Source organism: Gorilla gorilla, chromosome 10, assembly GCF_029281585.2.
Source record: "Gorilla gorilla gorilla isolate KB3781 chromosome 10, NHGRI_mGorGor1-v2.1_pri, whole genome shotgun sequence".
In the NCBI taxonomy this organism is placed as follows: Eukaryota; Metazoa; Chordata; class Mammalia; order Primates; family Hominidae; genus Gorilla; species Gorilla gorilla.
Genome location: NC_073234.2, coordinates 14,342,458 through 14,630,815, shown reverse-complemented (window position 1 = coordinate 14,630,815; position 288,358 = coordinate 14,342,458).

Genomic DNA, 288,358 nt, shown 5'->3' with positions numbered 1-288,358 from the left:
TCCATGTTCATAGAGATGCCGGTGTAGATATTTCCATGTTTATGCAGATCGCGGTATAGATATTTCCATGTTTATTCAGATGGTGCTGTTGGTATTTCCATGTTTATAGAGATGGCGGTCGAGATATTTCCATGTTGATAGAGATAGTGGTGTAGATATTTCCAAGTTTGTAGAGACAGCGTTGTAGATATTTCCGTGTTTATACAGATAGCGGTGAAGATATTTCCATGTTTATACAGATAGCGGTTTAGATATTTCCATGTTTATACAGATAACAGTGTAGATATTTCCATGTTTATAGAGATAGGGGAGTAGATAATTTCAATTTTACACAGATAGCATTGTAGGTATTTCCAAGTTCATACCGATAGTGGTGTAGATATTCCCACGTTTATAGAGATGGCGGTGTAGATATTTCCATGTTCATACAGATGGCGATGTAGATATTTCCATGTTTATAGAGATGGCGGTGTAGATATTTTCATGTTTACACAGATGGCTGTGTAGATATTTCCATGTTTACAAAGATAGTGGTGTAGACATTTCCATGTTTACACAGATAGCGGTGTGGATATTTCCATGTTTATGCAGATAGCGGTGTAGATATTTCCAAGTTTCTACAGATAGCGCTGTGGATATTTCCATGTTTATACAGATGGGCATATATTTCCATGTTTATACAGATAGCGGTGAAGATATTTCCATCTTATTACAGATGGCGGTGTAGATATGTCCATGTTCGTACAGATGGCGTTGTAGATAATTCCATGTTCATACAGATGGCGGTGTAGATATTTCGAAGTTTATAGAGATAGCGCTGTAGTTATTTCCATATTTATAGAGAAATCTGTGTAGATATTTCCATGTATATGCAGATAGCTGTGTAGATATTTCCATGTTCATGCAGATAGCGGTGTAGATATTTCCATGTTCATCCAGATGCCGGTGTAGATCTATCCATGTTCATACAGATGGCGGTGAAGATATTTCCATGTTCATACAGATGGCGGTGTAGATATTTACATGTTCATACAGATGGCGGTGTAGATATTTCCATGTTCGTACAGATGGCGGTGTAGATATTTCCATGTTCATAGAGATGGCGGTGTAGATATTTCCATGTTTATGCAGATAGCGGTATAGATATTTGCATGTTTATACAGATGGTGGTGTAGATATTTCCGTGTTTATAGAGATGGCGGTCTAGATATTTCCATGTTTATACAGATAGCGGTGAAGATATTTCCATGTTTATACAGATAGCGGTGTAGATATTTCCATGTTTATACAGATAGCAGTGTATATATTTCCATGTTTATAGAGATAGTGGTGTAAATATTTTCAATTTAATACCGAGATCAGTGTAGATATTTCCAAGTTCATACATATAGCGATGTAGATATTTCCACGTTTATAGAGATGGCGGTGTAGATATTTCCATGTTCATACAGATGGCGATGTAGGTATTTCCATGTTCATACAAATGGCGGTGTAGATACTTCCATGTTCATACAGTTAGCGGTGTAGATATTTCCATGTTCATACAGACGGCGGTGTAGATATTTACAAGTTCATAGAGATGGCGGTGTAGATATTTCCATGTTCGTACGGATGGCAGTGTAGATATTTCCATGTTCATACTGGTGGCGGTGTAGATATTTCCATGTTTATACAGATAGCAGTGTAGTTATTTCCATGTTTATAGAGATAGCAGTGTAGATATTTCCATTGATATACAGATAGCTGTGTAGATATGTGCATGTTCATACAGACAGCAGTGTAGATATTTCCATCTTCGTACTGATAGCGGTGTAGATATTTCCATGTTCGTACAGATAGTGGTGTAGATATTTCCATGTTCTTACAGATAACGGTGTAGATATTTCCATGTTCATACAGATAGCGGTGTAGATATTTCCATGTTCATACAGTTAGCGGTGTAGATATTTCCATCTTCATACAAATGGCGGTGTAGATATTTACATGTTCATACAGATGGCGGTGTAGATACTTCCATGTTCATACAGATGGCCGTGTAGATATTTCCAAGTTCGTAGAGATGGCGGTGTAGATATTTCCATGTTTATGCAGATAGCGGTATAGATGTTTACATGTTTATACAGATGGTGGTGTAGATATTTCAATGTTTATAGAGATGGCGGTCTAGATATTTCCATGTTTATAGATATAGTGTTGTAGTTATTTCCAAGTTTATAGAGACAGTGTCGTAGATATTTCCATGTTTATACAGATAGCGGTGAAGTTATTTCCATGTTTATACAGATAGCGGTGTAGATATTTTCATGTTTATACAGATAACAGTGTAGATATTTCAATGTTCATAGAGATGGCGGTGTAGATATTTCCATGTTTATAGAGATGGCGGTGTAGATATTTCCATGTTTACACAGATGGCGGTGTAGATATTTCCATGTTTACACAGATGGCAGTTTAGTCATTTCCATGTTTACACAGATAGCGGTGTGGATATTTCCATGTTTATGCAGATAGCTGTGTAGATATTTCCATGTTTAAACAGATAGCGGTGCGGATATTTCCATGTTTATACAGATATTTGGGCAGATTTTTCCATGTTTATACAGATAGCGGTGTAGATATTTCCATCTTAATACAGATGGCGGTGTAGATATGTCCATGTTCGTACAGATGGCGGTGTAGATATTTCCATTTTCATACAGATGGCGGTGTAGATATTTCGAAGTTTATAGAGATAGCACTGTAGTTATTTCCATATTTATAGAGAAATCTGTGTAGATATTTCCATGTATATGCAGATAGCTGTGTAGATATTTCCATGTTCATGCAGATAACAGTGTGGATATTTCCATGTTCATACAGATAGCAGTGTAGATATTTCCATGTTCATACTGTTAGCGGTGTAGATATTTCCATGTTCATACAGATGGCGGTGTAGATATTTACATGTTCATACAGATGGCGGTGTAGATATTTCCATGTTCGTACAGATGGCGGTGTAGATATTTCCATGTTCATAGAGATGGCGGTGTAGATATTTCCATGTTTATGCAGATAGCGGTATAGATATTTGCATGTTTATACAGATGGTATTGTAGATATTTCCATGTTTATAGAGATGGCGGTCTAGATATTTCCATGTTTATACAGATAGCGGTGAAGATATTTCCATGCTTATACAGATAGCGGTGTAGATATTGCCATGTTTATACAGATAGCAGTGTATATATTTCCATGTTTATTGAGATAGTGGTGTAAATAATTTCAATTTTATACCGAGATCAGTGTAGATATTTCCAAGTTCATACAGATAGCGATGTAGATATTTCCACGTTTATAGAGATGGCGGTGTAGATATTTCCATGTTCATACAGATGGCGGTGTAGATATTTCCATGTTCATACAAATGGCGGTGTAGATATTTCCATGTTCATAGAGATGGCGGTGTAGATATTTCCATGCTCATACAAATGGCGGTGTAGATATTTCCATGTTCATAGAGATGGCTGTGTAGATATTTCCATGTTTATAGAGATGGCGGTGTCGATATTTTCATGTTTACACAGATGGCGGTGTAGATGTTTCCATGTTTACACAGATAGCGGTGTAGACATTTCCATGTTTACACCGATAGCTTTGTGGATATTTCCATGTTTATGCAGATAGCGGTGGAGATAATTCCATGTTTATACAGATAGCGGTGCAGATATTTCCATGTTTATACAGATGGCGGTATAGATATTTCCACGTTTATACAGTGGGTGGTGTAGATATTTCCATGTTCATACAGATGGCGGTGTACTTATTTCAAAGTTTATAGAGATAGCGCTGTAGTTATTTCTATATATAGAAATCTGTGTAGATATTTCCATGTATATGCAGATAGCTGTGTAGATATTTCCATGTTCATGCAGATAGCCGTGTAGTTATTTCCATGTTCATCCAGATGCCGGTGTAGATACATCCATGTTCATACAGATGGCGGTGAAGATATTTCCATGTTCATACAGATGGCTGTGTAGATATTTCCATGTTCATACAAATGGCGGAGTAGATATTTCCATGTTCATAGAGGTGGCGGTGTGCATATTTCCATGTTTATACAGATAGCAGTGTAGTTATTTCCATGTTTGTACAGATAGCAGTGTAGTTATTTCCATGTTTATAGAGATAGCAGTGTACATATTTCCATTGAAATACAGATAGCTGTGTAGATATTTCCATGTTCGTACAGATGGCGGTGTAAATATTTCCATGTTCATACAGATGGTGGTGTAGATATTTCCATGTTCATACAGATGGCGTTGTAGATATTTCCATGTTTATAGAGATGGCAGTGTAGATATTTTCATGTTTACACAGATGGCGTTGTAGATATTTCCATGTTTACACAGATAGCAGTGTAGACATTTCCATGTTTACACAGATAGCGGTGTAGATATTTCCCTGTTTATAGAGATAGCGGTGCGGATATTTCCATGTTTATACAGATAGTGGTGCAGATATTTCCATTTATATAGATGGCGGTATAGATATTTCCACGTTTATACAGAGGGTGGTGTAGATATTTCCATGTTCATACAAATGGCGGTGTAGATATTTCCATGTTCATAGAGATGGCGGTGTAGGTATTTCCATGTTTATAGAGATGGCGGTGTAGATATTTCCATGTTTACACAGATGGCGGTGTAGATATTTCCATGTTTACACAGATGGCAGTGTAGTCATTTCCATGTTTACACAGATAGCGGTGTGGATATTTCCATGTTTATGCAGATAGCGGTGTAGATATTTCCATGTTTATACAGATAGCGGTGCGGATATTTCCATGTTTATACAGATATTTGGGCAGATATTTCCATGTTTATACAGATAGCGGTGTAGATATTTCCATCATAATACAGATGGCGGTGTAGATATGTCCATGTTCGTACAGATGGCGGTGTAGATATTTCCATTTTCATACAGATGGCGGTGTAGATATTTCAAAGTTTATAGAGATAGCACTGTAGTTATTTCCATATTTATAGAGAAATCTGTGTAGATATTTCCATGTATATGCAGATAGCTGTGTAGATATTTCCATGTTCATGCAGATAGCGGTGTAGATATTTCCATGTACATGCAGATAACGGTGTGGATATTTCCACGTTCATACAGATAGCAGTGTAGATATTTCCATGTTCATACAGTTAGCGGTGTAGATATTTCCATGTTCATACAGATGGCGGTGTAGATATTTACATGTTCATACAGATGGCGGTGTAGATATTTCCATGTTCGTACAGATGGCGGTGTAGATATTTCCATGTTCATAGAGATGGCGGTGTAGATATTTCCATATTTATGCAGATAGCGGTATAGATATTTGCATGTTTATACAGATGGTATTGTAGATATTTCCATGTTTATAGAGATGGCGGTCTAGATATTTCCATGTTTATACAGATAGCGGTGAAGGTATTTCCATGTTTATACAGATAGCGGTGTAGATATTCCCATGTTTATACAGATAGCAGTGTATATATTTCCATGTTTATTGAGATAGTGGTGTAAATAATTTCAATTTTATACCGAGATCAGTGTAGATATTTCCAAGTTCATACAGATAGCGATGTAGATATTTCCACGTTTATAGAGATGGCGGTGTAGATATTTCCATGTTCATAAAGATGGCGGTGTAGATATTTCCATGTTCATACAAATGGCGGTGTAGATATTTCCATGTTCATAGAGATGGCGGTGTAGATATTTCCATGCTCATACAAATGGCGGTGTAGATATTTCCATGTTCATAGAGATGGCGGTGTAGATATTTCCATGTTTACAGAGATGGCAGTGTCGATATTTTCATGTTTACACAGATGGCGGTGTAGATATTTCCATGTTTACACAGATAGCGGTGTAGACATTTCCATGTTTACACCGATAGCGGTGTGGATATTTCCATGTTTATGCAGATAGCGGTGTAGATAGTTCCATGTTTATACAGATAGCGGTGCAGATATTTCCATGTTTATACAGATGGCGGTATAGATATTTCCACGTTTATACAGAGGGTGGTGTAGATATTTCCATGTTCATACAGATGGCGGTGTACTTATTTCAAAGTTTATAGAGATAGCGCTGTAGTTATTTCTATATTTATATAGAAATCTGTGTAGATATTTCCATGTATATGCAGATAGCTATGTAGTTATTTCCATGTTCATGCAGATAGCCGTGTAGTTATTTCCATGTTCATCCAGATGCCGGTGTAGATACATCCATGTTCATACAGATGGCGGTGTGGATATTTCCATGTTTATGCAGATAGCGGAGTAGATATTTCCATGTTTATACAGATAGCGGTGCGGATATTTCCATGTTCGTACAGATAGCTGGGCAGATATTTCCATGTTTATACAGATAGCGGTGTAGATATTTCCATTTTAATAGAGATGGCGGTGTAGACATGTCCATGTTCGTACAGATGGCCGTGTAGGTATTTCCATGTTCATGCAGATAGCGCTGTAGATATTTCCATGTTCATCCAGATGCCAGTGTAGATATATCCATGCTCATACAGATGGCGGTGAAGATATTTCGATGTTCACACAAATGGCGGTGTAGATATTTCCATGTTCATAGAGATGGCGGTGAAGATATTTCCATGTTTATACAGATAGCAGTGTAGTTATTTCCGAGTTTATAGAGATAGCAGCGTACATATTTCCATTGATATACAGATAGCTGTGTAGATATTTGCATGTTCATACAGATAGCGGTGTAGATATTTCCATGTTCATACAGATAGCGGTGTAGATATTTCCATGTTCATACAGATAGCGGTGTAGATATTTCCATGTTCATACAGAGAGCGGTGTAGATATTTCCATGTTCATACAGATAACGGTGTAGATATTTCCATGTTCATACAGATGGCGGTGTAGATATTTCCATGTTCATAGAGATGGCGGTGTAGATATTTCCATGCTCATACAAATGGCGGTGTAGATATTTCCATGTTCATAGAGATGGCGGTGTAGATATTTCCATGTTTACAGAGATGGCAGTGTCGATATTTTCATGTTTACACAGATGGCGGTGTAGATATTTCCATGTTTACACAGATAGCGGTGTAGACATTTCCATGTTTACACCGATAGCTTTGTGGATATTTCCATGTTTATGCAGATAGCGGTGGAGATAATTCCATGTTTATACAGATAGCGGTGCAGATATTTCCATGTTTATACAGATGGCGGTATAGATATTTCCACGTTTATACAGTGGGTGGTGTAGATATTTCCATGTTCATACAGATGGCGGTGTACTTATTTCAAAGTTTATAGAGATAGCGCTGTAGTTATTTCTATATATAGAAATCTGTGTAGATATTTCCATGTATATGCAGATAGCTGTGTAGATATTTCCATGTTCATGCAGATAGCCGTGTAGTTATTTCCATGTTCATCCAGATGCCGGTGTAGATACATCCATGTTCATACAGATGGCGGTGAAGATATTTCCATGTTCATACAGATGGCTGTGTAGATATTTCCATGTTCATACAAATGGCGGAGTAGATATTTCCATGTTCATAGAGGTGGCGGTGTGCATATTTCCATGTTTATACAGATAGCAGTGTAGTTATTTCCATGTTTGTACAGATAGCAGTGTAGTTATTTCCATGTTTATAGAGATAGCAGTGTACATATTTCCATTGAAATACAGATAGCTGTGTAGATATTTCCATGTTCGTACAGATGGCGGTGTAAATATTTCCATGTTCATACAGATGGTGGTGTAGATATTTCCATGTTCATACAGATGGCGTTGTAGATATTTCCATGTTTATAGAGATGGCAGTGTAGATATTTTCATGTTTACACAGATGGCGTTGTAGATATTTCCATGTTTACACAGATAGCAGTGTAGACATTTCCATGTTTACACAGATAGCGGTGTAGATATTTCCCTGTTTATAGAGATAGCGGTGCGGATATTTCCATGTTTATACAGATAGTGGTGCAGATATTTCCATTTATATAGATGGCGGTATAGATATTTCCACGTTTATACAGAGGGTGGTGTAGATATTTCCATGTTCATACAAATGGCGGTGTAGATATTTCCATGTTCATAGAGATGGCGGTGTAGGTATTTCCATGTTTATAGAGATGGCGGTGTAGATATTTCCATGTTTACACAGATGGCGGTGTAGATATTTCCATGTTTACACAGATGGCAGTGTAGTCATTTCCATGTTTACACAGATAGCGGTGTGGATATTTCCATGTTTATGCAGATAGCGGTGTAGATATTTCCATGTTTATACAGATAGCGGTGCGGATATTTCCATGTTTATACAGATATTTGGGCAGATATTTCCATGTTTATACAGATAGCGGTGTAGATATTTCCATCATAATACAGATGGCGGTGTAGATATGTCCATGTTCGTACAGATGGCGGTGTAGATATTTCCATTTTCATACAGATGGCGGTGTAGATATTTCAAAGTTTATAGAGATAGCACTGTAGTTATTTCCATATTTATAGAGAAATCTGTGTAGATATTTCCATGTATATGCAGATAGCTGTGTAGATATTTCCATGTTCATGCAGATAGCGGTGTAGATATTTCCATGTACATGCAGATAACGGTGTGGATATTTCCACGTTCATACAGATAGCAGTGTAGATATTTCCATGTTCATACAGTTAGCGGTGTAGATATTTCCATGTTCATACAGATGGCGGTGTAGATATTTACATGTTCATACAGATGGCGGTGTAGATATTTCCATGTTCGTACAGATGGCGGTGTAGATATTTCCATGTTCATAGAGATGGCGGTGTAGATATTTCCATATTTATGCAGATAGCGGTATAGATATTTGCATGTTTATACAGATGGTATTGTAGATATTTCCATGTTTATAGAGATGGCGGTCTAGATATTTCCATGTTTATACAGATAGCGGTGAAGGTATTTCCATGTTTATACAGATAGCGGTGTAGATATTCCCATGTTTATACAGATAGCAGTGTATATATTTCCATGTTTATTGAGATAGTGGTGTAAATAATTTCAATTTTATACCGAGATCAGTGTAGATATTTCCAAGTTCATACAGATAGCGATGTAGATATTTCCACGTTTATAGAGATGGCGGTGTAGATATTTCCATGTTCATAAAGATGGCGGTGTAGATATTTCCATGTTCATACAAATGGCGGTGTAGATATTTCCATGTTCATAGAGATGGCGGTGTAGATATTTCCATGCTCATACAAATGGCGGTGTAGATATTTCCATGTTCATAGAGATGGCGGTGTAGATATTTCCATGTTTACAGAGATGGCAGTGTCGATATTTTCATGTTTACACAGATGGCGGTGTAGATATTTCCATGTTTACACAGATAGCGGTGTAGACATTTCCATGTTTACACCGATAGCGGTGTGGATATTTCCATGTTTATGCAGATAGCGGTGTAGATAGTTCCATGTTTATACAGATAGCGGTGCAGATATTTCCATGTTTATACAGATGGCGGTATAGATATTTCCACGTTTATACAGAGGGTGGTGTAGATATTTCCATGTTCATACAGATGGCGGTGTACTTATTTCAAAGTTTATAGAGATAGCGCTGTAGTTATTTCTATATTTATATAGAAATCTGTGTAGATATTTCCATGTATATGCAGATAGCTATGTAGTTATTTCCATGTTCATGCAGATAGCCGTGTAGTTATTTCCATGTTCATCCAGATGCCGGTGTAGATACATCCATGTTCATACAGATGGCGGTGTGGATATTTCCATGTTTATGCAGATAGCGGAGTAGATATTTCCATGTTTATACAGATAGCGGTGCGGATATTTCCATGTTCGTACAGATAGCTGGGCAGATATTTCCATGTTTATACAGATAGCGGTGTAGATATTTCCATTTTAATAGAGATGGCGGTGTAGACATGTCCATGTTCGTACAGATGGCCGTGTAGGTATTTCCATGTTCATGCAGATAGCGCTGTAGATATTTCCATGTTCATCCAGATGCCAGTGTAGATATATCCATGCTCATACAGATGGCGGTGAAGATATTTCGATGTTCACACAAATGGCGGTGTAGATATTTCCATGTTCATAGAGATGGCGGTGAAGATATTTCCATGTTTATACAGATAGCAGTGTAGTTATTTCCGAGTTTATAGAGATAGCAGCGTACATATTTCCATTGATATACAGATAGCTGTGTAGATATTTGCATGTTCATACAGATAGCGGTGTAGATATTTCCATGTTCATACAGATAGCGGTGTAGATATTTCCATGTTCATACAGATAGCGGTGTAGATATTTCCATGTTCATACAGAGAGCGGTGTAGATATTTCCATGTTCATACAGATAACGGTGTAGATATTTCCATGTTCATACAGATGGCGGTGTAGATATTTCCATGTTCATACAGATAGCGGTGTAGATATTTCCATGTTCATACAGATGGTGGTGTAGATATTTCCATGTTCGTACGGATGGCAGTGTAGATATTTCCATGTTCATACAGGTGGCGGTGTAGATATTTCCATGTTTATACAGATCGCAGTGTAGTTATTTCCATGTTTATAGAGATAGCAGTGTAGATATTTCCATTGATATACAGATAGCTGTGTAGATATTTGCATGTTCATACAGATAGCGTTGTAGATATTTCCATGTTCGTACAGATAGCGGTGTAGATATTTAAATGTTCATACAGATAGCGGTGTAGATATTTCCATGTTCATACAGTTAGCGGTGTAGATATTTCCATGTTTGTACAGATAGCGGTGTAGATATTTCCATGTTTATACAGATAGCAGTGTAGTTATTTCCATGTTTATAGAGATAGCACTGTATCTATTTCCATGGATATACAGATAGCTCTGTAGATATTTGCATGTTCATACAGGTACCGGTGTAGATATTTCCATGTTCATACAGATGGCGGTGTAGATATTTACACGTTCATACAGATGGCGGTGTAGATATTTCCATGTTCGTACGGATGGCAGTGTAGATATTTCCATGTACATAAAGGTGGCGGTGTAGATATTTCCATTTTTACAGATAGCAGAGTAGTTATTTCCATGTTTATAGAGATAGCAGTGTAGATATTTCCATTGATATACAGATAGCTGTGTATATATTTGCATGTTCATACAGATAGCGGTGTAGATATTTCCATGATTACACAGATAGTGGTGTGGATATTTCCATGTTTATGCAGATAGCAGTGTAGATATTTCCATGTTTACACAGATAGCGGTGCGGATATTTCCATGTTTATAAAGATAGTTGGGCAGATATTTCCATGTTTATACAGATAGCGGTGTAGATATTTCCATCTTAATACAGATGGCGGTGTAGATATGTCCATGTTTGTACAGATGGCAGAGTAGATATTTCCATGTTCATACAGATAGCGGTGTAGATATTCTCATTTTCATACAGATAGCGGTGTAGATATTTCCATGTTCATACAGATGGCGGTGTAGATATTTACATGTTCATACTGATGGCAGTGTAGATATTTCCATGTTCGTACGGATGGCAGTGTAGATATTTCCATGTTCATACAGGTGGCGGTGTAGATATTTCCATGTTTATACAGATAGCAGTGTAGATATTTCCATGTTTATAGAGATAGCATTGTAGCTATTTCCATTGATATACAGATGGCTGTGTAGATATTTGCATGTTCACACAGATATTAGTGTAGATATTTCCATGTTCGTACAGATAGTGGTGTAGATATTTCCTTGTTCTTACAGATAGTGGTGTAGATATTTCCATGTTCATACAGATAACGGTGTAGATATTTCCATGTTCGTACAGATAGCAGTGTAGAGATTTCCATGTTCCTACAGTTAGCGGTGTAGATATTTCCATGTTCATACAGATGGCGGTGTAGATAATTACATGCTCATACAGATGGCGGTGTAGATATTTCCATGTTCGTAGAGATGGCGGTGTAGATATTTCCATGTTCATAGAGATGGCGGTGTAGATATTTCCATGTTTACACAGATGGCGGTGTAGATATTTCCATGTTTACACAGATGGCAGTGTAGTCATTTCCATGTTTACACAGATAGCGGTGTGGATATTTCCATGTTTATGCAGATAGCGTTGTAGATATTTCCATGTTTATACAGATAGCGGTGCGGATATTTCCATGTTTATACAGATATTTGGGCAGATATTTCCATGTTTATACAGATAGCGGTGTAGATATTTCCATCATAATACAGATGGCGGTGTAGATATGTCCATGTTCGTACAGATGGCGGTGTAGATATTTCCATTTTCATACAGATGGCGGTGTAGATATTTCGAAGTTTATAGAGATAGCACTGTAGTTATTTCCATATTTATAGAGAAATCTGTGTAGATATTTCCATGTATATGCAGATAGCTGTGTAGATATTTCCATGTTCATGCAGATAGCGGTGTAGATATTTCCATGTTCATGCAGATAACGGTGTGGATATTTCCATGTTCATACAGATAGCAGTGTAGATATTTCCATGTTCATACAGTTAGCGGTGTAGATATTTCCATGTTCATACAGATGGCGGTGTAGATATTTACATGTTCATACAGATGGCGGTGTAGATATTTCCATGTTCGTACAGATGGCGGTGTAGATATTTCCATTTTCATAGAGATGGCGGTGTAGATATTTCCATATTTATGCAGATAGCGGTATAGATATTTGCATGTTTATACAGATGGTATTGTAGATATTTCCATGTTTATAGAGATGGCGGTCTAGATATTTCCATGTTTATCCAGATAGCGGTGAAGATATTTCCATGTTTATACAGATAGCGGTGTAGATATTGCCATGTTTATACAGATAGCAGTGTATATATTTCCATGTTTATTGAGATAGTGGTGTAAATAATTTCAATTTTATACCGAGATCAGTGTAGATATTTCCAAGTTCATACAGATAGCGATGTAGATATTTCCACGTTTATAGAGATGGCGGTGTAGATATTTCCATGTTCATACAGATGGCGGTGTAGATATTTCCATGTTCATACAAATGGCGGTGTAGATATTTCCATGTTCATAGAGATGGCGGTGTAGATATTTCCATGCTCATACAAATGGCGGTGTAGATATTTCCATGTTCATAGAGATGGCGGTGTAGATATTTCCATGTTTATAGAGATGGCAGTGTCGATATTTTCATGTTTACACAGATGGCGGTGTAGATATTTCCATGTTTACACAGATAGCGGTGTAGACATTTCCATGTTTACACCGATAGCTTTGTGGATATTTCCATGTTTATGCAGATAGCGGTGTAGATAGTTCCATGTTTATACAGATAGCGGTGCAGATATTTCCATGTTTATACAGATGGCGGTATAGATATTTCCACGTTTATACAGAGGGTGGTGTAGATATTTCCATGTTCATACAGATGGCGGTGTACTTATTTCAAAGTTTATAGAGATAGCGCTGTAGTTATTTCTATATTTATATAGAAATCTGTGTAGATATTTCCATGTTCGTACAGATAGCGGTGTAGATATTTCCATGTTCATACAGATAGCGGTGTAGATATTTCCATGTTCATACAGATAGCGGTATAGATATTTGCATGTTCATACAGATAGCGGTGTAGATATTTCCATGTTCATACAGATAGCGGTGTAGATATTTCCATGTTCATACAGTTAGCGGTGTAGATATTTCCATGTTCATACAGATGGTGGTGTAGATATTTCCATGTTCATACAGATGGCGGTGTACTTATTTCCATGTTCGTACAGATGGCCGTGTACATATTTCCATGTTCATAGAGATGGCGGTGTAGATATATCCATGTTTATGCAGATAGCGGTACAGGTATTTACATGTTTATACAGATGGTGGTGTAGATATTTCCATGTTTATACAGATAGCGGAGAAGTTATTTCCATTTTTATACAGATAGCGGTGTAGATATTTTCATGTTTATACAGATAACAGTGCAGATATTTCCATTTTTATAGAGATAGTGGTGTAGATAATTTCAATTTTATACAGATAGCAGTGTAGATATTTCTAAGTTCATTGAGATAGCGGTGTAGATATTTCCACGTTTATAGGGATCGTGCTGTAGATATTTCCATGTTCATACAGATGGCGGTGTAGATATTTCCATGTTTATAGAGATGGCATTGTAGATATTTCCATGTTTACACAGATGGCGGTGTAGATATTTCCATGTTTACACAGGTAGCGGTGTAGACATTTCCATGTTTACACAGATGGCGGTGTGGATATTTCCATGTTTATGCAGATAGCGGTGTAGATATTTCCATGTTTATACAGATAGCGGTGCGGATATTTCCATGTTTGTACAGATAGTTGGGCAGATATTTCCATGTTTATACAGATAGCAGTGTAGATATTTCCATCTTAATACAGATGGCGGTGTAGACATGTCCATGTTCGTACAGATGGCGGTGTAGATATTTCCATGTTCATACAGATGGCGGTGTAGATATTTCGAAGTTTATAGAGATAGCACTGTAGTTATTTCCATATATATAGAGAAATCTGTGTAGATATATCCATGTATATGCAGATAGCTGTGTAGATATTTCCATGTTCATGCAGATAGCCCTGTAGATATTTCCATGTTCATCCAGATGCCAGTGTAGATATATCCATGCTCATACAGATGGCGGTGAAGATATTTCCATGTTCATGCAGATGGCGGTGTAGATATTTCCATGTTCACACAAATGGCAGTGTAGATATTTCCATGTTCATAGAGATGGCGGTGTAGATATTTCCATGTTTATACAGATAACAGTGTAGATATTTCAATGTTTATAGAGATAGGGGTGTAGATAATTTCAATTTTATACAGATAGCAGTGTAGTTCTTTCCAAGTTCATACAGATAGCGGTGTAGATATTTCCACATTTATAGAGATGGCGGTGTAGATATTTCCATGTTCATACAGATGGCGGTGTAGATATTTCCATGTTTATAGAGATGGTGGTGTAGTTATTTCCATGATCATACAGTTAGCGGTGAAGATATTTCCATGTTCATACAGATGGCGGTGTAGATATTTACATGTTCATACAGATGGAGGTGTAGATATTTCCATGTTCATACAGATGGTGGTGTAGATATTTCCATGTTCATAGAGATGGCGGTGTAGATATTTCCATGTTTATGCAGATAGTGGTATAGATATTTCCATGTTTATACAGATGGTGGTGTAGATATTTCCATGTTTGTAGAGATGGCGCTCTAGATATTTCCATGTATATACATATAGCGTTGAAGTTATTTCCAAGTTTATAGAGATAGCGTTGTAGATATCTCCATGTTTTTACAGATAGCAGTGTAGATATTTCCATGTTTATAGAGATAGTGGTGTAGATAATTTCAATTTTATACCAAGAGCAGTGTAGATATTTCCAAGTTCACACAGATAGCGATGTAGATATTTCCACGATTATGGAGATGGTGGTGTAGATATTTCCATGTTCATACAGATGGCGGTGTAGATATTTCCATATTCATACAAATGGCGGTGTAGATATTTCCATGTTCATAGAGATGGTGGTGTAGATATTTCCATATATATACAGATAGCAGTGTAGTAATTTCCGTATTTACAGAGATAGCAGTGTAGATATTTCCATTGATATACAGATAGCTGTGTAGATATTTGCATGTCCATACAGATAGCGGTGTAGATATTTCCATGTTCTTACATATAGCGGTGTTGATATTTCCATGTTCATACAGATAGCGGTGTAGATATTTCCATGTTCGTACAGTTAGCGGTGTATATATTTCCATTTTCATACAGATTGCGGTGTAGGTATTTACATGTTCATAGAGATGGCGGTGTAGATACTTCCATGTTCTTACAGATGGCGGTGTAGATATTTCCATGTTCATAGAGATGGCGGTGTAGATATTTCCGTGTTTATGCAGATAGCGGTATAGATATTTCCATGTTTATACAGATGGTGGTGTAGATATTTCCATGTTCATAGAGATGGCGGTGTAGATATTTACATGTTTATTCAGATAGCGGTGAAGATAATTCCATGTTTATACAGAGAGCGGTGTAGATATTTCCATGTTTATAGAGATAGTGTTGTAGATAATTTCAATTTTATACAGATAGCAGTGTAGATATTTCCAAGTTCATACCGATAGCGGTGTAGATATTTTCACGTTTATAGAGATGGCGGTGTAGATATTTCCATGTTCATACAGATAGCGGTGTAGATATTTCCATGTTCATGCAGATAGCGGTGTAGATATTTCCATGTTCATACCAATAGCAGTGTAGATATTTCCATGTCCATACAGTTAGCGGTGTTGATAATTCCATGTTCATACAGATAGCGGTGTAGATATTTCCATGTTCATACAGATAACGGTGTAGATATTTCCATGTTCATACAGGTGGCGGTGTAGATATTTACATGTTCATAGAGATGGCCGTGTAGATATTCCATGTTCATACGAATGGCAGTGTAGACATTTCCATGTTCATACAGGTGGCGGTGTAGATATTTCCATGCTTATACAGATAGCAGTGTAGTTATTTCCATGTTTATAGAGATAGCAGTGTAGATATTTCCATTGATATACAGATAGCTGTGTAGATATTTGCATGTTAATACAGATAGCGGTGTAGATAATTCCATGTTCGTACAGATGGCGGTGTAGATATTTCCATGTTCATACAGACTGCGGTGTAGATATTTCCATGTTCGTACAGATGGTGGTGTAGGTATTTCCATGTTTATAGAGATGGCGGTCTAGATATTTCCAAGATTATAGAGATAGTGGTGTAGTTATTTCCAAGTTTATAGAGACAGCGTTTTAGATATTTCCATTGATATACAGATAGCTGTGTAGATATTTGCATGTCCATACAGATAGCGGTGTAGATATTTCCATGTTCATACAGATAGCGGTGTAGATATTTCCATGTTCATAGATATGGCGGTGTAGATATTTCCATGTTTATACAGATAGCAGTGTAGTTATTTCCAAGTTTATAGAGATAGCAGTGTAGATATTTCCATTGATATACAGATAGCTGTGAAGATATTTCCATGTTCATACAGATAGCGGTGTAGATATTTCCATGTTCGTACATATAGCGGTGTTGATATTTCCATGTTCATACAGATAGTGGTTTAGATATTTCCATGTTCATACAGTTAGCGGTGTAGATAATTCCGTGTTCATACAGATTGCGGTGTATGTATTTACATGTTCATAGAGATGGCGTTGTAGATATTTCCATGTTCTTACAGATGGCGGTGTAGATATTTCCATGTTCATAGAGATGGTGGTGTAGATATTTCCGTGTTTATGCATATAGCGGTATAGATATTTCCATGTTTATACAGATGGTGGTGTAGATATTTCCATGTTCATAGAGATGGCGGTGTAGATATTTACATGTTCATAGAGATGGCCGTGTAGATATTTCCATGTTCATACGAATGGCAGTGTAGATATTTCCATGTTCATACAGGTGGCTGTGTAGATATTTCCATGCTTATACAGATAGCAGTGTAATTATTTCCATTTTTGTAGAGATAGCAGTGTAGATATTTCCATTGATATACAGATAGCTGTGTAGATATTTGCATGTTAATACAGATAGCGGTGTAGACATTTCCATGTTCATACAGATAGCAGTGTAGATATTTCCATGTTCGTACAGATAGCGGTGTAGATATTTCCATGTTCATACAGATAACGGTGTAGATATTTCCATGTTCATACAGATAGCGGTGTAGATATTTCCATGTTCATACAGTTAGCGGTGTAGATATTTCGATGTTCATACAGATGGCGGTGTAGATATTTCCATGTTCATACAGATGGCAGTGTAGATATTTCCATGTTCTTACAGATGGCGGTGTAGATATTTCCATGTTGATACAAATGGCGGTGTAGGTATTTCCATGTTCATAGAGATGGCGTTGTAGATATTTCCATGTTCATACAAATGGCGGTGTAGATATTTACATGTTCATAGAGTTGGCGGTGTAGATATTTCCATGTTTATACAGATAGCAGTGTAGTAATTTCCATGTTTATAGAGATAGTAGTGTAGATATTTCCGTTGATATACATTTAGCTGTGTAGATATGTGCATGTTCATACAGATAGTGGTGTAGATATTTCCATGTTCATACAGATAACGGTGTAGATAATTCCATATTCATACAGATAGCGGTGAAGATATTTCCATGTTCATACAGTTAGCGGTGTAGATATTTCCATGTCATACAGATGGTGGTGTAGATCTTTACATGTTTATACAGATGGCAGTGTAGATATTTCCATGTACGTACAGATGGCCGTGTAGATATTTCCATGTTCATAGAGATGGCGGTGTAGATATTTCCATATTTATGCAGATAGCGGTATAGATATTTCCATGTTTATACAGGTGGTGGTGTAGACATTTCCATGTTTTTAGAGACGGCGGTCTAGATATTTCCATGTTTATAGAGATAGTGGTGTAGTTATTTCCAAGTTTATAGAGACAGAGTTGTAGATATTTCCATGTTTATACAGATAGCGGTGAAGATATTTCCATGTTTACACAGATAGCGGTGTAGATATTTTCATGTTTATACAGATAACAGTGTAGATATTTCCATGTTTATAGAGATAGTGGTGTAGATAATTTCAATTTTATACAGATAGCGGTGTAGATATTTCCAAGTTCATACAGATAGCGGTGTAGATATTTCCATGTTCATACAGACGGTGGTGTAGATATTTCCATCTTTATAGAGATGGCGGTGTAGATATTTCCATATTTACACAGATAGCGGTGTAGATATTTCCATGTTTATACAGATAGCGGTGCGGATATTTCCAATGATTATAAAGATAGTTAGGCAGATATTTCCATGTTTATACAGATAGCCTTGTAGATATGTCCATCTTAATACAGATGGCGGTGTAGATATTTCCATGTTCGTACAGATGGCCGTGTAGATATTTCCATGTTCATACAGATGGCCGTGTAGATATTTCGAAGTTTATAGAGATACCGCTGTAGTTATTTCCATATTTATGGAGAAATCTATGTAGATATTTCCATGTATATGCAGATAGCTGTGTAGATATTTCCATGTTCATGCAGATAGCGGTGTAGATATTTCCATGTTCATCCAGATGCCGGTGTTGATATATCCATGCTCATACAGATGGCGGTGAAGATATTTCCATGTTCATACAGATGGCGGTGTAGATATTTCCATGTTCATACAAATGGCGGTGTAGGTATTTCCATGTTCATAGAGATGGCGGTGTAGATATTTCCATGTTCATACAAATGGCGGTGTAGATATTTCCATGTTCATAGAGATGGCGGTGTAGATATTTCCATGTTTATACAGATAGCAGTGTAGTTATTTCCATGTTTATAGAGATAGCAGTGTAGATATTTCTATTGATATACAGATAGCTGTGTAGATATTTGCATGTTCATACAGATAGCGGTGCAGATATTTCCATGTTCGTACAGATAGCGGTGTTGATATTTCCATGTTCATACAGATAGCGGTGTAGATATTTCCATGTTCATACAGTAAGCGGTGTAGATATTTCCATGTTCATACAGATGGCGGTGTAGATATTTACATGTTCATAGAGACGGTGGTGTAGATATTTCCATGTTCTTACAGATGGCGGTGTAGATATTTCCATGTTCATAGAGATGGCGGTGTAGATATTTCCATGTTTATACAGATAGCAGTGTAGATATTTCCATGTTTATAGAGATAGCAATGTAGATATTTCCATTGATATACAGATAGCTGTGTAGATATTTGCATGTTCATACAGATAGCGGTGTGGATATTTCCATGTTCGTACAGATAGCGGTGTAGTTATTTCCATATTCATACAGATAGCGGTGTAGATATTTCCATGTTCATAGAGATAACGGTGTAGATATTTCCATGTTCATACAGATAGCGGTGTAGATATTTCCATGTTTATACAGATAGCAGTGTAGATATTTCCATGTTTATAGAGATAGTGGTGTAGATAATTTCAATTTTATACAGAGAGCAGTGTAGATGTTTCCAAGTTCATACAGATAGCGGTGTAGATATTTCCACGTTTCTAGAGATGGTGGTGTAGATATTTCCATGTTCATTCAGATGGCGGTGTAGATGTTTCCATGTTAATGGGGATGGCGTTGTAGATATATTCATGTTTACACAGATGGCGGTGTAGATATTTCCATGTTTACACAGATAGCGGTTTGGACATTTCCATGTTTACACAGATAGCGCTGTGGATATTTCCATGTTTATGCAGATAGCAGTGTAGATATTTCCATGTTTATACAGATAGCGGTGCGGATATTTCCATGTTTATACAGATTGTTGGGCAGATATTTCCATGTTTATACAGATAGCGGTGTAGATATTTCCATCTTAATACAGACGGCGTTGCAGATATGTCCATGTTTGTACAGATGGCAGTGTAGATATTTCCATGTTCATACAGATGGCGGTGTAGATATTTCGAAGTTTATAGAGATCGCGCTGTAGTTATTTCATATTTACAGAGAAATCTGTGTAGATCTTTCCATGTATATTCAGATAGCTGTGAAGATATTCCCATGTTCATGCAGATAGCGGTGTAGATATTTCCATGTTCATCCAGATGCCGGTGTACATATATCCATGTTCATACAGATGGCGGTGAAGATATTTCCATGTTCATACAGATGGCGGAGTAGATATTTCCATGTTTATACAAATGGCGGTGTAGATATTTCCATGTTAATAGAGATGGCGTTGTAGATATTTCCATGTTCATACAAATGGCGGTGTAGATATTTCCATGTTCATAGAGATGGCGGTGTAGATATTTCCATGTTTATACAGATAGCAGTGTAGTTATTTCCATGTTTATAGAGATAGTGGTGTAGATAATTTAAATTTTATACAGATAGCTCTGTAGATATTTGCATGTTCATTCAGATAGCGGTGTAGATATTTCCATGTTCACACAGATAGCGGTGTAGATATTTCCATGTTTATTCAGATAGCGGTGTAGATATTTCCATGTTCAAGCAGATAGCGGTGTAGATATTTCCATGTTCATGCAGTTAGTGTAGTAGATATTTCCATGTCCATACAGTTAGCGTTGTAGATATTTCCATGTTCATACAGATGGCGGTGTAGATCTATACATGTTCATACAAATGGCGGTGTAGATATTTCCATGTTCGAACGGATGGCAGAATAGGTATTTCCATGTTCATAAAGGTGGCGGTGTAGATATTTCCATGTTTATACAGATAGCAGTGTAGTTATTTCCATGTTTATAGAGATAGCAATGTAGATATTTCCATTGATATACAGATAGCTGTGTAGATATTTGCATGTTCATACAGATAGCGGTGTAGGTATTTCCATGTTCATACAGATAACGGTGTAGATATTTCCATGTTCATACAGATAGCGGTGTAGCTATTTCCAAGTTCATACAGTTAGCGGTGTAGATATTTCCATGTTCATACGGATGGCGGTGTAGATATTTACATGTTCATACAAATGGCGGTGTAGATATTTCCATGTTCACAGAGATGGCGGTGTAGATATTTCTATGTTTATACAGATAGCGGTGAAGATATTTCCATGTTTATACAGATAGCGGTGTAGATATTTCCAAGTTTATACAGATAGCAGTGTAGATATTTCCATGTTTATAGAGATAGTGGTGTAGATAATTTCAATTTTATACCGAGAGCAGTGTAGATATTTCCAAGTTCATACAGATAGCGATGTAGATATCTCCACGTTTATAGAGATGGCGGTGTAGATATTTACATGTTCATACAGATGGCGGTGTAGATATTTCCATGTTCATACAAATGGCGGTGTAGATATTTCCATGTTCACAGAGATGGCGGTGTAGATATTTCTATGTTTATACAGATAGCAGTGTACTAACTTCCATGTTTATAGAGATAGCAGTGTAGATATTTCCATTGATATACAGATAGCTGTGTAGATATTTGCATGTTCATACAGATAGCGGTGTAGATATTTCCATCTTCGTACAGATAGCGGTGTAGATATTTCCATGTTCATACCGTTAGCGGTGTAGATATTTAAAAGTTCATACAGATAACGGTGTAGATATTTCCATGTTCATACAGATAGCGGTGTAGATATTTCCATGTTCATACAGATGGTGGTGTAGATATTTCCATGTTCATACAGATGGCGGTGTAGATATTTACATGTTCATACAGATGGCGGTGTAGATATTTCAATGTTCGTACTAATGGCGGTTTAGATATTCCATGTTCACAGAGATGGCGGTGTAGATATTTCCATGTTTATGCAGATAGCGGTATTGGTATTTACATGTTTATACAGATGGTGGTGTAGATATTTCCATGTTTATAGAGATGGCGGTCTAGATATTTCCATGTTCATAGAGATTGTGGTGTAGTTATTTCCAAGTTTATAGAGACAGCGTTGTAGATATTTCCATGTTTATACAGATAGCGGTGAAGTTAGTTCCATGTTTATACAGACAGCGGTGTAGATATTTTCATGTTTATACAGATAACAGTGTAGATATTTCCATGTTTATAGAGATAGTGGTGTAGATAATTTCAATTTTATACAGATAGCAGTGTAGGTATTTCCAAGTTCATACAGATAGCGATGTAGATAATTCCACGTTTATAGAGATGGCGGTGTAGATATTTCCATGTTCTTTCAGATGGCGGTGTAGATATTTCCAAGTTTATAGAGATGGCGGTGTAGACATTTCCATGTTTACACAGATAGCGGTGTGGATATTTCCATGTTTATGCAGATAGCGGTGTAGATATTTCCATGTTTATACAGATAGCGGTGCCGATATTTCCATGTTTATACAGATGGGCAGATATTTCCATGTTTATACAGATAGCGGTGTAGTTATTTCCATGCTTATAGAGATAGTGGTGTAGATAATTTCAGTTTTATACAGATAGCTGTGTAGATATTTGCATGTTCATTCAGATAGCAGTGTAGATATTTCCATGTTCAAAGAGATAGCGGTGTAGATATTTCCATGTTCATACAGATAGCAGTGTAGATATTTCCATGTTCATGCAGATAGCGGTGTAGATATTTCCATGTTCTTACCAATAGCGATGTAGGTATTTCCAAGCCAATACAGTTAGCGGTGTAGATATTTCCATGTTCATACAGATGGCGGTGTAGATATTTACATGTTCATACAGATGGTGGTGTAGATATATCCATGTTCGTACGGATGGCAGTGTAGATATTTCCATGTTCATACAGGTGGCGGTGTGGATATTTCCATGTTTATACAGATAGCAGTGTATTTATTTCCATGTTTATAGAGATAGCAGTGTAGATATTTTCATGGATATACAGATAGCTGTGTAGATATTTGCATGTTCATACAGATAGCGGTGTAGATATTTCCATGTTCGTACAGATAGCGGTGTAGATATTTCCATGTTCATACAGATAGCGGTGTCGGTATTTCCATGTTCGTACAGATATCGGTGTAGATATTTCCATGTTCATACAGATAGCGGTGTAGGTATTTCCATGTTCCTACAGATAACGGTGTAGATATTTCCATGTTCATACAAATAGCGGTGTAGGTATTTCCATGTTCATACAGATAACGGTGTAGATATTTCCATGTTCATACAGATGGCGCTGTAGATATTTCCATGTTCATACAGATGGCGGTGTAGATATTTCCATGTTCGTACAGATGGCGGTGTAGGTATTTCCATGTTCATAGAGATGGCGGTGTACCTATTTCCATGTTTATGCAGATAGCGGTGTAGGTATTTCCATGTTTATAGAGATAGTGGTGTAGATAATTTCAATTTTATACAGATAGCAGATTAGATATTTCCAAGTTCATACAGATAGCAGTGTAGATATTTCCACGTTTATAGAGATGGTGGTGTAGATATTTCCATGTTCATACAGATGGTGGTGTAGATATTTCCATGTTTATGGAGATGGCGGTGTAGATATTTTCATGTTTACACAGATGGCGGTGCACATATTTTCATGTTTACACAGATAGCGCTGTAGACATTTCCATGTTTACACAGATAGCGGTGTGGATATTACCATGTTTATGCAGATAGCGGTGTAGATATTTCCATCTTTATACAGATAGCGGTGCTGTTATTTCCATGTTTATGCAGATAGTGGTGCAGGTATTTCCATGTTTACACAGATAGCGGTGTAGATATTTCCATCTTAATACAGATGTCGGTGTAGATATGTCCATGTTCGTACAGATGGCGGTGTAGATATTTCCATGTTCATACAAATGGCGGTTTAGATATTTCAAAGTTTATAGAGATAGCGCTGTAGTTATTTCCATATTTATAGAGAAATCTGTGTAGCTATTTCCATGTATATGAAAATAGCTGTGTAGATATTTCCATGTTCATGCAGAAAGCGGTGTATATATTTCCATGTTCATCCAGATTCCGGTGTAGATATATCCATGTTCATACAGATAGCGGTGTAGATATTTCAATGTTCATACAGATAGCGGTGTAGATATTTCCATGTTCATACAGATAGCGGTGTAGATATTTCCATGTTCATACAGATGGCGGTGTAGATATTTCCATGTTCATACCAATAGCGTTGTAGATATTTCCATGTTCATACAGTTAGCGGTGTAGATATTTCCATGTTCATACAGATGTCGGTGTAGATATTTACATGTACATACAGATGGCGGTGTAGATATTTCCATGTTCGTACGGATGGCAGTGTAGATATTTCCATGTTCATACAGGTGGCGGTGTAGATATTTCCATGTTTACACAGATAGCAGTGTAGTTATTTCCATGTTTATAGAGATAGCAGTGTAGATATTTCCATTGATATACAGATAGCTGTGTAGGTATTTGCATGTTCATACAGATAGCGGTGGAGATATTTCCATGTTCGTACAGATAGCGGTGTAGATATTTCCATGTTCATTCAGATAACGGTGTAGATATTTCCATGTTCATACAGGTAGCGGTGTAGATATTTCCATGTTCGTACAGTTAGCGGTGTAGATATTTCCATGTTCATACAGATGGCGGTGTAGATATTTACATGTTCATACAGATGGCGGTATAGATATTTCCATGTTCGTACAGATGGCGGTGTAGATATTTCCACGTTCATAGAGAAGGCGGTGTTGATATTTCCATGTTTATGCAGATAGCGGTATAGATATTTCCATGTTTATACAGATGGTGGTGTAGGTATTTCCATGTTTATAGAGATGGCGGTCTAGATATTTCCATGTTTACAGAGATAGTGTTGTAGTTATTTCCAAGTTTATAGAGACTGCGTTGTACATATTTCCATGTTTATACAGATAGCAGTGTAGATATTTCCATGTTTATAGAGATACTGGTGTAGATAATTCCAATTTTATACAGAGAGCAGTGTAGATATTTCCAAGTTCATACAGATAGCGGTGTAGATATTTCCACGTATATAGAGATGGCAGTGTAGATATTTCCATGTTCATACAGATGGCAGTGTAGATATTTCCATGTTTATGGAAATGGCGGTGTAGATATTTTCATGTTTACACAGATGGCGGTGTAGGTATTTCCATGTTTACACAGATAGCGGTGTAGACATTTCCATGTTTACACAGTTAGCGGTGTGGATATTTCCATGTTTATGCAGATAGCAGTGTAGATATATCCATGTTTATATAGATAGCGGTGCAGATATTTCCATCTTAATACAGATGGCGGTGTAGATATGTCCATGTTTTTATAGATGGCAGTGTAGATATTTCCATGTTTATACAGATGGTGCTGTAGGTATTTCCATGTTTATAGAGATGGCGGTCTAGATATTTCCATGTTTATAGAGATAGTGGTGTAGTTATTTCCAAGTTTATAGAGACAGCGTTATAGATATTTCCATGTTTATACAGATAGCGGTGAAGATATTTCCATGTTTATACAGATAGCGGTGAAGGTATTTCCATGTTTGTACAGATAACAGTGTAGATATTTCCATGTTTATAGAGATAGGGGTGTAGATAATTTCAATTTTACACAGATAGCATTGTTGATATTTCCAAGTTCATACCGATAGCAGTGTAGATATTTCCACGTTTATAGAGATGGCGGTTTAGATATTTCCATGTTCATACAGATGGCGGTGTAGATGTTTCCATGTTTATAGGGATGGCGGTGTAGATATTTTCATGTTTACACAGATGGCGGTGTAGATAGTTCCATGTTTACACAGATAGCGGTGTAGACATTTCCATGTTTACACAGATAGCGGTGTGGATATTTCCATGTTTATGCAGATAGCGGTGTAGATATTTCCATGTTTATACAGATAGCGGTGTGGATATTTCCATGTTTATACAGATGGGTAGATATTTCCATGTTTATACAGATAGCGGTGTAGATATTTCCATCTTAATACAAATGGCAGTGTAGATATGTCCATGTTCGTACAGATGGCGTTGTAGAAATTTCCATGTTCATACAGATGGCGGTGTAGATATTTCGAAGTTTATAGAGATAGCGCTGTAGTTATTTCCATATTTATAGAGAAATCTGTGTAGATATTTCCATGTATATGCAGATAGCTGTGTAGATATTTCCATGTTCGTGCTGATAGCGGTGTAGATATTTCCATGTTCATCCAGATGCCGGTGTAGATATATCCATGTTCATACAGATGGCGGTGAAGATATTTCCATGTTCATACAGATAGCGGTGTAGATATTTCCATGTTCATTCAGATAGTGGTGTAGATAATTCCAATTTTATACAGACAGCATTGTAGATATTTCCAAATTCATACAGATGTCGGTGTACATATTTCCACGTTTATAGAGATGGCGGTGTAGATATTTCCATGTTCATACAGATGGCGGTGTAGATATTTCCATGTTTAGAGATGGCGGTGTAGATATTTTCATGTTTACACAGATGGCGGTGTAGATATTTCCGTGTTTACACAGATAGCGGTATAGACATTTCCGTGTTTACACAGATAGCGGTGTGGATATTTCCATGTTTATGCAGATAGCGGAGTAGATATTTCCATGTTTATACAGATAGCGGTGCGGATATTTCCATGTTTATACAGATGGGCAGATATTTCCATGTTTATACAGATAGCGGTGTAGATATTTCCATCTTAATACAAATGGCAGTGTAGATATGTCCATGTTCGTACAGATGGCGTTGTAGATATTTCCATGTTCATACAGATGGCGGTGTAGATATTTCGAAGTTTATAGAGATAGCGCTGTAGTTATTTCCATATTTATAGATAAATCTGTGTAGATATTTCCATGTATATGCAGATAGCTGTGTAGATATTTCCATGTTCGTGATGATAGCGGTGTAGATATTTCCATGTTCATCCAGATGCCGGTGTAGATATATCCATGTTCATACAGATGGCGGTGAAGATATTTCCATGTTCATACAGATAGCGGTGTAGATATTTCCATGTTCATTCAGATAGTGGTGTAGATAATTCCAATTTTATACAGATAGCATTGTAGATATTTCCAAATTCATACAGATGTCGGTGTAGATATTTCCAAGTTTATAGAGATGGCGGTGTAGATATTTCCATGTTCATACATATGGCGGTGTAGATATTTCCATGTTTATAGAGATGGCGGTGTAGATATTTTCATGTTTACACAGATGGCGGTGTAGATATTTCCGTGTTTACACAGCGGTATAGACATTTCCGTGTTTACACAGATAGCGGTGTGGATATTTCCATGTTTATGCAGATAGCGGAGTAGATATTTCCATGTTTATACAGAAAGCGGTGCAGATATTTCCATGTTTATACAGATAGTGGTGCAGATATTTCCATGTTTATACAGATAGCGGTGTAGATATTTCTATCTTAATACAGATGTCGGTGTAGATATGTCCATGTTCGTACAGATGGCGTTGTACAAATTTCCATGTTCATACAGATGGCGGTGTAGATATTTCGAGGTTTATAGAGATAGCGCTGTAGTTATTTCCATATTTATAGAGAAATCTGTGTAGATATTTCCATGTATATTCAGATAGCTGTGCAGATATTTCCATGTTCATGCAGAAAGCGGTGCAGATATTTGCATGTTCATACAGATAGCGGTGTAGTTATTTGCATGTTCATACAGATAGCGGTGTAGATATTTCCACGTTCATGCAGATAGCGGTGTAGATATTTCCATGTTCATACAGATAGCGGTGTAGATATTTCCATGTTCATACAGATAACGGTGCAGATATTTCCATGTTCACACAGATAGCATTGCAGATAGTTCCATGTTCATACAGTTAGCGGTGTAGATATTTCCATGTTCATACAGAAGGCGGTGTAGATATTTACATGTTCATACAGAATGCGGTGTAGATATTTCCATGTTCATACAGATGGCGGTGTAGATATTTCCATGTTCATACGGATGGCAGTGTAGATATTTCCATGTTCATACAGGTGGCGGTGTAGATATTTCCATGTTTACACAGATAGCAGTGTAGTTATTTCCATGTTTATAGAGATAGCAGTGTAGATATTTCCATTGATATACAGATAGCTGTGTAGGTATTTGCATGTTCATACAGATAGCGGTGGAGATATTTCCATGTTCGTACAGATAGCGGTGTAGATATTTCCATGTTCATTCAGATAACGGTGTAGATATTTCCATGTTCATACAGGTAGCGGTGTAGATATTTCCATGTTCGTACAGTTAGCGGTGTAGATATTTCCATGTTCATACAGATGGCGGTGTAGATATTTACATGTTCATACAGATGGTGGTATAGATATTTCCATGTTTGTACAGATGGCGGTGTAGATATTTCCATGTTCATAGAGAAGGCGGTGTAGATATTTCCATGTTTATGCAGATAGCGGTATAGATATTTCCATGTTTATACAGATGGTGGTGTAGGTATTTCCATGTTTATAGAGATGGTGGTCTAGATATTTCCATGTTTACAGAGATAGTGGTGTAGTTATTTCCAAGTTTATAGAGACTGCGTTGTAGATATTTCCATGTTTATACAGATAGCAGTGTAGATATTTCCATGTTTATAGAGATACTGGTGTAGATAATTCCAATTTTATACAGAGAGCAGTGTAGATATTTCCAAGTTCATACAGATAGCGGTGTAGATATTTCCACGTATATAGAGATGGCGGTGTAGATATTTCCATATTCATACAGATGGCGGTGTAGATATTTCCATGTTTATGGATATGGTGGTGTAGATATTTTCATGTTTACACAGATGGCGGCGTAGATATTTCCATGTTTACACAGATAGCGGTGTAGACATTTCCATGTTTACACAGGTAGCGGTGTGGATATTTCCGTGTTTATGCAGATAGCAGTGTAGATATTTCCATGTTAATACAGATGGCGGTGTAGATATGTCCATGTTCTTACAGATGGCAGTGTAGATATTTCGAAGTTTATAGAGATAGCGCTGTAGTTATTTCCATATTTGTAGTGAAATCTGTGTAGATATTTCCATGTATATTCAGATAGCTGTGTAGATATTTCCATGTTCATGCAGATAGCGGTGTAGATATTTCCATGTTCATCCAGATGCCGGTGTATATATATCCATGTTCATACAGATAGCGGTGTAGATATTTCCATGTTTATACAGATAGCGGTGTAGATATTTCTATGTTCATACAGATAGCGGTGTAGATATTTGCATCTTCATACAGATAGCGGTGTAGATATTTCCGTGTTCATACAGATAACGGTGTAGATATTTCCATGTTCGTACAGATAGCGGTGAAGACATTTCCATGTTCATACAGTTAGCGGTGTAGATATTTCCACTTTCATACAGATGGCGGTGTAGATATTTACATGTTCATACAGATGGCGGTGTAGCTATTTCCATGTTCGTACAGATCGCGGTGTAGGTATTTCCATGTTCATAGAGATGGCGGTGTAGATATTTCCATGTTTATGCAGATAGCGGTATAGATATTTCCATGTTTATACAGATGATGCTGTAGGTATTTCCATGTTTATAGAGATGGCGGTCTAGATATTTCCATGTTTATAGAGATAGTGGTGTAGTAATTTCCAAGTTTATAGAGACAGCGTTGTAGATATTTCCATGTTTATACAGATAGCGGTGAAGATATTTCCATGTTTATACAGATAGCGGTGAAGATATTTCCATGTTTGTACAGATAGCAGTGTAGATATTTCCATGTTTTTAGAGATAGGGCTGTAGATAATTTCAATTTGACACAGATAGCATTGTTGATATTTCCAAGTTCATACCGATAGCAGTGTAGATATTTACACGTTTATAGAGATGGAGGTTTAGATATTTCCATGTTCATACAGATGGCGGTGTAGATATTTAAATGTTTATAGGGATGGCGGTGTAGATATTTTCATGTTTACACAGATGGCGGTGTAGATATTTCCATGTTTACACAGATAGCGGTGTAGACATTTCCATGTTTACACAGATAGCAGTGTGGATATTTCCATGTTTATGCCGATAGCGGTGTAGATATTTCCATGTTTATACAGATAGCGGTGCGGATATTTCCATGTTTATACAGATGGACAGATATTTTCATGTTTATACAGATAGCGGTGTAGATATTTCCATCTTAATACAAATGGCAGTGTAGATATGTCCATGCTCGTACAGATGGCGTTGTAGATATTTCCGTGTTCATACATATGGCGGTGTAGATATTTCAAAGTTTATAGAGATAGCGCTGTAGTTATTTCCATATTTATAGAGAAATCTGTGTAGATATTTCCATGTATATGCTGATAGCTGTGTAGATATTTCCATGTTCGTGCTGATAGCGGTGTAGATATTTCCATGTTCATCCAGATGCTGGTGTAGATATATCCATGTTCATACAGATGGCGGTGAAGATATTTCCATGTTCATACAGATAGCGGTGTATATATTTCCATGTTCATTCAGATAGTGGTGTAGATAATTCCAAATTTATACAGATAGCATTGTAGATATTTCCAAATTCATACAGATGTCGGTGCAGATATTTCCACGTTTATAGAGATGGCGGTGTAGATATTTCCATGTTCATACAGATTGCGGTGTAGATATTTCCATGTTTATGGAGATGGCGGTGTAGATATTTTCATGTTTACACAGATGGCGGTGTTGATATTTCCGTGTTTACACAGATAGCGGTATAGACATTTCCGTGTTTACACAGATAGCAGTGTGGATATTTCCATGTTTATGCAGATAGCGGAGTAGATATTTCCATGTTTATACAGATAGCGGTGCGGATATTTCCATGTTTATACAGATGGGAAGATATTTCCATGTTTATACAGATAGCGGTGTAGATATTTCCATCTTAATGCAAATGGCAGTGTAGATATGTCCATGTTCGTACAGATGGCGATGTAGATATTTCCATGTTCATACAGATAGCGGTGTAGATATTTCCATGTTCCTTCAGATAGCGGTGTAGATATTTCCATGTTCATACAGATAGCGGTGTAGATATTTCCATGTTAATACGAATAGCGGTGTAGATATTTCCATGTTCATACAGTTAGCGGTGTAGATATTTCCATGTTCATACAGATGGCGGTGTAGATATTTACATGTTCATACAGATGGCGGTGTAGATATTTCCATGTTCGTACGGATGGCAGTGTAGATATTTCCATGTTCATACAGGTGGCGGTGAAGATATTTCCATGTTTACACAGATAGCAGTGTAGTTATTTCCATGTTTATAGAGATAGCAGTGTAGATATTTCCATTGATATACAGATAGCTGTGTAGATATTTGCATGTTCATACAGATAGCGTTGTAGATATTTCCATGTTCGTACAGATAGCGGTGTAGATATTTCCATGTTCATACAGATAGCGGTGTAGATATTTCCATGTTCATACAGATAACGGTGTAGATATTTCCATGTTCATACAGATAGCGGTGAAGGTATTTCCATGTTCATACAGTTAGCGGTGTAGATATTTCCATGTTCACACAGATGGTGGTGTAGATATTTACATATTCATACAGATGGCGGTATAGATATTTCCATGTTTATGCAGATAGCGGTATAGATATTTCTATGTTTATTCAGATGGTGGTGTAGATATTTCCATGTTTATAAAGATGGCGGTCTAGATATTTCCATGTTTACAGAGATAGTGGTGTAGTTATTTCCAAGTTTATAGAGACAGCGTTGTAGATATTTCCATGTTTATACAGATAGCGGTGACGGTATTTCCATGTTTATACAGATAGCGGTGTAGATATTTACAGGTTTATACAGATAGCAGTGTAGATATTTCCATGTTTATAGAGATAGTGGTGTAGATAATTTCAATTTTATACCGAGAGCAGTGTAGATATTTCCAAGTTCATACAGAGAGCGGTGTAGATATTTCCACGTTTATAGAGATGGCGGTGTAGATATTTCCATGTTCATACAAATGGCGGTGTAGATATTTCCCTGTTCATACAGATGGCGGTGTAGATATTTCCATGTTTATACAGATAGCAGTGTAGTTATTTCCATGTTTATAGAGATAGCATTGTAGATATTTCCATTGATATACAGATAGTTGTGTAGATATTTGCATGTTCATACAGATAGCGGTGTAGATATTTGCATGTTCATACAGATAGCGGTGTAGATATTTCCATGTTCATACAGATAGCGGTGTAGATATTTCCATGTTCATACAGATAGCGGTGTTGATATTTCCATGTTCATACAGTTAGCGATGTAGATATTTCCATGTTCATACAGATGGCGGTGTTGATATTTACATGTTCATACAGATGGCGGTGTCGATATTTCCATGTTCATACATATGGCGGTGTAGATATTTCGATGTTCATCCAGATAGCGGTGTAGGTATTTCCATTTTCATACATATAGCGGTGTAGATATTTCCATGTTCATACCAATAGAGGTGTAGATATTTCCGTGTTCCTACAGTTAGTGGTGTAGATATTTCCATGTTCATGCAGATGGCGGTGTAGATATTTCCATGTTCATACAGATGGCGGTGTAGATATTTCCATGTTCGTACGGATGGCAGTGTAGATATTTCCGTGGTCATACAGGTGGTGGTGTAGATATTTCCATGTTTATACAGATAGCAGTGTAGATATTTCCATGTTTATACAGATAGCAGTGTAGTTATTTCCATGTTTATAGAGATGGCAGTGTAGATATTTCCACTGATATACAGATAGCTGTGTAGATATTTGCATGTTCATACAGATGGCGGTGAAGATATTTACATGTTCATACAGATGGCGGTGTAGATATTTACATGTTCGTATAGATAGCGGTGTAGATATTTCCATGTTCATACAGATAGCAGTGTAGATATTTCCATGTTCACACAGATAACGGTGTAGATCTTTCCATGTTCATACAGATAGCGGTGTAGATATTTCCATGTTCATACAGTTAGCTGTGTAGATATTTCCATGTTCATACAGATGGCGGTGAAGATATTTACATGTTCATACAGATGGCGGTGTAGATATTTACATGTTCTTACAGATAGCGGTGTAGATATTTACATGTTCATACAGATAACGGTGTATATCTTTCCATGTTCATACAGATGGCGGTGTAGATATTTCCATGTTCATACAGATGGCGGTGTAGATATTTCCATGTTCATAGAGATGGCAGTGTAGATATTTCCATGTTTATGCAGATAGCGGTATAGATATTTCCATGTTTATACAGATGGTGTTGTGGCTATTTCCATGTTTATAGAGACGGCTGTCTAGCTATTTCCATGTTTATAGATACTGTGGTGTAGTTATTTCCAAGTTTATAGAGACAGCGTTGTAGATATTTCCAAGTTTATACAGATAGCGGTGAAGATATTTCCTTGTTTATACAGATAGAAGTTTAGATATTTCCATGTTTATACAGATAGCGGTGCAGATATTTCCATGTTTATAGAGATAGTGGTGTAGATATTTCCAATTTTATACAGATAGCAGTGTAGATATTTCTAAGTTCATACAGATAACGGTGTAGATATTTCCATGTTCATACAGATGGCGATGTAGATATTTCCGTGTTTATAGAGATGGCGGTGTAGTTATTTTCATGTTTACACAGATGGCGGTGTAGATATTTCCATGTTTACACAGATAGCGGTGTAGACATTTCCATGATTACACAGATAGCGGTGTGCATATTTCCCTGTTTATGCAGATAGCGGTGTAGATATTTCCATGTTTCTACAGATAGCAGTGCGGTTATTTCCACGTTTATACAGATAGAGGTGGAGGTATTTCCATGTTTGTACAGATAGCGGTGTAGATTTTTCCATGTTTATACAGATAGCGGTGTAGATATTTCTATGTTTATACAGATAGCAGTGTGGATATTTCCATGTTTATAGAGATACTGGTGTAGATAATTCCAATTTTATACAGAGAGCATTGTAGATATTTCCAAGTTCATACACATAGCGGTGTAGATATTTCCACGTTTATAGAGATGGTGGTGTAGATATTTCCATGTTCATACAGGTGGCGGTGTAGATATTTCCATGTTTATACAGATAGCAGTGTAGTTATTTCCATGTTTATAGAGATAGCAGTGTAGATATTTCCATTGATATACAGATAGCTGTGTAGATATTTGCATGTTCATAAAGATAGCGGTGTAGATATTTCCATGTTCGTACAGATAGCGGTGTAGATATTTCCATGTTCGTACAGATAGCGGTGTAGATATTTCCATGTTCATACAGATAACGGTGTAGATATTTCCATGTTCACACAGATAGCGGTGAAGATATTTCCATGTTCATACAGTTAGCGGTGTAGATATTTCCATGTTCATACAGATGGCGGTGTAGATATTTACATGTTCATACAGATGGCGGTGTAGATATTTCATGTTCGTACAGATCGCGGTGTAGATATTTCCATGTTCATAGAGATGGCAGTGTAGATATTTCCATGTTTATGCAGATAGCGATATAGATATTTCCATGTTTATTCAGAAGTGCTGTAGGTATTTCCATGTTTATAGATATGGCGGTCTAGATATTTCCATGTTTATAGAGATAGTGGTGTAGTTATTTCCAAGTTTATAGAGACAGCGTTGTAGATATTTCCATGTTTATACAGATAGCGGTGAAGATATTTCCATGTTTATACAGATAGCGGTGTAGATATTTCCATGTTTATACAGATAACGGTGTAGATATTTCCATTTTTATAGAGATAGGGGTGTAGATAATTTCAATTTTACACAGATAGCATTGTAGATATTTCCAAGTTCATACCGATAGCAGTGTAGATATTTCCACTTTAATAGAGATGGCGGTTTAGATGTTTCCATGTTCATTCAGATGGCGGTGTAGATATTTCCATGTTTATAGAGATGGCGGTGTAGATATTTTCATGTTTACAAAGATGGCGGTGGAGATATTTCCATGTTTACACAGATAGCGGTGTAGACATTTCCATGTTAACGCAGATAGCGGTGTGGATATTTCCATGTTTATGCAGATACCGGTGTAGATATTTCCATGTTTATACAGATAGCGGTGCGGATATTTCCATGTTTATACAGATGGGCAGATATTTCCATGTTTATACAGATAGCGGTGTAGATATTTCCATCTTAATACAGATGGCGGTGTAGATATGTCCATGTTCGTACAGATGGCGTTGTAGATATTTCCATGTTCATACAGATGGCGGTGTTGATATTTCGAAGTTTAAAGAGATAGCGCTGTAGTTATTTCCATATTTATAGAGAAATCTGTGTAGATATTTCCATGTATATGCAGATAGCTGTGTAGATATTTCCATGTTCACGCTGATAGCGGTGTAGATATTTCCGTGTTCATCCAGTTGCCGGGGTAGATATATCCATGTTCATACAGATAGCGGTGCAGATATTTCCATGTTCATACAGATGGCGGTGTAGATATTTCCATGTTTATACAGATAGCAGTGTAGATATTTCCATGTTTATAGAGATAGCAGTGTAGATATTTCCACTGATATATAGATAGCTGTGTAGATATTTGCATGTTCATACAAATAGCTTTGTAGATATTTCCACGTTCATACAGACAGCGATGTAGATATTTCCATGTTCATACAGAGAGCGGTGTAGTTATTTCCATGTTCATACAGATAGCGGTGTAGATATTTCCATGTTCATACAGATAGCGGTGTGGGTATTTCCCTGTTCATACAGTTAGCGGTGTAGATATTTCCATGTTCGTACGGATGGCAGTGTAGATATTTCCATGTTCATACAGGTGGCGGTGTAGATATTTCCATGTTTATACAGATAGCAGTGTAGTTATTTCCATGTTTATAGAGATAGCAATGTAGCTATTTCCATTGATATACAGATAGCTTTGTAGATATTTGCATGTTCATACAGATAGCGGTGTAGATATTTCCATGTTCATACAGATGGCAGTGTAGTTATTTACATGTTCGTACAGATGGCGGTGTAGATATTTCCATGTTCATACAGATGGCGGTGTAGATATTTCCATCTTCATAGAGATGGCGGTGTAGATATTTCCATGTTTATGCAGATAGCGGTATAGATATTTCCATGTTTATACAGATGGTGTTGTGGCTACTTCCATGTTTATAGAGATGGCAGTCTAGCTATTTCCATGTTTATAGATACTGTGGTGTAGTTATTTCCAAGTTTATAGAGACAGCGTGGTAGATATTTCCATGTTTATACAGATAGCGGTGAAGATATTTCCATGTTTATACAGATAGCGGTGTAGATATTTCCTCGTTTATACAGATAGCGGTGCAGATATTTCCATGTTTATAGAGATAGTGGTGTAGATATTTCCTATTTTATACAGATAGCAGTGTAGATATTTCTAAGTTCATACAGATAGCGGTGTAGATATTTCCATGTTCATACAGATGGCGGTGTAGATATTTCCATGTTTATAGAGATGGCGGTGTAGTTATTTTCATGTTTACACAGATGGCGGTGTAGATGTTTTCATGTTTACACAGATAGCGGTGCAGACATTTCCATGTTTACACAGATAGCGGTGTGCATATTTCCATGTTTATGCAGATAGCGGTGTAGATATTTCCATGTTTATACAGATAGCGGTGCGGTTATTTCCACGTTTATACAGATAGTGGTGGAGATATTTCCATGTTTATACAGATAGCGGTGTAGATTTTTCCATCTTATTACAGATGGCGGTGCAGATATGTCCATGTTCGTACAGATGGCGGTGTAGATACTTCCATGTTCATACAGAGGGCGGTGTAGATATTTTGAAGTTTATAGAGATAGCGCTGTAGTTATTTCCATATTTATAGAGAAATCTGTGAAGATATTTCCATGTATATGCAGATAGCTGTGTAGATATTTCCATGTTCATACAGATAGCGGTGAAGATATTTCCATGTTCATCAAGATGCCGGTGTAGATATATCCATGTTCATACAGATGGCGGTGAAGATAATTCCATGTTCATACAGATGGCGGTGTAGATATTTCCATGTTCATAGAGATGGCGATGTAGATATTTCCATGTTAATACAGATAGCAGTGTAGTTATTTCCATGTTTATATAGATAGCATAGTAGATATTTCCGTTGATATACAGATAGCTGTGTAGATATTTACATCTTCATATAGATAGCGGTACAGATATTTCCATGTTCATACAGTAAGCGGTGTAGATATTTCCATGTTCATACAGATGTTGGTGTAGATATTTACATGTTCATACAGATGGCTTTGTAGATAATTCCATGTTCGTACAGATGGTGGTGTAGATATTTCCATGTTCATAGAGATGGCAGTGTAGATATTTCCTTGTTTATACAGGTGGTGGTGTAGATATTTCCACGTTTATAGAGATGGCGGTGTAGATATTTCCATGTTTATAGAGATAGTGGTGTAGTTATTTCCAAGTTTATAGAGACAGCGTTGTAGATATTTCCATGTTTATACAGATAGCGGTGAATATATTTCCATGTTTATACAGATAGCGGTGTAGATATTTACATGTTTATAAAGATAGCGGTGTAGATATTTCCATGTTGATAGAGATAGTGGTGTAGATAATTCCAATTTTATACAGATAGCAGTGTAGATATTTCCAAGTTCATACAGATAGCGGTTTAGATATTTCCACGTTTATAGAGATGGCGGTGTAAATATTTCCATGTTCATACAGATGGCGGTGTAGATATTTCCATGTTTATAGAGATGGCAGTGTAGATATTTCCATGTTTACTCAGATAGCGGTGTAGACATTTCCATGTTTACACAGATAGCGGTGTGGATATTTCCATGTTTATGCAGATAGCGGTGTAGACATTTCCATGTTTATACAGATAGCGGTGCGGATATTTCCATGTTTATACAGATAGTGGTGCAGATATTTCCATGTTTATAGAGATGGCTGTATAGATATTTCCATGTTTATACAGAGGGTGGTGTAGATATTTCCATGTTCATGCAGGTGGCGGTGTAGATATTTCAAAGTTTATAGAGATAGCGCTGTAGTTATTTCTATATTTATATAGAAATCTGTGTAGATATTTCCATGTATATGCAGATAGCTGTGTAGATATTTCCATGTTCATGCAGATAGCCGTGTAGTTATTTCCATGTTCATCCAGATGCCGGTGTAGATACATCCATGTTCATACAGATGGCGGTGAAGATATTTCCATGTTCATACAGATGGCTGTGTAGATATTTCCATGTTCGTAGAGATGGCAGTGTAGATATTTCCATGTTGATACAGATAGCAGTGTTGTTATTTCCAGGTTTATAGAGATAGCAGTGTAGATATTTCCATAGATATACAGATAGCGTTGTAGATATTTACATGTTCATACAGAGAGCGGTGTAGATATTTCCATGTTCATACAGATAGCGGTATAGATATTTCCATTTTCTTACAGATAGCGGTGCAGATATTTCCATTTTCATACAGTTAGCGGTGTAGATATTTCCATCTTCATACAGATGGCGCTGTCGATATTTACATGTTCATAGAGATGGCGGTGTAGATATTTCTATGTTCGTACGGATGGCAGTGTAGGTATTTCCATGTTCATACAGGTGGCGGTGTAGATATTTCCATGTTTATACAGATAGCAGTGTAGTTATTTCCATGTTTCCAGAGTTAGCAGTGTAGATATTTCCATTGATATATAGATAGCTGTGTAGATATTTGCATGTTCATACAGATAGCGGTGTAGATATTTCCATGTTCATACAGATAGCGGTGTAGACATTTCCATGTTTACACAGATAGCGGTGTGTATATTTCCACTTTTATGCAGATAGCGGTGTAGATATTTCCATGTTTATACAGATAGCGGTGCGGTTATTTCCATGTTTATACAGATAGTCGTGCACATATTTCCATGTTTATACAGATAGCGGTGTAGATATTTCCATCTAAAAACAGATGGCGGTGTAGATATGTCCATGTTCGTACAGATGGCGGTGTAGATATTTCCATGTTCATACAGATGGCGGAGTAGATATTTCGAAGTTTATAGAGATAGCGCTGTAGTTATTTCCATATTTGTAGAGAAATCTGTGTAGATATTTCCACGTATATGCAGATAGCTGTTTAGATATTTCCGTGTTCATGCAGAAAGCGGTGTAGATGTTTCCATGTTCATCCAGATGGCGGTGTGGATATTTCCATGTTCATACAAATGGCGGTGTAGATATTTCCATGTTCATAGAGATGGCGGTGTAGATATTTCCATGTTCATAGAGATGGCGGTGTAGATATTTCCATGTTCATACAAATGGCGGTGTAGATATTTCCATGTTCATAGAGGTGTCGGTGTGGATATTTCCATGTTTATACAGATAGCAGTGTAGTTATTTCCATGTTTATACAGATAGCAGTGTAGATATTTCCATTGATATACAGATAGCTGTGTAGATATTTGCATGTTCGTACAGATAGCGGTGTAGATATTTCCATGTTTATGCAGATAGCAGTATAGATATTTCCATGTTTATACACATGGTGTTGTAGAGATTTCCATGTTTATAGAGATGGCAGTTTAGATATTTCCTTGTTTATAGAGACAGTGGTGTAGTTATTTCCAAGTTTATAGAGACAGCGTTGTAGATATTTCCATGTTTATACAGATAGCGGTGAAGATATTTCCATGTTTATACAGATAGCGGTGTAGATATTTCCATGTTTATACAGATAGCGGTGTAGATATTTCCATGTTTATACAGATAGCGGTGTAGATATTTCCATGTTTTTAGAGATAGTGGTGTAGATAATTTCAATTTTATACAGATAGCAGTGTAGATATTTCCAAGTTAATACAGATAGCAGTGTATATATTTCCACATTTATAGAGATGGCGGTGTAGATATTTCCATGTTCATACAGATGGCGGTGTAGATATTTCCATGTTTATGGAGATGGCGGTTTAGATATTTTCATGTTTACACAAATAGAGCTGTATACATTTCCATGTTTACACAGATAGCGGTGTGGATATTTCCATGTTTATGCAGATAGCGGTGTAGATATTTCCATGTTTATACAGATAGCGGTGCGGTTATTTCCATGTTTATACAGGCAGTTGTGCAGATATTTCCATGTTTATACAGATAGCGGTGTAGATATTTCCATCTTAATACAGATGGTGGTGCAGATATGTCCATGTTCGTACATATGGCAGTGTAGATATTTCCATGTTCATGCAGATGGCGGTTTAGATATTTCGAAGTTTATAGAGATAGCGCTGTAGTTATTTCCATATTTATAGAGAAATCTGTGTAGCTATTTCCATGCATATGCAGATAGCTGTGTAGATATTTCCATATTCATGCAGAAAGCGGTGTAGATATTTCCATGTTCATCCAGATTCCGGTGTAGATATATCCATGTTCATACAGATAGCGGTGTAGATATTTCCATGTTCATACAGATAGCGGTGTAGATATTTCCATGTTCCTTCAAATAGCGGTGTAGATATTTCCATGTCCATACAGATAGCGGTGTAGATATTTCCAACTTTATAGAGATGGCGGTGTAGATATTTCCATGTTCACATAGATGGCGGTGTAGATATTACCATGTTTTTAGAGATTTCGGTGTAGATATTTCCATGTTTATACAGATAGCGGTGTAGATATTTCCATGTTTATAGAGATATCGGTGTAGATATTTCCATGTTTCTTCAGATAGCGGTGTGGATATTTGCATCTTAATACAGATGGCAGTGTAGATATTTCCATGCTCATACAGATGGCGGTGCAGGTATTTCCATATTCATACAGATGGCGGTGTATATATTTCCAGGTTTATAGCGATAGCGGTGTAGTTATTTCCATGTTTATAGAGATAGCGCTGTAGAATTTTCCATGTATATACAGATAGCTATGATGATATTTCCATGTTGATACAGATAGCGATGTAGATATTTCCATGTTCATACAGTTAGCGGTGTAGATATTTCCATGTTCATACAGGTAGCGGTGTAGATATTTCCATGTCCATTCAGATAGCGGTGTAGATATTTCCAAGTTCATACAGATAGCAGTGTAGATATTTCCATGTTCATACAGTTAGCGGTGTAGAAATTTCCATGTTCATACAGATGGCGGTGTAGATATTTACATGTTCATACAGATGGCGGTGTAGATATTTCCATGTTCGTATGGATGACAGTGTAGATATTTCCATTTTCATACAGGTGGCAGTGTAGATATTTCCATGTTTTTACAGATAGCAGTGTAGTTATTTCCATGTTTATAGAGATAGCAGTGTAGATATTTCCGTTGATATACAGATAGCTTTGTAGATACTTGCATGTTCATACAGATAGCGGTGTAGATATTTCCATGTTCATACAGATAGCGGTGTAGATATTTCCATGTTCATACAGATAGCGGTGTAGATATTTCCATGTTCATACAGATGGCGGTGTAGATATTTACATGTTCATACAGATGGCGGTGTAGATATTTCCATGTTCGTACGGATGGCAGTGTAGGTATTTCCATGTTCATACAGGTGGCGGTGTAGATATTTCCATGTTTATACAGATAGAAGTGTAGTTATTTCCATGTTAATAGAGATAGCAGTGTAGATATTTCCATTGATATACAGATAGCTGTGTAGATATTTGCATGTTCATACAGATAGTGGTGTAGATATTTCCATCTTCATACAGATAGCGGTGTAGATATTTCCATGTTCATACAGATAGCGGTGTAGATATTTCCATGTTCATACAGATGGCGGTGTAGATATTTCCATGTTTACACAGAAAGTGGTGTAGACATTTCCATGTTTGCACAGATAGCGGTGTGGATATTTCCATGTTTATGCAGATAGCGGTGTAGGTATTTCCATGTTTATACAGATAGTGGTGCGGATATTTCCATGTTTATACAGATAGTTGGGCATATATTTACATGTTTATATAGATAGCGATGTAGATATTTTTCCATCTTAATACAGATGGCGGTGTAGATATGTCAATGTTCATACAGATTGCGGTGTAGATATTTCCATGTTCATACAGATGGCGGTGTAGATATTTCCATGTTCATAGAGATGGCGGTGTAGATATTTCCATGTTTATGCAGATAGTGGTATAGTTATATCCATGTTTATACAGACGGTGGTGTAGGTATTTCCAAGTTTATAGAGATGGCGTTGTAGATATTTCCATGTTTATACAGATAGCGGTGTAGATATTTCTATGTTTACACAGATAGCGGTGTAGATATTTCCATGTTTATAGACATAGTGGTGTAGATAATTCCAATTTTATACAGATAGCAGTGTCGATATTTCCAAGTTCATACAGATAGCGGTGTAGATATTTCCACATTTATAGAGATGGCGGTGTAGATATTACCATGTTCATACAGATAGCGGTGTAGATATTTCCACGTTTACAGAGATGGCGGTGTGGATATTTCCATGATTATGCAGATGTCGGTGTAGATATTTCCATGTTTATACAGATAGCGGTGCGGAAATTTCCATGTTTGTACAGGTAGTTGGGCAGATATTTCCATGTTTATACAGATAGCGGTGTAGATATTTCCATCTTAATACAGATGGCGGTGTAGATATTTCGAAGTTTATAGAGATAGCTCTGTAGTTATATCCATATTTATAGAGAAATCTGGTAGATATTTCCATGTATATGCAGATCGCTTTGTAGATATTTCCATGTTCATGTAGATAGCAGTGTAGATATTTCCATGTTCATCCAGATGCCGGTGTATATATATCCATGTTCATACAGCTGGCGGTGAAGTTATTTCCATGTTCATACAGATGGCGGTGTAGATAATTCCATTTTCATACAAATGGCGGTGTAGATATTTCCATGTTCATACAGATGGCGGTGTAGATATTTCCATGCTCATACAAATGGCGGTGTAGATATTTCCATGTTCATAGAGATGACGGTGTAGATATTTCCATGTTTATACAGATAGCAGTGTAGTTATTTCCATGGTTATAGAGATAGCAGTGTAGATATTTCCATGTATATTCAGATAGGTGTGTAGATATTTCCATGTTCATGCAGATAGCGGTGTAGTTATTTCCATGGTCATCCAGATGCCGGTGTACATATAACCATGTTCATACAGATAGCAGTGTAGATATTTCCATGTTCATACAGATAGCGGTGTAGATATTTCCATGTTCATACAGTTAGCGGTGTAGATATTTCCATGTTCATACAGATGGCGGTGTAGATATTTACATGTTCGTACGGATGGCAATGTAGATATTTCCATGTTCATACAGGTTGCAGTGTAGATATTTCCATGTTTATACTGATACCAGTGTAGTTATTTCCATGTTTATAGAGATAGCAGTGTAGATATTTCCATTGATATACAGATAGCTGTGTAGATATTTGCATGTTCATAAAGATAGCGGTGTAGATATTTCCATGTTCATACAGATAGCGGTGTAAATATTTCCATGTTCATACCGATAGCGCTGTAGGTATTTCCATGTTCATACAGATAACGGTGTAGATATTTCTATGTTCATACAGATAGCGGTGTCGATATTTCCATGTTCATACAGATAGCGGTGTAGATATGTCCATGTTCATGCAGATGGCGGTGTAGATATTTACATGTTCATACAGATGGCGGTGTAGATATTTCTATGTTCGTACAGATGGCGGTGTAGATATTTCCATGTTCAGAGAGATGGCGGTGTAGATATTTCCATGTTTATTCAGATAGCGGTATAGATATTTCCATGTTTATACTGATGGTGGTGTAGATATTTCCATGTTTATAGAGATGGCGGTCTAGATATTTCCATGTATATAGAGATAGTGGTGTAGTTATTTCCAAGTTTATAGAGACAGCGTTGTAGATATTTCCATGTTTATACAGATAGCGGTGAAGATATTTCCATGTTTATACGGATAGCGGTGTAGATATTTAAATGTTTATACAGATAGCAGTGTAGATATTTCCATGTTTATAGAGATAGTGGTGTAGATAATTCCAATTTTATACAGATAGCAGTGTAGATATTTCCAACTTCATACAGATAGCAGTGAAGATATTTCCACGTTTATACAGATGGCCGTGTAGATATTTCCATGTTCATACAGATAGCGGAGTAGATATTTCCATGTTCATACAGATAGCGGTGTAGATATTTCCACCTTTATAGAGATGGCGGTGTAGATATTTTCATGTTCATACAGATGGCGGTGTAGATATTTCCATGTTCATACAAATGGCGGTGTAGATATTTCAATGTTCATACAAATGGCGGTGTAGATATTTCCATGTTCATACAGATTGCGGTGTAGATATTTCCATGTTCATCCAGATGGCGGTGTAGGTATATCCATGTTCATTCAGATGGCGGTGAAGATATTTCCATGTTCATACAGATGGTGGTGTAGATATTTCCATGTTCATACAAATGGCGGTGTAGATATTTGCATGTTCATAGCGATGGCGGTATAGATATTTCCATGTTTATACAGAGGGCAGTTTAGATATTTCCAGTTTTATAGAGATAGCGGTGTAGTTATTTCCATGTTTATAGAGATAGCGGTGTGGAATTTTCCATGTATATACAGATAGCTATGTAGATATTTCCATTTTCATACTGATAGCGATGTAGGTATTTCCATGTTCATACAGATTGCGGTGTAGATATTTTCATGTTCATACAGGTTGTGGTGTAAATATTTCCATGTTCATTCAGATAGCGGTGTAGATATTTCCATGTTCATACTGATAGCGGTGTTGATATTTCCATGTTCATACAGATGGTGGTGTAGATATTTCCATGTTTATACAGATAGCGGTGTAGATATTTGCATGTTAATACAGATAGTCGTGAAGATATTTCCATCTTAATACAGATGGCATTGTAGATATTTCCATGTTCCTACAGATGGCAGTGTAGATGTTTCCATGTTCATGCAAATGGCGGTGTATATATTTCCATGTTTATAGAGAAAGCGGTGTAGTTATTTCCCTGTTTATACAGAAAGCTGTGTAGGTATTTCCATGTATATGCAGTTAGCTGTGTAGATATTTTCATGTTCATACAGATAGCAGTGTAGATATTTCTATGTTCATTCAGATAGCGGTGTAGATATTTCCATGTTCATACAGATAGCGGTGTATATATTTCCATCTTCATACTGGTAGGGGTGTTCATATTTCCATGTTTAGGCAGATGGCGGTGTAGATGCTTCCATGTTCATCCAGTTGGCGGTGTAGATATTTCCATGTTCATGCAGATGGCGGTGAAGATATTTCCATGTTCATATAGATGGCGGTGTAGATATTTCCATGTTCATACAAATGGCAGTGTAGATATTTCCTTGTTCATAGAGATGGCGGTGTAGTTATTTTCATGTTTATAGAGATAGTGGTGTAGTTATTTCCATGTTTATAGAGATAGCAGTGTAGATATTTCCATTTATGTACAGATAGCTCTGTAGATATTTCCGTGTTCTTACAGATAGCGGTGTAGATATTTCCATGTTCATCTAGATGGCGTTGAAGATATTTCCATGTTCATACTGGTGGCGGTGAAGATATTTCCATGTTCATACAGATGGCGGTGTAGTTATTTCCATGTTCTTACACATGGCGGTGTAGATATTTCGATGTTCATACGGATGGCGATGTAGATATTTCCATTTCATACTTATGGCGGTGTAGATGTTTCCATGTTTATAGAGATGGCAGTGTAGATATTTCCATGCTGATACACATAGTGGTGTAGAGATTTCCAAGTTTATAGAGATAGCGGTGTGGATATTTCCAAGTTTATAGAGATAGCGGTGTAGATATTTCCATGTTTATAGAGATGGCTGTGTAGATATTTCCATGTTTATACAGATGGCGGTGTAGATATTTCTCTGTTTATAGAGATGGCGGACTAGATATTTCCATGTTTACAGAGATAGTGTTGTAGTTATTTCCAAGTTTATACAGATAGCGCTGTAGATATTTCTATGTTTATACAGATAGCGGTGTAGATATTTCCATGTTTATGCAGATAGCGGTGTAGATATTTACAAGTTTATAGAGATGACGGTCTAGATATTTTCTTGTTTATACAGATAGCGGTGTAGATATTTCCATGTTTATTGAGGTAGCGGTGTAGTTATTTCCAATTTTATACAGATAGTAGTGTAGATATTTCCATGTTCATACAGGTAGTGGTGTAGATATTTCCACGTTTACAGAGATGGCAGTGTAGATATTTCCATGTTCATACAGATGGCGTTGTAGATATTTCCATGTTTATAGAGATGGAGGTGCAGATATTTCCATGTTTATGCAATTGGTGGTGTAGATATTTCCACGTTTATACAGATAGCGGTGTAGATATTTCCATGTTTACACCGATAGCGGTGTGGATATCTCCATGTGTATACAGATAGCTGTGTAGATATTTCCATGTTTATACAGATAGCGGTGCAGATATTTCCATCTTAATACAGATGGCGGTGTAGATATTTCCATGTTCCCACAGATGGCGGTGTAGATTTTTCCATGTTCATATGGATGGCGGTGTACATATTTAGATGTTCATACAGATAGCGATGTAGATATTTCCATGTTCATATAGATGGCGGTGTAGATATTTCCATGTTCATCCAGATAGTGGTGAAGATATTTCCGTTTTCATACAGATGGCCGTGAAGATATTTCCATGTTTATACAGATAGCGGTGTAGATATTTCCATGCTTATAGAGATGGCGGTCTAGATATTTCCAAGTTTATAGAGATAGTGGTGTAGTTGTTTCCAAGTTTATAGAGACAGCGTTGTAGATATTTCCATTTTTATGCAGATAGCGGTGCGGATATTTCCATGTTTATACAGATAGCGGTGTAGATATTTAAATGTTTATACAGATAGCGGTGTAGATATTTCCATGTTTATAGAGATAGTGGTGTAGATAATTCCAATTTTATACAGATAGCAGGGTAGATATTTCCAAGTTCCTACAGATAGCGGTGTAGATATTTACATGTTTATAGAGATGGCGGTCTAGATATTTTCTTGTTTATACAGATAGCGGTGTAGATATTTCCATGTTTATTGAGGTAGCTGTGTAATTATTTCCAATTTTATACAGATAGTAGTGTAGATATTTCCATGTTCATACAGGTAGTGGTGTAGATATTTCCACGTTTACAGAGATGGCAGTGTAGATATTTCCATGTTCATGCAGATGGTGTTGTAGATATTTCCATGTTTATAGAGATGGAGGTGCAGAAATTTCCATGTTTATAAAATTGGTGATGTAGATATTTCCACGTTTATACAGATAGCGGTGTAGATATTTCCATGTTTACACCGATAGCGGTGTGGATATCTCCATGTGTATACAGATAGCTGTGTAGATATTTCCATGTTTATACAGATAGCGGTGCAGATATTTCCATCTTAATGCAGATGGCGGTGTAGATATTTCCATGTTGCCACAGATGGCGGTGTAGATTTTTCCATGTTCATATGGATGGCGGTGTACATATTTAGATGTTCATACAGATAGTGATGTAGATATTTCCATGTTCATACAGATGGTGGTGTAGATATTTCCATGTTCATCCAGAGAGCGGTGAAGATATTTCCGTTTTCATACAGATGGCGGTGAAGATATTTCCATGTTTATACAGATAGCGGTGTAGGTATTTCCATGCTTATAGAGATGTCGGACTAGATATTTCCAAGTTTATAGAGATAGTGGTGTAGTTGTTTCCAAGTTTATAGAGACAGCGTTGTAGATAGTTCCATTTTTATACAGATAGCGGTGAAGATATTTCCATGTTTATACAGATAGCGGTGTAGATATTTAAATGTTTATACAGATAGCGATGAAGATATTTCCATTTTTATAGAGATAGTGGTGTAGATAATTCCAATTTTATACAGATAGCAGGGTAGATATTTCCAATTTCCTACAGATAGCGGTGTAGATATTTCCACGTTTATAGGGATGGTGGTGTAGATATTTCCATGTTCATACAGATGGATGTGTAGATATTTCCATGTTTATAGAGATGGTGGTGTAGATAATTTCATGTTTACACAGATGGCCGTGTAGACATTTCCATGTTTACACAGATAGCGGTGTGGATATTTCCATGTTTATGCAGAAATTGGTGTAGATATTTCCATGTTTATACAGATAGCGGTGCAGAGATTTCCATGTTTATATAGATAGCGGTGTCGATATTTCCATGTTTATACAGATAGCGGTGTAGATATTTCCATCTTAATACAGATGGAGGTGTAGATATTTCCATGTTCATACCGATGGCGGTGCAGATATCTCCATGTTCATACAGATGGCGGTGTAGATATTTCCATGTTTATTAGAGATAGCGGAGTAGTTATTTCCATGTGCATAGTGATAGCGGTGTAGATATTTCCATGTATATACAGATAGCTGTGTTGATATTTCCGTGTTCATACAGATAGCGGTGTAGATATTTCCATGTTCATACAGATAGCGGTGTAGATATTACCATGTTCATACCGGTAGCGGTGTAGATATTTCCATGTTCATACAGATAGCGGTGTAGGTATTTCCACCTTTATAGAGATGGCGGTGTAGATATCTCCATGTTCATACAGATGGCGGTGTTGATATTTCCATGTTCATCCAGATGGCGGTGTAGATATATCCATGTTCATACAGATGGCGGTGAAGATATTTCAAAGTTCATACAGAAGGTGGTGTAGATATTTGCATGTTCATAACGATGGCGGTATAGATATTTCCATGTTTATACAGAGGGCGGTTTATATATTTCCATGTTTACAGATATAGCGGTGTAGATATTTCCATGTTGATACAGAAAGCGGTGTATATATTTCCAACTTTATAGAGATAGCGGTGTAGATATTTCTATGTTTATAGAGATAGCTTTGTAGATATTTCCATGTTTATACAGATAGCGGTATAGGTATTTCCATGTTTGTAGAAATAGTGGTGTAGTTATTTCCAAGTTCATAGAGATAGCGATGTAGATATTTCCATGTTTATACAGATAGCGGTGTAGATATTTACATGTTTATAGAGATGGCGGTCTAGATATTTTCTTGTTTATACTGATAGCGGTGTACATATTTCCATGTTCATAGAGATGGCGGTGTAGATATTTCCAAACTCTTACAAATGGCGGTGTAGATTTTTCCATGTTTATACAGATAGCATTGTAGTTATTTCCATGGTTATAGAGATAGCAATGTAGATATTTCCATTGATATACAGATAGCTGGGTAGATATTTGCATGTTCATACAGATAGCTGTGCAGATATTTCCATGTTCATACAGATAGCGGTGTAGATATTTCCATGTTTATACAGATAGCGGTGTAGACATTTCCATGTTTACACAGATAACGGTGTGGATATTTCCATGTTTATGCAGATAGCGGTGTAGATATTTCCATGCTTATACAGATAGCGGTGCGGATATTTCCATGTTTATACAGATAGTTGGGCAGATACTTCCATGTTTATGCAGATAGCGCTGTAGATATTTCCATCCTAATACTGATGGCGGTGTAGATAAGTCCATGTTCGTACAGATTGCGGTGTAGTTACTTCCATGTTCATACAGATGGCGGTGTAGATATTTCCATGTTCATACAGAGAGCTGTGTAGATATTTCCTTGTTCATACAGATGGCGGTGTAGATACTTCCATGTTCATACAGATGGCGGTGTAGATATTTCCCTGTTCATACAGATGGCAGTGTAGATATTTCGAAGTTTATAGAGATAGCGCTGTATTTATTTCCATATTTATTGAGAAATCTGTGTAGATATTTCCATGTATATGCAGATAGCTGTGTAGATATTTACATGTTCATAAAGATGGCGGTGTAGATAATTCCATGTTCGTACAAATGGCGGTGTAGATATTTCCATGTTCATAGAGATGGCGGTGTAGATATTTCCATGTTCATACAAATGGCGGTGTAGATATTTCCATGTTCATAGAGATGGCGGTGTAGATATTTCCATGTTTATACAGATAGCAGTGTAGTTATTTCCGTGTTTATAGAGATAGCAGTGTAGATATTTCCATTGATATACAGATAGCTGTGTAGATATTTGCATGTTCATACAGATAGCGGTGTAGATATTTTAATGTTCATACAGATAGCGGTATAGATATTCCCATGTTCATACAGATAGCGGTGCAGTTGTTTCCATGTTCATACAGATAGCGGTGAAGTTATTTCCATGTTAATACAGTTAGCGGTGTAGATATTTCCATGTTCATACAGATGGCGCTGTAGATATTTCCATGTTCGTACAGATGGCGGTGTAGATATTTCCATGTTCATAGAGATGGCGGCATAGATATTTCCATGTTTATACAGATGGTGGTGTGGATATTTCCATGTTTATAGAGATGGCGGTGTAGATATTTCCATGCTTATAGAGATAGTGGTGTAGTTATTTCTAAGTTTATAGAGACGGCATTGTAGATATTTCCATGTTTATACAGATAGCGGTGAACATATTACCATGTTTATACAGATAGCGGTGTAGATATTTCCATGTTTATACAGATAGCGGTGTAGATATTTCCATGTTTATAGAGATAGTGGTTTAGATAATTCCAATTTTATACAGATAGCAGTGTAGATATTTCCAAGTTCATACAGATAGCGGTGTAGATATTTCCACGTTTACAGAGATGGTGGTGTAGATATTTCCATGTTCATACTGATAGCGGTGTAGATATTTCCATGTTTATAGAGATGGCGGTGTAGATATTTTCATGTTTACACAGATGGCGGTGTAGATATTTCCATGTTTACACAGATAGCGGTGTAGATATTTCCATGTTTATACAGATAGCGGTGCGGATATTTCCATGTTTATACAGATAGTTGGGCGGAAATTTCCATGTTTATACAGATAGCCGTGTAGATATTTCCATCTTAATACAGATGGCGGTGTAGATATGTCCATGTTCATACAGATGGCGGTGTAGATATTTTGAAGTTTATAGAGATAGCGCTGTAGTTATTTCCATATTTATAGTGAAATCTGTGTAGATATTTCCATGTGCATGCAGATAGCTGTGTAGATATTTCCATGTTCATGCAGATAGCAGTGTAGATATTTCCATGTTCATCCTGATGCCGGTGTAGATATATCCATGTTCATACAGATGGCGGTGAAGATATTTCCATGTTCCTACAGATGGCGGTGTAGATATTTCCATGTTCATACAAATGGCGGTGTAGATATTTCCATGTTCATAGAGATGGCGGTGTAGATATTTCCATGCTCTTACAAATGTCGGTGTAGATATTTCCATGTTCATAGAGATGGTGGTGTAGATATTTCCATGTTTATACAGATAGCACTGTTGTTATTTCCATGGTTATAGAGATAGCTATGCAGATATTTCCATTGATATACAGATAGCTGGGTAGATATTTGCAGGTTCATACAGATAGCTGTGTAGATATTTCCATGTTCATAAAGATAGCGTTGTAGATATTTCCATGTTCATACGGATAGCGGTGTAGATATTTCCATGTTCATACAGATAGCGGTGTAGATATTTCCATGTTCATACAGATAGCGGTGTAGATATTTCCATGTTCATACAGTTAGCGGTGTAGATATTTCCATATTCATACAGATGGCGGTGTAGATATTTACATGTACATACAGATGGAGGTTTAGATATTTCCATGTTAGTACGGATTGCAGTGTAGATATTTCCATGTTCATACAGGTGGCGGTGTAGATATTTCCATGTTTATACAGATAGCAGTGTAGTTATTTCCATGTTTATAGAGAAATCATTGTAGATATTTCCATTGATATACAGATAGCTGTGTAGATATTTTCATGTTCATACATATAGCGGTGTAGTTATTTCTATGTTCATACAGGCAGCGGTGTAGATATTTCCACGTTTATACAGATGGCGGTGTAGATATTTCCATGTTCATAGAGATGGCGGTGTAGATATTTCCATGTTCATACAAATGGCGGTGTAGATATTTCCATGTTCATAGAGATGGTGGTGTAGATATTTCCATGTTTATACAGGTAGCAGTGTAGTTATTTCCATGTTTATAGAGATAGCAGTGTAGATATTTCCATTGATATACAGATAGCTGTGTAGATATTTGCATGTTCATACAGATAGCGGTGTAGATATTTCCATGTTCATACAGATAGCGGTGTAGATATTTCCATGTTCATACACATAGCGGTGTAGATATTTCCATTTTCATACAGATAACGGTGTAGATATTTCCATGTTCATACAGATAGCGGTGTAGATAATTCCATGTTCATACAGTTAGCGGTGTAGATGTTTCCATGTTCATACAGATGGCGGTGTAGATATTTACATGTTCATACAGATGGCGGTATAGATATTTTCATGTTCGTACAGATGGCGGTGTAGATATTTCCATGTTCATAGAGATGGTTGCGTAGATATTTCCAGGTTTATGCAGATAGCGGTATAGATATTTCCATGTTTATACAGATGGTGGCGTAGATATTTCCATCTTTATAGAGACGGCGGTCTAGATATTTCCCTGTTTATAGAGATAGTGGTGTAGTTATTTCCAAGTTTTTTGAGATGGCGTTGAAGATATTTCCATGTATATACAGATAGCGGTGAAGATATTTCCATGTTTATACAGATACAGGTGTAGATATTTCCATGTTTATACAGATAGCGGTGTAGATATTTCCATGTTTATAGAGATAGTGGTGTAGATAATTCCAATTTTACACAGATAGCAGTGTAGATATTTCCAAGTTCATACAGATAGCGGTGTAGATATTTCCACGTTTATAGAGATGGCGGTGTGGATATTTCCATGTTCATACAGATGGCGGTGTAGATATTTCCATGTTTATAGAGATGTCGGTGTAGATATTTTCATGTTTATACAGATAGCGGTGCGGATATTTCCATGTTTATACAGATAGTTGGGCAGAAATTTCCATGTTTATGCAGATAGCGGTGTAGATATTTCCATCTTAATACAGATGGCGGTGTAGATATATCCATGTTCATACAGATGGCGGTGTAGAAATTTCGAAGTTTATAGAGATACCGCTGTAGTTATTCCCATATTTATAGAGAAATCTGTGTAGATATTTCCATGTATATGCAGATAGCTGTGTAGATATTTCCATGTTCATGCAGAGAGCAGTGTAGATATTTCCATGTTCATCCAGATGCCGGTGTAGATATATCCATGTTCATACAGATGGCGGTGAAGATATTTCCATGTTCATACAAATGGCGGTGTAGGTATTTCCATGTTCATACAAATGGCGGTGTAGATATTTCCATGTTCGTAGAGATGGCGGTGTAGATATTTCCATGCTCTTAAAAACGGCTGTGTAGATATTTCCACGTTCATAGAGATGGCGGTGTAGATATTTCCATGTTTATGCAGATAGCACTGTAGTTATTTCCGTGGTTATAGAGATAGCAATGTAGATATTTCCATTGTTATACAGATAGCTGGGTAGATATTTGCATGTTCATACAGATAGCTGTGTAGATATTTCCATGTTCATAAAGATAGCGGTGTAGATATTTCCATGTTCATACAGATAGCGGTGTAGATATTTCCATGTTCATGCAGTTAGCGGTGTAGATATTTCCATGTTCATATAGAAAACGGTGTAGATATTTCACTGTTCCTACAGATAGCGGTGTAGATATATCCATGTTCATACAGATGGCGGTGAAGATATTTCCATGTTCATAGAGATGGCGGTGTAGATAATTCCATGTTCATACAAAAGGCGGTGTAGATATTTCCATGTTCATAGAGATGGCGGTGTAGATATTTCCATGTTTATACAGATAGCAGTGTAGTTATTTCTATGTTTATAGAGATAGCAGTGTAGATATTTCCATTGATATACAGATAGCTGTGTAGATATTTGCATGTTCATACAGATAGCGGTGTTGATATTTCCATGTTCATACAGATAGTGATGTAGTTATTTCCATGTTTATAGAGATGGCGGTGTAGTTATTTTCATGTTTACACAGATGGCGGTGTAGATATTTCCATGTTCATACAGATGCCGGTGTAGATATTTCCGTGTTTATAGAGATGGCGGTGTAGATATTTTCATGTTTACACAGATGGCGGTCTAGATATTTCCATGTTTACACAGATAGCGGTGTAGACATTTCCATGTTTACAAAGATAGCGGTGTGGATATTTCCAAGTTTCTGCAGATAACGTTGTAGATATTTCCATGTTTATACAGATAGCGGTGCGGATATTTCCATGTTTATACAGATAGTTGGGCAGATATTTCCATGTTTATACAGATAGCGGTGTATATATTTCCACCTTAATACAGATGGCGGTGTAGATATGTCCATGTTCGTACAGACTGTGTTGTAGATATTTCCATGTTCATAAAGATGGCGGTGTAGATATTTCGAAGTTTATAGAGATAGCGCTGTAGTTATTTCCATATTTATAGAGAAATCTGTGTAGATATTTCCATGTATATGCAGATAGATGTGTAGATATTTCGATGTTCATGCAGATAGCAGTGTAGATATTTCCATGTTCATCCAGATGCCTTTCTAGATATATCCACGTTCATACAGATGGCGGTGAAGATATTTCCATGTTCATACACATGGCGGTGTAGATATTTCCATGTTCATACAAATGGCGGTGTAGATATTTCCATGTTCATAGAGATGGCGGTGTAGAAATTTCCAGGTTAATACAAATGTCGGTGTAGATATTTCCATGTTCATAGTGATGGCGGTGTAGATATTTCCATGTTTATACAGATAGCAGTGTAGTTATTTCCATGGTTATAGAGATAGCAGTGTAGATATTTCCATTGATATACAGATATCTGTGTAGATATTTGCATGTTCATACAGATAGCTGTGTATATGTTTCCATGTTCATACAGATAGCGGTGTAGATATTTCCATGTTCATACAGATAGCGGTGTAGATATTTCCATGTTCATACAGTTAGCGGTGTAGATATTTCCATGTTCATACAGATGGCGGTGTAGATATTTACATGTTCATACAGATGGCGGTGTAGATATTTCCATGTTCGTACGGATGGCAGTGTAGATATTTCCATGTTCATACAGGTTTCGGTGTAGGTATTTCCGTGTTTATACAGATAGCAGTGTAGTTATTTCCATGTTTATAGAGATAGCAGTGTAGATATTTCCATTGATATACAGATAGCTGTATAGATATTTGCATGTTCATATAGATAGCGGTGTAGATATTTCCATGTTCATACAGATAGCGGTGTAGATACTTCCATGTTTATAGAGATGGCGCTGTAGATATTTTCATGTTTACACAGATGGCGGTGTAGATATTTCCATGTTTACAGATATAGCGGTGTGGATATTTCCATGTTTATGCAGATAGCGGTGTAGATATTTCCATGTTTATACAGATAGCTTTCCCGATATTTCCACGCTTATAGAGATAGTGGTGCAGATATTTCCATGTTTATACAAATAGCGGTGTAGATATTTCCATCTTAATACAGTTGGCGTTGTAGATATCTCCATGTTCGTACAGATGGCGGTGTAGATATTTCCATGTTCATACAGATGGTGGTGTAGATATTTCGAAGTTTACAGAGATAGCGCTGTAGTTATTTCCATATTTATAGAGAAATCTGGGTAGATATTTCCATGTATATGCAGATAGCTGTTTATATACTTCCATGTTCATGCAGATAGCGGTGTAGATATTTCCATGTTCATCCAGATGCCGGTGTAGACATATCCATGTTCATACAGATGGTGGTGAAGATATTTCCATGTTCATACAGATGGCGGTGTAGATATTTCCATGTTCATACAAATGGCGGTGTAGATATTTCCATGTTCATTGAGATGGCGGTGTAGATATTTCCATGCTCATACAAATGGCGGTGTAGATATTTCCATGTTCATAGAGATGGCGGTGTAGATATTTCCATGTTTATACAGATGGCAGTGTAGTTATTTCCATGTTTATTGAGATAGCAGCGTAGATATTTCTATTGATATACAGATAGCTGTGTAGATATTTGCATGTTCATACAGATAGCGGTGTAGATATTTCCATGTTCATACAGATAGCGGTGTAGATATTTCCATGTTCATACAGATAGCGGTGTAGATATTTCCATGTTCATACAGATGGCGGTGTAGATATTTCCATGTTCATACAGATGGCTGTGTAGATAATTACATGTTCATACAGATGGCGGTGTAGATATTTCCATGTTCGTATGGATGGCAGTGTAGATATTTCCATGTTCATACAGGTGGTGGTGTTGATATTTTCATGTTTTTACAGATAGCAGTGTAGTTATTTCCATGTTTATAGAGATAGCAGTGTAGATATTTCCGTTGATATACAAATAGCTTTGTAGATACTTGCATGTTCATACAGATAGCAGTGTAGATATATCCATGTTCATACAGATAGCGGTGTAGATATTTCCATGTTCATACACATAGCGGTGTAGATATTTCCATGTTCATACAGATAACGTTGTAGATATTTCCATGTTCATACAGATGGCGGTGTAGATATTTCCAAGTTCACACAGATGGCGGTGTAGATGTTTACATGTTCATACAGATGGTGGTGTAGATATTTCCATGTTCGTACGGATGGCAGTGGAGATATTTCCATGTTCAAACAGGTGGCGGTGTAGATGTTTCCATGTTTATACCCATAGCAGTGTAGTTATTTCCATGTTTATAGAGATAGCAGTGTAGATATTTCCGTTGATATACAAATAGCTTTGTAGATACTTGCATGTTCATACAGATAGCAGTGTAGATATATCCATGTTCATAGAGATAGCGGTGTAGATATTTCCATGTTCATACACATAGCGGTGTAGATATTTCCATGTTCATACAGATAACGTTGTAGATATTTCCATGTTCATACAGATGGCGGATTAGATATTTCCATGTTCGTACAGATGGCGGTGTAGATATTTCCATGTTCATAGAGATGGTGACGTAGATATTTCCATATTTATGCAGATAGCGGTATAGATATTTCCATGTTTATACAGATGGTGGTGTAGATATTTCCATGTTTATAGAGATGGGGGTCTAGATATTTCCATGTTTATAGAGATAGTGGTGTAGTTATTTCCAAGTTTATAGAGATGGCGTTGTAGATATTTCCATGTTTATACAGATAGCGGTGGATATATTTCCATGTTTATACAGATAGCGGTGTAGATATTTCCATGTTTATACAGATAGCGGTGTAGATATTTCCATGTTTATAGACATAGTGGTGTAGATAATTCCAATTTTATACAGATAGTAGTGTAGATATTTCCAAGTTCGTACAGATAGCGGTGTAGATATTTCCACGTTTATAGAGATGGCGGTGTAGGTATTTCCATGTTCATACAGATGTTGGTGTAGATATTTCCATGTTTATAGAGATGGCGGTGTAGATATTTTCATATTTACACAGATGGCGGTGTAGATATTTCCATGTATACACAGATAGCGGTGTAGACCTTTCCATGTTTACACAGATATCAGTGTGGATATTTCCATGTTTATGCAGACAGCGGTGTAGATATTTCCATGTTTATAGAGATAGCGGTGCGGATATTTCCATGTTTGTACAGATAGTTGGGCAGATATTTCCATGTTTATACAGATAGCGGTGTAGATATTTCCATCTTAATACAGATGGCGGTGTAGATATATCCATGTTCATACAGATGGCGGTGTAGATATTTCGAAGTTTATAGAGATAGCGCTGTAGTTATTTCCATATTTACAGAGAAATCTGTGTAGATATTTCCATGTATATGCAGATAGCTGTGTAGATATTTCCATGTTCATGCAGATAGCAGTGTAGGTATTTCCATGTTCATCCAGATTCCGGTGTAGATATATCCATGTTCATACAGATGGCGGTGAAGATATTTCCATGTTCATACAGATGGCGGTGTAGATAATTCCATGTTCATACAAATGGCGGTGTAGATTTTCCATGTTCATAGAGATGGCGGTGTAGATATTTCCATGCTCATACAAATGGCGGTGTAGATATTTCCATGTTCATAGAGATGGTGTTGTAGATGTTTCCATGTTTATACAGTTAGCAGTGTAGTTATTTCCATGGTTATAGAGATAGCAGTGTAGATATTTCCATTGATATGCAGATAGCTGTGTAGATATTTGCATGTTCATACAGATAGCGGTGTAGATATTTCCATGTTCATACAGAAAACGGTGCAGATATTTCCAAGTTCATACAGATAGCGGTGTAGATATATCCATGTTCATACAGATGGCCGTGAAGATATTTCCATGTTCATAGAGATGGCGGTGTAGATAATTCCATGTTCATACAAATGGCGGTGTAGATATTTCCATGTTCATAGAGATGGCGGTGTAGATATTTCCATGCTCATACAAATGGCGGTGTAGATATTTCCATGTTCAAAGAGATGGCGGTGTAGATATTTCCATGTTCATAGAGATGGCGTTGTAGATATTTCCATGTTTATACAGATAGCGGTGTAGTTATTTCCATGTTTATAGAGATAGCTGTGTAGATATTTCAATAGATATACAGATAGCTGTGTAGATGTATCCATGTTCATACAGATAGCGGTGTAGATATTTCCATGTTCATACAGATAGTGGTGTAGATATTTCCATGTTCATACAGATAGCGGTGTAGATATTTCCATATTCATACAGATAGCAGTGTAGATATTTCCAATTTTATAAAGATAGCAGTGTAGTTATTTAAATGTTCATACAGATAGCGTTGTAGACATTTCCATGTTTACACAGATAGCATTGTAGATATTTACATGTTTATAGAGATAGCGGTGTAGTTATTTCCATGTTTCTGCAGATAGAGGTGAAGATATTTTCATGTTTACACAAATAGCCGTGTGAATATTTCCAAGTTTATACAGATAGCGGTGTAGATATTTCAATGTTTACACAGATTACGGTGTCGATATTTCCATGTATATACAGATAGCGGTGTAGATATTTCCATCTTAATACAGATGTCGGTGTAGATATTTCCATGTTCATACAGATGGCGGTGCAGATATTTCCATGTTCATACAGATGGTGATGTAGATATTTCCATGTTTATAGAGATAGCATTGTAGTTATTTCCATGTTTATAGAGATAGCGGTGTAGATATTTCCATGTATATACATATAGTTGTGTAGATATTTCCATGTTCCTACAGATAGCGGTGTAGATATTTCCATGTTCATACAGATAGCGTTGTAGATAATTCCACCTTCACAGAGATGGCGGTGTAGATATTTCTATGTTCATACAGAGGGCGTTGTAGATATTTCCATTTTTATAGAGATGGCGGTGTAGATATTTCCATGTTTATACAAATGGCTGTGTAGATATTTCCATGTTTATTCAGATGGCGGTGTAGATATTTCCATGTTTATAGGGATGGCGGTGTAGATATTTCCATTTTTGTACAGATAGCGGTGTGGATGTTTTCATGTTGATACACTTAGCGGTGTAGATATTTCCAAGTTTATAGAGATAGCGGTGAAGATATTTCCATGTTTATAATGACTGCGTTGTAGATATTTCCAGGTTTATACAGTTAGAGGTATAGATATTTCCATGTTTATACAGATGGCGGTGTAGATATTTCCATGTTTATAGAGATGGCGGTCTAGATATTTCCATGTTTATAGAGATAGTCGTGTAGTTATTTCCAAGTTTATAGAGAGAGCGGTGTAGATATTTCCGTGTTGATACAGATAGCGGTGTAGATATTTCCTTGTTTATACAGATAACAGTGTAGACATTTACATGTTTATAGAGATGGCGGTCTAGATATTTTCTTTTTATACAAATAGCGGTGTAGATATTTCCATGTTTATAGAGAAAGCGGTGAAGATATTTCCATGTTTATAGAGATAGTGGTGTAGATATTTCCAATTTTAAACTGATAGCAGTGTAGTAATTTCCATGTTCATACAGGTAGCAGTGTAGATACTTCCAAGTTTATAGAGACGGCGGTGTAGATATTTCCATGTTCATACAGATGGCGGTGTAGATATTTCCAGGTTCCTACAGATGGCGGTGAAGATATTTCCATGTTCATACAGATAGCGGTGTAGATATTTCCACGTTTATAGAGATAGCGGTGTAATGTTTGTAGAGAATGCTGTGTAGATATTTCCATGTATATGCCGTTAGCTGTGTAGATATTTCCAAGTTCATACAGATAGCGGTGTAGATATTTCCATGTTCATCCAGATGGCGGTGTAGATATATCCATGTTCATACAGATGGCGGTGAAGATATTTCCATGTTCATACACATGGCAGTGTGGATATTTCCATGTTCCCACAAATGGCGGTGTAGATATTTCCATGTTCATAGAAATGGCGGTGTAGATATTTCCATGTTTATACAGATAGCGGTGTAGTTATTTCCATGTTTATAGAGATAGCAGTGTAGATATTTCCATTGATATACAGATAGCTGTGTAGATATATCTATGTTCATACAGATAGCTGTGTAGATATTTCCATGTTGATACAGATAGCGGTGTAGATATTTCCATGTTCAGATAGCGGTGTAGATATTTCCATGTTCATACAGATAGCGGTGTAGATATTTCCATGTTCATACAAATGGCGGTGTAGATATTTCCATGTTTATAGAGATAGCGGTGTACTTATTTCCTTGTTTAGAGAAAGCTGTGTAGATGTTTCCATGTATACGCAGTTAGCTGTGTAGATATTTTCATGTTCATACAGATAGCAGTGTAGATATTTCCATGTTCATTCAGATAGCGGTGTAGATATTTCCATGTTCATACAGATAGCGGTGTATATATTTCCATCTTCATACTGGTAGGGGAGTGCATATTTCCATGTTCATGCAGATTGCCGAGTAGATGCTTCCATGTTCATCCAGATCGCGGTGTAGATATTTCCATGTTCATACAAATGGCGGTGTAGATATTTCCATGTTCATAGAGATGGGCGGTGTAGTTATTTTCATGTTTATAGAGATAGTGGTGTAGTTATTTCCATGTTTATAGAGATAGCAGTGTAGTTATTTCCATTTATGTACAGATAGCTTTGTAGATATTTCCATGTTCTTACAGATAGCCGTGTAGATATTTCCATCTTCATACAGATAGCGGTGTAGAAATTTCCATGTTCTTACAGATAGCGGTGTACATATTTCCATGTTCGTACAGATAGCGGTGTCGAAGTTTGCACGTTCTTACAGATAGCGGTGTACATATTTCCATGTTTATACAGATGGCGGTGTAGATGTTTCCATTTTGGAGAGATGGCGGTGTAGATATTTCCATGCTGATACACATAGCGGTGTAGAGATTTCCAAGTTGATAGAGATAGCGGTGTGGATATTTCCAAGTTTATAGAGATAGAGGTATAGGCATTTCCATGTTTATATAGATGGCGGTGTAGATATGTCCATGTTCATCCAGATGGCGGTGTAGATATTTCCATGTTTATAGAGATGGCGGTGTAGATATTTTCATGTTTACACAGATGGCGGTGTAGATATTTCCATGTTTACACAGATAGCGGTGTAGACATTTCCATGTTTTCACATATAGCGGTGTGGATATTTCCATGTTTATTCAGACAGCGGTGTAGATATTTCCATGTTTATACAGATAACGGTGCGGATATTTCCATGTTTATACAGATAGTGGTGCAGATATTTCCATGTTTATACAGATGGCGGTGTAGATATTTCCATCTTAATACAGATGGCGGTGTAGATATGTCCTTGTTCGTACAGATGGCGGTGTAGATATTTCCATGTTCATACAGATGGCGGTGTAGATATTTCGAAGTTTATAGATAGCGCTGTAGTTATTTCCATATTTATAGAGAAATCAGAGTAGATATTTCCATGTACATGCCGATAGCTGTGTAGATATTTCCATGTTGAAGCAGATAGCGGTGTAGATATTTCCATGTTCATCCAGATGCCGGTGTAGATATATCCATGTTCATACAGATGGCGGTGAAGATATTTCCATGTTCATACAGAGTGCGGTGTAGATATTTCCAAGTTCATACAGATAGCGGTGTAGACATTTCTACGTTTATAGAGATGGAGGTGTAGATATTTCCATGTTCATACAAATGGCGGTGTAGATATTTCCATGTTTATAGAGATGGTGGTGTAGATATTTTCATGTTTTCCCAGATGGCGGTGTAGATATTTCCATGTTTACACAGATAGCGGTGTAGACATTTCCATGTTTACACAGATAGCGGTGTGGATATTTCCATGTTTATGCAGATAGCGGTGTAGATATTTTCATGTTTATACAGATAGCGGTGCGCATATTTCCATGTTTATACAGATAGTGGTGCAGATATTTCCATGTTTATACAGATAGCAGTGTAGATATTTCCATCTTAATACAGATGGCGGTGTAGATATGTCCATGTACGTACAGATGGCGGTGTAGATATTTCCATGTTCATACAGATAGCTGTGTAGATATTTCCATGTTCATCCAGATGGCGGTGAAGATATTCGCATGTTCATACAGATGGCGGTGAGGATATTTCCATGTTCATACAGATGGTGGTGTAGATATTTCCATGTTCTTACACATGGCGGTGTAGATATTTTGATGTTCATACGGATGGCGATGTAGATATATCCATTTCATACTGATGGCGGTGTAGATGTTTCCATGTTTGTAGAGATGGCGGTGTAGATATTTCCATGCTGATACACATAGCGGTGTAGAGATTTCCAAGTTGACAGAGATAGCGGTGTGGATATTTCCAAGTTTATAGAGATAGCGGTATAGGCATTTCCATGTTTATAGAGATGGCGGTGTAGATATTTCCATGTTTATATAGATGTCGGTGTAGATATTTCTCTGTTTATAGAGATGGCGGTCTAGATATTTCCATATTGACAGAGATAGTGTTGTAGTTATTTCCAAGTTTGTACAGATAGCGGTGTAGATATTTCCACGTTTATAGGGATGACGGTGTAGATATGTCCATGTTCATCCAGATGGCGGTGTAGATATTTTCATGTTTATAGAGATGGCGGTGTAGATATTTTCATGTTTACACAGATGGCGGTCTAGATATTTCCATGTTTACACAGATAGCGGTGTAGACATTTCCATGTTTTCACAGATAGCGGTGTGGATATTTCCATGTTTATTCAGACAGCGGTGTAGATTTTTCCATGTTTATACAGATAACGGTGCGGATATTTCCATGTTTATACAGATAGTGGTGCAGATATTTCCATGTTTATACAGATGGCGGTGTAGATATTTCCATCTTAATACAGATGGCGGTGTAGATATGTCCATGTTCGTACAGATAGCGGTGTAGATATTTCCATGTTCATACAGATGGCGGTGTAGATATTTCCCAGTTTATAGAGATAGCGCTGTAGTTATTTCCATATTTATAGAGAAATATGTGTAGATATTTCCATGTATATTCTGATAGCTGTGTAGATATTTCCATGTTCATGCTGATAGTGGTGTAGATATTTCCATGTTCATCCAGATGCCGGTGTAGATATATCCATGTTCATACAGATGGCGGTGAAGATATTTCCATGTTCATACAGATGGTGGTGTAGATATTTCCATGTTCATACAAATGGAGGTGTAGATATTTCCATGTTCATAGAGATGGCGGTGTAGATATTTCCATGTTGATACAAATGCGGTGTAGTTATTTCTATGTTCCTAGAGATGGCGGTGTAGATATTTCCATGTTTTTACAGATAGCAGTGTAGTTATTTCCATGTTTATAGAGATAGCAGTGTAGATATTTCCACTGATATACAGATCGCTGTGAAGCTATTTTCATGTTCATAGAGATAGCAGTGTAGATATTTCCATGTTCATACAGACAGTGGTGTAGATATTTCCATGTTCATACAGATAGCGGTGTACATATTTCCATGTTCATATAGATAGCGGTGTAAATATTTCCATGTTCATACAGATAGCGGTGTATTTATTTCCATCTTCATACAGTTAGCAGTGTAGATATTTCCATGTTCATACAGATGGCGGTGTAGATATTTACCTGTTCATACAGATGGCGGTGTAGATATTTCCATCTTCATACCTATGGCAGTGTAGATATTTCCATATTCATACAGGTGGCGGTGCAGATATTTCCATGTTTATACAGATAGCTGTGTAGTTATTTCCATGTTTATAGAGATAGCAGTGTAAATATTTCCATTGATATACAGATAGCTGTGTAGATATTTGCATGTTCATACAGATAGCGGTGTAGATATTTCCATGTTCATACAGATAGCGGTGTAGTTATTTCCATGTTCATACAGATAGCGGTGTAGATATTTCCATGTTCATACAGATAGCGGTGTAGATATTTCCATGTTCATACAGATAGCGGTGAAGACATTTCCATGTTCATACAGTTAGCGGTGTAGATATTTCCATGTTCATACAGATGGTGGTGTAGATATTTACATGTTCATACAGGTGGCGGTGTAGATATTTCCATGTTCGTACGGATGGCAGTGTAGATATTTCCATGTTCATGCAGGTGGCGTTGTAGATATTTCCATGTTTATACAGATAGCAGTGTAGTTTTTTCCATGTTTATAGAGATAGCAGTGTAGATATTTCCATTGATATACAGATAGCTGTGTAGATATTTGCATGTTCCTACAGATAGCCGTGTAGATATTTCCATGTTCATACAGATAGCAGTGTAGATATTTCCATGTTCATACAGATAGCGGTGTAGATATTTCCATGTTCATACAGATAACGGTGTAGATATTTCCATGTTCATACAGATAGCTGTGTAAATATTTCCAAGTTTATATAGATAGCGGTGTAGATATTTCCATGTTTGTAGAGATAGCAGTGTAGATATTTCCAGTGATATACAGATAGCGGTGTAGATATTTCCATGTTCATACAGATAGCGGTGTAGATATTTCCATGTTAATACAGATAGCGTTGTAGATATTTCCATGTTCATACAGATAGCGGTGTAGATATTTCCATGTTTATACAGATGGCAGTGTAGTTATTTCCATGTTTATAGAGATGGCGGTGTAGATATTTCCATGTTTATAGAGAGAGTGGTGTAGTTATTTCCAAGTTTATAGAGAGATCGGTGTAGATATTTCCACGTTTATACTGATACCGGTGTAGATATTTACATGTTTATAGAGATGGCGGTCTAGATATTTTCTTGTTTATACAGATAGCGGTTTAGGTATTTCCATGTTTATGGAGATAGCGGTGTAGATATTTCCAATTTTATAAAGATAGCAGTGTAGATATTTCCATGTTCATACAGATAGCGGTGTAGACATTTCCATGTTTACACAGATAGCGTTGTAGATATTTACATGTTTATAGAGATAGCGGTGTAGTTATTTCCATGTTTATACACATAGTGGTGTAGATATTTCCTTGTTTACACAGATATCAGTGTGGATATTTCCAAGTTTATACAGATAGAGGTGTAGATATTTCCATGTTTATACAGATTGCAGTGTAGATATTTCCATGTTTTTACAGATGGCGGTGTAGATATTTCCATGTTCATACAGATGGTGATGTAGATATTTCCATGTTTATAGAGGTAGCGTTATAGTTATTTTCATGTTTATAGAGATAGCAGTGTAGATATTTCCATGTATATACACATAGCTGCGTGGATATTTCCATGTTCCTACAGATAGCGGGGTAGTTATTTGCATGTTCATACAGATAGCGGTGTAGATATTTCCATGTTCATACAGATAGCGGTGTAGATATTTCCACGTTCATAGTGATAGCGGTGTAGATATTTCTATGTTCATACAGAGGGCGGTGTAGATATTTCCATGTTTATAGAGATGGCGGTGTAGATATTTCCATGTTTATACAAATGGCTTTGTAGATATTTCTATGTTTATAGAGATGGCGGTGTAGATATTTCCATGTTTATACAGATGGCGGTGTAGGTATTTACATGTTTATAGAGATGGCGGCATAGATATTTCCATGTTTATACAGAAAGCGGTGTAGATGTTTCCATGTTTACACAGATAGTCGTGTAGACTTTTCCATATTTACACAGATAGCGTAGATATTTACTTGTTTATAGAGATAGCGGTGTAGCTATTTCCATGTTTACACAGGTAGGGGTGAAGATATTTCCATGTTTACACACATAGCGGTGTGGATATTTCCATGATTATACAGATAGCGGTGCAGATATTTCCATGTTTATACAGATGGTGGTGTAGATGTTTCCATGTTTATACAGATGTCGGTTCAGATATTTCCATGTTTATAAAGATAGCGGTGTAGTTATTTCCATGTTTATACAGGTAGCGGTGTAGATAATTCCAAGTTTATACAGATAGCGGTGTAGATATTTCCATGTTTATGCAGATAGCGGTGTAGATATTTCCATCTTAATACAGATGGCGGTGTAGATATTTCCATGTTCCTACAGATGGCGGTGTAGATATTTCCATGTTCATACAGATGGCGGTGTAGATATTTCCAAGATTATAGAGATAGCGGTGTAGTTATTTCCATGTTTATAGAGAATGCTCTGTAGATATTTCCATGTATATGCAGATTGCTGTGTAGTTATTTCCATGTTCATATAGATAGCGGTGTAGATATTTCCCTGTTTATCCAGATGGCGGTGTAGATATATCCATGTTCATAGAGATGGCGGTGTAGATATTTCCATGTTCATAGAGATGGCGGTGTAGATATTTCCTTGTTCATATAGATGGTAGTGTGGATATTTACTTGTTCATACGGATGGCAGTGTAGATATTTCCATGTTCATACAGGTGGAGGTGTACATATTTCCATGATTATAGAGATGGTGTTGTAGATATTTCCATGTTTATACAGAGGTCGGTTTAGATATTTCCATGTTTACACAAATAGCGGTGTAGATATTTCCATGTTGATACACATAGCGCTGTAGATATTTCCAAGTTGATAGAGATAGCGGTGTAGATATTTCCATGTTTATAGAGATAGCGATGTAGACATTTCCATGTTTATGCAGATAGCGGTATAGATATTTCCATGTTTATACAGATGGTGGTGTAGATATTTCCGTGTTTATAGAGATGGCGGTCTAGATATTTCCATGTTTATAGAGATAGTGGTGTAGTTATTTCCAAGTTTATGGAGATAGCGTTGTAGATATTTCCATGTTTATACAGACAGCGGTGAAGATATTTCCATGTTTAAATGGATAGCGGGGTAGATATTTCCACGTTTATGCAGATAGCGGTGTAGATATTTACATGTTTATAGAGATGGCGGCCTTGATATTTTCTAGTTTATACAGATAGCGGTGTAGATATTTCCTTGTTTATGGAGATAGCGGTGTAGATAATTCCAATTTTATACAGATAGCAGTGTAGATATTTCCGTGTTCATACAGATAGCGGTGTAGACATTTCCAAGTTTATACAGATAGTGGTGAAGGTATTTCCATGTTTATACAGATAGCGGTGTAGATATTTCCATCTCAATACAGATGGCAGTGTAGATATTTCCATGTTCCTACAGATGGTGGTGTAGATATTTCCAAGTTTGTAGAGATAGCGGTGTAGTTATTTTCATGTTTATGGAGAAAGCTGTGTAGATATTTGCATGTATTTGCAGATAGCTGGGTAGATATTTCCATGTTCATACAGATAGCGGTGTAGATATTTACATGTTCATCGACATGGCGGTGTAGATACATCCATGTTCATACAGATGGCGGTGAACATATTTCCATGTTCATATATATGGCAGTGTAGATATTTCCATGTTTATACAAATGGCGGTGTAGATATTTCCATGTTCAAAGAGATGGCGGTGTAGATATTTCCATGTTCATACTGATGGTGGTGTAGATATTTCCATGTTCATACAAATGGCGGTGTAGATATTTGCATGTTCATAGCGATGGCGGTATAGATATTTCCATGTTTATACAGAGGGCGGTTTAGATATTTCCATGTTTACAGAGATAGCGGTGTAGATATTTCCATGTTGATAAACATAGCAGAGTAGATATTTCCAACATATTGAGATAGCGGTGTAGATATTTCTATATTTATAGGGATAGCGTTGTAGATATTTCCATGTTTATACAGATAGCGGTATAGGTATTTCCACGTTTGTAGAAATAGTGGTGTAGTTATTTCCAAGTTTATAAAGATAGCGATGTAGATATTTCCATGTTTATACAGATAGCGGTGTAGATATTTACATGTTTATAGAGATGGCGGTAAAGATATTTTCTTGTTTATACAGATAGCGGTGTAGTTATTTCCATGTTCATACAGATAGCGGTGTAGATATTTCCACCTTTATAGAGATGGCGGTGTAGATATTTCCATGTTCATACAGATGGTGGTGTAGATATTTCCATGTTTTTAGAGATTTCGGTGTAGATATTTCCATGTTTATACAGATATCGGTGTAGATATTTCCATGTTTCTTCAGATAGTGGTGCGGATATTTGCATCTTAATACAGATGGTGGTGTAGATATTTCCATGTTCATACAGATGGCGGTGCAGGTATTTCCATGTTCATGCAGATGGCGGTGTATATATTTCCAGTTTTATAGAGATAGCGGTGTAGTTATTTCCATGTTTATAGAGATAGTGGTGTGGAATTTTCCATGTATATACAGATAGCTATGTAGATATTTCCATGTTCATACAGATAGCGATGCAGTTATTTCCATGTTCATACAGATAGCGGTGTAGATATTTACATGTCCATACAGGTAGCGGTGTAGCTATTTAAATGTTCATTCAGATAGCGGTGCAGATATTTCCATGTTCATTCAGATAGCGGTGTAGATATTTCCATGTTCGTAAAGATGGTGGTGTAGATATTTCCATGTTTATACAGATAACGGTGTAAGTATTTGCATGTTAATAAAGATAGCCGTGTAGATATTTCCATCTTAATACAGATGGCATTGTAGATATTTCCATGTTCCTACAGATGGCGGTGTAGATATTTCCATGTTCATGCAAATGGCGGTGTAGATATTTCCATGTTTATAGAGAAAGTGGTGTAGTTATTTCCTTGTTTATAGAGAAAGCTGTGTAGATATTGCCATGTATATGCAGTTAGCTGTGTAGATATTTTCATGTTCATACAGATAGCAGTGTAGATATCTCCATGTTGATTCAGATAGCGGTGTAGATATTTCCATGTTCATACAGATAGCGGTGTATATATTTCCATCTTCATACTGGTTGGGGTGTACATATTTCCATGTTCATGCAGATGGCGGTGTAGATGCTTCCATGTTCATCCAGATGGCGGTGTAGATATTTCCATGTTCATGCCGATGGCGGTGAAGATATTTCCATGTTCATATAGATGGAGGTGTAGATATTTTCATGTTCATACAAATGGCGGTGTAGATATTTCCATGTTCATAGAGATGGCGGTGTAGTTATTTTCATGTTTATAGAGATAGTGGTGTAGTTATTTCCATGTTTATAGAGATAGCAGTGTAGATATTTCCATTTATGTACAGATAGCTTTGTAGATATTTCCATGTTCTTACAGATAGCGGTGTAGATATTTCCATCTTCATAGAGATAGCGGTGTAGAAATTTCCATGTACTTACAGATAGCGGTGTACATATTTCCATGTTCATACAGATAGCGGTGTAGATATTTCCATGTTCATACAGATAGCGGTGTAGATATTTCCATGTTCATCCAGATGGCGGTGAAGATATTTCCATGTTCATACAGATGGCGGTGAAGGTATTTCCATGTTCATACAGATGGCGGTGTAGTTATTTCCATGTTCATACACATGGCGGTGTAGATATTTCGATGTTCATACGGATGGCGATGTAGATATTTCCATTTCATACTGATGGCTGTGTAGATGTTTCCATGTTTATAGAGATGGCATTGTAGATATTTCCATGCTGATTCACATAGCGGTGTAGAGATTTCCAAGTTTACAGAGATAGCGGTGTAGAGATTTCCAAGTTTATAGAGATAGCGGTGTAGATATTTCCATGTTTATAGAGATGGCGGTGTAGGTATTTCCATGTTTATACAGATGGCGGTGTAGATATTTCTCTGTTTATAGAGATGGCGGTCTAGATATTTCCATGTTTACAGAGATAGTGTTGTAGTTATTTCCAAGTTTATACAGATAGCGGTGTAGATATTTCCATGTTTATACAGATAGCGGTGTAGATATTTCCATGTTTATACAGATAGCGGTGTAGATATTTACATGTTTATAGAGATGGCGGTCTAGGTATTTTCTTGTTTATACAGATATCGGTGTAGATATTTCCATGTTTATTGAGATAGCGGTGTAGTTATTTCCAATTTTATACAGATAGTAGTGTAGAAATTTCCATGTTCATACAGGTAGTGGTGTAGATATTTCCACGTTTATAGAGATGGCGGTGTAGATATTTCCATGTTCATACAGATGGCATTGTAGATATTTCCATGTTTATAGAGATGGAAGTGCAGACATTTCCATGTTTATACAGATGGTGGTGTAGATATTTCCACGTTTATACAGATAGCGTTGTAGATATTTCCATTTTTATACAGATAGCGGTATAGGTATTTCCATGTTTGTAGAAATAGTGGTGTAGTTATTTCCAAGTTCATAAAGATAGCGATGTAGATATTTCCATGTTTATACAGATAGCGGTGTAGATATTTACATGTTTATAGAGATGGCGGTAAAGATATTTTCTTGTTTATACAGATAGCGGTGTAGTTATTTCCATGTTCATACAGATAGCGGTGTAGATATTTCCACCTTTATAGAGATGGCGGTGTAGATGTTTCCATGTTCATACAGATGGAGGTGTAGATATTTCCATGTTTTTAGAGATTTCGGTGTAGATATTTCCATGTTTATACAGATATCGGTGTAGATATTTCCATGTTTCTTCAGATAGTGGTGCGGATATTTGCATCTTAATACAGATGGTGGTGTAGATATTTCCATGTTCATACAGATGGCGGTGCAGGTATATCCATGTTCATGCAGATGGCGGTGTATATATTTCCAGTTTTATAGAGATAGCGGTGTAGTTATTTCCATGTTTATAGAGATAGTGGTGTAGAATTTTCCATGTATATACAGATAGCTATGTAGATATTTCCATGTTCATACAGATAGCGATGCAGTTATTTCCATGTTCATACAGATAGCGGTGTAGATATTTACATGTCCATACAGGTAGCGGTGTAGCTATTTAAATGTTCATTCAGAGAGAGGTGCAGATATTTCCATGTTCATTCAGATAGCGGTGTAGATATTTCCATGTTCGTAAAGATGGTGGTGTAGATATTTCCATGTTTATACAGATAGCGGTGTAAGTATTTGCATGTTAATACAGATAGCCGTGTAGATATTTCCATCTTAATACAGATGGCATTGTAGATATTTCCATGTTCCTACAGATGGCGGTGTAGATATTTCCATGTTCATGCAAATGGCGGTGTAGATATTTCCATGTTTATAGAGAAAGCGGTGTAGTTATTTCCTTGTTTATATAGAAAGCTGTGTAGATATTGCCATGTATATGCAGTTAGCTGTGTAGATATTTTCATGTTCATACAGATAGCAGTGTAGATATCTCCATGTTGATTCATATAGCGGTGTAGATATTTCCATGTTCATACAGATAGCGGTGTATATATTTCCATCTTCATACTGGTTGGGGTGTACATATTTCCATGTTCATGCAGATGGCGGTGTAGATGCTTCCATGTTCATCCAGATGGCGGTGTAGATATTTCCATATTCATGCCGATGGCGGTGTAGATATTTCCATGTTCATAGAGATGGCGGTGTAGTTATTTTCATGTTTATAGAGATAGTGGTGTAGTTATTTCCATGTTTATAGAGATAGCAGTGTAGATATTTCCATTTATGTACAGATAGCTTTGTAGATATTTCCATGTTCTTACAGATAGCGGTGTAGATATTTCCATCTTCATAGAGATAGCGGTGTAGAAATTTCCATGTACTTACAGATAGCGGTGTACATATTTCCATGTTCATACAGATAGCGGTGTAGATATTTCCATGTTCATACAGATAGCGGTGTAGATATTTCCATGTTCATCCAGATGGCGGTGAAGATATTTCCATGTTCATACAGATGGCGGTGAAGATATTTCCATGTTCATACAGATGGCGGTGTAGTTATTTCCATGTTCATACACATGGCGGTGTAGATATTTCGATGTTCATACGGATGGCGATGTAGATATTTCCATTTCATACTGATGGCGGTGTAGATGTTTCCATGTTTATAGAGATGGCATTGTAGATATTTCCATGCTGATTCACATAGCGGTGTAGAGATTTCCAAGTTTATAGAGATAGCGGTGTAGAGATTTCCAAGTTTATAGAGATAGCGGTGTAGATATTTCCATGTTTATAGAGATGGCGGTGTAGGTATTTCCATGTTTATACAGATGGCGGTGTAGATATTTCTCTGTTTATAGAGATGGCGGTCTAGATATTTCCATGTTTACAGAGATAGTGTTGTAGTTATTTCCAAGTTTATACAGATAGCGTTGTAGATATTTCCATGTTTATACAGATAGCGGTGTAGATATTTCCATGTTTATACAGATAGCGGTGTAGATATTTACATGTTTATAGAGATAGTGGTGTAGTTGTTTCCAAGTTTATAGAGACAGTGTTGTAGATATTTCCATGTTTATACAGATAGCGGGGAAGATATTTCCATGTTTATACAGATAGCGGTGTAGATATTTCCATGTTTATACAGATAGCGGTGTAGATATTTCCATGTTTATAGAGATAGTGGTGTAAATATTTCCATGTTCATACCCATGGCGGTGTAGATATTTCCATGTTTATAGAGATGGTGGTGTAGATATTTTCATGTTTACACAGATGGCCTTGTAGACATTTCCATGTTTACACAGATATCGGTGTGGATATTTCCATGTTTATGCAGAAATCGGTGTAGATATTTCCATGTTTATACAGATAGCGGTGCGGATATTTCCATGTTTATACAGATAGTGGTGCAGATATTTCCATGTTTATACAGATAGCGGTGTAGATATTTCCATCTAAATACAGATGGCGGTGTAGATATGTCCGTGTTTGTACAGATGACGGTGTAGATATTTCCATGTTCATGCAGATGGCGGTGTAGATATTTCGAAGTTTATAGAGATAGCGCTGTAGTTATTTCCATATTTATAAAGAAATCTGTGTAGATATTTCCATGTATATGCAGATAGCTGTGTAGATATTTCCATGTTCATGCAGATAGCGGTGTAGATGTTTCCATGTTCATCCAGATGCCGGTGAAGATATATCCATGTTCATACAGATGGCGGTGAAGACATTTCCATGTTCATACACATGGCGGTGTAGATATTTCCATGTTCATGCAAATGGCGGTGTAGATATTTGCATGTTCATAGAGATGGCGGTGTAGATATTTCCATGTTTATACAGATAGCAGTGTAGTTATTTCCATGTTTATAGAGATAGCCGTGTAGATATTTCCATTGATATACAGATAGTTGTGTAGATATATGCATGTTCATACAGATAGCGGTGTCGATATTTCCATGTTCATACAGATAGCGGTGTAGATATTTCCATGTTCATACAGATAGCATTGTAGATATTTCCATGTTTATACAGATAGCGGTGCGGATATTTCCATGTTTATAGAGATAGTGGTGCAGATATTTCCATGTTTATACAGTTAGCGGTGTAGATATTTCCATCTTAATACAGATGGCGGTGTAGATATCTCCATGTTCGTACAGATGGCGGTGTAGATATTTCCATGTTCATACAGATGGCGGTGTAGATATTTCGAAGTTTGTAGAGATAGCGCTGTAGTTATTTCCATATTTATAGAGAAATCTGTGTAGATATTTCCATGTTTATGCAGATACCTGTGTAGATACTTCCATGTTCATGCAGATAGCGGTGTAGATATTTCCATGTTCATCCAGATGCCGGTGTAGATATATCCATATTCATACAGATGGCGGTGCAGATATTTCCATGTTCATACAGATGGCGGTGTAGATATTTCCATGTTCATACAAACGGCGGTGTAGTTATTTCCATGTTCATAGAGATGGCGGTGTAAATATTTCCATGTTCATACAAATGGCGGTGTAGGTATTTCCATGCTCATAGAGATGGCGGTGTAGATATTTCCATGTTTATACAGATAGCAGTGTAGTTATTTCCATGTTTATAGAGATAGCAGCGTAGATATTTCCATTGATATACAGATAGCTGTGTAGATATTTGCATGTTCATACAGATAGCGGTGTAGATATTTCCATGTTCATACAGATAGCGGTGTAGATATTTCCATGTTCATACAGATAGCGGTGTAGATATTTCCATGTTTATTCAGATAGCGGTGTAGATATTTCCATGTTCATTCAGATAGCGGTGTAGATATTTCCATGTTCATACAGTTAGCGGCGTAGATATTTCCATGTTTTTGCAGATAGCGGTATTGATATTTACATGTTTATACAGAAGGTGGTGTAGATATTTCCATGTTTTTAGAGATGGCGGTCTAGATATTTCCATGTTTATAGAGATAGTGGTGTAGTTATTTCCAAGATTATAGAGATGGAGTTGTAGATATTTCCATGTTTATAGAGATAGCGGTGCAGATATTTCCATGTTTATAGAGATAGTGGTGTAGATAATTCCAATTTTATACAGATAGCATTGTAGATATTTCCAAGTTCATACAGATAGCGGAGTAGATATTTCCAGGTTTATAGAGATGGCGGTGTAGATATTTCCATGTTCATACAGTTGGCGGTGTAGATATTTCCATGTTTATAGAGATTGCTGTGTAGATATTTTCTTGTTTAAACAGATGGCGGTGTAGATATTTCCATGTTTACACAGATAGCGGTGTAGACATTTCCATGTTTACACATATGGCGGTGTGGATATTTCCATGTTTATGCAGATAGCGGTGTAGATATGTCCATGTTTATACAGATAGCGGTGCGGATATTTCCATGTTTATACAGATAGTTGGGCAGATATTTCCATGTTTATACAGATAGCGGTGTATATATTTCCATCTTAATACAGATGGCGGTGTACATATGTCCATGTTCGTACAGATAGCGTTGTAGATATTTCCATGTTCATACAGATGGAGGTGTAGATATTTCGAAGTTTATAGAGATAGCGCTGTAGTTATTTCTATATTTATAGAGAAATGTGTGTAGATATTTCCATGTATATGCAGACAGCTGTGTAGATATTTCCATGTTCATGCTGATAGCAGTGTAGATATTTCCATGTTCATCCAGATGCCAGTGTAGATATATCCATGTTCATACAGTTGGCGGTGAAGTTATTTCCATGTTCATACAAATGGCGGTGTAGATATTTCCATGTTCATACAGATGGCGGTGTAGATATTTCCATGTTCATAGAGATGGCAGTGTAGATATTTCCATGCTCATACAAATGGCGGTGTAGATATTTACATGTTCATACAGATGGCGGTGTAGATATTTCCATGTTTATACAGACTGCAGTGTAGTTATTTCCATGGTTATAGAGATAGCAGTGTTGATATTTCCATTGATATACAGATAGCTGTTTAGATATTTGCATGTTCATACAGATAGCTGTGTAGATACATCCATGTTCATAAAGATAGCGGTGTAGATATTTCCATGTTCATACAGAAAGCAGTGTAGATATTTCCATGTTCATACAGATAGCGGTGTAGATATTTCCATGTTCATACAGATAGCGGTGTAGATATTTCCATGTTCATACAGTTAGCGGTGTAGATATTTACATGTTCATACAGATGGCGGAGTAGATATTTCCATGTTTGTACGGATGGCAGTGTAGATATTTCCATGTTCATATAGGTGGCGGTGTAGATATTTTCATGTTTACACAGATGGCGGTGTAGATATTTCCATGTTTACACAGATAGCGGTGTACACATTTCCATGTTGACACAGATAGCGGTGTGGATATTTCCATGTTTATGCAGATAGCGTTGTAGATATTTCCATGTTTTTACAGATAGCGGTGCAGATATTTCCATGTTTATACAGATAGTTGGGCAGATATTTCCATGTTTATAAAGATAGCGGTGTTGATATTTCCATCTTAATACAGATGGCGTTGTAGATATGTCCATGTTCGTACAGATTGCGGTGTAGATATTTCCATGCTCATACAGATGGCGGTGTAGATATTTTTAGAAGTTTATAGAGATAGCGCTGTACTTATTTCCATATTTATAGAGAAATTTGTGTAGATATTTCCATGTATATGCAGATAGCTGTGTAGATATTTCCATGTTCATGCAGAGAGCAGTGTAGATATTTCCATGTTCATCCAGATGCTAGTGTAGATGTATCCATGTTCATACAGATGGCGGTGAAGGTATTACCATGTTCATACAGATGGCGGTGTAGATATTTCCATGTTCATACAAATGGCGGTGTAGTTATTTATATGTTCATAGAGATGGCGGTGTAAATATTTCCTTGCTTATACAGATAGCAGTGTAGTTATTTCCCTGGTTATAGAGATAGCAGTGTAGATATTTCCATTGATATACAGATAGCTGTGTAGATATTTGCATGTTCATACAGATAGCTGTGTAGGTATTTCCATGTTCATAAAGATAGCGGTGTAGATATTTCCATGTTCATACAGATAGCGGTGTAGATATTTCCATGTTCATACAGATAACCGTGTAGATATTTCCATGTTCATACAGATAGCGGTGTAGATATTTCCATGTTCATACAGTTAGTGTGTAGATATTTCCATGTTCATACAGATGGCGGTGTAGATATTTACATGTTCATACAGATGGCGGTGTAGATATTTCCATGTTCGTACAGATGGCAGTGTAGATATTTCCATGTTCGTACAGGTGGCGGTGTAGATATTTCCATGTTTATACAGATAGCACTGTAGTTATTTCCATGTTTATAGAGATAGCAGTGTAGATATTTCCATTGATATACAGATAGCTGTGTAGATATTTGCATGTTCATACAGATAGCGGTGTAGATATTTCCATGTTCATACAGATAGCGGTGTAGATATTTCCATGATTATAGAGATGGCGGTGTGGATATTTTCATGTTTACACAGATGGCGGTGTAGATATTTCAATGTTTACACAGATAGCGGTGTGGATATTTCCATGTTTATGCAGATAGCGGTGTAGATATTTCCATGTTTATACAGATAGCGGTGCGGATATTTCCATGTTTATACAGATAGTGGTGCAGATATTTCCATGTTTATACAGATAGCGGTGTAGATATTTCCATCTTAATAACAGATGGCGGTGTAGATATCTCCATGTTCGTACGGATGGCGGTGTAGATGTTTCCATGTTCATACAGATGGCGGTGTAGACATTTCGAAGTTTATTGAGATAGCGCTGTGGTTATTTCCATATTTATAGAGAAATCTGTGTAGATATTTTCATGTATATGCAGATAGCTGTGTAGATACTTCCATGTTCATGCAGATAGCGGTGTAAATATTTCCATGTTCATCCAGATGCCGGTGTAGATATATCCATGTTCATACAGATGGCGGTGAAGATATTTCCATGTTGATACAGATGGCGGTGTAGATATTTCCATGTTAATACAAATGGCGGTGTAGATATTTCCATGTTCATAGAGATGGCGGTGTAGATATTTCCATGTTCATACAAATGGCGGTGTAGATATTTCCATGTTCATAGAGATGGTGGTGTAGATATATCCATGTTTATATAGATAGCAGTGTAGTTATTTCCACGTTTATAGAGATAGCAGCATAGATATTTCCATTGATATACACATAGCTGTGTTGATATTTGCATGTTCATAGAGATAGCGGTGTAGATATTTCCATGTTCATACAGATAGCGGTGTAGATATTTCCATGTTCATACAGATAGCGGTGTAGATATTTCCATGTTCATAGAGATAGCGGTGGAGTTATTTCCATGTTCATAGAGATAGCGGTGTAGATATTTCCATGTTCATACAGTTAGCGGTGTAGATATCTCCATGTTCATACAGATGGCGGTGTAGATATTTACATGTTCATAGAGATGGCGGTGTAGTTATTTCCATGTTCGTACGGATGGCAGTGTAGATATTTCCATGTTCAAACAGGTGGCAGTGTAGATATTTCCATGTTTTTACAGATAGCAGTGTAGTTATTTCCATGTTTATAGAGATAGCAGTGTAGATATTTCCATTGATATACAGATATCTTTGTAGATACTTGCATGTTCATACAGATAGCGGTGTAGATATTTCCATGTTCATACCGATAGCGGTGTAGATATTTCCATGTTCATACACATAGCGGTGTAGATAATTCCAATGTTATACAGATGGCGGTGTAGATATTTCCATGTTTATAGAGATGGCAGTGTAGATATTTTCATATTTACACAGATGGCGGTGTAGGTATTTCCATGTGTACACAGATAGCGGTGTAGACATTTCCATGTTTACACAGATAGCGGTGTGGATATTTCCATGTTTATGCAGATAGCGGTGTAGATATTTCCATGTTTATGCAGATAGCAGTGTAGATATTTCCATCTTAATACAGATGGCGGTGTAGATATGTCCATGTTCATACAGATGGCGGTGTAGATATTTCGAAGTTTAGAGAAATAGTGCTGTAGTTATTTCCATCTTTATAGAGAAATCTGTGTAGATACTTCCATGTATATGCAGATAGCTGTGTAGATATTTCCATGTTCATGCAGAGAGCGGTGTAGATATTTCCATGTTCATCCAGATGCCGGTGTAGATATATCCATGTTCATACAAATGGCGGTGTAGGTATTTCCATGTTCATACAAATGGCGGTGTAGATATTTCCATGTTCATAGAGATGGCGGTGTAGATATTTCCATGTTTATACAGATAGCAGTGTAGTTATTTCCATGGTTATAGAGATAGCAGTGTAGATATTTCCATTGATATACAGATAGCTGTGTAGATATTTGCATGTTCATACAGATAGCAGTGTAGATATTTCCATGTTCATACAGATAGCGGTGGAGATAATTCCATGTTCATACAGATAGCGGTGTAGATATTTCCATGTTCGTACACATGGCGGTGTAGATATTTCCATGTTTGTACGTATGGCAGTGTAGATATTTCCATGTTCATACAGGTGGTGGTGTAGATATTTCCATGTTTATACAGATAGCAGTGTAGTTATTTCCATGTTTATAGAGATAGTAGTGTAAATATTTCCATTGATATACAGATAGCTGTGTAGATATTTGCATGTTCATACAGATGGCGGTGAAGACATTTCCATGTTCATACAGATGGCGGTGTAGATATTTCCATGTTCAAACAAATGGCGGTGTAGATATTTCCATGTTCATAGAGATGGCATTGTAGATATTTCCATGTTCATACAAATGGCGGTGTAGATATTTCCATGTTCATAGAGATGGCGGTGTAGATATTTCCATGTTTATTCAGATAGCAGTGAAGTTATTTCCATGTTTATAGAGATAGCAGTGTAGGTATTTGCATTGATATACAGATAGCTGTGTAGATATTTGCATATTCATACACATAGCGGTGTAGATATTTCCATGTTCATACAGACAGCGGTGTAGATATTTCCATGTTCATACAGATAGCGGTGTAGTTATTTCCATGTTCATACAGATAGCGGTGTAGATATTTCCATGTTCATACAGTTAGTGGTGTAGATATTTCCATGTTCATACGGACGGCGGTGTAGATATTTACATGTTCATACAGATGGCGGTGTAGATATTTCCATGTTCGTACAGATGGCGGTGTAGATATTTCCATGTTCATAGAGATGGCGGCGTAGATATTTCCATGTTTATGCAGATAGCGGTATAGATATTTCCATGTTTATACAGATGGTGGTGTAGATATTTCCATGTTTATAGAGACGGCGGTCTAGGTATTTCCATATTTATAGAGACAGTGGTGTAGTTATTTCCAAGTTTATAGAGACGGTGTTGTAGATATTTCCATGTTGATACAGATAGCGGTGTAGATATTTCCATGTTTATACAGATAGCGGTGTAGATATTTCCATGTTTATAGAGATAGTGGTGTAGATATTTCCAATTTTATACAGATAGCAGAGTAGATATTTCCAAGTTCATACAGATAGCGGTGTAGATATTTCCACGTTTATAGAGATGGCGGTGTAGATATTTCCATGTTCATACAGATGACGTTGTAGATATTTCCGTGTTTATAGAGATAGCGGTGTAGACATTTCTTTGTTTACACCGATAGCGGTTTGGATATTTCCATGTTTATGCAGATAGCGGTGTAGATATTTCCATCTTTATACAGATAGCGGTGCGGGTATTTCCATGTTTATACAGATAGTTGGGCAGATATTTCCATGTTTATACAGATAGCGGTGTAGATATTTCCATGTTAATACAGATGGCGGTGTAGATATGTCCATGTTCGTACAGATGGCGGTGTAGATATTTCCATGTTCATACAGATGGCGGTGTAGATATTTCGAAGTTTATAGAGATAGTGCTGTAGTTATTTCCATATTTATAGAGAAATCTGTGTAGATACTTCCATGTGTATGCAGATAGCTGTGTAGATATTTCCATGTTCATGCAGAAAGCGGTGTACATATTTCCATGTTCATCCAGATGCCGGTGTAGATATATCCATGTTCATACAGATGGCGGTGAAGATATTTCCATGTTCATAGAGATGGCAGTGTAGATATTTCCATGCTCATAGAAATGGCGGTGTAGATATTTCCATGTTCATAGAGATGGCGGTGTAGATATTTCCATGTTTATACAGATGGCAGTGTAGTTATTTCCATGGTTATAGAGATAGCAGTGTAGATATTTCCAATGATATACAGATAGCTGTGTAGATATTTGCATGTTCATACAGATAGCGGTGTAGATATTTCCATGTTCATACAGATAGCGGTGTAGATATTTCCATGTTCATACAGATAGCGGTGTAGATATTTCCATGTTCATACAGATAGCGGTGTAGTTATTTCCATGTTCATACAGTTAGCGGTGTAGATATTTGCATGTTCATACAGATGGCATTGTAGATATTTACATGTTCATACAGATGGCACTGTAAATATTTCCATGTTCGTACAGATGGCGGTGTAGATATTTCCATGTTCATACAGCTGGCTGTGTAGATATTTCCATGTTTTTACAGATAGCAGTGTAGTTATTTCCATGTTTATAGAGATAGCAGTGTAGATATTTCCGTTGATATACAGATAGCTTTTTAGATATTTGCATGTTCATACTGATAGCGGTGTAGATATTTCCATGTTCATACAGATAGCGGTGTAGATATTTCCATGTTCATACACATAGCGGTGTAGATATTTCCATGTTCATACAGATAACGGTGTAGATATTTCCATGTTCATACAGATAGCGGTGTAGATATTTCCATGTTCATACAGTTAGTGGTGTAGATGTTTCCATGTTCATACAGATGGCAGTGCAGATATTTACATGTTCATACAGATGGCGGTGTAGATATTTCCATGTTCGTACAGATGGCGGTCTAGATATTTCCATGTTCATAGAGATGGTGGCGTAGATATTTCCATGTTTATGCAGATAGCGGTATAGATATTTCCATGTTTATACAGATGGCGGTGTAGATATTTCCATGTTTATAGAGATGGCGGTCTAGATATTTCCATGTTTATAGAGATAGTGGTGTAGTTATTTCCAAGTTTATAGAGATGGCTTTGTAGATATTTCCATGTTTATACAGATAGCGGTGAAGATATTTCCATGTTTATACAGATAGCGGTGTAGATATTTCCATGTTTATACAGATAGCGGTGTAGATATTTCCATGTTTATAGAGATAGTGGTGTAGATAATTCCAATTTTATACAGATAGCCGTGTAGATATTTCCAAGTTCATACAGATAGCGGTGTAGATATTTCCACGTTTATTGTGATGGCGGTGTAGATATTTCCATGTTCATACAGATGGCGGTGTAGATATTTCCATGTTTATACAGATAACGGTGAAGATATTTCCATGTTTACACAGATAGCGGTGTGGATATTTCCATGTTTATGCAGATAACGGTGTAGATATTTCCATGTTTATATGGATAGCGGTGCAGATATTTCCATGTTTATACAGATAGCGGTGTAGATATTTCCGTGTTTATACAGGTAGCGATGTAGATATTTCCAAGTTTATACAGATAGCGGTGTAGATATTTCCTTGTTTATACAGATAGCATTGTAGATATTTCCATCTTCATAATGATGGCGTTGTAGATATTTCCTTGTTCATACAGATGGCGGTGCAGATATTCCCATGTTCATACAGATGGCGTTGTAGATATTTCCATGTTCATACAGATAGCCGTGTAGATATTCCCATGTTTATACAGAGGGCGGTTTAGATATTTCCATGTTTACAGAGATAGCGGTGTAGATATTTCCATGTTAATACACATAGCAGTGTAGAGATTTCAGAGTTTATAGAGATAGCGGTGTACATATTTCCATCTTTATAGATATGGCGGTCTAGATATTTCCTTGTTTATACAGATAGCAGAGTAGATGTTTCCATGTTTATAGAGATAGCGGTGTAGATACTTCCATTTTTATACAGATAGCAATGTAGATATTTCCATGTTCATACAGATAGTGGTGTAGATATTTCCACCTTTGTAGATATGGTGGTGTAGGTATTTCCATGTTCATACAGATGGCTGTGTAGATATTTCCAGGTTTATAGAGATGGCGGTGTAGATATTTCCATGCTTATACTGATAGCGGTATAGATATTTCCATGTTTATACAGATGGCGGTGTAGATATTTCCATGTTTATACAGATAGTGGTGTAGATATTTCCGTGTTTATACAGGTAGCGATGTTGATATTTCCAAGTTTATACAGATAGCGGTGTAGATATTTCGATGTTTATACAGATAGCATTGTAGATATTTCCATCTTCATAATGATGGCGTTGTAGATATTTCCTTGTTCATACAGATGGTGGTGCAGATATTCCCATGTTCATACAGATGGCGGTGTAGATATTTCCATGTTCATACAGATAGCCGTGTAGATATTCCCATGTTTATACAGAGGGCGGTTTAGATATTTCCATGTTTACAGAGATAGCGGTGTAGATATTTCCATGTTGATACACATAGCAGTGTAGAGATGTCAGAGTTTATAGAGATAGCGGTGTACATATTTCCATCTTTATAGATATGGCGGTCTAGATATTTCCTTGTTTATACAGATAGCAGAGTAGATATTTCCATGTTTATAGAGATAGCGGTGTAGATACTTCCATTTTTATACAGATAGCAATGTAGATATTTCCATGTTCATACAGATAGTGGTGTAGATATTTCCACCTTTGTAGAGATGGTGGTGTAGGTATTTCCATGTTCATACAGAGGGCTGTGTAGATATTTCCATGTTTATAGAGATGGCGGTGTAGATATTTCCATGCTTATACTGATAGCGGTATAGATATTTCCATGTTTATACAGATGGCGGTGTAGATATTTCCATGTTTATACAGATGGCGGTCAAGATATTTCTATGCTTATAGAGATAGTGTTGCAGTTATTTCCAAGTTTATAGAGATAGCGGAGTAAATATTTCCATGTTTATACAGACAGAGTTGTAGATATTTCCATGTTCATACAGATAGCGGTGTAGATATTTCCATGTTCATCCAAATGGCGGTGTAGATATTTCCGTGTTCATAGAGATGGCAGTGAAGATATTTCCATGTTCATACAGATGGCAGTGTAGATATTTCCATGTTTATAGAGATAGTGGTGTAGTTATTTCCAAGTTTATAGAGATAGTGTTGTAGATATTTCCATGTTTGTACAGATAGCAGTGTATATATTTCCATGTTTATACAGATAGCAGTGTAGATATTTCCAGGTTTATACACATAGCGGTGTAGATATTTCCATCTTTATAGACATAGCAGTGTAGAGATTTCCGTTTTTATACAGTTAGTAGTGTGAATATTTCCATGTTCATACAGATAGCGGTGTAGATACTTCCACCTTTATAGAGATGTCGGTGTAGATATTTCCATTTTCATACAGTTGGCGGTGTATATATTTCCATGTTTATTCAGATGGCGGTGTAGATATTTCCATGATGAGACGCTTAGCGGTGTAGATATTTCCAAGTTTATAGAGACAGCGGTGTAGATATTTCCATGTTGAAATAGATAGCGTTGCAGATATTTCCAACTTTATATAGGTAGAGGTATAGGTATTTCCATGTTTATACAGATGGTGGTGTAGATATTTGCATGTTTATAGAGATGGTGGTCTAGATATTTCCAAGTTTATAGAGATAGCCGTGTAGATATTTCCATGATTATAAAGATAGCGGTGTAGATATCTCGATGTTTATACAGGTAGAGGTGTAGATATTTCCATGTTTATAGAGATGGCGGTCTAGATATTTCCTTGTTTATACAGATAGCAGTGTAGATGTTTCCATGTTCATACAGATAGCGGTGTCGAAATTTCCGCCTTTATAGAGATGGCGGTGTAGATTTTTCCGTGTTCCTACAGATGTCAGTGTAGATATTTCCAAGTTTATGGAGATGGCAGTGCAGTTATTTGCATGTTTATAGAGAAAACTTTGTAGATATTTCCATGTATATGCAGATATCTGTGTAGATATTTCCATGTTCATACAGAAAGCGGTGTAGATATTTCCATGTTCATCTAGATGGCGGTGTAGTTATATCCAAGTTCATATAGATGGTGGTGAAGATATTTCCATGTTCATACAGATGGCGGTGTAGATATATCCATGTTCATACAAATGACGGTGTAGATATTTCCATGTTCGGAGAGATGACGGTGTAGATATTTCCATGTTTATAGATAGCGGTGTAGTTATTTCCATGTTTATAGAGATAGCGGTGTAGATATTTCCATTGATATAGAGATAACTTCGTAGATATTTCCATGTTCATACAGATAGCGGTGTAGATATTTCCTTGTTCATTCAGATAGCGGTGTAGATATTTCCATGTTCATACAGATAGCGGTGTAGATATTTCCATGTTCATACAGATAGCGGTGTAGATATTTCCATGTTCATACAGATAGAGGTGTAGATATTGCCAAGTTCATACACATGGCTGTGCAGATATTTCCATGTTCATACAGATGGCGGTGCAGATATTTCCATGTTTATAGAGATGGAGGTGTAGATATTTCCATGTTTATGCAGATGGCGGTGCAGATATTTCCATGTTTACACAGATGGCGGTGTAGATATTTCCATGTTCATACAAATGGCGGTGTAGATATTTCCATGTTCATAGAGATGGCGGTGAAGATATTTCCATGTTTATACACATAGCAGTGTAGTTATTTCCATGTTTATAGAGATAGCAGTGTAGATATTTCCATTGATATACAGATAGCTGTGTAGATATTTGCATGTTCATACAGATAGCGGTGTAGATATTTCCATGTTCATATAGATAGCGGTGTAGATATTTCCATGTTCATACAGATAGCGGTGTAGTTGTTTCCATGTTCATAGAGATAACGGTGTAGGTATTTCCATGTTCATACAGTTAGCGGTGTAGATATTTCCATGTTCATACGGATGGCGGTGTAGATATTTACATGTTCATACAGATGGCGGTGTAGATATTTCCATGTTCGTACAGATGGCGGTGTAGATATTTCCATGTTCATACAGCTGGCTGTGTAGATATTTCCATGTTTTTACAGATAGCAGTGTAGTTATTTCCATGTTTATAGAGATAGCAGTGTAGATATTTCCGTTGATATACAGATAGCTTTTTAGATATTTGCATGTTCATACAGATAGCGGTGTAGATATTTCCATGTTCATACACATAGCGGTGTAGATATTTCCATGTTCATACACATAGCGGTGTAGATATTTCCATGTTCATACAGATAACGGTGTAGATATTTCCATGTTCATACAGATAGCGGTGTAGATATTTCTATGTTCATACAGTTAGTGGTGTAGATGTTTCCATGTTCATACAGATGGCAGTGCAGATATTTACATGATCATACAGATGGCGGTGTAGATATTTCCATGTTCGTACAGATGGCGGTCTAGATATTTCCATGTTCATAGAGATGGTGGCGTAGATATTTCCATGTTTATGCAGATAGCGGTATAGATATTTCCATGTTTATACAGATGGCGGTGTAGATATTTACATGTTTATAGAGATGGCGGTCTAGATATTTCCATGTTTATAGAGATAGTGGTGTAGTTATTTCCAAGTTTATAGAGATGGCTTTGTAGATATTTCCATGTTTATACAGATAGCGGTGAAGATATTTCCATGTTTATACAGATAGCGGTGTAGATATTTCCATGTTTATACAGATAGCGGTGTAGATATTTCCATGTTTATAGAGATAGTGGTGTAGATAATTCCAATTTTATACAGATAGCCGTGTAGATATTTCCAAGTTCATACAGATAGCGGTGTAGATATTTCCACGTTTATTGTGATGGCGGTGTAGATATTTCCATGTTCATACAGATGGCGGTGTAGATATTTCCATGTTTATACAGATAACGGTGAAGATATTTCCATGTTTACACAGATAGCGGTGTGGATATTTCCATGTTTATGCAGATAACGGTGTAGATATTTCCATGTTTATATGGATAGCGGTGCAGATATTTCCATGTTTATACAGATAGCGGTGTAGATATTTCCGTGTTTATACAGGTAGCGATGTAGATATTTCCAAGTTTATACAGATAGCGGTGTAGATATTTCCTTGTTTATACAGATAGCATTGTAGATATTTCCATCTTCATAATGATGGCGTTGTAGATATTTCCTTGTTCATACAGATGGCGGTGCAGATATTCCCATGTTCATACAGATGGCGTTGTAGATATTTCCATGTTCATACAGATAGCCGTGTAGATATTCCCATGTTTATACAGAGGGCGGTTTAGATATTTCCATGTTTACAGAGATAGCGGTGTAGATATTTCCATGTTCATACAGATAGCGGTGTAGATATTTCCATGTTCATACAGTTAGCGGTGTAGATATTTGCATGTTCATACAGATGGCATTGTAGATATTTACATGTTCATACAGATGGCACTGTAAATATTTCCATGTTCGTACAGATGGCGGTGTAGATATTTCCATGTTCATAGAGATGGCGGTGTAGATATTTCCATGTTTATGCAGATAGCGGTATAGATATTTCCATGTTTATACAGATGGTGGTGTAGATATTTCCATGTTTATAGAGATGGAAGTCTAGATATTTCCATGTTTATAGAGATAGTCGTGTAGTTATTTCCAAGTTTATAGAGACAGCGTTGTAGATATTTCCATGTTTATACAGATAGCGGTGTAGATATTTCCATGTTCATACAGATAGCTGTGTAGATATTTCCATGTTCATACAGATAGCGGTGTAGATATTTCCATGTTCATACAGATAGCGGTGTAGATATTTCCATGTTCATACACTTAGCGGTGTAGATATTTCCATATTCATACAGATGGCGGTGTAGATATTTACATGTTCATACAGATGGCGGTGTAGATATTTCCGTGTTCGTACGGATGGCAGTGTAGATATTTCCATGTTCATACAGGTGGCGGTGTAGATATTTCCATGTTTATACAGATAGCAGTGTAGTTATTTCCATGTTTATAGAGATAGCAGTGGAGATATTTCCATTGATATACAGATAGCTGTGTAGATATTTGCATGTTCATACAGATAGCGGTGTAGATATTTCCATGTTCATACAGATAACGGTGTAGATATTTCCATCTTCATACAGATAGCGGTGAAGTTATTTCCATGTTCATACAGTTAGCGGTGTAGATATTTCCATGTTCATACAGATGGCGGTGTAGATATTTACATGTTCATACAGATGGTGGTGTAGATATTTCCATGTTCGTACAGATGGCGGTGTGGATATTTCCATGTTCATAGAGATGGCGGTGTAGATATTTCTATGTTTATGCAGATAGCGGTATAGATATTTCCATGTTTATACAGATGGTGTTGTAGATATTTCCATGTTTTTAGAGATGGCGGTCTAGATATTTCCATGTTTATAGAGATAGTGGTGTAGTTATTTCCAAGTTTATAGAGACAGCGTTGTAGATATTTCCATGTTTATACAGATAGCGGTGAAGATATTTCCATGTTTATATAGATAGCGGTGTAGATATTTAAATGTTTATACAGATAGCGGTGTAGATATTTCCATGTTTATAGAGATAGTGGTGTAGATAATTCCAATTTTATACAGATAGCAGTGTAGATATTTCCACGTTCATACAGATAGCGGTGAAGATAATTCCACGTTTATACAGATGGCGTTGTAGATATTTCCATGTTCATACAGATGGCGCTGTAGATATTTCCATGTTTATAGAGATGGCGGTGTAGATATTTTCATGTTTACACAGATGGCGGTGTCGATATTTCCATGTTTACACAGAAAGGGTGTAGACATTTCCATGTTTACACAGACAGCGGTGTGGATATTTCCATGTTTATGCAGATAGCGGTGAAGATATTTCCATGTTTATACAGATAGCGGTGCAGATAATTCCATGTTTATACAGATAGTTGGGCAGATATTTCCATGTTTATACAGATAGCGGTGTATATATTTCCATCTTAATACAGATGTCGGTGTAGATATCTCCATGTTCGTACAGATGGCGGTGTAGATATTTCCATGTTCATACAGATGGCAGTGTAGATATTTGGAAGTTTATAGAGATAGCACTGTAGTTATTTCCATATTTATAGAGAAATCTTTGTAGATATTTCCATATATATGCAGATAGCTATGTAGATATTTCCATGTTCATGCAGATAGCGGTGTAGTTATTTCCATGTTCATCCAGATGCCGGTGTAGATATAATCATGTTCATACAGATGGCGGTGAAGATATTTCCATGTTGATTCAGATGGCGGTGTAGATATTTCCATGTTCATACAAATGGCGGTGTAGATATTTCCATGTTCATACAGATGGCGGTGTAGATATTTCCATGTTCATACAAATGGCGGTGTAGATATTTCCATGTTCATAGAGATGGCGGTGAAGATATTTCCATGTTTATACACATAGCAGTGTAGTTATTTCCATGTTTATAGAGATAGCAGTGTAGATATTTCCATTGATATACAGATAGCTGTGTAGATATTTGCATGTTCATACAGATAGCGGTGTAGATATTTCCATGTTCATATAGATAGCGGTGTAGATATTTCCATGTTCATACAGATAGCGGTGTAGTTATTTCCATGTTCATAGAGATAACGGTGTAGGTATTTCCATGTTCATACTGTTAGCGGTGTAGATATTTCCATGTTCATACGGATGGCGGTGTAGATATTTACATGTTCATACAGATGGCGGTGTAGATATTTCCATGTTCGTACAGATGGCGGTGTAGATATTTCCATGTTCATACAGCTGGCTGTGTAGGTATTTCCATGTTTTTACAGATAGCAGTGTAGTTATTTCCATGTTTATAGAGATAGCAGTGTAGATATTTCCGTTGATATACAGATAGCTTTTTAGATATTTGCATGTTCATACTGATAGCGGTGTAGATATTTCCATGTTCATACAGATAGCGGTGTAGATATTTCCATGTTCATACACATAGCGGTGTAGATATTTCCATGTTCATACAGATAACGGTGTAGATATTTCCATGTTCATACAGATAGCGGTGTAGATATTTCCATGTTCATACAGTTAGTGGTGTAGATGTTTCCATGTTCATACAGATGGCAGTGCAGATATTTACATGTTCATACAGATGGCGGTGTAGATATTTCCATGTTCGTACAGATGGCGGTCTAGATATTTCCATGTTCATAGAGATGGTGGCGTAGATATTTCCATGTTTATGCAGATAGCGGTATAGATATTTCCATGTTTATACAGATGGCGGTGTAGATATTTCCATGTTTATAGAGATGGCGGTCTAGATATTTCCATGTTTATAGAGATAGTGGTGTAGTTATTTCCAAGTTTATAGAGATGGCTTTGTAGATATTTCCATGTTTATACAGATAGCGGTGAAGATATTTCCATGTTTATACAGATAGCGGTGTAGATATTTCCATGTTTATACAGATAGCGGTGTAGATATTTCCATGTTTATAGAGATAGTGGTGTAGATAATTCCAATTTTATACAGATAGCCGTGTAGATATTTCCAAGTTCATACAGATAGCGGTGTAGATATTTCCACGTTTATTGTGATGGCGGTGTAGATATTTCCATGTTCATACAGATGGCGGTGTAGATATTTCCATGTTTATACAGATAACGGTGAAGATATTTCCATGTTTACACAGATAGCGGTGTGGATATTTCCATGTTTATGCAGATAACGGTGTAGATATTTCCATGTTCATATGGATAGCGGTGCAGATATTTCAATGTTTATACAGATAGCGGTGTAGATATTTCCGTGTTTATACAGGTAGCGATGTAGATATTTCCAAGTTTTTACAGATAGCGGTGTAGATATTTCCTTGTTTATACAGATAGCATTGTAGATATTTCCATCTTCATAATGATGGCGTTGTAGATATTTCCTTGTTCATACAGATGGCGGTGCAGATATTCCCATGTTCATACAGATGGCGTTGTAGATATTTCCATGTTCATACAGATAGCCGTGTAGATATTCCCATGTTTATACAGAGGGCGGTTTAGATATTTCCATGTTTACAGAGATAGCGGTGTAGATATTTCCATGTTGATACACATAGCAGTGTAGAGATTTCAGAGTTTATAGAGATAGCGGTGTACATATTTCCATCTTTATAGATATGGCGGTCTAGATATTTCCTTGTTTATACAGATAGCAGAGTAGATGTTTCCATGTTTATAGAGATAGCGGTGTAGATACTACCATTTTTATACAGATAGCAATGTAGATATTTCCATGTTCATACAGATAGTGGTGTAGATATTTCCACCTTTGTAGAGATGGTGGTGTAGGTATTTCCATGTTCATACAGATGGCTGTGTAGATATTTCCAGGTTTATAGAGATGGCGGTGTAGATATATCCATGCTTATACTGATAGCGGTATAGATATTTCCATGTTTATACAGATGGCGGTGTAGATATTTCCATGTTTATACAGATAGCGGTGTAGATATTTCCGTGTTTATACAGGTAGCGATGTAGATATTTCCAAGTTTATACAGATAGCGGTGTAGATATTTCCATGTTTATACAGATAGCATTGTAGATATTTCCATCTTCATAATGATGGCGTTGTAGATATTTCCTTGTTCATACAGATGGCGGTGCAGATATTCCCATGTTCATACAGATGGCGGTGTAGATATTTCCATGTTCATACAGATAGCCGTGTAGATATTCCCATGTTTATACAGAGGGCGGTTTAGATATTTCCATGTTTACAGAGATAGCGGTGTAGATATTTCCATGTTGGTACACATAGCAGTGTAGAGGTGTCAGAGTTTATAGAGATAGCGGTGTACATATTTCCATCTTTATAGATATGGCGGTCTAGATATTTCCTTGTTTATACAGATAGCAGAGTAGATATTTCCATGTTTATAGAGATAGCGGTGTAGATACTTCCATTTTTATACAGATAGCAATGTAGATATTTCCATGTTCATACAGATAGTGGTGTAGATATTTCCACCTTTGTAGAGATGGTGGTGTAGGTATTTCCATGTTCATACAGAGGGCTGTGTAGATATTTCCATGTTTATAGAGATGGCGGTGTAGATATTTCCATGCTTATACTGATAGCGGTATAGATATTTCCATGTTTATACAGATGGCGGTGTAGATATTTCCATGTTTATACAGATGGCGGTCAAGATATTTCTATGCTTATAGAGATAGTGTTGCAGTTATTTCCAAGTTTATAGAGATAGCGGAGTAAATATTTCCATGTTTATACAGACAGAGTTGTAGATATTTCCATGTTCATACAGATAGCGGTGTAGATATTTCCATGTTCATCCAAATGGCGGTGTAGATATTTCCGTGTTCATAGAGATGGCGGTGAAGATATTTCCATGTTCATACAGATGGCAGTGTAGATATTTCCATGTTTATAGAGATAGTGGTGTAGTTATTTCCAAGTTTATAGAGATAGTGTTGTAGATATTTCCATGTTTGTACAGATAGCAGTGTATATATTTCCATGTTTATACAGATAGCAGTGTAGATATTTCCAGGTTTATACACATAGCGGTGTAGATATTTCCATCTTTATAGACATAGCAGTGTAGAGATTTCCGTTTTTATACAGTTAGTAGTGTGAATATTTCCATGTTCATACAGATAGCGGTGTAGATACTTCCACCTTTATAGAGATGTCGGTGTAGATATTTCCATTTTCATACAGTTGGCGGTGTATATATTTCCATGTTTATTCAGATGGCGGTGTAGATATTTCCATGATGAGACGCTTAGCGGTGTAGATATTTCCAAGTTTATAGAGACAGCGGTGTAGATATTTCCATGTTGAAATAGATAGCGTTGCAGATATTTCCAACTTTATATAGGTAGAGGTATAGGTATTTCCATGTTTATACAGATGGTGGTGTAGATATTTGCATGTTTATAGAGATGGTGGTCTAGATATTTCCAAGTTTATAGAGATAGCCGTGTAGATATTTCCATGATTATAAAGATAGCGGTGTAGATATCTCGATGTTTATACAGGTAGAGGTGTAGATATTTCCATGTTTATAGAGATGGCGGTCTAGATATTTCCTTGTTTATACAGATAGCAGTGTAGATGTTTCCATGTTCATACAGATAGCGGTGTCGAAATTTCCGCCTTTATAGAGATGGCGGTGTAGATTTTTCCGTGTTCCTACAGATGTCAGTGTAGATATTTCCAAGTTTATGGAGATGGCAGTGCAGTTATTTGCATGTTTATAGAGAAAACTTTGTAGATATTTCCATGTATATGCAGATATCTGTGTAGATATTTCCATGTTCATACAGAAAGCGGTGTAGATATTTCCATGTTCATCGAGATGGCGGTGTAGTTATATCCAAGTTCATATAGATGGTGGTGAAGATATTTCCATGTTCATACAGATGGCGGTGTAGATATATCCATGTTCATACAAATGACGGTGTAGATATTTCCATGTTCGGAGAGATGACGGTGTAGATATTTCCATGTTTATAGATAGCGGTGTAGTTATTTCCATGTTTATAGAGATAGCGGTGTAGATATTTCCATTGATATAGAGATAACTTCGTAGATATTTCCATGTTCATACAGATAGCGGTGTAGATATTTCCTTGTTCATTCAGATAGCGGTGTAGATATTTCCATGTTCATACAGATAGCGGTGTAGATATTTCCATGTTCATACAGATAGCGGTGTAGATATTTCCATGTTCATACAGATAGAGGTGTAGATATTGCCAAGTTCATACACATGGCTGTGCAGATATTTCCATGTTCATACAGATGGCGGTGCAGATATTTCCATGTTTATAGAGATGGAGGTATAGATATTTCCATGTTTATGCAGATGGCGGTGCAGATATTTCCATGTTTACACAGATGGCGGTGTAGATATTTCCATGTTTATGGAGATAGCGGTATAGTTATTTCCATGTGTATAGAGAAAGCTCTGTAGATATTTCCATGTTCATACAGATAGTGGTGTAGATATTTCCAAGTTCATACAGATGGCGGTGTAGGTATTTCCATGTTCATAGAGATAGCGGTGTAGATATTTTCATGTTTACCCAGATGGCTGTGTAGATATTTCCATGTTTACACAGATAGCGGTGTAGACATTTCCATGTTTACACAGATAGCGGTGTGGATATTTCCATGTTTATGCAGATAGCGGTGTAGATATTTCCATGTTTATACAGATAGCGGTGCGGATATTTCCATGTTTATACAGATAGTTGGGTAGATATTTCCATGTTTTTACGGATAGCGGTGTATATATTTCCATCTTAATACAGATGGCGGTGTAGATATGTCCATGTTCATACAGATTGCGTTGTAGATATTTCCATGTACATACAGATGGCGGTGTAGATATTTCGAAGTTTATAGAGATAGCGCTGTAGTTATTTCCATATTTATAGAGAAATCTGTGTAGATATTTCCATGTATATGCAGATAGCTGTGTAGATATTACCATGTTCATGCAGATAGCACCGTAGATATTTCCATGTTCATCCAGATGCCGGTGTAGATATATCCATGTTCATACAGATGGCGGTGGAGATATTTCCATGTTCATACAGATGGTGGTGTAGATATTTCCATGTTCGTAGAGATGGCGGTGTAGATATTTCCATTCTCATACAAATGGCGGTGTAGATATTTCCATGTTCATAGAGATGGCCGTGTAGATATTTCCATGTTTATACATTTAGCAGTGTAGTTATTTCCATGGTTATAGAGATAGCAGTGTAGATATTTCCATTGATATACAGATAGCTGTGTAGATATTTGCATGTTCATACAGATAGCTGTGTAGATATATCCATGTTCATACAGATGTTGGTGTAGATATTTCGAAGTTTACAGAGATAGCACTGTAGTTATTTCCATATTTATAGAGAAATCTGTGTACATATTTCCATGTATATGCAGATAGCTGTGTAGATATTTCCATGTTCATGCAGATAGCGGTGTAGATATTTCCATGTTCATCCAGATGCCGGTGTAGATATATCCATGTTCATACAGATGGCGGTGAAGATATTTCCATGTTCATACAGATGGCGGTGTAGATATTTCCATGTTCATACAAATGGCGGTGTAGATATTTCCATGTTCATAGAGATGGCGGTGTAGATATTTCCATGTTCATACAGATGGCGATGTAGATATTTCCATGTTCATAGAGATGGCGGTGTAGATATTTCCATGTTTATACAGATAGCAGTGTAGTTATTTCCATGTTTATCGAGATAGCAGTGTAGATATTTCCATTGATATACAGATAGCTTTGTAGATATTTGCATGTTCATACAGATAGCGTTGTAGATATTTCCATGTTCATACAGATAGCGGTGTAGATATTTCCATGTTCATACAGATAGCGGTGTAGATATTTCCATGTTCATACAGATAGCAGTGTAGATATTTCCACGTTCATACAGAAAGCGGTGTAGATATTTCCATGTTCATACTGTTAGCGGTGTTGATATTTCCATGTTCATAGAGATGGCGGTGTAGATATTTACATGTTCATACAGATGGAGGTGTAGATATTTCCATGTTTATAGAGATGGCGGTGTAGATATTTTCATGTTAACACAGATAGTGGTTTAGATATTTCCAAGTTCATACAGATGGCGGTGTAGGTATTTCCATGTTCATGGAGATAGCGGTGTAGTTATTGCCATCTTAATACAGATGGCGGTGTAAATATTTCCATGTTCCTACAGATGGTGGTGTAGATATTTCCATGTTCATACAGATGGCGGTGTAGATATTTCCAAGTTTATAGTGGTAGTGGTGCAGTTATTTCCATGTTTATATGGAAAGCTGTGTAGATATTTCCATGTATATGCAGATAGCTCTGTAGATATTTCCATGTTCTTACAGATAGCGGTGTAGATATTTCCATGTTTATCTAGATGGCGGTGTAGATATATCCATGGTCATAGAGATGGCGATGTAGATATTTCCATGTTGATACACAGAGCTGTGTAGATATTTCCAAGTTTATAGAGACAGCGGTGTAGATATTTCCATGTTTATAGAAATAGCATTGCAGATTTTTACTTGTTTATATAGGTAGCGGTATAGACATTTCCATGTTTATACAGATGGCAGTGTAGATATTTCCATGTTTATATCAAAGGCGGTGTAGATATTTCCATGTTTATACAGAAAGCGGTGTAGATATTTCCATCTTTATACAGATGGCGGTGTAGGTATTTCCTTCTTTATAGAAATAGCGGTGTAGATATTTCCATGTTCATACAGTTGGTGGCGTAGATATTTCCATGTTTATAGAGATGGCGGCGTAGATATTTCCATCTTTATACAGATGGCGGTGTAGATATTTCCATGTTTACACAGATGGCGGTGTAGACATTTCCATGTTTTCACAAATAGCGGTGTAGACATTTCCATGTTTCTACAGATAGTGGTGTACACATTTCCATGTTGACACAGATAGCGTTGTAAATATTTACATGTTTATAGAGACAGTGGTGTAGTTATTTCCATGTTTATACAGATAGCGGTGTCGATATTTCCATCTTAATACAGATGGCGGTGTAAATATTTCCATGTTCCTACAGATGTGGTGTAGAAACTTCCATGTTCATACAGATGGCCGTGTGGATATTTCCAAGTTTATAGAGATAGCGGTGCAGTTATTTGCATGTTTATAGAGAAAACTGTGTAGATATTTCCATGTATATGCAGATATCTGTGTAGATATTTCCATGTTCATACAGATAGCGGTGTAGATAATTCCACGTTCACCTAGATGGCGGTGTAGATACATCCATGTTCATATAGATGGTAGTGAAGATATTTCCATGTTCATACAGATGGCGGTGTAGATATTTCCATGTTCATACAAATGGCGGTGTAGATATTTCCATGTTCATAGAGATGACGGTGTAGATATTTCCATGTTTACAGATAGCGGTGTAGTTATTTCCATGTTTATATAGATAGCGGTGTAGATATTTGCATTGATATACAGATAACTTCGTAGATATTTCCATGTTCATACAGATAGCAGTGTAGATATTTCCATGTTCATACAGATAGCGGTGTAGTTATTGCATTGTTCATTCGCATGGTGGTACAGATATTTCCATGTTCATTCAGATGGCGGTGCAGATATTTCCATGTTTATAGAGATGGAGGTGTCGATATTTCCATGTTTATACAGATGGCGGTGCAGATATTTCCATGTTTATAGAGATGGCGGTGTAGATATTTCCATGTTTACACAGATGGCGGTGAAGATATTTCCATGTTTATGGAGATAGCGGTGTAGTTATTTCCATGTTTATAGAGATAGCTTTGTAGATATTTCCATGTATATATAGAGAGCTGTGTAGATATTTCCATGTTCATACAGATAGTGGTGTAGATATTTCCAAGTTCATACTGACGGCGGTGTAGGAATTTCCATGTTCATAGAGATAGCGGTGTAGTTATTTCCATCTTAATACAGATGGCGGTGTAGATATTTACATGTTTATACTGATAGCGCTGTAGATATTTCCATCTTTATAGGGATGGCGGTCTAGATATTTCCATGTTTATAGAGATAGTGGTGTAGTTATTTCCAAGTTTATAGAGATAGCAGTGTAGATATTTCCATGTTTATACAGATAGCGGTGTAGATATTTCCATGTTTATACAGATAGCGGTGTAGATATTTCCAAGTTTATACAGATAGCGGTCTAGATATTTACACGTTTATAGAGATGGTGGTCTAGATATTTTCTTGTTTATACAGATAGCGGTGTAGATATTTCCATGTTTATAGTGATAGTGGTGTAGATATTTCCAATTTTATACAGATAGCAGTGTAGATATTTCCATGTTCATACAGATAGCAGTGTAGTTATTTCCACGTTTATAGAGGTGGCAGTGTAGATATTTCCATGTTCATACAGATGGCGGTGTAGATATTTCCATATTTATAGAGATGAAGGTGTAGATATTTCCATGTTTATACAGATGGCGGTGCAGATGTTTCCATGTTTATAGAGATAGCGGTGTAGATATTTCCATGTTTATACAGATAGCGATGTAGATATTTCCATGTTTACACAGAGAGCGGTGTAGACATTTCCATGTTTACACAGATAGCGTTGTAGATATTTACATGTTTATAGAGATAGCGGTGTAGTTATTTCCTTGTTTATACAGATCGCGGTGAAGATATTTCCATGTTTACTCAGATAGCGGTGTGGATATTTCCATGTTTATACAGATAGCGGTGTAGATATTTCCATGTTTATAGAGATAGCAGTGCAGATATTTCCATGTTTATACAGATAGCAGTGTAGATATTTCCATGTATATACAGATAGCGGTGTAGATATTTCCATGTTTATACAGATAGCGGTGCACATATTTCCATCTTGAAATAGATGGCGTTGTAGATATTTCATTGTTCATACAGATGGCGGTGCAGATATTCCCATGTTGATACAGATGGCGGTGTAGATATTTCCATGTTCATACAGATGGCGGTGTAGATATTTCCATGTTTATACTGATGGCGGTGTAGATATTTCCATGTTTATTCAGATAGCGGTGTAGATATTTCCATCTTTATACAGATAGCGGTGGAAATATTTCCATGTTTATACCGATGGCGTTATAGATATTTCCTTCTTTATAGAGAAAGCGGTGTAGATATTTCCATGTTCATACAGATCTCGGTTTATATATTTCCATCTTTATAGAGATGGCGGTATAGCTATTTCCATGTTTATAGAGATGGCGGTGTAGATATTTTCATGTTCATACAGATGGCGGTGTAGATATTTCCATGTTTACAGAATTGGCGGTGTAGATATTTCCATGTTTATAGAGATAGCTTTGTAGATATTTCCATGTTTTTACAGATCGCGGTGTAGATATTTCCAAGTTTATACAGATAGCGGTGTCGATATTTCCATCTTAATGCAGATGGCAGTGTAGATATTTCCATGTTCATACAGATGGCGGTGTAGATATTTCCATCTTTATAGAGATGGCGGTATAGCTATTTCCATGTTTATAGAGATCACGGTGTAGATATTTTCATGTTCTTACAGATGGCAGTGTACATATTTCCATGTTTATAGAGATGGCGGTGTAGATATTTCCATGTTTATTACAGTGGGCGGTTTAGATATTTCCATGTTTACAGAGATAGTGGTGAAGATATTTCCTTGATGATACACATAGCGGTGTAGAGATTTCAGAATTTATAGAGATAGCGGTGTAGATATTTCCATGTTTATAGAGATGGTGGTCTAGATATTTCCTTGTTTATACAGATAGCGGAGTAGATATTTCCATATTTAGAGAGATGGTGGTCTAGATATTTCCTTGTTTATACAGATAGCAATGTAGATATTTCCATGTTCATACAGATAGCGGTGTAGTTATTTCCACGTTTATAGAGATGGCAGTGTAGATATTTCCATGTTTATACAGATAGCGTTGTAGATATTTCCATTTTTATACATATAGCGGTGTAAATATTTCCAGGTTTATACAGATAGCAGTGTAGATATTTCCATGTTTATGGAGATAGTGGTGTGGATGTTTCCCTGTTTTACAGATAGCAGTTTAGATATTTCCATGTTTATACAGATAGCAGCGTAGATATTTCCGTGTTTGTAGACAGAGCGGTGTAGTTATTTCCACATTTATACAGATAACGGTGTAGATATTTCCATGTTTATATGGATAGCGTTGTAGATATTTCCATGTATATACAGATAGCGGTGTAGATACTTCCATGTTTATGCAGATGGCAGTGTAGATATTTCCATGTTTATAGAGATGGCGGTGTAGATATTTCCGTGTTTATACAGACAGCGGTGTAGATATTTCCATGTTTATAGTGATAGCGGTGTAGATTTTTCCATGTTCATACAGATAACAGTGTAGATATTTCCATGTTCATACAGACGGTGGTGTAGATATTTCCATGTTCATAGATATGTCGGTGTAGATATTTCCATGTTCATACAGACGGCGGTGTAGATATTTCCATGCTCATACAGATGGCGGTGTAGATATTTCCACGTTTATAGAGATGGTGGTGTAGATATTTCCATCTTTATACAGATAGCGGTGTAGATATTTCCATGTTTATACAGATGGCGGTGTTGATATTTCCACCTTTATAGAGATAGCGGTGTAGATATTTCCATGTTCATGCAGATGGCGGTTTAGATATTTCCATGTTTGTACAGGTAGCGGTGAAGATATTTCCATATTTATACAGGTAGCGGTGCAGATATGTGAATTCATTAAACCTCTTCTTCTTTATAAATTACCCTGTCTTGGGTATGTCTTTATCAGGAGCTTGAACATTGACTAATGCACTCACTGACCATGAATGATACTCTTTTAGCTGATTTGCATTGTTATAACGAAATACCTGAGGCTGGGTTGTTTATAAAGAAATGAGGTTTATTTGGCTCCTTGTTCTGAAGGCTGTACGTGTAGCATAGTACTGGCACCTGCTTGCAGGGAGGGCCTCAGGAACCTTCCAATCATGGTGGAAGGTGAAGGGAAACCAGCATATCACATGATGAGAGAGGAAGCAAGAGAGACAGGGAGGAGGTGTCAGTCTCTTTTAAACAACCAGATATCGCATGAACTCACAGGGTAAGAACTCATTCATTAGCAAGAGGACAGCACCAAGCCATTCAGGAGGCATCTGTCTCCAACATTGGGGATCACATTTGAACGTGAGATTTGAAGGGGACAAACATCCAAACTATGTCAGATACCAAAGCTGACAATGCTTAGGATCTTTAGCTGTTCCAGGTCCTGGGAAAAGGGAGAGAGTTAGCTTCCCTCGTTTATGCTGTGCTACTGCATATTATATTAGTAATTATTGTTCTCTAAAGGTTCTTAAAAGCAAATAAACAACTGCAAGGCAAAACATACGAAATGCAAGGCAAAACAAACGAAATGCAAGGCAAATGCATTAAAAACTTTTGAGTGTTAATATATAGATTTTATTTTATCTTTTTAATTTCTTTTGCTTAACCAAATAGATTATGTAGTTTTGATTAACTGGCCATGAAATAGCTCTGCCTACATAGAATTTCCCATGAATAATTATTTGTGGAGACTTTTGTGTGTGACCCAAATCCTCCCTCAAAACTGAAGTTTGCCCAGCTATTGGGAGTGTTGGCAAATCATGCCTCTCAGCTGATTCTCTCTAGAATTTATTCTCAGGAGATCTAATTAATAACTTGTCAAGCTGATGTCCATCCTTGGGGACAACTCGTATCTGAAGAATGGCCAGTGAAAGGTATTAAAACTCCATACTCCTGCCTCAATTTAGGGCAACTCTGAAGGGTCACCCCAGCTTCTCAGCTCCCCCTTGAGATTAGCTGAGGTATTTGTTGTGACTGCCTCACATCTCAACTCCCTTTATCCAATTCAGCTTTTTCGCCACAGTTGTTGGTTCCTAGGATTTTACCCAGTTAAATGTTCTCTACACAAATCTCTATCTCAAATCTGCTTTACAGGGAATGTGGCCTCAGACAGGTTTTCATTAGGTTCTGGACTTAACTCTCATTAGTCATTGATATGATTCGGCTGTGTCTCCGGCCGAATCTCACCTTGATTGTAATTATCCCCGCATGTCAAGGATGGAGTCAGGTGGAGATAATTGAATCATAGGGGCGTGTTCCCCCTACTGTTCTCCTGGTGGCGAATAAGTCTCACGAGATCTGATGGTTTTCAAATGGGAGTTTCCCTACACAAGCTTTCTTCTCTGCTACCATTTAAGATGTGCCTTTGCTTCTTTTTTGCCTTCTGCCGTGACTGTGAGGCCTCCCCAGCCATGTGGAATTGTGAGTTCATTAAACCTCTTTCCTTTATAAATTACCCAGTCTTGGGTAGGACTTTATTAGCAGCATGAGAACAAACTAGTACAGTCTGTTCTATAAGCCCAAGTCGGATCACAGAGTCCCGCTTTCTGTTTCTTTTTTTTTCTAGCCCATATTTCTACTAAAACTTGACTCATGTAGACTTAAAACAAAATAATTAAGCATGGCTAATATTTATTTAATATTTTATACGTGTCAGGTACTGTATTTTGTAACTTATCTTTTAATAATCTTTCCAAATCTCTAAAAGGAGAATTCTGCTCTTTTATAGAGAAAATAAGGATGGCTCAATCTTTTGATTTTTATTACAAGCTTTGTTTTGTATAACATATAATAAACTAAAAATATTGAAAGTTTAGAAACCATCAGCACACAATCGAGGTGATGGAAATATACTTCACCTCCAGTTTCCTGATGCCTCTTTATAATACATTTCTCTGGCCCCTCATTCCTGGCCCTTAAAAACCACCAAACTGCTTTCTGTCACTGGACAGTAATTTATACAGTCAAAAATATACATAAATAAAATTTTACACTATGCACTTTTTTGTCTGACATTTTATGTTTTTTTCTCTGCATGTTTTACCTCTAGAGTCTGCCTTGTTTCACTTAGTATAATTATTTTGAGATTCATTCATGTTATAGTATGTATCCATAATTAATTCGGATAAAGCAAGTTAATTCATTAATGTATTGATTGATATTTAGACTGTTTCTAGTTTGGGGTATTATGAATACATGTGCTATGAACATTTGTGTTGATATCATTATATGAACACCTACTTTTATCTCTCTTGGGTAAATACCCAGGAGTGCAATGGCTGAGTCTTACGGCAGAAGTATGTTTAACTTTTTAAGGGACTCTTGAACTGTTTTTCAAAGGTTACACTTTTTTGTATTCCCATCAGCAGTGTATGAGAGTTTCAGCTTCTCCACATCCAAGCCAGTGCTTGTCTATTATCAGTCATGCTAATCTTAGCTATTTAAAAATAGATAGTGGCGTCTCATTTTGGTTTTAATTTGCATTGCCCTAAGCATTAATTATGTTGAGCATATGTGCTTATTTACCAAACAAATGTCTACTTTGAAATGTCTGTTCCAGTCTTTCATCCAAGTTTTAAATGGGGTTGTTTGTTTTTCATTATTAAATTTTGAGCTTTTAAAATATATTTTTGATGCAAGCCTTTTATCAGATATATGAGTTGCAAATATTTTCTCCCAGCCTGCAGCTTGTCTTTTCAGTCTCTTAATAGATTCTTTTGAAGAGCAGATTCTTTTTTTTAAATTTGATGAGTTCTTCTTATCAATATATTATTATATAAATCATGCTGTGGGGTCATATCAAAGAAAGCTTTGCCTGACTCAAAGTCCCAAATGTTTTCACATCTTCCCTCTCCTCTCCTTTGGGAACTGAGATTACACGTAAATTCAGTTACTTGAAATTTACTGACTACTATTGCTCTGTTCATGTTTTTTAAAAATTTATTTTCTCTCTATATTTTATTTTGAGAGGTGTCTATCTTTTCTTCTTTAATGACTAATGTGCTATCAGCCTACCATGTAGCTGGGACTACAGCCGCATGCTACTATGCCCCGCTAATTTTTGTATTTTTAGTAGAGATGGGATTTCACCATATTGGTCAGGCTGGTCCTGAACTCCTGACTTCGTGATCCACCTGCCTCGGCCTCGCAAAATGCTGAGATTACAGGCGTGAGCCACTGCGCCCAGCCTCCTTTAGTGTATCTTGCATGTCTCTATTTTAGAACATATAGAATACTGTTTCAATAAGCATTTTAATGTTCTTAACTGATAACTCTGGCACCTTGATTTACTCTGGATCAGTTCTGATTCAGTGATTTTTCTCCTTATTATGAGCCACGTTCTTCTGTCTTTTGTTGTTACTGTTGCATCTCTGCTAAACTGTGTCTGGATGTCAGATATGGTGACTTTTATCTTATTGAGTGCTGGAAGTATATGTAAATATTCTTGATCTTTGTATTGGTATGTATTTAAGTTTAGTTGGAAAGAGTTTGACTCTTTTTGGTCTTGCTTTAAAAATTCATTAGGTGGGATCAGACCAGTTCTCATTTTAGAGCTAATCACTCCCAACTAGTGAGGCAAGATCCTTCTGGGTATCCCTGGGAATCTTGAGGTGTTTCTGGTTTGGCTGATAAAATAAGCACTATTACTGGACCTTGGTGAGCATGTGTACTGTTACTTTTCATCTTATCTGTGTGTTCTTTCCCCAACTGTAGGTACTTTTCTCTAGGCCTGTCCTAACAATTACTTAGCTATGTACTTTAGGGGGACCCTTTGCAGAGCTCTGGAGTTCTCTTTCTGTGCAGCCCCTTCTTCTCAGAAACCTTGTCCTGAGAGCTCATGTCAACATGGTTTCTATGGACTCTCAGCTCTGTCCCCTCAGCTCAGGGAGAACAATGAGCTCCTCTTGGGCTCTTCTCCTGGAGTAGTGGGCTGGAAAACTTTCTCCAGGCATAAATTAGGGCAGTTGATAGGCTCACCTTGTTTGAGACTGACTTTACACGGTCTTGCAAACTTTTGTGGCATACATTTTGGCCATTATTTTGGTTGTTTCAGGAGGGAGAGAAAGTCTAGTTCTTGTTACTCCATCATGGTCATTGCAGAAGTCAACCTAACTGATATTTATCAATACAGTCTGTTGCTACACATTGAACTTGCTTAAGATAATTTTTAGATGGCACAGAACTTTCTGTCCATTGAATGAGACTCTCTGCTTATTTTGCAAGTGCTCATTTGTATGGAGACGTTTGTATGGAGAAACTTCAAAAAGTTTGTGGAAAAATGAAGTTAAAAGATAAACATTGAAAATGTGATCTTCGGTTTTCATCCCTAAAGAACTGATGGTCCTGGGAACTTAACAATGTCAATGCAGTCTCTTATATATTATTAACTTAAGAAAAATGGGTGCCCTTTCCACATTTGTTGAGATTGGGAAACAAAAAGAAGTCAGAAGGAGCCAAATCAGAGCTGTAAGGTGGATGCCTGACAATTTCCCATTGAGACTCTCAAAAAATTGCCTTTGCTTGATGACAGGAATGAGCAGAAACATTGTGGTGTTAGAGGACTGTCTGCTAAAGCTTTCCCAGGTATTTTGCCCTAAAACTTTGGCTAACTTATTCAAAACACTCTCATGATATGCAGATATTATTGTTCTTTGACCTTCCACAAAGTCAACAAGCAAAATGCCTGGAATGTCCCCAAAAAACTGTTGCCGTGACCTTTGCTCTTGAGTGATCCCCTTTTGCTTTGACTGGACCACTTCCACCTTTGGTAGCCATTGCTTTGATTGTGTTTTGCCCTCAGGATCATACTGGGAAAGCCATGTTTTATCTTCTGTTACAATTCTTCAAAGAAATCCTTCAGGATCTTGACCCTAGTTCTTTAAAATTTCCCTTGAGAGCTCTCCTCTTGTCTGCAGCTGATCTGAGCACAACACTTTTGGCACCCATGCAGTGGAAAGTTGGTTCAACTTTAATTTTTTAGTCAGAACTGTGTAAGCTGAACCAATTAAGATGTCTACGATGTTGGCTATTGTTTGTGCTGTTGATTATCAGTCCTCTTCAATTAGGGCACAAACAAGATTAATTTTTTTCCTTGCAAATTGATATGGATGATCTGTCCCTGTGGACTTCATCTTCCACATCATCTCGTTTCTTATTTAAAAAAGCTGTCTGCTTGTGAACTACTGATTTCTTTGGTGCATTGTCCCCTCAAGCTTCTTGTAAAGCATCAGTGATTTCACCATTCTTTCACTCAAGCTTCATCATAACCTAATGTTTGTTCTTGCTTCAATTTTAGCAGAATTTACATTGCTCTGCTAGGGGCTCTTTTCAAACTAACGTCTACTCCTTCTTACTGTCTCAAACTAGATCCTGTTCAAACATGCTATAATAAATTAGTATGAGTTTATTTTGCTCCCAAAATTGAAACCTTTGCATAGTTTTTTTTCATAATATACATTTTCCATGAACTTTTTAAGGCCTCTCATGTATCCACAGGTAGAGTGCCTTACCTATTCTGACTTCAGTCAATTATTCAAGACCTTTCCTTGTCAGTGATACATTAGAAAGGTAGAGAATTGAAAAATAAGAGTAGCTTCTGCTGATTAAGAAACACTATATCTTTTTCTACTTCTTTCTTTTTTTTTTTTTTTTTTTTTTGAGACAGCATCTTTCTCTGTCACCCAGGCTGGAGTGCAGTGGTGTGATCTCAGCTCACTGCAACCTCTGCCTCCCAGGGTCAAGTGATTCTCCTGCCTCAGCCTCCCGAGTAGCTGGGACTATAGGTGCCTGCCACCACACCCAGCTAATTTTTGTATTTTTAGTGGAGACAAGGTTTCACCATATTGGCCAGGCTGGTCTTGAACTCCTGACCTTGTGATCTGCCTGACTCGGCCTCCCAAAGTGCTGGGATTACAGTCATGAGCCACCGTACCTAGCTTTCTACTTCTTTCTTATTATTTTCCTCCTCTCTCATTCCTATATTCTCTCCCTTCTCCTACTTTCCTCCCCACTCCCTGTTTCCTTCCTTTCATCTTTCCTATTTTCAAGACTTAATATTTCTTGAACCTCAGATGTTATCATAGTATGTTATTTGTTTAATTTTCACATAACAATAATAGTTTAAATACAAATAATATTTATTTTCATCCCCATGTTATCAGTATAACAGTAAAGATGTGGAGAGGCCAGCTGGGCATGGTGGCTCAAGCCTGTAATCCCAGCACATTGCGAGGCCGAGGTGGGTGGATCACGAGGTCAGGAGATCGAGACCATCCTGGCTAACACGGTGAAACCCCATCTCTACTAAAAAATAGAAAGAATTAGCTGGGCGTGGTGGCGCGTGCCTGTAGTCCCAGCTACTCGGGAGGCTGAGGCAGGAGAATAGTGTGAACCCAGGAGGCAGAACTTGCAGTGAGCCAAGATCACGCCACTGCACTCCAGCCTTGGTGACAGAGCGAGACTCTGTCTCAAAAAAAAAATAAATAAATAAATGAAAATAAAATTTAAAAACATGATGTGGAGAGGCCAAACCAATGGCTCTTATATCCACGTTCTTTCTTCTAAATGATTTCACCTTAGTTTTGGTCTGCATCTCTAACCATAGCTAGTTGCAGTAGGACTTTCTATCTGGCCTTGCTGCTCTCATTTTTGGACCTCCTCACTGAAATCAAATTGATCTTTCTAAAATGCAAACCTGGTCTTAGTATTTTATTACTTAAAACCCATTGGTGGCTTTCCATGATTTATGGAATAAAGTCAAAATTCCTGTTTTTGCCCACGTTTCTGTGTGCCTCTCATCCCTACATTTACTGATTCCTGTGTGCCATAAATTGCCAGTTGTCCAGAGTTCATTCTCTTTTTGTACTTGGGAGGACTTCTGCATCCTGCAACTTTTCCCCTGAAACATGCTTGGAAAATACCTACTCATTTTTTTCAGATTCAGGTTAGTTTTTTACTTCAGTTTCTTTTCCTGAAGCTTATACTGACTGCTCCATATGGCTTTGGGGATTAGCTACTCATTCCTTTGTGCCCTTTGTAGATATACATTTATCATGGAGTCTTTTTTTTTTTTTTTTTTTTTTTGAGACAGAGTCTCACTCTGTCACCAGGCTGGAGTGCAGTGGTGTGATCTCAGCTCACTGCAACCTTTACCTTCCAGGTTCAACTGATTCTCTTGCCTCAGCCTCCCAAGTAACTACAGCCGTGCACCACCGTGCCCAGCTAATTTTTGTATTTTTAGTAGAGACGGGGTTTCACTATGTTGGCCAGGATGGTCTCGATCTCTTGACCTCGTGATCTGCCCACGTTGGCCTCCCAAAGTGCTGGGATTACAGGCATGAGCCACCGCTCCCAATCAGTCATGCAGTCTTTATGCTTACTTGTTTACTTGCCTGTGAGCTCACGGAATGCAGGGACTATTTCCTTGTTGCTCTAGCACCTACACCAGTACCTGGTATCCAGAAGCTGTATGCTAAATGTTTGTTGAGTGGCTGTTTGACTGAATGATTGTACTCCTAATTAGTAGATAGAAAGCCATGAACTTCCCAGTTCATCATTCTTTGTGCTCAATTCTGGTTTCTTTATTGTGTTCAAAAGAGTTCCTTAGTGACATAAAACTATGGAGCTAGTATGTCAGCTCATTTAAGCAATGATTGGTTTATGTATATAAGAGGCTTCAATAATTATATATTTTTATTTCAGTTTCAATAAATGATCAATTGATTAATTTTCTCTGTTTTGGCTTATTGTTCACATTTAATATCAAATAAAAGTGTTTTACTTAAAATTATTCATGCCAATTATGACAGTTAGGTGAATATTACTTTGATTTACATTCCAGTAGTAGTTTTGGTTGAACCCTGAATATGCTAAGACGTCACTTTTCTTTTTTCTTATGAACAGGCTACTGTGTTTACATATATTATTAAAATCTTCTTTGAAAATACGAAGTGTTACATTTCTTATATTTAGTTCTGTGTGCTTCAGAATTCCTGTGATACTTGCACTTAAGTCCTTCTGAGCAGTTGATGTTAATATTTATGTGGTTAATTTCATGAAACATGGTGGTTTTCATTTCTATCATTAATTTATACAGGAGATAGACTGTTTTCCAGGTGTATGCTCAGTCATATAATTAGAAAATTTATAAGCAGAAGGGAGTTATTTGGTCTAACCCATTTATTCTACAGATAGAGAAATTAGAGTCCAGAAACTCTGTCTTCTTTAAAGTCTTACAGGTATTTAAGAAAAAAGAATAGGCTTGAGGTTTCTGTGTTCTGAACCCAGTGATCTTGACACTGTAATGATCTTCATCCATATTATTCACAGAAGTAAATATAATCACATATTAAATAAGAAACACAAATACTAAGGAGATATTATACTGAAAAATGAAATAATATTATCTTAATTATTTTGATCAGATTCAATATATAGCAGCTTGAAGGCTAATAATTCCAATGATTCTCTGAATAAACCATTTTTCTAATAAGATTACAGGTTTTAGTAATCTAATTATTTTGACTGATGCAAATGTTACCCCGCCAGTCTGAAAAATGTGTTTATTTATATGTCATAAAGAATAATTTATTCCAAAAAGGCTAATTTCCAAAATATATGTATCTTCTGAAACTGTATCTATTTTTTCCCACGTTTTCTAAATATAGTTTAGAGGGCGTTTGTTGATTTTCATGGTGCTGAAACATTAAGGTATAATGTTCTCATGAAGGAGAATAATGTCATTTAGACATTGTAATTTTGGAGGATCACAATACTTTTTGGAATGTGGTTGTTGCAGCACTGGTCACTTATACTAATTATATAATAACATACTATACTAATGCAATAATATACCATATTAAATTATTAAATGGTAAATTTGTCTTAAATCCTCTAGAATACTGCAAAGAAACAGTTTATATAAGAAAGAGTACCATAGCATATGTGAACACAATGTTTCCTATTTTTTTCTTCTTTTTTATTTTTTTGAAGACAAGTTCTCACTCTGTTGCCCAGACTGGAGTTCAGTGCCATGTTCATAGTTCACTGCATCCTCAAACTCCCAAGCTCAAGTGATCCTCTTGATTCAGCCTCTGAAGTAGCTGTGCCTATAGGTGTGCACCACCACACTGGCTAATTTTTAAAATTTTTTATAGATATGTTGCCCAAGCTGGTCTCAAATTCTTGAGCTCAAGAGATCTTCTCACCTTGGCCTCCCAGAGTGTTGGGATTACAGGCATGAGCCACCATACTCAGCCAATATTTCTTTTCTAAAAGACATTTTCTAACATACTTCTCATTTTAACTAACATAATATTCAAAGTGTAGATCTGAGAAAGAGATAGTGCCTGCAGATCTGGGATCCTACATGCTAATATTATGGGATGCATTCAGATTTGATCAGCAGATATTCCATTTATTCTAGAACACCACCAGCAGAAGAATGTAATTACGTCTATCACTAAAACTTTGTGTCAATACAGACTACTGTATTTGTTATCATAGATGGTCCTTGGATGGCAGCCTTAAGCAATTTTAAACCTAGACAGGTGATGTACTTTTTCTTCTTGGATAATTTTCATTGTTTTATCTAATTTGGTTGTAACTAATGTGTTTAATATGGCTTGCTTGTTTTTTAAAAAGTTGTTCAGTATCCTTAGAACTCAGTGCTGATTTCTTTTTCTAGCAGGCCTTTTATATAGGACATCTCACTTTCTCCTGGCTCTCTACTACTAGCATGAGGTCTCTGAAAAAATCAAGACAGCCAAGTAATTTGTTATAGAATAGCCTATGTAGAGGGAAAGGGGAGGAGTCATATTCCAAGAGGGAAAGACCTTTGAGCCAGGCTCAATTTGTAGAGGCTGCTGAATGAAAATGAGAGAGAGAGAATGCACACTTTATTGCACTATTAAAGCAAAATTCTGACAATAACTTCTAAAAATGATTCCACTCTTATACATTGAGAATATGACAGACCTTCCAAAAGTATAATTTCTTACATGAACGTCCAGGTATATAAGGAAAAATAACTATTTCATACCAATATCTTCAGCCGCCTTTATTGTTGGTTCACCACATAGATTTTTATCAGAATCGCAGAACATTAATTTTTTAAATTAGCTACCATTACAACTAGCTTGAGAAGAACTTTCTTTTTAATAATTCGACCCAGATGCATTCTAGATACTCCAGTGTTACGAATCGATGGCTTCATGAGGAGCCGCTGTTGACTCATGCTATCTCTGGACACACTGACAGCAAATGTTTTCTTACACCTGTTTTCCTCCTGCTTTTCCTTGGTAGGACTTAGTTCCTTGGCATAGTTCAGTATCAATGGCAGTCATAGAGAAGTGTTACAAAAACCCAGCTTATTCCAACTTGTGAATTATTTGGCACCCAGGAACCAGGTCTTACAATCTTCAACCCACTTTTTCCTAACATGGCCCCTTTTCTGAAATGTTTATTTATATATGATGTAGGCCTGGGGAAAGGACATGGACTTTCAAAGAAAATATTCTCCAATAGATCTCTCAACTCCAGAGAACCTTCTGACTAAATCTGAAAGAATTCCACTGTGCTCTGCTAACATCCTTTAATAATGAAGGAAAAGATATTTTTCCCCCAGGAGGATTTTGTAGTGAAAGAGATGGCATAATTTTTTTTTAAATGTTGTTTATAATCTAATTTGTTTTTTTCATTTGTGGGGTGTGTCTTAAATCCTAAATGGTACATCCTTTTTAAAATACTTCTAGTAATAAAATGTTTCTGAAGTTATGTTGTAAATATCATTGGACTATGTTTAATAATGTTAAGTTGATCCCACTTCCCCTGAAATTATATACATAAATGCTGAAAGTATAAATTTCCATATACAACTTCATGGAACATTTTTCTTCCAAGTGTGCATTTGCTAGAATTTGCATTGAAAGGTTTTGGAAGGAGCCTGTTGGTATGAATCCTGTGTGAGCAACACTCAGATTTGTTGCATACTGAACAGCATGCTAAACCTCACTTCACAAGCTTAGATTTCTCATCTACCATCTTGAGCTGAATTTAAAATGTTACTGCAGTTTATTATGTCACCTGTTCGTCAAACACTGATGCAAAGCTTAGTTTTCAGTGTGAAGGACCCATGACTAGAGAAGGGAAGAAGAAAGGGTCAAGCAGACCTCATTAAAGAGTGTATGGGCAAGAAAACACATCAGATGTCTTGATAGGTTTTTTAAAGTCCTGTTAGACTTGTCATGATTTCCAAAACACTAAATGCCATCTAGTATTTTGGACCCTCCAAAATTACAGTAGAATATTATTATGGGTCATCTTAATTGGAAATATACAGGAAAATCCTGATGATTAATGTAGACTAGTGATAGCTCTCACACATTTATATAACCTATGTTGAAAAGAAAGAAGAAAGGCAGGAAGGAAAGAAGGAAAAAGAGCGGAGAGAGAGGAACAAGAAAACACGAGGATTTGTGGAAATGAAAATTTTTAAATTACTAATTTGCAAGAATGGGTAAGAAAAATACCGAGTATGAACATAAGTGCTTTCAATTCCGTTTGTCTCTTAATCCTTCTCAGTCCGTGGCCAGTTTTGAAACTTGGTGTAACTTCCTTCCTTTATTCCTCCCTCCCTTGCTCCCTCCATCCCTTCTTGCCAGCCTCCTTCCCTTCCTCTCTCCTTGAGTTTCCTTCTTCTTTCTTGTTCCCTCCCTCCCTCCCTCTCTCTTTTTTTCCCTTAGTTTCCCCGGAAGCACATATACCAGCCATTTGAATGCTTTCTGCTCATAGATACTGCCAAGCCCCCTCACCCAGACTGCTGACTAGATTTGGTAGAATGGAATGAGAAACATAGACTTTGTGTCTGTGGCGGCCACCTCTGATGTTGCAGATTTTTGCCGTGATTATGCACTCCAGCCGAGGGACGCTAGAGAGGTTGAAATTTCAACTGTGGGATTTGCCATTTTGGAATTTGCAGTAATGTACTGGATATGCTAACAGCAGCCTGGCTAGCCTCCACTTCACAAGGAAGTATTTAAATATACACGTGTAATATGAAGAAAATTGCATTAGATCATAAGGGATGAATTATTTTGTAAATGACTATACCATCAAATACCATACCTGATATCAATCATCTTCATCAGACAGTATCTGTGTATGTAAGTAGATAAACAAAAAAGCAGGAGTTTATTTCTCTCTAATGTATCCTTGACTCTCTAGCGGTGACCTCTGAAATGTCTCTTCTGATCCAGACTTGTTTGAATCATGTGCAACATTTTAGATTTGTCTTTTCTCTGCAAGTTTTTTTTTTTGTTAAGTACCATAACATATTGAACCAAATAGTTTTGCTTGCTTTCTATTGATGACACATGATTTTGGCTTTTATCTTCAGTGGAAAATCAATGTGTCACATGGCGTTCACTAAGAAAAAGGTATGGGGCCTCTTTGTAATTCTTTGTCAGATGGTTGCTTTATCTTGATTTATGCCTTCAAACATTTTCCCATTCAGCAGAAAATATTGTGTCGCTATCTGTGAGAGCAAAGCGATCTATACCAATTTATGCTCTAAGTGTAGCCTCCTTCCAGAACTGCTTATGGAACATATCAACTCACTATAGATTAGGGACATAATGGATTCTTCTTTCTTAAAAGTGGCAGATTGACAATTTTAGTTCATATACAAGCTTTTATATTAACATTAAAACAATATTTCTATGTAAAGTAAAATATTGTAGTTGATTATTATTCGAGGGCCTCCCAGAATTTCAAGGTCTGAAAATAAATTCAATGTTCCTGGTGGTAACAAAATTGCTCCTACTTCCTTGTATCAGGACTGCCATTTGGAACTGCTGGGGAAGCTCTTTTCAGAAATTATTTTCAAAACAGCATTGTTGCCTTTTGCCAAACTGAAATCTGGTTGTAAACTTTTGAAAACTAGTTCCTTGGAATGGAATTCAAGTTGTCTTCTAAGCAGTTTTTTTTAACTCAAACATACATTCTATCTTGCTTTATTATGTCACTATTTGTGTACGAAACATATTTCTATTTTTACCATTTTCAATTTATTTACATTTACATTTACATTTGTGTGTATATATATACACACATACATACACTTTAAGTTCTGGGATACATATGCAGAACTTGCAGTTTTGTGAAATAGGTATACATGTGCTGTCGTGGTTTGCTGCACCCATCAACCCGTCATCTACATTAAGTATTTCTCCTAATGCTATCCCTCCTCTTTCCTTCCTACCCACTGACAGGCCCCAGTGTGTGATGTTCCCCTCCGTGTGTTTATGTGTTCTCATTGTTCAACTCCCACTTATGAGTGAGAACATGTGGTGTTTGGTTTTCTGTTCTTGTGATAGTTTGCTGAGAATGATGGTTTCCAGCTTCATCCATGTCTCTGCAAAAGACATTAATCCATCCTTTTTTATAGCTGCATAGTATTCCATGGTGTATATGTGCCACATATTCTTTATCCAGTATATCATTGATGGGCATTTGGGTTGGTTCCTAGTCTTTGCTACTGTGAATAGTGCTGCAATAAACATATGTGTGAATGTGTCTTTATAGTAGAATGATTTATAATCCTTTGGATGTGTACCTAGTAATGAGACTGTTAGGTCAAATGGTATTTCTAGTTCTGGATCCTTGAGGAATTGCTACACTGTCTTCCACAATGGTTGAACTAATTTACACTCCCGCCAACAGTGTAAAAGCATTCCTATTTCTCCACATCCTCTCTAGCACCTGTTGTTTCCTGACTTTTTAATGATTGCCATTCTAACTGGCGCGAGATGGTATCTCATTGGACCAGGGGTGATGAGCTTTTTTTTTTTTTTTTCTTCGAGACAGCCTCACTCTGTCACCCAGGGTGTAGTGCAGTGGCACAATTTCGGCTCACTGCAACCTCCACCTAATGGGTTCAAGCAATTCTCCTGCCTTAGCCTCTTGAGTAGCTGGGATTACAGATATATACCACCACGCCTGGCTAAAGTTTTTTTGTGTGTTTTGGTAGAGACAGAGTTTCACCATAGTGGCCAGGCAAGTCTCAAACTCCTGACCTTGTGATCCACTCGCCTTGGCCTCCCAAAGTGATGGGATTACAGGCGTGAGCCACCACGCCCAGCCTATGATGAGCTTTTTTTCATGTGTTTATTGGCCGCATAAATGTCTTCTTTTGAGAAGTGTCTGTTCATATCCTTTTCCCACTTTTTGATGGGGTTGTTTTTTTCTTGTAAATTTGTTTAAGTTCCTTGTAGATTCTGGATATTAGCCCTTTGTTAGATGGATAGATTGCAAAAATTTTCTCCCACTCTGTAGGTTGTGTGTTCACTCCGATGATAGTGTCTTTTGTTGTGCAGAAGCTATCTTTAGTTTAATTAGATCCCATTTCTCAATTTTGGCTTTTGTTGCCACTGCTTTTGGTGTTTTAGTCATGAAGTCTTTGCCTATGCCTATGCTCTGAATGGTATTGGCTAGGTTTTCTTCTAGAGTTGTTATGGTTTTAGATCTTATGTTTAAGTCTTTAATCCATCTTGAGTTAATTATTTTATAAGGTGTAAGGAAGGGGTCCAGTTTCAGCTTTCTTCATATGGCTAGCCAGTTTTCCCATCACCATTTATTAAATAGTCAATCTTTCCCCATTGTTTGTTTTCGTCAGGTGTGTCAGAGATATGTTGTATATTTCATGGTACAATGCCTTCTGTCAATGGGGAAAAATAACAAGCATATATGGGATGAATGAAGTCTGCTATGGTTAAGGTTGAGAATATTTACTGATCCTTGAGTTCAGTCTCCAGGAATGTTGGAAATAGAGAATGGAGATAATGGAGATAAAGAAAAGTTCTGAAAATGACACTTCCCATAGTGTCAAAATTGTGATCTATTGGAGAATTCTGTGATACATCAAAATCTCTGTTTATACTGATGTTTGTTATTGTGTATGAGCATATCTTTATCAGGTGTAGGCTATTTCTATACTTTCATGTCTTTAAATCAATGTTTCTATTCACATATGTATATGTGCAAATGGAAGCATGTTAATATTATATATATATTTTCTGTCATTACCATGATTGCTATGATTATCATTAGCATGTATTATTAGTGTGACCGAAGTATCATCAGTATCAGTTTCTTTTTAACTGCAGTGCTCCTGTAATGCTTCATTTCTACAGAGCCAATCTACACCCACCGTTTCCCTGACTATAACTTTACCTAAAGTATAAGCCCTTATAAAGCCATGAAAGCCTACCAAGAATTGTCAAAGAATCTAGGCAGCAGCCAGGCTCTGCCTTAGGAAAAGACTTTACTTTTTATTATCATGTGCAGTACTTAACTACTTGTTTTGACCTCTAAGATTTTGCTCTCCTATATTTCTATCCCCTGGCTTTCTGATATTTCATGTGATTATATTTGAAATTTTAACCTTGCTTTTCTTTTTGGAATCTCTGATATCTCTGCTGCCACAGGTAATGACAGGTTCCTCTCTAACTGTTGGTGTTATCCCTGGTCAGATTATTACTGATGACAGAAGTAGATGTTTTACGTGGATTCTCTCGATATCAGAAACAAATACAGATATCACAACTCAAAAATGACAGACTGATAACCATTATGAACTTAGATGCAACATTCTTAATACAATATTAGCAAGTCGAGTCTAGGAATATTTAAAAATGATCATGTGTTTTAACCAAGTGGGGTATATCTCAAGTTGGTTTCAACAACTGAAAATCTACCATGCTGACAGAAAAAAGAAAAATCACGTGACACTCTCAATAGATGCAAAAAAGGAATTTACAAAATGTAACACATTTTTTAAATTAAAAACTCCCAGAAAACTGAGGATAGAAAAGTACATTTTCAAACTGATTATGTGTTTACAAAAAATCTATAGCAAACATCTTACTTAAAATGGTGAAAGCCTTAATACTTTCTACATAAGATTATGAAAAATGCAATGATGTCCTCTCTCCCTAGTTCTTTAAAGTATTGCATTCAATATTAAATAAGTGGAAATATATACCAAGTTCATTGATAAATATTTAATACTTATGAGATGATAATTCTCCTGAAATTGATCTCTAGATTCAGTGGAATTCCCATGAAACCTTATAGGTCCTTTTGGATAAATTACAAAACTGATTCTAAAACAGGGAGAAAGAAAGAAGGGAAGGAAGGAGGAATGGACGGAAAGAAGAAAGAAATAAAGAGAAAAGAAAAGAAAATAAGAAATAAGTGACACCCAAGTTGGGAAGAAAGAAAAATACTATTCTCACGTGATGTAAACATATACATAGAAAATCCTTAGGCATCTGCAGAAGTGTGCTAGAGGTATGAAGTGAATTTAACAAAGTTGTAGGATGAAAGATCAATAAATAAAATCAATTGTGTTTCTATACACAATCAACACCAATTAGAAAATAAAATTATGTAAGCAATTTAACTTATAATAGCCTCAAAAATAATAAAATAATTCAGAATAAATTTAATAAAAGGTATGCTGATCCAAAATTTCTAAATCACTAATACGAGAGATTGAATAGGTAGAAATATGTATCAAGTTCATTGGTAAATATACATGTCATACTTATTAGATGATAATTCTTCTGAAACTGATCTCCAGATTTGGCACAATCCCAATCAAACCTATAGGCCTTTTTGGAGAAATTACAAAGCTGATTCTAATTTTTTTTTTTAATGTGGAAGTCCTAGAATAGCCAGAGCATGTTTTAGAAAGAAGAATAAAGTTGGAAAACTTTCCAAATTTCAAGACATATTGTAAAGCTACACTAACCAGTACAGTAAACTTACTGGCATGAAGAAGACATATATATCAGTGAAACAGAATAAATAATTTAGAAATATATCCAGCCTTACATGGCCAAAGTTGCCAAAATAATTCAATAAGGAAATCAATGTCTTTATAAAGATGGTACTAATAAAATTGGATATTAAATGGAGAATATGAACTTCAGAATTACCTCACACCATATCCTCAAATTAACTCAACATGTATTTTATACATAATGTAAATATAAAAAGTATAAAGCTTACTGAATAGGAAAAATTTTTAATAATCTTACTATAGCTAAAAATTTTTTAGATAAGAAAAGGATGGATGAAAATGGAAAAAAATAGTAAGTTGGACTTCATGAAATTAAGACTTTTGCAATTTAAAACATAGCATCAAAAAATGAAAAGGCAAACCACAGATTGGGACAGAATAATTTTAAATATGTCTGATAAAGAACTTTCATCTAGAATGTACACATAACTAAAAAACTAAATAACAAAACACAAATAACTCATTTAACATAATATTTTGACCTAAATGGGCCAAATATTTGTACAGATATTTTAATTTAAAAAGAGATGATGTCCAATACACAAATGAAAAGATACTTAACATTACCCGTCATCAGGGAAATGCAAGTTAGAACCACATTGAGGTACCACTGTACACCCACTGGAGTGGCTGACACGAGCAGAACTGACCATACTACATGATGTGAAGAATTGCTATTCACACCTGGCTAGTGGGACTTCAAAATGGTACAGACATTTTGGAAAGCAGTTTGGCAGTTTCTTTTAATGTTAAACTTAGTACTGATCATATAGCCAAATAATTCCACTGCCACTCAGAATAAATAAAAACATATCCGTACCAAGCCTCATCCTTGAAGTTCATAGCAGATGTGTCCATCAACTTGTAAATGGATAAACCAGTTGTAGATGGAGTACCACTCAACAATAAAAAGAGCAAACTGGTACAACAGCAATATAAATGAATAGCAAAAGCATTATGCTCAGTGAAAGAAGCTAGACATGAAAGACACCAATGTATCATTCCACTAATAGGATACTCTAGAAAATGCAAACTGTAGAAACAGAAGCAGATTAGTGGTTGCCTGTGTTCAGGAATGGAGAAAAGATCAAATGCAAAACAGCAAAAGAAAACATTTTGTGATGATGCAGATTTTCTGTATCTTGATCATGATTGTGGTCAAATGATGATATTCATCTGCCATAACCCATTAAATTGCACATTGAAAAGGGTGAATTTTACTGTGTGTACATTATACTTAAATGGAGCTGTAAATATGTTTGGAGCTTATCTGTGAACATTAGTTGCAGAGCAGGAGTTATTTTTATAGAGTGGAAATCTGCTGAGTGCCAACTTGAGAAGGGTTGAAAAAAATTAGAACCTTCTTCCAACACATTTCAGTTAGAACACTCTTAGGATGTCGTTACAGCTGCGCTCTATATTGGAGTCTCTGATGAAATCACATGTCTAACAATCTCAGCATGCCTTTCATCAACAGAATACACAGGTGTTTTCTTTTTTTTACTATAAAGGATATACCAAACAACTTTTTCAAGACTTTACTTCAAAAAGGCACGTAGTTTTGCAACATTTTTGGTAAGTCTTTAATTATTTCAAAATGAAAAATTGAAAATAAAATGCAATTATTTACTCAGGCCCCCCACAAAAAAGGCCTGTACGGGGAATGCATGTGGTGTGTGTGTGTGTGTGTGTGTGTGTGTGTAAGTGTGTGATTTGAAGAATTGAAAAAATTTTAGTGGGGTTTTGTAGCATCACTTTGATAGCATCCTGTAATTTTGAATTAAAAATAAAGTGAATAGACTGATAAAAGAATTTGAAAAGAATTTGCATTATTGCCTAAATTATGTGTGGTTTCCACAGTGGCATGAATCGAGCATCTTTAACCTACATAACAATATATCAGAATGTATTAGGTAAAAAATAAGTAAACTAGTATAACAAAGTTAAATATTTCTAAAGGAAAATTATAGCTTTATTTTTTTTCCTGAAATGTTTTGAGGAGATATTTACACCAAAAGATATTATCATTGATCAATGAAACTTTTTCAGAATTTGCTTGTGTCCCACCAATATTTGATTACATAGTGCTTCTGTGAGTTCCATTCCATTAATTTAGCATTGACAGGAGAGAAGGCAATGGCTCTGCAGCCTCTCTTGGTGTGGCATGATCCTGGTTCCGCTGGCTGATATCTATTAGAACCATGGCCTTAATCATGCCTTTCATGCTTCTAACTTGATTTGCATTTGTTGTGTAATCCAAATTTATTCTCTTGTTTAGTCGCTTCCACCCATAGAAAAGCAGGTCTTTTTCATTTCTCCTTCACCATTGCCCCCATTTTTTCTTTTTGTCTTCCCATGATGAAAAACAAGACAGAAACAAACTATAACAACAACAGACACCTTTTGTCTGTGGTCACCAATGCATTGTAGCACTAAACTTTGTTCAAAATCTCTAGATCTGACCTCTATATCTGCTGTTCCCAGAGTTTTTCAATGTATTCTCTAGACTGCTGTGACCCATTGACAGAAAGTCTAGCTATATTTAATTGAAAGTTATTACTGTCTGATATGGCTTGGCTGTGTCTGCACCGAAATCTCATCTTGCACTGTAGCTCCCATAATTCACATGTTGTGGGAGGGACCCAGTGAGAGGTAAGTGGATCATGGGGGCAGTTTTCCCCACACTGTTCTAGTGGTAGTGAATAAGTCTCATGAGATCTGATGGTTTTATAAGGGGAAACCCCTTTCGCCTTTCACTTGGTTCTCATTTGCTAAATCATGCCTCTCAGCTGATTCTCTCTAGAATTTATTCTCAGGAGATCTAATTAATAACTTGTCAAGCTGATGTCCATCCTTGGGGACAACTCGTATCTGAAGAATGGCCAGTGAAAGGTATTAAAACTCCATACTCCTGCCTCAATTTAGGGCAACTCTGAAGGGTCACCCCAGCTTCTCAGCTCCCCCTTGAGGTTAGCTGAGGTATTTGTTGTGACTGCCTCACATCTCAACTCCCTTTATCCAATTCAGCTTTTTCGCCACAGTTGTTGGTTCCTAGGATTTTACCCAGTTAAATGTTCTCTACACAAATCTCTATCTCAAATCTGCTTTACAGGGAATGTGGCCTCAGACAGGTTTTCATTAGGTTCTGGACATAACTCTCATTAGTCATTGATATGATTCGGCTGTGTCTCCGGCCGAATCTCACCTTGATTGTAATTATCCCCGCATGTCAAGGATGGAGTCAGGTGGAGATAATTGAATCATAGGGGTGGGTTCCCCCTACTGTTCTCCTGGTAGCGAATAAGTCTCACGAGATCTGATGGTTTTCAAATGGGAGTTTCCCTACACAAGCTTTCTTCTCTGCTACCATTTAAGATGTGCCTTTGCTTCTTTTTTGCCTTCTGCCGTGACTGTGAGGCCTCCCCAGCCATGTGGAATTGTGAGTTCATTAAACCTCTTTCCTTTATAAATTACCCGGTCTTGGGTAGGACTTTATTAGCAGCATGAGAACAAACTAGTACAGTCTGTTCTATAAGCCCAAGTCGGATCACAGAGTCCCGCTTTCTGTTTCTTTTGTTTTCTAGCCCATATTTCTACTAAAACTTGACTCATATAGACTTAAAACAAAATAATTAAGCATGGCTAATATTTATTTAATATTTTATACGTGTCAGGTACTGTATTTTGTAACTTATCTTTTAATAATCTTTCCAAATCTCTAAAAGGAGAATTCTGCTCTTTTATAGAGAAAATAAAGATGGCTCTGAAAATGTTAGTATTAGGGGAAGTAGGGTGAGGGACATAGGGGGCACTTTGTGTTATTTGTGCATTTTACTATCAGTCTAAAATCAGGTCAAAATAAAAATTAAAAAAATGAGTAGTAGAAGCTGGTTGTTAAGATTTTCAGTGTGACTCTAGAATTTTTTTGTTTGTTGTTTGTTTTTGAGTGTAGTGGTAAGATCTCTGCTCACTGCAACCTCCACTTCCCAGGCTCAAGCAATTCTCCTGCCTCAGTCTCCCAAGTAGCTGGGATTATAGGTGTCCGCCACCACACCCAGCTAATTTTTGTATATATATATATTTTTTAGTAGAGATGGGGTTTCAGCATGTTGGCCAGGCCAGTCTCCAACTCCTGACTTCAAGTCATCCACGCGCCTCAGCCTCCCGAAGTGCTGGGATTATAGGCATGAGCCACCACTCCTGGCCCAAAGTTCATATTTTAACTACTAACCTAAATTATTTTAAAAACAATAGCCTCCTTGGACTCAAACCAGGTCAGAGTGACATGATCATGTGCCTGTTTTGTGCAGGGTGAAGTGAGATTATTATCTAGGAAATAGCTGAAATGTCTTGTTGTGGGCATAAATATTTCATATAAATTCTAAGCTTCATATTAGCACTTAGATTATAATTATCTAAAGAATAGAGAACAATTTCATATAATTTTCAGTGTATCAGGCGAATCAAAAGTATACATACAAGCATGCAGATGAATTTCAGTGAATATAGTGGTGACAATGCTCAACAGAATATGTGTCCCCCACCCCATCCCTGCTTCTTGCTCTTTCACTGTCCTAAAGATAGAACAAAATGGTTCAGGCATCCAGCTTGTCCCCTCCACACTTCACACTTTTACTTAATAGCAGCTTATCTTTAACACTTTGTCATCTTTAAGATGTTGCTAATTCTTTCTGGTAGATCCCAGGACTGAGGATGAGGAAGAATGATTTTATTTAAATAAATTTGCTAAATTAATAAAACAATTTTTTTTAGTTTTAAAATATTTTCATTATTTTATAAAATTTTTGTGGGTACATAGGAGGTTTATATATTTGTGGGGTACATGAGATGTTTTGATACAGGCATGCAGTGTGAAATAATCACATCATGAGGAATGGGCTTTCCATCCCCTCAAGCATTTATCCTCTGAGTTAAAAACTATTCAATTGGCTGGGCGCGGTGGCTCACGCCTGTAGTCCCAGCTCTTTGGGAGGCCAAGGAGGGCGGATCGCCTGAGGTCAGGAGTTTGAGACCAGCCTGGCCAACATGATGAAACCCCATCTCTACTAAAAATACAAAAATTAGCCAGGTGTGGTGGCGAGTGCCTGTCATCCCAGCTACTCGGGAGGCTGAGACAGGAGAATCATTTGAACCTGGGAGGTGGAGGTTACAGTGAGCCGAGATCATGCCATTGTACTCCAGCCTGAGTGACAAGAGTGAAACTCCATGTCAAAAACAAACAAAAATCAATTACATTCTTTAAGTTATTAAAATTAAACATTGTAAATGATTATTTTTCCCAAAGCTTTTTCAGAGAAAAAAAAAAAGTAGAAACAAAGACACTTTCTACTGATTTCCAACATGGTGACTGTATTTCTAGCATGTGTTAAGGTGAAAAATTGATTTTATGTTTAATACAAAACATAGCATAATGTAATGAAAAGCAAGATTGTAATGATGAAGGAAAATAACATTAGTGCTAATTTTTTTCAATTTGAAGCATTGGATTAAAATGAATTAGGTTATATTCCAACATGTTTATATTGAATTTCTTTTTTCTCCATTTGGTTTCTTTTTATTAATGGGGGACTGTTGCATTTGTATAAGGTTTCCCTATTATATTCAATTGTTTTGAGATGCTTTTAATATGAAGTTTTTATGTTTTCTTTTTGATGTATACATGTTATGCTTTTATGCTGAATTTGATAATTGGTGCTGTATATGCAAAGCAAATGTAATTTCCCAGCTTTTATTTTTTAATGCCCTGGGAAGCAACATAATGAAGTAGAAATAGTATCAAGACAGGAGTTAGAATACCTGGATTCTAAAATTTAAATTAAATTAGGATCCAGTGACATTATAGGTGTTCCTTGATCTTCTGATGACCTGATTCCTCAAAAGAAAAATAAAATAATCTATAAATTGTTTCTAATTCTAAAACTCTATCAATCCTATTTTTAAAATTATAATTAGTTGAACTCTATAAGGTCACAAAAATCCCTATTAAGAAACTAAAATAAAATTTTATCATATCTTAAAAATACTCTGATCTTTTTTTATATGCTGACATGAATTCTAATTATTTTTGAGCCCCTAAAAAACATTTAAGATCACAGTTTATGTTTTATTATTGACTTTCAGATAATTAACATTTTACTGATAGATATGAACAAATCTACTCTAACAGAGATAGTCATTAGTTTATTTCTCTCTTTTCAGTATCAATAAAAAGTATCGATTTACCAATAACAATGAATTAATTGCCTGAAATAAATGAAACGTAAGCAGCAAAAGTGAACCTTTCAGTATAACTCTTCTTGTAAACATTGACTTAGTTCAAAGGGAGCTTATCTTTAAAAAAAAAGCGCTAATTCATGTCTATTGGTATAGATATAATCTTTTGTTCCTTGAAAATAGATCCTACTATACTCCAGACACTATGCCACTTGGTGCAGATATTAACACAAATAGCAGGTGATCATTGTCCTCATGGAGTTTATTTTAAAGAGAACAAAGTGAGACAAAGGCACACAAGCAAAGAACTACAGTACAAAGGGGATGGCATCTGACTCAGCATGGAGGTGTCACGGAAGGTGTTGTTTTGCTTAGGTTTTGAAGTGTGGGTAGGAGATGGCCCATGTTGAGAGTGGGAACTGATAATTAAAAAGATGAGGAGGTCTCTGCAAATCTACATGGATGGGAAGTAGCATGCTGATGTGGGAAACAACTAAAAAGTTCCAGAATGCATGGTTTATAAAGCGGGAGTCAGAGAGGGCTAGACCAGTAGCCAGATCAAGGATATCTCAGATGTTATAGTCATGAATTAGTGCATTGACCTGCAGGCCATGGGAGTCACTGAAGGTTTCAGTCAGGTAAGTGAGCTGATCAGAACAGTCCTTTAGATAGGCCGCTCTTTTGGCTGTAAGGGGGACACGTTTGAAGTAGGGCTATAGCTAAAAATATACAGACACTTCCTCTTGTCTACAGCCCTGCTGGCATCTGTTGTATTTTGACTTTTTAATAATAGCCATTCCAACCGGTATGAAATGGTATCTCATTGTGTTTTGATTTGCAAATTTCTGATGATTAGTGATTCTAACCATTTTTTTTCGTGTATTTGTTGGCCATTTGTATATGTTCTTTTGAGATGAGTTTGTTCATGTCCTTTGCCCATTTGTTAATTGGGTTATTTTTTTTCTAATTGATTTAAGTTCCCTGTAGATTCTGGATACTAAAAAACAAACAAAAACCAGAAGTAAATAAATTCTCAGGACACACACACCCACACCCACACCCACAGAGAGAGAGAGAGAGAGAGAGAGAGCCTAGGTAAGAGGCCACCAACCATCAGGGTCTAAACTGGGAACACTTTCTAGTACAGAATGAATGGAAAGGATTCATGAAATATCTAGAAAGTAACGTTAATGAGATTTACATGTATGGAGTGAATGAGGAGAAACAGGGATCATTCAGGATTCTGGTAGGGATAACAGGGGGAGCCATTAGTTGAAATTTTGAAGTGGGAGAAGGAGAGGCAGTTTTAGGGAGAAAGATGAGTTGTTTTTTAGGTATTTCAAACCCTTGAAGCTTCTATGGGACATCGAAGTGGAAATAACAGTCTGTGGGTTGGGACAATAAAGAAAGAAATTGGTTGAAGACTAGGGGAAGAGTATAGAGCAAAGAAATATTTAAGATAATAAACATAGAGAGATAGCTGAAAATGTGGGACTGGATTACAAAGGAAGAGTGATTTAGTTATGAAGCCCAAGGGCTGACAGGAATGGGTGACTACTCGAGGAGTTCATATGCATCTGTTATTGTATGAATTAAAAAAATTATCTGTTCCTTCCTAAAGATATCTTCAACCTGTTTTTGGATACATATGGGCACTGCTTTTCATTCTCTTAGCCCCATTTCTTATTTTAGCCTCTGCTGTAGCAATCAGTTCTGCACAGGCTTTGACCCAGGCTTTGACTAGTTGGTGCAGGTGTGATATGACACTTACCTGGAATGGCCCACAGTTTGTGGCTGCTCTCACTTAAGTAGGTGGGATGCTCATGTAGGTGTAACCTAGAAGCTTGGTAGAGTTTATGCCCATGGGGCAACCTGTGACCACTCAAAAATAAAGCCCTTTCCTCCTCCCAGATTGAGGAGTCTTGCATTATGTAATAAAACTCCTTAGAAGGCCTATTAGGTTCCAATACAGCATTAGGCAACTTGATAAGGTATCCCATCATCAGCCTTCCATTCTTCCCTCATTCCTCTGCCTCTCACTCTTTCTTCCTAAGTTAACTTCTTAGATAAAATGCCAACTTTCTATATTTTGTTTCACATCAGGGAAAATAATTGTATATCCCATTTCAAACGCACATAAAAAGGTTACTGTATAGAAAATTTGTCTTTAATAGATTAAGGTGTAATTTTCCAAATACTTTAAAATTTTATTTCAGATACGTTTTTCATTTTTATAAGCTTCATCTAAAAGCAGAGTTCACCTAAGAATATACCTAACAGCATATTACATAAAATATATTTTATATTTCAGTAGTTTAGCTAGGATTCTTTCAAAATTGAGAGGATCTACAAATATTTCTAACACATTAGTTTTCAGTCTTAAGGCTGAGTCAAGAACAAAGCTCCTAAACTTTGCATTGGTGATTGAGAACATTTTAAAATTGTTATTTAATTCATTAATTTATTTTTAAAAAATTTTCACATTGTAATCATATAGATTTATAGGATACAATTTGATGTTTCAATGAATATTTATGTTGTCTAATGATCCAATAAGGATACTTAGTGTATTAATTACCTCATGCATTTATCATTTCTTTTTCAGAAGAAATTTCAAAATCCTTTCTTCTAGATACTTTGTAATATACAATACTTTACTTTTAACTATAGTCACCCTGCTTTGCAAAGAACACTTCAACTTATTCTTCCTATATAATTGTGATTTCATAACTCTCAGCCAATCTATCTCCATTTTACCATCCCCACTTCTTCCTCACTGATAACCACTATTCTACTCTACTTCTCTATTAACATTTTTTTTTTAAGATTCCACATATGAGAGAGATCATGCGGTATTTGCTTTCTGTGTCTGGCTTATTTCACCTAACATTGTATCCTACAGGGTCATCCATGTTGTTGCAACTGGCAGAATTTCATTCTTTTTTTATTGCTGAATAGTATTTCATTGTGTGTGTGTCCATATATATATATATATATATATATATATATATAATTTTATGTATAATTATAATTACACATAAAATTATATATAATTATAATTAATTTTATGTATAATTATAATTACACATAAAATTATATATAATTATAATTATATATAATTACATATATAATAATAATATATATTATATGTAATATATAATATACATAATGTATAAAATATATAATATACATAACGTATATTATATATATTATACATAATATATATTATATATATTATACATGATATATATTATGTATAATATACATGATATATATTATACATAATATGCATGATATATATTATATATAATATACACGATATATATTATGTATAATATACATAATATATATTATATATAATATACATAATATATATTATATATATATAATTCACTTGTTTGTTTTTAGACACATAGGTTGATTCCATATCTGATTATTAGAAATAGTGCTACAGTAAACATAAGAGTGCAGATATTTTTCAAACACAATGATTTCATTTCCTATGGATATATACCCAGTAGTGGGATTGCTGGGTTATGTGATCAAATGATTGTTTTTTTTTTTTATTTTTTTATTTTTTAGCGAACTTCCATAAAGTTTTGCTTAATGGTTGTACTAGTTTACAACTCCATCAACAGTGTGTAAGTGTTCCCTTTTCTCCACTTCCTTGCCAACTCTTGTTATCTTTTACCTTTTTGGTAATAGCCATTCTAATGGGTGAACTGGTATCTCATTGTGGTTTTGATTTGCATTTCCCTGATGGTTAGTGATGTTGAACATGATTTTATTATATATTCGTCTTGACCATTTCTATATTTTCTCTTGTGACATTTCTTTTAGTTTATTTTGTCCTTTTTTTTTTTTTTTTTGAGAAGGAGTCTTGTATCCCATTCTGTAAGTTGTTTTTTCACTCTGTTAAGTTTCCTTTGCTGTGCAAAAGCATTTTAGTTTGATGAAACCCCGTTTATCTATTTTTGCTTTTGTTGCCTGTGCTTTTGACGTCTCATTTAAAAAATGCTTGTACAACCCAAAGTTATAGAGAATTTCCCACATGTTATCTTCTAGTAGTTTTTCATAGTTTTCAATCTTACCTTTAGGTCTTTAATCGCATTTGAGTTGGTTTTGTATAAGGTAAAAGATAGGGGTCTAATTTCATTATCCCACATGTAGATATCCAATCTTCTCAGTACCATTTAATGAAGACACTGTCTTTACCCCTGTGTGTGCTCTTGACTCCTTTTATGAAAATCAGTTGACTTTAGGTATGATAATTTATTTCTGAGCTGTATATTCTCTTCCATTGGTCTATGTGTTTGCTTTATGGCAGTGCCATGCTGTTTTGCTTACTATGGCTTTGTAGTATATTTTGAAGTCAGGTAGTGTGGTGCCTCCAGCTTTGTTATTTTTGCACAGGATTGCTTTGGTTATTTGGGGTCTTTTCTGGTTTCATACAAATATTAGGGTATTTTTTTCTATTTCTGTGAAGAATTTCATTGGTATTTTGATAGGGATTCCATTGAATCTGTGGGACATTTTGTTAGTATGGTCATTTCAATAGTATCAATTCTTCCATTCCATGAGTATATAGTGTCCATTTTTTGTGTATCGTAAATTTTTCCATCAGTGTGTTATAGTTTTCATTGAAGAGATCTTTCACGACCTTGATTAAATTTATCTGCAGATTTCTTGGTAGCTATTGTAAATGGAATTCCTTTCTTGATGACTTTTTCAGATAGTTCACTATTAGTGTATAGAAACACCACTGAATTTTCTGTGTTGATTTTGTATACTACAACTTTACTGAATTTATTTATTATTTCTAGTAGTTTTTGGTCAAGTCTTTAGGGTTCTCACTCTATATAAGTATATATAGAAAGAACCCTAAAGAGAGAGAGATCATATATATCTATATGATCATATATATAGATGTATACATATGTATGTGAGATCACATTTTCTACAAACAGAAACAATCTGACTTCCTTCTTTCCAGTTTGGATCCCTCTTATTTATTTCTTTTGTCTAATTGCTCTGGCTCTGACCTCCAGTACTATGCTAAATAGAAGTGGTAGAAGTTGACATCCTTGTCTTCCTCCATATCATAGAGGAAAAGCATTTAACTATTCACCATAAATAAGATGTTAGCTGTGGGTTTGTCACATATGGCCTTTACTGCGTTGAGGTACACTCGTATACCTACTTTCTTGACAGTTTTTATCATAAAGGAATGTTGACTTTTGTCAAGTGTTCTTTTTGCATCTGTTGAAATGATCACATGGTTTTTGTTTTTCTTTCTATTGTCGTGGTGTATCATATTTACTGATTTGTGCATGTTAAGCCATCCTTTCATCCCTGGGATGAATCCCACTTGATTATAGTGAATACTCTTTTTAGTGTGCTGTCGAAGTCCGTTCACTTGTATCTTGTTGAGAATTTTTGTATCTATGTTCTCCAGGAATATTGGCCTGTTATTTTCATTTTGTGCGTGTCCTTGTCTGGTTTTAGAATCAGGATATTGCGAGCCTCATAAGATGAGTATGGAAGTATTCCTTCCTCATTCCTTTTGTGGAAAAGTTTGTGGAGAATTGGTAGTTATTCTTTAACTGTTTGGTAGAATTCAGCAGTGAAGACATCAGGTCCTGGGTGTTGGTTGTTGTTGTTGTTGTTTTGATGGAAGATGTCTTATTATTGATTCAATTTCCAAACTCATTATTGATGTGTTCAGATGTCATATTTCCTCACAATTTAATCTTGGTAGTTGTATGTGTGCAGAAATTTATTCATTTTATTCTACATTATCAAATTTGTTGGCATATAGTTATGAGTAATGTCTTACAATCCCTTATATTTCTGTGGTGTATCAGTTGTAATGTCTCCTTTTTCATCTTTTATTTATTTGAATTTTCTCTCCTTTTGTCTTAGTTTAGCTAAAGGTTTGTCAGTTTTACCTTTACACTTTGTCTTATTTACCTTTTGAAATATTTTTTAGTGTCTGTTTCATTTATATCTGCTGTGAGCTTTATTATTTCCTTCCTTCTACCAATTTTGGGTTTAGTTTGTTTTTGATGTTCCAGTTACTTGAAGTGTATAATTTTGCTTTGTGATTTGAAAATCTTTCTTCATTTTTGGTGTAGGCTTTTATTGCTATAAATATCCCTCTTAGAACTGCTTTTGCTACGTTCCATAGCTTTGGGTATGTTGGATTTTCATTCTTACTTGTCTCAGCGACTTTTGAAATTTTCCTATTAATGTCTTAATGAGACCTATTGATTTCTTGGGTGCATGCTATTTAATTTCCATGTTTTTATAAAATTTCCAAGGGCTTTCCTGTTGTTGATTTCTGGCTTTATATCCCTGGAATCAGAAAAGATACTTCATATGATATCTGTCTTCTTAAGTTTGTTAAGACTTATTATGTGTCATAATGTATGATTGGTCCTAGAGAATGTTTGGTGTACAGTTGAGAATAATTTGTATTCTGCAGCTGCTGGATGATGTATTAGTCTGTTTTCATACTGCTGATAAAGACATACCCGAGACTGGGTAATTTACAGAGAAAAAGAGGTTTAGTGGACTCATAGTTCCACGTGGCTGGGGAGGTCCCCCAATCATGATGGAAGGCAAAAGGCACATCTTACATGGTAGCAAACAAAATAGAATTGAGAACCAAGTGAAAGGGTTCCCCCTTATAAAACCATCAGATCTTGTTAGACGTATTCACTACCACAAGAACAGTATGGGGGAAACCGCCCCCATGATTCAATTATCTCCCACTGGTTCCCTCCCACAACATGTATGAATTATGGGAGCTATAATCAAGATGAGATTTGGGTGGGGATATACAGCCAAACCATATCAGGTGAGATCTTCTTTACCTGCTATGTCCATTTGGTCTATGGTATAGTTTGAGTCTGTCATTTTTTGGTTGATTTTCTCTTCATATAATCTGTCCATTTTTAAAGTGGAGTGTTGAAATTTCCTACTAATATTGTATTGCAGTCAATCTCTACCTTTAAATCTAATATTTGCTTTATATATCTGGTTGTTCTGGTGTTGGGTACATATATAGTTACACCTAAGTAATATATACGTTATGTCCTCTTATTGAATTGGGCTTTTTATCACTTCATTATACAGCGACATTCTTTTTTTATATAGTTTTTTTATTTAAAGCCTTTTAAAATATGACATGACTGTGGCTACTCCTGCTTGCTTTTCATTTGTTTGCATAAAATATATTTTTCCATCTCTTCACTTTCAGTCTATTTGTCTTTAATAATGAGGTAAGTATCATGTAGGCAGCACATAGGTGGGTTTTGCTATCTGAATCCATTCATCCACTTTATATCTTTTAACTAGAGTTTAATCCACTTCTATTCAAGTTTATTATTGATAAATTAGGACTTCCTTCTACCATTTCATTAGTTGTTTTTTAGATTACTTGTTCACTTCTTCCTTTCTTATTGTTTATCTCTCTAGTTTGGTGGTTTTCTGTGGTGCTAAGCTTTGTTTCTTTTCCCTTTTTTGGTGTGTGTGTGTGTATCTGCTGTAATTTATTTCTTTCTGGTTAGTGAAACTAACATACAGAGTCCTGTATTTGTAACAGACTATTTTACACTGATAACAACTTAACTTCTGTCACATAAAAATACTCTTGACTTCTCCCCCTCACACACACAATTTATATTTTTGTTACCTTACATTGCATCTTTATGAATGGTAGACTCTATGGAACATAGGATCTATGTCACAACTAAATCAATTATTTAATGGCAGCATTAAAGCAGCCCAAAGAATGTGAAAAACTGGTGTGGGTGTATTTAACTTTTTAAAAACTATGTTTCATAATGTTTTCATTAAAAAGTCTTTATCAGTTTGCTAATGCCTAATTTTTACAATCAGCCACCATAGATTTTACAGGATAAATATATTATTTCAGTGGTAATTGAAGCAGAATTTTTGTTGCTCTTCTTACCCTTAGAGATTGTGCATTATCCTCAGACGTAATTCTTTGATTTTTTTTCTTTTCATGTTGTTACACATAGTTACCAACAATCAACGTGAGAATAACCTTTGAATATTTTCAAGCATTAAGATTTGTTTATACAGCTGCACAATTAGACAACCAACACTCTTGGGTCTTTACCTCTCAGCATACACCTGATTATTAACTTAAAGGTATGATGGGAAAAGTATCAATTTTTCTTGGTCACCTAGATTTAGAAATATGTAATAACTATAAGCTTGGGTCTGCTTCTTCAGAAGCCTAGGAAGTGGAGTGATGGTTCTCTGAAGAGGCTGGAAACAAAGTATGTGTTTCCAGAAGTCTTAATAGAATATGTTGAGACATAGGCCATTAACACAAAAGTGAAAGAAATGCAAAAAATATATGAAAGTAAGGATTTGAGAAGGGAAATTTTATTTTTAAGTCTAAGATTCCTATGAATTATATGAAAGTAAATGTCCTATCCTTAAAATTAGCCAAAGGAAGCACTTTACTTATCAATATGATATGACTTTTCATACTCTTATCTAAAGATATCCTAAACTAAGATCCAGTTTTCTAAGAAAAGACTTTTTACTCATGCTTTAAAGCATGTTAGATGATTCCTACCACATCACATCATGTTGTTTACATGTATGATTTAAACTGCATTTATTCTTCAACTCACTGGTTCCTTAGGCTTCTTATCTTTCCTTGCACGCTTAGATAATTTTATGTAAAATTGATTTTTAGAAGTTTAGTTGCTGGGCGTAGTGGCTGTCACCTGTAAACCCAGTACTTTGGGAATTCAAGGCAGGTGGATTGCTTGAGTCTTGGAGTTTGAGGCCTGCCTGGGAAAGATGACAAACCCTATTTGTACAAAAATAAAAGTATTAGCTGGATATGGTGGCACATGCCTGTGGTCCCAGCTACTCCAAGGCTGAGGTGGGAGGATGGCTTGAGTCCGAGAGGCAGAGGTGTGAGCCAAGATCATGCCCTGCTCTTCAGCCTGGGCAAAGAAGCCAGACCCTGTTTCAAAACAAAAAATCTAGTGAGATTTGATTTCTATTTCTATGTGATTCAAAACTAGGAGAGCTTCAAGGCTAATGACTATTAAAAAATGGCCATTGCTACTTGCATTTTCTATGAAGCCAGCATACACAGCAACGTGCAACCTAAAAACCAAGCTATTTAATATGCAGCTTAGATTTCAGGTTTGATTGTCTTTGAGGTTTGATTATTGCAGAGATCAATTGCCAGACCAAATATAGACTAATTCTGTATTTGGTCTTTTTATCATATGAAACACCCCAGCCTTGGGTATAAATTAAGAGCAAATACGGATGTTTATACCGATAGCGGTGTAGATATTTCCATGTTTATAGAGATAGCGGTGTAGATATTTTCTTGTCTATACAGATAGCGGTGTGGATGTTTCCATGTTTATACAGATAGTGGTGTAGATATTTCCATGTTTATAGAGATAGCGGTGTAGAAACTTCCATGTTTATAGAGATAGCGGTGTAGATATTTCCATGTTTCTACAGATAGCGTTGTAGATATTTCCATGTTTATAGAGACAGCGGTGTAGATATTTCTATATTTATAGAGATAGCGGTGTAGTTATTTCCATGTTTATACAGATGGCGGTGTAGATATTTCCATGTTTATACAGGTTGCGGTGTAGATATTTCCATGTTTGTACAGGTAGCGGTGAAGATATTTCCATATTTATACAGGTAGCGGTGCAGATATGTGAATTCATTAAACCTCTTTTTCTTTATAAATTACCCAGTCTTGGGTATGTCTTTATCAGCAGCATGAAAATTGACTAATACACTCACTGTCCATGAATGATACTCTGTTAGCCCATTTGCATTGTTATAAAGAAATACCTGAGGCTGGGTAATTTATAAAGAAATGAGGTTTATTTGGCTCCTTGTTCTGAAGGCTGTACATGAAGCATAGTACCGGCACCTGCTTCCAGGGAGGGCCTCAGGAACCTTCCAATCATGGTGGAAGGTGAAGGGAAACCAGCATATCACATGGTGAGAGAGGAAGCAAGAGAGACAGGGAGGAGGTGTCAGTCTCTTTTAAACAACCAGATATCGCATGAACTCACAGGGTAAGAACTCATTCATTACCAAGAGGACAGCACCAAGCCATTCAGGAGGCATCTGTCTCCAACATTGGGGATCACATTTGAACGTGAGATTTGAAGGGGACAAACATCCAAACTATGTCAGATACCAAAGCTGACAATGCTTAGGATCTTTAGCTGTTCCAGGTTCTGGGAAAAGGGAGAGAGTTATCTTCCCTCGTCTATGCTGTGCTACTGCATATTATATTAGTAATTATTGTTCTCTAAAGGTTCTTAAAAGCAAATAAACAAATGCAAGGCAAAACATACGAAATGCAAGGCAAAATATACGAAATGCAAGGCAAATGCATTAAAAACTTTTGAGTGTTAATATATAGATTTTATTTTATCTTTTTAATTTCTTTTGCTTAACCAAATAGATTATGTAGTTTTGATTAACTGGCCATGAAATAGCTCTGCCTACATAGAATTTCCCATGAATAATTGGTTGTGGAGACTTTTGTGTGTGACCCAAATCCTCCCTCAAAACTGAAGTTTGCCCAGCTATTGGGAGTGTTGGCAAATCATGCCTCTCAGCTGATTCTCTCTAGAATTTATTCTCAGGAGATCTAATTAATAACTTGTCAAGCTGATGTCCATCCTTGGGGACAACTCGTATCTGAAGAATGGCCAGTGAAAGGTATTAAAACTCCATACTCCTGCCTCAATTTAGGGCAACTCTGAAGGGTCACCCCAGCTTCTCAGCTCCCCCTTGAGATTAGCTGAGGTATTTGTTGTGACTGCCTCACATCTCAACTCCCTTTATCCAATTCAGCTTTTTCGCCACAGTTGTTGGTTCCTAGGATTTTACCCAGTTAAATGTTCTCTACACAAATCTCTATCTCAAATCTGCTTTACAGGGAATGTGGCCTCAGACAGGTTTTCATTAGGTTCTGGACATAACTCTCATTAGTCATTGATATGATTCGGCTGTGTCTCTGCCCGAATCTCACCTTGATTGTAATTATCCCCGCATGTCAAGGACGGAGTCAGGTGGAGATAATTGAATCATAGGGGCGTGTTCCCCCTACTGTTCTCCTGGTAGCGAATAAGTCTCACGAGATCTGATGGTTTTCAAATGGGAGTTTCCCTACACAAGCTTTCTTCTCTGCTACCATTTAAGATGTGCCTTTGCTTCTTTTTTGCCTTCTGCCGTGACTGTGAGGCCTCCCCAGCCATGTGGAATTGTGAGTTCATTAAACCTCTTTCCTTTATAAATTACCCGGTCTTGGGTAGGACTTTATTAGCAGCATGAGAACAAACTAGTACAGTCTGTTCTATAAGCCCAAGTCGGATCACAGAGTCCCGCTTTCTGTTTCTTTTTTTTTTTCCAGCCCATATTTCTACTAAAACTTGACTCATGTAGACTTAAAACAAAATAATTAAGCATGGCTAATATTTATTTAATATTTTATACGTGTCAGGTACTGTATTTTGTAACTTATCTTTTAATAATCTTTCCAAATCTCTAAAAGGAGAATTCTGCTCTTTTATAGAGAAAATAAGGATGGCTCAATCTTTTGATTTTTATTACAAGCTTTATTTTGTATAACATATAATAAACTAAAAATATTGAAAGTTGAGAAACCATCAGCACACAATCGAGGTGATGGAAATATACTTCACCTCCAGTTTCCTGATGCCTCTTTATAATACATTTCTCTGGCCCCTCATTCCTGGCCCTTAAAAACCACCAAACTGCTTTCTGTCACTGGACAGTAATTTATACAGTCAAAAAATGTATATAAATAAAATTTTACACTATGCACTTTTTTGTCTGACATTTTATGTTTTCTTCTCTGCATGTTTTACCTCTAGAGTCTGCCTTGTTTCACTTAGTATAATTATTTTGAGATTCATTCTTGTTATGGTATGTATCCATAATTAATTCCGATAAAGCAAGTTAATTCATTAATGTATTGATTGATATTTAGACTGTTTCTAGTTTGGGCTATTATGAATACATGTGCTATGAACATTTGTGTTGATATCATTGTATGAACACCTACTTTTATCTCTCTTGGGTAAATACCCAGGAGTGCAATGGCTGAGTCTTACGGCAGAAGTATGTTTAACTTTTTAAGGGACTCTTGAACTGTTTTTCAAAGGTTACACTTTTTTGTATTCCCATCAGCAGTGTATGAGAGTTTCAGCTTCTCCACATCCAAGCCAGTGCTTGTCTATTATCAGTCATGCTAATCTTAGCTATTTAAAAATAGATAGTGGCGTCTCATTTTGGTTTTAATTTGCATTGCCCTAAGCATTAATTATGTTGAGCATATGTGCTTATTTACCAAACAAATGTCTACTTTGTAATGTCTGTTCCAGTCTTTCACCCAAGTTTTAAATGGGGTTGTTTGTTTTTCATTATTAAATTTTGAGCTTTTAAAATATATTTTTGATGCAAGCCTTTTATCAGATATATGAGTTGCAAATATTTTCTCCCAGCCTGCAGCTTGTCTTTTCAGTCTCTTAATAGATTCTTTTGAAGAGCAGATTCTTTTTTTTAAATTTGATGAGTTCTTCTTATCAATATATTATTATATAAATCATGCTGTGGGGTCATATCAAAGAAAGCTTTGCCTGACTCAAAGTCCCAAATGTTTTCACATCTTCCCTCTCCTCTCCTTTGGGAACTGAGATTACACGTAAATTCAGTTACTTGAAATTTACTGACTACTATTGCTCTGTTCATGTTTTTTAAAAATTTATTTTCTCTCTATATTTTATTTTGAGAGGTGTCTATCTTTTCTTCTTTAATGACTAATGTGCTATCAGCCTACCATGTAGCTGGGACTACAGCCGCATGCTACTATGCCCCGCTAATTTTTGTATTTTTAGTAGAGATGGGATTTCACCATATTGGTCAGGCTGGTCCTGAACTCCTGACTTCGTGATCCACCTGCCTCGGCCTCGCAAAATGCTGAGATTACAGGCGTGAGCCACTGCGCCCAGCCTCCTTTAGTGTATCTTGCATGTCTCTATTTTAGAACATATAGAATACTGTTTCAATAAGCATTTTAATGTTCTTAACTGATAACTCTGGCACCTTGATTTACTCTGGATCAGTTCTGATTCAGTGATTTTTCTCCTTATTATGAGCCACGTTATTCTGTCTTTTGTTGTTACTGTTGCGTCTCTGCTAAACTGTGTCTGGATGTCAGATATGGTGACTTTTATCTTATTGAGTGCTGGAAGTATATGTAAATATTCTTGATCTTTGTATTGGTATGTATTTAAGTTTAGTTGGAAAGAGTTTGACTCTTTTTGGTCTTGCTTTAAAAATTCATTAGGTGGGATCAGACCAGTTCTCATTTTAGAGCTAATCACTCCCAACTAGTGAGGCAAGATCCTTCTGGGTATCCCTGGGAATCTTGAGGTGTTTCTGGTTTGGCTGATAAAATAAGCACTATTACTGGACCTTGGTGAGCATGTGTACTGTTACTTTTCATCTTATCTGTGTGTTCTTTCCCCAACTGTAGGTACTTTTCTCTAGGCCTGTCCTAACAATTACTTAGCTATGTACTTTAGGGGGACCCTTTGCAGAGCTCTGGAGTTCTCTTTCTGTGCAGCCCCTTCTTCTCAGAAACCTTGTCCTGAGAGCTCATGTCAACATGGTTTCTATGGACTCTCAGCTCTGTCCCCTCAGCTCAGGGAGAACAATGAGCTCCTCTTGGGCTCTTCTCCTGGAGTAGTGGGCTGGAAAACTTTCTCCAGGCATAAATTAGGGCAGTTGATAGGCTCACCTTGTTTGAGACTGACTTTACACGGTCTTGCAAACTTTTGTGGCATACATTTTGGCCATTATTTTGGTTGTTTCAGGAGGGAGAGAAAGTCTAGTTCTTGTTACTCCATCATGGTCATTGCAGAAGTCAACCTAACTGATATTTATCAATACAGTCTGTTGCTACACATTGAACTTGCTTAAGATAATTTTTAGATGGCACAGAACTTTCTGTCCATTGAATGAGACTCTCTGCTTATTTTGCAAGTGCTCATTTGTATGGAGACGTTTGTATGGAGAAACTTCAAAAAGTTTGTGGAAAAATGAAGTTAAAAGATAAACATTGAAAATGTGATCTTCGGTTTTCATCCCTAAAGAACTGATGGTCCTGGGAACTTAACAATGTCAATGCAGTCTCTTATATATTATTAACTTAAGAAAAATGGGTGCCCTTTCCACATTTGTTGAGATTGGGAAACAAAAAGAAGTCAGAAGGAGCCAAATCAGAGCTGTAAGGTGGATGCCTGACAATTTCCCATTGAGACTCTCAAAAAATTGCCTTTGCTTGATGACAGGAATGAGCAGAAACATTGTGGTGTTAGAGGACTGTCTGCTAAAGCTTTCCCAGGTATTTTGCCCTAAAACTTTGGCTAACTTATTCAAAACACTCTCATGATATGCAGATATTATTGTTCTTTGACCTTCCACAAAGTCAACAAGCAAAATGCCTGGAATGTCCCCAAAAAACTGTTGCCGTGACCTTTGCTCTTGAGTGATCCCCTTTTGCTTTGACTGGACCACTTCCACCTTTGGTAGCCATTGCTTTGATTGTGTTTTGCCCTCAGGATCATACTGGGAAAGCCATGTTTTATCTTCTGTTACAATTCTTCAAAGAAATCCTTCAGGATCTTGACCCTAGTTCTTTAAAATTTCCCTTGAGAGCTCTCCTCTTGTCTGCAGCTGATCTGAGCACAACACTTTTGGCACCCATGCAGTGGAAAGTTGGTTCAACTTTAATTTTTTAGTCAGAACTGTGTAAGCTGAACCAATTAAGATGTCTACGATGTTGGCTATTGTTTGTGCTGTTGATTATCAGTCCTCTTCAATTAGGGCACAAACAAGATTAATTTTTTTCCTTGCAAATTGATATGGATGATCTGTCCCTGTGGACTTCATCTTCCACATCATCTCGTTTCTTATTTAAAAAAGCTGTCTGCTTGTGAACTACTGATTTCTTTGGTGCATTGTCCCCTCAAGCTTCTTGTAAAGCATCAGTGATTTCACCATTCTTTCACTCAAGCTTCATCATAACCTAATGTTTGTTCTTGCTTCAATTTTAGCAGAATTTACATTGCTCTGCTAGGGGCTCTTTTCAAACTAACGTCTACTCCTTCTTACTGTCTCAAACTAGATCCTGTTCAAACATGCTATAATAAATTAGTATGAGTTTATTTTGCTCCCAAAATTGAAACCTTTGCATAGTTTTTTTTCATAATATACATTTTCCATGAACTTTTTAAGGCCTCTCATGTATCCACAGGTAGAGTGCCTTACCTATTCTGACTTCAGTCAATTATTCAAGACCTTTCCTTGTCAGTGATACATTAGAAAGGTAGAGAATTGAAAAATAAGAGTAGCTTCTGCTGATTAAGAAACACTATATCTTTTTCTACTTCTTTCTTTTTTTTTTTTTTTTTTGAGACAGCATCTTTCTCTGTCACCCAGGCTGGAGTGCAGTGGTGTGATCTCAGCTCACTGCAACCTCTGCCTCCCAGGGTCAAGTGATTCTCCTGCCTCAGCCTCCCGAGTAGCTGGGACTATAGGTGCCTGCCACCACACCCAGCTAATTTTTGTATTTTTAGTGGAGACAAGGTTTCACCATATTGGCCAGGCTGGTCTTGAACTCCTGACCTTGTGATCTGCCTGACTCGGCCTCCCAAAGTGCTGGGATTACAGTCATGAGCCACCGTACCTAGCTTTCTACTTCTTTCTTATTATTTTCCTCCTCTCTCATTCCTATATTCTCTCCCTTCTCCTACTTTCCTCCCCACTCCCTGTTTCCTTCCTTTCATCTTTCCTATTTTCAAGACTTAATATTTCTTGAACCTCAGATGTTATCATAGTATGTTATTTGTTTAATTTTCACATAACAATAATAGTTTAAATACAAATAATATTTATTTTCATCCCCATGTTATCAGTATAACAGTAAAGATGTGGAGAGGCCAGCTGGGCATGGTGGCTCAAGCCTGTAATCCCAGCACATTGCGAGGCCGAGGTGGGTGGATCACGAGGTCAGGAGATCGAGACCATCCTGGCTAACACGGTGAAACCCCATCTCTACTAAAAAATAGAAAGAATTAGCTGGGCGTGGTGGCGCGTGCCTGTAGTCCCAGCTACTCGGGAGGCTGAGGCAGGAGAATAGTGTGAACCCAGGAGGCAGAACTTGCAGTGAGCCAAGATCACGCCACTGCACTCCAGCCTTGGTGACAGAGCGAGACTCTGTCTCAAAAAAAAAATAAATAAATAAATGAAAATAAAATTTAAAAACATGATGTGGAGAGGCCAAACCAATGGCTCTTATATCCACGTTCTTTCTTCTAAATGATTTCACCTTAGTTTTGGTCTGCATCTCTAACCATAGCTAGTTGCAGTAGGACTTTCTATCTGGCCTTGCTGCTCTCATTTTTGGACCTCCTCACTGAAATCAAATTGATCTTTCTAAAATGCAAACCTGGTCTTAGTATTTTATTACTTAAAACCCATTGGTGGCTTTCCATGATTTATGGAATAAAGTCAAAATTCCTGTTTTTGCCCACGTTTCTGTGTGCCTCTCATCCCTACATTTACTGATTCCTGTGTGCCATAAATTGCCAGTTGTCCAGAGTTCATTCTCTTTTTGTACTTGGGAGGACTTCTGCATCCTGCAACTTTTCCCCTGAAACATGCTTGGAAAATACCTACTCATTTTTTTCAGATTCAGGTTAGTTTTTTACTTCAGTTTCTTTTCCTGAAGCTTATACTGACTGCTCCATATGGCTTTGGGGATTAGCTACTCATTCCTTTGTGCCCTTTGTAGATATACATTTATCATGGAGTCTTTTTTTTTTTTTTTTTTTTTTTGAGACAGAGTCTCACTCTGTCACCAGGCTGGAGTGCAGTGGTGTGATCTCAGCTCACTGCAACCTTTACCTTCCAGGTTCAACTGATTCTCTTGCCTCAGCCTCCCAAGTAACTACAGCCGTGCACCACCGTGCCCAGCTAATTTTTGTATTTTTAGTAGAGACGGGGTTTCACTATGTTGGCCAGGATGGTCTCGATCTCTTGACCTCGTGATCTGCCCACGTTGGCCTCCCAAAGTGCTGGGATTACAGGCATGAGCCACCGCTCCCAATCAGTCATGCAGTCTTTATGCTTACTTGTTTACTTGCCTGTGAGCTCACGGAATGCAGGGACTATTTCCTTGTTGCTCTAGCACCTACACCAGTACCTGGTATCCAGAAGCTGTATGCTAAATGTTTGTTGAGTGGCTGTTTGACTGAATGATTGTACTCCTAATTAGTAGATAGAAAGCCATGAACTTCCCAGTTCATCATTCTTTGTGCTCAATTCTGGTTTCTTTATTGTGTTCAAAAGAGTTCCTTAGTGACATAAAACTATGGAGCTAGTATGTCAGCTCATTTAAGCAATGATTGGTTTATGTATATAAGAGGCTTCAATAATTATATATTTTTATTTCAGTTTCAATAAATGATCAATTGATTAATTTTCTCTGTTTTGGCTTATTGTTCACATTTAATATCAAATAAAAGTGTTTTACTTAAAATTATTCATGCCAATTATGACAGTTAGGTGAATATTACTTTGATTTACATTCCAGTAGTAGTTTTGGTTGAACCCTGAATATGCTAAGACGTCACTTTTCTTTTTTCTTATGAACAGGCTACTGTGTTTACATATATTATTAAAATCTTCTTTGAAAATACGAAGTGTTACATTTCTTATATTTAGTTCTGTGTGCTTCAGAATTCCTGTGATACTTGCACTTAAGTCCTTCTGAGCAGTTGATGTTAATATTTATGTGGTTAATTTCATGAAACATGGTGGTTTTCATTTCTATCATTAATTTATACAGGAGATAGACTGTTTTCCAGGTGTATGCTCAGTCATATAATTAGAAAATTTATAAGCAGAAGGGAGTTATTTGGTCTAACCCATTTATTCTACAGATAGAGAAATTAGAGTCCAGAAACTCTGTCTTCTTTAAAGTCTTACAGGTATTTAAGAAAAAAGAATAGGCTTGAGGTTTCTGTGTTCTGAACCCAGTGATCTTGACACTGTAATGATCTTCATCCATATTATTCACAGAAGTAAATATAATCACATATTAAATAAGAAACACAAATACTAAGGAGATATTATACTGAAAAATGAAATAATATTATCTTAATTATTTTGATCAGATTCAATATATAGCAGCTTGAAGGCTAATAATTCCAATGATTCTCTGAATAAACCATTTTTCTAATAAGATTACAGGTTTTAGTAATCTAATTATTTTGACTGATGCAAATGTTACCCCGCCAGTCTGAAAAATGTGTTTATTTATATGTCATAAAGAATAATTTATTCCAAAAAGGCTAATTTCCAAAATATATGTATCTTCTGAAACTGTATCTATTTTTTCCCACGTTTTCTAAATATAGTTTAGAGGGCGTTTGTTGATTTTCATGGTGCTGAAACATTAAGGTATAATGTTCTCATGAAGGAGAATAATGTCATTTAGACATTGTAATTTTGGAGGATCACAATACTTTTTGGAATGTGGTTGTTGCAGCACTGGTCACTTATACTAATTATATAATAACATACTATACTAATGCAATAATATACCATATTAAATTATTAAATGGTAAATTTGTCTTAAATCCTCTAGAATACTGCAAAGAAACAGTTTATATAAGAAAGAGTACCATAGCATATGTGAACACAATGTTTCCTATTTTTTTCTTCTTTTTTATTTTTTTGAAGACAAGTTCTCACTCTGTTGCCCAGACTGGAGTTCAGTGCCATGTTCATAGTTCACTGCATCCTCAAACTCCCAAGCTCAAGTGATCCTCTTGATTCAGCCTCTGAAGTAGCTGTGCCTATAGGTGTGCACCACCACACTGGCTAATTTTTAAAATTTTTTATAGATATGTTGCCCAAGCTGGTCTCAAATTCTTGAGCTCAAGAGATCTTCTCACCTTGGCCTCCCAGAGTGTTGGGATTACAGGCATGAGCCACCATACTCAGCCAATATTTCTTTTCTAAAAGACATTTTCTAACATACTTCTCATTTTAACTAACATAATATTCAAAGTGTAGATCTGAGAAAGAGATAGTGCCTGCAGATCTGGGATCCTACATGCTAATATTATGGGATGCATTCAGATTTGATCAGCAGATATTCCATTTATTCTAGAACACCACCAGCAGAAGAATGTAATTACGTCTATCACTAAAACTTTGTGTCAATACAGACTACTGTATTTGTTATCATAGATGGTCCTTGGATGGCAGCCTTAAGCAATTTTAAACCTAGACAGGTGATGTACTTTTTCTTCTTGGATAATTTTCATTGTTTTATCTAATTTGGTTGTAACTAATGTGTTTAATATGGCTTGCTTGTTTTTTAAAAAGTTGTTCAGTATCCTTAGAACTCAGTGCTGATTTCTTTTTCTAGCAGGCCTTTTATATAGGACATCTCACTTTCTCCTGGCTCTCTACTACTAGCATGAGGTCTCTGAAAAAATCAAGACAGCCAAGTAATTTGTTATAGAATAGCCTATGTAGAGGGAAAGGGGAGGAGTCATATTCCAAGAGGGAAAGACCTTTGAGCCAGGCTCAATTTGTAGAGGCTGCTGAATGAAAATGAGAGAGAGAGAATGCACACTTTATTGCACTATTAAAGCAAAATTCTGACAATAACTTCTAAAAATGATTCCACTCTTATACATTGAGAATATGACAGACCTTCCAAAAGTATAATTTCTTACATGAACGTCCAGGTATATAAGGAAAAATAACTATTTCATACCAATATCTTCAGCCGCCTTTATTGTTGGTTCACCACATAGATTTTTATCAGAATCGCAGAACATTAATTTTTTAAATTAGCTACCATTACAACTAGCTTGAGAAGAACTTTCTTTTTAATAATTCGACCCAGATGCATTCTAGATACTCCAGTGTTACGAATCGATGGCTTCATGAGGAGCCGCTGTTGACTCATGCTATCTCTGGACACACTGACAGCAAATGTTTTCTTACACCTGTTTTCCTCCTGCTTTTCCTTGGTAGGACTTAGTTCCTTGGCATAGTTCAGTATCAATGGCAGTCATAGAGAAGTGTTACAAAAACCCAGCTTATTCCAACTTGTGAATTATTTGGCACCCAGGAACCAGGTCTTACAATCTTCAACCCACTTTTTCCTAACATGGCCCCTTTTCTGAAATGTTTATTTATATATGATGTAGGCCTGGGGAAAGGACATGGACTTTCAAAGAAAATATTCTCCAATAGATCTCTCAACTCCAGAGAACCTTCTGACTAAATCTGAAAGAATTCCACTGTGCTCTGCTAACATCCTTTAATAATGAAGGAAAAGATATTTTTCCCCCAGGAGGATTTTGTAGTGAAAGAGATGGCATAATTTTTTTTTAAATGTTGTTTATAATCTAATTTGTTTTTTTCATTTGTGGGGTGTGTCTTAAATCCTAAATGGTACATCCTTTTTAAAATACTTCTAGTAATAAAATGTTTCTGAAGTTATGTTGTAAATATCATTGGACTATGTTTAATAATGTTAAGTTGATCCCACTTCCCCTGAAATTATATACATAAATGCTGAAAGTATAAATTTCCATATACAACTTCATGGAACATTTTTCTTCCAAGTGTGCATTTGCTAGAATTTGCATTGAAAGGTTTTGGAAGGAGCCTGTTGGTATGAATCCTGTGTGAGCAACACTCAGATTTGTTGCATACTGAACAGCATGCTAAACCTCACTTCACAAGCTTAGATTTCTCATCTACCATCTTGAGCTGAATTTAAAATGTTACTGCAGTTTATTATGTCACCTGTTCGTCAAACACTGATGCAAAGCTTAGTTTTCAGTGTGAAGGACCCATGACTAGAGAAGGGAAGAAGAAAGGGTCAAGCAGACCTCATTAAAGAGTGTATGGGCAAGAAAACACATCAGATGTCTTGATAGGTTTTTTAAAGTCCTGTTAGACTTGTCATGATTTCCAAAACACTAAATGCCATCTAGTATTTTGGACCCTCCAAAATTACAGTAGAATATTATTATGGGTCATCTTAATTGGAAATATACAGGAAAATCCTGATGATTAATGTAGACTAGTGATAGCTCTCACACATTTATATAACCTATGTTGAAAAGAAAGAAGAAAGGCAGGAAGGAAAGAAGGAAAAAGAGCGGAGAGAGAGGAACAAGAAAACACGAGGATTTGTGGAAATGAAAATTTTTAAATTACTAATTTGCAAGAATGGGTAAGAAAAATACCGAGTATGAACATAAGTGCTTTCAATTCCGTTTGTCTCTTAATCCTTCTCAGTCCGTGGCCAGTTTTGAAACTTGGTGTAACTTCCTTCCTTTATTCCTCCCTCCCTTGCTCCCTCCATCCCTTCTTGCCAGCCTCCTTCCCTTCCTCTCTCCTTGAGTTTCCTTCTTCTTTCTTGTTCCCTCCCTCCCTCCCTCTCTCTTTTTTTCCCTTAGTTTCCCCGGAAGCACATATACCAGCCATTTGAATGCTTTCTGCTCATAGATACTGCCAAGCCCCCTCACCCAGACTGCTGACTAGATTTGGTAGAATGGAATGAGAAACATAGACTTTGTGTCTGTGGCGGCCACCTCTGATGTTGCAGATTTTTGCCGTGATTATGCACTCCAGCCGAGGGACGCTAGAGAGGTTGAAATTTCAACTGTGGGATTTGCCATTTTGGAATTTGCAGTAATGTACTGGATATGCTAACAGCAGCCTGGCTAGCCTCCACTTCACAAGGAAGTATTTAAATATACACGTGTAATATGAAGAAAATTGCATTAGATCATAAGGGATGAATTATTTTGTAAATGACTATACCATCAAATACCATACCTGATATCAATCATCTTCATCAGACAGTATCTGTGTATGTAAGTAGATAAACAAAAAAGCAGGAGTTTATTTCTCTCTAATGTATCCTTGACTCTCTAGCGGTGACCTCTGAAATGTCTCTTCTGATCCAGACTTGTTTGAATCATGTGCAACATTTTAGATTTGTCTTTTCTCTGCAAGTTTTTTTTTTTGTTAAGTACCATAACATATTGAACCAAATAGTTTTGCTTGCTTTCTATTGATGACACATGATTTTGGCTTTTATCTTCAGTGGAAAATCAATGTGTCACATGGCGTTCACTAAGAAAAAGGTATGGGGCCTCTTTGTAATTCTTTGTCAGATGGTTGCTTTATCTTGATTTATGCCTTCAAACATTTTCCCATTCAGCAGAAAATATTGTGTCGCTATCTGTGAGAGCAAAGCGATCTATACCAATTTATGCTCTAAGTGTAGCCTCCTTCCAGAACTGCTTATGGAACATATCAACTCACTATAGATTAGGGACATAATGGATTCTTCTTTCTTAAAAGTGGCAGATTGACAATTTTAGTTCATATACAAGCTTTTATATTAACATTAAAACAATATTTCTATGTAAAGTAAAATATTGTAGTTGATTATTATTCGAGGGCCTCCCAGAATTTCAAGGTCTGAAAATAAATTCAATGTTCCTGGTGGTAACAAAATTGCTCCTACTTCCTTGTATCAGGACTGCCATTTGGAACTGCTGGGGAAGCTCTTTTCAGAAATTATTTTCAAAACAGCATTGTTGCCTTTTGCCAAACTGAAATCTGGTTGTAAACTTTTGAAAACTAGTTCCTTGGAATGGAATTCAAGTTGTCTTCTAAGCAGTTTTTTTTAACTCAAACATACATTCTATCTTGCTTTATTATGTCACTATTTGTGTACGAAACATATTTCTATTTTTACCATTTTCAATTTATTTACATTTACATTTACATTTGTGTGTATATATATACACACATACATACACTTTAAGTTCTGGGATACATATGCAGAACTTGCAGTTTTGTGAAATAGGTATACATGTGCTGTCGTGGTTTGCTGCACCCATCAACCCGTCATCTACATTAAGTATTTCTCCTAATGCTATCCCTCCTCTTTCCTTCCTACCCACTGACAGGCCCCAGTGTGTGATGTTCCCCTCCGTGTGTTTATGTGTTCTCATTGTTCAACTCCCACTTATGAGTGAGAACATGTGGTGTTTGGTTTTCTGTTCTTGTGATAGTTTGCTGAGAATGATGGTTTCCAGCTTCATCCATGTCTCTGCAAAAGACATTAATCCATCCTTTTTTATAGCTGCATAGTATTCCATGGTGTATATGTGCCACATATTCTTTATCCAGTATATCATTGATGGGCATTTGGGTTGGTTCCTAGTCTTTGCTACTGTGAATAGTGCTGCAATAAACATATGTGTGAATGTGTCTTTATAGTAGAATGATTTATAATCCTTTGGATGTGTACCTAGTAATGAGACTGTTAGGTCAAATGGTATTTCTAGTTCTGGATCCTTGAGGAATTGCTACACTGTCTTCCACAATGGTTGAACTAATTTACACTCCCGCCAACAGTGTAAAAGCATTCCTATTTCTCCACATCCTCTCTAGCACCTGTTGTTTCCTGACTTTTTAATGATTGCCATTCTAACTGGCGCGAGATGGTATCTCATTGGACCAGGGGTGATGAGCTTTTTTTTTTTTTTTTCTTCGAGACAGCCTCACTCTGTCACCCAGGGTGTAGTGCAGTGGCACAATTTCGGCTCACTGCAACCTCCACCTAATGGGTTCAAGCAATTCTCCTGCCTTAGCCTCTTGAGTAGCTGGGATTACAGATATATACCACCACGCCTGGCTAAAGTTTTTTTGTGTGTTTTGGTAGAGACAGAGTTTCACCATAGTGGCCAGGCAAGTCTCAAACTCCTGACCTTGTGATCCACTCGCCTTGGCCTCCCAAAGTGATGGGATTACAGGCGTGAGCCACCACGCCCAGCCTATGATGAGCTTTTTTTCATGTGTTTATTGGCCGCATAAATGTCTTCTTTTGAGAAGTGTCTGTTCATATCCTTTTCCCACTTTTTGATGGGGTTGTTTTTTTCTTGTAAATTTGTTTAAGTTCCTTGTAGATTCTGGATATTAGCCCTTTGTTAGATGGATAGATTGCAAAAATTTTCTCCCACTCTGTAGGTTGTGTGTTCACTCCGATGATAGTGTCTTTTGTTGTGCAGAAGCTATCTTTAGTTTAATTAGATCCCATTTCTCAATTTTGGCTTTTGTTGCCACTGCTTTTGGTGTTTTAGTCATGAAGTCTTTGCCTATGCCTATGCTCTGAATGGTATTGGCTAGGTTTTCTTCTAGAGTTGTTATGGTTTTAGATCTTATGTTTAAGTCTTTAATCCATCTTGAGTTAATTATTTTATAAGGTGTAAGGAAGGGGTCCAGTTTCAGCTTTCTTCATATGGCTAGCCAGTTTTCCCATCACCATTTATTAAATAGTCAATCTTTCCCCATTGTTTGTTTTCGTCAGGTGTGTCAGAGATATGTTGTATATTTCATGGTACAATGCCTTCTGTCAATGGGGAAAAATAACAAGCATATATGGGATGAATGAAGTCTGCTATGGTTAAGGTTGAGAATATTTACTGATCCTTGAGTTCAGTCTCCAGGAATGTTGGAAATAGAGAATGGAGATAATGGAGATAAAGAAAAGTTCTGAAAATGACACTTCCCATAGTGTCAAAATTGTGATCTATTGGAGAATTCTGTGATACATCAAAATCTCTGTTTATACTGATGTTTGTTATTGTGTATGAGCATATCTTTATCAGGTGTAGGCTATTTCTATACTTTCATGTCTTTAAATCAATGTTTCTATTCACATATGTATATGTGCAAATGGAAGCATGTTAATATTATATATATATTTTCTGTCATTACCATGATTGCTATGATTATCATTAGCATGTATTATTAGTGTGACCGAAGTATCATCAGTATCAGTTTCTTTTTAACTGCAGTGCTCCTGTAATGCTTCATTTCTACAGAGCCAATCTACACCCACCGTTTCCCTGACTATAACTTTACCTAAAGTATAAGCCCTTATAAAGCCATGAAAGCCTACCAAGAATTGTCAAAGAATCTAGGCAGCAGCCAGGCTCTGCCTTAGGAAAAGACTTTACTTTTTATTATCATGTGCAGTACTTAACTACTTGTTTTGACCTCTAAGATTTTGCTCTCCTATATTTCTATCCCCTGGCTTTCTGATATTTCATGTGATTATATTTGAAATTTTAACCTTGCTTTTCTTTTTGGAATCTCTGATATCTCTGCTGCCACAGGTAATGACAGGTTCCTCTCTAACTGTTGGTGTTATCCCTGGTCAGATTATTACTGATGACAGAAGTAGATGTTTTACGTGGATTCTCTCGATATCAGAAACAAATACAGATATCACAACTCAAAAATGACAGACTGATAACCATTATGAACTTAGATGCAACATTCTTAATACAATATTAGCAAGTCGAGTCTAGGAATATTTAAAAATGATCATGTGTTTTAACCAAGTGGGGTATATCTCAAGTTGGTTTCAACAACTGAAAATCTACCATGCTGACAGAAAAAAGAAAAATCACGTGACACTCTCAATAGATGCAAAAAAGGAATTTACAAAATGTAACACATTTTTTAAATTAAAAACTCCCAGAAAACTGAGGATAGAAAAGTACATTTTCAAACTGATTATGTGTTTACAAAAAATCTATAGCAAACATCTTACTTAAAATGGTGAAAGCCTTAATACTTTCTACATAAGATTATGAAAAATGCAATGATGTCCTCTCTCCCTAGTTCTTTAAAGTATTGCATTCAATATTAAATAAGTGGAAATATATACCAAGTTCATTGATAAATATTTAATACTTATGAGATGATAATTCTCCTGAAATTGATCTCTAGATTCAGTGGAATTCCCATGAAACCTTATAGGTCCTTTTGGATAAATTACAAAACTGATTCTAAAACAGGGAGAAAGAAAGAAGGGAAGGAAGGAGGAATGGACGGAAAGAAGAAAGAAATAAAGAGAAAAGAAAAGAAAATAAGAAATAAGTGACACCCAAGTTGGGAAGAAAGAAAAATACTATTCTCACGTGATGTAAACATATACATAGAAAATCCTTAGGCATCTGCAGAAGTGTGCTAGAGGTATGAAGTGAATTTAACAAAGTTGTAGGATGAAAGATCAATAAATAAAATCAATTGTGTTTCTATACACAATCAACACCAATTAGAAAATAAAATTATGTAAGCAATTTAACTTATAATAGCCTCAAAAATAATAAAATAATTCAGAATAAATTTAATAAAAGGTATGCTGATCCAAAATTTCTAAATCACTAATACGAGAGATTGAATAGGTAGAAATATGTATCAAGTTCATTGGTAAATATACATGTCATACTTATTAGATGATAATTCTTCTGAAACTGATCTCCAGATTTGGCACAATCCCAATCAAACCTATAGGCCTTTTTGGAGAAATTACAAAGCTGATTCTAATTTTTTTTTTTAATGTGGAAGTCCTAGAATAGCCAGAGCATGTTTTAGAAAGAAGAATAAAGTTGGAAAACTTTCCAAATTTCAAGACATATTGTAAAGCTACACTAACCAGTACAGTAAACTTACTGGCATGAAGAAGACATATATATCAGTGAAACAGAATAAATAATTTAGAAATATATCCAGCCTTACATGGCCAAAGTTGCCAAAATAATTCAATAAGGAAATCAATGTCTTTATAAAGATGGTACTAATAAAATTGGATATTAAATGGAGAATATGAACTTCAGAATTACCTCACACCATATCCTCAAATTAACTCAACATGTATTTTATACATAATGTAAATATAAAAAGTATAAAGCTTACTGAATAGGAAAAATTTTTAATAATCTTACTATAGCTAAAAATTTTTTAGATAAGAAAAGGATGGATGAAAATGGAAAAAAATAGTAAGTTGGACTTCATGAAATTAAGACTTTTGCAATTTAAAACATAGCATCAAAAAATGAAAAGGCAAACCACAGATTGGGACAGAATAATTTTAAATATGTCTGATAAAGAACTTTCATCTAGAATGTACACATAACTAAAAAACTAAATAACAAAACACAAATAACTCATTTAACATAATATTTTGACCTAAATGGGCCAAATATTTGTACAGATATTTTAATTTAAAAAGAGATGATGTCCAATACACAAATGAAAAGATACTTAACATTACCCGTCATCAGGGAAATGCAAGTTAAAACCACATTGAGGTACCACTGTACACCCACTGGAGTGGCTGACACGAGCAGAACTGACCATACTACATGATGTGAAGAATTGCTATTCACACCTGGCTAGTGGGACTTCAAAATGGTACAGACATTTTGGAAAGCAGTTTGGCAGTTTCTTTTAATGTTAAACTTAGTACTGATCATATAGCCAAATAATTCCACTGCCACTCAGAATAAATAAAAACATATCCGTACCAAGCCTCATCCTTGAAGTTCATAGCAGATGTGTCCATCAACTTGTAAATGGATAAACCAGTTGTAGATGGAGTACCACTCAACAATAAAAAGGAGCAAACTGGTACAACAGCAATATAAATGAATAGCAAAAGCATTATGCTCAGTGAAAGAAGCTAGACATGAAAGACACCAATGTATCATTCCACTAATAGGATACTCTAGAAAATGCAAACTGTAGAAACAGAAGCAGATTAGTGGTTGCCTGTGTTCAGGAATGGAGAAAAGATCAAATGCAAAACAGCAAAAGAAAACATTTTGTGATGATGCAGATTTTCTGTATCTTGATCATGATTGTGGTCAAATGATGATATTCATCTGCCATAACCCATTAAATTGCACATTGAAAAGGGTGAATTTTACTGTGTGTACATTATACTTAAATGGAGCTGTAAATATGTTTGGAGCTTATCTGTGAACATTAGTTGCAGAGCAGGAGTTATTTTTATAGAGTGGAAATCTGCTGAGTGCCAACTTGAGAAGGGTTGAAAAAAATTAGAACCTTCTTCCAACACATTTCAGTTAGAACACTCTTAGGATGTCGTTACAGCTGCGCTCTATATTGGAGTCTCTGATGAAATCACATGTCTAACAATCTCAGCATGCCTTTCATCAACAGAATACACAGGTGTTTTCTTTTTTTTACTATAAAGGATATACCAAACAACTTTTTCAAGACTTTACTTCAAAAAGGCACGTAGTTTTGCAACATTTTTGGTAAGTCTTTAATTATTTCAAAATGAAAAATTGAAAATAAAATGCAATTATTTACTCAGGCCCCCCACAAAAAAGGCCTGTACGGGGAATGCATGTGGTGTGTGTGTGTGTGTGTGTGTGTGTGTGTAAGTGTGTGATTTGAAGAATTGAAAAAATTTTAGTGGGGTTTTGTAGCATCACTTTGATAGCATCCTGTAATTTTGAATTGTGTTAGAAATAAAAATAAAGTGAATAGACTGATAAAAGAATTTGAAAAGAATTTGCATTATTGCCTAAATTATGTGTGGTTTCCACAGTGGCATGAATCGAGCATCTTTAACCTACATAACAATATATCAGAATGTATTAGGTAAAAAATAAGTAAACTAGTATAACAAAGTTAAATATTTCTAAAGGAAAATTATAGCTTTATTTTTTTTCCTGAAATGTTTTGAGGAGATATTTACACCAAAATATATTATCATTGATCAATGAAACTTTTTCAGAATTTGCTTGTGTCCCACCAATATTTGATTACATAGTGCTTCTGTGAGTTCCATTCCATTAATTTAGCATTGACAGGAGAGAAGGCAATGGCTCTGCAGCCTCTCTTGGTGTGGCATGATCCTGGTTCCGCTGGCTGATATCTATTAGAACCATGGCCTTAATCATGCCTTTCATGCTTCTAACTTGATTTGCATTTGTTGTGTAATCCAAATTTATTCTCTTGTTTAGTCGCTTCCACCCATAGAAAAGCAGGTCTTTTTCATTTCTCCTTCACCATTGCCCCCATTTTTTCTTTTTGTCTTCCCATGATGAAAAACAAGACAGAAACAAACTATAACAACAACAGACACCTTTTGTCTGTGGTCACCAATGCATTGTAGCACTAAACTTTGTTCAAAATCTCTAGATCTGACCTCTATATCTGCTGTTCCCAGAGTTTTTCAATGTATTCTCTAGACTGCTGTGACCCATTGACAGAAAGTCTAGCTATATTTAATTGAAAGTTATTACTGTCTGATATGGTTTGGCTGTGTCTGCACCGAAATCTCATCTTGCACTGTAGCTCCCATAATTCACATGTTGTGGGAGGGACCCAGTGAGAGGTAAGTGGATCATGGGGGCAGTTTTCCCCACACTGTTCTAGTGGTAGTGAATAAGTCTCATGAGATCTGATGGTTTTATAAGGGGAAACCCCTTTCGCCTTTCACTTGGTTCTCATTTGCTAAATCATGTCTCTCAGCTGATTCTCTCTAGAATTTATTCTCAGGAGATCTAATTAATAACTTGTCAAGCTGATGTCCATCCTTGGGGACAACTCGTATCTGAAGAATGGCCAGTGAAAGGTATTAAAACTCCATACTCCTGCCTCAATTTAGGGCAACTCTGAAGGGTCACCCCAGCTTCTCAGCTCCCCCTTGAGGTTAGCTGAGGTATTTGTTGTGACTGCCTCACATCTCAACTCCCTTTATCCAATTCAGCTTTTTCGCCACAGTTGTTGGTTCCTAGGATTTTACCCAGTTAAATGTTCTCTACACAAATCTCTATCTCAAATCTGCTTTACAGGGAATGTGGCCTCAGACAGGTTTTCATTAGGTTCTGGACATAACTCTCATTAGTCATTGATATGATTCGGCTGTGTCTCCGGCCGAATCTCACCTTGATTGTAATTATCCCCGCATGTCAAGGATGGAGTCAGGTGGAGATAATTGAATCATAGGGGTGGGTTCCCCCTACTGTTCTCCTGGTAGCGAATAAGTCTCACGAGATCTGATGGTTTTCAAATGGGAGTTTCCCTACACAAGCTTTCTTCTCTGCTACCATTTAAGGTGTGCCTTTGCTTCTTTTTTGCCTTCTGCCGTGACTGTGAGGCCTCCCCAGCCATGTGGAATTGTGAGTTCATTAAACCTCTTTCCTTTATAAATTACCCGGTCTTGGGTAGGACTTTATTAGCAGCATGAGAACAAACTAGTACAGTCTGTTCTATAAGCCCAAGTCGGATCACAGAGTCCCGCTTTCTGTTTCTTTTGTTTTCTAGCCCATATTTCTACTAAAACTTGACTCATATAGACTTAAAACAAAATAATTAAGCATGGCTAATATTTATTTAATATTTTATACGTGTCAGGTACTGTATTTTGTAACTTATCTTTTAATAATCTTTCCAAATCTCTAAAAGGAGAATTCTGCTCTTTTATAGAGAAAATAAAGATGGCTCTGAAAATGTTAGTATTAGGGGAAGTAGGGTGAGGGACATAGGGGGCACTTTGTGTTATTTGTGCATTTTACTATCAGTCTAAAATCAGGTCAAAATAAAAATTAAAAAAATGAGTAGTAGAAGCTGGTTGTTAAGATTTTCAGTGTGACTCTAGAATTTTTTTGTTTGTTGTTTGTTTTTGAGTGTAGTGGTAAGATCTCTGCTCACTGCAACCTCCACTTCCCAGGCTCAAGCAATTCTCCTGCCTCAGTCTCCCAAGTAGCTGGGATTATAGGTGTCCGCCACCACACCCAGCTAATTTTTGTATATATATATATTTTTTAGTAGAGATGGGGTTTCAGCATGTTGGCCAGGCCAGTCTCCAACTCCTGACTTCAAGTCATCCACGCGCCTCAGCCTCCCGAAGTGCTGGGATTATAGGCATGAGCCACCACTCCTGGCCCAAAGTTCATATTTTAACTACTAACCTAAATTATTTTAAAAACAATAGCCTCCTTGGACTCAAACCAGGTCAGAGTGACATGATCATGTGCCTGTTTTGTGCAGGGTGAAGTGAGATTATTATCTAGGAAATAGCTGAAATGTCTTGTTGTGGGCATAAATATTTCATATAAATTCTAAGCTTCATATTAGCACTTAGATTATAATTATCTAAAGAATAGAGAACAATTTCATATAATTTTCAGTGTATCAGGCGAATCAAAAGTATACATACAAGCATGCAGATGAATTTCAGTGAATATAGTGGTGACAATGCTCAACAGAATATGTGTCCCCCACCCCATCCCTGCTTCTTGCTCTTTCACTGTCCTAAAGATAGAACAAAATGGTTCAGGCATCCAGCTTGTCCCCTCCACACTTCACACTTTTACTTAATAGCAGCTTATCTTTAACACTTTGTCATCTTTAAGATGTTGCTAATTCTTTCTGGTAGATCCCAGGACTGAGGATGAGGAAGAATGATTTTATTTAAATAAATTTGCTAAATTAATAAAACAATTTTTTTTAGTTTTAAAATATTTTCATTATTTTATAAAATTTTTGTGGGTACATAGGAGGTTTATATATTTGTGGGGTACATGAGATGTTTTGATACAGGCATGCAGTGTGAAATAATCACATCATGAGGAATGGGCTTTCCATCCCCTCAAGCATTTATCCTCTGAGTTAAAAACTATTCAATTGGCTGGGCGCGGTGGCTCACGCCTGTAGTCCCAGCTCTTTGGGAGGCCAAGGGGGGCGGATCGCCTGAGGTCAGGAGTTTGAGACCAGCCTGGCCAACATGATGAAACCCCATCTCTACTAAAAATACAAAAATTAGCCAGGTGTGGTGGCGAGTGCCTGTCATCCCAGCTACTCGGGAGGCTGAGACAGGAGAATCATTTGAACCTGGGAGGTGGAGGTTACAGTGAGCCGAGATCATGCCATTGTACTCCAGCCTGAGTGACAAGAGTGAAACTCCATGTCAAAAACAAACAAAAATCAATTACATTCTTTAAGTTATTAAAATTAAACATTGTAAATGATTTTTTTTCCCAAAGCTTTTTCAGAGAAAAAAAAAAAGTAGAAACAAAGACACTTTCTACTGATTTCCAACATGGTGACTGTATTTCTAGCATGTGTTAAGGTGAAAAATTGATTTTATGTTTAATACAAAACATAGCATAATGTAATGAAAAGCAAGATTGTAATGATGAAGGAAAATAACATTAGTGCTAATTTTTTTCAATTTGAAGCATTGGATTAAAATGAATTAGGTTATATTCCAACATGTTTATATTGAATTTCTTTTTTCTCCATTTGGTTTCTTTTTATTAATGTGGGACTGTTGCATTTGTATAAGGTTTCCCTATTATATTCAATTGTTTTGAGATGCTTTTAATATGAAGTTTTTATGTTTTCTTTTTGATGTATACATGTTATGCTTTTATGCTGAATTTGATAATTGGTGCTGTATATGCAAAGCAAATGTAATTTCCCAGCTTTTATTTTTTAATGCCCTGGGAAGCAACATAATGAAGTAGAAATAGTATCAAGACAGGAGTTAGAATACCTGGATTCTAAAATTTAAATTAAATTAGGATCCAGTGACATTATAGGTGTTCCTTGATCTTCTGATGACCTGATTCCTCAAAAGAAAAATAAAATAATCTATAAATTGTTTCTAATTCTAAAACTCTATCAATCCTATTTTTAAAATTATAATTAGTTGAACTCTATAAGGTCACAAAAATCCCTATTAAGAAACTAAAATAAAATTTTATCATATCTTAAAAATACTCTGATCTTTTTTTATATGCTGACATGAATTCTAATTATTTTTGAGCCCCTAAAAAACATTTAAGATCACAGTTTATGTTTTATTATTGACTTTCAGATAATTAACATTTTACTGATAGATATGAACAAATCTACTCTAACAGAGATAGTCATTAGTTTATTTCTCTCTTTTCAGTATCAATAAAAAGTATCGATTTACCAATAACAATGAATTAATTGCCTGAAATAAATGAAACGTAAGCAGCAAAAGTGAACCTTTTAGTATAACTCTTCTTGTAAACATTGACTTAGTTCAAAGGGAGCTTATCTTTAAAAAAAAAGCGCTAATTCATGTCTATTGGTATAGATATAATCTTTTGTTCCTTGAAAATAGATCCTACTATACTCCAGACACTATGCCACTTGGTGCAGATATTAACACAAATAGCAGGTGATCATTGTCCTCATGGAGTTTATTTTAAAGAGAACAAAGTGAGACAAAGGCACACAAGCAAAGAACTACAATACAAAGGGGATGGCATCTGACTCAGTATGGAGGTGTCACGGAAGGTGTTGTTTTGCTTAGGTTTTGAAGTGTGGGTAGGAGATGGCCCATGTTGAGAGTGGGAACTGGGAATTAAAAAGATGAGGAGGTCTCTGCAAATCTACATGGATGGGAAGTAGCATGCTGATGTGGGAAACAACTAAAAAGTTCCAGAATGCATGGTTTATAAAGCGTGAGTCAGAGAGGGCTAGACCAGTAGCCAGATCAAGGATATCTCAGATGTTATAGTCATGAATTAGTGCATTGACCTGCAGGCCATGGAGTCACTGAAGGTTTCAGTCAGGTAAGTGAGCTGATCAGAACAGTCCTTTAGATAGGCCGCTCTTTTGGCTGTAAGGGGGACACGTTTGAAGTAGGGCTATAGCTAAAAATATACAGACACTTCCTCTTGTCTACAGCCCTGCTGGCATCTGTTGTATTTTGACTTTTTAATAATAGCCATTCCAACCGGTATGAAATGGTATCTCATTGTGTTTTGATTTGCAAATTTCTGATGATTAGTGATTCTAACCATTTTTTTTCGTGTATTTGTTGGCCATTTGTATATGTTCTTTTGAGATGAGTTTGTTCATGTCCTTTGCCCATTTGTTAATTGGGTTATTTTTTTTCTAATTGATTTAAGTTCCCTGTAGATTCTGGATACTAAAAAACAAACAAAAACCAGAAGTAAATAAATTCTCAGGACACACACACCCACACCCACACCCACAGAGAGAGAGAGAGAGAGAGAGAGAGCCTAGGTAAGAGGCCACCAACCATCAGGGTCTAAACTGGGAACACTTTCTAGTACAGAATGAATGGAAAGGATTCATGAAATATCTAGAAAGTAACGTTAATGAGATTTACATGTATGGAGTGAATGAGGAGAAACAGGGATCATTCAGGATTCTGGTAGGGATAACAGGGGGAGCCATTAGTTGAAATTTTGAAGTGGGAGAAGGAGAGGCAGTTTTAGGGAGAAAGATGAGTTGTTTTTTAGGTATTTCAAACCCTTGAAGCTTCTATGGGACATCGAAGTGGAAATAACAGTCTGTGGGTTGGGACAATAAAGAAAGAAATTGGTTGAAGACTAGGGGAAGAGTATAGAGCAAAGAAATATTTAAGATAATAAACATAGAGAGATAGCTGAAAATGTGGGACTGGATTACAAAGGAAGAGTGATTTAGTTATGAAGCCCAAGGGCTGACAGGAATGGGTGACTACTCGAGGAGTTCATATGCATCTGTTATTGTATGAATTAAAAAAATTATCTGTTCCTTCCTAAAGATATCTTCAACCTGTTTTTGGATACATATGGGCACTGCTTTTCATTCTCTTAGCCCCATTTCTTATTTTAGCCTCTGCTGTAGCAATCAGTTCTGCACAGGCTTTGACCCAGGCTTTGACTAGTTGGTGCAGGTGTGATATGACACTTACCTGGAATGGCCCACAGTTTGTGGCTGCTCTCACTTAAGTAGGTGGGATGCTCATGTAGGTGTAACCTAGAAGCTTGGTAGAGTTTATGCCCATGGGGCAACCTGTGACCACTCAAAAATAAAGCCCTTTCCTCCTCCCAGATTGAGGAGTCTTGCATTATGTAATAAAACTCCTTAGAAGGCCTATTAGGTTCCAATACAGCATTAGGCAACTTGATAAGGTATCCCATCATCAGCCTTCCATTCTTCCCTCATTCCTCTGCCTCTCACTCTTTCTTCCTAAGTTAACTTCTTAGATAAAATGCCAACTTTCTATATTTTGTTTCACATCAGGGAAAATAATTGTATATCCCATTTCAAACGCACATAAAAAGGTTACTGTATAGAAAATTTGTCTTTAATAGATTAAGGTGTAATTTTCCAAATACTTTAAAATTTTATTTCAGATACGTTTTTCATTTTTATAAGCTTCATCTAAAAGCAGAGTTCACCTAAGAATATACCTAACAGCATATTACATAAAATATATTTTATATTTCAGTAGTTTAGCTAGGATTCTTTCAAAATTGAGAGGATCTACAAATATTTCTAACACATTAGTTTTCAGTCTTAAGGCTGAGTCAAGAACAAAGCTCCTAAACTTTGCATTGGTGATTGAGAACATTTTAAAATTGTTATTTAATTCATTAATTTATTTTTAAAAAATTTTCACATTGTAATCATATAGATTTATAGGATACAATTTGATGTTTCAATGAATATTTATGTTGTCTAATGATCCAATAAGGATACTTAGTGTATTAATTACCTCATGCATTTATCATTTCTTTTTCAGAAGAAATTTCAAAATCCTTTCTTCTAGATACTTTGTAATATACAATACTTTACTTTTAACTATAGTCACCCTGCTTTGCAAAGAACACTTCAACTTATTCTTCCTATATAATTGTGATTTCATAACTCTCAGCCAATCTATCTCCATTTTACCATCCCCACTTCTTCCTCACTGATAACCACTATTCTACTCTACTTCTCTATTAACATTTTTTTTTTAAGATTCCACATATGAGAGAGATCATGCGGTATTTGCTTTCTGTGTCTGGCTTATTTCACCTAACATTGTATCCTACAGGGTCATCCATGTTGTTGCAACTGGCAGAATTTCATTCTTTTTTTATTGCTGAATAGTATTTCATTGTGTGTGTGTCCATATATATATATATATATATATATATATATATAATTTTATGTATAATTATAATTACACATAAAATTATATATAATTATAATTAATTTTATGTATAATTATAATTACACATAAAATTATATATAATTATAATTATATATAATTACATATATAATAATAATATATATTATATGTAATATATAATATACATAATGTATAAAATATATAATATACATAACGTATATTATATATATTATACATAATATATATTATATATATTATACATGATATATATTATGTATAATATACATGATATATATTATACATAATATGCATGATATATATTATATATAATATACACGATATATATTATGTATAATATACATAATATATATTATATATAATATACATAATATATATTATATATATATAATTCACTTGTTTGTTTTTAGACACATAGGTTGATTCCATATCTGATTATTAGAAATAGTGCTACAGTAAACATAAGAGTGCAGATATTTTTCAAACACAATGATTTCATTTCCTATGGATATATACCCAGTAGTGGGATTGCTGGGTTATGTGATCAAATGATTGTTTTTTTTTTTTATTTTTTTATTTTTTAGCGAACTTCCATAAAGTTTTGCTTAATGGTTGTACTAGTTTACAACTCCATCAACAGTGTGTAAGTGTTCCCTTTTCTCCACTTCCTTGCCAACTCTTGTTATCTTTTACCTTTTTGGTAATAGCCATTCTAATGGGTGAACTGGTATCTCATTGTGGTTTTGATTTGCATTTCCCTGATGGTTAGTGATGTTGAACATGATTTTATTATATATTCGTCTTGACCATTTCTATATTTTCTCTTGTGACATTTCTTTTAGTTTATTTTGTCCTTTTTTTTTTTTTTTTTGAGAAGGAGTCTTGTATCCCATTCTGTAAGTTGTTTTTTCACTCTGTTAAGTTTCCTTTGCTGTGCAAAAGCATTTTAGTTTGATGAAACCCCGTTTATCTATTTTTGCTTTTGTTGCCTGTGCTTTTGACGTCTCATTTAAAAAATGCTTGTACAACCCAAAGTTATAGAGAATTTCCCACATGTTATCTTCTAGTAGTTTTTCATAGTTTTCAATCTTACCTTTAGGTCTTTAATCGCATTTGAGTTGGTTTTGTATAAGGTAAAAGATAGGGGTCTAATTTCATTATCCCACATGTAGATATCCAATCTTCTCAGTACCATTTAATGAAGACACTGTCTTTACCCCTGTGTGTGCTCTTGACTCCTTTTATGAAAATCAGTTGACTTTAGGTATGATAATTTATTTCTGAGCTGTATATTCTCTTCCATTGGTCTATGTGTTTGCTTTATGGCAGTGCCATGCTGTTTTGCTTACTATGGCTTTGTAGTATATTTTGAAGTCAGGTAGTGTGGTGCCTCCAGCTTTGTTATTTTTGCACAGGATTGCTTTGGTTATTTGGGGTCTTTTCTGGTTTCATACAAATATTAGGGTATTTTTTTCTATTTCTGTGAAGAATTTCATTGGTATTTTGATAGGGATTCCATTGAATCTGTGGGACATTTTGTTAGTATGGTCATTTCAATAGTATCAATTCTTCCATTCCATGAGTATATAGTGTCCATTTTTTGTGTATCGTAAATTTTTCCATCAGTGTGTTATAGTTTTCATTGAAGAGATCTTTCACGACCTTGATTAAATTTATCTGCAGATTTCTTGGTAGCTATTGTAAATGGAATTCCTTTCTTGATGACTTTTTCAGATAGTTCACTATTAGTGTATAGAAACACCACTGAATTTTCTGTGTTGATTTTGTATACTACAACTTTACTGAATTTATTTATTATTTCTAGTAGTTTTTGGTCAAGTCTTTAGGGTTCTCACTCTATATAAGTATATATAGAAAGAACCCTAAAGAGAGAGAGATCATATATATCTATATGATCATATATATAGATGTATACATATGTATGTGAGATCACATTTTCTACAAACAGAAACAATCTGACTTCCTTCTTTCCAGTTTGGATCCCTCTTATTTATTTCTTTTGTCTAATTGCTCTGGCTCTGACCTCCAGTACTATGCTAAATAGAAGTGGTAGAAGTTGACATCCTTGTCTTCCTCCATATCATAGAGGAAAAGCATTTAACTATTCACCATAAATAAGATGTTAGCTGTGGGTTTGTCACATATGGCCTTTACTGCGTTGAGGTACACTCCTATACCTACTTTCTTGACAGTTTTTATCATAAACGAATGTTGACTTTTGTCAAGTGTTCTTTTTGCATCTGTTGAAATGATCACATGGTTTTTGTTTTTCTTTCTATTGTGGTGGTGTATCATATTTACTGATTTGTGCATGTTAAGCCATCCTTTCATCCCTGGGATGAATCCCACTTGATTATAGTGAATACTCTTTTTAGTGTGCTGTTGAAGTCAGTTCACTTGTATCTTGTTGAGAATTTTTGTATCTATGTTCTCCAGGAATATTGGCCTGTTATTTTCATTTTGTGCGTGTGTTTGTCTGGTTTTAGAATCAGGATATTGCGAGCCTCATAAGATGAGTATGGAAGTATTCCTTCCTCATTCCTTTTGTGGAAAAGTTTGTGGAGAATTGGTAGTTATTCTGTAACTGTTTGGTAGAATTCAGCAGTGAAGACATCAGGTCCTGGGTGTTGGTTGTTGTTGTTGTTGTTTTGATGGAAGATGTTTTATTATTGATTCAATTTCCAAACTCATTATTGATGTGTTCAGATGTTATATTTCCTCACAATTTAATCTGGGTAGTTGTATGTGTGCAGAAATTTATTCACTTTATTCTACATTATCAAATTTGTTGGCATATAGTTATGAGTAATGTCTTACAATCCCTTATATTACTGTGGTGTATCAGTTGTAATGTCTCCTTTTTCATCTTTTATTTATTTGAATTTTCTCTCCTTTTGTCTTAGTTTAGCTAAAGGTTTGTCAGTTTTACCTTTACACTTTGTCTTATTTATCTTTTGAAATATTTTTTAGTGTCTGTTTCATTTATATCTGCTGTGAGCTTTATTATTTCCTTCCTTCTACCAATGTTGGGTTTAGTTTGTTTTTGATGTTCCAGTTACTTGAAGTGTATAATTTTGCTTTGTGATTTGAAAATCTTTCTTCTTTTTTGGTGTAGGCTTTTATTGCTATAAATTTCCCTCTTAGAACTGCTTTTGCTACGTTCCATAGCTTTGGGTATGTTGGATTTTCATTCTTACTTGCCTCAGTGACTTTTGAAATTTTCCTATTAATGTCTTAATGAGACCTATTGATTTCTTGGGTGCATGCTATTTAATTTCCATGTTTTTATAAAATTTCCAAGGGCTTTCCTGTTGTTGATTTCTGGCTTTATATCACTGTAATCAGAAAAGATACTTCATATGATATCTGTCTTCTTAAGTTTGTTAAGACTTATTATGTGTCATAATGTATGATTGGTCCTAGAGAATGTTTGGTGTACAGTTGAGAATAATTTGTATTCTGCAGCTGTTGGATGATGTATTAGTCTGTTTTCATACTGCTGATAAAGACATACCCGAGACTGGGTAATTTACAGAGAAAAAGAGGTTTAGTGGACTCATAGTTCCACGTGGCTGGGGAGGTCTCCCAATCATGATGGAAGGCGAAAGACACATCTTACATGGTAGCAAACAAAATAGAATTGAGAACCAAGTGAAAGGGTTCCACATTATAAAACCATCAGATCTTGTTAGACGTATTCACTACCACAAGAACAGTATGGGGGAAACCGCCCCCATGATTCAATTATCTCCCACTGGTTCCCTCCCACAACATGTATGAATTATGGGAGCTATAATCAAGATGAGATTTGGGTGGGGATATACAGCCAAACCATATCAGGTGAGATCTTCTTTACCTGCTATGTCCATTTGGTCTATGGTATAGTTTGAGTCTGTCATTTTTTGGTTGATTTTCTCTTCATATAATCTGTCCATTTTTAAAGTGGAGTGTTGAAATTTCCTACTAATATTGTATTGCAGTCAATCTCTACCTTTAAATCTAATATTTGCTTTATATATCTGGTTGTTCTGGTGTTGGGTACATATATAGTTACACCTAAGTAATATATATGTTATGTCCTCTTATTGAATTGGGCCTTTTATCATTTCATTATACAGCGACATTCTTTTTTTATATAGTTTTTTTATTTAAAGCCTTTTAAAATATGACATGACTGTGGCTACTACTGCTTGCTTTTCATTTGTTTGCATAAAATATATTTTTCCATCTCTTCACTTTCAGTCTATTTGTCTTTAATAGTGAGGTAAGTATCATGTAGGCAGCACATAGGTGGGTTTTGCTATCTGAATCCATTCATACACTTTATATCTTTTAAGTAGAGTTTAATCCACTTCTATTCAAGTTTATTATTGATAAATTAGGACTTCCTTCTACCATTTCATTAGTTGTTTTTTAGATTACTTGTTCACTTCTTCCTTTCTTATTGTTTATCTCTCTAGTTTGGTGGTTTTCTGTGGTGCTAAGCTTTGTTTCTTTTCCCTTTTTTGGTGTGAGTGTGTGTATCTGCTGTAATTTATTTCTTTCGGGTAGGTGAAACTAACATACAGAGTCCTGTATTTGTAACAGACTATTTTACACTGATAACAACTTAACTTCTGTCACATAAAAATACTCTTGACTTCTCCCCCTCACACACACAATTTATATTTTTGTTACCATACATTGCATCTTTATGAATGGTAGACTCAATGGAACATAGGATCTATGTCACAACTAAATCAATTATTTAATGGCAGCATTAAAGCAGCCCAAAGAATATGAAAAACTGGTGTGGGTGTATTTAACTTTTTAAAAACTATGTTTCATAATGTTTTCATTAAAAAGTCTTTATCAGTTTGCTAATGCCTAATTTTTACAACCAGCCACCATAGATTTTACAGGATAGATATATTATTTCAGTGGTAATTGAAGCAGAATTTTTGTTGCTCTTCTTACCCTTAGAGATTGTGTATTATCCTCAGACGTAATTCTTTGATTTTTTTTCTTTTCATGTTGTTACACATAGTTACCAACAATCAACGTGAGAATAACCTTTGAATATTTTCAAGCATTAAGATTTGTTTATACAGCTGCACAATTAGACAACCAACACTCTTGGGTCTTTACCTCTCAGCATACACCTGATTATTAACTTAAAGGTATGATGGGAAAAGTATCAATATTTCTTGGTCACCTAGATTTAGAAATATGTAATAACTATAAGCTTGGGTCTGCTTCTTCAGAAGCCTAGGAAGTGGAGTGATGGTTCTCTGAAGAGGCTGGAAACAAAGTATGTGTTTCCAGAAGGCTTAATAGAATATGTTGAGACATAGGCCATTAACACAAAAGTGAAAGAAATGCAAAAAATGTATGAAAGTAAGGATTTGAGAAGGGAAGTTTTATTTTTAAGTCTAAGATTCCTATGAATTATATGAAAGTAAATGTCCTATCCTTAAAATTAGCCAAAGGAAGCACTTTACTTATCAATATGATATGACTTTTCATACTCTTATCTAAAGATATCCTAAACTAAGATCCAGTTTTTTAAGAAAAGACCTTTTACTCATGCTTTAAAGCATGTTAGATGATTCCTACCACATCACATCATGTTGTTTACATGTATGATATAAACTGCATTTATTCTTCAACTCACTGGTTCCTTAGGCTTCTTATCTTTCCTTGCACGCTTAGATAATTTTATGTAAAATTGATTTTTAGAAGTTTAGTTGCTGGGCGTAGTGGCTGTCACCTGTAAACCCAGTACTTTGGGAATTCAAGGCAGGTGGATTGCTTGAGTCTTGGTGTTTGAGGTCTGCCTGGGAAAGATGACAAACCCCATTTGTACAAAAATAAAAATATTAGCTGGATATGGTGGCACATGCCTGTGGTCCCAGCTACCCCAAGGCTGAGGTGGGTGGATGGCTTGAGTCCGAGAGGCAGAAGTCTGAGCCAAGATCATGCCCTGCTCTTAACCCTGGGCAATGAAGCCAGACCCTGTTTCAAAAAAAAAAATCTAGTGAGATTAGATTTCTATTTCTATGTGATTCAAAATTAGGAGAACTTCAAGGCTAATGACTATCAAAAAAATGGTCATTGCTACTTGCATATTCTATGAAGCCAGCATACACAGCAATGTGATACCTAAAAACCAAGCTATTTAATATGTAGCTTAGATTTCAGATTTGATTGTCTTTGAGGTTTCATTATTGCAGAGATCAATTGCCAAACCAACTATAGACTAAATCTGTATTTGGTCTTTTTATCATATGAAACATCCCAGCCTTGGGTATAAATTAAGAGCAAACACGGATGTTTATACCGATAGCAGTGTAGATATTTCCATGTTTATACAGTTAGCGGTGTAGATATTTCCAGGTCTATACAGATAGCGGTGTGGACATTTCCATGTTTATACAGATAGTGGTGTAGATATTTCCATGTTTATAGAGATAGCAGTATATATATTTCCAAGTTTATAGAGATAGCGGTGCAGATATTTCCATGTATATACAGATAGCGGTGTAGATATTTCCATGTTTATACAGATGGCAGTGTAGATATTTCCATGTTTATAGAGATGGCGGTGTAGATATTTCCATGTTCATACAGATGGCGGTGTAGGTATTTCCATGTTCACACAGATGGCGGCGAAGATATTTGCATGTTCATACAGATGTATGTGTACATATTTCCATGATCATACAGATGTCGTTGTAGATATTTCCAAGTTCATACATATTTCAGGGTAGATATTTCCAAGTTCATACAGATGGCGGTGCAGATATTTCCATGTTTATAGAGATTGCGGTGAACATATTTCCATGTTTATACAGACGGCGGTGTAGGTATTCCCATTTTTATTCAGATAGCGGTGGAAATATTTCCATTTTATACGGATAGCGGGGTAGATATTTCCATGTTCATACAGATGGCGGTGAAGATATTTCCATCTTTATAGAGATAGCGGTGTAGATATTTCCATGTTCATACAGATAGCGGTTTAGATATTTCCATGTTTATAGAGATGGCGGTGCAGATATTTCCATGTTCATTCAGATGGCGGAGTAGATTTTTCCATGTTTATAGAGATGGCGGTGTAGATATTTCCATGTTTATACAGATGGCAGTGTAGATATTTCCATGTTTATAGAGATAACGGTGTAGATATTTCCATGTTTATAAACATAGCGTTGTAGATATTTCCATGTTTATGGAGACAGCGGTGTAGATATTTCCATGTTAATAGAGATAGCATTGTAGATATTTCCATGTTTCTACAGATAGCGGTGTAGATATTTCAATGTTTATACAGATAGTAGTGTAGATATCTCCATGTTAATAGAGATACCGGTGTAGACACTTCCCTGTTTTACATATAGCAGTGTAGATATTTCCATGTTTATACAGATAGCGGTGTAGATATCTCCATGTTTATACAGATAGCGGTGTAGATATTTCCATGTTTATACAGATAGCGGTGTACATATATCCATGTTCATACAGATAGCGGTGTAGATATTTCCATGTTTATACAGATAGCGTTGTAGATATTTCCATGTTTATACACTTAGCGGTGTAGATATTTCCCTGTTTATACAGATAGCGGTGTAGGTATTTCCATCTTTATAGTGATGGCTCTGTGGATATTTCCATGTTCAAACAGATGGTGGTGTAGAAATTTCCATGTTTACACAGATAGCGGTGTAGACATTTCCATGTTTACACAGATACCGTTGTAGATATTTCCATGTTTATAGAGATAGCGGTGTAGATATTTCCATGTTTATACAGATAGCTGTGAAGATATTTCCATGTTTATAAAGATAGCGGTGTAGATATTTCCATGTTCATACAGATAGAGGTTTAGATATTTTCATGTTTATACAGATAGCGGTGCAGGTATTTCCATGTTTTTACAGATAGCCTTGTAGATATTTCCATGTTTATACAGATGGCGGTGTAGATATTTCCATGTTTATACAGACGGCGTTGTAGGTGTTTCCATGTTTATGGAGATGGCGGTCTAGATATTTTCATGTTTATGGAGATAGCTGTGTAGTTATTTCCATGTTTAGAGAGATAGCGGAGTTGATATTTCCATGTTCATTCAGATAGCGGTGTAGATATTTCCATGTTCATACAGATAGTGGTGTAGATAATTCCACCTTCATAGAGATGGCGGTGTAGATATTTCTATATTCATACAGAGGGCTGTGTAGTTATTTCCATGTTTATAGAGATTGCGGTGTAGATATTTCCATGTTTATACAAATGGCGGTGTAGATATTTCCATGATTATAGAGATGGCGGTGTAGTTATTTCCATGTTTATAGAAATGGCGGTCTAGATATTTCCATGTTTATAGAGATAGCGGTTTAGTTGTTTCCATGTTTATAGAGAAAGCTGTGTAGGTATTTCCATGTATATGCAGATAGCTGTGTAGGTATTTCGATTTTCATACAGATAGCGGTGTAGATATTTCCATCTTCATACAGATAGCGGTGTAGGTATTTACATGTATATAGAGATAACGGTGTAGTTATTTCCTTGTTTATACACATAGCGGTGAAGATGTTTCCATGTTTACACACATAGCGGTGTGGATATTTCCATGAATATAAAGACAGCGGTGTAGATATTTCCATGTTTATACAGATAGCGGTGTAGATATTTCCATGTTTATACAGATAGCGGTGTAGATATTTCCATCTTAATACAGATAGCGGTGTAGATATTTCCATGTTCCTACAGTTGGCGTTGTAGGTATTTCCATGTTCATACAGATGGCGGAGTAGATATTTCCAAGTTTATAGAGATAGCGGTGTAGATATTTCCTTGTTTATAGGGATGGCGGTGTAGATATTTCCATGTTTATACAGATAGCGGTGTGGATATTTTCATGTTGATACACTTAGCGGTGTAGATATTTCAAAGTTTATAGAGATAGCGGTGTAGGTATTTCCATGTTCATACAGATGGCGGTGTAGATATTTCCATGTTCATACAGATGGCGATGTAGATATTTCCATGTTTATAGAGAGGGCCGTCTAGATATTTCCATGTTTATAGAGATAGTGGTGTAGTTATTTCCAAGTTTATAGAGAGAGCGGTATAGATATTTTCGTGTTTATACAGATAGCGGTGTAGATATTTCCATGTTTATACAGATAACAGTGTAGACATTTACATGTTTATAGAGATGGCAGTCTAGATATTTTCTTTTTTATACACATAGCGGTGTAGATATTTCCATGTTTATAGAGAAAGCGGTGAAGATATTTCCATGTTTATAGAGATAGTGGTGTAGATATTTCCAAGTTTAGACTGATAGCAGTGTAGTAATTTTCATGTTCATACAGATAGCGGTGTAGATATTTCCATGTTCATACAGATGGCGGTGTAGTTATTTCCATGTTCATACAGATGGTGGTGTAGTTATTTCCATGTTTATAGAGAATGAGGTGTAGATATTTCCATGTATATGCCGATAGCTGTGTAGATATTTCCATGTTCATACAGATAGCGGTGTAGATATTTCCATGTTCATCCAGATGGCGGTGTAGATATATCCATGTTCATACAGATGGCGGTGAAGATATTTCCATGTTCATACAGATGGCTTTGTAGATATTTCCATGTTCCTACAAATGGCGGTATAGATATTTCCATGTTCATAGAAATGGCAGTGTAGATATTTCCATGTTTATGCAGATAGCGGTGTAGCTATTTCCATGTTTATAGAGATAGCAGTGTAGATATATCCATGTTCATACAGATAGCGGTGTAGATATTTCCATGTTCATACAGATAGCGGTGTACATATTTCCATCTTCATACACATAGCGGTGAAGATATTTCCATGTTCATATAGATAGCGGTGTAGATATTTCCATGTTCATACAGATAGCGGTGTAGATATTTCCATGTTCATACAGATAGCGGTGTAGATATTTTCATGTTCATACAGATAGCGGTGTAGATATTTCTATGTTCATACAGATAGCAGTGTAGATATTTCCATATTCATACAGATAGCGGTGTAGATATTTCCATGTTCATAGAGATAGCGGTGTAGTTATTTCCATGTTTATACAGATGGCAGTGTAGTTATTTTCATGTTTATAGAGATGGCAGTCTAGATATTTCCATGTTTATAGAGATAGTGGTGTAGTTATTTCCAGGTTTATAGAGAGATCGGTGTAGATATTTCCATGTTTATACAGATAGCGGTGTAGATATTTGTATGTTTATACAGATAGCGGTGTAGATATTTACATGTTCATACAGTTAGCGGTGAAGATAATTCCATGTTCATACAGATGACGGTGTAGATATTTACATGTTCATACAGATGGCGGTGCAGATATATCCATGTTCATACAGATAGCGGTGAAGATATTTCCATGTTCATAGAGATGGCGGTGTGGACATTTCCATGTTCATACACATGGCGGTGCAGGTATTTCCATGTTCATACAGATGGCGGTGTATATATTTCCAGTTTTATAGAGATAGCGGTGTAGTTATTTCCATGTTTATAGAGATAGCGGTGTAGAATTTTCCATGTATATACAGATAGCTATGTAGATATTTCCATGTTCATACAGATAGCGATGTAGATATTTCCATGTTCATACAGATAGCGGTGTAGATATTTCCATGTTCATACAGATAGCGGTGTAGATATTTCCATGTTCATTCAGATAGCGGTGTAGATATTTCCATGTTCGTACAGATAGCAGTGTAGATATTTCCATGTTTATAGAGATAGTGGTGTAGTTATTTCCAAGTTTATAGAGACAGCGTTGTAGATATTTCCATGTTTATACAGATAGCTGTGTGGATATTTCCATGTTCCTACAGATAGCGGGGTAGATATTTGCATGTTCATACAGATAGCGGTGTAGATTTTTCCATGTTCACAGAGATAGCGGTGTAGATATTTCCATGTTGATATACATAGCAGTGTAGATATTTCCAACTTTATAGAGATAGCGGTGTAGATATTTCTATATTTATAGAGATAGCATTGTAGATATATCCATGTTTATACAGATAGAAGTATAGGTATTTCCATGTTTGTAGAAATAGTGTTGTAGTTATTTCCAAGTTCATAGAGATAGCGATGTAGATATTTCCATGTTTATACAGATAGTGGTGAAGATATTTCCATGTTTATACAGATAGCGGTGTAGATATTTCCATGTTTATACAGATAGCGGTGTAGATATTTACATGTTTATAGAGATGGCGGTCTAGATATTTTCTTGTTTATACAGATAGCAGTGTAGTTATTTCCATGTTTATAGAGATAGCAGTGTAGATATTTCCATTGACATACAGATAGCTGTGTAGATATTTGCATGTTCATACAGATAGCGGTGTAGATATTTCCATGTTCGTACAGATAGCGGTGTAGATATTTCCATGTTCATACAGATATCAGTGTAGTTATTTCCATGTTCATACAGATAACGGTGTAGTTATTTTCATGTTCATACAGATAGCGGTGTAGATATTTCCATGATCATACAGTTAGCGGTGTAGATATTTCCATGTTCATACAGATGGCGGTGTAGATATTTACATGTTCATACAGATGGTGGTGTAGATATTTCCATGTTCGTACAGATGGCGGTGTAGATATTTCCATGTTCAAAGAGATGGCGGTGTAGATATTTCCATGTTTATGCAGATAGTGGTATAAATATTTCCATGTTTATACAGATGGTGGTGTAGATATTTCAATGTTTATAGAGATGGCGGTGTAGATATTTCCATGTTTACACAGATAGCGGTGTAGATATTTCCATGTTTACACAGATAGCGGTGTGGATATTTCCATGTTTATGCAGATAGCGGTGTAGATATTTCCATGTTTATACAGATAGCGGTGCGGATATTTCCATGTTTATACAGATGGGCAGATATTTCCATGTTTATACAGATAGCGGTGTAGATATTTCCATCTTAATACAGATGGCGGTGTAGATATGTCCATGTTCATACAGATGGCGGTGTAGATATTTCCATGTTCATACAGATGGCGGTGTAGATATTTCGAAGTTTATAGAGATAGCGCTGTAGTTATTTCCATATTTATAGAGAAATCTTTGTAGATATTTCCATGTATATGCAGATAGCTGTTTAGATATTTCCATGGTCATGCAGATAGCGGTGTAGATACATCCATGTTCATACAGATGGCGGTGAAGATATTTCCAAGTTCATACAGATGGCGGTGTAGATATTTCCATGTTCATACAAATGTCGGTGTAGATATTTCCATGTTCATAGAGATGGCGGTGTAGATATTTCCATGTTCATAAAAATGGCGGTGTAGGTATTTCCATGTTCATAGAGATGGCGGTGTAGATATTTCCATGTTTATACAGATAGCAGTGTAGTTATTTCCATCTTTATACAGATAGTGGTGTAGATAATTTCAATTTTATACAGATAGCTGTGTAGATATTTCCATGTTCATACAGATAGCGGTGTAGATATTTCCATGTTCATACCGATAGCGGTGTAGATATTTCCATGTTCATACAGATAGCGTTGTAGATATTTCCATGTTCATGCAGATAGCGGTGTAGATATTTCCATGTTCATACCAATAGGAGTGTAGATATTTCCTTGTCCATACAGTTAGCGTTGTAGATATTTCCATGTTCATGCAAATGGCGGTGTAGATATTTCCATGTTCATAGAGATGGCAGTGTAGATATTTCCATGTTCATAGAGATGGCGGTGTAGATATTTCCATGTTCATACACATGGCGGTGTAGATATTTCCATGTTCATACAGATAGCGGTGTAGATATTTCCATGTTCATACAGTTAGCGGTGTAGATATTTCCATGTTCATGCAGATGGCGGTGTAGATATTTACATGTTCATACAGATGGCGGTGTAGATATTTCCATGTTCGTACAGATGGCGGTGTAGATATTTCCATGTTCATAGAGATGGCGGAGTGGATATTTCCATGTTTATGCAGATAGCGGTATAGATATTTCCATGTTTATACAGATGGTGCTGTAGATATTTCCATGTTTATGGAGATGGCGGTCTAGATATTCCCATGTTTATAGAGATAGTGATGTAGTTATTTCCAAGTTTATAGAGACAGCGTTGTAGATATTTCCATGTTTATACAGATAGCGGTGAAGATATTTCCATGTTTATACAGATAGCGGTGTAGGTATTTCCATGTTTATATAGATAACAGTGTAGATATTTCCTTGTTTATAGAGATATGGGTGTAGATAATTTCAATTTTATACAGATAGCAGTGTAGATATTTCCAAGTTCATACAGATAGCGGTGTAGATATTTCCACGTTTATAGAGATGGCGGTGTAGATATTTCCATGTTCATACAGATGGTGGTGTAGATATTTCCATGTTTATAGAGATGACGGTGTAGATATTTTCAAGTTTACACAGATTGGGGTGTAGATATTTCCATGTTTACACAGATGGCGGTGTAGACATTTCCATGTTTACACAGATAGCGGTGTGGATATTTCCAAGTTTATGCAGATTGTGGTGTAGATATTTCCATGTTTATGCAGATATCGGTGCGGATATTTCCATGTTTATACAGATGGGCAGATATTTCCATGTTTATACAGATAGCGGTGTAGATACTTCCATCTTAATACAGATGGCGGTGTAGATATGTCCTTGTTCGTACAGATGGCGGTGTAGATATTTCCATGTTCATACAGATGGCGGTGTAGATATTTCGAAGTTTATAGAGATAGCGCTGTAGTTATTTCCACATTTAAAGAGAAATCTGTGTAGATAGTTCAATGTATATGCAGATAGCTGTGTAGATATTTCCATGTTCATCCAGATGCCGGTGTAGATATATCCATGTTCATACAGATGGCAGTGAAGATATTTCCATGTTCATACAAATGGCGGTGTAGATATTTCCATGTTCATAGAGATGGCGGTGTAGATATTTCCATGTTTATACAGATAGCAGTGTAGTTATTTCCATGTTTATAGAGATAGTGGTGTAGATAATTTCATTTTTATACCGAGAGCAGAGTAGATATTTCCAAGTTCATACAGATAGCGATGTAGATATTTCTACGTTTATAGAGATGTCAGTGTAGATATTTCCATGTTCATATAGATGGCAGTGTTGATATTTCCATGTTCATACAGATGGCGGTGTAGATATTTCGAAGTTTATAGAGATAGCGCTGTAGTTATTTCCATATTTATAGAGAAATCTTTGTAGATATTTCCATGTATATGCAGATAGCTGTTTAGATATTTCCATGTTCATGCAGATAGCGGTGTAGATATATCCATGTTCATACAGATGGCGGTGAAGATATTTCCAAGTTCATACAGATGGCGGTGTAGATATTTCCATGTTCATACAAATGTCGGTGTAGATATTTCCATGTTCATAGAGATGGCGGTGTAGATATTTCCATGTTCATACAAATGGCGGTGTAGATATTTCCATGTTCATAGAGATGGCGGTGTAGATATTTCCATGTTTATACAGATAGCAGTGTAGTTGTTTCCATCTTTATACAGATAGTGGTGTAGTTAATTTCAATTTTATACAGATAACTGTGTAGATATTTCCATGTTCATACAGATAGCGGTGTAGATATTTCCATGTTCATACCGATAGCGGTGTAGATATTTGCATGTTCATACAGAAGGCGGTGTAGATATTTCCATGTTCATACAAGTGGCGGTGTAGATATTTCCATGTTTATACAGATAGCAGTGTAGTTATTTCCATGTTTATAGAGATAGCAGTGTAGATATTTCCATTGACCTACAGATAGCTGTGTAGATATTTGCATGTTCATACAGATAGCGGTGTAGATATTTCCATGTTCGTACAGATAGCGGTGTAGATATTTCCATGTTCATACAGATAGCAGTGTAGTTATTTCCATGTTCATATAGATAACGGTGTAGATATTTTCATGTTCATACAGATAGCGGTGTAGATATTTCCATGATCATGCAGTTAGCGGTGTAGATATTTCAATGTTCATACAGATGGCGGTGTAGATATTTACATGTTCATACAGATGGCGGTGTAGATATTTCCATGTTCGTACAGATGGCGGTGTAGATATTTCCATGTTCATAGAGATGGCGGTGTAGATATTTCCTTGTTCGTACAGATAGCGGTGTAGATATTTACATGTATTTACAGATAGCGGTGTAGATATTTCCATGTTTATACAGATAGCAGTGTAGATATTTCCATGTTTATAGAGATAGTGGTGTAGATAATTTCATTTTCATACCTAGAGCAGTGTAGATATTTCCAAGTTCATACAGATAGCGATGTAGATATTTCCACGTTTACAGAGATGACAGTGTAGATATTTCCATGTTCATCCAGATGCCGGTGTACATATATCCATATTCATACAGATGGCGGTGAAGATATTTCCATGTTCATACAGAAGGCGGTGTAGATATTTCCATGTTCATAGAAATGGCGGTGTAGATATTTCCATGTTCATAGAAATGGCGGTGTAGATATTTCCTTGTTCGTACAGATAGCGGTGTAGATATTTCCATGTTCATACAGATAGCAGTGTAGATATTTCCATGTTCATACAGATAACGGTGTAGATATTTCCATGTTCATACAGATAGCGGTGAAGATATTTCCATGTTCATACAGTTAGCGGTGTAGATATTTCCATGTTCATACAGTTGGCGGTGTAGATATTTACATGTTCATACAGAAGCGGTGTAGATATTTCCATGTTCATACAGATGGCGGTGTAGATATTTCCATGTTCCTAGAGATGGCGGTGTAGATATTTCCATGTTTATGCAGATAGCGGTATAGATATTTCCATGTTTATACAGATGGTGGTGTAGGTATTTCCATGTTTATAGAGATGGCCGTCTAGATATTTCCATGTTTATAGAGATAGTGGTGTAGTTATTTCCAAGTTTATAGAGACAGCGTTGTAGATATTTCCATGTTTATACAGGCAGCGGTGAAGATATTTCCATGTTTATACAGATAGAGGTGTAGATATTTCCATGTTTATACAGATAACAGTGTAGATATTTCCATGTTTATAGAGATAGGGGTGTAGATAATTTCAATTTTATACAGATAGCAGTGTAGATATTTCCAAGTTCATACAGATAGCGGTGTAGTTATTTCCACGTTTATAGAGATGGCGGTGTGGATATTTCCATGTTCACACAGATGGCGGTGTAGATATTTCCATGTTTATAGAGATGGCGGTGTAGATATTTTCATGTTTACACAGATGGCGGTGTAGATATTTCCATGTTTATACAGATAGCAGTGTAGTTATTTCCATGTTTATAGAGATAGTGGTGTAGATAATTTCAATTTTATACAGATAGCTGTGTAGATATTTGCATGTTCATACAGATAGCGGTGTAGATATTTGCATGTTCATACAGATAGCGGTGTAGATATTTCCATGTTCATACAGATAGCGGTGTAGATATTTCCATGTTCATGCAGATAGCGGTGTAGATATTTCCATGTTCATACCAATAGCGGTGTAGATGTTTCCATGTCCATACAGTTAGCGTTGTAGATATTTCCATGTTCATACAGATGGCGGTGTAGATATTTACATGTTCATACAGATGGCGGTGTAGATATTTCCATGTTCGTACTGATAGCGGTGTAGATATTACCATGTTCATACAGATAGCAGTGTAGTTATTTCCATGTTCATACAGATAACGGTGTAGGTATTTTCATGTTCATACAGATAGCGGTGTAGATATTTCCATGTTCATACAGATAGCGGTGTAGATATTTCCATGTTCATACAGATAGCGGTGTAGATATTTCTTTGTTCATACAGATAGGGGTGTAGATATTTCCAAGTTCATATAGTTAGCGGTGTAGATATTTTCATGTTTACACAGATTGGGGTGTAGATATTTCCATGTTTACACAGATAGCGGTGTAGACACTTCCATGTTTACACAGATAGCGGTGTGGATATTTCTAAGTTTATGCAGATAGCGGTGTAGATATTTCTATGTTAATGCAGATATCGGTGCGGATATTTCCATGTTTATACAGATGGGCAGATATTTCCATGTTTATACAGATAGCGGTGTAGATACTTCCATCTTAATACAGATGGCGGTGTAGATATGTCCTTGTTCGTACAGATGGCGGTGTAGATATTTCCATGTTCATACAGATGGCGGTGTAGATATTTCGAAGTTTATAGAGATAGCGCTGCAGTTATTTCCATATTTATAGAGAAATCTGTGTAGATATTTCAATGTATATGCAGATAGCTGTGTAGATATTTCCATGTTCATAGAGATGGCGGTGTAGATATATCCATGTTTATACAGATAGCAGAGTAGTTATTTCCACGTTTTTAGAGATAGTGGTGTAGATGATTTCAATTTTATACAGATAGCTGTGTAAATATTTGCATGTTCATACAGATAGCGGTGTAGATATTTCCATGTTCATACAGATAGCTGTGTAAATATTTGCATGTTCATACAGATAGCGGTGTAGATATTTCCACGTTCATACCGATAGCGGTGTAGATATTTCCATGTTCATGCAGATGGCGGTGTAGATATTTAAATGTTCATACAAATGGCGGTGTAGATATTTCCATGTTTATAGAGATGGCGGTGTAGATATTTTCATGTTTACACAGATGGCGTTGTAGATATTTCCATGTTTATACAGATAGCAGTGTAGTTATTTCCATGTTTATAGAGATAGTGGTGTAGATAATTTCAATTTTATACAGATAGCTGTGTAGATATTTGCATGTTCATATAGATAGCGGTGTAGATATTTGCATGTTCATACAGATAGCGGTGTAGATATTTCCATGTTCATACAGATAGCGGTGTAGATATTTCCATGTTCATGCAGATAGCGGTGTAGATATTTCCATGTTCATACCAATAGCGGTGTAGATGTTTCCATGTTCATACAGATGGCGGTGTAGATATTTCCATGTTAGTACGGATGGCAGTGTAGATATTTCCATGTTCATACAGTGGTGGTGTAGATATTTCCATGTTTTTACAGATAGCAGTGTAGTTATTTCCATGTTTATAGAGATGCAGTGTGGATATTTCCATTGTCATACAGATAGCTGTGTAGATATTTGCATGTTCATACAGATGGCGGTGTAGATATTTACATGTTCATACAGATGGCGGTGTAGATATTTCCATGTTCGTACAGATGGCGGTGTAGATATTTCCAAGTTCATAGAGATGGCGGTGTAGATATTTCCATGTTTATGCAGATAGCGGTATAGATATTTCCATGTTTATACAGATGGTGGTGTAGACATTTCAATGTTTATAGAGATGGCGGTCTAGATATTTCCTTGTTTATACAGATAGCGGTGAAGATATTTCCATGTTTATACAGATAGCGGTGTAGATTTTTCCATGTTTATGCAGATAGCAGTGTAGATATTTCCATGTTTATAGAGATAGTGGTGTAGATAATTTCATTTTTATACCGAGAGCAGTGTAGATATTTCCAAGTTCATACAGATAGCGATGTAGATATTTCCACGTTTATAGAGATGGCAGTGTATATATTTCCATGTTCATACAGATGGCGGTGTAGATATTTCCATGTTCATACAAATGGCGGTGTAGATATTTCCATGTTCATACAGATGGCGGTGCAGATATTTCCATGTTCATACAGATGGCGGTGTAGATATTTCCATGTTCATAGAGATGGCGGTGGAGATATTTCCATGTTTATACAGATAGCAGTGTAGTAATTTCCATGATTATAGAGATAGCAGTGTAGATATTTCCATTGATATACAGATAGCTGTGTAGATATTTGCATGTTCATACAGATAGCGGTGTAGACATTTCCATGTTCATACAGAGGTGTAGATATTTCCATGTTCATACAGATAGCGGTGTAGATATTTCCATGTTCATACAGATAGCGGTTTAGATATTTCCATGTTCATACAGATAGCGGTGTAGATATTTCCATGTACATACAGTTAGCGGTGTAGATATTTCCATGTTCATACAGATGGCAGTGTAGATATTTCCATGTTCATACGGATGGCAGTGTAGATATTTCCATGTTCATACAGGTGGCGGTGTAGGTATTTCCATGTTTATACAGATAGCAGTGTAGTTATTTTCATGTTTATAGAGATAGCAGTGTAGATATTTCCATTGATATACAGATAGCTCTGTAGATATTTGCATGTTCATACAGGTAGCGGTGTAGATATTGGCATGTTCATACAGTTAGCGGTAAAGATATTTCCATGTTTATACAGATGGTGGTGTAGATATTTCCATGTGTATAGAGATGTCGGTCCAGTTATTTCCATGTTTATAGAGATAGTGGTGTAGATATTTCCAAGTTTATAGAGACAGCGTTTTAGATATTTCCATGTTTATACAGATAGCGGTGAAGATATTTCCATGTTTATACAGATAGCGGTGTAGATATTTCCATGTTTATACAGATAACAGTGTAGATATTTCCTTGTTTATAGAGATTGGGGTGTAGATAATTTCAATTTTATACAGATAGCAGTGTAGATATTTCCAAGTTCATACAGATAGCGGTGTAGATATTTCCACGTTTATAGAGATGGCGGTGTAGATATTTCCATGTTCATACAGATGGCGGTGTAGATATTTCCATGTTTATAGGGATGGCGGTGTAGATATTTTCATGTTTACACAGATTGGGGTGTAGATATTTCCATGTTTACACAGATAGCGGTGTAGACATTTCCATGTTTACACAGATAGCGGTGTGGATATTTCCAAGTTTATGCAGATAGCGGTGTAGATATTTCTATGTTAATGCAGATATCGGTGCGGATATTTCCATGTTTATACAGATGGGCAGATATTTCCATGTTTATACAGATAGCGGTGTAGATACTTCCATCTTAATACAGATGGCGGTTTAGATATGTCCTTGTTCGTACAGCTGGCGGTGTAGATATTTCCATGTTCATACAGATTGCGGTGTAGATATTTCGAAGTTTATAGAGATAGCGCTGCAGTTATTTCCATATTTATAGAGAAATCTGTGTAGATATTTCAATGTATATGCAGATAGCTGTGTAGATATTTCCATGTTCATAGAGATGGCGGTGTAGATATATCCATGTTTATACAGATAGCAGTGTAGTTATTTCCACGTTTTTAGAGATAGTGGTGTAGATGATTTCAATTTTATACAGATAGCTGTGTAAATATTTGCATGTTCATACAGATAGCGGTGTAGATATTTCCATGTTCATACAGATAGCTGTGTAAATATTTGCATGTTCATACAGATAGCGGTGTAGATATTTCCACGTTTATACAGATAGCAGTGTAGATATTTCCACGTTCATACCGATAGCGGTGTAGATATTTCCATGTTCATGCAGATGGCGGTGTAGATATTTCCATGTTCATACAAATGGCGGTGTAGATATTTCCATGTTCATAGAGATGGCGGTGTAGTTATTTCCATGTTCATACAAATGGCGGTGTAGGTATTTCCATGTTCATAGAGATGGCGGTGTAGATATTTCCATGTTCATGCAAATGGAAGTGTAGATATTTCCATTTTCATAGAGATGGCGGTGTAGATATTTCCATGTTTATACAGATAGCAGTGTAGTTATTTCCATGTTTATAGAGATAGTGGTGTAGATAATTTCAATTTTATACAGATAGCTGTGTAGATATTTGCATGTCCATACAGATAGCGGTGTAGATATTTCCATGTTCATACAGATGGCGGTGTAGATATTTCCATGTTCATACAGATAGCGGTGTAGATATTTCCATGTTCATGCAGATAGCGGTGTAGATATTTCCATGTTCATACCAATAGCGGTGTAGATATTTCCATGTCCATACAGTTATTGGTGTAGATATTTAAATGTTCATACAGATGGTGGTGTAGATATTTACATGTTCATACAGATGGTGGTGTAGATATTTCCATGTTCGTACGGATTGCAGTGTAGATATTTCCATGTTCATACACATGGCGGTGTAGATATTTCCATGTTCATAGAGGTGGTGGTGTAGATATTTCCATGTTCATACAAATGGTGGTGTAGATATTTCCATGTTCATAGAGATGGCGGTGTAGATATTTCAATGTTTATACAGATAGCAGTGTAGTTATTTCCATGTTTATAGAGATAGTGGTGTAGATATTTTCAATTTTATACAGATAGCTGTGTAGATATTTGCATGTTCATATAGATAGCCGTGTAGATATTTCCATGTTCATACACCTAGCGGTGTAGATATTTCCATGTTCATACAGATAGCAGTGTAGATATTTCCATGTTCATGCAGATAGCGGTGTAGATATTTCCATGTTCATACCAATAGCGGTGTAGATATTTCCATGTCCATACAGTTAGTGGTGTAGATATTTCCATGTTCATACAGATGGCGGTGTAGATATTTACATGTTCATACAGATGGTGGTGTAGGTATTTCCATGTTCGTACGGATTGCAGTGTAGATATTTCCATGTTCATACAAATGGCAGTGTAGATATTTCCATGTTCATAGAGATGGCGGTGTAGATATTTCCATGTTCATACAAATGGCGTTGTAGATATTTCCATGTTCATAGAAATGGCGGTGTAGATATTTCCAGGTTTATACAGATAGCAGTGTAGTTATTTCCATGTTTATAGAGATAGCAGTGTAGATATTTCTATTGATATACAGATAGCTGTGTAGATATTTGCATGTTCATACAGATAGCGGTGAAGATATTTAAATGTTCATACAGATAGCGGTGTAGATATTTCCATGTTCATACAGCTAGCGGTGTAGTTATTTCCATTTTCATACAGATAGCGGTGTTGTTATTTCCATGTTCATACAGTAAGCGGTGTAGATATTTCCATGTTCATACAGATGGCGGTGTAGATATTTCCATGTTCGTACAGATGGCGGAGTAGATATTTCCATGTTCATAGAGATGGCGGCGTAGATATTTCCATGTTTATGCAGATAGCCGTATAGATATTTCCATGTTTATACAGATGGTGGTGTAGATATTTCCATGTTCATACAGAGGGTGGTGTAGATATGTCCATGTTCATACAGATAGCGGTGTAGATATTTCCATGTTCATACAGATAGCGGTGTAGATATTTCCATGTTCATACAGATAGCGGTGTAGATATTTCCATGTTCATACAGATAGCGCTGTAGATATTTCCATGTTCATACAGTTAGCGGTGTAGATATTTCCATGTTCATACAGATGGCGGTGTAGATATTTACATGTTCATACAGATGTCGGTGTAGGTATTTCCATGTTCATGCGGAAGGCAGTGTAGATATTTCCATGTTCATACAGGTGGCGGTGTAGATATTTCCATGTTTATACAGATAGCAGTGTAGTTATTTCCATGTTTACAGAGATAGCAGTGTAGATATTTCCATTGATATACAGATAGCTGTGTAGATATTTGCATGTTGATACAGATAGCGGTGTACATATTTCCATGTTCGTACAGATAGCGGTGTAGATATTTCCATGTTCATACAGATAGCGGTGTAGATATTTCCATGTTCATACAGATAACGGTGTAGATATTTCCATGTTCATACAGATAACAGTGTAGATATTTCCATGTTCATACAGTTAGCGGTGTAGATATTTCCATGTTCATACAGATGGCGGTGTAGATATTCACATGTTCATACAGATGGCTATATAGATATTTCCATGTTTGTACAGATGGCGGTGTAGATATTTCCATGTTCATAGAGATGGCGGTGTAGATATTTCTATGTTTGTGCAGATAGCGGTATAGATATTTCCATGTTTGTACAGATGGTGGTGTAAATATTTCCATGTTTATAGAGATGGCGGTCTAGATATTTCCATGTTTACAGAGATAGCGGTGTAGTTATTTCCAAGTTTATAGAGACAGCGTTGTAGATATTTCCATGTTTATACAGATAGCGGTGAAGATATTTCCATGTTTATACAGATGGTGGTGTAGATATTTCCATGTTCATACAGAGGGCGGTGTAGATATGTCCATGTTCATACAGATAGCGGTGTAGATATTTCCATGTTCATACAGATAGCGGTGTAGATATTTCCATGTTCATACAGATAGCGGTGTAGATATTTCCATGTTCATACAGATAGCGCTGTAGATATTTCCATGTTCATACAGTTAGCGGTGTAGATATTTCCATGTTCATGCAGATGGCGGTATAGATATTTCCATGTTTATACAGATGGTGGTGTAGACATTTCAATGTTTATAGAGATGGCGGTCTAGATATTTCCATGTTTATACAGATAGCGGTGAAGATATTTCCATGTTTATACAGATAGCGGTGTAGATTTTTCCATGTTTATGCAGATAGCAGTGTAGATATTTCCATGTTTATAGAGATAGTGGTGTAGATAATTTCATTTTTATACCGAGAGCAGTGTAGATATTTCCAAGTTCATACAGATAGCGATGTAGATATTTCCACGTTTATAGAGATGGCAGTGTATATATTTCCATGTTCATACAGATGGCGGTGTAGATATTTCCATGTTCATACAAATGGCGGTGTAGATATTTCCATGTTCATACAGATGGCGGTGCAGATATTTCCATGTTCATACAGATGGCGGTGTAGATATTTCCATGTTCATAGAGATGGCGGTGGAGATATTTCCATGTTTATACAGATAGCAGTGTAGTAATTTCCATGATTATAGAGATAGCAGTGTAGATATTTCCATTGATATACAGATAGCTGTGTAGATATTTGCATGTTCATACAGATAGCGGTGTAGACATTTCCATGTTCATACAGAGGTGTAGATATTTCCATGTTCATACAGATAGCGGTGTAGATATTTCCATGTTCATACAGATAGCGGTTTAGATATTTCCATGTTCATACAGATAGCGGTGTAGATATTTCCATGTACATACAGTTAGCGGTGTAGATATTTCCATGTTCATACAGATGGCAGTGTAGATATTTCCATGTTCATACGGATGGCAGTGTAGATATTTCCATGTTCATACAGGTGGCGGTGTAGGTATTTCCATGTTTATACAGATAGCAGTGTAGTTATTTTCATGTTTATAGAGATAGCAGTGTAGATATTTCCATTGATATACAGATAGCTCTGTAGATATTTGCATGTTCATACAGATAGCGGTGTAGATATTGGCATGTTCATACAGTTAGCGGTAAAGATATTTCCATGTTTATACAGATGGTGGTGTAGATATTTCCATGTGTATAGAGATGTCGGTCCAGTTATTTCCATGTTTATAGAGATAGTGGTGTAGATATTTCCAAGTTTATAGAGACAGCGTTTTAGATATTTCCATGTTTATACAGATAGCGGTGAAGATATTTCCATGTTTATACAGATAGCGGTGTAGATATTTCCATGTTTATACAGATAACAGTGTAGATATTTCCTTGTTTATAGAGATAGGGGTGTAGATAATTTCAATTTTATACAGATAGCAGTGTAGATATTTCCAAGTTCATACAGATAGCGGTGTAGATATTTCCACGTTTATAGAGATGGCGGTGTAGATATTTCCATGTTCATACAGATGGCGGTGTAGATATTTCCATGTTTATAGGGATGGCGGTGTAGATATTTTCATGTTTACACAGATTGGGGTGTAGATATTTCCATGTTTACACAGATAGCGGTGTAGACATTTCCATGTTTACACAGATAGCGGTGTGGATATTTCCAAGTTTATGCAGATAGCGGTGTAGATATTTCTATGTTAATGCAGATATCGGTGCGGATATTTCCATGTTTATACAGATGGGCAGATATTTCCATGTTTATACAGATAGCGGTGTAGATACTTCCATCTTAATACAGATGGCGGTTTAGATATGTCCTTGTTCGTACAGATGGCGGTGTAGATATTTCCATGTTCATACAGATTGCGGTGTAGATATTTCGAAGTTTATAGAGATAGCGCTGCAGTTATTTCCATATTTATAGAGAAATCTGTGTAGATATTTCAATGTATATGCAGATAGCTGTGTAGATATTTCCATGTTCATAGAGATGGCGGTGTAGATATATCCATGTTTATACAGATAGCAGTGTAGTTATTTCCACGTTTTTAGAGATAGTGGTGTAGATGATTTCAATTTTATACAGATAGCTGTGTAAATATTTGCATGTTCATACAGATAGCGGTGTAGATATTTCCATGTTCATACAGATAGCTGTGTAAATATTTGCATGTTCATACAGATAGCGGTGTAGATATTTCCACGTTTATACAGATAGCAGTGTAGATATTTCCACGTTCATACCGATAGCGGTGTAGATATTTCCATGTTCATGCAGATGGCGGTGTAGATATTTCCATGTTCATACAAATGGCGGTGTAGATATTTCCATGTTCATAGAGATGGCGGTGTAGTTATTTCCATGTTCATACAAATGGCGGTGTAGGTATTTCCATGTTCATAGAGATGGCGGTGTAGATATTTCCATGTTCATGCAAATGGAAGTGTAGATATTTCCATTTTCATAGAGATGGCGGTGTAGATATTTCCATGTTTATACAGATAGCAGTGTAGTTATTTCCATGTTTATAGAGATAGTGGTGTAGATAATTTCAATTTTATACAGATAGCTGTGTAGATATTTGCATGTCCATACAGATAGCGGTGTAGATATTTCCATGTTCATACAGATGGCGGTGTAGATATTTCCATGTTCATACAGATAGCGGTGTAGATATTTCCATGTTCATGCAGATAGCGGTGTAGATATTTCCATGTTCATACCAATAGCGGTGTAGATATTTCCATGTCCATACAGTTATTGGTGTAGATATTTAAATGTTCATACAGATGGTGGTGTAGATATTTACATGTTCATACAGATGGTGGTGTAGATATTTCCATGTTCGTACGGATTGCAGTGTAGATATTTCCATGTTCATACACATGGCGGTGTAGATATTTCCATGTTCATAGAGGTGGTGGTGTAGATATTTCCATGTTCATACAAATGGCGGTGTAGATATTTCCATGTTCATAGAGATGGCGGTGTAGATATTTCAATGTTTATACAGATAGCAGTGTAGTTATTTCCATGTTTATAGAGATAGTGGTGTAGATATTTTCAATTTTATACAGATAGCTGGGTAGATATTTGCATGTTCATATAGATAGCCGTGTAGATATTTCCATGTTCATACACCTAGCGGTGTAGATATTTCCATGTTCATACAGATAGCAGTGTAGATATTTCCATGTTCATGCAGATAGCGGTGTAGATATTTCCATGTTCATACCAATAGCGGTGTAGATATTTCCATGTCCATACAGTTAGTGGTGTAGATATTTCCATGTTCATACAGATGGCGGTGTAGATATTTACATGTTCATACAGATGGTGGTGTAGGTATTTCCATGTTCGTACGGATTGCAGTGTAGATATTTCCATGTTCATACAAATGGCAGTGTAGATATTTCCATGTTCATAGAGATGGCGGTGTAGATATTTCCATGTTCATACAAATGGCGTTGTAGATATTTCCATGTTCATAGAAATGGCGGTGTAGATATTTCCAGGTTTATACAGATAGCAGTGTAGTTATTTCCATGTTTATAGAGATAGCAGTGTAGATATTTCTATTGATATACAGATAGCTGTGTAGATATTTGCATGTTCATACAGATAGCGGTGAAGATATTTAAATGTTCATACAGATAGCGGTGTAGACATTTCCATGTTCATACAGCTAGCGGTGTAGTTATTTCCATTTTCATACAGATAGCGGTGTTGTTATTTCCATGTTCATACAGTAAGCGGTGTAGATATTTCCATGTTCATACAGATGGCGGTGTAGATATTTCCATGTTCGTACAGATGGCGGAGTAGATATTTCCATGTTCATAGAGATGGCGGCGTAGATATTTCCATGTTTATGCAGATAGCCGTATAGATATTTCCATGTTTATACAGATGGTGGTGTAGATATTTCCATGTTCATACAGAGGGCGGTGTAGATATGTCCATGTTCATACAGATAGCAGTGTAGATATTTCCATGTTCATACAGATAGCGGTGTAGATATTTCCATGTTCATACAGATAGCGGTGTAGATATTTCCATGTTCATACAGATAGCGCTGTAGATATTTCCATGTTCATACAGTTAGCGGTGTAGATATTTCCATGTTCATACAGATGGCGGTGTAGATATTTACATGTTCATACAGATGTCGGTGTAGGTATTTCCATGTTCATGCGGAAGGCAGTGTAGATATTTCCATGTTCATACAGGTGGCGGTGTAGATATTTCCATGTTTATACAGATAGCAGTGTAGTTATTTCCATGTTTACAGAGATAGCAGTGTAGATATTTCCATTGATATACAGATAGCTGTGTAGATATTTGCATGTTGATACAGATAGCGGTGTACATATTTCCATGTTCGTACAGATAGCGGTGTAGATATTTCCATGTTCATACAGATAGCGGTGTAGATATTTCCATGTTCATACAGATAACGGTGTAGATATTTCCATGTTCATACAGATAACAGTGTAGATATTTCCATGTTCATACAGTTAGCGGTGTAGATATTTCCATGTTCATACAGATGGCGGTGTAGATATTCACATGTTCATACAGATGGCTATATAGATATTTCCATGTTTGTACAGATGGCGGTGTAGATATTTCCATGTTCATAGAGATGGCGGTGTAGATATTTCTATGTTTGTGCAGATAGCGGTATAGATATTTCCATGTTTGTACAGATGGTGGTGTAAATATTTCCATGTTTATAGAGATGGCGGTCTAGATATTTCCATGTTTACAGAGATAGCGGTGTAGTTATTTCCAAGTTTATAGAGACAGCGTTGTAGATATTTCCATGTTTATACAGATAGCGGTGAAGATATTTCCATGTTTATACAGATGGTGGTGTAGATATTTCCATGTTCATACAGAGGGCGGTGTAGATATGTCCATGTTCATACAGATAGCGGTGTAGATATTTCCATGTTCATACAGATAGCGGTGTAGATATTTCCATGTTCATACAGATAGCGGTGTAGATATTTCCATGTTCATACAGATAGCGCTGTAGATATTTCCATGTTCATACAGTTAGCGGTGTAGATATTTCCATGTTTATGCAGATAGCGGTATAGATATTTCCATGTTTATACAGATGGTGGTGTAGACATTTCAATGTTTATAGAGATGGCGGTCTAGATATTTCCATGTTTATACAGATAGCGGTGAAGATATTTCCATGTTTATACAGATAGCGGTGTAGATTTTTCCATGTTTATGCAGATAGCAGTGTAGATATTTCCATGTTTATAGAGATAGTGGTGTAGATAATTTCATTTTTATACCGAGAGCAGTGTAGATATTTCCAAGTTCATACAGATAGCGATGTAGATATTTCCACGTTTATAGAGATGGCAGTGTATATATTTCCATGTTCATACAGATGGCGGTGTAGATATTTCCATGTTCATACAAATGGCGGTGTAGATATTTCCATGTTCATACAGATGGCGGTGCAGATATTTCCATGTTCATACAGATGGCGGTGTAGATATTTCCATGTTCATAGAGATGGCGGTGGAGATATTTCCATGTTTATACAGATAGCAGTGTAGTAATTTCCATGATTATAGAGATAGCAGTGTAGATATTTCCATTGATATACAGATAGCTGTGTAGATATTTGCATGTTCATACAGATAGCGGTGTAGACATTTCCATGTTCATACAGAGGTGTAGATATTTCCATGTTCATACAGATAGCGGTGTAGATATTTCCATGTTCATACAGATAGCGGTTTAGATATTTCCATGTTCATACAGATAGCGGTGTAGATATTTCCATGTACATACAGTTAGCGGTGTAGATATTTCCATGTTCATACAGATGGCAGTGTAGATATTTCCATGTTCATACGGATGGCAGTGTAGATATTTCCATGTTCATACAGGTGGCGGTGTAGGTATTTCCATGTTTATACAGATAGCAGTGTAGTTATTTTCATGTTTATAGAGATAGCAGTGTAGATATTTCCATTGATATACAGATAGCTCTGTAGATATTTGCATGTTCATACAGGTAGCGGTGTAGATATTGGCATGTTCATACAGTTAGCGGTAAAGATATTTCCATGTTTATACAGATGGTGGTGTAGATATTTCCATGTGTATAGAGATGTCGGTCCAGTTATTTCCATGTTTATAGAGATAGTGGTGTAGATATTTCCAAGTTTATAGAGACAGCGTTTTAGATATTTCCATGTTTATACAGATAGCGGTGAAGATATTTCCATGTTTATACAGATAGCGGTGTAGATATTTCCATGTTTATACAGATAACAGTGTAGATATTTCCTTGTTTATAGAGATAGGGGTGTAGATAATTTCAATTTTATACAGATAGCAGTGTAGATATTTCCAAGTTCATACAGATAGCGGTGTAGATATTTCCACGTTTATAGAGATGGCGGTGTAGATATTTCCATGTTCATACAGATGGCGGTGTAGATATTTCCATGTTTATAGGGATGGCGGTGTAGATATTTTCATGTTTACACAGATTGGGGTGTAGATATTTCCATGTTTACACAGATAGCGGTGTAGACATTTCCATGTTTACACAGATAGCGGTGTGGATATTTCCAAGTTTATGCAGATAGCGGTGTAGATATTTCTATGTTAATGCAGATATCGGTGCGGATATTTCCATGTTTATACAGATGGGCAGATATTTCCATGTTTATACAGATAGCGGTGTAGATACTTCCATCTTAATACAGATGGCGGTTTAGATATGTCCTTGTTCGTACAGATGGCGGTGTAGATATTTCCATGTTCATACAGATTGCGGTGTAGATATTTCGAAGTTTATAGAGATAGCGCTGCAGTTATTTCCATATTTATAGAGAAATCTGTGTAGATATTTCAATGTATATGCAGATAGCTGTGTAGATATTTCCATGTTCATAGAGATGGCGGTGTAGATATATCCATGTTTATACAGATAGCAGTGTAGTTATTTCCACGTTTTTAGAGATAGTGGTGTAGATGATTTCAATTTTATACAGATAGCTGTGTAAATATTTGCATGTTCATACAGATAGCGGTGTAGATATTTCCATGTTCATACAGATAGCTGTGTAAATATTTGCATGTTCATACAGATAGCGGTGTAGATATTTCCACGTTTATACAGATAGCAGTGTAGATATTTCCACGTTCATACCGATAGCGGTGTAGATATTTCCATGTTCATGCAGATGGCGGTGTAGATATTTCCATGTTCATACAAATGGCGGTGTAGATATTTCCATGTTCATAGAGATGGCGGTGTAGTTATTTCCATGTTCATACAAATGGCGGTGTAGGTATTTCCATGTTCATAGAGATGGCGGTGTAGATATTTCCATGTTCATGCAAATGGAAGTGTAGATATTTCCATTTTCATAGAGATGGCGGTGTAGATATTTCCATGTTTATACAGATAGCAGTGTAGTTATTTCCATGTTTATAGAGATAGTGGTGTAGATAATTTCAATTTTATACAGATAGCTGTGTAGATATTTGCATGTCCATACAGATAGCGGTGTAGATATTTCCATGTTCATACAGATGGCGGTGTAGATATTTCCATGTTCATACAGATAGCGGTGTAGATATTTCCATGTTCATGCAGATAGCGGTGTAGATATTTCCATGTTCATACCAATAGCGGTGTAGATATTTCCATGTCCATACAGTTATTGGTGTAGATATTTAAATGTTCATACAGATGGTGGTGTAGATATTTACATGTTCATACAGATGGTGGTGTAGATATTTCCATGTTCGTACGGATTGCAGTGTAGATATTTCCATGTTCATACACATGGCGGTGTAGATATTTCCATGTTCATAGAGGTGGTGGTGTAGATATTTCCATGTTCATACAAATGGCGGTGTAGATATTTCCATGTTCATAGAGATGGCGGTGTAGATATTTCAATGTTTATACAGATAGCAGTGTAGTTATTTCCATGTTTATAGAGATAGTGGTGTAGATATTTTCAAGTTTATACAGATAGCTGGGTAGATATTTGCATGTTCATATAGATAGCCGTGTAGATATTTCCATGTTCATACACCTAGCGGTGTAGATATTTCCATGTTCATACAGATAGCAGTGTAGATATTTCCATGTTCATGCAGATAGCGGTGTAGATATTTCCATGTTCATACCAATAGCGGTGTAGATATTTCCATGTCCATACAGTTAGTGGTGTAGATATTTCCATGTTCATACAGATGGCGGTGTAGATATTTACATGTTCATACAGATGGTGGTGTAGGTATTTCCATGTTCGTACGGATTGCAGTGTAGATATTTCCATGTTCATACAAATGGCAGTGTAGATATTTCCATGTTCATAGAGATGGCGGTGTAGATATTTCCATGTTCATACAAATGGCGTTGTAGATATTTCCATGTTCATAGAAATGGCGGTGTAGATATTTCCAGGTTTATACAGATAGCAGTGTAGTTATTTCCATGTTTATAGAGATAGCAGTGTAGATATTTCTATTGATATACAGATAGCTGTGTAGATATTTGCATGTTCATACAGATAGCGGTGAAGATATTTAAATGTTCATACAGATAGCGGTGTAGATATTTCCATGTTCATACAGCTAGCGGTGTAGTTATTTCCATTTTCATACAGATAGCGGTGTTGTTATTTCCATGTTCATACAGTAAGCGGTGTAGATATTTCCATGTTCATACAGATGGCGGTGTAGATATTTCCATGTTCGTACAGATGGCGGAGTAGATATTTCCATGTTCATAGAGATGGCGGCGTAGATATTTCCATGTTTATGCAGATAGCCGTATAGATATTTCCATGTTTATACAGATGGTGGTGTAGATATTTCCATGTTCATACAGAGGGCGGTGTAGATATGTCCATGTTCATACAGATAGCGGTGTAGATATTTCCATGTTCATACAGATAGCGGTGTAGATATTTCCATGTTCATACAGATAGCGGTGTAGATATTTCCATGTTCATACAGATAGCGCTGTAGATATTTCCATGTTCATACAGTTAGCGGTGTAGATATTTCCATGTTCATACAGATGGCGGTGTAGATATTTACATGTTCATACAGATGTCGGTGTAGGTATTTCCATGTTCATGCGGAAGGCAGTGTAGATATTTCCATGTTCATACAGGTGGCGGTGTAGATATTTCCATGTTTATACAGATAGCAGTGTAGTTATTTCCATGTTTACAGAGATAGCAGTGTAGATATTTCCATTGATATACAGATAGCTGTGTAGATATTTGCATGTTGATACAGATAGCGGTGTACATATTTCCATGTTCGTACAGATAGCGGTGTAGATATTTCCATGTTCATACAGATAGCGGTGTAGATATTTCCATGTTCATACAGATAACGGTGTAGATATTTCCATGTTCATACAGATAACAGTGTAGATATTTCCATGTTCATACAGTTAGCGGTGTAGATATTTCCATGTTCATACAGATGGCGGTGTAGATATTCACATGTTCATACAGATGGCTATATAGATATTTCCATGTTTGTACAGATGGCGGTGTAGATATTTCCATGTTCATAGAGATGGCGGTGTAGATATTTCTATGTTTGTGCAGATAGCGGTATAGATATTTCCATGTTTGTACAGATGGTGGTGTAAATATTTCCATGTTTATAGAGATGGCGGTCTAGATATTTCCATGTTTACAGAGATAGCGGTGTAGTTATTTCCAAGTTTATAGAGACAGCGTTGTAGATATTTCCATGTTTATACAGATAGCGGTGAAGATATTTCCATGTTTATACAGATGGTGGTGTAGATATTTCCATGTTCATACAGAGGGCGGTGTAGATATGTCCATGTTCATACAGATAGCGGTGTAGATATTTCCATGTTCATACAGATAGCGGTGTAGATATTTCCATGTTCATACAGATAGCGGTGTAGATATTTCCATGTTCATACAGATAGCGCTGTAGATATTTCCATGTTCATACAGTTAGCGGTGTAGATATTTCCATGTTCATACAGATGGCGGTGTAGATATTTACATGTTCATACAGATGTCGGTGTAGGTATTTCCATGTTCATGCGGAAGGCAGTGTAGATATTTCCATGTTCATACAGGTGGCGGTGTAGATATTTCCATGTTTATACAGATAGCATTGTAGTTATTTCCATGTTTACAGAGATAGCAGTGTAGATATTTCCATTGATATACAGATGGCTGTGTAGATATTTGCATGTTGATACAGATAGCGGTGTACATATTTCCATGTTCGTACAGATAGCGGTGTAGATATTTCCATGTTCATACAGATAGCGGTGTAGATATTTCCATGTTCATACAGATAACGGTGTAGACATTTCCATATTCATACAGATAACAGTGTAGATATTTCCATGTTCATACAGTTAGCGGTGTAGATATTTCCATGTTCATACAGATGGCGGTGTAGATATTCACATGTTCATACAGATGGCTATATAGATATTTCCATGTTTGTACAGATGGCGGTGTAGATATTTCCATGTTCATAGAGATGGCGGTGTAGATATTTCTATGTTTGTGCAGATAGCGGTATAGATATTTCCATGTTTGTACAGATGGTGGTTTAAATATTTCCATGTTTATAGAGATGGCGGTCTAGATATTTCCATGTTTACAGAGATAGCGGTGTAGTTATTTCCAAGTTTATAGAGACAGCGTTGTAGATATTTCCATGTTTATACAGATAGCGGTGAAGATATTTCCATGTTTATACAGATAGCGGTGTAGATATTTCCATGTTTATACAGATAGCATTGTACATATTTCCATGTTTATAGAGATAGTGGTGTAGATAATTTCAATTTTATACCGAGAGCAGTGTAGATATTTCCAAGTTCATACAGATAGCGATGTAGATATTTCCACGTTTATAGAGATGGCGGTGTAGATATTTCCATGTTCATACAGATGGCGGTGTAGATATTTCCATGTTTATAGGGATGGCAGTGTAGATATTTTCATGTTTACACAGATGGCGGTGTAGATATTTCCATGTTTACACAGATAGCGGTGTAGACATTTCCATGTTTACCCAGATGGCGGTGTGGATATTTCCATGTTTATGTAGATAGCAGTGTAGATATTTCCATGTTTATACACATAGCGGTGTGAATATTTCCATGTTTATACAGATAGTTGGGCAGATATTTCCATGTTTATACAGATATCGGTGTAGATATTTCCATCTTAATACAGATGGCGGTGTAGATATGTCCATGTTCGTACAGATGGCGGTGTAGATATTTCCATGTTTATACAGATAGCGGTGTAGATATTTCCATCTTAATACAGATGGCGGTGTAGATATGTCCATGTTCGTACAGATGGCGGTGTAGATATTTCCATGTTCATACAGATGGCGGTGTAGATATTTTGAAGTTTATAGAGATAGCATTGTAGTTATTTCCATACTTATAGAGAAATCTGTGTAGATATTTCCATGTATATTCAGATAGCTGTGTAGATATTTCCTTGTTCATGCAGATAGCGGTGTAGATATTTCCATTTTCATCCAGATGCCGGTGTACATATATCCATGTTCATACAGATGGCGATGAAGTTATTTCCAAGTTCATACAGATGGCATTGTAGATATTTCCATGTTCATACAAATGCCGGTGTAGATATTTCCCTGTTCATAGAGATGGCGGTGTAGATATTTCCATGTTCATACAAATAGCGGTATAGATATTTCCATGTTCATAGAGATGGCGGTGTAGATATTTCCATGTTTATTCAGATAGCAGTGTAGTTATTTCCATGTTTATAGAGATAGCAGTGTGGATATTTCCATTGATATACAGATATCTGTGTAGATATTTGCATGTTCATACAGATAGCGGTGTGGATATTTCCATGTTCATACAGATAGCGGTGTAGATATTTCCATGTTCATACAGATAGCGGTGTAGATATTTCCATGTTCATACAGATAGCGGTGTAGATATTTCCATGTTCATGCAGATAGCGGTGTAGATATTTCCATGTTTATACAGATAGCGGTGCGGATATTTCCATGTTTATACAGATGGGCAGATATTTCCATGTTTATACAGATAGCGGTGTAGATATTTCCATCTTAATACAGATGGCGGTGTGAATATGTCCATGTTCGTACGGATGGCGGTGTAGGTATTTCCATGTTCATACAGATGGCGGTGTAGATATTTCGAAGTTTATAGAGATAGCACTGTAGTTATTTCCATATTTATAGAGAAATCTGTGTAGATATTTCCATGTATATTCAGATAGCTGTGTAGATATTTCCATGTTCATGCAGATAGCGGTGTAGATATTTCCATGTTCATCCAGATGCCGGTGTAGATATATCCTTGTTCATACGGATGGCGGTGAAAGTATTTCCATGTTCATACAGATGGCGGTGTAGATATGTCCATGTTCATACAAATGGCGCTGTAGATATTTCCATGTTCACAGAGATGGCGGTGTAGATATTTCCAAGTTCATACAAATGGCGGTGTAGATATTTCCATGTTTATACAGATAGCAGTGTAGATATTTCCATGTTTATAGAGATAGTGGTGTAGATAATTTCAATTTTATACAGATAGCTGTGTAGATATTTGCATGTTCATACAGTTAGCGGTGTAGATATTTCCATGTTCATACAGATAGCGGTGTAGATATTTCCATGTTCATACAGATAGCGCTGTAGATATTTCCATGTTCATACAGTTAGCGGTGTAGATATTTCCATGTTCATACAGATGGCGGTGTAGATATTTACATGTTCATACAGATGTCGGTGTAGGTATTTCCATGTTCATGCGGAAGGCAGTGTAGATATTTCCATGTTCATACAGGTGGCGGTGTAGATATTTCCATGTTTATACAGATAGCATTGTAGTTATTTCCATGTTTACAGAGATAGCAGTGTAGATATTTCCATTGATATACAGATGGCTGTGTAGATATTTGCATGTTGATACAGATAGCGGTGTACATATTTCCATGTTCGTACAGATAGCGGTGTAGATATTTCCATGTTCATACAGATAGCGGTGTAGATATTTCCATGTTCATACAGATAACGGTGTAGACATTTCCATATTCATACAGATAACAGTGTAGATATTTCCATGTTCATACAGTTAGCGGTGTAGATATTTCCATGTTCATACAGATGGCGGTGTAGATATTCACATGTTCATACAGATGGCTATATAGATATTTCCATGTTTGTACAGATGGCGGTGTAGATATTTCCATGTTCATAGAGATGGCGGTGTAGATATTTCTATGTTTGTGCAGATAGCGGTATAGATATTTCCATGTTTGTACAGATGGTGGTGTAAATATTTCCATGTTTATAGAGATGGCGGTCTAGATATTTCCATGTTTACAGAGATAGCGGTGTAGTTATTTCCAAGTTTATAGAGACAGCGTTGTAGATATTTCCATGTTTATACAGATAGCGGTGAAGATATTTCCATGTTTATACAGATAGCGGTGTAGATATTTCCATGTTTATACAGATAGCAGTGTACATATTTCCATGTTTATAGAGATAGTGGTGTAGATAATTTCAATTTTATACCGAGAGCAGTGTAGATATTTCCAAGTTCATACAGATAGCGATGTAGATATTTCCACGTTTATAGAGATGGCGGTGTAGATATTTCCATGTTCATACAGATGGCGGTGTAGATATTTCCATGTTTATAGGGATGGCAGTGTAGATATTTTCATGTTTACACAGATGGCGGTGTAGATATTTCCATGTTTACACAGATAGCGGTGTAGACATTTCCATGTTTACCCAGATGGCGGTGTGGATATTTCCATGTTTATGTAGATAGCAGTGTAGATATTTCCATGTTTATACACATAGCGGTGTGAATATTTCCATGTTTATACAGATAGTTGGGCAGATATTTCCATGTTTATACAGATATCGGTGTAGATATTTCCATCTTAATACAGATGGCGGTGTAGATATGTCCATGTTCGTACAGATGGCGGTGTAGATATTTCCATGTTTATACAGATAGCGGTGTAGATATTTCCATCTTAATACAGATGGTGGTGTAGATATGTCCATGTTCGTACAGATGGCGGTGTAGATATTTCCATGTTCATACAGATGGCGGTGTAGATATTTTGAAGTTTATAGAGATAGCATTGTAGTTATTTCCATACTTATAGAGAAATCTGTGTAGATATTTCCATGTATATTCAGATAGCTGTGTAGATATTTCCTTGTTCATGCAGATAGCGGTGTAGATATTTCCATTTTCATCCAGATGCCGGTGTACATATATCCATGTTCATACAGATGGCGATGAAGTTATTTCCAAGTTCATACAGATGGCATTGTAGATATTTCCATGTTCATACAAATGCCGGTGTAGATATTTCCCTGTTCATAGAGATGGCGGTGTAGATATTTCCATGTTCATACAAATAGCGGTATAGATATTTCCATGTTCATAGAGATGGCGGTGTAGATATTTCCATGTTTATTCAGATAGCAGTGTAGTTATTTCCATGTTTATAGAGATAGCAGTGTGGATATTTCCATTGATATACAGATATCTGTGTAGATATTTGCATGTTCATACAGATAGCGGTGTGGATATTTCCATGTTCATACAGATAGCGGTGTAGATATTTCCATGTTCATACAGATAGCGGTGTAGATATTTCCATGTTCATACAGATAGCGGTGTAGATATTTCCATGTTCATGCAGATAGCGGTGTAGATATTTCCATGTTTATACAGATAGCGGTGCGGATATTTCCATGTTTATACAGATGGGCAGATATTTCCATGTTTATACAGATAGCGGTGTAGATATTTCCATCTTAATACAGATGGCGGTGTGAATATGTCCATGTTCGTACGGATGGCGGTGTAGGTATTTCCATGTTCATACAGATGGCGGTGTAGATATTTCGAAGTTTATAGAGATAGCACTGTAGTTATTTCCATATTTATAGAGAAATCTGTGTAGATATTTCCATGTATATTCAGATAGCTGTGTAGATATTTCCATGTTCATGCAGATAGCAGTGTAGATATTTCCATGTTCATCCAGATGCCGGTGTAGATATATCCTTGTTCATACGGATGGCGGTGAAAGTATTTCCATGTTCATACAGATGGCGGTGTAGATATGTCCATGTTCATACAAATGGCGCTGTAGATATTTCCATGTTCACAGAGATGGCGGTGTAGATATTTCCAAGTTCATACAAATGGCGGTGTAGATATTTCCATGTTTATACAGATAGCAGTGTAGATATTTCCATGTTTATAGAGATAGTGGTGTAGATAATTTCAATTTTATACAGATAGCTGTGTAGATATTTGCATGTTCATACAGTTAGCGGTGTAGATATTTCCATGTTCATACAGATAGCGGTGTAGATATTTCCATGTTCATACAGATAGCGCTGTAGATATTTCCATGTTCATACAGTTAGCGGTGTAGATATTTCCATGTTCATACAGATGGCGGTGTAGATATTTACATGTTCATACAGATGTCGGTGTAGGTATTTCCATGTTCATGCGGAAGGCAGTGTAGATATTTCCATGTTCATACAGGTGGCGGTGTAGATATTTCCATGTTTATACAGATAGCATTGTAGTTATTTCCATGTTTACAGAGATAGCAGTGTAGATATTTCCATTGATATACAGATGGCTGTGTAGATATTTGCATGTTGATACAGATAGCGGTGTACATATTTCCCTGTTCGTACAGATAGCGGTGTAGATATTTCCATGTTCATACAGATAGCGGTGTAGATATTTCCATGTTCATACAGATAACGGTGTAGACATTTCCATATTCATACAGATAACAGTGTAGATATTTCCATGTTCATACAGTTAGCGGTGTAGATATTTCCATGTTCATACAGATGGCGGTGTAGATATTCACATGTTCATACAGATGGCTATATAGATATTTCCATGTTTGTACAGATGGCGGTGTAGATATTTCCATGTTCATAGAGATGGCGGTGTAGATATTTCTATGTTTGTGCAGATAGCGGTATAGATATTTCCATGTTTGTACAGATGGTGGTGTAAATATTTCCATGTTTATAGAGATGGCGGTCTAGATATTTCCATGTTTACAGAGATAGCGGTGTAGTTATTTCCAAGTTTATAGAGACAGCGTTGTAGATATTTCCATGTTTATACAGATAGCGGTGAAGATATTTCCATGTTTATACAGATAGCGGTGTAGATATTTCCATGTTTATACAGATAGCAGTGTACATATTTCCATGTTTATAGAGATAGTGGTGTAGATAATTTCAATTTTATACCGAGAGCAGTGTAGATATTTCCAAGTTCATACAGATAGCGATGTAGATATTTCCACGTTTATAGAGATGGCGGTGTAGATATTTCCATGTTCATACAGATGGCGGTGTAGATATTTCCATGTTTATAGGGATGGCAGTGTAGATATTTTCATGTTTACACAGATGGCGGTGTAGATATTTCCATGTTTACACAGATAGCGGTGTAGACATTTCCATGTTTACCCAGATGGCGGTGTGGATATTTCCATGTTTATGTAGATAGCAGTGTAGATATTTCCATGTTTATACACATAGCGGTGTGAATATTTCCATGTTTATACAGATATCGGTGTAGATATTTCCATCTTAATACAGATGGCGGTGTAGATATGTCCATGTTCGTACAGATGGCGGTGTAGATATTTCCATGTTTATACAGATAGCGGTGTAGATATTTCCATCTTAATACAGATGGCGGTGTAGATATGTCCATGTTCGTACAGATGGCGGTGTAGATATTTCCATGTTCATACAGATGGCGGTGTAGATATTTTGAAGTTTATAGAGATAGCATTGTAGTTATTTCCATACTTATAGAGAAATCTGTGTAGATATTTCCATGTATATTCAGATAGCTGTGTAGATATTTCCTTGTTCATGCAGATAGCGGTGTAGATATTTCCATTTTCATCCAGATGCCGGTGTACATATATCCATGTTCATACAGATGGCGATGAAGTTATTTCCAAGTTCATACAGATGGCATTGTAGATATTTCCATGTTCATACAAATGCCGGTGTAGATATTTCCCTGTTCATAGAGATGGCGGTGTAGATATTTCCATGTTCATACAAATAGCGGTATAGATATTTCCATGTTCATAGAGATGGCGGTGTAGATATTTCCATGTTTATTCAGATAGCAGTGTAGTTATTTCCATGTTTATAGAGATAGCAGTGTGGATATTTCCATTGATATACAGATATCTGTGTAGATATTTGCATGTTCATACAGATAGCGGTGTGGATATTTCCATGTTCATACAGATAGCGGTGTAGATATTTCCATGTTCATACAGATAGCGGTGTAGATATTTCCATGTTCATACAGATAGCGGTGTAGATATTTCCATGTTCATGCAGATAGCGGTGTAGATATTTCCATGTTTATACAGATAGCGGTGCGGATATTTCCATGTTTATACAGATGGGCAGATATTTCCATGTTTATACAGATAGCGGTGTAGATATTTCCATCTTAATACAGATGGCGGTGTGAATATGTCCATGTTCGTACGGATGGCGGTGTAGGTATTTCCATGTTCATACAGATGGCGGTGTAGATATTTCGAAGTTTATAGAGATAGCATTGTAGTTATTTCCATATTTATAGAGAAATCTGTGTAGATATTTCCATGTATATTCTGATAGCTGTGTAGATATTTCCATGTTCATGCACATAGCGGTGTAGATATTTCCATGTTCATCCAGATGCCGGTGTAGATATATCCTTGTTCATACGGATGGCGGTGAAAGTATTTCCATGTTCATACAGATGGCGGTGTAGATATGTCCATGTTCATACAAATGGCGCTGTAGATATTTCCATGTTCACAGAGATGGCGGTGTAGATATTTCCAAGTTCATACAAATGGCGGTGTAGATATTTCCATGTTTATACAGATAGCAGTGTAGATATTTCCATGTTTATAGAGATAGTGGTGTAGATAATTTCAATTTTATACAGATAGCTGTGTAGATATTTGCATGTTCATACAGTTAGCGGTGTAGATATTTCCATGTTCATACAGATAGCGGTGTAGATATTTCCATGTTCATACAGATAGCGGTGTAGATATTTCCATGTTCATACAGATAGCGGTGTAGATATTTCCATGTTCATGCAGATAGCAGTGTAGATATTTCCATGTTCATACCAATAGCAGTGTAGATATTTCCATGTCCATACAGTTAGCGGTGTAGATATTTCCATGTTCATACAGATAGAGGTGCAGATATTTCCATGTTTATACATATATTTGGGCAGATATTTCCATGTTTATAGAGATAGCGGTGTAGGTATTTCCATGTTAATACAGATGGCGGTGTAGATATGTCCATATTCGTACAGATGGCGTTTTACATATTTCCATGTTCTTACAGATGGTGGTGTAGATATTTCGAAGTTTATAGTGATAGCGCTGTAGTTATTTCCATATTTATAGAGAAATCTGTGTAGATATTTCCATGTATATGCAGATAACTGTGTAGATATTTCCATGTTCATGCAGATAGCGGTGTAGATATTTCCATGTTCATCCAGATACCGGTGTAGATATATCCGTGTTCATACAGATGGCGGTGAAGATATTTCCATGTTCATACAGATGGCGGTGTAGATATTTCCATGTTCATACAAATGGCGGTGTAGATATTTCCATGTTCATAGAGATGGCGGTGTTGATATTTCCATGTTCATACAAATGGCGGTGTAGATATTTACATGTACATAGAGATGGCGGTGTAGATATTTCCATGTTTATACAGATAGCAGTGTAGTTATTTCCATGTTTATAGAGATAGCATTGTAGATATTTCCATTGATATACAGATAGCTGTGTAGATATTTGCATGTTCATACAGATAGCGGTGTAGATATGTGCATGTTTATAGAGATAGTGGTGTAGATAATTTCAATTTTATACTTATAGTAGTGTAGATATTTCCAAGTTCATACAGATAGGTGTGTAGATATTTCCACGTTTATAGAGATGGCGGTGTAGATATATCCATGTTCATGCGGATGGCGGTGTAGACATTTCCATGTTCATAGAGGTGGCGGTGTAGATATTTCCATGTTTATACAGATAGCAGTGTAGTTATTTCCTTGTTTATAGAGATAGCAGTGTAGATATTTCCATTGATATACAGATAGCTTTGTAGATATTTGCATGTTCATACATATAGCGGTGTAGATATTTCCATGTTCGTACAGATAGCGGTGTAGATATTTCCATGTTCATACAGATAGCGGTGTAGATATTTCCATGTTCATACAGATAACGGTGTAGATATTTCCATGTTCATACAGATAGCGGTGTAGATATTTCCCTGTTCATACAGTTAGCGGAGTAGATATTTCCATGTTCATACAGATGGCGGTGTAGATATTTCCATGTTCATACAGATGGCGGTGTAGATATTTCCTTGTTCGTACAGATGGCGGTGTAGATATTTCCATGTTCATAGAGTTGGCGGTGTACATATTTCCATGTTTATGCAGATAGCGGTATAGATATTTCCATGTTTATACAGATGGTGGTGTAGGTATTTCCATGTTTATAGAGATGGCGGTCTAGATATTTCCATGTTTATAGAGATAGTGGTGTAGATATTTCCAAGTTTATAGAGATAGTGGTGTAGTTATTTCCAAGTTTATAGAGACAGCGTTGTAGATATTTCCATGTTTATACAGATAGCGGTGAAGATATTTAAATGTTTATACAGATAGCGGTGTAGATATTTCCATGTTTATACAGATAGCGGTGTAGATATTTCCATGTTTATAGAGATAGTGGTGTAGATAATTCCAATTTTATACAGATAGCAGTGCAGATATTTCGAAGTTCATACAGATAGCGGTGTAGATATTTCCACGTTTATAGAGATGGCGGTGTAGATATTTCCGTGTTCATACAGATGGCGGTGTAGTTATTTCCATGTTTATAGAGATGGCGGTGTAGATATTTCCATGTTTACACAGATAGCGGTGTATACATTTCCATGTTTACACAGATAGCGGTGTGGATATTTCCATGTTTATGCAGATAGCGGTGTAGATATTTCCATGTTTATACAGATAGCGGTGCGGATATTTCCATGTTTATACAGATGGGCAGACATTTCCATGTTTATACAGATAGCGGTGTAGATATTTCCATCTTAATACAGATGGCGGTGTAGATATGTCCATGTTCGTACAGATGGCGGTGTAGATATATCCATGTTCATACAGATGGCGGTGTAGATATTTTGAAGTTTATAGAGATAGCGCTGTAGTTATTTCCATATTTATAGAGAAAACTGTGTAGATATTTCCATATTTATAGAGAAATCTGTGTAGATATTTCCATGTATATGCAGATAGCTCTGAAGATATTTTCATGTTCATGCAGATAGCGGTGTAGATATTTCCATGTTCATCCAGATGCCGGTGTAGATATATCCATGTTCATACAGATGGCAGTGAAGATATATCAATGTTCATACAGATGTCGGTGTAGATATTTCCATGTTCATACAAATGGCGGTGTAGATATTTCCATGTTCATAGAGATGGCGGTGTAGGTATTTCCATGTTCATACAAATGGCGTTGTAGATATTTCCATGTTCATAGAGATGGCGGTGTAGATATTTCCATGTTTATACAGATAGGAGTGTAGTTATTTCCATGTTTATAGAGATAGTGGTGTAGATAATTTCAATTTTATACAGATAGCTGTGTAGATATTTGCATGTTCATACAGATAGCGGTGTAGATATTTCCATGTTCATGCAGATAGCGGTGTAGATATTTCCATGTTCATAACAATAGCGGTGTAGATATTTCCATGTCCGTACAGTTATCGGTGTAGATATTTCCATGTTCATACATATGGCCGTGTAGATATTTACATGTTCATACAGATGGTGGTGTAGATATTTCCATGTTCGTACGGATGGCAGTGTAGATATTTCCATGTTCATACAGGTGGCGGTGAAGTTATTTCCATGTTTATACAGATAGAAGTGTAGTAATTTCCATGTTTAAAGAGATAGTAGTGTAGATATTTCCATGGATATACAGATAGCTGTGTAGATATTTGCATGTTCCTACAGATAGCGGTGTAGGTATTTCCATGTTCGTACAGATAGTGGTGTAGATATTTCCATGTTCATACAGATAGCTGTGTAGATATTTACATGTTCATACAGACGGCGGTGTAGATATTTACATGTTCATACAGATGGCGGTGTAGATATTTCCATGTTCATAGAGATAGCGGTGTAGTAGATATTTCCATGTTCATACAGATAGCGGTATAGATATTTCCATGTTCATACAGTTAGCGGTGTAGATATTTCCATGTTCATACAGTTGGCGGTGTAGATATTTACATGTTCATACAGATGGCGGTGTAGGTATTTCCATGTTCATACAGATGGCGGTGTAGATATTTCCATGTTCATACAGATGGTGGTGTAGATATTTCCATGTTCGTACAGATGGCGGTGTAGATATTTCCAGGTTCATAGAGATGGCTGTGTAGATATTTCCATGTTTATGCAGATAGCGGTATAGATATTTCCATGTATTTACAGATGGTGTTGCAAATATTTCCATGTTTATAGAGATGGCGGTCTATATATTTCCATGTTTACAGAGATAGTGGTGTAGCTATTTCCAAGTTTACAGAGACAGCGTTGTAGATATTTCCATGTTTATACAGATAGCGGTGAAGATGCTTCCATGTTTATACAGATAGCGGTGTAGATATTTCCATGTTAATACAGATAGCAGTGTAGTTATTTCCATGTTTATACAGATAGCAGTGTGGATATTTCCGTTGATATACAGATAGCTGTGTAGATATCTGCATGTTCATACAGATAGCGGTGTAGATATTTCCATGTTCGTACAGATAGCGATGTAGATATTTCTTTGTTCATACAGATAGCGGTGTAGATATTTCCATGTTCATACAGATAACGGTGTAGATATTTCCATGTTCATACAGATAGCGGTGTAGATATTTCCATGTTCATAGAGATGGCGGTGTAGATATTTCCATGTTTATACAGATAGCAGTGTAGTTATTTCCATGTTTATACAGATAGCAGTGTAGATATTTCCATTGATATACAGATAGCTGTGTAGATATTTGCATGTTCATACAGATAGTGGTGTAGATATTTCGATGTTCATACAGATATCGGTGTAGATATTTCCATGTTCATACAGATAGCGGTGTAGATATTTCCAAGTTCATACAGATAGCGGTGTAGATATTTCCATGTTCATACATATGGCGGTGTAGATATTTCCATGTTCATACAGATGGCGGTGTAGATATTTCGAAGTTTATAGAGATAGCGCTGTAGTTATTTCCATATTTATAGAGAAATCTGTTTAGATATTTCCTTGTATATTCAGATAGCTGTGTAGATATTTCCATGTTCATACAGATGGCGGTGTAGATATTTCCATGTTCATACAGATAGCGGTGTAGATATTTCCATGTTCATACAGATAGCGGTGTAGATATTTCCATGTTCATTCAGTTAGCGGTGTAGATATTTCCATGTTCAAACAGATGGCGGTGTAGATATTTCCATGTTCATGCAGATGGCGGTGTAGATATTTCGAAGTTTATAGGGATAGCGCTGTAGTTATTTCCATATTTATAGAGAAATCTGTGTTGATATTTCCATGTATATGCAGATAGCTGTGTAGATATTTCCATGTTAATGCAGAGAGCGGTGTAGATATTTCCATGTTCATCTAGATCTCGGTGTAGATATATCCATTTTCATACAGATGGCGGTGAAGATGTTTCCATGTTCATAGAGACGGCGGTGTAGATATTTCCATGTCCATAGTGATGGCGGTTTAGGTATTTCCATGTTCATAAAAATGGCGGTGTAGATATTTCCATGTTCATATAGATGGTGTTGTAGGTATCTCCATGTTTATACAGATAGCAGTGTAGTTATTTCCATGTTTATAGAGATAGCAGTGTAGATATTTCCATTGATATACAGATAGATGTGTAGATATTTGCATGTTCATAGAGATAGCGGTGTAGATATTTCCATGTTCATACAGATAGCGGTGTAGATATTTCCATGTTCATTCAGATAGCGGTGTAGATATTTCCATGTTCATACAGATAGCGGTGTAGATATTTCCATGTTCATACAGAGAGCGGTGTAGATATTTCCATGTTCATACAGAGAGCGGTGTAGATATTTCCATGTTCATACAGATTGCAGTGTAGATATTTCCATGTTCATACAGATAGCGGTGTAGGTATATCCATGTTCATACAGTAAGCGGTGTAGATATTTCCATGTTCCTACAGATGGCGGTGTAGATATTTACTTGTTCATACAGATGGCGGTGTAGATATTTCCATGTTAGTACGGATGGCAGTGTAGATATTTCCATGTTCATACAGGTGGCGGTGTAGATATTTCCATGTTCATACAGTTTGCAGTCTAGATATTTCCATGTTCATACAGATGGCGCTGTAGATATTTACATGTTCATACAGATGGCGGTGTAGATATTTCCATGTTCGTACGGATGGCAGTGTAGTTATTTCCATGTTCATACAGGTGGCGGAGTAGATATTTCCATGTTTCTACAAATAGCATTGTATATATTTCCATGTTTATAGAGATAGTGGTGTAGATAATTTCAATTTTATACAGATAGCAGTGTAGATATTTCCAAGTTCATACAGATAGCGGTGTAGATATTTCCACGTTTATACAGATAGCGGTGCGGATATTTCCATGTTTATACAGATGGGCAGATATTTCCATGTTTATACAGATAGCGGTGTAGATATTTCCATCTTAATACAGATGGCGGAGTAGATATGTCCATGTTTGTAGAGATGGCGGTGTTAATATTTCCATGTTCATACAGATGGCGGTGTAGATATTTCAAAGTTTATAGAGATAGGGCTGTAGTTATTTCCATATTTATAGAGAAATCTGTGTAGGTATTTCCATGTATATGCAGATAGCTGTGTAGATATTTCCATGTTCATATAAATGGCAGTGTAGGTATTTCCATGTTCATAGGGATGGCGGTGTAGATATTTCCATGTTTATACAGATAGCAGTGTAGATATTTCCATTGATATACAGATACCTGTGTAGATGTTTGCATGTTCATACAGACAGCGGTGTAGATATTTCCATGTTCATACAGATGGCGGTGTAGATATTTCCATGTTCATACAGATAGCGGTGTAGATATTTCCATGTTCATACAGATAGCGGTGTAGATATATCCATGTTCATACAGTTAGCGGTGTAGGTATTTCCATGTTCAAACAGATATCGGTGTAGATATTTCCATGTTCATACAGATTGGCGGTGTAGATATTTCGAAGTTTATAGCTATAGCGCTGTATTTATTTCCATATTTATAGAGAAATCTGTGTAGATATTTCCATGTATATGCAGATAGCTGTGTAGATATTTCCATGTTCATGCAGAGAGCGGTGTAGATATTTCCATGTTCATCCATATGCCGGTGTAGATATATCCATGTTCATACAGAAGTCGGTGAAGATATTTCCATGTTCATAGAGACGGCGGTGTAGATATTTCCATGTCCATAGAGATGGCGGTGTAGGTATTTCCATGTTCATACAAATGGCGGTGTAGATATTTCCATGTTCATAGAGATGGTGGTGTAGATATCTCCATGTTTATACAGATAGCAGTGTAGTTATTTCCATGTTTATAGAGATAGCAGTGTAGATATTTCCATTGATATACAGATAGATGTGTAGATATTTGCATGTTCATACAGATAGCAGTGTAGATATTTCCATGTTCATACAGATAGCGGTGTAGATATTTGCATGTTCATACAGAGAGCGGTGTAGATATTTCCATGTTCATACAGATAGCGGTGTAGATATTTCCATTTTCATACAGATAGCAGTGTAGATATTTCCATGTTCATATAGATAACGGTGTTGATATTTCCACGTTCATACAGATAGCGGTGTAGATATTTCCATGTTCATACAGAGAGCGGTGTAGATATTTCCATGTTCATTCAGATAGTGGTGTAGATATTCCCATTTTCATACAGATAGCTGTGTAGGTATATCCATGTTCATACAGTAAGCGGTGTAGATATTTCCATGTTCCTACAGATGGCGGTGTAGATATTTACTTGTTCATACAGATGGCGGTGTAGATATTTCCATGTTAGTACGGATGGCAGTGTAGATATTTCCATGTTCATACAGGTGGCGGTGTAGATATTCCCATTTTCATACAGATAGCGGTGTAGGGATATCCATGTTCATACAGTAAGCGGTGTAGATATTTCCATGTTCCTACAGATGGCGGTGGAGATATTTACTTGTTCATACAGATGGCGGTGTAGATATTTCCATGTTAGTACGGATGGCAGTGTAGATATTTCCATGTTCATACAGGTGGCAGTGTAGATATTTCCATGTTTATACAGATAGCAGTGTAGATATTTCCATGTTTATAGAGATAGCAGTGTAGATATTTCCATTGATATACAGATAGCAGTGTAGATATTTGCATGTTCATACAGATAGCTGTGTAGATATTTCCATGTTCATACAGATAGCGGTGTAGATATTTCCATGTTCGTACAGAGAGCGGTGTAGATATTTGCATGTTCATACAGTTAGCGGTGAAGATATTTCCATGTTCATACAGATAGCAGTGTAGGTATTTCCATGTTCATAGAGATCGCGGTGTAGATATTTCCATGTTTATACAGATAGCAGTGTAGTTATTTCCATGTTTATAGAGAGAGCAGTGTAGATATTTCCATTGATATACAGATAGCTGTGTAGATATTTCCATGTTCATACAGATAGAGGAGTAGATATTTCCATGTTCATACAGATAACGGTGTAGATATTTCAATGTTCATACAGATAGCGGTGTAGATATTTCCATGTTCATACAGTTAGCGGTGTTGATATTTCCATGTTCATACAAATGGCGGTGTAGATATTTCCATGTATATACAGATAGCAGTGTAGATATTTCCATGTTTATAGAGATAGCAGTGTAGGTATTTCCACTGATATAGAGATAGCTGTGTAGATATTTGCATGTTCACACAGATAGCGGTGTAGATATTTCCATGTTCATACAGATGCCGGTGTAGATATATCCATGTTCATACGGATGGCGGTGAAGGTATTTCCATGTTCATACAGATTGCGGTGTAGATATGTCCATGTTCATACAAATGGTGGTGTAGATATTTCCATGTTCATAGAGATGGCGGTGTAGATATTTCCATGTTTATACAGATAGCAGTGTAGTTATTTCCATGTTTATAGAGATAGTGGTGTAGATAATTTCATTTTAATACAGATAGCTGTGTAGATATTTGCATGTTCATAGAGATAGCGGTGTAGATATTTCCATGTTCATACAGATAGCGGTGTAGATATTTCCATGTTCATTCAGATAGCGGTGTAGATATTTCCATGTTCATGCAGATAGCGGTGTAGATATTTCCATGTTCATACAGATAGCGGTGTAGATATTTCCATGTTCATAGCAATAGCAGTGTAGATATTTCCATGTCCATGCCATTAGCGGTGTAGATATTTCCATTTTCATACAGATAGCGGTGCAGATATTTCCATGTTTATACAGATAGTTGGGCAGATATTTCCATGTTTCTACAGATAGCGGTGTAGGTATTTCCATCTTAATACAGATGGCGGTGTAGATATGTCCATGTTCGTACAGATGTCGTTGTACGTATTTCCATGTTCATTCACATGGTGATGTAGAAATTTCGAAGTTTATAGAGATAGTGCTGTAGTTATTTCCATATTTATAGAGAAATCTGTGTAGATATTTCCATGTATATGCAGATAACTGTGTAGATATTTCCATGTTCATGCAGATAGCGGTGTAGATATTTCCATGTTCATCCAGATGCCGGTGTAGATATATCCATGTTCATACAGATAGCGGTGAAGATATTTCCATGTTCATACAGATGGCGTTGTAGATATTTCCATGTTCATACAAATGGCGGTGTAGATATTTCCATGTTCATAGAGATGGCGGTGTTGATATTTCCATGTTCATACAAATGGCGGTGTAGATATTTACATGTACATAGAGATGGCGGTGTAGATATTTCCATGTTTATACAGATAGCAGTGTAGTTATTTCCATGTTTATAGAGATAGCATTGTAGATATTTCCATTGATATACAGATAGCTGTGTAGATATTTGCATGTTCATACAGATAGCGGTGAAGATATTTAAATGTTTATACAGATAGCGGTGTAGATATTTCCATGTTCATACAGATAGCGTTGTAGATATTTCCATGTTCATCCAGATGCCGGTGTAGATGTATCCATGTTCATACGGATGGCGGTGAAGGTATTTCCATGTTCATACAGATGGCGGTGTAGATATGTCCATGTTTATTGAGGTAGTGGCGTAGATAATTCCAATTTTATACTGATAGCAGTGTAGATATTTCCAAGTTCATACAGATAGCGGTGTAGATATTTCCACGTTTATAGAGATGGCGGTGTAGATATTTCCATGTTCATACAGATGGCGGTGTAGATATTTACATGTTCATACAGGTGGTGGTGAAGATATTTCCATGTTTATACAGATAGCAGTGTAGTTATTTCCTTGTTTATAGAGATAGCAGTGTAGATATTTCCGTTGATATACAGATAGCTTTGTAGATATTTGCATGTTCATACAGATGGCGGTGTAGATATTTCCATGTTCGTGCGGATGGCAGTTTAGATATTTCCATGTTCGTACAGATGGCGGTGTAGATATTTCCATGTTCATAGAGATGGCTGTGTAGATATTTCCTTGTTCATACAAATGGCGGTGTAGATATTTCCATGTTCATAGAGATGGCGGTGTAGATATTTCCATGTTTATACAGATAGCAGTGTAGTTATTTCCATGTTTATAGAGATAGTGGTGTAGACAATTTCAATTTTATACAGATAGCTGTGTAGATATTTGCATGTTCATACTGATAGCGGTGTAGATATTTCCATGTTCATACAGATAGCGTTGTAGATATTTCCATGTTCATCCAGATGCCAGTGTAGATGTATCCATGTTCATACGGATGGCGGTGAAGGTATTTCCATGTTCATACAGATGGCGGTGTAGATATGTCCATGTTCATACAAATGGCGGTGTAGATATTTCCATGTTCATAGAGATGGCTGTGTAGATCTTTCCAAATTCATACAAATGGCGGTGTAGATATTTCCATGTTCATAGAGATGGCGGTGTAGATACTTCCATGTTTATACAGATAGCAGTGTAGTTATTTCCATGTTTATAGAGATAGCGGTGTAGATAATTTCAATTTTATACAGATAGCTGTGTAGATATTTGCATGTTCATACAGATAGCGGTGTAGATATTTCCACGTTTATAGAGATGGCGTTGTAGATATTTCCATGTTCATACAGATGGCGGTGTAGATATTTCCATGTTTATAAAGATGGCGGTGTAGATATTTTCATGTTTACACAGATGGCGGTGTAGATATTTCCATGTTTACACAGATAGCGGTGTAGACATTTCCATGTTTACACAGATAGCGGTGTAGATATTTCCATGTTTATGCAGATAGCGCTGTAGATATTTCCATGTTTATTCAGATAGCGGTGCGGATATTTCCTTGTTTATAGAGATGGGCAGATATTTCCATGTTTATACAGATAGCGGTGTAGATATTTCCATACAGATGGCAGTGTAAATATGTCCAAGTTCGTACAGATGGCGGTGTAGGTATTTCCATGTTCATACAGATGGCGGTGTAGATATTTCGAAGTTTATAGAGATAGCGCTGTAGTTATTTCCATATTTATAGAGAAATCTGTGTAGATATTTCCATGTATATTCAGATAGCTGTGTAGATATTTCCATGTTCATGCAGATAGCGGTGTAGATATTTCCATGTTCATCCAGATGTCGGTGTACATATATCCATGTTCATACAGATGGCGGTGAAGATACTTCCAGGTTCATACAGATGGCGGTGTAGATAGTTCCATGTTCATACAAATGGTGGTGTAGATATTTCCATGTTCATTGAGATGGCTGTGTAGATATTTCCATGTTCATTCAAATGGCGGTGTAGATATTTCCATGTTCATAGAGATGGCGGTGTAGATATTTCCATGTTTATACAGATAGCAGTGTAGTTATTTCCATGTTTATAGAGATAGTGGTGTAGATAATTTCAATTTTATACAGATAGATGTGTAGATATTTGCATGTTCATACAGATAGCGGTGTAGATATTTCCATGTTCATACAGGTAGCGGTGTAGATGTTTCCATGTTCATCCAGATGCCGGTGTAGATATGTCCATGTTCATACGGATAGCGGTGATGGTATTTCCATGTTCATACAGATGGCGGTGTAGATATGTCCATGTTCATACAAATGGCGGTGTAGATATTTCCATGTTCATAGAGATGGCTGTGTAGATATTTCCATGTTCATACAAAAGGCGGTGTAGGTATTTCCATGTTCATAGAGATGGCGGTGAAGATATTTCCATGTTTATACAGATAGCAGTGTAGTTATTTCCATGTTTATAGAGATAGCGGTGTAGATAATTTCAATTTTATACAGATAGCTGAGAAGATATTTGCATGTTCATACAGATAGTGGTGTAGATATTTCCATGTTCATACAGATAGCGGTGTAGATATTTCCATGTACATACAGATAGCGGTGTAGATATTTCCATGTTCATACAGATAGCGGTGTGGATATTTCCAAGTTCATGCAGATATCGGTGTAGATATTTCCATGTTCATACCAATAGCAGTGTAGATATTTCCATGTCCATACAGTTAGCGGTGTAGATATTTCCATGTTCATACAGATAGCGGTGCGGATATTTCCATGTTTATACAGATAGTTGGGCAGATATTTCCATGTTTATACAGATAGCGGTGTAGATATTTGCATCTTAATACAGATGGCGGTGTAGATATGTCCATGTTCCTACAGATGGCGTTGTTCATATTTCCATGTTGATACAGATGGTCGTGTAGATATTTCGAAATTTATGGAGATAGCGCTGTAGTTATTTCCATATTTATAGAGAAATCTGTGTAGATATTTCCATGTATATGCAGAAAACTGTGTAGATATTTCCATGTTCATTCAGATAGCGGTGTAGATATTTCCATGTTCATCCAGATGCCGGTGTAGATATATCCATGTTCATACAGATGGCGGTGAAGATATTTCCAAGTTCATACAGATGGCGGTGTAGATATTTCCATGTTTATAGAGATGGCAGTGTAGATATTTCCATGTTCATACAAATGGCGGTGTAGATATTTACATGTACATAGAGATGGCGGTGTAGATATTTCCATGTTTATACAGATAGCAGTGTCGTTTTTTCCATGTTTATAGAGATAGCATTGTAGGTATTTCCATTGATATACAGATAGCTGTGTAGATATTTGCATGTTGATACAGATAGCGGTGTAGATAATTCCATGTTCATACAGATAGCGGTGTAGATATTTCCATGTTTATAGAGATAGTGGTGTAGATAATTCTAATTTTATACTGATAGCAGTGTAGATATTTCCAAGTTCATACAGATAGCGGTGTAGATATTTCCACGTTTATAGAGATGGCGGTGTAGATATTTCCATTTTCGTACAGATGGCGGTGTAGATATTTTTATATTCATACAGGTGTTGGTGTAGATATTTCCATGTTTATACAGATAGCAGTGTAGTTATTTCCTTGTTTATAGAGATAGCCGTGTAGATATTTCCATTGATATACAGATAGCTTTGTAGATATTTGCAAGTTCATACAGATAGCGGTGTAGATATTTCCATGTTCGTACAGATAGCGGTGTAGATATTTCCATGTTCATACAGATAGCGGTGTAGATATTTCCATATTCATACAGATAATGGTGTAGTTACTTCCATGTTCATACAGATAGCGGTGTAGATATTTCCCTCTTCATACAGTTAGCGGAGTAGATATTTACATGTTCATACAGATGGCGGTGTAGATATTTCCATTTTCGTACAGATGGCGGTGTAGATATTTCCATGTTTATAGAGATGGCGTTGTACATATTTCCATGTTTATGCAGATAGCGGTATAGATATTTCCATGTTTATACAGATGGCGGTGTAGGTATTTCCATGTTTATAGAGATGGCGGTCTAGATATTTCCATGTTTATAGAGATTGTGGTGTAGTTATTTCCAAGTTTATAGAGACAGCGTTGTAGATATTTCCATGTTTATACAGATAGCGGTGAAGATATTTCCATGTTTATACAGATAGCGGTGTAGATATTTCCATGTTTATACAGATAGCGGTGTAGATATTTCCATGTTTATAGAGATAGTGGTGTAGATAATTCCAATTTTATACAGATAGCAGTGCAGGTATTTCCAAGTTCATACAGATAACGGTGTAGATATTTCCACGTTTATAGAGATGGCGGAGTAGATATTTCCATGTTCATACAGATGGCGGTGTAGATATTTCCATGTTTATAGAGATGGCGGTGTAGATATTTTCATGTTTAAATAGATGGCAGTGTTGATATTTCCATGTTTACACAGATAGCGGTGTAGACATTTCCATGTTTACACAGATGGCTGTGTGGATATTTCCATGTTTATGCAGATAGCGGTGTAGATATTTCCATGTTTATAGAGATAGCAGTGCGGATATTTCCATGTTTATACAGATGGGCAGATATTTCCATGTTTATACAGATAGCGGTGTAGATATTTCCATCTTAATACAGATGGCGGTGTAGATATGTCCATGTTCGTACAGATGGCGGTGTAGATATTTCCATGTTCATACAGATGGCGGTGTAGATATTTTGAAGTTTATAGAGATAGCGCTGTAGTTATTTCCATATTTATAGAGAAATCTGTTTAGATATTTCTATGTATGTTCAGATAGCTGTGTAGATATTTCCATGTTCATGCATATAGCGGTGTAGATATTTCCATGTTTATCCAGATGCCGGTGTAGATATATCCTTGTTCATACGGATTGCGGTGAAGGTATTTCCATGTTCATACAGATGGCGGTGTAGATATGTCCATGTTCATACAAATGGCGGTATAGATATTTCCATGTTCATAGAGATGGCGGTGTAGATATTTCCAAGTTCATACAAATGTCGGTGTAGATATTTCCATGTTCATAGAGATGGCGGTGTAGATATTTCCATGTTTATACAGATAGCAGTGTAGATATTTCCATGTTTATAGAGATAGTGGTGTAGATAATTTCAATTTTATACAGATAGCTGTGTAGATATTTGCATGTTCATACAGATAGCGGTGTAGATATTTCCATGTTCATACAGATAGCGGTGTAGATATTTCCATGTTCATACAGATAGCGGTGTAGATATTTCCATGTTCATACAGATAGCAGTGTAGATATTTCCATGTTCATGCAGATAGCGGTGTAGATATTTCCATGTTCATAACAATAGCGGTGTAGATATTTCCATGTCCATACAGTTAGCGGTGTAGATATTTCCAAGTTCATACAGATGGCCGTGTAGATATTTACATGTTCATACAGATGGTGGTGTAGATATTTCCATGTTCGTACGGATGGCAGTGTAGATATTTCCATGTTCATACAGGTGGCGGTGAAGATATTTCCATGTTTATACAGATAGCAGTGTAGTTATTTCCATGTTTATAGAGATAGCAGTGTAGATATTTCCATGGATATACAGATAGCTGTGTAGATATTTGCATGATCCTACAGATAGCGGTGTAGGTATTTCCATGTTCGTACAGATAGCGGTGTAGATATTTCCATGTTCATACAGAGAGCTGTGTAGATATTTACATGTTCATACAGATGGGGGTGTAGATATTTCCATGTTCATACAGATAACGGTGTAGATATTTCCATGTTCATACAGATGGTGGTGTAGATATTTCCATGTTCGTACAGATGGCGGTGTAGATATTTCCATGTTCATAGAGATGGCGGTGTATATATTTCCATGTTTATGCAGATAGCGGTATAGATATTTCCATGTATATACAGATGGTGGTGTAGATATTTCCATGTTTATAGAGATGGCAGTCTATATATTTCCATGTTTACAGAGATAGTGGTGTAGCTATTTCCAAGTTTACAGAGACAGTGTTGTAGATACTTCCATCTTTATACAGATAGCAGTGAAGATACTTCCATGTTTATACAGATAGCGGTGTAGGTATTTCCATGTTCATATAGTTAGCGGTGTAGATATTTCCATGTTTATACAGATAGCCGTGTAGATATTTCCATGTTTATAGAGATAGTGGTGTAGATAATTTCAATTTTATACCGAGAGCAGTGTAGATATTTCCAAGTACATACAGATAGCGGTGTAGATATTTCCACGTTTATAGAGATGGCGGTGTAGATATTTCCATGTTCATACAGATGGCGGTGTAGATATTTCCATGTTCATACAAATAGCGGTGTAGATATTTCCATGTTCATAGAGATGTCGGTGTAGATATTTCCATGTTCATACAAATGGCGGTGTAGATATTTCCATGTTCATAGAGATGGCGGTGTAGATATTTCCATGTTTATGCAGATAGCGGTATAGATATTTCCATGTATATACAGATGGTGGTGTAGATATTTCCATGTTTATAGAGATGGCGGTCTAGATATTTCCATGTTTATAGAGATAGTAGTGTAGTTATTTCCAAGTTTATAGAGACAGTGTTGTTGATATTTCCATGTTTATAGAGACAGCGTTGTAGATATTTCCTTGTTTATACAGACAGCGGTGAAGATATTTCCATGTTTATACAGATAGCGGTGTAGATATTTCCATGTTGATAGAGATAGTGGTTTAGATAATTCCAATTTTAAACAGATAGCAGTGTAGATATTTCCAAGTTCATACAGATAGCGGTGTAGATATTTCCACGTTTATAGAATTGGCGGTGTATATATTTCCATGTTCATACAGATGGCGGTGTAAATATTTCCAAGTTTATAGAGATGGCAGTGTAGATATTTTCATGTTTACACAGATGGCGGTGGAGATAGCTCCATGTTTACACAGATAGCGGTGCAGACATTTCCATGTTTACACAGAGAGCGGTGTGTATATTTCCATGTTTATGCAGATAGCGGTGTAGATATTTCCTTGTTTATACAGATAGCGGTGTGGATATTTCCATGTTTATACGGATAGTGGTGCAGATATTTCCATGTTTATACAGATAGCTGTGTAGATATTTCCATGTTCATACAGATAACGGTGTAGATATTTCCATGTTCATACAGATAGCGGTGTAGATATTTCCATGTTCATACAGTTAGCGGTGTAGATATTTACATGTTCATACAGATGGCGGTGTAGATATTTACATGTTCATACAGATGGCGGTGTAGATATTTCCATGTTCGTACAGATGGCGGTGTAGATATTTCCATGTTCATAGAGATGGCCGTGTAGATATTTCCATGTTTATGCAGATAGCGGTATAGATATTTCCATGTTTATTCAGATGGCGGTGTAGATATTTCCATGTTTCTAGAGAGGACGGTCTAGATATTTCCATGTTTATAGAAATAGTGGTGTAGCTTTTTCCAAGTTTATAGAGACAGCGTTGTATATATTTCCATGTTTATACAGATAGCGTTGTGGATATTTCCATGTTTATACGGATAGTGGTGCAGATATTTCCATGTTTATACAGATAGCGGTGTAGATATTTCCATGTTCATACAGATAGCTGTGTAGATATTTCCATGTTCATACAGATGGCGGTGAAGATATTTCCATGTTCATAGAGATGGCGGTGTAGATATTTCGATGTTTATGCAGATAGTGGTATAGATATTTCCATGTTTATGCAGATAGCGGTATAGATATTTCCATGTTTATACAGATGGTGGTATAGATATTTCCATGTTTATAGAGATGGCGGTCTAGATATTTCCATGTTTACAGAGATAGTGGTGTAGTTATTTCCAAGTTTATAGAGACAGCGTTGTAGATATTTCCATGTTTATACAGATAGCGGTGTAGATATTTCCACGTTTATAGAGGTGGCGGTGTAGATATTTCCATGTTCGTACAGATGGCGGTGTAGATATTTCCATGTTCATACAAATGGCGGTGTAGATATTTCCATGTTCATAGAGATGGCAGTGTAGATATTTCCATGTTCATACAAATGGCGGTGTAGATATTTCCATGTTCATAGAGACGGCGGTGTAGATATTTCCATGTTTATACAGATAGCAGTGTAGTTATTTCCATGTTTATAGAGATAGCAGTGTAGATATTTTCATTGATATACAGATTGCTGTGTAGTTATTTGCATGTTCATACAGATAGCGGTGTAGATATTTCCATGTTCATACATATAGCGGTGTAGATATTTCCATGTTCATACAGATAGCAGTGTAGATATTTCCATGTTCTTACAGATAGCGGTGTAGATATTTCTTTGTTCATACAGATAGCAGTGTAGGTATTTCCATGTTCATGCAGTTAGCGGTGTAAATATTTCCATGTTCATACAGTTAGCGGTGTAGATATTTCCATGTTCATACAGTTAGCGGTGTAGATATTTCCATGTTCATACAGTTAGCGGTGTAGATATTTCCATGTTCATACAGATGGAGGTGTAGATATTTACATGTTCATACAGATGGCGGTATAGATATTTCCATGTTCGTACAGATGGCGGCGTTGATATTTCCATCTTCATATAGATGGCGGTGTGGATATTTCCATGTTTATGCAGATAGCGGTATAGATATTTCCATGTTTGTACAGATGGCGGTGTAGATATTTCCATGTTCATACAGATAGCGGTGTAGATATTTCCATGTTCATACAGATAGCGGTGTAGATATTTCCATGTTCATACAGAAAGCGGTGTAGATATTTCCATGTTCGTACGGATGGCAGTGTAGATATTTCCAAGTTCATACAGGTGGCGGTGTAGATATTTCCATGTTTATACAGATGGTGGTGTAGATGTTTCCATGTTTATAGAGATGGCGGTCTAGATATTTCCATGTTTACAGAGATAGTGGTGTAGATAATTTCAATTTTATACCGAGAGCAGTGTAGATATTTCCAAGTTCTTACAGATTGTGGTGTAGATATTTCCACGTTTATAGAAATGGCGGTGTAGATAATTCCATGTTCATACAGATGGCGGTGTAGATATTTCCATGTTCATACAAATGGCGGTGTAGATATTTCCATGTTCATAGAGATGGCGGTGTAGATATTTCCATGTTCGTACGGATGGCAGTGTAGATATTTCCATGTTCATACAGGTGGCGGTGTATATATTTCCATGTTCATACAGATAGCAGTGTAGTTATTTCCATGTTTATAGAGATAGCAGTGTAGATATTTACATTGATATACAGATAGCTGTGTTGATATATGCATGTTCATACAGATAGCGGTGTAGATATTTCCATGTTCATACAGATAACGGTGTAGATATTTCCATCTTCATACAGATAGCAGTGTAGATATTTCCATGTTCATACAGATAGCGGTGTAGGTATTTCCATGATCATAGAGATGGTGGTGTAGATATTTCCATGTTTATACAGATAGCAGTGTAGATATTTCCATGTTTATAGAGATAGCAGTGTAGATATTTCCATTGATATATAGATAGCTGTGTAGATATTTGCATGTTCATACACATAGCGGTGTAGATATTTCCATATTCATACACATAGCGGTGTAGATATTTCCTTTTTACACAGATAGCGGTGCAGACATTTCCATGTTTACACAGATAGCGGTGTGTATATTTCCATGTTTATGCAGATAGTGGTGTAGATATTTCCATGTTTATACAGATAGCGGTGCGGATATTTCCATGTTTATACAGATAGTGGTGCAGGTATTTCCATGTTTATACAGATAGCGGTGTAGATATTTTCATGTTCATACAGATAACGGTGTAGATATTTCCATGTTCATACGGATAGCGGTGTAGATATTTCCATGTTCATACAGTTAGCGGTGTAGATATTTCCATGTTCATACAGATGGCGGTGTAGATATTTACATGTTCATACAGACGGAGGTGTAGATATTTCCATGTTCGTACAGATGGCGGTGTAGATATTTCCATGTTCATAGAGATGGCGGTGTAGATATTTCCATGTTTATGCAGATGGTGGTGTAGATATTTCCATGTTTATAGAGATGGTGGTCTAGTTATTTCCATGTTTACAGAGATAGTGGTGTAGTTATTTCCAAGTTTATAGAGACAGCGTTGTAGGTATTTCCATGTTTATACAGATAGCGGTTAAGATATTTCCATGTTTATACAGATAGCGGTGTAGATATTTCCATGTTTATAGAGATAGCAGTGTAGTTATTTCCATGTTTATAGAGATGGTGTAGATAATTTCAATTTTATAACGAGAGCAGTGTAGATATTTCCAAGTTCATACAGATACCGGTGTAGATATTTCCACGTTTATAGAGATGGCGGTGTAGGTATTTCCATGTTCATACAGATGGCGGAGTAGATATTTCCATGTTGATGTGAATGGCGGTGTAGATATATCCATGTTCATAGAGATGGCGGTGTAGATATTTCCATGTTCATACAAATGGCGGTGTAGATATTTCCATGTTAATAGAGATGGCGGTGTAGATATTTCCATGTGTATACAGATAGCAGTGTAGTTATTTCCATTTTTATAGAGACAGCGTTGTAGATATTTCCATGTTTCTAGAGACAGCGGTGAAGATATTTCCATGTTTATACAGATAGCCGTGTAGATATTTCCATGATAATACAGATAGCGGTGTAGATATTTCCATGTTTATAGAGATAGTGGTGTAGATAATTCCAATTTTATACAGATAGCAGTGTACATATTTCCAAGTTCATACAGATAGCGGTGTAGATATTTCCACGTTTATAGAGATGGCGGTGCATATATTTCCATGTTCATACCGATGGCGGTGTAGATATTTCCATGTTTATAGAGATGGCAGTGTAGATATTTTCATGTTTACACAGATGGTGGTGTAGATATTTCCATGTTTGCACAGATAGCGGTGCAGACATTTCCATGTTTACACAGATAGCGGTGTGTATATTTCCATGTTTATGCAGATAGCGGTGTAGATATTTCCATGTTTATACAGATAGCGGTGTGGATATTTCCATGTTTATACAGATAGTGGTGCAGATATTTCCATGTTTATACAGATAGCGGTGTAGATATTTCCATTTTAATACAGATGGCGGTGTAGATATTTCCATGTTTATGTAGATAGCAGTATAGATATTTCCATGTTTATACAGATGGTGGTGTAGATATTTCCAACTTCATCTAGATGGCGGTATAGATATTTCCATGTTTATACAGATGGTGGTGTAGATATTTCCATCTTCATACAGATGGCGGTGTAGATATTTCGAAGTTTATAGAGATAGCGCTGTAGTAATTTCTATATTTCTTTAGAAATCTGTGTGGATATTTCCATGTGTATGCAGATATCTGTGTAGATATTTCCATGTTCCTACAGATAGCGGTGTAGTTATTTCCATGTTCATCCAGATGCCGGTGTAGATACATCCATGTTCATACAGATGGCGGTGAAGATATTTCCATGTTCATACAGATGGCTGTGTAGATATTTCCATGATAACAGAGATGGTGGTGTAGATATTTCCATGTTGATACAGATAGCAGTGTAGTTATTTCCATGTTTATAGAGATAGCAGTGTAGATATTACATAGGTATACAGATAGCGGTGTAGATATTTCCATGTTCATGCAGAAAGCGGTGTAGATATTTCCATGTTCATCCAGATGCCGGTGTAGAAATATCCATGTTCATAGAGATGGCGGTGAAGATATTTCCATGTTCATACAGATGGCGGTGTAGATATTTCCATGTTCATACAAATGGCGGAGTAGATATTTCCATGTTCATAGAGATGGAGGAGTAGATATTTCCATGTTCATACAAATGGCGGTGTAGATATTTCCATGTTCATAGAGATGGCGGTGTAGATATTTCCACGTTTATACAGATAGCAGTGTAGTTATTTCCATGTTTATAGAGATAGCTGTGTAGATATTTCCACTGATATGCAGATAGCTGTGTTGATATTTGCATGTTCATACAGATAGCGGTGTAGATATTTCCATGTTTGTACAGATAGCGGTGTAGATATTTCCATGTTCATACAGACTGCGGTGTAGATATTTCCATGTTCATACAGAGAACGGTGTAGATATTTCCATGTTCATACAGATAGCGGTGTAGATATTTCCATGTTCTTACAGTTAGCGGTGTAGATATTTCCATGTTCATACAGATGGCGGTGTAGATATTTACATGTTCATACAGATGGCGGTATAGATATTTCCATGTTCGTACAGATGGCGGTGTGGATATTTCCATGTTTATACAGATAGCGGTGCGGATATTTTCATGTTTATACAGAGAGTTGGGCAGATATTTCCAAGTTTATACAGATAGCGGTGTAGATATTTCCATCTTAATACAGATGGCGGTGTAGATAAGTCCATATTCGTACAGACGGCGGTGTAGATATTTCCATGTTCATACAGATGGCGGTGTAGATATTTCGAAATTTATAGAGATAGCGCTGTAGTTATTTCCATATTTATAGAGACATCTCTGTAGATATTTCCATGTATATTCAGATAGCTGTATAGATATTTCCATGTTCATGCAGATAGCGGTGTAGATATTTCCATGTTCATCCAGATGCCGGTGTACATATATCCAAGTTCATACAGATGGCGGTGAAGGTATTTCCATGTTGATACAGATGGCGGTGTAGATATTTCCATGCTCATACAAATGGCGGTGAAGATATTTCCATGTTCATAGAGATGGCGGTGTAGATATTTCCAGGTTCATACAAATGGCGGTGTAGATATTTCCATGTTCATAGAGATGGCGGTGTAGATATTTCCATGTTTATACAGATAGCAGTGTAGTTATTTCCATGTTTATAGAGATATCAGTGTGGATATTTCCATTCATATACAGATAGCTGTGTAGATATTTGCATGTTCATACAGATAGCGGTGTAGATAATTCCATGTTCATACAGATAGCGGTGTAGATATTTCCATGTTCATACAGATAGCGGTGTAGATATTTCCATGTTCATACAGATAGCGGTGTAGATATTTCCATGTTCATACAGATAGCGGTGTAGATATTTCCATGTTCATTCAGATAGCGGTGTAGATATTTCCATGTTCATACCAATAGCAGTGTAGATATTTCCATGTCCATACAGTGAGCGGTGTAGATATTTCCATGTTTATATAGATAGCTGGGCCGATATTTCCATGTGTATACAGATAGCAGTGTAGATATTTCAATGTTTATACAGATAGCAGTGTAGATATTTCCATGTTTATAGAGATAGTGGTGTAGATAATTTCAATTTTATACCGAGAGCAGTGTAGGTATTTCCAAGTTCATACAGATAATGATGTAGATATTTCCACGTTTATAGAGATAGCGGTGTAGATATTGCCATGTTTATACAGAAAGCGGTGTAGATATTTCCATGTTTACACAGATAGCGGTGTAGACATTTCCATGTTTACACAGATAGCGGTGTGGATATTTCCATGTTTATGCAGATAGCAGTGTTGTTATTTCCATTTTTATACAGATAGCGGTGCGGATATTTCCATGTTTATACAGATAGTTGGGCAGATATTTCCATGTTTATACAGATAGCAGTGTAGATATTTCCATTTTAATACAGATGGCGGTGTAGATATGTCCATGTTCGTACAGATGGAGGTGTAGATATTTCCATGTTCATACAGATGGCGGTGTAGATATTTCGAAGTTTATAGAGATAGCGCTGCAGTTATTTCCATTTTTAAAGAGAAATATGTGTAGATATTTCCATGTATATGCAGATAGCTGTGTAGATATTTCCATGTTCATGCAGATAGCAGTGTAGATATTTCCATGTTCATCCAGATGCCAGTGTAGATATATCCATGCTCATACAGACGGCGGTGAAGATATTTCCATGTTCATAAAGATGGCGGTGTAGATATTTCCATGTTCAAATGGCGGTGTAGATATTTCCATGTTCATAGTGATGGCGGTGTAGATATTTCCATGTTCATACAAATGGCGGTGTAGATATTTCCATGTTCATAGAGATGGCGGTGTAGATATTTCCATGTTTATACAGATAGCAGTGTAGTTATTTCCATGTTTATAGAGATAGCAGTGTAGATATTTCCATTGATAGAGAGCTGTGTAGATATTTGCATGTTCATACGGATAGCTGTGCAGATATTTCCATGTTCATACAGATGGTGGTGTAGATATTTACATGTTCATACAGATGGCGGTGTAGATATTTCCAAGTTCGTACGAATGGCAGTGTAGATGTTTCCATGTTCATACAGGTGGCGGTGTAGATATTTCCATGTCTATACAGATAGCAGTGTAGTTATTTCCATGTTTATAGAGATAGCAGTGTAGATATTTCCATGGATATACAGATAGCTGTGTAGATATTTGCATGTTCATACAGATAGCGGTGTAGATATTTCCATGATCGTACAGATTGCGGTGTAGATATTTCCATGTTCATACAGATAGCGGTGTAGATATTTCCATGTTCATACAGATAACGGTGTAGATATTTCCATGTTCATACAGATAGCGGTGTTGATATTTCCATGTTCATACAGTTAGCGGTGTAGATATTTCCATGTTCCTACAGATGGCGGTGTAGATATTTCCATGTTCATACAGATGACGGTGTAGATATTTCCATGTTCATACAGATGGCGGTGTAGATATTTCCATGTTCATACAGATAGCGGTGTAGATATTTCCATGTTCATACAGGTAGCGGTGTAGATATTTCCATGTTCATGCAGATAGCGGTGTACATATTTCCATGTTCATACCAATAGCATTGTAGGTATTTCCATGTCCATACAGTTAGCGTTGTGGATATTTCCATGTTCATACAGATAACTGTGTAGATATTTCCATGTTCATACAGATAGCGGTGTAGATATTTCCATGTTCATACAGTTAGCGGTGTAGATATTTCCGTGTTCATACAGATGGCGGTGTAGACTTGTACATGTTCATACAGATGGCAGTGTAGATATTTCCAAGTTCGTACAGATGGCGGTGTAGATATTTCCATGTTCATAGAGATGGCGGTGTAGATATTTCCATGTTTATGCAGATAGCGGTGTAGATATTTCCATGTTTTTACAGATGGTAGTGTAGGTATTTCCATGTTTATAGAGATGGCGGTCTAGATATTTGCATGTTTATAGAGATAGTGGTGTAGTTATTGCCAAGTTTATAGAGACAGCGTTGCAGATATTTCCATGTTTATACTGATAGCGGTGAAGATATTTCCATGTTTATACAGATAGCGGTGTAGATAGTTCCATTTTTATACAGATAACAGTGTAGATATTTCCATGTTTATAGAGATAGTGGTGTAGATAATTTCAATTTTATACAGATAGCAGTGTAGATATTTCCAAGTTCATACAGATAGCGGTGTAGATATTTCCACGTTTATAGAGATGGCGGTGTAGATATTTCCATGTTCATACAGACGGCAGTGTAGATATTTCCATGTTTATAGAGATGGCCGTGTAGATATTTCGAAGTTTATACAGATAGCAGTGTAGATATTTCCATGTTTATAGAGATAGCAGTGCAGATATTTCCACTGATATACAGATAGCTGTGTTGATATTTGCATGTTATACAGATAGCGGTTTATATATTTCCATGTTCAGAGGGCGGTGTAGATATTTCCATGTTCATACAGATAGCGGTGTAGATATTTCCATGTTCATACAGATAGCGGTGTAGATATTTCCATGTTCATACATATAGCGGTGTAGACATTTCCATGTTCATACAGTTAGTGGTGTAGATATTTCCTTGTTCATACAGATGGCGGTGTAGATATTTACATGTTCATACAGATGGCGGTGTAGATATTTAAATGTTCGTGCGGATGGCAGTGTACTTATTTCAATGTTCATAGAGATGGCGGTGTAGATATTTCCATGTTTATGCAGATAGCGGTATAGATATTTCCGTGTTTATACAGATGGTGGTGTAGATATTTCCATGTTTATAGAGATGGTGGTCTAGATATTTCCATGTTTATAGAGATAGTGGTGTAGTTATTTCCACGTTTATAGAGACAGCGTTGTAGATATTTCCATGTTTATACAGATAGCGGTGTAGATATTTCCATGTTTATACAGATAGCGGTGTAGATATTTCCATGTTTATACAGATAGCAGTGTAGATATTTCCAAGTTCATACAGATAGCGGTGTAGATATTTCCACGTTTATAGAGATGGCGGTGTAAATGTTTCGATGTTCATACTGATGGCGGTGTAGATATTTCCGTGTTTATAGAGATGGCGGTGTAGATATTTTCATGTTTACACAGATGGCGGTGTAAATATTTCCATGTATACACAGATAGCGGTGTAGACATTTCCATGTTTGCACAGATAGCGGTTTGGATATTTCCATGTTTATGCAGATAGCGGTGTAGATATTTCCATGTTTATACAGATAGCGGTGCAGATATTTCCATGTTTATACAGATAGTTGGGCAGATATTTCCATGTTTATACAGATAGCGGTGTAGGTATTTCCATCTTAATACAGATGGGCGTGTAGATATGTCCATGTTCGTACAGATGGCGGTGTAGATATTTCCATGTTCAAACAGATGGCGGTGTAGATATTTCGAAGTTTATAGAGATAGCGCTGTATTTATTTCCATATTTATAGAGAAATCTGTGTAGATATGTTCATGCATATGCAGACAGCTGTGTAGATATTTTCATGTTTATACAGATAGCAGTGTAGTTATTTCCATGTTTATAGAGATAGCAGTGTAGATATTTCCATTGATATACAGATAGCTTTGTAGATATTTGCATGTTCATACAGATAGCGGTGTAGATATTTCCATGTTCATAAAGATAGCGGTGCAGATATTTCCATGTTCATACTGATAGCTGTGTAGATATTTCCATGTTCATACGGATAGCGGTGTAGATATTTCCATGTTCATACAGATGGTGGTGTAGATATTTCCATTTTCATACAGATGGCGGTGTACATATTTCCATTTTCATACAGATGGCGGTGTAGATATTTCCATGTTCATACAGATAGCGGTGTAGATATTTCCATGTTCATACAGTTAGCGGTGTAGATATTTCCATGTTCATACAGATGGCGGTGTAGATATTTACATGTTCATACAGATGGCGGTATAGATATTTCCATGTCCGTACAGATGGCGGTGTAGGTATTTCCATGTTCATAGAGATGGCGGTGTAGATATTTCCATGTTTATGCAGATAGCTTTATAGATATTTCCATATTTATACAGATGGTGGTGTAGATATTTCCATGTTTATAGAGATAGTGGTGTAGTTATTTCCAAGTTTATAGAGACAGCGTTGTAGATACTTCCATGTTTATACAGATAGCGGTGAAGCTATTTCCATGTTTATACAGATAGCGGTGTAGATATTTCCATGTTTATACAGATAGCAGTGTAGATATTTCCATGTTTATAGAGATAGTCGTGTAGATAATTTCAATTTTATTCAGAGAGCAGTGTAGATATTTCCAAGTTCATACAGATAGCGGTGTAGATATTTCCACGTTTATAGAGATGGCGGTGTAGATATTTCCATGTTCATACAGATTGCGGTGTAGATATTTCCATGTTTATTGGGATGGCGGTGTAGATATTTTCATGTTTACACAGATGGCGGTGTAAATATTTCCATGTTTACACAGATAGCGGTGTAGACATTTCCATGTTTACACAGATAGCGGTGTGGATATTTCCATGTTTATGCACATAGTAGTGCAGATATTTCCATGTTTATACAGATAGCGGTGTGGATATTTCCATGTTTATACAGATAGTTGGGCAGATATTTCCATGTTTATACAGATAGCGGTGTAGATATTTCCATCTTAGTACAGATGGCGGTGTAGATATGTCCATGTTTGTACAGATGGCGGTGTAGATATTTCCATGTTCATACAGATAGCGGTGTAGATATTTCCATGTTCATACAGATAGCGGTGTAGATATTTCCATGTTCATAGAGATAGCGGTGTAGATATTTCCATCTTCATACCCATAGCGGTGTAGTCATTTCCATGTTCATACATTTAGCGGTGTAGCTATTTCCATGTTTATACAGATAGCAGTGTAGATATTTCCATGTTCAAATGGCGTTGTAGATATTTCCATGTTCATAGTGATGGCGGTGTAGATATTTCCATGTTCATACAAATGGCGGTGTAGATATTTCCATGTTCATAGAGATGGCGGTGTAGATATTTCCATGTTTATACAGATAGCAGTGTAGTTATTTCCATGTTTATAGAGATAGCAGTGTAGATATTTCCATTGATACACAGAGAGCTGTGTAGATATTTGCATGTTCATACGGATAGCTGTGCAGATATTTCCATGTTCATACAGATGGTGGTGTAGATATTTACATGTTCATACAGATGGCGGTGTAGATATTTCCAAGTTCGTACGAATGGCAGTGTAGATGTTTCCATGTTCATACAGGTGGCGGTGTAGATATTTCCATGTCTATACAGATAGCAGTGTAGTTATTTCCATGTTTATAGAGATAGCAGTGTAGATATTTCCATGGATATACAGATAGCTGTGTAGATATTTGCATGTTCATACAGATAGCGGTGTAGATATTTCCATGATCGTACAGATTGCGGTGTAGATATTTCCATGTTCATACAGATAGCAGTGTAGATATTTCCATGTTCATACAGATAACGGTGTAGATATTTCCATGTTCATACAGATAGCGGTGTTGATATTTCCATGTTCATACAGTTAGCGGTGTAGATATTTCCATGTTCCTACAGATGGCGGTGTAGATATTTCCATGTTCATACAGATGACGGTGTAGATATTTCCATGTTCATACAGATGGCGGTGTAGATATTTCCATGTTCATACAGATAGCGGTGTAGATATTTCCATGTTCATACAGGTAGCGGTGTAGATATTTCCATGTTCATGCAGATAGCGGTGTACATATTTCCATGTTCATACCAATAGCATTGTAGATATTTCCATGTCCATACAGTTAGCGTTGTGGATATTTCCATGTTCATACAGATAACTGTGTAGATATTTCCATGTTCATACAGATAGCGGTGTAGATATTTCCATGTTCATACAGTTAGCGGTGTAGATATTTCCGTGTTCATACAGATGGCGGTGTAGACATGTACATGTTCATACAGATGGCGGTGTAGATATTTCCAAGTTCGTACAGATGGCGGTGTAGATATTTCCATGTTCATAGAGATGGCGGTGTAGATATTTCCATGTTTATGCAGATAGCGGTGTAGATATTTCCATGTTTTTACAGATGGTAGTGTAGGTATTTCCATGTTTATAGAGATGGCGGTCTAGATATTTGCATGTTTATAGAGATAGTGGTGTAGTTATTGCCAAGTTTATAGAGACAGCGTTGCGGATATTTCCATGTTTATACTGATAGCGGTGAAGATATTTCCATGTTTATACAGATAGCGGTGTAGATAGTTCCATTTTTATACAGATAACAGTGTAGATATTTCCATGTTTATAGAGATAGTGGTGTAGATAATTTCAATTTTATACAGATAGCAGTGTAGATATTTCCAAGTTCATACAGATAGCGGTGTAGATATTTCCACGTTTATAGAGATGGCGGTGTAGATATTTCCATGTTCATACAGACGGCAGTGTAGATATTTCCATGTTTATAGAGATGGCCGTGTAGATATTTCGAAGTTTATACAGATAGCAGTGTAGATATTTCCATGTTTATAGAGATAGCAGTGCAGATATTTCCACTGATATACAGATAGCTGTGTTGATATTTGCATGTTCATACAGATAGCGGTTTATATATTTCCATGTTCAGAGGGCGGTGTAGATATTTCCATGTTCATACAGATAGCGGTGTAGATATTTCCATGTTCATACAGATAGCGGTGTAGATATTTCCATGTTCATACATATAGCGGTGTAGACATTTCCATGTTCATACAGTTAGTGGTGTAGATATTTCCTTGTTCATACAGATGGCGGTGTAGATATTTACATGTTCATACAGATGGCGGTGTAGATATTTAAATGTTCGTGCGGATGGCAGTGTACTTATTTCAATGTTCATAGAGATGGCGGTGTAGATATTTCCATGTTTATGCAGATAGCGGTATAGATATTTCCGTGTTTATACAGATGGTGGTGTAGATATTTCCATGTTTATAGAGATGGTGGTCTAGATATTTCCATGTTTATAGAGATAGTGGTGTAGTTATTTCCACGTTTATAGAGACAGCGTTGTAGATATTTCCATGTTTATAGAGATAGCGGTGTAGATATTTCCATGTTTATACAGATAGCGGTGTAGATATTTCCATGTTTATACAGATAGCAGTGTAGATATTTCCAAGTTCATACAGATAGCGGTGTAGATATTTCCACGTTTATAGAGATGGCGGTGTAAATGTTTCGATGTTCATACTGATGGCGGTGTAGATATTTCCGTGTTTATAGAGATGGCGGTGTAGATATTTTCATGTTTACACAGATGGCGGTGTAAATATTTCCATGTATACACAGATAGCGGTGTAGACATTTCCATGTTTGCACAGATAGCGGTTTGGATATTTCCATGTTTATGCAGATAGCGGTGTAGATATTTCCATGTTTATACAGATAGCGGTGCAAATATTTCCATGTTTATACAGATAGTTGGGCAGATATTTCCATGTTTATACAGATAGCGGTGTAGGTATTTCCATCTTAATACAGATGGGCGTGTAGATATGTCCATGTTCGTACAGATGGCGGTGTAGATATTTCCATGTTCAAACAGATGGCGGTGTATATATTTCGAAGTTTATAGAGATAGCGCTGTATTTATTTCCATATTTATAGAGAAATCTGTGTAGATATGTTCATGCATATGCAGACAGCTGTGTAGATATTTTCATGTTTATACAGATAGCAGTGTAGTTATTTCCATGTTTATAGAGATAGCAGTGTAGATATTTCCATTGATATACAGATAGCTTTGTAGATATTTGCATGTTCATACAGATAGCGGTGTAGATATTTCCATGTTCATAAAGATAGCGGTGCAGATATTTCCATGTTCATACTGATAGCTGTGTATATATTTCCATGTTCATACGGATAGCGGTGTAGATATTTCCATGTTCATACAGATGGTGGTGTAGATATTTCCATTTTCATACAGATGGCGGTGTACATATTTCCATTTTCATACAGATGGCGGTGTAGGTATTTCCATGTTCATACAGATAGCGGTGTAGATATTTCCATGTTCATACAGTTAGCGGTGTAGATATTTCCATGTTCATACAGATGGCGGTGTAGATATTTACATGTTCATACAGATGGCGGTATAGATATTTCCATGTCCGTACAGATGGCGGTGTAGGTATTTCCATGTTCATAGAGATGGCGGTGTAGATATTTCCATGTTTATGCAGATAGCTTTATAGATATTTCCATATTTATACAGATGGTGGTGTAGATATTTCCATGTTTATAGAGATGGCGGTCTAGATATTTCCATGTTTACAGAGATAGTGGTGTAGTTATTTCCAAGTTTATAGAGACAGCGTTGTAGATACTTCCATGTTTATACAGATAGCGGTGAAGCTATTTCCATGTTTATACAGATAGCGGTGTAGATATTTCCATGTTTATACAGATAGCAGTGTAGATATTTCCATGTTTATAGAGATAGTCGTGTAGATAATTTCAATTTTATTCAGAGAGCAGTGTAGATATTTCCAAGTTCATACAGATAGCGGTGTAGATATTTCCACGTTTATAGAGATGGCGGTGTAGATATTTCCATGTTCATACAGATTGCGGTGTAGATATTTCCATGTTTATTGGGATGGCGGTGTAGATATTTTCATGTTTACACAGATGGCGGTGTAAATATTTCCATGTTTACACAGATAGCGGTGTAGACATTTCCATGTTTACACAGATAGCGGTGTGGATATTTCCATGTTTATGCACATAGTAGTGCAGATATTTCCATGTTTATACAGATAGCGGTGTGGATATTTCCATGTTTATACAGATAGTTGGGCAGATATTTCCATGTTTATACAGATAGCGGTGTAGATATTTCCATCTTAGTACAGATGGCGGTGTAGATATGTCCATGTTCGTACAGATGGCGGTGTAGATATTTCCATGTTCATACAGATAGCGGTGTAGATATTTCCATGTTCATACAGATAGCGGTGTAGATATTTCCATGTTCATAGAGATAGCGGTGTAGATATTTCCATCTTCATACCCATAGCGGTGTAGTCATTTCCATGTTCATACATTTAGCGGTGTAGCTATTTCCATGTTTATACAGATAGCAGTGTAGATATTTCCATGTTCAAATGGCGGTGTAGATATTTCCATGTTCATAGTGATGGCGGTGTAGATATTTCCATGTTCATACAAATGGCGGTGTAGATATTTCCATGTTCATAGAGATGGCGGTGTAGATATTTCCATGTTTATACAGATAGCAGTGTAGTTATTTCCATGTTTATAGAGATAGCAGTGTAGATATTTCCATTGATACACAGAGAGCTGTGTAGATATTTGCATGTTCATACGGATAGCTGTGCAGATATTTCCATGTTCATACAGATGGTGGTGTAGATATTTACATGTTCATACAGATGGCGGTGTAGATATTTCCAAGTTTGTACGAATGGCAGTGTAGATGTTTCCATGTTCATACAGGTGGCGGTGTAGATATTTCCATGTCTATACAGATAGCAGTGTAGTTATTTCCATGTTTATAGAGATAGCAGTGTAGATATTTCCATGGATATACAGATAGCTGTGTAGATATTTGCATGTTCATACAGATAGCGGTGTAGATATTTCCATGATCGTACAGATTGCGGTGTAGATATTTCCATGTTCATACAGATAGCAGTGTAGATATTTCCATGTTCATACAGATAACGGTGTAGATATTTCCATGTTCATACAGATAGCGGTGTTGATATTTCCATGTTCATACAGTTAGCGGTGTAGATATTTCCATGTTCCTACAGATGGCGGTGTAGATATTTCCATGTTCATACAGATGACGGTGTAGATATTTCCATGTTCATACAGATGGCGGTGTAGATATTTCCATGTTCATACAGATAGCGGTGTAGATATTTCCATGTTCATACAGGTAGCGGTGTAGATATTTCCATGTTCATGCAGATAGCGGTGTACATATTTCCATGTTCATACCAATAGCATTGTAGATATTTCCATGTCCATACAGTTAGCGTTGTGGATATTTCCATGTTCATACAGATAACGGTGTAGATATTTCCATGTTCATACAGATAGCGGTGTAGATATTTCCATGTTCATACAGTTAGCGGTGTAGATATTTCCGTATTCATACAGATGGCGGTGTAGACATGTACATGTTCATACAGATGGCGGTGTAGATATTTCCAAGTTCGTACAGATGGCGGTGTAGATATTTCCATGTTCATAGAGATGGCGGTGTAGATATTTCCATGTTTATGCAGATAGCGGTGTAGATATTTCCATGTTTTTACAGATGGTAGTGTAGATATTTCCATGTTTATAGAGATGGCCGTGTAGATATTTCGAAGTTTATACAGATAGCAGTGTAGATATTTCCATGTTTATAGAGATAGCAGTGCAGATATTTCCACTGATATACAGATAGCTGTGTTGATATTTGCATGTTCATACAGATAGCGGTTTATATATTTCCATGTTCAGAGGGCGGTGTAGATATTTCCATGTTCATACAGATAGCGGTGTAGATATTTCCATGTTCATACAGATAGCGGTGTAGATATTTCCATGTTCATACATATAGCGGTGTAGACATTTCCATGTTCATACAGTTAGTGGTGTAGATATTTCCTTGTTCATACAGATGGCGGTGTAGATATTTACATGTTCATACAGATGGCGGTGTAGATATTTAAATGTTCGTGCGGATGGCAGTGTACTTATTTCAATGTTCATAGAGATGGCGGTGTAGATATTTCCATGTTTATGCAGATAGCGGTATAGATATTTCCGTGTTTATACAGATGGTGGTGTAGATATTTCCATGTTTATAGAGATGGTGGTCTAGATATTTCCATGTTTATAGAGATAGTGGTGTAGTTATTTCCACGTTTATAGAGACAGCGTTGTAGATATTTCCATGTTTATACAGATAGCGGTGTAGATATTTCCATGTTTATACAGATAGCGGTGTAGATATTTCCATGTTTATACAGATAGCAGTGTAGATATTTCCAAGTTCATACAGATAGCGGTGTAGATATTTCCACGTTTATAGAGATGGCGGTGTAAATGTTTCGATGTTCATACTGATGGCGGTGTAGATATTTCCGTGTTTATAGAGATGGCGGTGTAGATATTTTCATGTTTACACAGATGGCGGTGTAAATATTTCCATGTATACACAGATAGCGGTGTAGACATTTCCATGTTTGCACAGATAGCGGTTTGGATATTTCCATGTTTATGCAGATAGCGGTGTAGATATTTCCATGTTTATACAGATAGCGGTGCAGATATTTCCATGTTTATACAGATAGTTGGGCAGATATTTCCATGTTTATACAGATAGCGGTGTAGGTATTTCCATCTTAATACAGATGGGCGTGTAGATATGTCCATGTTCGTACAGATGGCGGTGTAGATATTTCCATGTTCAAACAGATGGCGGTGTAGATATTTCGAAGTTTATAGAGATAGCGCTGTATTTATTTCCATATTTATAGAGAAATCTGTGTAGATATGTTCATGCATATGCAGACAGCTGTGTAGATTTTTTCATGTTTATACAGATAGCAGTGTAGTTATTTCCATGTTTATAGAGATAGCAGTGTAGATATTTCCATTGATATACAGATAGCTTTGTAGATATTTGCATGTTCATACAGATAGCGGTGTAGATATTTCCATGTTCATAAAGATAGCGGTGCAGATATTTCCATGTTCATACTGATAGCTGTGTAGATATTTCCATGTTCATACGGATAGCGGTGTAGATATTTCCATGTTCATACAGATGGTGGTGTAGATATTTCCATTTTCATACAGATGGCGGTGTACATATTTCCATTTTCATACAGATGGCGGTGTAGATATTTCCATGTTCATACAGATAGCGGTGTAGATATTTCCATGTTCATACAGTTAGCGGTGTAGATATTTCCATGTTCATACAGATGGCGGTGTAGTTATTTACATGTTCATACAGATGGCGGTATAGATATTTCCATGTCCGTACAGATGGCGGTGTAGGTATTTCCAGGTTCATAGAGATGGCGGTGTAGATATTTCCATGTTTATGCAGATAGCTTTATAGATATTTCCATATTTATACAGATGGTGGTGTAGATATTTCCATGTTTATAGAGATGGCGGTCTAGATATTTCCATGTTTACAGAGATAGTGGTGTAGTTATTTCCAAGTTTATAGAGACAGCGTTGTAGATACTTCCATGTTTATACAGATAGCGGTGAAGCTATTTCCATGTTTATACAGATAGCGGTGTAGATATTTCCATGTTTATACAGATAGCAGTGTAGATATTTCCATGTTTATAGAGATAGTCGTGTAGATAATTTCAATTTTATTCAGAGAGCAGTGTAGATATTTCCAAGTTCATACAGATAGCGGTGTAGATATTTCCACGTTTATAGAGATGGCGGTGTAGATATTTCCATGTTCATACAGATTGCGGTGTAGATATTTCCATGTTTATTGGGATGGCGGTGTAGATATTTTCATGTTTACACAGATGGCGGTGTAAATATTTCCATGTTTACACAGATAGCGGTGTAGACATTTCCATGTTTACACAGATAGCGGTGTGGATATTTCCATGTTTATGCACATAGTAGTGCAGATATTTCCATGTTTATACAGATAGCCGTGTGGATATTTCCATGTTTATACAGATAGTTGGGCAGATATTTCCATGTTTATACAGATAGCGGTGTAGATATTTCCATCTTAGTACAGATGGCGGTGTAGATATGTCCATGTTCGTACAGATGGCGGTGTAGATATTTCCATGTTCATACAGATAGCGGTGTAGATATTTCCATGTTCATACAGATAGCGGTGTAGATATTTCCATGTTCATAGAGATAGCGGTGTAGATATTTCCATCTTCATACCCATAGCGGTGTAGTCATTTCCATGTTCATACATTTAGTGGTGTAGCTATTTCCATGTTTATACAGATAGCAGTGTAGATATTTCCATGTTCAAATGGCGGTGTAGATATTTCCATGTTCATAGTGATGGCGGTGTAGATATTTCCATGTTCATACAAATGGCGGTGTAGATATTTCCATGTTCATAGAGATGGCGGTGTAGATATTTCCATGTTTATACAGATAGCAGTGTAGTTATTTCCATGTTTATAGAGATAGCAGTGTAGATATTTCCATTGATACACAGAGAGCTGTGTAGATATTTGCATGTTCATACGGATAGCTGTGCAGATATTTCCATGTTCATACAGATGGTGGTGTAGATATTTACATGTTCATACAGATGGCGGTGTAGATATTTCCAAGTTCGTACGAATGGCAGTGAAGATGTTTCCATGTTCATACAGGTGGCGGTGTAGATATTTCCATGTCTATACAGATAGCAGTGTAGTTATTTCCATGTTTATAGAGATAGCAGTGTAGATATTTCCATGGATATACAGATAGCTGTGTAGATATTTGCATGTTCATACAGATAGCGGTGTAGATATTTCCATGATCGTACAGATTGCGGTGTAGATATTTCCATGTTCATACAGATAGCAGTGTAGATATTTCCATGTTCATACAGATAACGGTGTAGATATTTCCATGTTCATACAGATAGCGGTGTTGATATTTCCATGTTCATACAGTTAGCGGTGTAGATATTTCCATGTTCCTACAGATGGCGGTGTAGATATTTCCATGTTCATACAGATGACGGTGTAGATATTTCCATGTTCATACAGATGGCGGTGTAGATATTTCCATGTTCATACAGATAGCGGTGTAGATATTTCCATGTTCATACAGGTAGCGGTGTAGATATTTCCATGTTCATGCAGATAGCGGTGTACATATTTCCATGTTCATACCAATAGCATTGTAGATATTTCCATGTCCATACAGTTAGCGTTGTGGATATTTCCATGTTCATACAGATAACTGTGTAGATATTTCCATGTTCATACAGATAGCGGTGTAGATATTTCCATGTTCATACAGTTAGCGGTGTAGATATTTCCGTGTTCATACAGATGGCGGTGTAGACATGTACATGTTCATACAGATGGCGGTGTAGATATTTCCAAGTTCGTACAGATGGCGGTGTAGATATTTCCATGTTCATAGAGATGGCGGTGTAGATATTTCCATGTTTATGCAGATAGCGGTGTAGATATTTCCATGTTTTTACAGATGGTAGTGTAGGTATTTCCATGTTTATAGAGATGGCGGTCTAGATATTTGCATGTTTATAGATATAGTGGTGTAGTTATTGCCAAGTTTATAGAGACAGCGTTGCAGATATTTCCATGTTTATACTGATAGCGGTGAAGATATTTCCATGTTTATACAGATAGCGGTGTAGATAGTTCCATTTTTATACAGATAACAGTGTAGATATTTCCATGTTTATAGAGATAGTGGTGTAGATAATTTCAATTTTATACAGATAGCAGTGTAGATATTTCCAAGTTCATACAGATAGCGGTGTAGATATTTCCATGTTTATAGAGATGGCGGTGTAGATATTTCCATGTTCATACAGACGGCAGTGTAGATATTTCCATGTTTATAGAGATGGCCGTGTAGATATTTCGAAGTTTATACAGATAGCAGTGTAGATATTTCCATGTTTATAGAGATAGCAGTGCAGATATTTCCACTGATATACAGATAGCTGTGTTGATATTTGCATGTTCATACAGATAGCGGTTTATATATTTCCATGTTCAGAGGGCGGTGTAGATATTTCCATGTTCATACAGATAGCGGTGTAGATATTTCCATGTTCATACATGTAGCGGTGTAGACATTTCCATGTTCATACAGTTAGTGGTGTAGATATTTCCTTGTTCATACAGATGGCGGTGTAGATATTTACATGTTCATACAGATGGCGGTGTAGATATTTAAATGTTCGTGCGGATGGCAGTGTACTTATTTCAATGTTCATAGAGATGGCGGTGTAGATATTTCCATGTTTATGCAGATAGCGGTATAGATATTTCCGTGTTTATACAGATGGTGGTGTAGATATTTCCATGTTTATAGAGATGGTGGTCTAGATATTTCCATGTTTATAGAGATAGTGGTGTAGTTATTTCCACGTTTATAGAGACAGCGTTGTAGATATTTCCATGTTTATACAGATAGCGGTGTAGATATTTCCATGTTTATACAGATAGCGGTGTAGATATTTCCATGTTTATACAGATAGCAGTGTAGATATTTCCAAGTTCATACAGATAGCGGTGTAGATATTTCCACGTTTATAGAGATGGCGGTGTAAATGTTTCGATGTTCATACTGATGGCGGTGTAGATATTTCCGTGTTTATAGAGATGGCGGTGTAGATATTTTCATGTTTACACAGATGGCGGTGTAAATATTTCCATGTATACACAGATAGCGGTGTAGACATTTCCATGTTTGCACAGATAGCGGTTTGGATATTTCCATGTTTATGCAGATAGCGGTGTAGATATTTCCATGTTTATACAGATAGCGGTGCAGATATTTCCATGTTTATACAGATAGTTGGGCAGATATTTCCATGTTTATACAGATAGCGGTGTAGGTATTTCCATCTTAATACCGATGGGCGTGTAGATATGTCCATGTTCGTACAGATGGCGGTGTAGATATTTCCATGTTCAAACAGATGGCGGTGTAGATATTTCGAAGTTTATAGAGATAGCGCTGTATTTATTTCCATATTTATAGAGAAATCTGTGTAGATATGTTCATGCATATGCAGACAGCTGTGTAGATATTTTCATGTTTATACAGATAGCAGTGTAGTTATTTCCATGTTTATAGAGATAGCAGTGTAGATATTTCCATTGATATACAGATAGCTTTGTAGATATTTGCATGTTCATACAGATAGCGGTGTAGATATTTCCATGTTCATAAAGATAGCGGTGCAGATATTTCCATGTTCATACTGATAGCTGTGTAGATATTTCCATGTTCATACGGATAGCGGTGTAGATATTTCCATGTTCATACAGATGGTGGTGTAGATATTTCCATTTTCATACAGATGGCAGTGTACATATTTCCATTTTCATACAGATGGCGGTGTAGATATTTCCATGTTCATACAGATAGCGGTGTAGATATTTCCATGTTCATACAGTTAGCGGTGTAGATATTTCCATGTTCATACAGATGGCGGTGTAGATATTTACATGTTCATACAGATGGCGGTATAGATATTTCCATGTCCGTACAGATGGCGGTGTAGGTATTTCCATGTTCATAGAGATGGCGGTGTAGATATTTCCATGTTTATGCAGATAGCTTTATAGATATTTCCATATTTATACAGATGGTGGTGTAGATATTTCCATGTTTATAGAGATGGCGGTCTAGATATTTCCATGTTTACAGAGATAGTGGTGTAGTTATTTCCAAGTTTATAGAGACAGCGTTGTAGATACTTCCATGTTTATACAGATAGCGGTGAAGCTATTTCCATGTTTATACAGATAGCGGTGTAGATATTTCCATGTTTATACAGATAGCAGTGTAGATATTTCCATGTTTATAGAGATAGTCGTGTAGATAATTTCAATTTTATTCAGAGAGCAGTGTAGATATTTCCAAGTTCATACAGATAGCGGTGTAGATATTTCCACGTTTATAGAGATGGCGGTGTAGATATTTCCATGTTCATACAGATTGCGGTGTAGATATTTCCATGTTTATTGGGATGGCGGTGTAGATATTTTCATGTTTACACATATGGCGGTGTAAATATTTCCATGTTTACACAGATAGTGGTGTAGACATTTCCATGTTTACACAGATAGCGGTGTGGATATTTCCATGTTTATGCACATAGTAGTGCAGATATTTCCATGTTTATACAGATAGCTGTGTGGATATTTCCATGTTTATACAGATAGTTGGGCAGATATTTCCATGTTTATACAGATAGCGGTGTAGATATTTCCATCTTAGTCCAGATGGCGGTGTAGATATGTCCATGTTCGTACAGATGGCGGTGTAGATATTTCCATGTTCATACAGATAGCGGTGTAGATATTTCCATGTTCATACAGATAGCGGTGTAGATATTTCCATGTTCATAGAGATAGCGGTGTAGATATTTCCATCTTCATACCCATAGCGGTGTAGTCATTTCCATGTTCATACATTTAGCGGTGTAGCTATTTCCATGTTTATACAGATAGCAGTGTAGATATTTCCATGTTTATACAGATAGCAGTGTAGATATTTCCATGTTTATAGAGATAGTGGTGTAGATAATTTCAATTTTATACAGAGAGCAGTGTAGATATTTCCAAGTTCATACAGATAGCGGTGTAGATATTTCCACGTTTATAGAGATGGCGGTGTAGATATTTCCATGTTCATACAGACGGCAGTGTAGATATTTCCATGTTTATAGAGATGGCGGTGTAGATATTTCGAAGTTTATACAGATAGCAGTGTAGATATTTCCATGTTTATAGAGATAGCAGTGCAGATATTTCCACTGATATACAGATAGCTGTGTTGATATTTGCATGTTCATACAGATAGCGGTTTATATATTTCCATGTTCAGAGGGCGGTGTAGATATTTCCATGTTCATACAGATAGCGGTGTAGATATTTCCATGTTCATACAGATAGCGGTGTAGATATTTCCATGTTCATACATATAGCGGTGTAGACATTTCCATGTTCATATAGTTAGTGGTGTAGATATTTCCTTGTTCATACAGATGGCGGTGTAGATATTTACATGTTCATACAGATGGCGGTGTAGATATTTAAATGTTCGTGCGGATGGCAGTGTACTTATTTCAATGTTCATAGAGATGGCGGTGTAGATATTTCCATGTTTATGCAGATAGCGGTATAGATATTTCCGTGTTTATACAGATGGTGGTGTAGATATTTCCATGTTTATAGAGATGGTGGTCTAGATATTTCCAAGTTTATAGAGATAGTGGTGTAGTTATTTCCACGTTTATAGAGACAGCGTTGTAGATATTTCCATGTTTATACAGATAGCGGTGTAGATATTTCCATGTTTATACAGATAGCGGTGTAGATATTTCCATGTTTATACAGATAGCAGTGTAGATATTTCCAAGTTCATACAGATAGCGGTGTAGATATTTCCACGTTTATAGAGATGGCGGTGTAAATGTTTCCATGTTCATACTGATGGCGGTGTAGATATTTCCGTGTTTATAGAGATGGCGGTGTAGATATTTTCATGTTTACACAGATGGCGGTGTAAATATTTCCATGTATACACAGATAGCGGTGTAGACATTTCCATGTTTGCACAGATAGCGGTTTGGATATTTCCATGTTTATGCAGATAGCGGTGTAGATATTTCCATGTTTATACAGAGAGCGGTGCAGATATTTCCATGTTTATACAGATAGTTGGGCAGATATTTCCATGTTTATACAGATAGCGGTGTAGGTATTTCCATCTTAATACAGATGGGCGTGTAGATATGTCCATGTTCGTACAGATGGCGGTGTAGATATTTCCATGTTCAAACAGATGGCGGTGTAGATATTTCGAAGTTTATAGAGATAGCGCTGTAGTTATTTCCATATTTATAGAGAAATCTGTGTAGATATGTTCATGCATATGCAGACAGCTGTGTAGATATTTTCAGGTTTATACAGATAGCAGTGTAGTTATTTCCATGTTTATAGAGATAGCAGTGTAGATATTTCCATTGATATACAGATAGCTTTGTAGATATTTGCATGTTCATACAGATAGCGGTGTAGATATTTCCATGTTCATAAAGATAGCGGTGCAGATATTTCCATGTTCATACTGATAGCTGTGTAGATATTTCCATGTTCATACGGATAGCGGTGTAGATATTTCCATGTTCATACAGATGGCGGTGTAGATATATCCATTTTCATACAGATGGCGGTGTACATATTTCCATTTTCATACAGATGGCGGTGTAGATATTTCCATGTTCATACAGATAGCGGTGTAGATATTTCCATGTTCATACAGTTAGCGGTGTAGATATTTCCATGTTCATACAGATGGCGGTGTAGATATTTACATGTTCATACAGATGGCGGTAGAGATATTTCCATGTCCGTACAGATGGCGGTGAAGGTATTTCCATGTTCATAGAGATGGCGGTGTAGATATTTCCATGTTTATGCAGATAGCTTTATAGATATTTCCATATTTATACAGATGGTGGTGTAGATATTTCCATGTTTATAGAGATGGCGGTCTAGATATTTCCATGTTTACAGAGATAGTGGTGTAGTTATTTCCAAGTTTATAGAGACAGCGTTGTAGATACTTCCATGTTTATACAGATAGCGGTGAAGCTATTTCCATGTTTATACAGATAGCGGTGTAGATATTTCCATGTTTATACAGATAGCAGTGTAGATATTTCCATGTTTATAGAGATAGTCGTGTAGATAATTTCAATTTTATTCAGAGAGCAGTGTAGATATTTCCAAGTTCATACAGATAGCGGTGTAGATATTTCCACGTTTATAGAGATGGCGGTGTAGATATTTCCATGTTCATACAGATTGCGGTGTAGATATTTCCATGTTTATTGGGATGGCGGTGTAGATATTTTCATGTTTACACAGATGGCGGTGTAAATATTTCCATGTTTACACAGATAGCGGTGTAGACATTTCCATGTTTACACAGATAGCGGTGTGGATATTTCCATGTTTATGCACATAGCAGTGCAGATATTTCCATGTTTATACAGATAGCGGTGTGGATATTTCCATGTTTATACAGATAGTTGGGCAGATATTTCCATGTTTATACAGATAGCGGTGTAGATATTTCCATCTTAGTACAGATGGCGGTGTAGATATGTCCATGTTTGTACAGATGGCGGTGTAGATATGTCCATGTTCATACAGATAGCGGTGTAGATATTTCCATGTTCATACAGATAGCGGTGTAGATATTTCCATGTTCATAGAGATAGCGGTGTAGATATTTCCATCTTCATACCCATAGCGGTGTAGTCATTTCCATGTTCATACATTTAGCGGTGTAGCTATTTCCATGTTTATACAGATAGCAGTGTAGATATTTCCATGTTTATACAGATAGCAGTGTAGATATTTCCATGTTTATAGAGTTAGTGGTGTAGATAATTTCAATTTTATACAGAGAGCAGTGTAGATATTTCCAAGTTCATACAGATAGCGGTGTAGATATTTCCACGTTTATAGAGATGGCGGTGTAGATATTTCCATGTTCATACAGATTGCGTTGTAGATATTTCCATGTTTATTGGGATGGCGGTGTAGATATTTTCATGTTTACACAGATGGCGGTGTAGATATTTACATGTTCATACAGATGCCGGTGTAGATATTTCCATGTTCATACAGATAGCGGTGTAGATATTTCCATGTTCATACAGATAGCGGTGTAGATATTCCCATGTTCATACAGATAGCGGTGTAGATATTTCCATGTTCATACCCATAGCGTTGTAGACATTTCCATGTTCATACAATTAGCGGTGTAGATATTTCCACGTTCTTACAGATGGCGGTGAAGATATTTACATGTTCATACAGATGGCGGTGTAGATATTTCCATGTTTGTACGGATGGCAGTGTAGATATTTCCATGTTCGTACAGGTGGCGGTGTAGTTATTTCCATGTTTACAGATAGCAGTGTAGTTTTTTCCATGTTAATAGAGATAGCTGTGTAGATATTTCCATTGATATACAGATAGCTGTGTAGATATTTGCATGTTCATACAGATAGCGGTGTAGATATTTCCATGTTCCTACAGATAGCGGTGTAGATATTTCCATGTTCATACAGGTAGCGGTGTAGATATTTCCATGTTCATACAGATGGCGGTGTAGATATTTCCATGTTTATGCAGATACCGGTATAGATATTTCCATGTTTATACAGATGGTGCTGTAGATATTTCCATGTTTATAGAGATGGCAGTCTAGATATTTCCATGTTTATAGAGACAGTGGTGTAGTTATTTCCAACTTTATAGAGACAGAGTTGTAGATATTTCCATGTTTATACAGATAGCGGTGAAGATATTTCCATGTTTATACAGATAGCGGTGTAGATATTTCCATGTTTATACAGAGAGTGGTGTAAATATTTCCATGTTTATAGAGATAGTGGTGTAGATATTTCCAATTTTATACAGATAGCAGTATAGATATTTCCACGTTTATAGAGATGGCGGTGTAGATATTTCCATGTTCATACTGATGGCGGTGTAGATATTTCCATGTTTATAGAGATGGCGGTGTAGATATTTTCATGTTTACACAGATGGCGGTGTAGATATTTCCATGTTTACATAGATAGCGGTGTAGACATTTCCATGTTTACACAGATAGCGGTCTGGATATTTCCATGTTTATACAGATAGCGGTGTAGATATTTCCATGTTTATACAGATAGCGGTGCGGATATTTCCATGTTTATACAGATAGTTGGGCCGATATTTCCATGTTTATACAGATAGCGGTGTCTATATTTCCATCTTAATACAGATGGCGGTGTAGATATGTCCATGTTCATACAAATGGCGGTGTAGATATTTCCATGTTCATACAGATGGCGCTGTAGATATTTCGAAGTTTATAGAGATGGCGCTGTAGTTATTTCCGTATTTATAGAGAAATCTGTGTAGATATTTCCATGCTTATGCAGACAGCTGTGTAGATATTTCCATGTTCATGCAGATAGCGGTGTAGATATTTCCATGTTCATCCAGATGCCGGTGTAGATATATCCATGTTCACACAGATGGCGGTGAAGATATTTCCATGTTCATACAGATGGCGGTGTAGATATTTCTATGTTCATACAAATGGCGGTGTAGATATTTCCATGTTCATAGAGAAGGCGGTGTAGATATTTCCATGTTCATACAAATGGCGGTGTAGATATTTCCATGTTCATAGAGATGGCGGTGTAGATATTTCCATGTTTATACAGATAGCAGTGTAGATATTTCCATGTTTATAGAGATAGTCGTGTAGATAATTTCAATTTTATTCAGAGAGCAGTGTAGATATTTCCAAGTTCATACAGATAGCGGTGTAGATATTTCCACGTTTATAGAGATGGCGGTGTAGATATTTCCATGTTCATACAGATTGCGGTGTAGATATTTCCATGTTTATTGGGATGGCGGTGTAGATATTTTCATGTTTACACAGATGGCGGTGTAAATATTTCCATGTTTACACAGATAGCGGTGTAGACATTTCCATGTTTACACAGATAGCGGTGTGGATATTTCCATGTTTATGCACATAGCAGTGCAGATATTTCCATGTTTATACAGATAGCGGTGTGGATATTTCCATGTTTATACAGATAGTTGGGCAGATATTTCCATGTTTATACAGATAGCGGTGTAGATATTTCCATCTTAGTACAGATGGCGGTGTAGATATGTCCATGTTTGTACAGATGGCGGTGTAGATATTTCCATGTTCATACAGATAGCGGTGTAGATATTTCCATGTTCATACAGATAGCGGTGTAGATATTTCCATGTTCATAGAGATAGCGGTGTAGATATTTCCATCTTCATACCCATAGCGGTGTAGTCATTTCCATGTTCATACATTTAGCGGTGTAGCTATTTCCATGTTTATACAGATAGCAGTGTAGATATTTCCATGTTTATACAGATAGCAGTGTAGATATTTCCATGTTTATAGAGTTAGTGGTGTAGATAATTTCAATTTTATACAGAGAGCAGTGTAGATATTTCCAAGTTCATACAGATAGCGGTGTAGATATTTCCACGTTTATAGAGATGGCGGTGTAGATATTTCCATGTTCATACAGATTGCGTTGTAGATATTTCCATGTTTATTGGGATGGCGGTGTAGATATTTTCATGTTTACACAGATGGCGGTGTAGATATTTCCATGTTCATACAGATAGCGGTGTAGATATTTCCATGTTCATACAGATAGCGGTGTAGATATTTCCATGTTCATACAGATAGCGGTGTAGATATTCCCATGTTCATACAGATAGCGGTGTAGATATTTCCATGTTCATACCCATAGCGTTGTAGACATTTCCATGTTCATACAATTAGCGGTGTAGATATTTCCACGTTCTTACAGATGGCGGTGAAGATATTTACATGTTCATACAGATGGCGGTGTAGATATTTCCATGTTTGTACGGATGGCAGTGTAGATATTTCCATGTTCGTACAGGTGGCGGTGTAGTTATTTCCATGTTTACAGATAGCAGTGTAGTTTTTTTCATGTTAATAGAGATTGCTGTGTAGATATTTCCATTGATATACAGATAGCTGTGTAGATATTTGCATGTTCATACAGATAGCGGTGTAGATATTTCCATGTTCCTACAGATAGCGGTGTAGATATTTCCATGTTCATACAGGTAGCGGTGTAGATATTTCCATGTTCATACAGATGGCGGTGTAGATATTTCCATGTTTATGCAGATACCGGTATAGATATTTCCATGTTTATACAGATGGTGCTGTAGATATTTCCATGTTTATAGAGATGGCAGTCTAGATATTTCCATGTTTATAGAGACAGTGGTGTAGTTATTTCCAACTTTATAGAGACAGAGTTGTAGATATTTCCATGTTTATACAGATAGCGGTGAAGATATTTCCATGTTTATACAGATAGCGGTGTAGATATTTCCATGTTTATACAGAGAGTGGTGTAAATATTTCCATGTTTATAGAGATAGTGGTGTAGATATTTCCAATTTTATACAGATAGCAGTATAGATATTTCCACGTTTATAGAGATGGCGGTGTAGATATTTCCATGTTCATACTGATGGCGGTGTAGATATTTCCATGTTTATAGAGATGGCGGTGTAGATATTTTCATGTTTACACAGATGGCGGTGTAGATATTTCCATGTTTACAGAGATAGCGGTGTAGACATTTCCATGTTTACACAGATAGCGGTCTGGATATTTCCATGTTTATACAGATAGCGGTGTAGATATTTCCATGTTTATACAGATAGCGGTGCGGATATTTCCATGTTTATACAGATAGTTGGGCCGATATTTCCATGTTTATACAGATAGCGGTGTAGATATTTCCATCTTAATACAGATGGCGGTGTAGATATGTCCATGTTCATACAAATGGCGGTGTAGATATTTCCATGTTCATACAGATGGCGCTGTAGATATTTCGAAGTTTATAGAGATGGCGCTGTAGTTATTTCCGTATTTATAGAGAAATCTGTGTAGATATTTCCATGCTTATGCAGACAGCTGTGTAGATATTTCCATGTTCATGCAGATAGCGGTGTAGATATTTCCATGTTCATCCAGATGCCGGTGTAGATATATCCATGTTCACACAGATGGCGGTGAAGATATTTCCATGTTCATACAGATGGCGGTGTAGATATTTCTATGTTCATACAAATGGAGGTGTAGATATTTCCATGTTCATAGAGAAGGCGGTGTAGATATTTCCATGTTCATACAAATGGCGGTGTAGATATTTCCATGTTCATAGAGATGGCGGTGTAGATATTTCCATGTTTATACAGATAGCAGTGTAGTTATTTCCATGTTTATAGAGATAGCGGTGTAGGTAATTTCAATTTTATACTGATAGCTGGGTAGATATTTGCATGTTCATACAGATAGCGGTGTAGATATTTCCATGTTCATACAGATAGCGGTGTAGATATTTCCATGTTCATACACATAGCGGTGTAGATATTTCCATGTTCATACAGATAGCGGTGTAGATATTTCCATGCTCATACCAATAGCGGTGTAGATATTTCCATGTCCATACAGTTAGCGGTGTAGATATTTCCATGTTCATACAGATGGCGGAGTAGATGTATACATGTTCATACAGATGGCGGTGTAGATATTTCCATGTTCGTACGGATGGCATTGTAGATATTTCCATGTTCATACAGGTGGCGGTGTAGATATTTCCATGTTTACAGTTAGCAGTGTAGTTATTTCCATGTTTATAGAGATAGCAGTGTAGATATTTCCATTGATATACAGATAGCTGTGTAGATATTTGCATGTTCATACAGAAAGCGGTGTAGATATTTTGATGTTCATACCGATAACGATGTAGATATTTCCATGTTCATACAGATAGTGGTGTAGATATTTCCATGTTCATACAGTTAGCGGTGTAGACATTTCCATGTTCATACAGATGGCGGTGTAGATATTTCCATGTTCGTACAGATGGCGGTGTAGATATTTCCATGTTCATAGAGATTGCGGTGTAGATATTTCCATGTTCATGCAGATAGCGGTATAGATATTTCCATGTTTATACAGATGGTGGTGCAGATATTTCCATGTTTATAGAGATGGCGGTCTAGATATTTCCATGTTTACAGAGATAGTGGTGAAGTTATTTCCAAGTTTATAGAGACAGCGCTATAGATATTTCCATGTTTATACAGATAGCGGTGAAGATATTTCCATGTTTATGCAGATAACGGTGTAGATATTTCCATGTTTATGCAGATAGCAGAGTAGATATTTCCATGTTTATAGAGATAGTGGTGTAGATAATTTCAATTTTATACCGAGAGCAGTGTAGATATTTCCTAGTTCATACAGATAGCGGTGTGGATATTTCCACGTTTATAGAGATGGCGGTGTAGATATTTCCATGTTCATACAGATGGCGGTGTAGATATTTCCATGTTTATAGAGATGGCGGTGTAGATATTTTCATGTTTACACAGATGGCGGTGTAGATATTTCCATGTTTACACAGAAAGCGGTGTAGACATTTCCATGTTTACACAGATAGCGGTGTGGATATTTCCATGTTTATGCAGATAGCGGTGTAGATATTTCCATGTTTATACAGATGGTGGTGTAGATATTTCCATGTTTATAGAGATAGCGGTCTAGATATTTCCATGTTTACAGATATAGTGGTGTAGTTATTTCCAAGTTTATAAAGAGAGCGCTGTAGGTATTTGCATGTTTATACAGATAGCGGTGAAGACATTTCCATGTTTATACAGATAACGGTGTAGATATTTCCATGATTATACAGATAGCGGTGAAGATATTTCCATGTTTATAGAGATAGTGGTGTAGATAATTTCAATTTTATACCGAGAGGAGTGTAGATATTTCCAAGTTCATACAGATAGCGGTGTAGATATTTCCACGTTTATAGAGATGGCAGGGTAGATATTTCCATTGATATACAGATAGCTGTGTAGATATTTGCATGTTCATACAGATAGCGGTGTGGATATTTCCATGTTCATACAGATAGCGGTGTAGATATTTCAATGTTAATACAGATTGCGGGGTAGATATTTCCAAGTTCATAAAGATAGCGGTGTAGATATTTCCATGTTCATACAGATGGCAGTGTAGATATTTCCATGTTCATACAGATGGCGGTGTAGATATTTCCATGTTCATACAGATGGCAGTGTAGATATTTCGAAGTTTATAGAGATAGCGCTGTAGATATTTCCATATTTATAGACAAGACTGTGTAGATATTTCCATGTATGTTCAGATAGCGGTGTAGATATCTCCATGTTCATCCAGATGTCGGTGTACATATATCCATGTTCATACAGATGGCGGTGAAGATACTTCCATGTTCAGACACATGGCGGTGTAGATAGTGCCATGTTCATACAAATGGCTGTGTAGATATTTCCATGTTCATAGAGATGACGGTGTATATATTTCCATGTTCATACAAACGGCGGTGTAGATATTTCCATGTCCATAGAGATGGCGGTGTAGATATTTCCATGTTTATACAGATAGCAGTGTAGTTATTTCCATGTTTATTGAGATAGCAGTGTAGATATTTCCATTGATATACAGATAGCTTTGTAGATATTTGCATGTTCATACAGATAGCGGTGTAGATATTTCCATGTTCATAAAGATAGCGGTGTAGATATTTCCATGTTCATACAGATAGCGGTGTAGATATTTCCATGTTCATACAGATAGCGGTGTAGATATTTCCATGTACATACAGATGGTGGTGTAGATATTTCCATGTTCATACAGATGGCGGTGTACATATTTCCATTTTCATACAGATGGCGGTGTAGATATTTCCATGTTCATACAGATAGCGGTGTAGATATTTCCATGTTCATACAGTAAGCGGTGTAGATATTTCCATGTTCATAGAGATGGCGGTGTAGATATTTCCATGTTTATGCAGATAGCGGTATAAATATTTCCATGTTTATACAGATGGTGCTGTAGATATTTCCATGTTTATAGAGATGGCAGTCTAGATATTTCCATGTTTATAGAGACAGTGGTGTAGTTATTTCCAAGTTTATAGAGACAGAGTTGTAGATATTTCCACGTTTATACAGATAGCGGTGAAGATATTTCCATGTTTATACAGATAGCGTTGTAGATATTTCCATGTTTATACAGATAGCGGTGTAAATATTTCCATGTTTATAGAGATAGTGGTGTAGATATTTCCAATTTTATACAGATAGCATTGTAGATATTTCTAAGTTCATACAGATAGCGGTGTAGATATTTCCAAGTTTATAGAGATGGCGGTGTAGATATTTTCATGTTTACACTGATGGCGGTGTAGATATTTCCATGTTTACACAGATAGTGGTGTAGACATTTCCATGTTTACACAGATAGCGGTGTGGATATTTCCATGTTTATGCAGATAGCGGTGTAGATATTTCCATGTTTATACAGATAGCGGTGCGGTTTTTTCCATGTTTATACAGATATTGGTGGAGATATTTCCATGTTTATACAGTTAGCGGTCTAGATATTTCCATCTTATTACAGATGGCGGTGTAGATATGTCCATGTTCGTACAGATGGCGGTGTAGATATTTCCATGTTCATACATATGGCGGTGTAGATATTTTGAAATTTATAGAGATAGCGCTGTAGTTATTTCCATATTTATAGAGAAATCTGTTTAGGTATTTCCATGTATATTCAGATAGCTGTGTAGATATTTCGATGTTCATGCAGATGCCGGTGTACATATATCCATGCTCATACAGATGGCGGTGAAGATATTTCCATGTTCATACAGATGGCGGTGTAGATAGTTCCATGTTCATACAAATGGCGGTGTAGATATTTTCATGATCATAGAGATGGGGGTGTAGATATTTCCAGGTTCATACAAATGGCGGTGTAGATATTTCCATGTTCATAGAGATGGCGGTGTAGATATTTCCATGTTTATACATATAGCAGTGTAGTTATTTCCATGTTTATATAGATAGCAGTGTAGATATTTCCATTGATATACAGATAGCTGTGTAGATATTTGCATGTTCAAACAGATAGCGGTGTAGATATTTCCATGTTCATACAGATAGCGGTGTAAATATTTCCTTGTTTATAGAGATAGTGGTGTAGATTATTCCAATTTTATACAGATAGCAGTGTAGATATTTCTAAGTTCATACAGATAGCGGTGTAGATATTTCCATGTTCGTACAGATGGCGGTGTAGATATTTCCATGTTTATAGAGATGGCGGTGTAGATATTTTCATGTTTACACAGATGGCGGTGTAGATATTTCCATGTTTACACAGATAGAGTTGTAGACATTTCCATGTTTACACAGATAGCGGTGTTGATATTTCCGTGTTTATTCACATAGTGGTGTAGATATTTCCATGTTTATACAGATAGCGGTGTGGTTATTTCCATGTTTATACAGATAGTGGTGGAGATATTTCCATGTTTATACAGATAGCGGTGTAGATATTTCCATCTTATTACAGATGGCGGTGTAGATATTTCCATGTTCGTAGAGATGGCGGTGTAGATATTTCCATGTTCATACAGATGGCGGTGTAGATATTTTGAAGTTTATAGAGATAGCGCTGTAGATATTTCCATATTTATAGAGAAATCTGTGTAGATAATTCCATATATATTCAGATAGCTGTGTAGATATTTCCATGTTCATGCAGATGCCGGTGTACATATATCCATGTTCATACAGATGGCGGTGAAGATATTTCCATGTTCATACAGATGGCGGTGTAGATAGTTCCATGTTCATACAAATGGCGGTGTAGATATTTTCATGATCATAGAGACGGCGGTGTAGATATTTCCAGGTTCATACAAATGGCGGTGTAGATATTTCCATGTTCGTAGAGATGGCGGTGTAGATATTTCCATGTTTATACAGATAGCAGTTTAGCTATTTCCATGTTTATATAGATAGTGTAGCTATTTCCATTGATATACAGATAGCTGTGTAGATATTTGCATGTTCATACAGATAGCGGTGTAGATATTTCCATGTTCATACAGATAGCGGTGTAGATATTTCCATGTTCATACAGATAGCGGTGTAGGTATTTCCATGTTCATACAGATAGCGGTGTAGATATTTCCATGTTCATACAGATAGCGGTGTAGATATTTCCATGTTCAGTTAGCGGTGTAGATATTTCCATGTTCATACAGATGGCGGGGTAGATATTTTCATGTTCATACAGATGGCGGTGTAGATATTTCCATGTTCATACAGATAGCGGTGTAGATATTTCCATGTTCATACAGTTAGCGGTGTAGATATTTCCATGTTCATACAGATGGCGGTGTAGATATTTACATGTTCATACAGATGGCGGTATAGATATTTCCATGTTCGTACAGATGGTGGTGTAGGTATTTCCATGTTCATAGAGATCGCGGTGTAGATAGTTCCATGTTTATGCAGATAGCTGTAAGGATATTTCCATATTTATACAGATGGTGGTGTAGATATTTCCATGTTTATAGAGATGGCGGTCTAGATATTTCCATGTTTACAGAGATAGTGGTGTAGTTATTTCCAAGTTTATAGAGACAGCGTTGTAGATACTTCCATGTTTATACAGATAGCGGTGAAGATATTTCCATGTTTATACAGATAGCGGTGTAGATATTTCCATGTTTATACAGATAGCAGTGTAGATATTTCCATGTTTATAGAGATAGTGGTGTAGATAATTTCAATTTTATACAGAGAGCAGTATAGATATTTCCAAGTTCATACAGATAGCGGTGTAGATATATCCACGTTTATAGAGATGGCGGTGTAGATATTTCCATGTTCATACAGATTGCGGTGTAGATATTTCCATGTTTATTGGGATGGCGGTGTAGATATTTTCATGTTTACACAGATGGCGGTGTAGATATTTCCATGTTTACACAGATAGCGGTGTAGACATTTCCATGTTTACACAGATAGCGGTGTGGATATTTCCATGTTTATGCAGATAGCATTGTAGATATTTCCATGTTTATACAGATAGCGGTGTGGATATTTCCAAGTTTATACAGATAGTTGGGCAGATATTTCCATGTTTATACAGATAGCGGTGTAGATATTTCCATCTTAGTACAGATGGCGGTATAGATATGTCCATGTTCGTACAGATGGCGGTGTAGATATTTCCACGTTCATACAGATAGCGGTGTAGATATTTCCATGCTCATACAGATAGCGGTGTAGATATTTCCATGTTCATACAGATAGCGGTGTAGATATTTCCATCTTCATACCCATAGCGGTGTAGACATTTCCATGTTCATACATTTAGCGGTGTAGATATTTCCATGTTCTTACAGATGGCAGTGAAGATATTTACATGTTCATACAGATGGCGGTGTAGATATTTCCATGTTTGTACGGATGGCAGTTTAGATATTTCCATGTTCATACAGGTGGCGGTGTAGTTATTTCCATGTTTATACAGATAGCAGTGTAGTTATTTCCATGTTAATAGAGATAGCTGTGTAGATATTTCCATTGATATACAGATAGCTGTGTAGATATTTGCATGTTCATACAGATAGCGGTGTAGATATTTCCATGTTCGTACAGATAGCGGTGTAGATATTTCCATGTTCATACAGGTAGCGGTGTAGATATTTCCATGTTCATACAGATGGCCGTGTAGATATTTACATGTTCATACAGAGGGCGGTAAAGATATTTCCATGTTCGTACTGATGGTGGTGTAGATATTTCCATGCTCGTACAGATGGCGGTGTAGATATTTCCATGTTCATGCAGATAGCGGTGTAGATATTTCCATGTTCATACAGATAAGGGTGTACATATTTCCATGTTCATACAGATAGCTGTGTAGATATTTCCATGTTCATAGAGATGGCGGTAAAGATATTTCCATGTTTATGCAGATAGCGGTATAGATATTTCCATGTTTATACAGATGGTGCTGTAGATATTTCTATGTTTATATAGATGGCAGTCTAGATATTTCCATGTTTATAGAGACAGTGGTGTAGTTATTTCCAAGTTTATAGAGACAGAGTTGTAGATATTTCCATGTTTATACAGATAGCGGTGAAGATATTTCCATGTTTATACAGATAGCGGTGTAGATATTGGCATGTTTATACAGATAGCGGTGTAAATATTTCCATGTTTATAGAGATAGTGGTGTAGATATTTCCAATTTTATACAGATAGCATTGTAGATATTTCTAAGTCCATACAGATAGCGGTGCAGATATTTCCATGTTCATACAGATGGCGGTGTAGATATTTCCATGTTTATAGATATGGCGGTGTAGATATTTTCATGTTTACACAGATGGCGGTGTAGATATTTCCATGTTTACACAGATAGAGGTGTAGACATTTCCATGTTTACACAGATAGCATTGTGGATATTTCCATGTTTATGCAGATAGCGGTGTAGATATTTCCATGTTTATACAGATAGCGGTGCGGTTATTTCCATGTTTATACAGATAGTGGTGGAGATATTTCCATGTTTATACAGTTAGCGGTGTAGATATTTCCATCTTATTAAAGATGGCGGTGTAGATATGTCCATGTTCGTACAGATGGCGGTGTAGATATTTCCATGTTCATACAGATGGCGGTGTAGATATTTTGAAGTTTATAGAGATAGCGCTGTAGTTATTTCCATATTTATAGAGAAATCTGTGTAGATATTTCCATGTATATTCAGATAGCTGTGTAGATATTTCCATGTTCATGCAGATGCCGGTGTACATATATCCATATTCATACAGATGGCGGTGTAGATAGTTCCATGTTCATACAAATGGCGGTGTAGATATTTTCATGATCATAGAGATGGCGGTGTAGATATTTCCAGGTTCATACAAATGGTGGTGTAGATATTTCCATGTTCATAGATTTGGCGGTGTAGATATTTCCATGTTTATACAGATAGCAGTGTAGTTATTTCCATGTTTATATAGATAGCAGTGTAGATATTTCCATTGATATACAGATAGCTGTGTAGATATTTGCATGTTCATACAGATAGCGGTGTAGATATTTCCATGTTCATCCAGATAGCGGTGTAGATATTTCCATGTTCATACAGATAGCGGTGTAGGTATTTCCATGTTCATACAGATATCGGTGTAGATATTTCCATGTTCATACAGATAGCGGTGTAGATATTTCCATGTTCATACAGTTAGCGGTGTAGATATTTCCATGTTCATACAGATGGCGGTGTAGATATTTCCATGTTCATACAGATGTCGGTGTGGATATTTCCATGTTCATACAGATAGCGGTGTAGATATTTGCATGTTCATACAGATAGCGGTGTAGATATTTCCATGTTCATACAGATAGCGGTGTAGATATTTCCATGTTCATACCCATAGCGTTGTAGACATTTCCATGTTCATACATTTAGCGGTGTAGATATTTCCATGTTCTTACAGATGGCGGTGAAGATATTTACATGTTCATACAGATGGCGGTGTAGATATTTCCATGTTTGTACGGATGGCAGTGTAGATATTTCCATATTCGTACAGGTGGCGGTGTGGTTATTTCCATGTTTATACAGATAGCAGTGTAGCTTTTCCATGTTAATAGAGATAGCTGTGTAGATATTTCCATTGATATACAGATAGCTGTGTAGATATTTGCATGTTCATACAGATAGCGGTGTAGATATTTCCATGTTCCTACAGATAGCGGTGTAGATATTTCCATGTTCATACAGATAGCGGTGTAGATATTTCCATGTTCATACAGATAATGGTCTAGATATTTCCATGTTCATACAGACAGCGGTGTAGATATTTCCATGTTCATACAGGTAGCGGTGTAGATATTTCCATGTTCATACAGATGGCGGTGTAGATATTTCCATGTTTATGCAGATAGCGGTATAGATATTTCCATGTTTATACAGATGGTGCTGTAGTTATTTCCATGTTTATAGAGATGGCAGTCTAGATATTTCCATGTTTATAGAGACAGTGGTGTAGTTATTTCCAAGTTTATAGAGACAGAGTTGTAGATATTTCCATGTTTATACAGATAGCGGTGAAGATATTTCCATGTTTATACAGATAGCGGTGTAGATATTTCCATGTTTATACAGATAGCGGTGTAAATATTTCCATGTTTATTGAGATAGTGGTGTAGATATTTCCAATTTTATACAGATAGCAGTGTAGATATTTCTAAGTTCATACAGATAGCGGTGTAGATATTTCCATGTTCGTACAGATGGCGGTGTAGATATTTCCATGTTTATAGAGATGGCGGTGTAGATATTTTCATGTTTACACAGATGGCGGTGTAGATATTTCCATGTTTACACAGATAGAGTTGTAGACATTTCCATGTTTACACAGATAGCGGTGTGGATATTTCCGTGTTTATGCACATAGTGGTGTAGATATTTCCATGTTTATACAGATAGCGGTGTGGTTATTTCCATGTTTATACAGATAGTGGTGGAGATATTTCCATGTTTATACAGATAGCGGTGTAGATATTTCCATCTTATTACAGATGGCAGTGTAGATATTTCCATGTTCGTAGAGATGGCGGTGTAGATATTTCCATGTTCATACAGATGGCGGTGTAGATATTTTGAAGTTTATAGAGATAGCGCTGTAGATATTTCCATATTTATAGAGAAATCTGTGTAGATATTTCCATATATATTCAGATAGCTGTGTAGATATTTCCATGTTCATGCAGATGCCGGTGTACATATATCCATGTTCATACAGATGGCGGTGAAGATATTTCCATGTTCATACAGATGGCGGTGTAGATAGTTCCATGTTCACACAAATGGCGGTGTAGATATTTTCATGATCATAGAGACGGCGGTGTAGATATTTCCAGGTTCATACAAATGGCGGTGTAGATATTTCCATGTTCGTAGAGATGGCGGTGTAGATATTTCCATGTTTATACAGATAGCAGTGTAGTTATTTCCATGTTTATATAGATAGTGTAGATATTTCCATTGATATACAGATAGCTGTGTAGATATTTGCATGTTCATACAGATAGCGGTGTAGATATTTCCATGTTCATACAGATAGCGGTGTAGATATTTCCATGTTCATACAGATAGCGGTGTAGGTATTTCCATGTTCATACAGATAGCGGTGTAGATATTTCCATGTTCATACAGATAGCGGTGTAGATATTTCCATGTTCAGTTAGCGGTGTAGATATTTCCATGTTCATACAGATGGCGGGGTAGATATTTTCATGTTCATACAGATGGCGGTGTAGATATTTCCATGTTCATACAGATAGCGGTGTAGATATTTCCATGTTCATACAGTTAGCGGTGTAGATATTTCCATCTTCATACAGATGGCGGTGTAGATATTTACATGTTCATACAGATGGTGGTATAGATATTTCCATGTTCGTACAGATGGTGGTGTAGGTATTTCCATGTTCATAGAGATGGCGGTGTAGATAGTTCCATGTTTATGCAGATAGCTGTAAGGATATTTCCATATTTATACAGATGGTGGTGTAGATATTTCCATGTTTATAGAGATGGCGGTCTGGATATTTCCATGTTTACAGAGATAGTGGTGTAGTTATATCCAAGTTTATAGAGACAGCGTTGTAGATACTTCCATGTTTATACAGATAGCGGTGAAGATATTTCCATGTTTATACAGATAGCGGTGTAGATATTTCAATGTTAATACAGATTGCGGGGTAGATATTTCCAAGTTCATACAGATAGCGGTGTAGATATTTCCATGTTCATACAGATGGCAGTGTAGATATTTCCATGTTCATACAGATGGCGGTGTAGATATTTCCATGTTCATACAGATGGCAGTGTAGATATTTCGAAGTTTATAGAGATAGCGCTGTAGATATTTCCATATTTATAGAGAAGACTGTGTAGATATTTCCATGTATATTCAGATAGCGGTGTAGATATTTCCATGTTCATCCAGATGTCGGTGTACATATATCCATGTTCATACAGATGGCGGTGAAGATACTTCCATGTTCAGACACATGGCGGTGTAGATAGTGCCATGTTCATACAAATGGCTGTGTAGATATTTCCATGTTCATAGAGATGACGGTGTATATATTTCCATGTTCATACAAACGGCGGTGTAGATATTTCCATGTCCATAGAGATGGCGGTGTAGATATTTCCATGTTTATACAGATAGCAGTGTAGTTATTTCCATGTTTATAGAGATAGCAGTGTAGATATTTCCATTGATATACAGATAGCTTTGTAGATATTTGCATGTTCATACAGATAGCGGTGTAGATATTTCCATGTTCATAAAGATAGCGGTGTAGATATTTCCATGTTCATACAGATAGCGGTGTAGATATTTCCATGTTCATACAGATAGCGGTGTAGATATTTCCATGTACATACAGATGGTGGTGTAGATATTTCCATGTTCATACAGATGGCGGTGTACATATTTCCATTTTCATACAGATGCCGGTGTAGATATTTCCATGTTCATACAGATAGCGGTGTAGATATTTCCATGTTCATACAGTTAGCGGTGTAGATATTTCCATGTTCATAGAGATGGCGGTGTAGATATTTCCATGTTTATGCAGATAGCGGTATAAATATTTCCATGTTTATACAGATGGTGCTGTAGATATTTCCATGTTTATAGAGATGGCAGTCTAGATATTTCCATGTTTATAGAGACAGTGGTGTAGTTATTTCCAAGTTTATAGAGACAGAGTTGTAGATATTTCCATGTTTATACAGATAGCGGTGAAGATATTTCCATGTTTATACAGATAGCGTTGTAGATATTTCCATGTTTATACAGATAGCGGTGTAAATATTTCCATGTTTATAGAGATAGTGGTGTAGATATTTCCAATTTTATACAGATAGCATTGTAGATATTTCTACATTCATACAGATAGCGGTGTAGATATTTCCAAGTTTATAGAGATGGCGGTGTAGATATTTTCATGTTTACACAGATGGCGGTGTAGATATTTCCATGTTTACACAGATAGAGGTGTAGACATTTCCATGTTTACACAGATAGCGGTGTGGATATTTCCATGTTTATGCAGATAGCGGTGTAGATATTTCCATGTTTATACAGATAGCGGTGCGGTTTTTTCCATGTTTATACAGATATTGGTGGAGATATTTCCATGTTTATACAGTTAGCGGTCTAGATATTTCCATCTTATTACAGATGGCGGTGTAGATATGTCCATGTTCGTACAGATGGCGGTGTAGATATTTCCATGTTCATACAGATGGCGGTGTAGATATTTTGAAATTTATAGAGATAGCGCTGTAGTTATTTCCATATTTATAGAGAAATCTGTGTAGGTATTTCCATGTATATTCAGATAGCTGTGTAGATATTTCGATGTTCAAGCAGATGCCGGTGTACATATATCCATGTTCATACAGATGGCGGTGAAGATATTCCCATGTTCATACAGATGGCGGTGTAGATAGTTCCATGTTCATACAAATGGCGGTGTAGATATTTTCATGATGATAGAGATGGCGGTGTAGATATTTCCAGGTTCATACAAATGGCGGTGTAGATATTTCCATGTTCATAGAGATGGCGGTGTAGATATTTCCATGTTTATACAGATAGCAGTGTAGTTATTTCCATGTTTATATAGATAGCAGTGTAGATGTTTCCATTGATATAAAGATAGCTGTGTAGATATTAGCATGTTCAAACAGATAGCGGTGTAGATATTTCCATGTTCATACAGATAGCGGTGTAAATATTTCCATGTTTATAGAGATAGTGGTGTAGATATTTCCAATTTTATACAGATAGCAGTGTAGATATTTCTAAGTTCATACAGATAGCGGTGTAGATATTTCCATGTTCGTACAGATGGCGGTGTAGAGATTTCCTTGTTTATAGAGATGGCGGTGTAGATATTTTCATGTTTACACAGATGGCGGTGTAGATATTTCCATGTTTACACAGATAGAGTTGTAGACATTTCCATGTTTACACAGATAGCGGTGTGGATATTTCCGTGTTTATGCACATAGTGGTGTAGATATTTCCATGTTTATACCGATAGCGGTGTGGTTATTTCCATGTTTATACAGATAGTGGTGGAGATATTTCCATGTTTATACAGATAGCGGTGTAGATATTTCCATCTTATTACAGATGGCGGTGTAGATATTTCCATGTTCATAGAGATGGCGGTGTAGATATTTCCATGTTCATACAGATGGCGGTGTAGATATTTTGAAGTTTATAGAGATAGCGCTGTAGATATTTCCATATTTATAGAGAAATCTGTGTAGATAATTCCATATATATTCAGATAGCTGTGTAGATATTTCCATGTTCATGCAGATGCCGGTGTACATATATCCATGTTCATACAGATGGCGGTGAAGATATTTCCATGTTCATACAGATGGCGGTGTAGATATTTCCATGTTCATACAAATGGCGGTGTAGATATTTTCATGATCATAGAGACGGCGGTGTAGATATTTCCAGGTTCATACAAATGGCGGTGTAGATATTTCCATATACGTAGAGATGGCGGTGTAGATATTTCCATGTTTATACAGATAGCAGTGTAGCTATTTCCATGTTTATATAGATAGTGTAGATATTTCCATTGATATACAGATAGCTGTGTAGATATTTGCATGTTCATACAGATAGCGGTGTAGATATTTCCATGTTCATACAGATAGCGGTGTAGATATTTCCATGTTCATACAGATAGCGGTGTAGGTATTTCCATGTTCATACAGATAGCGGTGTAGATATTTCCATGTTCATACAGATAGCGGTGTAGATATTTCCATGTTAAGTTAGCGGTGTAGATATTTCCATGTTCATACAGATGGCGGGGTAGATATTTTCATGTTCATACAGATGGCGGTGTAGATATTTCCATGTTCATACAGATAGCGGTGTAGATATTTCCATGTTCATACAGTTAGCGGTGTAGATATTTCCATGTTCATACAGATGGCGGTGTAGATATTTACATGTTCATACAGATGGCGGTATAGATATTTCCATGTTCGTACAGATGGTGGTGTAGGTATTTCCATGTTCATAGAGATGGCGGTGTAGATAGTTCCATGTTTATGCAGATAGCTGTAAGGATATTTCCATATTTATACAGATGGTGGTGTAGATATTTCCATGTTTATAGAGATGGCGGTCTAGATATTTCCATGTTTACAGAGATAGTGGTGTAGTTATTTCCAAGTTTATAGAGACAGCGTTGTAGATACTTCCATGTTTATACAGATAGCGGTGAAGCTATTTCCATGTTTATACAGATAGCGGTGTAGATATTTCCATGTTTATACAGATAGCAGTGTAGATATTTCCATATTTATAGAGATAGTGGTGTAGATAATTTCAATTTTATACAGAGAGCAGTATAGATATTTCCAAGTTCATACAGATAGCGGTGTAGATATATCCACGTTTATAGAGATGGCGGTGTAGATATTTCCATGTTCATACAGATTGCGGTGTAGATATTTCCATGTTTATTGGGATGGCGGTGTAGATATTTTCATGTTTACACAGATGGCGGTGTAGATATTTCCATGTTTCCACAGATAGCGGTGTAGACATTTCCATGTTTACACAGATAGCGGTGTGGATATTTCCATGTTTATGCAGATAGCAGTGTAGATATTTCCATGTTTATACAGATAGCGGTGTGGATATTTCCAAGTTTATACAGATAGTTGGGCAGATATTTCCATGTTTATACAGATAGCGGTGTAGATATTTCCATCTTAGTACAGATGGCGTTGTAGATATGTCCATGTTCGTACAGATGGCGGTGTAGATATTTCCACGTTCATACAGATAGCGGTGTAGATATTTCCATGCTCATACAGATAGCGGTGTAGATATTTCCATGTTCATACAGATAGCGGTGTAGATATTTCCATCTTCATACCCATAGCGGTGTAGACATTTCCATGTTCATACATTTAGCGGTGTAGATATTTCCATGTTCTTACAGATGGCAGTGAAGATATTTACATGTTCATACAGATGGCGGTGTAGATATTTCCATGTTTGTACGGATGGCAGTTTAGATATTTCCATGTTCATACAGGTGGCGGTGTATTTATTTCCATGTTTATACAGATAGCAGTGTAGTTATTTCCATGTTAATAGAGATAGCTGTGTAGATATTTCCATTGATATACAGATAGCTGTGTAGATATTTGCATGTTCATACAGATAGCGGTGTAGATATTTCCATGTTCGTACAGATAGCGGTGTAGATATTTCCATGTTCATACAGATAGCGGTGTAGATATTTCCATGTTCATACAGATAACGGTGTAGATATTTCCATGTTCATACAGACAGCGGTGTAGATATTTCCATGTTCATACAGGTAGCGGTGTAGATATTTCCATGTTCATACAGATGGCCGTGTAGATATTTACATGTTCATACAGAGGGCGGTAAAGATATTTCCATGTTCGTACTGATGGTGGTGTAGATATTTCCATGCTCGTACAGATGGCGGTGTAGATATTTCCATGTTCATGCAGATAGCGGTGTAGATATTTCCATGTTCATACAGATAAGGGTGTACATATTTCCATGTTCATACAGATAGCTGTGTAGATATTTCCATGTTCATAGAGATGGCGGTGTAGATATTTCCATGTTTATGCAGATAGCGGTATAGATATTTCCATGTTTATACAGATGGTGCTGTAGATATTTCTATGTTTATATAGATAGCAGTCTAGATATTTCCATGTTTATAGAGACAGTGGTGTAGTTATTTCCAAGTTTATAGAGACAGAGTTGTAGATATTTCCATGTTTATACAGATAGCGGTGAAGATATTTCCATGTTTATACAGATAGCGGTGTAGATATTTCCATGTTTATACAGATAGCGGTGTAAATATTTCCATGTTTATAGAGATAGTGGTGTAGATATTTCCAATTTTATACAGATAGCATTGTAGATATTTCTAAGTCCATACAGATAGCGGTGCAGATATTTCCATGTTCATACAGATGGCGGTGTAGATATTTCCATGTTTATAGATATGGCGGTGTAGATATTTTCATGTTTACACAGATGGCGGTGTAGATATTTCCATGTTTACACAGATAGAGGTGTAGACATTTCCATGTTTACACAGATAGCATTGTGGATATTTCCATGTTTATGCAGATAGCGGTGTAGATATTTCCATGTTTATACAGATAGCGGTGCGGTTATTTCCATGTTTATACAGATAGTGGTGGAGATATTTCCATGTTTATACAGTTAGCGGTGTAGATATTTCCATCTTATTAAAGATGGCGGTGTAGATATGTCCATGTTCGTACAGATGGCGGTGTAGATATTTCCATGTTCATACAGATGGCGGTGTAGATATTTTGAAGTTTATAGAGATAGCGCTGTAGTTATTTCCATATTTATAGAGAAATCTGTGTAGATATTTCCATGTATATTCAGATAGCTGTGTAGATATTTCCATGTTCATGCAGATGCCGGTGCACATATATCCATATTCATACAGATGGCGGTGTAGATAGTTCCATGTTCATACAAATGGCGGTGTAGATATTTTCATGATCATAGAGATGGCGGTGTAGATATTTCCAGGTTCATACAAATGGCGGTGTAGATATTTCCATGTTCATAGAGATGGCGGTGTAGATATTTCCATGTTTATACAGATAGCAGTGTAGTTATTTCCATGTTTATATAGATAGCAGTGTAGATATTTCCATTGATATACAGATAGCTGTGTAGATATTTGCATGTTCATACAGATAGCGGTGTAGATATTTCCATGTTCATACAGATAGCGGTGTAGATATTTCCATGTTCATACAGATAGCGGTGTAGGTATTTCCATGTTCATACAGATATCGGTGTAGATATTTCCATGTTCATACAGATAGCGGTGTAGATATTTCCATGTTCATACAGTTAGCGGTGTAGATATTTCCATGTTCATACAGATGGCGGTGTAGATATTTCCATGTTCATACAGATGTCGGTGTGGATATTTCCATGTTCATACAGATAGCGGTGTAGATATTTGCATGTTCATACAGATAGCGGTGTAGATATTTCCATGTTCATACAGATAGCGGTGTAGATATTTCCATGTTCATACCCATAGCGTTGTAGACATTTCCATGTTCATACATTTAGCGGTGTAGATATTTCCATGTTCTTACAGATGGCGGTGAAGATATTTACATGTTCATACAGATGGCGGTGTAGATATTTCCATGTTTGTACGGATGGCAGTGTAGATATTTCCATATTCGTACAGGTGGCGGTGTGGTTATTTCCATGTTTATACAGATAGCAGTGTAGCTTTTCCATGTTAATAGAGATAGCTGTGTAGATATTTCCATTGATATACAGATAGCTGTGTAGATATTTGCATGTTCATACAGATAGCGGTGTAGATATTTCCATGTTCCTACAGATAGCGGTGTAGGTATTTCCATGTTCATACAGATAGCGGTGTAGATATTTCCATGTTCATACAGATAATGGTCTAGATATTTCCATGTTCATACAGACTGCGGTGTAGATATTTCCATGTTCATACAGGTAGCGGTGTAGATATTTCCATGTTCATACAGATGGCGGTGTAGATATTTCCATGTTTATGCAGATAGCGGTATAGATATTTCCATGTTTATACAGATGGTGCTGTAGTTATTTCCATGTTTATAGAGATGGCAGTCTAGATATTTCCATGTTTATAGAGACAGTGGTGTAGTTATTTCCAAGTTTATAGAGACAGAGTTGTAGATATTTCCATGTTTATACAGATAGCGGTGAAGATATTTCCATGTTTATACAGATAGCGGTGTAGATATTTCCATGTTTATACAGATAGCGGTGTAAATATTTCCATGTTTATAGAGATAGTGGTGTAGATATTTCCAATTTTATACAGATAGCAGTGTAGATATTTCTAAGTTCATACAGATAGCGGTGTAGATATTTCCATGTTCGTACAGATGGCGGTGTAGATATTTCCATGTTTATAGAGATGGCGGTGTAGATATTTTCATGTTTACACAGATGGCGGTGTAGATATTTCCATGTTTACACAGATAGAGTTGTAGACATTTCCATGTTTACACAGATAGCGGTGTGGATATTTCCGTGTTTATGCACATAGTGGTGTAGATATTTCCATGTTTATACAGATAGCGGTGTGGTTATTTCCATGTTTATACAGATAGTGGTGGAGATATTTCCATGTTTATACAGATAGCGGTGTAGATATTTCCATCTTATTACAGATGGCAGTGTAGATATTTCCATGTTCGTAGAGATGGCGGTGTAGATATTTCCATGTTCATACAGATGGCGGTGTAGATATTTTGAAGTTTATAGAGATAGCGCTGTAGATATTTCCATATTTATAGAGAAATCTGTGTAGATATTTCCATATATATTCAGATAGCTGTGTAGATATTTCCATGTTCATGCAGATGCCGGTGTACATATATCCATGTTCATACAGATGGCGGTGAAGATATTTCCATGTTCATACAGATGGCGGTGTAGATAGTTCCATGTTCACACAAATGGCGGTGTAGATATTTTCATGATCATAGAGACGGCGGTGTAGATATTTCCAGGTTCATACAAATGGCGGTGTAGATATTTCCATGTTCGTAGAGATGGCGGTGTAGATATTTCCATGTTTATACAGATAGCAGTGTAGTTATTTCCATGTTTATATAGATAGTGTAGATATTTCCATTGATATACAGATAGCTGTGTAGATATTTGCATGTTCATACAGATAGCGGTGTAGATATTTCCATGTTCATACAGATATCGGTGTAGATATTTCCATGTTCATACAGATAGCGGTGTAGGTATTTCCATGTTCATACAGATAGCGGTGTAGATATTTCCTTGTTCATACAGATAGCGGTGTAGATATTTCCATGTTCAGTTAGCGGTGTAGATATTTCCATGTTCATACAGATGGCGGGGTAGATATTTTCATGTTCATACAGATGGCGGTGTAGATATTTCCATGTTCATACAGATAGCGGTGTAGATATTTCCATGTTCATACAGTTAGCGGTGTAGATATTTCCATGTTCATACAGATGGCGGTATAGATATTTCCATGTTCGTACAGATGGTGGTGTAGGTATTTCCATGTTCATAGAGATGGCGGTGTAGATAGTTCCATGTTTATGCAGATAGCTGTAAGGATATTTCCATATTTACACAGATGGTGGTGTAGATATTTCCATGTTTATAGAGATGGCGGTCTAGATATTTCCATGTTTACAGAGATAGTGGTGTAGTTATTTCCAAGTTTATAGAGACAGCGTTGTAGATACTTCCATGTTTATACAGATAGCGGTGAAGATATTTCCATGTTTATACAGATAGCGGTGTAGATATTTCCATGTTTATACAGATAGCAGTGTAGATATTTCCATGTTTATAGAGATAGTGGTGTAGATACTTTCAATTTTATACAGAGAGCAGTATAGATATTTCCAAGTTCATACAGATAGCGGTGTAGATATATCCACGTTTATAGAGATGGCGGTGTAGATATTTCCATGTTCATACAGATTGCGGTGTAGATATTTCCATGTTTATTGGGATGGCGGTGTAGATATTTTCATGTTTACACAGATGGCGGTGTAGATATTTCCATGTTTACACAGATAGCAGTGTAGACATTTCCATGTTTACACAGATAGCGGTGTGGATATTTCCATGTTTATGCAGATAGCAGTGTAGATATTTCCATGTTTATACAGATAGCGGTGTGGATATTTCCAAGTTTATACAGATAGTTGGGCAGATATTTCCATGTTTATACAGATAGCGGTGTAGATATTTCCATCTTAGTACAGATGGCGGTGTAGATATGTCCATGTTCGTACAGATGGCGGTGTAGATATTTCCACGTTCATACAGATAGCGGTGTAGATATTTCCATGCTCATACAGATAGCGGTGTAGATATTTCCATGTTCATACAGATAGCGGTGTAGATATTTCCATCTTCATGCCCATAGCGGTGTAGACATTTCCATGTTCATACATTTAGCGGTGTAGATATTTCCATGTTCTTACAGATGGCAGTGAAGATATTTACATGTTCATACAGATGGCGGTGTAGATATTTCCATGTTTGTACGGATGGCAGTTTAGATATTTCCATGTTCATACAGGTGGCGGTGTAGTTATTTCCATGTTTATACAGATAGCAGTGTAGTTATTTCCATGTTAATAGAGATAGCTGTGTAGATATTTCCATTGATATACAGATAGCTGTGTAGATATTTGCATGTTCATACAGATAGCGGTGTAGATATTTCCATGTTCGTACAGATAGCGGTGTAGATATTTCCATGTTCATACAGATAGCGGTGTAGATATTTCCATGTTCATACAGATAACGGTGTAGATATTTCCATGTTCATACAGACAGCGGTGTAGATATTTCCATGTTCATACAGGTAGCGGTGTAGATATTTCCATGTTCATACAGATGGCCGTGTAGATATTTACATGTTCATACAGAGGGCGGTAAAGATATTTCCATGTTCGTACTGATGGTGGTGTAGATATTTCCATGCTCGTACAGATGGCGGTGTAGATATATCCATGTTCATGCAGATAGCGGTGTAGATATTTCCATGTTCATACAGATAAGGGTGTACATATTTCCATGTTCATACAGATAGCTGTGTAGATATTTCCATGTTCATAGAGATGGCGGTGTAGATATTTCCATGTTTATGCAGATAGCGGTATAGATATTTCCATGTTTATACAGATGGTGCTGTAGATATTTCTATGTTTATATAGATGGCAGTCTAGATATTTCCATGTTTATAGAGACAGTGGTGTAGTTATTTCCAAGTTTATAGAGACAGAGTTGTAGCTATTTCCATGTTTATACAGATAGCGGTGAAGGTATTTCCATGTTTATACAGATAGCGGTGTAGATATTGGCATGTTTATACATATAGCGGTGTAAATATTTCCATGTTTATAGAGATAGTGGTGTAGATATTTCCAATTTTATACAGATAGCATTGTAGATATTTCTAAGTCCATACAGATAGCGGTGCAGATATTTCCATGTTCATACAGATGGCGGTGTAGATATTTCCATGTTTATAGATATGGCGGTGTAGATATTTTCATGTTTACACAGATGGCGGTGTAGATATTTCCATGTTTACACAGATAGAGGTGTAGACATTTCCATGTTTACACAGATAGCATTGTGGATATTTCCATGTTTATGCAGATAGCGGTGTAGATATTTCCATGTTTATACAGATAGCGGTGCGGTTATTTCCATGTTTATACAGATAGTGGTGGAGATATTTCCATGTTTATACAGTTAGCGGTGTAGATATTTCCATCTTATTAAAGATGGCGGTGTAGATATGTCCATGTTCGTACAGATGGCGGTGTAGATATTTCCATGTTCATACAGATGGCGGTGTAGATATTTTGAAGTTTATAGAGATAGCGCTGTAGTTATTTCCATATTTATAGAGAAATCTGTGTAGATATTTCCATGTATATTCAGATAGCTGTGTAGATATTTCCATGTTCATGCAGATGCCGGTGCACATATATCCATATTCATACAGATGGCGGTGTAGATAGTTCCATGTTCATACAAATGGCGGTGTAGATATTTTCATGATCATAGAGATGGCGGTGTAGATATTTCCAGGTTCATACAAATGGCGGTGTAGATATTTCCATGTTCATAGAGATGGCGGTGTAGATATTTCCATGTTTATACAGATAGCAGTGTAGTTATTTCCATGTTTATATAGATAGCAGTGTAGATATTTCCATTGATATACAGATAGCTGTGTAGATATTTGCATGTTCATACAGATAGCGGTGTAGATATTTCCATGTTCATACAGATAGCGGTGTAGATATTTCCATGTTCATACAGATAGCGGTGTAGGTATTTCCATGTTCATACAGATATCGGTGTAGATATTTCCATGTTCATACAGATAGCGGTGTAGATATTTCCATGTTCATACAGTTAGCGGTGTAGATATTTCCATGTTCATACAGATGGCGGTGTAGATATTTCCATGTTCATACAGATGTCGGTGTGGATATTTCCATGTTCATACAGATAGCGGTGTAGATATTTGCATGTTCATACAGATAGCGGTGTAGATATTTCCATGTTCATACAGATAGCGGTGTAGATATTTCCATGTTCATACCCATAGCGTTGTAGACATTTCCATGTTCATACATTTAGCGGTGTAGATATTTCCATGTTCTTACAGATGGCGGTGAAGATATTTACATGTTCATACAGATGGCGGTGTAGATATTTCCATGTTTGTACGGATGGCAGTGTAGATATTTCCATATTCGTACAGGTGGCGGTGTGGTTATTTCCATGTTTATACAGATAGCAGTGTAGCTTTTCCATGTTAATAGAGATAGCTGTGTAGATATTTCCATTGATATACAGATAGCTGTGTAGATATTTGCATGTTCATACAGATAGCGGTGTAGATATTTCCATGTTCCTACAGATAGCGGTGTAGGTATTTCCATGTTCATACAGATAGCGGTGTAGATATTTCCATGTTCATACAGATAATGGTCTAGATATTTCCATGTTCATACAGACTGCGGTGTAGATATTTCCATGTTCATACAGGTAGCGGTGTAGATATTTCCATGTTCATACAGATGGCGGTGTAGATATTTCCATGTTTATGCAGATAGCGGTATAGATATTTCCATGTTTATACAGATGGTGCTGTAGTTATTTCCATGTTTATAGAGATGGCAGTCTAGATATTTCCATGTTTATAGAGACAGTGGTGTAGTTATTTCCAAGTTTATAGAGACAGAGTTGTAGATATTTCCATGTTTATACAGATAGCGGTGAAGATATTTCCATGTTTATACAGATAGCGGTGTAGATATTTCCATGTTTATACAGATAGCGGTGTAAATATTTCCATGTTTATAGAGATAGTGGTGTAGATATTTCCAATTTTATACAGATAGCAGTGTAGATATTTCTAAGTTCATACAGATAGCGGTGTAGATATTTCCATGTTCGTACAGATGGCGGTGTAGATATTTCCATGTTTATAGAGATGGCGGTGTAGATATTTTCATGTTTACACAGATGGCGGTGTAGATATTTCCATGTTTACACAGATAGAGTTGTAGACATTTCCATGTTTACACAGATAGCGGTGTGGATATTTCCGTGTTTATGCACATAGTGGTGTAGATATTTCCATGTTTATACAGATAGCGGTGTGGTTATTTCCATGTTTATACAGATAGTGGTGGAGATATTTCCATGTTTATACAGATAGCGGTGTAGATATTTCCATCTTATTACAGATGGCAGTGTAGATATTTCCATGTTCGTAGAGATGGCGGTGTAGATATTTCCATGTTCATACAGATGGCGGTGTAGATATTTTGAAGTTTATAGAGATAGCGCTGTAGATATTTCCATATTTATAGAGAAATCTGTGTAGATATTTCCATATATATTCAGATAGCTGTGTAGATATTTCCATGTTCATGCAGATGCCGGTGTACATATATCCATGTTCATACAGATGGCGGTGAAGATATTTCCATGTTCATACAGATGGCGGTGTAGATAGTTCCATGTTCACACAAATGGCGGTGTAGATATTTTCATGATCATAGAGACGGCGGTGTAGATATTTCCAGGTTCATACAAATGGCGGTGTAGATATTTCCATGTTCGTAGAGATGGCGGTGTAGATATTTCCATGTTTATACAGATAGCAGTGTAGTTATTTCCATGTTTATATAGATAGTGTAGATATTTCCATTGATATACAGATAGCTGTGTAGATATTTGCATGTTCATACAGATAGCGGTGTAGATATTTCCATGTTCATACAGATATCGGTGTAGATATTTCCATGTTCATACAGATAGCGGTGTAGGTATTTCCATGTTCATACAGATAGCGGTGTAGATATTTCCTTGTTCATACAGATAGCGGTGTAGATATTTCCATGTTCAGTTAGCGGTGTAGATATTTCCATGTTCATACAGATGGCGGGGTAGATATTTTCATGTTCATACAGATGGCGGTGTAGATATTTCCATGTTCATACAGATAGCGGTGTAGATATTTCCATGTTCATACAGTTAGCGGTGTAGATATTTCCATGTTCATACAGATGGCGGTATAGATATTTCCATGTTCGTACAGATGGTGGTGTAGGTATTTCCATGTTCATAGAGATGGCGGTGTAGATAGTTCCATGTTTATGCAGATAGCTGTAAGGATATTTCCATATTTACACAGATGGTGGTGTAGATATTTCCATGTTTATAGAGATGGCGGTCTAGATATTTCCATGTTTACAGAGATAGTGGTGTAGTTATTTCCAAGTTTATAGAGACAGCGTTGTAGATACTTCCATGTTTATACAGATAGCGGTGAAGATATTTCCATGTTTATACAGATAGCGGTGTAGATATTTCCATGTTTATACAGATAGCAGTGTAGATATTTCCATGTTTATAGAGATAGTGGTGTAGATACTTTCAATTTTATACAGAGAGCAGTATAGATATTTCCAAGTTCATACAGATAGCGGTGTAGATATATCCACGTTTATAGAGATGGCGGTGTAGATATTTCCATGTTCATACAGATTGCGGTGTAGATATTTCCATGTTTATTGGGATGGCGGTGTAGATATTTTCATGTTTACACAGATGGCGGTGTAGATATTTCCATGTTTACACAGATAGCAGTGTAGACATTTCCATGTTTACACAGATAGCGGTGTGGATATTTCCATGTTTATGCAGATAGCAGTGTAGATATTTCCATGTTTATACAGATAGCGGTGTGGATATTTCCAAGTTTATACAGATAGTTGGGCAGATATTTCCATGTTTATACAGATAGCGGTGTAGATATTTCCATCTTAGTACAGATGGCGGTGTAGATATGTCCATGTTCGTACAGATGGCGGTGTAGATATTTCCACGTTCATACAGATAGCGGTGTAGATATTTCCATGCTCATACAGATAGCGGTGTAGATATTTCCATGTTCATACAGATAGCGGTGTAGATATTTCCATCTTCATGCCCATAGCGGTGTAGACATTTCCATGTTCATACATTTAGCGGTGTAGATATTTCCATGTTCTTACAGATGGCAGTGAAGATATTTACATGTTCATACAGATGGCGGTGTAGATATTTCCATGTTTGTACGGATGGCAGTTTAGATATTTCCATGTTCATACAGGTGGCGGTGTAGTTATTTCCATGTTTATACAGATAGCAGTGTAGTTATTTCCATGTTAATAGAGATAGCTGTGTAGATATTTCCATTGATATACAGATAGCTGTGTAGATATTTGCATGTTCATACAGATAGCGGTGTAGATATTTCCATGTTCGTACAGATAGCGGTGTAGATATTTCCATGTTCATACAGATAGCGGTGTAGATATTTCCATGTTCATACAGACAGCGGTGTAGATATTTCCATGTTCATACAGACAGCGGTGTAGATATTTCCATGTTCATACAGGTAGCGGTGTAGATATTTCCATGTTCATACAGATGGCCGTGTAGATATTTACATGTTCATACAGAGGGCGGTAAAGATATTTCCATGTTCGTACTGATGGTGGTGTAGATATTTCCATGCTCGTACAGATGGCGGTGTAGATATATCCATGTTCATGCAGATAGCGGTGTAGATATTTCCATGTTCATACAGATAAGGGTGTACATATTTCCATGTTCATACAGATAGCTGTGTAGATATTTCCATGTTCATAGAGATGGCGGTGTAGATATTTCCATGTTTATGCAGATAGCGGTATAGATATTTCCATGTTTATACAGATGGTGCTGTAGATATTTCTATGTTTATATAGATGGCAGTCTAGATATTTCCATGTTTATAGAGACAGTGGTGTAGTTATTTCCAAGTTTATAGAGACAGAGTTGTAGCTATTTCCATGTTTATACAGATAGCGGTGAAGGTATTTCCATGTTTATACAGATAGCGGTGTAGATATTGGCATGTTTATACATATAGCGGTGTAAATATTTCCATGTTTATAGAGATAGTGGTGTAGATATTTCCAATTTTATACAGATAGCATTGTAGATATTTCTAAGTTCATACAGATAGCGGTGCAGATATTTCCATGTTCATACAGATGGCGGTGTAGATATTTCCATGTTTATAGATATGGCGGTGTAGATATTTTCATGTTTACACAGATCCGGTGTAGATATTTCCATATTTACACAGATAGAGGTGTAGACATTTCCATGTTTACACAGATAGCATTGTGGATATTTCCATGTTTATGCAGATAGCGGTGTAGATATTTCCATGTTTATACAGATAGCGGTGCGGTTATTTCCATGTTTATACAGATAGTGGTGGAGATATTTCCATGTTTATACAGTTAGCGGTGTAGATATTTCCATCTTATTAAAGATGGCGGTGTAGATATGTCCATGTTCGTACAGATGGCGGTGTAGATATTTCCATGTTCATACAGATGGCGGTGTAGATATTTTGAAGTTTATAGAGATAGCGCTGTAGTTATTTCCATATTTATAGAGAAATCTGTGTAGATATTTCCATGTATATTCAGATAGCTGTGTAGATATTTCCATGTTCATGCAGATGCCGGTGTACATATATCCATATTCATACAGATGGCGGTGTAGATAGTTCCATGTTCATACAAATGGCGGTGTAGATATTTTCATGATCATAGAGATGGCGGTGTAGATATTTCCAGGTTCATACAAATGGCGGTGTAGATATTTCCATGTTCATAGAGATGGCGGTGTAGATATTTCCATGTTTATACAGATAGAAGTGTAGTTATTTCCATGTTTATATAGATAGCAGTGTAGATATTTCCATTGATATACAGATAGCTGTGTAGATATTTGCATGTTCATACAGATAGCGGTGTAGATATTTCCATGTTCATACAGATAGCGGTGTAGATATTTCCATGTTCATACAGATAGCGGTGTAGGTATTTCCATGTTCATACAGATAGCGGTGTAGATATTTCCATGTTCATACAGATAGCGTTGTAGATATTTCCATGTTCATACAGTTAGCGGTGTAGATATTTCCATGTTCATACAGATGGCGGTGTAGATATTTCCATGTTCATACAGATGTCGGTGTGGATATTTCCATGTTCATACAGATAGCGGTGTAGATATTTGCATGTTCATACAGATAGCGGTGTAGATATTTCCATGTTCATACAGATAGCGGTGTAGATATTTCCATGTTCATACCCATAGCGTTGTAGACATTTCCATGTTCATACATTTAGCGGTGTAGATATTTCCATGTTCTTACAGATGGCGGTGAAGATATTTACATGTTCATACAGATGGCGGTGTAGATATTTCCATGTTTGTACGGATGGCAGTGTAGATATTTCCATATTCGTACAGGTGGCGGTGTGGTTATTTCCATGTTTATACAGATAGCAGTGTAGCTTTTCCATGTTAATAGAGATAGCTGTGTAGATATTTCCATTGATATACAGATAGCTGTGTAGATATTTGCATGTTCATACAGATAGCGGTGTAGATATTTCCATGTTCCTACAGATAGCGGTGTAGATATTTCCATGTTCATACAGATAGCGGTGTAGATATTTCCATGTTCATACAGATAACGGTCTAGATATTTCCATGTTCATACAGACAGCGGTGTAGATATTTCCATGTTCATACAGGTAGCGGTGTAGATATTTCCATGTTCATACAGATGGCGGTGTAGATATTTCCATGTTTATGCAGATAGCGGTATAGATATTTCCATGTTTATACAGAGGGTGCTGTAGTTATTTCCATGTTTATAGAGATGGCAGTCTAGATATTTCCATGTTTATAGAGACAGTGGTGTAGTTATTTCCAAGTTTATAGAGACAGAGTTGTAGATATTTCCATGTTTATACAGATAGCGGTGAAGATATTTCCATGTTTATACAGATAGCGGTGTAGATATTTCCATGTTTATACAGATAGCGGTGTAAATATTTCCATGTTTATAGAGATAGTGGTGTAGATATTTCCAATTTTATACAGATAGCAGTGTAGATAGTTCTAAGTTCATACAGATAGCGGTGTAGATATTTCCATGTTCGTACAGATGGCGGTGTAGATATTTCCATGTTTATAGAGATGGCGGTGTAGATATTTTCATGTTTGCACAGATGACGGTGTAGATATTTCCATGTTTACACAGATAGAGTTGTAGACATTTCCATGTTTACACAGATAGCGGTGTGGATATTTCCGTGTTTATGCACATAGTGGTGTAGATATTTCCATGTTTATACAGATAGCGGTGTGGTTATTTCCATGTTTATACAGATAGTGGTGGAGATATTTCCATGTTTATACAGATAGCGGTGTAGATATTTCCATCTTATTACAGATGGCGGTGTAGATATTTCCATGTTCGTAGAGATGGCGGTGTAGATATTTCCATGTTCATACAGATGGCGGTGTAGATATTTTGAAGTTTATAGAGATAGCGCTGTAGATATTTCCATATTTATAGAGAAATCTGTGTAGATATTTCCATATATATTCAGATAGCTGTGTAGATATTTCCATGTTCATGCAGATGCCGGTGTACATATATCCATGTTCATACAGATGGCGGTGAAGATATTTCCATGTTCATACAGATGGCGGTGTAGATAGTTCCATGTTCACACAAATGGCGGTGTAGATATTTTCATGATCATAGAGACGGCGGTGTAGATATTTCCAGGTTCATACAAATGGCGGTGTAGCTATTTCCATGTTCGTAGAGATGGCGGTGTAGATATTTCCATGTTTATACAGATAGCAGTGTAGTTATTTCCATGTTTATATAGATAGTGTAGATACTTCCATTGATATACAGATAGCTGTGTAGATATTTGCATGTTCATACAGATAGCGGTGTAGATATTTCCATGTTCATACAGATATCGGTGTAGATATTTCCATGTTCATACAGATAGCGGTGTAGGTATTTCCATGTTCATACAGATAGCGGTGTAGATATTTCCATGTTCATACAGATAGCGGTGTAGATATTTCCATGTTCAGTTAGCGGTGTAGATATTTCCATGTTCATACAGATGGCGGGGTAGATATTTTCATGTTCATACAGATGGCGGTGTAGATATTTCCATGTTCATACAGATAGCGGTGTAGATATTTCCATGTTCATACAGTTAGCGGTGTAGATATTTCCATGTTCATACAGATGGCGGTGTAGATATTTACATGTTCATACAGATGGCGGTATAGATATTTCCATGTTCGTACAGATGGTGGTGTAGGTATTTCCATGTTCATAGAGATGGCGGTGTAGATAGTTCCATGTTTATGCAGATAGCTGTAAGGATATTTCCATATTTATACAGATGGTGGTGTAGATATTTCCATGTTTATAGAGATGGCGGTCTAGATATTTCCATGTTTACAGAGATAGTGGTGTAGTTATTTCCAAGTTTATAGAGACAGCGTTGTAGATACTTCCATGTTTATACAGATAGCGGTGAAGATATTTCCATGTTTATACAGATAGCGGTGTAGATATTTCCATGTTTATACAGATAGCAGTGTAGATATTTCCATGTTTATAGAGATAGTGGTGTAGATAATTTCAATTTTATACAGAGAGCAGTATAGATATTTCCAAGTTCATACAGATAGCGGTGTAGATATATCCACGTTTATAGAGATGGCGGTGTAGATATTTCCATGTTCATACAGATTGCGGTGTAGATATTTCCATGTTTATTGGGATGGCGGTGTAGATATTTTCATGTTTACACAGATGGCGGTGTAGATATTTCCATGTTTACACAGATAGCGGTGTAGACATTTCCATGTTTACACAGATAGCGGTGTGGATATTTCCATGTTTATGCAGATAGCAGTGTAGATATTTCCATGTTTATACAGATAGCGGTGTGGATATTTCCAAGTTTATACAGATAGTTGGGCAGATATTTCCATGTTTATACAGATAGCGGTGTAGATATTTCCATCTTAGTACAGATGGCGGTGTAGATATGTCCATGTTTGTACAGATGGCGGTGTAGATATTTCCACGTTCATACAGATAGCGGTGTAGATATTTCCATGCTCATACAGATAGCGGTGTAGATATTTCCATGTTCATACAGATAGCGGTGTAGATATTTCCATCTTCATGCCCATAGCGGTGTAGACATTTCCATGTTCATACATTTAGCGGTGTAGATATTTCCATGTTCTTACAGATGGCAGTGAAGATATTTACATGTTCATACAGATGGCGGTGTAGATATTTCCATGTTTGTACGGATGGCAGTTTAGATATTTCCATGTTCATACAGGTGGCGGTGTAGTTATTTCCATGTTTATACAGATAGCAGTGTAGTTATTTCCATGTTAATAGAGATAGCTGTGTAGATATTTCCATTGATATACAGATAGCTGTGTAGATATTTGCATGTTCATACAGATAGCGGTGTAGATATTTCCATGTTCGTACAGATAGCAGTGTAGATATTTCCATGTTCATACAGATAGCGGTGTAGATATTTCCATGTTCATACAGATAACGGTGTAGATATTTCCATGTTCATACAGACAGCGGTGTAGATATTTCCATGTTCATACAGGTAGCGGTGTAGATATTTCCATGTTCATACAGATGGCCGTGTAGATATTTACATGTTCATACAGAGGGCGGTAAAGATATTTCCATGTTCGTACTGATGGTGGTGTAGATATTTCCATGCTCGTACAGATGGCGGTGTAGATATTTCCATGTTCATGCAGATAGCGGTGTAGATATTTCCATGTTCATACAGATAAGGGTGTACATATTTCCATGTTCATACAGATAGCTGTGTAGATATTTCCATGTTCATAGAGATGGCGGTGTAGATATTTCCATGTTTATGCAGATAGCGGTATAGATATTTCCATGTTTATACAGATGGTGCTGTAGATATTTCTATGTTTATATAGATGGCAGTCTAGATATTTCCATGTTTATAGAGACAGTGGTGTAGTTATTTCCAAGTTTATAGAGACAGAGTTGTAGCTATTTCCATGTTTATACAGATAGCGGTGAAGGTATTTCCATGTTTATACAGATAGCGGTGTAGATATTGGCATGTTTATACATATAGCGGTGTAAATATTTCCATGTTTATAGAGATAGTGGTGTAGATATTTCCAATTTTATTCAGATAGCATTGTAGATATTTCTAAGTTCATACAGATAGCGGTGCAGATATTTCCATGTTCATACAGATGGCGGTGTAGATATTTCCATGTTTATAGATATGGCGGTGTAGATATTTTCATGTTTACACAGATCCGGTGTAGATATTTCCATATTTACACAGATAGAGGTGTAGACATTTCCATGTTTACACAGATAGCATTGTGGATATTTCCATGTTTATGCAGATAGCGGTGTAGATATTTCCATGTTTATACAGATAGCGGTGCGGTTATTTCCATGTTTATACAGATAGTGGTGGAGATATTTCCATGTTTATACAGTTAGCGGTGTAGATATTTCCATCTTATTAAAGATGGCGGTGTAGATATGTCCATGTTCGTACAGATGGCGGTGTAGATATTTGCATGTTCATACAGATGGCGGTGTAGATATTTTGAAGTTTATAGAGATAGCGCTGTAGTTATTTCCATATTTATAGAGAAATCTGTGTAGATATTTCCATGTATATTCAGATAGCTGTGTAGATATTTCCATGTTCATGCAGATGCCGGTGTACATATATCCATATTCATACAGATGGCGGTGTAGATAGTTCCATGTTCATACAAATGGCGGTGTAGATATTTTCATGATCATAGAGATGGCGGTGTAGATATTTCCAGGTTCATACAAATGGCGGTGTAGATATTTCCATGTTCATAGAGATGGCGGTGTAGATATTTCCATGTTTATACAGATAGAAGTGTAGTTATTTCCATGTTTATATAGATAGCAGTGTAGATATTTCCATTGATATACAGATAGCTGTGTAGATATTTGCATGTTCATACAGATAGCGGTGTAGATATTTCCATGTTCATACAGATAGCGGTGTAGATATTTCCATGTTCATACAGATAGCGGTGTAGGTATTTCCATGTTCATACAGATAGCGGTGTAGATATTTCCATGTTCATACAGATAGCGTTGTAGATATTTCCATGTTCATACAGTTAGCGGTGTAGATATTTCCATGTTCATACAGATGGCGGTGTAGATATTTCCATGTTCATACAGATGTCGGTGTGGATATTTCCATGTTCATACAGATAGCGGTGTAGATATTTGCATGTTCATACAGATAGCGGTGTAGATATTTCCATGTTCATACAGATAGCGGTGTAGATATTTCCATGTTCATACCCATAGCGTTGTAGACATTTCCATGTTCATACATTTAGCGGTGTAGATATTTCCATGTTCTTACAGATGGCGGTGAAGATATTTACATGTTCATACAGATGGCGGTGTAGATATTTCCATGTTTGTACGGATGGCAGTGTAGATATTTCCATATTCGTACAGGTGGCGGTGTGGTCATTTCCATGTTTATACAGATAGCAGTGTAGCTTTTCCATGTTAATAGAGATAGCTGTGTAGATATTTCCATTGATATACAGATAGCTGTGTAGATATTTGCATGTTCATACAGATAGCGGTGTAGATATTTCCATGTTCCTACAGATAGCGGTGTAGATATTTCCATGTTCATACAGATAGCGGTGTAGATATTTCCATGTTCATACAGATAACGGTCTAGATATTTCCATGTTCATACAGACAGCGGTGTAGATATTTCCATGTTCATACAGGTAGCGGTGTAGATATTTCCATGTTCATACAGATGGCGGTGTAGATATTTCCATGTTTATGCAGATAGCGGTATAGATATTTCCATGTTTATACAGAGGGTGCTGTAGTTATTTCCATGTTTATAGAGATGGCCGTCTAGATATTTCCATGTTTATAGAGACAGTGGTGTAGTTATTTCCAAGTTTATAGAGACAGAGTTGTAGATATTTCCATGTTTATACAGATAGCGGTGAAGATATTTCCATGTTTATACAGATAGCGGTGTAGATATTTCCATGTTTATACAGATAGCGGTGTAAATATTTCCATGTTTATAGAGATAGTGGTGTAGATATTTCCAATTTTATACAGATAGCAGTGTAGATAGTTCTAAGTTCATACAGATAGCGGTGTAGATATTTCCATGTTCGTACAGATGGCGGTGTAGATATTTCCATGTTTATAGAGATGGCGGTGTAGATATTTTCATGTTTGCACAGATGACGGTGTAGATATTTCCATGTTTACACAGATAGAGTTGTAGACATTTCCATGTTTACACAGATAGCGGTGTGGATATTTCCGTGTTTATGCACATAGTGGTGTAGATATTTCCATGTTTATACAGATAGCGGTGTGGTTATTTCCATGTTTATACAGATAGTGGTGGAGATATTTCCATGTTTATACAGATAGCGGTGTAGATATTTCCATCTTATTACAGATGGCGGTGTAGATATTTCCATGTTCGTAGAGATGGCGGTGTAGATATTTCCATGTTCATACAGATGGCGGTGTAGATATTTTGAAGTTTATAGAGATAGCGCTGTAGATATTTCCATATTTATAGAGAAATCTGTGTAGATATTTCCATATATATTCAGATAGCTGTGTAGATATTTCCATGTTCATGCAGATGCCGGTGTACATATATCCATGTTCATACAGATGGCGGTGAAGATATTTCCATGTTCATACAGATGGCGGTGTAGATAGTTCCATGTTCACACAAATGGCGGTGTAGATATTTTCATGATCATAGAGACGGCGGTGTAGATATTTCCAGGTTCATACAAATGGCGGTGTAGCTATTTCCATGTTCGTAGAGATGGCGGTGTAGATATTTCCATGTTTATACAGATAGCAGTGTAGTTATTTCCATGTTTATATAGATAGTGTAGATACTTCCATTGATATACAGATAGCTGTGTAGATATTTGCATGTTCATACAGATAGCGGTGTAGATATTTCCATGTTCATACAGATATCGGTGTAGATATTTCCATGTTCATACAGATAGCGGTGTAGGTATTTCCATGTTCATACAGATAGCGGTGTAGATATTTCCATGTTCATACAGATAGCGGTGTAGATATTTCCATGTTCAGTTAGCGGTGTAGATATTTCCATGTTCATACAGATGGCGGGGTAGATATTTTCATGTTCATACAGATGGCGGTGTAGATATTTCCATGTTCATACAGATAGCGGTGTAGATATTTCCATGTTCATACAGTTAGCGGTGTAGATATTTCCATGTTCATACAGATGGCGGTGTAGATATTTACATGTTCATACAGATGGCGGTATAGATATTTCCATGTTCGTACAGATGGTGGTGTAGGTATTTCCATGTTCATAGAGATGGCGGTGTAGATAGTTCCATGTTTATGCAGATAGCTGTAAGGATATTTCCATATTTATACAGATGGTGGTGTAGATATTTCCATGTTTATAGAGATGGCGGTCTAGATATTTCCATGTTTACAGAGATAGTGGTGTAGTTATTTCCAAGTTTATAGAGACAGCGTTGTAGATACTTCCATGTTTATACAGATAGCGGTGAAGATATTTCCATGTTTATACAGATAGCGGTGTAGATATTTCCATGTTTATACAGATAGCAGTGTAGATATTTCCATGTTTATAGAGATAGTGGTGTAGATAATTTCAATTTTATACAGAGAGCAGTATAGATATTTCCAAGTTCATACAGATAGCGGTGTAGATATATCCACGTTTATAGAGATGGCGGTGTAGATATTTCCATGTTCATACAGATTGCGGTGTAGATATTTCCATGTTTATTGGGATGGCGGTGTAGATATTTTCATGTTTACACAGATGGCGGTGTAGATATTTCCATGTTTACACAGATAGCGGTGTAGACATTTCCATGTTTACACAGATAGCGGTGTGGATATTTCCATGTTTATGCAGATAGCAGTGTAGATATTTCCATGTTTATACAGATAGCGGTGTGGATATTTCCAAGTTTATACAGATAGTTGGGCAGATATTTCCATGTTTATACAGATAGCGGTGTAGATATTTCCATCTTAGTACAGATGGCGGTGTAGATATGTCCATGTTTGTACAGATGGCGGTGTAGATATTTCCACGTTCATACAGATAGCGGTGTAGATATTTCCATGCTCATACAGATAGCGGTGTAGATATTTCCATGTTCATACAGATAGCGGTGTAGATATTTCCATCTTCATGCCCATAGCGGTGTAGACATTTCCATGTTCATACATTTAGCGGTGTAGATATTTCCATGTTCTTACAGATGGCAGTGAAGATATTTACATGTTCATACAGATGGCGGTGTAGATATTTCCATGTTTGTACGGATGGCAGTTTAGATATTTCCATGTTCATACAGGTGGCGGTGTAGTTATTTCCATGTTTATACAGATAGCAGTGTAGTTATTTCCATGTTAATAGAGATAGCTGTGTAGATATTTCCATTGATATACAGATAGCTGTGTAGATATTTGCATGTTCATACAGATAGCGGTGTAGATATTTCCATGTTCGTACAGATAGCGGTGTAGATATTTCCATGTTCATACAGATAGCGGTGTAGATATTTCCATGTTCATACAGATAACGGTGTAGATATTTCCATGTTCATACAGACAGCGGTGTAGATATTTCCATGTTCATACAGGTAGCGGTGTAGATATTTCCATGTTCATACAGATGGCCGTGTAGATATTTACATGTTCATACAGAGGGCGGTAAAGATATTTCCATGTTCGTACTGATGGTGGTGTAGATATTTCCATGCTCGTACAGATGGCGGTGTAGATATTTCCATGTTCATGCAGATAGCGGTGTAGATATTTCCATGTTCATACAGATAAGGGTGTACATATTTCCATGTTCATACAGATAGCTGTGTAGATATTTCCATGTTCATAGAGATGGCGGTGTAGATATTTCCATGTTTATGCAGATAGCGGTATAGATATTTCCATGTTTATACAGATGGTGCTGTAGATATTTCTATGTTTATATAGATGGCAGTCTAGATATTTCCATGTTTATAGAGACAGTGGTGTAGTTATTTCCAAGTTTATAGAGACAGAGTTGTAGCTATTTCCATGTTTATACAGATAGCGGTGAAGGTATTTCCATGTTTATACAGATAGCGGTGTAGATATTGGCATGTTTATACATATAGCGGTGTAAATATTTCCATGTTTATAGAGATAGTGGTGTAGATATTTCCAATTTTATTCAGATAGCATTGTAGATATTTCTAAGTTCATACAGATAGCGGTGCAGATATTTCCATGTTCATACAGATGGCGGTGTAGATATTTCCATGTTTATAGATATGGCGGTGTAGATATTTTCATGTTTACACAGATCCGGTGTAGATATTTCCATATTTACACAGATAGAGGTGTAGACATTTCCATGTTTACACAGATAGCATTGTGGATATTTCCATGTTTATGCAGATAGCGGTGTAGATATTTCCATGTTTATACAGATAGCGGTGCGGTTATTTCCATGTTTATACAGATAGTGGTGGAGATATTTCCATGTTTATACAGTTAGCGGTGTAGATATTTCCATCTTATTAAAGATGGCGGTGTAGATATGTCCATGTTCGTACAGATGGCGGTGTAGATATTTGCATGTTCATACAGATGGCGGTGTAGATATTTTGAAGTTTATAGAGATAGCGCTGTAGTTATTTCCATATTTATAGAGAAATCTGTGTAGATATTTCCATGTATATTCAGATAGCTGTGTAGATATTTCCATGTTCATGCAGATGCCGGTGTACATATATCCATATTCATACAGATGGCGGTGTAGATAGTTCCATGTTCATACAAATGGCGGTGTAGATATTTTCATGATCATAGAGATGGCGGTGTAGATATTTCCAGGTTCATACAAATGGCGGTGTAGATATTTCCATGTTCATAGAGATGGCGGTGTAGATATTTCCATGTTTATACAGATAGAAGTGTAGTTATTTCCATGTTTATATAGATAGCAGTGTAGATATTTCCATTGATATACAGATAGCTGTGTAGATATTTGCATGTTCATACAGATAGCGGTGTAGATATTTCCATGTTCATACAGATAGCGGTGTAGATATTTCCATGTTCATACAGATAGCGGTGTAGGTATTTCCATGTTCATACAGATAGCGGTGTAGATATTTCCATGTTCATACAGATAGCGTTGTAGATATTTCCATGTTCATACAGTTAGCGGTGTAGATATTTCCATGTTCATACAGATGGCGGTGTAGATATTTCCATGTTCATACAGATGTCGGTGTGGATATTTCCATGTTCATACAGATAGCGGTGTAGATATTTGCATGTTCATACAGATAGCGGTGTAGATATTTCCATGTTCATACAGATAGCGGTGTAGATATTTCCATGTTCATACCCATAGCGTTGTAGACATTTCCATGTTCATACATTTAGCGGTGTAGATATTTCCATGTTCTTACAGATGGCGGTGAAGATATTTACATGTTCATACAGATGGCGGTGTAGATATTTCCATGTTTGTACGGATGGCAGTGTAGATATTTCCATATTCGTACAGGTGGCGGTGTGGTTATTTCCATGTTTATACAGATAGCAGTGTAGCTTTTCCATGTTAATAGAGATAGCTGTGTAGATATTTCCATTGATATACAGATAGCTGTGTAGATATTTGCATGTTCATACAGATAGCGGTGTAGATATTTCCATGTTCCTACAGATAGCGGTGTAGATATTTCCATGTTCATACAGATAGCGGTGTAGATATTTCCATGTTCATACAGATAACGGTCTAGATATTTCCATGTTCATACAGACAGCGGTGTAGATATTTCCATGTTCATACAGGTAGCGGTGTAGATATTTCCATGTTCATACAGATGGCGGTGTAGATATTTCCATGTTTATGCAGATAGCGGTATAGATATTTCCATGTTTATACAGATGGTGCTGTAGTTATTTCCATGTTTATAGAGATGGCAGTCTAGATATTTCCATGTTTATAGAGACAGTGGTGTAGTTATTTCCAAGTTTATAGAGACAGAGTTGTAGATATTTCCATGTTTATACAGATAGCGGTGAAGATATTTCCATGTTTATACAGATAGCGGTGTAGATATTGGCATGTTTATACAGATAGCGGTGTAAATATTTCCATGTTTATAGAGATAGTGGTGTAGATATTTCCAATTTTATACAGATAGCACTGTAGATATTTCTAAGTCCATACAGATAGCGGTGCAGATATTTCCATGTTCATACAGATGGCGGTGTAGATATTTCCATGTTTATAGATATGGCGGTGTAGATATTTTCATGTTTACACAGCTGGCGGTGTAGATATTTCCATGTTTACACAGATAGAGGTGTAGACATTTCCATGTTTACACAGATAGCATTGTGGATATTTCCATGTTTATGCAGATAGCGGTGTAGATATTTCCATGTTTATACAGATAGCGGTGCGGTTATTTCCATGTTTATACAGATAGTGGTGGAGATATTTCCATGTTTATACAGTTAGCCGTGTAGATATTTCCATCTTATTAAAGATGGCGGTGTAGATATGTCCATGTTCGTACAGATGGCGGTGTAGATATTTCCATGTTCATACAGATGGCGGTGTAGATATTTTGAAGTTTATAGAGATAGCGCTGTAGTTATTTCCATATTTATAGAGAAATCTGTGTAGATATTTCCATGTATATTCAGATAGCTGTGTAGATATTTCCATGTTCATGCAGATGCCGGTGTACATATATCCATATTCATACAGAAGGCGGTGTAGATAGTTCCATGTTCATACAAATGGCGGTGTAGATATTTTCATGATCATAGAGATGGCGGTGTAGATATTTCCAGGTTCATACAAATGGCGGTGTAGATATTTCCATGTTCATAGAGATGGCGGTGTAGATATTTCCATGTTTATACAGATAGCAGTGTAGTTATTTCCATGTTTATATAGATAGCAGTGTAGATATTTCCATTGATATACAGATAGCTGTGTAGATATTTGCATGTTCATACAGATAGCGGTGTAGATATTTCCATGTTCATCCAGATAGCGGTGTAGATATTTCCATGTTCATACAGATAGCGGTGTAGGTATTTCCATGTTCATACAGATATCGGTGTAGATATTTCCATGTTCATACAGATAGCGGTGTAGATATTTCCATGTTCATACAGTTAGCGGTGTAGATATTTCCATGTTCATACAGATGGCGGTGTAGATATTTCCATGTTCATACAGATGTCGGTGTGGATATTTCCATGTTCATACAGATAGCGGTGTAGATATTTGCATGTTCATACAGATAGCGGTGTAGATATTTCCATGTTCATACAGATAGCGGTGTAGATATTTCCATGTTCATACCCATAGCGTTGTAGACATTTCCATGTTCATACATTTAGCGGTGTAGATATTTCCATGTTCTTACAGATGGCGGTGAAGATATTTACATGTTCATACAGATGGCGGTGTAGATATTTCCATGTTTGTACGGATGGCAGTGTAGATATTTCCATATTCGTACAGGTGGCGGTGTGGTTATTTCCATGTTTATACAGATAGCAGTGTAGCTTTTCCATGTTAATAGAGATAGCTGTGTAGATATTTCCATTGATATACAGATAGCTGTGTAGATATTTGCATGTTCATACAGATAGCGGTGTAGATATTTCCATGTTCCTACAGATAGCGGTGTAGATATTTCCATGTTCATACAGATAGCGGTGTAGATATTTCCATGTTCATACAGATAATGGTCTAGATATTTCCATGTTCATACAGACAGCGGTGTAGATATTTCCATGTTCATACAGGTAGCGGTGTAGATATTTCCATGTTCATACAGATGGCGG